Source organism: Trichoplusia ni, chromosome 12 (assembly GCF_003590095.1).
Source record: "Trichoplusia ni isolate ovarian cell line Hi5 chromosome 12, tn1, whole genome shotgun sequence".
Lineage (NCBI taxonomy): Eukaryota > Metazoa > Arthropoda > Insecta > Lepidoptera > Noctuidae > Trichoplusia > Trichoplusia ni.
In genome coordinates this window covers 3,216,824-3,505,181 of record NC_039489.1, presented here as the reverse complement: position 1 = coordinate 3,505,181, position 288,358 = coordinate 3,216,824, and the positions used below count along the sequence as shown (strand labels likewise).

At 35.7% G+C, this 288,358-nt stretch overlaps 23 protein-coding genes and 2 long non-coding RNA genes across 41 annotated transcripts; 13 read left to right on the top strand and 12 right to left on the bottom strand.

The window, feature by feature from the left end:
• Nucleotides 1-16,924: 16,924 nt before the first annotated feature.
• Nucleotides 16,925-22,449, bottom strand: LOC113499429. The gene is made up of 3 exons (XR_003401107.1): nt 22,058-22,449; nt 21,530-21,627; nt 16,925-17,224 (listed from the first exon to the last, which is right to left on the bottom strand). It is a non-coding gene; the product is annotated as an uncharacterized LOC113499429 (long non-coding RNA).
• Nucleotides 22,450-47,528: 25,079 nt separating this feature from the next.
• LOC113499521 lies at nt 47,529-48,938 on the bottom strand. Its single transcript, XM_026880033.1, has 2 exons — nt 48,104-48,938; nt 47,529-47,987 (listed from the first exon to the last, which is right to left on the bottom strand). Exons 1-2 carry the CDS (start codon nt 48,866-48,868, stop codon nt 47,553-47,555), a joined length of 1,200 nt encoding a protein of 399 aa, XP_026735834.1. The 5' UTR covers nt 48,869-48,938; the 3' UTR covers nt 47,529-47,552.
• Nucleotides 48,939-65,620: 16,682 nt separating this feature from the next.
• On the top strand, nt 65,621-68,304 carry LOC113499404 (gustatory and odorant receptor 24). Its single transcript, XM_026879881.1, has 5 exons — nt 65,621-66,738; nt 66,948-67,205; nt 67,411-67,689; nt 67,770-67,931; nt 68,078-68,304. The coding sequence occupies exons 1-5, from the start codon at nt 66,208-66,210 to the stop codon at nt 68,273-68,275; spliced, it is 1,428 nt and encodes a 475-aa protein (XP_026735682.1). The 5' UTR covers nt 65,621-66,207; the 3' UTR covers nt 68,276-68,304.
• Nucleotides 68,305-68,656: 352 nt separating this feature from the next.
• Nucleotides 68,657-70,802, top strand: LOC113499391 (hsp90 co-chaperone Cdc37). The gene is made up of 5 exons (XM_026879866.1): nt 68,657-68,824; nt 68,913-69,476; nt 69,613-69,728; nt 69,809-69,998; nt 70,242-70,802. Exons 1-5 carry the CDS (start codon nt 68,792-68,794, stop codon nt 70,470-70,472), a joined length of 1,134 nt encoding a protein of 377 aa, XP_026735667.1. The 5' UTR covers nt 68,657-68,791; the 3' UTR covers nt 70,473-70,802.
• Nucleotides 70,803-71,543: 741 nt separating this feature from the next.
• LOC113499390 (regulator of gene activity) lies at nt 71,544-76,561 on the bottom strand. Of its 4 annotated transcripts, XM_026879862.1 has the most exons (10): nt 76,250-76,561; nt 75,637-75,775; nt 74,859-75,131; nt 74,232-74,415; nt 73,749-73,943; nt 73,411-73,443; nt 73,063-73,267; nt 72,631-72,795; nt 72,151-72,286; nt 71,544-71,690 (listed from the first exon to the last, which is right to left on the bottom strand). In XM_026879862.1, the coding sequence occupies exons 3-10, from the start codon at nt 75,126-75,128 to the stop codon at nt 71,616-71,618; spliced, it is 1,263 nt and encodes a 420-aa protein (XP_026735663.1). In that variant the 5' UTR covers nt 75,129-75,131; nt 75,637-75,775; nt 76,250-76,561; the 3' UTR covers nt 71,544-71,615. The 4 variants fall into 4 exon arrangements, with proteins under 4 accessions (XP_026735663.1, XP_026735666.1, XP_026735664.1 ...); XM_026879865.1 differs by lacking the exon at nt 73,411-73,443 and having other exon boundaries at nt 76,250-76,560; XM_026879863.1 differs by lacking the exon at nt 75,637-75,775 and having other exon boundaries at nt 76,250-76,559.
• Nucleotides 76,562-77,686: 1,125 nt separating this feature from the next.
• Nucleotides 77,687-81,909, top strand: LOC113499397 (V-type proton ATPase subunit E). The gene is made up of 5 exons (XM_026879877.1): nt 77,687-77,845; nt 78,041-78,216; nt 79,826-79,994; nt 80,240-80,434; nt 80,869-81,909. The coding sequence occupies exons 1-5, from the start codon at nt 77,813-77,815 to the stop codon at nt 80,974-80,976; spliced, it is 681 nt and encodes a 226-aa protein (XP_026735678.1). The 5' UTR covers nt 77,687-77,812; the 3' UTR covers nt 80,977-81,909.
• LOC113499389 (glutamate [NMDA] receptor subunit 1) lies at nt 81,613-90,911 on the bottom strand. 2 transcript variants are annotated; one of them, XM_026879861.1, is made up of 18 exons: nt 90,628-90,911; nt 89,700-89,872; nt 88,684-88,806; nt 88,262-88,533; nt 87,952-88,104; nt 87,528-87,701; nt 87,095-87,356; nt 86,777-86,878; nt 86,364-86,475; nt 85,839-86,006; nt 85,596-85,720; nt 85,000-85,234; nt 84,734-84,882; nt 84,500-84,529; nt 84,254-84,411; nt 83,845-84,017; nt 83,508-83,761; nt 81,613-82,839 (listed from the first exon to the last, which is right to left on the bottom strand). In XM_026879861.1, the coding sequence occupies exons 2-18, from the start codon at nt 89,862-89,864 to the stop codon at nt 82,660-82,662; spliced, it is 2,835 nt and encodes a 944-aa protein (XP_026735662.1). In that variant the 5' UTR covers nt 89,865-89,872; nt 90,628-90,911; the 3' UTR covers nt 81,613-82,659. The 2 variants fall into 2 exon arrangements, with proteins under 2 accessions (XP_026735662.1, XP_026735660.1); XM_026879859.1 differs by lacking the exon at nt 90,628-90,911 and adding an exon at nt 90,427-90,487.
• A 69-nt stretch (nt 90,912-90,980) lies between these two features.
• LOC113499396 (tol-Pal system protein TolA-like) lies at nt 90,981-103,644 on the bottom strand. 3 transcript variants are annotated; one of them, XM_026879875.1, is made up of 5 exons: nt 103,591-103,644; nt 93,011-93,137; nt 91,990-92,167; nt 91,610-91,803; nt 90,981-91,351 (listed from the first exon to the last, which is right to left on the bottom strand). In XM_026879875.1, exons 2-5 carry the CDS (start codon nt 93,114-93,116, stop codon nt 91,173-91,175), a joined length of 657 nt encoding a protein of 218 aa, XP_026735676.1. In that variant the 5' UTR covers nt 93,117-93,137; nt 103,591-103,644; the 3' UTR covers nt 90,981-91,172. The 3 variants fall into 3 exon arrangements, with proteins under 3 accessions (XP_026735676.1, XP_026735675.1, XP_026735677.1); XM_026879874.1 differs by lacking the exon at nt 103,591-103,644 and adding an exon at nt 93,613-94,012; XM_026879876.1 differs by lacking the exons at nt 93,011-93,137; nt 103,591-103,644 and adding an exon at nt 92,525-92,989.
• On the top strand, nt 94,806-102,381 carry LOC113499395 (mitochondrial glutamate carrier 1-like). The gene is made up of 8 exons (XM_026879872.1): nt 94,806-95,056; nt 96,618-96,674; nt 97,537-97,671; nt 98,353-98,502; nt 99,060-99,193; nt 99,831-100,029; nt 100,305-100,445; nt 100,662-102,381. The coding sequence occupies exons 2-8, from the start codon at nt 96,634-96,636 to the stop codon at nt 100,813-100,815; spliced, it is 954 nt and encodes a 317-aa protein (XP_026735673.1). The 5' UTR covers nt 94,806-95,056; nt 96,618-96,633; the 3' UTR covers nt 100,816-102,381.
• LOC113499398 lies at nt 102,987-104,392 on the top strand. Its single transcript, XR_003401099.1, has 3 exons — nt 102,987-103,224; nt 103,581-103,812; nt 104,246-104,392. It is a non-coding gene; the product is annotated as an uncharacterized LOC113499398 (long non-coding RNA).
• Nucleotides 104,393-105,286: 894 nt separating this feature from the next.
• On the top strand, nt 105,287-114,366 carry LOC113499393 (mitochondrial glutamate carrier 1-like). Of its 4 annotated transcripts, none has more exons than XM_026879868.1 (8): nt 105,287-105,455; nt 107,794-107,853; nt 110,524-110,658; nt 111,665-111,814; nt 112,142-112,275; nt 112,668-112,866; nt 113,269-113,409; nt 113,738-114,366. In XM_026879868.1, exons 2-8 carry the CDS (start codon nt 107,810-107,812, stop codon nt 113,889-113,891), a joined length of 957 nt encoding a protein of 318 aa, XP_026735669.1. In that variant the 5' UTR covers nt 105,287-105,455; nt 107,794-107,809; the 3' UTR covers nt 113,892-114,366. The 4 variants fall into 4 exon arrangements, with proteins under 4 accessions (XP_026735669.1, XP_026735670.1, XP_026735671.1 ...); XM_026879869.1 differs by lacking the exon at nt 105,287-105,455 and adding an exon at nt 107,335-107,436; XM_026879870.1 differs by lacking the exon at nt 105,287-105,455 and adding an exon at nt 108,091-108,241.
• Nucleotides 114,367-114,576: 210 nt separating this feature from the next.
• Nucleotides 114,577-124,733, top strand: LOC113499392 (mitochondrial glutamate carrier 1-like). Its single transcript, XM_026879867.1, has 8 exons — nt 114,577-117,485; nt 118,648-118,725; nt 119,603-119,737; nt 119,965-120,114; nt 120,948-121,081; nt 121,608-121,806; nt 122,082-122,222; nt 122,679-124,733. Exons 2-8 carry the CDS (start codon nt 118,664-118,666, stop codon nt 122,830-122,832), a joined length of 975 nt encoding a protein of 324 aa, XP_026735668.1. The 5' UTR covers nt 114,577-117,485; nt 118,648-118,663; the 3' UTR covers nt 122,833-124,733.
• Nucleotides 124,734-126,962: 2,229 nt separating this feature from the next.
• LOC113499562 (SWI/SNF complex subunit SMARCC2) lies at nt 126,963-146,691 on the top strand. The gene is made up of 20 exons (XM_026880076.1): nt 126,963-127,256; nt 127,516-127,635; nt 135,111-135,224; nt 136,691-136,859; nt 137,264-137,418; nt 137,845-137,988; nt 139,956-140,083; nt 140,385-140,491; nt 140,892-141,025; nt 141,356-141,537; nt 141,894-142,035; nt 142,432-142,552; nt 142,762-142,898; nt 143,389-143,596; nt 143,934-144,088; nt 144,456-144,573; nt 144,910-145,059; nt 145,434-145,655; nt 146,052-146,154; nt 146,565-146,691. Exons 1-20 carry the CDS (start codon nt 127,140-127,142, stop codon nt 146,689-146,691), a joined length of 2,853 nt encoding a protein of 950 aa, XP_026735877.1. The 5' UTR covers nt 126,963-127,139.
• Nucleotides 127,819-131,398, bottom strand: LOC113499627 (regucalcin-like). Its single transcript, XM_026880160.1, has 6 exons — nt 130,925-131,398; nt 130,153-130,288; nt 129,305-129,508; nt 128,806-129,024; nt 128,547-128,659; nt 127,819-128,105 (listed from the first exon to the last, which is right to left on the bottom strand). Exons 1-6 carry the CDS (start codon nt 131,006-131,008, stop codon nt 127,857-127,859), a joined length of 1,005 nt encoding a protein of 334 aa, XP_026735961.1. The 5' UTR covers nt 131,009-131,398; the 3' UTR covers nt 127,819-127,856.
• LOC113499625 (regucalcin-like) lies at nt 146,647-150,797 on the top strand. Its single transcript, XM_026880158.1, has 6 exons — nt 146,647-147,482; nt 147,966-148,125; nt 148,789-148,986; nt 149,327-149,545; nt 150,104-150,219; nt 150,501-150,797. The coding sequence occupies exons 1-6, from the start codon at nt 147,381-147,383 to the stop codon at nt 150,738-150,740; spliced, it is 1,035 nt and encodes a 344-aa protein (XP_026735959.1). The 5' UTR covers nt 146,647-147,380; the 3' UTR covers nt 150,741-150,797.
• An 82-nt stretch (nt 150,798-150,879) lies between these two features.
• On the top strand, nt 150,880-153,776 carry LOC113499626 (regucalcin-like). Its single transcript, XM_026880159.1, has 4 exons — nt 150,880-152,197; nt 152,360-152,575; nt 152,801-152,916; nt 153,410-153,776. The coding sequence occupies exons 1-4, from the start codon at nt 152,080-152,082 to the stop codon at nt 153,656-153,658; spliced, it is 699 nt and encodes a 232-aa protein (XP_026735960.1). The 5' UTR covers nt 150,880-152,079; the 3' UTR covers nt 153,659-153,776.
• Nucleotides 153,777-153,854: 78 nt separating this feature from the next.
• On the bottom strand, nt 153,855-168,870 carry LOC113499624 (biotin--protein ligase). Its single transcript, XM_026880157.1, has 14 exons — nt 168,164-168,870; nt 167,667-167,923; nt 167,320-167,473; nt 166,516-167,245; nt 165,634-165,829; nt 165,209-165,333; nt 163,525-163,657; nt 163,103-163,279; nt 160,583-160,765; nt 159,988-160,173; nt 159,485-159,591; nt 159,175-159,275; nt 158,529-158,745; nt 153,855-158,161 (listed from the first exon to the last, which is right to left on the bottom strand). The coding sequence occupies exons 1-14, from the start codon at nt 168,297-168,299 to the stop codon at nt 157,987-157,989; spliced, it is 2,877 nt and encodes a 958-aa protein (XP_026735958.1). The 5' UTR covers nt 168,300-168,870; the 3' UTR covers nt 153,855-157,986.
• Nucleotides 168,871-171,113: 2,243 nt separating this feature from the next.
• On the top strand, nt 171,114-181,904 carry LOC113499685. Its single transcript, XM_026880235.1, has 8 exons — nt 171,114-171,411; nt 173,836-173,891; nt 174,161-174,295; nt 175,090-175,228; nt 175,976-176,043; nt 176,122-176,256; nt 176,607-176,743; nt 181,469-181,904. Exons 1-7 carry the CDS (start codon nt 171,327-171,329, stop codon nt 176,736-176,738), a joined length of 750 nt encoding a protein of 249 aa, XP_026736036.1. The 5' UTR covers nt 171,114-171,326; the 3' UTR covers nt 176,739-176,743; nt 181,469-181,904.
• Nucleotides 181,905-182,819: 915 nt separating this feature from the next.
• On the bottom strand, nt 182,820-186,332 carry LOC113499686 (mediator of RNA polymerase II transcription subunit 29). The gene is made up of 5 exons (XM_026880236.1): nt 186,001-186,332; nt 185,857-185,918; nt 184,676-184,760; nt 183,482-183,580; nt 182,820-183,015 (listed from the first exon to the last, which is right to left on the bottom strand). Exons 1-5 carry the CDS (start codon nt 186,211-186,213, stop codon nt 182,899-182,901), a joined length of 576 nt encoding a protein of 191 aa, XP_026736037.1. The 5' UTR covers nt 186,214-186,332; the 3' UTR covers nt 182,820-182,898.
• Nucleotides 186,333-186,557: 225 nt separating this feature from the next.
• On the top strand, nt 186,558-190,314 carry LOC113499684 (DNA repair protein RAD51 homolog 3). 2 transcript variants are annotated; one of them, XM_026880234.1, is made up of 7 exons: nt 186,561-186,766; nt 186,849-186,979; nt 187,065-187,171; nt 187,327-187,493; nt 187,827-187,955; nt 188,437-188,643; nt 190,186-190,314. In XM_026880234.1, exons 1-7 carry the CDS (start codon nt 186,725-186,727, stop codon nt 190,216-190,218), a joined length of 816 nt encoding a protein of 271 aa, XP_026736035.1. In that variant the 5' UTR covers nt 186,561-186,724; the 3' UTR covers nt 190,219-190,314. The 2 variants fall into 2 exon arrangements, with proteins under 2 accessions (XP_026736034.1, XP_026736035.1); XM_026880233.1 differs by lacking the exon at nt 190,186-190,314 and having other exon boundaries at nt 186,558-186,766; nt 188,437-189,329.
• On the bottom strand, nt 190,229-202,747 carry LOC113499683 (annexin B9). 4 transcript variants are annotated; one of them, XM_026880228.1, is made up of 8 exons: nt 202,638-202,746; nt 202,343-202,384; nt 201,063-201,239; nt 198,278-198,482; nt 194,080-194,309; nt 193,231-193,327; nt 192,331-192,512; nt 190,229-191,463 (listed from the first exon to the last, which is right to left on the bottom strand). In XM_026880228.1, the coding sequence occupies exons 2-8, from the start codon at nt 202,370-202,372 to the stop codon at nt 191,413-191,415; spliced, it is 972 nt and encodes a 323-aa protein (XP_026736029.1). In that variant the 5' UTR covers nt 202,373-202,384; nt 202,638-202,746; the 3' UTR covers nt 190,229-191,412. The 4 variants fall into 4 exon arrangements, with proteins under 4 accessions (XP_026736029.1, XP_026736031.1, XP_026736033.1 ...); XM_026880230.1 differs by having other exon boundaries at nt 190,231-191,018; nt 202,638-202,747; XM_026880232.1 differs by having other exon boundaries at nt 190,240-190,483.
• A 5,294-nt stretch (nt 202,748-208,041) lies between these two features.
• Nucleotides 208,042-213,876, bottom strand: LOC113499473 (ATP-binding cassette sub-family E member 1). Its single transcript, XM_026879975.1, has 12 exons — nt 213,784-213,876; nt 213,351-213,565; nt 212,902-213,117; nt 212,041-212,248; nt 211,662-211,848; nt 211,290-211,411; nt 211,105-211,205; nt 210,844-211,021; nt 209,620-209,741; nt 209,106-209,302; nt 208,612-208,846; nt 208,042-208,207 (listed from the first exon to the last, which is right to left on the bottom strand). Exons 2-12 carry the CDS (start codon nt 213,561-213,563, stop codon nt 208,160-208,162), a joined length of 1,827 nt encoding a protein of 608 aa, XP_026735776.1. The 5' UTR covers nt 213,564-213,565; nt 213,784-213,876; the 3' UTR covers nt 208,042-208,159.
• Nucleotides 213,877-213,930: 54 nt separating this feature from the next.
• LOC113499476 (copper homeostasis protein CutC) lies at nt 213,931-219,748 on the top strand. Of its 4 annotated transcripts, none has more exons than XM_026879981.1 (7): nt 213,931-214,053; nt 214,341-214,527; nt 214,596-214,773; nt 215,138-215,233; nt 215,922-216,071; nt 218,848-218,919; nt 219,002-219,748. In XM_026879981.1, the coding sequence occupies exons 2-7, from the start codon at nt 214,421-214,423 to the stop codon at nt 219,590-219,592; spliced, it is 1,194 nt and encodes a 397-aa protein (XP_026735782.1). In that variant the 5' UTR covers nt 213,931-214,053; nt 214,341-214,420; the 3' UTR covers nt 219,593-219,748. The 4 variants fall into 4 exon arrangements, with proteins under 4 accessions (XP_026735782.1, XP_026735779.1, XP_026735781.1 ...); XM_026879978.1 differs by having other exon boundaries at nt 214,167-214,527; XM_026879980.1 differs by having other exon boundaries at nt 213,931-214,101.
• A 1,750-nt stretch (nt 219,749-221,498) lies between these two features.
• Nucleotides 221,499-247,093, bottom strand: LOC113499475. The gene is made up of 7 exons (XM_026879976.1): nt 246,858-247,093; nt 243,187-243,401; nt 226,504-226,679; nt 225,962-226,068; nt 225,029-225,222; nt 223,714-223,826; nt 221,499-222,601 (listed from the first exon to the last, which is right to left on the bottom strand). The coding sequence occupies exons 1-7, from the start codon at nt 247,073-247,075 to the stop codon at nt 222,377-222,379; spliced, it is 1,248 nt and encodes a 415-aa protein (XP_026735777.1). The 5' UTR covers nt 247,076-247,093; the 3' UTR covers nt 221,499-222,376.
• Nucleotides 247,094-247,101: 8 nt separating this feature from the next.
• LOC113499561 (piggyBac transposable element-derived protein 3-like) lies at nt 247,102-252,796 on the bottom strand. The gene is made up of 3 exons (XM_026880075.1): nt 252,758-252,796; nt 250,708-252,314; nt 247,102-247,108 (listed from the first exon to the last, which is right to left on the bottom strand). Exons 1-3 carry the CDS (start codon nt 252,794-252,796, stop codon nt 247,102-247,104), a joined length of 1,653 nt encoding a protein of 550 aa, XP_026735876.1.
• Nucleotides 252,797-288,358: the final 35,562 nt, after the last annotated feature.

Below are 288,358 nucleotides of genomic sequence, written 5' to 3'. Positions count from 1 at the left end.
TCTCATGAATATATGTCTATATTTTTAAAAAGCTTCCAATTTTAGACGCTATAATAAAAAGAAATGCTATCAAGCTCACTGTCATAAATTTGATAGCTGACCACTTTTTTTCAACAGACTTCGTGTAGGACGTTCTTACCTCTTTTAATTTTCTCATGTCTATTTTTATGTTTGTAACCTCAAATGTTGATGTTATCTTACCTTACAAAAACGAACTTATTGTTTTCTTTTGTCGACGTACCGAACTCTCAGTACCGCAAGTCTAGCCGTAACAAGTTTTTTTTCATAAAATGGAAATTTTCTTAAAAACCGAGCCTTTCTACCAACAATTTAGAAAAACAGAAACATGTAATTTGGAGCTGCGGATGACAGTAATCAGCTGGGAAGTGTTGGAGAGGCGCCAATCAGACAGAACGATCATAGCATTGGCAACGTGCAGTCTGTTATGAGAGTGAGCGGGTAAGCCCGGTAATGGTATTGGACGAACAATATCGCGCAAATGAAATGAAGATACAGTTGTGGCTCGTAATAATGTGCTGTTACGATGTTGATCTTATTTAGAAATAGGTACGATCTTATGCATCGAATAAGAATAAATATCGGCGGTGTATATTGCATGTCTCTGTAGCCAAATGACATTTCTAGAATCGTTAACGTCATTATTTTGTTTCGATAAATCACGTGACTTTGACTGTTTGACTTTCGATCGTTTTCTATAGACGTAAATGGTTGTAGAAATTGCAATTTCCTTCCAGTGTTTGTCTTCAAGATTTGATCTATTATCAACGGCATGGGATGGCAAATTTTGAGATTTTAACCTAATATGAAATACAAAAGCAGTACTTCTTTCATCATCAATATCATAATCCACAACCTTTATCCTCCCACTGCTGGGCATAAGCCTGACTCGACCCAAGACCTTTACTATATCATCGACCCATCTTTCTCCCGGATGACCGATGCTTCTTTTGCCTTGCTTTTGGCCACCAGGGTACCTCCTTTATGAGATTCAATTTCTTTATACATTTTAATAATGTAAACAGTTTAAACTGTCACTAAAATCTTAGAGCATATCCAATCACTTCCTAAAACGAAATCACGACTAAATTCCGATACATCCCTCGTTTAATTAGCTATATTAGCCATTAATGTAGCGGGTAGGGAGTAATGAACGTGTTACACCACAATGCCGCCGCCACCGTAATATCATTACTCGTAGCCAATAAATCTTGAAACGCCGATGCAATTAGCCGCAATGCACTGATACACCCGATATACTCCATACCCTGGGGTCCTCGTTACTGGTTACATGAGCAAAGATACAAATTAACGAAATTTGAGGAATTATTTATTAAGTTCTTTTAACTTGTTTTATTTATTTATTGAACAGTTTAGCATCTACATAAAAAATCTATTGCATATCTATATTTTTATAAATTCCGACCTTTTACACGAAATAAATTCGATGAAAATCATTTGCGTAACAACAATTCAATATTCCGGACAGGTGCGAACAGTATTTGTAAATCGAATAAAATGGCACGCAGTCCAAACATTGAATGTGAATTGAATTAAAGACTGAACAAAGGGATATTTTAAGCATAAGTTTACAGACAAAATTATATGAAACTAGCAATTCAGTAAAAAAAAAAATACGGATATGACATTTAAGGGTCATTGCAACAATCATTTAATAATTTTACTTTGATTTGAATGTTTCAGTGAAATGCTGTGACTTATTTTAAGGTTTTCTAGGCATCATTCACTTGCTCCCCGGTCATATAAATCGCTGAGTAAAGTTATATAGCCTTAGTCGAGGATTCTATAGATCGTAGGCAAATGTTATATTGCCTCCAGCCTTACACGATATGAGGATATGGACTATCAAACGCATAACGTAGGTATATAGTCTATTTGTGCATGTATTTTGTATGTGATGACAAAAGTTTCGTAGTGCGGGAGAAGTTAAAAAAAAACAATTGACAACATAATTGTCTTCAACAGAATAACATGATATTGGCAAAAAATTACTTTCGATAAGCAAAAATAAGTTTATTTCTAATAAAGGGAAGCCTGTGCAATTTCGACAAAAGTGGCTCAAACAATGGAATGCAAAAAAAAACCATCTTTGGATTTTTTCTGCGGTTTTTAAATAGGGACTTCATATCCAAGCTGAACCCGGTATTTAAATTATGAGGCAACCGGCATTTCTGCTCCACGTTGTATAGAGAAAGCTGTTTCCTGGGCCGGTAGTGTACAGTGCAGAGCATTTTAATGGCCACCACAAATTGCCTTGAGTGCTCCACGGGCAATGGAATAACGAATATCTTTGTAAAGCCTATTCACAGGCTTCGGCGGGGATTTGTTAATAGACCAATTATATCGCAATGAAAAACCGTGGATTGCCTTTAAATTGTATACTTGAAAAGATTTTTATCTACAACTTATAATACTAAAGACTTTTTTATTTTTTTTTTGTTCATTTTGTAATATTTTCTTGGTTTCGTATTGTACCCTGGAAAAACCTGGTTTGTCACTAATATTACTAACAAACCTATCAGCAAAAAAGTGATACCAACATTTGAGCAATTATCTCTTATTACAATAAAAAAATATATGATCTCAATAATCTAATGCACGAAATTTCGAAATGCAGATTGCGATGCAATTGCAATATAATTGCACAATTTTTGCGGGCAATTTGCAACTGCTAAATACGTAATAACGCTGGCCAGGTCCGCAGCTCGATCATCGTTTCCACGCTCGACTGCGCTTCGTAAACCTTACGTCGTTCATCAAGGACGACCTTATTTATTTTCTCGGACACCGAATTTGCTGGTGTCAATTTATATTGGCTGTATACGTGTCATATTATTTCCATACATTGCGTATCTTAGAGTGAGTTTAAAAAATATTGGTTTAGTACTTAGTTCTGGATAATGATCGGTGGTATATAATAAAAACGTTAAATAATTTACATAGTATATGTATTTTCAGCATAATGGGATCCCTTGAGATTCTTTAATAAAAAAGAAAATTCACTACACATTAATTACTGATATTAACTTTACTTATCTATACTTCTATACTAATATATAAAGCTGAAGAGTTTGTTTGTTTGAACGCGCTAATCTCAGGAACTACTGGTCCAAATTGAAAAATCATTTTTGTGTTGAATAGACCATTCATCGAGGAAGGCTTTAGGCTATAAACCACGCTGCGACTGATAAAAGCGAAGATACAATGGAAAATGTGAAAAAATCAGGGCAGGCATAAATCATAACTTCTATCTTCTACCCACGGGGACGAAGTCGCGGGCAACAGCTAGTATTAAATAGGTTTCGAAAACATCAACAAATATTATAACAATTTAATCAAGATAAGAATTCCCAGCATCCATAAAATAAGTTTTATTAAAACCCAAACTTGTATCACTAAAGCGTCTTATCTCGTCGCTCTATTAGTTCAGGAGCGTTTATCCTAAAAATGGATATTCATAAAATCTCCTTTTGTGGACCGAGTAATCCTTTTTTGGTAGGAGGCGTCACTACCACGTCTTGTAGTAACATTATTGAATTTGCGTAAGCAGGACAGCACAATACATGGTATAGAGCGAGGTCTCTCTTCCACATTTGCAATCATATTACTATGATTGATGGTGGCCGACTCCGCTACACTCATCGCCAGCCAATAGCATTTTACTACATTATAGAATATCTATCCATTGCTCAGTTTCTTTACATGTTGATGGTTTTAACAAAAGCTTTCTGACCAGCTGTCTAACTCTTAAAAGTAATTGTGAAAAGATTTTTAATTGTGTTAAATAATCAACGCAATAGAAAAATGATTTTTTGACTTTTACAATGTTTTCGAATGACGTCTAGGTTACAGTCGAATTGAAGGTAATCCTAAATGGTGCTTAATTTCACTCATCACTAACACACGAGTTAACACAGCCAATGCAAGCGTACAAACGCGAAAATTAAATGTAAACACGAACACAGTTTGTTAATTAATTAGCACTTTTCCAACAATTATCATTAGGTGTATAAGCAGCTGTTTGATGCAGTGAAGTCAATTATAGAACTCAAACATTACACTCATTTGCATATCAGATAATTCGGATAAAACCTTCTTGGATTAACTAAGAGGAGAAAGTTATCGCGAAAATTTAAATTAGTGACGGAATGTCTTTAAATCGTTAAAACCCTGGTAAAGCCAGCAACAGAAGTCTTTAATACCATCCGATTTATTAAATGCCAGTATTTTTCAGTGATTTGCAGGATTTGGCGGAAAGTGTTTTTTTAAGTTTGCTAGGTGTATTTTTTTGCGACTTAAAAGGATCTTTTTGAATTAAATTATGTTTTGAAAATCTGTTTATATCAACCGATTTCTGTTGTTGGCTCTACCTGTCGACAAAAGCCGAAGTTACACGAAGATACTTCGGCAAGTCGATTAAAGAGTCGAAAAAATAAAACACTAAAGAATAAAGTTTGTTTGAGGACCGGGAAAAATACTTTTAAGTACTTTGTTTCACTGTGTTGGAGATAGAAGTATTTTCAATAATTTAATGACTGTTGAACTCATGAAGTTTTCTTGTTAAAAAATCAGATCGCTTCAGAAACAATATTATCATCAAGTCAACATTTAACGCTAAGACGTTCCGGACGCAAGGGTTTATTTTGGACTCTTTACTAATAGTTTTAAAGTTCGATTTCCAATGCATAAAACTCATCTCTGCTGTGTATCTCTAGGTCCACAATGAACCTCTGACCAAAACATGTAATGAAAATGGTTTGACAAACCAACATTTTCAAGAAAAAAATCAAATGTACCAAAGTTGACTCGGATTATTACTTCTGCATATAAGAGTTTTTTCAAAAATAAAAGATCAATTTGCAATAAAGCCCCTCATTATCCATCAATCGAACGTTACACTAATCCAAGTACCAAAACTTATCTAAAACAGACGCGAGCACGAAAATCTGTCGCATAATCTATTTCAAACAAGCTATTATGTCCCGTATTCTGTCTATTACAGAGTTTAATATAGCTTAAAGTTTAGTTTTAGGATGATCGAGCTGAAGACAGTCTCTCCCATCTTCGTCGCAGCTTCGAGCGTCTCGCACGTACGTCTGTTTGCTCTTAGTGCATAAATCCCCGGCTCAGCTGGGATCCAAACTGTACTTACAACTCTGCATAGTTGAAAATCAAGCGTGGGAAGTCCTCGAATCTTACGAACTAGAGAACCGCAGAGAATACATTATTCTGAACCTAATAAAACGTTATCTTATACAGTTTTGCAGTTTAAATGCCATTCTGCATGATAAGCTTTGTATGTGAGTTTTATCTATTTAATTGAGATCAGGTAGTAAGGTTTTTCTAATGAAGCTATTTTATGAAATAACTTTTTCTAACAATAGCAATGTCAAACTTTCTTGTTCAAACGTCCTTCATAATGAACCAGAAACAATAAGTTTTAAAGGAACTCAACTCTTATAAACATATTTATTTCGAGTTTTGATCTTGAATCTTTGAAAGTTAACAGTTAACTTGAACAAGCAATTAATATTTACAGGTATAAATAGCTTACAGACCACACAATACCATTTGCTAAAAATATTTACGTTTTACAAACCCTGTCAAATTTATCCTTTTCATATACATATATTTTCAACTATCTTCCATAGGTATGTACATATTTTTACATGAAATTTAATATTAAACTTTGTTTTTAATGAAAATGCCTTAGATAGGTAGTGCAGTGGGGTCATCGGGAACAATCGAACACGAAATCCCTTTCTCACAAAACGTGTCTTATTGGAGTCTTTATGACCTTTTATGAGAATTTATACGTGTTATCCCGTCAGTGTATAAATCTGAAGCTTCCTTACTTAGATTTTGACGAAAATGTGACGGAAAGGAACTAAATCTTGACTTACGTGTGTAGTTCAGTAACTAAATTTATTATTTTTAAATAAAATTGCTGTTAATTGTCACTCTAAGGAATTCAACCCTTATATGGCGGTTAGTTTCTCAAACATTCAAGGCATATGCACAAGACTCAGAACAAGCAATGGTGGTTCACACTAATTCCTTGTCCTATGCGAGGATCGAACCCGCGTCGCACCCTCAGTGGACGCGTTGTTTGGCTTGGTGACCAACACTACTTGGGTATCCGTGCTGCTTGCTTGTAGATTATTATTTTCAATTACCAAAAAATATTACGAAAGAATCCCAATAAACTTTTTAAACGTCTTTTTCTACCGTGTAAGCTTAAACTATATTGTTGTAACATTTTCCGAATCAGAATAAAAGATTAACTCTGAACACTCTAAAATAACTCATAGTATCTTAGTCGCACTAATCTGAGCGGTGAACATACTCATTAAACAATACGACGCAAACGTCTACGAATTTAAGACTTCTGAAATTCCACCTATTTTATTACCCATTGTACCTACCGCCAGTATTATTGCTCAAGTGAAGTAAGTAAACAAAATACAGTTAATACTAGACTTATTTCGTGTTTTATGCTGTTGTTGTAATTTGATGAACTCTTGATAGTGATATAATGATAGTACGTCGAGACTCTACTCAGGTAAATAACCCTGAAAGTGCAATTCCAACATCAATTCGCTTTGTCTACGAACAGAGGTTTATATTTTTTACCAACCTCGTTGGTACACCCACTTGTGTACTTAGAATTGTAAGTCTTGCATTGTAATGGAAATTATAGCTTACAACATTATTATAAGGTGCTGAAACTTTTACTGTTTCACGCACGCACACATATGTTGCAAATGTTTATTTTTATAAACACGCGATTATTATTAAGTCTTACAAACTTATTAATATAAAAATGTATGCCTAGACTTAGACCAAGCAAAATTATGGTCACCTTAGACCCGATTCAACTCAAAATAATAATAAATGTTTATTTTTCTCATCGTCACACAGTGTTACAATACTTATCATTTTTCGCACTAAGTTACGATTAACATGTGGCTGTAAACGACTATAAATAAAGGTGTTTTTTAAATGTCTCCGATGCGTAGTATTGACGGCTTATCCACTCCCTATCAATATTGTACGAAGCTTACTTCGTTACCGGACAGATTAATACCTCACAGTGGATAGCCCGACATTCACCCATAGACTCGGCTGTATACTCTGATATCTGAATCATATGATTACGTCACTAGTTTTCGAACACAGGCGTTCGTTTGTTTTTATTGCCTCAGTATTTTTTCCCCTTCTGATATTTTATTGTTCTTATTTTGAATTTATTTTATAGGCACGTTCATTATTGTTTGATTTTTCGTTTTTGCTCTCTCTTCATTTTTATTTATGAGTAAAAATAATCCAAATAAACCACTAATGTTATAGGTTGTAATATTATGAGCATGTACAATTACTGACAAGAAATAAACAACCGCCCTATTCCCCAGGCATCGACAAACTCAAATACACAGGAAATAATTATAATCATAATAACATGTCGCTATATCTTACACAAACAACCTTCGCCAAATAGTAAACAGAATCTCTTAAAACAAATATTGATTTTAAGTCACTTCGTTTAACCCGTTAGAGATTATGGCAAGTGTTTGTAGAGTTCACGTTTTATGTAATATAAGATCGACAAGTCATGTTACAGCCTTTGATCCTTAGGATAAGAAGGGGAGCAGTTGACCTCAGCGGGAGTTTGATCCTTCGATGCCGGGGTCCCGGGATCCTGAGCTATTAAAAGGCTTTGTTCGGTTATTAATAGTGTCAATGTAGAGTCAATGTTGCAGCCTTGGGATGGCGCCCGCCGTGTGCATCGTACGCTCTACGCCCCCCTGATAACGCCGTACTGTGTAATATCAATTAGTCACGGTCAATAACTTTAAGGTCTTGCTATTGATTTTATGTTTACATCATAATAATAATGAATAGGTGTTCAGAAAGGTGATGTGTCTTGAAGACAACACATCAGGTACAAACAAAATGTTTTACGTTTGATTCCCTAAATGCTGTTTTTGTGGTGAACAAGTAACATTCTAATTATTAACTAAAAACGAAACTGTCTTGTCGTGAGAACCCCTCTTTGTTCCCCTGGACGACAATAAAGTCGTCGGAAAAAAAAACAAAACAAAAACCACTCGCAAAGACATGGAGACAAAAATAAACTCCGGAATGTAAAAGTAAGTATACCTATATAGGCATACTCGTACATATAGACGTCATTTCCCAATCCTGAAACAACGTGACGGAAAATAAACAAACAGGCAATATGAGGCTCGTACTTTCGAAAGAATTCACAAAGTTCCTACACTTAGGAACAGTCTCTTGTTTTTTATTCGACCAAGCAAACATTGCGTTATATTTTTAGGGCCGTTCGCTGTTGATGCCATGTCTCCAGCAGTTAAATGGCCCTGAGTATTCCTATAATGGAATGGTACCGACATAAATATTGCCTAATCTGATTCGGGGATCGTTTCTCTTAGTAAACATAGTTGAGACTACTCCAGCCACTTATGTAATGTTGCGGAAAGTTTCGGATAAAGTCGGAGCTCGCGTTTGTTATGAAAATAATAGACGTGTTCAGGAGAGTTGTCATTGACTGTTCGACTTTGGTCCTTAGATTTTATATATATTTGAAGGCCATAGATATTATTACTTATTCATTAGAAAAACTCTCAACTTCAGTTTTATATGCGTATATTATTAAAAGCAATAGAACCTTCGCGTTTTTAATAATTGCTTACTAAATCTACGTCATATTAATTCACAATTTACTTTAAACCAATCAGATCGCGGTTACCGGGCTGTTATCAATGAACAACCCCGATAAAGACAATCCTTTTACTCGCTACAACAGACATCGATATAAAGATACAGAAGAGACTTAAGCTTCGTTTATACTGTGACGCTCAGACATCAGACAGAAGACCATTATTTCCGACGTCTGGGAAATTTAAACTGTTTTTAAATTAAATTATCGCTATAATTATTCAAGCAAAGATGTCTAATTTGAGTAGGTGAGATCTATTTTTTAAATCGATAAAGCTGCTAGGAGATAACCAGCAATTGTAAGCTTATTTTAGTAGGTGTTTATTAATTTGAGGTTATATTTTATGATGTCTTTAGTTAAACAACAATTATATATACTACTACCTACCTGTTGCCAGCGGCTCCTCCCGTTATGAAACGAAAACGGTCCCACGGGAACATACAATTTAGGAAAACTATCCAGTGTAAATCAAGGTTATAAACTATCTGACTAAACCGTCCTCTCCAGTGGTTCTTGTGAGAAAGCGTAAGAAATATCCATCCATCCAAATAAACTCTCACGTTCATAATAGACCTACTATTATTATCTTTCATTTGCCATTACATATTGCATAAATAGTTAAGTCGAAAATGAATGTCGCAGTGTAAACGTTTCTTTAGAATCATTGCATGCTCATCAGATAAATGGCAATGAACCGTACGAATAAATTGTTCCCGAAAATGAGATATATAATAAATGTAATAAAAGTATATATGTCACACTGGTATATAACCTACATACAGCTGACATACGGGAAAATGGCGCGAAGCGTATGTTAAATATTTTCGGACGAGTCGTCGGGAAAATACAACACTGAGTGTTATTTTAGTCACGGATTTAATATGCTTCTAGTGACGTATTTTACTTTGCTGATGAATAGTTTTATGTTTTACGAGATTGGATTGAATATTGGACAGTAATTGAGCTATGATACTATACGAGTCTTGTGGTAATTTAATTGTAATGCGCAGTTATTCTTTTTATCATAAAAATAAACTCATTGCAAGTATTCAGAACAAAAAAAAAGTCTTTAGAATCGCAATAAGTAAGTATTTGCCAAGCTTATTTTGAGCATCATATAAAATTCAAAACATCATAATATTGCATTGTTACGCAATTCCAGGGTTTTCAAATTTCAGCTCAATCGGAGATCGATGCGGGTTCAAATCTTTCAAGAGTTCATTACACAGGTACAGGAAAAACCATAAAGCTTAACTAAGTACAATAAAATTATAACAATTCAAATTTTATTCAATGTAGAATTGTCTACTCTTAATGGGCTGATGCCAATGCCATTATAAAGGTAATTGTACACATAATTCATTTTGAAACAGCACCCTCAAACTTTGCAGACAATTTCTTGTATTGTTCCTAGTAAACTTACAGCCGTATTACAATTGTTATTTGTGATAAACCAGGTATATTAACTAAAAGCTTGAAAAACTAGAAGCTTGATTGAGGGATGACGACAAATTTTTTTTGCAGTGTCCGTCTTGCAGTTTTTTGTATAATAATGGATACGTATTTTTTAATTTGTCCTGCAAACATAAATTGACCAAATTACAGTGAATGAAACATGCGCGTGACGTCACGATTGAGTATAAATTTTACCATATCGTTACATCACAAGCCCCCTCTTCTAAACTTTAAAGTTAATCTTTGTCAATTTTAGTTTTCTGAAAAAGGAAAACATACGTGTCTCATACTTTTCAATTATCTAACTGAGGGACTAATGAGATTTTTTCTTTTTATAACCAGTCATCATCCCTATTATATGCGAGTGTTCTTAGACGTCATGTTTGATAAAAATTAGTCGAACCATTTATAAGTTACGGGGTATAAACCATTATCGTCAGGGGGCTTCTTAAATGTTTAATTTTAGAAGGTTCCTTTATCTTGTTCTAAATCTGTTAGTTTATTACGACATTAGTCTTCCCTTTCAGATTACTGATCGGAATCTGGTGCCTCTCTAATTCTATTTGAAACAATAGACAGTGAAAAGGGCACAAAATACGATAACATTTTAAATACGTTTCGCTAATACCCTACATTCTTACACTTTAATCGAATTCTCGAAAGCGAATTGCAAACCTTCCTCTGTATACGGTTTATTACATTGCAGTGTCGGTACAACTTCTGATGTTTCATTAAATTTTCAATCTTCATTTGAATTATGTACGAAAAAATTACAAGAAACTTGTTGAATGCACTTTACTGGGTATTTAGTGTGTCTTCGTGTATTTTTAATTTTAGGCCTGATTATTCAAATTTATTCAATTTTTTAATAAGATATCTCTAATTCTGATGTAAGTATAAATACTGTAATCATTCATGAATGTTTTTAGACGACAGTTACTCGTGACCTCACAGTCAAACCATAGGATACAACAGTTTTGTACGCCTTAGTTAAGTTTACTTGCCAATATGTATTGGAATAAATAAATAAATAAAATTAAATTAACATGAATAACTGTTCGATTTAAAAATATAAGTATGTTCACCAGTTATCTGCCACTAAGAATACAAGCTTTACTTACTTTGTCACTAGATGGCGTTATTTGAAAGTTATAAAAAAGATACCAGTCACTATTGTATAGAATGAACTAGAAATGAATCAATGAACCAGTATCGGCAATGTCATTACCATGTGGAAGCGCCCCACTGTCGCCACTCCTCATTACCATGCAGCACACATCACGTGAACCCGTTTATTGAGCTCGAAGAAAATGCTGGACTTAAGTGAAATGTATCTAGATGAACATTAGACTGGAATGGACAGTCTATTTACAATCTGGTATAGAAAATTGTGTTATGTGGAAATGACGTGATGCACGCAGAAATCGAAGTGTCTAGGATATTTCAATTATTTTAGATCCGGTATCTAGATACTGTTCATACATATGTAAATTTCGAATAGAGTATTAATCTTTATGGATGTTTGAGCTGCAATAAAATTAACGAAGTACTAAGAAACTGGACGTCTGACTACTGGGTACGGATTATCTAGCCTCGTAGAGGCATCCTGTTTCATTAATGGAAGCTAGATAATGCAAGCGTAAAGAAACGTCCTTTTTACAAATAGACTAATTCTTGAGGATGATGTTCTAGGCACCCAGAGGTCGTGAGAGACTATCACATATGGTAAATAAGGCCATTTCGATTTTTAAGGTCCCGTACCCAAAAGGTCATACGGCACCCTATTGTTATCAGACTGTATTTAACTGTTACGGAACCCTTAGACTATTAATCCGACGAGAACTTGTTCGTTTTTCGTTACTTTCCCTCGACGAGATGAATTCGTCACAATAGTTTCCTTCCAGATTTAATTAAGTCACCATTGCGAATATTCTTCATCAGTTGATAGTCACAATTAGTCCTTCTTTCATCGCATCGATACAGTTAGTAGTTTAAGCATAGAGTAATAAAATAATTGGGCGTTGAGCAAAATCTTTGTGTTGCCTTGCATAAATTATGGTCATACTAATAGGTGGTTGACCTCAAATGTGTATCTTTCTAACCTCAACAGCATTTTTATAATTTACGTCCTCTCCGCATTATTTCACATTATTCACATAAAATATTTTCGTTTTAATCAAATTTCCAGGCGACCGCTTTGACAAAATATCCAGCGAGCCAGTTACTAACAAAATATTTTTAAGACTTTCTTAGATTAATTTAATCCTTCTAGACATAAATCCTGAGCTTAGGCGTTGCTTAAATATTATGTAAATGACAATCTCTTAGACTAGAGCGCTTGTTTTTTTAAACTTTTGGTTTACTCAAAACTCTCAACTTTTGAAGTATAGTCCGTAATAATTTATCTTACAAAATTTTCAAGAGGTTAATAAAATTCAGGGTGGGCTTTTCCGAAAATTGTATTTTTAGCTACAGCTGCCGTGCTGGCGGTATTTTTCCCATCTGACGTCATGAATAAGTTACTACATGGTAATAGAGCTCCCTTAAGGCGCAAAGGTGTTTTTAAACAAGGAATAAAACGCACCATTTGTTGGTAATGACACGTTTTAATCAGGTGGAAAATAAGGGACTATTTCATTATTATAGGGAAAATCGTTTATTTTTGTTGGTTTATACATGAAGTTCTTTTATCATAATGGATATATAGTTGTGTAGCAAAGAATATCAGGCAAAATTAGAAACACGAGTACCAAAATTAACTTTTTTATGAGAAAGAATAGTTCAGAATCACTCAAAGCAAACAAAATCAATACAATGTAGCAATAAGCGCTTCTTTGGCCGCAAAAAAATCTCAGATCAAAACATCGAATATTGTGTGTCAATAACATCAAAGTTACATAACATGTCTGGCGATCCTCGCATCAGCAGCTACAGTAAAGCCCTCATAAGTCAGGTTTAATCTAGTTTGCTTAGACCCTGAATTATTTGGCCGCCCGCCCAGGCCACTCGGTACTCAGCGCTACAAATTATTACCCATAATATATACGTTTTGTCTGATATTTATGCAGGAAACATCCAGTTTTCGGAATAAGTTTCATGAGGTTTCGTCGAGCTTCTGTTGTGAAGTTCTAAACATTGAAACTGGTCAAACTAATGCTATATATTTTGCGATTTTGACAATTGTGAGCGTACGCTAAATACTTTTTGGAGGTTTGTAAGGGTTCTATGTAAGGCTACTGGTATAATGAGTTTTCTAAGGATTCATATCAAATAAAATTTCGTGGGTGTCTAGACATAATGTAATTTAAAGTGGGTATAATATATAATGTATGTTTAGTAATTTCAGGAAACTGCCTTTGGCTAAATTTTCGTCATATTTCTGTTCGTTTCCCGAATAAAATAAAAATAAAATAAAATATGGGTTGCTTTTTGTGAAAATACGTAATGAAATAATCTTTTTTGTTCTTTCGATGAGGCCGTGTGTAGGGCAAACGTCACTTTTTCCCTAGGTAAGGTAGGACCCATGTTTGAAATATATAGCTTGATCTGCTCAATATAGCAGCTCAAATAAGCAAACACCATATTCAGCATCTCGACTTTTCGGGACTTGCAGAAGTCTCTTGCTTTACTGCCATAAAAAAACATGAACAGTTCAATATCTATTTCAAGGCACAATTATACATACCCACATTGTACTGTACTGTACTGCACTACTAAATGTTCTTGTCTTAATCCGCCAAATATATAGCTAAATCAATATAACGTTCTAAGTTATTAGGCAATATCTCAGGCAGATTATATATGAAGCAGGTACTAAACACGCATTTGCTTCAAAATAGGTTTAATACCGACGACGAAGATGAACCTTCATGAGGTAATATTTTAAATAGCTATCTACTATAACTATTGTTATTTAATTTTAATGTCAAATGTTTACGTTCTAAGAAATATTGGTTCATATAATGTATGGTAATTACTGTACTATGATATTAATATCCACTATTTTATGTTAGGTTTTAATAATATTAGGTTACATAGAGATATTATTAGGTAAATTCCACTGAAATCGGGCAACACATCATACATGAAATTTTCATATTGCGTATGTTAGCAACGAATTTACTTATTTTAAGAAGATAAATAAAGCTATTTAATAAATAAAAAATCTGATTTCATACAGGTATTCTAATTTAAAAATAACGTCCCCAAACAATTCCATGCACAAAGAGTTATAGCCTTATTAAAAAAAATGAATTGTAGACAACCTTAAGACGCTCAAAATGAATTAAAATAACCAATCATTTGTAAATTCCGAAATAAATACCCTATTTAATAAGATCGAGAGTACCTACGCAATCAAATTACGAATCATAATTCGGGACGGATTCGAAGCAGAAATCACATCTTTACGGTCATGTTTTATAGTTAGGATATCGCGGTCAAAATATTCAGATTGCTTTTCTCAACCTCTTTAGAGATTTTTAAAGTTGTGGAAGAGAGAAAGCAATCACTGTGTAGAGCGGCGTCTCGCCTTAACAATTGCAGCTGTATTAGAAGGTGTAGAAAAGTCTCAAATCTACATAGCCGCCAGTAGTTGAAATACACGAAATGTATAAAGTTTAGATTATAACGTAACATAACTTTAGTAGATTTTGATTCGACAATTAGACTTTTAATTAGGCTGATGTTCTCATGCTAATTAAAACTTTATTGGTTAATTTTATGTGTCATATGATGTAAATTTATTACGGACAAGCATAAGTGTCTCACTGATATATTTGTGTTTAAAATATATTGCCTAAGCTAAGATAAACGAAATCATAAAATATTAGCGTTCCTCTATCGAAAACTGTATGAAGGCTTTCCGAAAAGTGACGAAGGTATTTAGATATTCAAAAGATGTATAAAAAAAACAAGGTTTTATAATATCTCCCTTAATTGCACTGTATGAAATCTATAAATGACACACCTGACTTAAAGATACTAATTAAAGGTTAAAATAATAGACAATCTCACCTTGAAGACTAAGCGTTTAAGTTTAAGCGTTAAATCGCAACCGAAATTTCATTATAACACGCGGAGAAAAACGTATCGTTCCAAAAAAGAGGTCGATATATTCGACGCTAACGGCTTAGAACTTAAGTAGACGATCGTAAATCTTTTTAATCGATTTACAAAAAGAGTTAGAACTGAATCTTCATTGTTATATCGTCTTCAATTTTTTCATAGTGAAACATTAGATATATTTTTACTAAATCTTTCATGTCTATATTAAAAATAGCTCTGTGTTTCGTAGAATCTATCACTCTTCTAATCTGCACAAGAAGTCATATTTGTTAAAGGTCATGTACCTAATGATACAAGTAGGTACTACAAGGTTGAAAGTATAACAACAACATATAGCAAACTATTCCACTACTCAATCAGCGTAATACAGTTTCACAAATAATATATCTCAAGCTAAGAATACACCCACTTGAAAAGTGGAGTACATCATTTCTATCCCCCAATAACTTACTAGAAAAGTTCAAAGTTCACCTGAGATACAACAAGTCTTAAGGTAATATGATGCAGTTGTAGAAAAGAGATGCCACTCTACACAATGTAGTGTTCTGCCCCGCTTACGGACCTACAAAAATGTTTCTTTAAAAGACGTATTGGTATAAACAACATTTGCTTTCAAAAAAATAGTCGACCTCAATGATAGCTGATTTTTATTGCGACAAATAAATTACTGCCTTCGGAGATCGCAATCAAAATATCGTCTTTAAAGAATCTTAAGACGTAATACCGCGTATTATAGACTTTACACGTACTGTTTATTTATACACGTTAACATGAACTACAAGAATTAGAAAAACATACGTTGACCGTAGCCAGTCCAGCCACCACCACGATTCTATAAGTATTACACCTATTACAGTTCATAAGATACAAGAACTAAAACAGACGTCGGAGGTTAAATAGGTTAAACACAGATTAAATAAGGTTCCCGTAGGCACGTTCCAGAAATGGCACCAAAAAAAACGACCTACGCTCAAAGACATTGTCATGTCGAAAAAATCTAAACGTAATTTCTTGGAGCATTTACCGTTGTGTGATAACATCATCCTTCATAAATCCGATTTCCCCGAGATTAGGGGAGCAGACACTTACAGCGTACAAAATCTCTGAGCATTAAACTACTGAGATAAAACTCAGCTAACGTTGGTTGTGAAGGAGAATATGAATTGAAATGAATATTATTCGTAGGCCACAAGAACGTTTATACAAAAGGATTAAAATGTTTCTGATACTTGTCAATTATAGCCCCACGAAACTATTTCAAGTAATGTAATGAATTTTTTTTCTGGCCCTCTATGTCCCACTGCTGGGCAAAGGCCTCTCCCAATTCCTTTTACGATTCCCTATCCTGGGTCACATTGAACCAGCACACGCGCTAGGCCGACCACAGTGCCACCGTCCATCCGTTAGCTATCATTACGATGTGACTACAAAACAGTTTTACGCGTCATCATTGTAAATGGTCTTAAAAGTGCTTTTATCTCCATCGTTAATCTTCAATAACTAGTAATCACTTACCTCACCATCTGTTACAAAACTACATAAAATAATATTTTCTTTTTGATTTTCGTAACCGTTTTCGTTTTCGTAACTTCATCAAGCAGGGGGCTCTCAATTTGTCTGAGCTTCAGACTGGATGAACCGATTTTGATGGTACTTCTTTCAATGCAGCTATGTCAAACTCTAATTTGGTCCTATAAAAAAATAAATTTTGACTCCATAGTTTTTGTTTGAAGTTGAAAATATTATTTTATTTATTACAAACCATTTAATAGAATACCAAACGAAATACGGAACGCCATAACTCGTATACAATATTTACTTTTCCAGAAGAAATTTAGTAAACGGTCGAGTAGCGAACGATCACGAACATTTTTCTCGTTGACCGCTCAATCTTGAACTCAGACGGGAACAGATAGATGCATCCTGGAAACACAAAAACCAATGTGAGCGAGTTTTAAACTAACAGCAACATGAATGCAGGAAGTAAAAGTATAATTTAAGTAGTTTCTTTTAAGGTTTCGATTTCCGAAGCATTATTTGCACCTGTTTCTGTATTAGATTGTTTCTTTTATCGAGTTTTACTAAAATTCAAGTGACATGCCCAAAGACACAAGATTGCCTCGGAGATTCCCGCAAATTCTAGAAACATTTAACAATCAATCAATCAATCAATCATTAACTTTATTGCATTCAATAATGTGTACAAAGCTGGTGGGTAAAATTATGAGAAACAATTATGGACCCTGTCGGGCACAGCAAAATTAGTTTTTTTAGAGGAGAGGATGAAGAGCGCTTTTTAACATTTTAATATTAAAATCAAGGAAGAGAATCTTACTTTTACATATTTAAGTAGATTTATTTTATTTTAATTACTTTTTATTTATTACTTATTACTTTTTTACTATTATTATTTATTACATATTTATATATTATTAATTTATACTATATTCATTCTATATTACATAGAAATCTTTATTCATTGTTTTATATAATATATGATTTTTTTATTAACTAAATAGTAAGTATACAGGGTGTAAGGAACACCGTACCACCAAAGTCGCATAATGACTTTAAAATAACGTGTTAATTAATATTAAAGAAGTCGCTACCGTCGGAGATTAATATTTATAGATTTAGTCATTTTTGAGCACGCAATGAATTGGTTACCGCGCGATCCTTACGCTCAGCGTACGTACTTACACGAACTGTAATGTGGTAGGAGGGCGACACTCGGCGACACGATCGAAACATTCGAAACGCGCGCGCATTTTATAAAAATGTTGTGATGTAACGAAAAACAATCACAAAAAAAATACCAATCAATTTACACTATTCTGACTTCAATCTGTGTCTTGTGTATTATTAAATCAAACCTACTCTTACCTTAATCTCGCTCACTTCTAACCAGATAAGGTTCGAAATGTCCGCCATCTACGTGCACACAAATTTTGGCGCGGCGAAAAATCTGCTGCTGAACCCGGGGCAAAAAGTACCGCGTCCAGTAAATGTTCATCGCGAGACTTGCATTGCCACGTGCTTCGCCATAACACATTAGCATGTTGCCATTCTCCCGGGCGGTAAAATAACCTATCGAGCTACTAGGATCGTCATTTAAATAATACACACACAACACACGCACTTATATCACTTAACACAATAAAATTGTCTGCCTACACGATAATTAGTCCGCGAATTACCCGATTGCACATGCACATTCGATTAGCGTAAGGAACAAACTGAGTAAAAATAGGTACTATTTTGAAAAAAGCCGAACTTTCGGTTTTACCTTTGAGTAGTGTTGGACCTAGGTACCTATGATTCTTTATCGATAAATTACATGAGGTCGAAGTGAATATCGTAAAATTATTCTTGACAATAAAGTACTTAACTTAAACCTTTAAAATTGATTAATCACAAAATGTACTTTTGTGTAAGAACATAATTGTTTTATGTGACTGGAATAATTATTCAGCAGTTCGTAGGAAAAAAAATGATAAAAATTTTTAGGCAGGAATTTCATTAGTAGATGATGGATATTAGTAACAAAACAGAGTTTAATTTTAGAAAAAATAAATTATTGTTTATAACAACATGTTTTAGAACTACAGAATTCTAAACAATAACAAACTGTTAATAATAAAAGGTTTTAATAAATTTCGTAGTACGATAAGTTGATAAACGCTGAGAAAGTGATTTTTTATTTTATAACATGGAACCCGTGTAACAAAAATCGATGTACTATTTTATCCAGTGTCACAGGTACGTCACTCGCCGATACCGCTGTAGGTGTTTGTCGGCGCGCTGGCGGTGTCTACAAAGGCGGCTAGCGGTGCCTACAAAGCGCGCGGCTTTTTTTAAAGGAATAGTAGGCAGGATTACGAATAATGAGTGCGAGTGCGCGCGCAATAGTTGCGCTATCTCTTACGGTTGACGCTCATGTATTGGTTCGGTTTTGACGTCACTTTCGGTTAGATTTGCGAGAGAGCGATGACCGACGAGTACCTTTACGAATCAGCTGATCGGGAGCAGTTTTTAGTGTTTCATTTACATTGCCTTTTTTCGTGAAAACGGCTTAATAATTACTTTCGTTATGAAAATATTATTGAAATACGTAGGAAAAATGATTTTATGACACATAAAATTAAAAAAACGCGAAAAAAAACTGCAATTTTCATGAAAAGACCGATGAAAAATTCCAACGCAGTGGGGTCTGGAATCATGTCTAGAACTCAGGTACCACGGAAAAGTCACGGTGTTCCTTACACCCTGTATAATTATATAATTAAAGATATAGCACGGTAAGTAAGGTTAATATATTAATGTATTGAGTATTGCTTGTTTGTAGTTAGAATTTTATTTGAAGTATTCGTCGATTGTGTAGTAGCTTCTATCTAAGAGAATATCAAGGTCAGGACAAGCGTTCATGGATCACACAAACGCGAGGTCGCGAGGATTGAACCCACGAACTTCGCATCCAGTGGGTTTGGCGTGGTGAACCGGTGACCTGTATTGTCACAACTTAATGATTGTTAAACAAGTTTAATATACTTTTTTTCAACACACTTGTCTCTTACTCATGTACCTATGCCTACATAACATAGTGCAATTTAATAGGCAAAGTTAACAAGAACTTTTTCTACTTAATTGAAAAACACTTTCAGTATAAGAAGAACTATAATTAATCACACGTTTAATAGCACTAGAAAATACTTAGATGTGACTAATGGCTAACAAGCCAAATAAAACAAACTCTTTTTAAAATAAAAACACTTTGTAAATAGTTTAACATAACTAGCCAGTTGATTTATTACAAAGTTTGTAAAAGAAACAAAAACAACGGTTTTTTCTTGTTCAAAACATATTTATACTAAACCCACTCAAAACTGAAATAAAAACACGTTTCTGTATTAATAGCTTCTATCATTCAAATAATAATAATTTGATTGATCTATTTTTATCTTTATTTAATTCTATAAAGATTTTGGTAAATGTAGAAGTATTTACACATTATTTGTGATTAATTTCCTTTTATACCAAAAAATAATTAAAATATATGCTTACTTTTAAAAGACATAAATGTGAGATTTTAGATATCTTAGCTTAATGTAATTAGTGATGCGTAATTATTTGGTCCCAAAAATATATGAGTTTTCAAGATAGTAATCCCCTGGGCCTTCCATGTTAGGGTCTAGATTTTCAAGAATCATCCAGACATTTTTATGGTGCTTAATAACGATATTACCACATTTACATGCGACTGATATTTTTAATTCATAAGTATAAGTCATTTGTAGCCTGAAAGCCCGCTTAATTTATTGATCAAAAACAAAACGTTTCGTAACAACGTAGTCAGATAATTGAAATAAAATAGTTCCAATGACTTAAAAAATAATACAGTAATAAATATTAATTTGACAGAAGATATCTATCAACTGTTACTATAATATTCATATTTTCAATTGAAAACCGCTTGCAAATCGGTTTACCCGTTCAAGAGCTACTGTAGAATAGACGGATACACAAGCACATATAGCGATAAAACTTATAACACATTTTTAATCATGTCCAAACCCGACAAATACACTAAACAATTCCATTCGTGAACATAGACGTAAAGTACAATGAATGCAGTTGAAGCAATAAGATAATATTGACGGTAGAACATCAAGGAATGGTGCCGCCACCAATCTGTAACAGACACGTTACCGCAGGTGTAAGGTAACTCAATAGTTTTATCTCACGGCACACAACGAGTGCCTCACTGAGGCCAAGTTAAACGATAGAATAAAACTGAGATTAAACTAGTCGATTCTATCTTTATTATTCAATAAGTAGAAAGAACGACGACGTCGATAATCTTTGCAATTAGATACAAATGAGACGTGTCACAATATAATTTAAAAAATCTTGGTCGGTAGCCTGGTAGCCACCGCCGCCGCGCCGTATAGGCCTTGATAAGCCATCAGCACAAGTTCCAAAATCATAAAAGCTAACACGGCTGCTGTTGCAATCATCTGTCATAGATAAAGGCCACTGATGAGATAAATAACGTTGTAATTGACTGGTAGAGATAGATAAAAGTAAAATCGTAAAACAATGTGTAAGAAAATGGGTACACGCTTGTTGAAGTAGTTCTTACTTAAGTTTTTAAAGTTCCATGCTTCATTTCAATATCTAACTCCGATATTGTGAACTGAGTTCATAGGAACGCGTTTAAAGGTAACTTACGTAGTCTCCCGAAGCTTTATCACGTCAGGCTTCCCTCACTCTCACTCACTGGCGTGTTTGCTTCGCCGCCCCAGCCTTGTCTAATGAATCGCCGCTCTCTGTAAATAAGGCTTAAGTGAGTTATCTTGTTCGACCACATTTCGTTGGTTACTTTGTGAACATGTGTTCCGTTAGTGTTTTGTTAACATTATGCTACAGGTTTGGTTTATTGTTTTCGTATGAAACTATTTATATACATTCGTATGGAGAGCTAATTAAGTTGAATTAAAAAGCAACATGATTAAAGAAAAATAGTAAAATAAAATCACATGAAATAACGGAATTCTATTGCACGACAATATATAAATATAGAAACAACATAAGAAACAGCAATTTTTACCTCCAAACCTCTCTATTTTTTGCGATTTCTGGCCACGTGCGCTCCGCGTATTCGACTAAATCATCCCACCAACTTTTTATAAATTAATAATACCCGAATGCATCACTTCGAAAATATCACAGTCTACATTATGTTCAGAAGACATTTACCATTTAAATACACCAGGAAAGCAGAAGCGTAACAGTCACAGTAGCGAATGCAAACCGACCACAAACGAGATTAAATTGCGACTCGTCTTGGCGTTCTCTTAATGTTCCCTTTATGTAAGAAGCGTGTTGTCTTGAGACGTGTCTGAGGATACGTTACAAACAATCACTGGAATAACGTACGTTCTTATGTGCAGCCCCTCTAGCCAAGTTATATTGCTACAATCGTTAACGTCAACAAACAACGCTCAAATGTATGGAAATGACATTTCGGTGGGTCACGTGACTTCGACCTGTCATCTTCATACATTCGACCGCTAGTTATTGACGTTCACGATTTAAAAAATGTAATTTGACAAAAGAGGTGGTTTGTTAAAGTATAACGTAACTTTTGCTGGTATGCTTGGAAGGCAAAGGCAATAATTAAAAAAAAATATTCTTTTAGAAATAGTTACAGAGCTAGACTCATTAGGTCCGTGATTAATGTTTCTAAAGCACCTTTTTATACCTACTGAATATACAAAAACTGTTTGGATTCCAAGTAGTTTGTTTATGATACGAGTACTGTAATTACTTATACCTAACTACGACATAACACTTCAAGTCTACGCGTTGCTGCGTCTAAGAATATTATTTCACTCTAATATAATCTCTAACCATAACTCATAAGAATCTAAATATTAATCAGACCGAAAACAAAAAAGAAATTATCGTCTTTTAACAACTGTAATCGGTCGCAATCGAACTCTCAAAAAATTTAAAATGTTCATTGCTTCAAAAATTGTATTCCAATTTAAAACCAAACTAAAGCAAGGTGTTTTTAACTTGTTAGTTAACTATTAAGTACTTAGAAACACAGAAATAAGGACATCTAGGTGAAATTCAGGGTGCTGTCTACCTCAAGAGAACCGTCGTTAATTAACACAGGTGGGGAACCGGGATAACTCGACGGTTCAGAACCGAACTGGGGTTATTAATCATAGAGCAGACAGCGTCGCAACGAATGTCGTAACTTACTGGATATATGTTACCAATCTTGATATATTCCAGTTTAATTTAGTCGAGTTCCAATGTATTAACACGAGGGCGACAGAGGGATGGTTATGTTTTAGAATTGTGTTCATTTATTTATTAAAAACTATGCTCTTTATGCCGAGATAGTCTGAGAAAGCTAGGATCATATAATGAACGAAGCATGAAATTATTTTATAAGACGAATTAACAATATTTATCAAAAATAGAATCAAATAAAATATTATTTTTTTAAATCTTGTAGCTGGAGGATGAAACCCATTATAATGCCAAGCTTTTGTATATTCATTTCGACAAGAGAAAGCTATGTTACATATTTTTTATTGCTATTTTATCATGAATATTTTACTACTTTTACTATCTGTTTCCCATGACTATGTCTGCGAATTTAAGATAAAACTTTAGCATTTTTGAGCTGTAGCCGATATGGGTCATGTGACCAATTGCAACTGTGTCTGCCTCGAGTGACCAATTTGAAGCAAAATTCTTTAGCTCAAACAGACAGCATTTCTTTTCAAAACAAGAATACAATTTTTCAGAACAGAAATCAATTATTTTCAGTCAATAACAAATACAAGTATATCATCAATTGAAATGTGATCGTCAACGTTTGAAATATAAAACGTATTCGTGTAACAAACGAGATTTCCAAATTCACAGAATGCCACCTGTAATTCCGTTTGACGATGATATATGGATGTATGCGACCTGTTGAACAGATGGGTATTTTAAACGCTAGTCTCCATTATGAAGCGAAACATTGAGTTTTAAGTATTGAGATAATGTAAGAAGGTTTAGGTGTTGTATGTCAAGATGAAAAAGCTACTTAGCACTTGAATACTTTGAAAATATTGTAACCCAAAATCCAAAAATAAAATCATAATTTGTGTAAAAAAATGTCCCGTTTAACAATAGCGCTTATCAATTGCATTTGGTTGTAACCTACGTTTGTTGTGCGTCTCTAGTGCAACCTTAACGTTGAAGGGAACGCAACTAAGAACGCGTGTGAAGACGTAGCCAGTCTGGACCTATAGTCAAATTGCACAACACGGAGAGTCAATTGTCACCAACCACTCAAAAGGCTTGAACTAAATAATCAGTAACACCAATTGTCACAAACTTATGATATTACCATACATTTAAAGATATCTCATATCTATTAAATGCTGTAACGGTTTACTCACGCGTATTTATCGGGGTAGCCCGACTAGTTTCGGACTAGTTCCGGAGTCCTCAATCATGAGCAGACGCGGCGTAAACCGTTACATCATTTAATAACGAATCATTCTCACGATAGTTACTATCAACATGTATTTTCTCAGCTACTGTAAAATTGTCCAAACCTAAACTAAGGGTCTTCCCCTTAGCCTATAAATCTTTAATGCAAACTCATATACTTACTAAACCGTGATCTACAAACACGCAATTACTATGATAACTAATCCGAACCTAACTTCAATAATCTCGCTCCAAATTATATGAAATAAATTATGTAAACTAAATTAGCTTTGAAGATTAAAATAAGGGGACGTAACGTTATTTAGATACTAGGTGCTTAGGTTAATTAATTATTAAAAGATAAAACATTCCTTTCTTGTGTGCCTTTCAGTTGTTTTTTTTATTTTTTTAGACTCGCTAAATTGATAGCGAAACGACTTCCATAGTAAGGAATTCTGTTGATATAATATACATGTCAGCAAAACCAAAAACACATTTTAATGATAAATGTATAAAGTCGCGACAACAACATCAAAGGTTACTAAAAAAGAGAATAAACGTCTCCAACAAAAAGAAATACAAAATGTAAATAATTTATAGATAAAAATAAATCACAAGCCTTCCGTATGAGCGGATATACGGGTAATGAAAACCAGAAATCCTTTTATAAAATCAAACGGCAGAAGAAATATATACTAGGTATAATATAATGGGGTAAGGTTAGACAGACGAGACGGAGAGACAAGCAGTAGACGTAAACACATAATTCACATTATTTTGTCTTTATTCTCATACTTCGAGAACTGTTTCGTGTATCAATGAGCTGACATTTATCTATGCCCACGCTCTTCAACATTTCGAACGATGAATTATTTATTAGTTCTTTTATTTAGGTTTTTCTTCTTTAATATTTAATTACTGATGTGTGCGATTCGGGATTATTATGACGGATTATATTTTTTGAAACTTTATTGATTGCTTAGCGCCATACGAAGATAGGCAAACAATTAATCTGTTACGTCAAATAATCCACCTCTCCGCTTTCACCGCGCGTCCATCGTTTACTCATTACTATGGAAAGGAACTCCTACGGTGTTGGCACTATCACAAAACTCATATATTTTCAAAAAATAATTGAAGAACTTTTCGAATGTCTAAATACAATGGTCAGCGTCCATATTAGCCCACCCTTTACCGCTTCCTAAGATAATGCTTGCTAAAGAAAAACAAACAGACACTATCCTCAACAGCACACTGCTACGTTTATCATCTTGTCTGTTTTAAATTCTGTTAAAAGGTGAACACATTGTACATACATATATTGTAATGTGTCCGATATGTCTCCATACGATATCATAGCATACAATATTGTTTATTAGAATACACAGGGCATTGCCAGTTGCATTGTCGGTGTTTAAGCTCTACGTTACAAGCTCCAGTTATTGTTTGATTGATTGGGACATTGATTCAAACCGTATTACCCTTCTACAGCTCCTATACACAGCAGCTCCCTCTATACTATGTAACTTGCTTCTCCAAGAGGAAGGAAATTACCGGTAAGTGTCCATAACTTATAAACACTGTATTCTGCAATTTACTTACACTTTACGACTGCATTATAAGTTTAATACAACCTTCTTTACAGCTCTACAAGCTCGCAAGCATCGCTCTACTGTAACGCTATAAAAAATAATAATTAAAACGGTTTCGTTCCATTCTTAAATGAGTTTTAGAAACCGCTAGTTTTATTTCCAACCACAAACATTCTGACAATGAGTCGTTTCAATACCCAGTTGTGTACCTAATACAACCAAATGATCACATTATCTAACCGTATTGGAACGGCGTGCGGTATCGAATACCCCCGGGTTGGTACATTGGGATTGGCAAACTCGGGTTGGTACTCGCACAGTCGTCACGTCCCGCCGAACCTATAAACGTTTGTTGGAGCTGACCACCCCCTGCACCCCCCCCCCCTCCGAACCGATCGGGAACAAAACAACATGAATGCCCTCACCATTGATTGTATTTGTACCGTCGAGGAATTCCAATGTCCTTTTCAAAGAGTATTAAAAACTAGCACGAATGAATTTGAGTGAACCATAGTAGGAGAAAATATCCTGAGATCCTGCTCGTAAACTCACTATTTAAAAATATACAGAATCGATTTAAATATACTACGGAACAACTTACGCTGAAACTAATCTACTTTATATTAAACTGTCAAGAATTTTATTAAAGTGGAAAAATATTTTGAAGCACCATTACTTTCTTTAGAATTTTATGACTTCCTCTTGTAGACTTCATCAAGCAACCTATAACCACTTGTTAAAGTAATATTATTGCGGCTGTGCGAGCGTGACAGCGCTACATGGGATAGAGCGTCGTCTTTATTCCTCAACTACAAAAATCTTCCTTTAAGAGGTAGATAGTAGGATCTCAGAAAGTAAATGTCACATATTAGGTTCTAAACGTTTACAATTGGAGAGGGAAAATGAGCGGTCGCGAGGGAAACATGTTATTTGATCATAATAGGCCACACTTAATGGGACTCTTTGACCTTTCGCACTCAGACTTACGAAATCATGTATAGTTTAATTAAAGACATGATAATATCGGATGATCGATATATACGGATATTAACTATAGAAGTTTCATGAACGGGGCTGCATCATGTTTATTACGATTAAAGTTTTTATTAAGATTTAATAACTGATTCTCATGTTTGCCTCCGATATACATTACATTTACATTCAATCAGATCTGGCATTTAACATAAATACGTCAGAAAATAAATGAATGTGTATTATTTATTTTAAAACATTACACGAGTTAACTCAGTGACTCCAGTGGCGCTAGAACAATCCGAAATGTATAATTCAGTATCAACCACCCACACTAAATACAGAACGACATTTAAATAAATCACGCTCTTCTAAATTTGAACTTTAGTAATATTTCATTTGATTTCGCGACTAGTGATAAGGTATAAGTTTTAATAGGAATCTTATCTTGTTTCCTGCCACAAAGAAAGTGTCTAACTATAAACAATTTGGTCAAATAAAAGTTTGCGAAACAGCAGTAGATGGCGGTAGACGACGCCGTTTCTAACAATGGCCCAAAACAAAGTTGATATCTCGCGGGTTTCATTAAAATTGACAATGACGCTTTTAGCGTTGATTGTCTGTCACCCTTCGCCTTCCGAATATTCGCGAAAATCATTAAACGAAGACGACGTAACTTGTTTAGCGAGTTTAACTGCAATGAAAATAAAGAGTTTGTGTTTATTGCGAGGGGTAGATTAACTAGATTAATAATGTAATCAACGCGCAGAACATTGCTACTTCGTGATGTTTCATGGAAGAGTGTATTTTAATTCCATTTATATTATAATGAACCTGCAAGGCGTAGATACTGCTCGATTAAAAGCCCTGATTAGAAACATTGCTCATCCTATAAATAGACACTGAAATATCCAATATACTCGTACCTCTACCCACGCCTGTAATTTATGCAGGCTTGATGTTACACATTCATAATACAACATATTTACATAAACGTGAAATAAAATACCCTTAAAAGCTTCACCCTACCGCTTAAACGCATAAATGAAATTCAAATACCGTAAACCATTTGAAATCCGCAAATTTTTCGTGTTACGGAGTAATTTGTTCGCATTCAAAGCAACATCTGTACACGGCATTCATATCTTACTTCATGAAAAACTTGGGATAAATGGGATCATTTACACCCATATATCTCGAGCCCCATTGTGAATAGAGCTCGCGATGTTATTGGATGTAAAAAGCGATTTTGTGTGAAGCGTTAGGGTGGTGCTACAGTGGGACAGTCGTCACGTTAAAGTGTATGCTTTGTGCATTGAGACCGCAGCCGGGCGAGGCGTGGCTAGACAAAGCGTCTCGGTAACGATGCAGTCTGGCTAATGCCATGCAAACACCGGACTGTCCTCGCAGAAATCGGCAGGAAACACTTTTCTCACAGTTTACTAGAATAATTAATGAAACAAAAAAATATTTTAGTTGTATATATCAGGTGCTTTTCTATTCTGCAATTGGGGGGCGCTCATTTTATTTTGACAAATTCAATATCCACAATAACAATTTAAACAGGTAATTTTTATGCTTCTTTACTTCCGAGGCGGCAAATAATTTTACGAGTACGTTTTAAAAATGACAAATTAGTAAACACGTAGAGCTCTACATTATAAATACCGCTTCACCTCGCGTACATCGCAGCGCTCGAACAAAGTTTGATTTATGTGTTCACCCTCAGACGCGAACGCTAAATTAAAAACAACGTAATTTGTATTACATTCTTTCAGACACGTAATCCCACAATTTCATAATTGCTTTTGACTAACCAATTATGCTGATGCGATTTATGTTTATACATTTTGATTAAATTATAATTTCGGTTCCTTAATATTTAAAATACCTTTTGTTATTATTATTTTTCATCATATTTTTTTAACTGTGCACTACGGACAAGGAGAAAAGGGTGGTTTTTCTGTATAAAGTCCATCCAAAGGTTGTCTAGAAAAGATGTACTTTAGCGATAAGACCGCCCATTATGACACCTTGTAACAATTTTTCTTTGGCGAATCCTGTAATTATGTAGTGTCAATAAAGAGTATTCTATCTATCTCTCTATAAAACTATCAAGAAAAAAGATAAATTTGAATAGTCTAGAAGCAAACATTTACTTGACGAACTGTGCTCTCGTCTAATCGTAAAGTAAGAACAAGTCAAATGTCCTCAAAGGATTTAGATTGGTTCTCTCCACAGTGACTGACTGCAGAGATTTGCACTCCTTACGCTAAGTAGTTTTCTACCTGAAACGGAGCTCAAAGAGATGGCAGACACTCAATGCTTTATTTTCTCAATTAATGTTTGGCGCTACGAGCTACGGTGCTACGCCCCCGCTACGAGTACGTAGCTCGTAGCAAATGAATTGTACTTGGGGTGTTTTGTTCTTTCTTGTCGTTTCAAATTTAGTGTATGTACTTACAGTATTCATGTTATTTAATTCATTTGTTGAGTAATATCACAACACATTACTAATACTTTAATCATGTACAGAAACAAGCTTCATGCTCTATGCACAACAAAACACTATCCAATTTCACAAACAATTTGTCTCAAGTTATGACGTGTGAAAATCGTTCGCCAATAAAATTTACGATAAACAAATCAAGCTAGTTATTGAAAACGTTAAGGTAGGAAATGGAAAATCCGAGGCGAGCGGAAGGTGACGTCATCGGAGGGTAACTATATTGCGACCAGCCGAAATAACTTATAGCAGTAATAACGTTTATAGCGAGCACTTATACCTGACGGGAAAACTACGCTACTTAATGTTTATTCGGTTTTTATTAATAATATGTTTCTTAATAGTGTTACCATTACTTAGGATTAAAAAAAACTTAACAAAGATGAATAAATTCTGACTAAAACATAGAAACTAAATTAGCATACATTGTCAAAATTAAGTTAAATATTATTATACGAACTCGGAATTTTCCACGGTGCACATAATATATTATTTTAATTTCCAACAAACATAAATTTAGATTAAACAAAAAATAATCTATCTCTATTTCATTCTTTAATCTCTATTTATTTATCTTACTTAATTTACAAATCCAAAAAAAAACTATCTCATCACCATTCATAGGTTCAGTTAATTCAAATCCAACGTACACACTATCACAATTCCGTACGTAAGTCACGTTCCTCCAACGGTGGTATTACTCATTTTCTTCGGTCGCCATCTTGACACTTTAGTTAAGTTGTCTCCACTCTCATTATTGTTCATTCGTGTTTGTCAGATTAGGTGGCTACATTTAGCGTGGTGTGGGTATCAATGTTAACTAGATAAGTCAATGTTTTAGTAACGAATTTTATAACTAGTCGATACTGTTTTTGGTAACGTGGCATTGTTTCAAATTATATTAAAAAAATGAGCGTGTTGAAGCCACTTACATTACTTACGTACATATTGTTGGTATACATTCAAAATACATGTAGTTATACAAACCGGTCGAGCGCAAGTCGGACTCGACACACGAGGGTTTAAAAAACAAATGTTTAAAAACTAAGTCACCATCTAATTTTTGAATGTGATATGTTTGTCAATATTTGTTGTATAGATGAAACAAAAATTGATCATCAAATTCATCATCAATTGTCTAGCCAAAAAGTAAATTTCAAGTGATATAGCGTGGTGACAGACGGGCGGAGGTTCTGTTTTTACGTATTACGCCCTAGTTTTAAAAATTATCCAGGTAAATTCGAGCCAGGTAAAGTTGAATTAAAATTAGTAAAAATAGGTTGACAATGGCAATTTAAATTATGTAAGTTCAAAGATAATGCTAAGATAGCACTGGAAATGAGAAACAAATTTTAACCTATTACGGTCTGGAGGATATAATACTAATTGGATTGACCATTCAATCTACACTCACAACACAAATATTTATTGTAGATTTTTTATCTTTAAGGGCTGATTTTTCAATCGCCAGATAACTTTTATTTGACGAATAAGTTTGACGTTTTGACAGCTTATGTATAGAACATGTGTCAAACCGCCATATTTATTCCTCAGATAAAAGTTATATGACGATTGAAAAATCGGGCCTTAAAGGTGTAAATGTTATCTTCACAGTATGAAATGAATATATAACAGTCAGGCACATTATAAAATGTATTATACATTTACACGACAAAAAAAAACAGAGGCGTGTAAAGAGGTTTGTTATAAAATTTTAATAACACCAAGAAACCAATTTGTATGTTGATTTTATGAAACAAAGTGCCTTCGAGTTTCGAGTATCAGTAAGATTTATCTCTGGCGGGTACTTAAATAGGATTTAATACAAAAGGGGTAGTAACTGGTTTATAAATAAACCAGGAATAATAAAAACTTGATTATGGCCTATCAATCCGTTATGGGTTTGTTCTGGCGTTATTTTATTACGACGGTCAATATAATTATTGGGCTCTACTTTTTTGTATAGGAAGTTGATTCTTACAATTTAGAAATAACTTAGTTGTTTACTCTGTCCTTTAATTAAACATGAAAGACTGGCCCACAGTAAGGACGAAAAAAAGAATTTGCATTGAAAAATAAATCGTAATTATCTAAATAACAATCACTAACTCCGCCTCAAAAATAGAGTATAATGTTTATGAAAAACAGAGGTTCATTGGAAGGGCATGATGTATCTTATTTCCTTATCGGTAGGTAAAACCCTATTTTTTATATCAAAACAACGCTTCACGCTAATGCGCTTATATTACCTTGTTTCCAGAAAACATCCATTAAACCTCTAATACAAGACCATTTATTTTCATTACTAATGTTCCCGATATGAATAACTCTACTCTTAAATACTAAGCAGATTTGCCGTGACTTGCCGTGTTTCAACACCATTGAGAAAGTAAATGGAAACAGTTGACACTCAGAAAGGCCGATTTAAAATCCTCCGGCTGAATAAAATCTCCGCGGCTATTTCTATTCAGGGCCAATTAAAAAGTTAATGATCGAGACTAATTGCGATTCTAAATATAATTTGATTCAAAGTTTTCTTCTGCTTTTGTTTGTTCGAAATTACTTCTTTTTACTGTCGTGTGAAAACGACCCTCTTTACCCAGAAGCGGGCAAAGGGTGCAAAAACACCACAGTATTTCTCCCTTAAACGACGAGAAAGGAGATTCGTTTTTATCTACGGAAAAGGGTCATTATCTCTTGTATTTATAGTTAAATAGATGTGTTATCAATGAATAGTCTCTCAAATCATGCATGCAAGCTTTGTACGCATATGGAACATGGGCATTGGTTTACTTAACACATGTCAGGCTATGTTTATGTTATGTTACGAAACCAATTAATCGTTACTGAAGTGGTCGGGTAAACCTCAAATTAATTGCCAGTACTGCGGATACGAGGTATCGATTTAATGTTTCACACCATCCTATTTATCATGGTTTATTGGTTTGTTTTAATCATTCAAACTTTTTGGATCAATTTTAAAGTTTTCGGTTTCCATTGAAACTTCGTATTATATGCTAACTCCATCATATTTAACCAACAGATTACGTACTAAAATATCAGTAAAGGACCAGCCGCTTATACTGAGTCTTACAAGTGAAGAAACCGATGTAATTTAGAGATACCACGTAATTTTTAAAGAATATCTGACGAATAAGTTGGCATTAACAAAAGCCATTCAAAACTAGTTATATCGTTACTTAACATAATAACTTTCATAAGTACACGATTGTTTATTCTAAAGAAATGAAGGTCCCTAAAGTCATTTATCACGGCGTGCAGTATAGCTGACGTCACGGCTACGTCAGCCTCCCTGTTTAGCCAAGCGTCAGATATTTTAGGACGGTTCTCAATTATGGAACCTTTATAATTTCCGTCCGTTTTGGTAGAGATGCGCAAATTCGCCCCACATACGGTTGATAAAGGTAGCATAGTCATTTGTAGATCGCGTTTCTTAATTACCTTAAAGAGATTATACAAAACCGTAATTAGATTAAGTCATTCCTGTTATTATTCGCTTTTTGATGATGTGTTACTTTTAAAGTATTCTTAAAAATAAAATTAATTCACAGTTTTTGTTCCATCACGGAAACTACATAGTCAGTTATTCATGAACTTCCTACATATAAACGTTTTGCTCAAACCAAAGCGGTTAAACCGAAACACCCAATTCGAATTACGAATCCAAATTTATTCATAACACACAACTAGTACAAAGATCTCTCACAAATTAGTCTAAATCCAAAGGATCCGTTTCGATGTTTAGAATTAAACAGTTGAATAAACTAGCATTTTTGGGAATTACCCTGAAGCTTGGGTCGGCGTTAAATCAGAGCTTAACAGCTTAGTCCCAGGGGGTGCTCGTTAGACGTCAATTGGTTCTCTGTGGGCCAGCGGGATTTTTCGCCACGAAAATTGGTTACATGCGACCATTTCAACCACTAGGAAACTTGCAATGTTCGAAGAAAATGGAATATGGATTTTGGGGTCAGTCAAAATCGAGGCCGTCTTAAGATGGCTACCAAAAATAAAACTCTACATAAATATATATTTCTGGTAATGTGCTGGAAGAGCTAACTTCTTTTTTCTGGAGAGGGGCGCTGATAACCGCTACACAGTTTTATAGTACTGCTATTATCATCATTCCAAATTGATCTATTTGCTCCTTGCTCCCAATAAAGTCGACTTAGCCCGCAGTGAGCTAGCGTGGTGATCAATGTTCAATTTTACTTATATGGGAAGGTTTGAGCATTGATGCCCAGCACAGGAACGTATGTAGGCTAGTATTAGTACATATCTATTATACCTACATGTAGAAAAAATTATATACTTGAAAAGCAAGCATTTAGATCAGAAGGTCACGCCATAACAAATAAATTTATTTACAAAAGAAAACCTTAACACTTACATTAGATAAGTGGTAATGAAGCAAAATGAAAACGGAATATAAACGAAATCTAGACACAAAAGCGGGCCATTAAAGAGAGATTTACTGTTGATAGGAACTGACCTCTACTACGTTACGGAGCGAGAGCTGTAAGCGTTTAAGGCGCTCGGCTGAGCAAAACCTTCACCGGAGATACCTGCTCCTCTTTGCATTTAATATGAAGGTACAAATTGTTTTTATGTTCGGAAAATCTCAGATTATAAAGGAAACAGTTTAGATTTAAGTACGGTTCCTTTTGGGTTCATTAAAAATATTAAAATTTAAGTGCTTTTTATTTGAATGTCGAATGTTATTTTTTTTTGTTGTTTTAGCTTTGGATAGTCAGATAATATACACTTCAGAATAACAGCATGCTTTGACACAGTGCATATTATTAAGGTGTTTTTAATGGACGCAAAAACGTGTACGTCATGGTTTTTTTGTTTTGTTTATATTACGAAATAATATTTACGAAATATTATAATAGGCTAAAACATAATTTAGAAAGCTATAACTATAACATTTTTAATTTCTGAAAATATTATTAATTTCTGTACATCTCCTTTACTACATAAATATAGCGAATAAGATAAAATTACAAACAAAGAATTCCCAAAAACCGTGCATTAATACTTTTAACGGTATTTACCACAAGAATAAAATCCCTCACGTCGTCAAAAGTAAAAGTATGGACGTGAAAAGCATTCATTAAAGTGTGCATTCAATCACGGCTCATTTTAATTTATCCGTCCCAATTAATTTGAGCTCCTGAATCCGGTGGGATTGGACGACACACACCATACTGTTTACCCATTATTTACGATACCCAATCGAATGATTAAATTAAAACGAACCAATAGAAATCGCGGCTTTTTGTTTGTTACTAAATTATAATTTAATGTTTTTTGAAATCCTCAGTTCAAATCTAATCATATCGGTGACTACGATTTATTTGACTATGAATTTAAATGCTTGAATGAAACGATTTTCTACTTTAGAGCCACTTACAATACGATTAAACCGCAATACTTCAACTTATGAAAAATATTAAAATGCACACTAAAATTCTACTGTTATTATCCGCCATATTCTGTTTTATATTCTTAACATTATGCTGTAAACGAAGCCGAGTAGAACGTGCACAAAATGAGTTTAAAACTAACCAAGACCTAATAAACTGTTAGTAAAATTAGCCTCACAACAATTACAAACATATAACTTTTAATTATTAAATGATGCAACGATTTACTCAAGCGAATTCATCGGGATTGCCCGACTAGTTTTAGACCCGACTATAGGCTTTAATCATGAGCTGACGCGGCAGGGTCGATAACTATTTGTTTTGCCATTAAATTCATAGTTAATTCAATTCAATTTATTGTAATCTTTATGTGTATAATATGTAATTCGACACGGTGAAAATTGTTAACTAATGAAATGATGACGATGATGAATACGCGTGAGTAAACCGTTGCATCAATTAATAACGAATCATTCTCACTATAGTTACTATCAAAATTTATTACGTTTAACCTGAGAAATACAGGGCAATCGGGGTGGCAATAATATTAAAATCAAATAGGTAAGGCGAGCGCCGCGAATACGACGCTTGAGCGGACTTGAGCGGCTCAATTATCGAATCAAAACCATTAACCCGCATAGGCAGGGACCAAGACGTACCGCAGACGCTGACAGCGCCGATTACCGGTAAATCTTGGATTTCACTTATAGAGCTCAATATAGATCGCAGGCGAATACACATATAAATGGAATATTAAATGCTGTTAATTGAACTACAGAATAGCTTAGTCAATGCGATGTTACGCTTAACTTGCTCTGAATGAAACAGAGTAAGTGAATCATTAGTTGATGTATCGATCTCTGTGGTGATATTACCACTTGACTGTCAAAAGGACTGATCAATTTACTATTCTTTATCTTTTAGTAATTCACTTACGAAACAACTTTCCTTTTCTCAAGTAACGCAGCTGGTTTCACAAACCTTTAAGTCACTTACACAAAAACACAAGTACACAGGACTTGTGGATCACACAAACGATTATTCTACACGGGAATCGAACCAGCGCACATTAGATAATATGTTGTGTTGTCCTCAACCACTCGCTATCCGTGCAGTCCGATTTTAAATTATAATCGCTATTATTTTTTATTCCAACAGTACTTTGAAAATAGTAAACCTCTTTATTGAACTTAGTATCTACGTTTATAAACAACACAAAACCGTTCGTTCTAAACTCTGCGGGATTACAATGCAAAGTGCTCCCGTATAGAATCGATAGTCACCTTGACACTCGTTTTGAAACCATCTTTGAACTATCTGTGCGCTTCAGATAAGCTCCGGTATGACGGGCTGGCTCGATGGAGGTCCTGTCATACAATCAACCTCATTGTTGGAGAACAACAGTGACCCTCTGAATAGATACTTCAAAAAGATTCGATGTCACTCGAAAAGGGATCATGGGTGCAAAGTTATAGAACAGTTCCTGAAATATTTAACAATAAAATCAATAAACTTAGTGTAGTTTCTTGTATCAACAATTTTTGCATCACTTATTTTACACTTACGTTTTTATAAGTTTCATCATCCACGACAAATTTCTAACCCAACATATACCTCCTAAATTCCTGACGTTTTAGCCATAGGCAGCGTACAACATTAGGTCCCGGAGTGTTGATAGCCGGCTCAGTCAAGGACACGAAGCCACGCGTGAAATGGGAAGCTTACATGCAAGTTTCGCTCAGTCCAACATTATGTATCCGTGGAACGGTATTTCTCACAGTTATAACGAGGAATAGGAACTTCGGAGGACAGTTTTCTGAGAGTTTTTTGTAACAAATTTATAACAAACGATCAGTTTTGTTTAATTGTACAAAGAATTTAAATAACATTATTTACATTTTTTTTTGTTACAGGACAGTGTGTTAACATTGTTCTTTATTGTTACGTTCGTCATCGGTAGGTGCTATACAAATATAGGCAATCGCAAAGGTGACACCCGCATACAATGCTATATCACTTTTCCCGCTAAATGATTTAACAAAATGTACACGGTAAACTTTTGAAAGTAAGAGGTATTTACTTACTTTTTAAATATAATATCATATTAAAATCATTACGTCATATGCTTTCTTTCTAGTCCGCGTTACATAAATATAATAAGTAGGTTCATATTATTAAACGTTACGTCTTTAAAGGGGTGTAAAAATGCTTAGTCACCAAGAGATTTAACCTTCACCCAACTTTCGTTACAAAAATACCACACATATATCGTTCAAAATACTTTTTTCGGATCACGATTTACATGCAAACAATATAAAACTTTTACAGTCGAATCATGTGTAGTACACCGGACTACAGGTATCAATCGAATTCAGTAAATATTCTGGCGTATTTAAATGCCGAACACGTCTCGGCTTTTGGTCGAAGTGCGTGTCTCGTCCCCACAATCACACATGATAAAAAGTTCGGTCCCAGCGACAAATAGTAGACCCATAGATCTTTTATTGATTGTATAGTTATGGAGAAAAGTATTGCGTATAAAATATATAAAATATATTGTATATAAATTTCATGTTTAAATTAAAGACACCACACATCGTTTCTATCTATGTCTAGGCTATCTAACTGTCAAGACTACTACTTACTAGTTAAGTTAGTTCTAACCTTTAAATTAGATAGCAGTTAGTTAACTTTTTAACAAATATCTATCCTTTTCTCAACCTGTCAACCGTTCTTGTGATATTTCAAGGTTCGCCAGCGTTGATTTAAAACGAACTTATGGAGATGACAGTTCCTATCGCGACTTATTGAAGCGAAATGTAATACCCATACATTTGAGCGTTGTCGATTGTAAAAATGTCATTTGGCTGTTAAAATGTGACAGACCTGTTAAAATGTTTTTGTTTCGACTGTACTGAAACAGTCACAAGCGGGTGTTGAATAACAAAATCAACTTCGCTACAGGTACGCTGTTTTCTGCCTCACTGGATTGACTTTCGTTTCCACGAATGTCACGAGTGTAACGAATGTGAAACAATAGGACTATGGAATTAGAACCCATTGGAATTTGGACTCTGACGAGCTCTCATTTACCTTATAGCTAAGTAAAGTAAAAAATTATGAAAAAAGGTTTTTTTGGTTAAATATATTCTGCACGTAAATATTTTGTATTCTAGTAACGATAAAATAAACCACACAAGTAAGATTATATGTTGGCAATAAGTTAGATATATTTCTATCTATACCCAAAAAAATTTCTTCTAACGTAGCAGAATATCATATTCGTTATTTATCGCAAAGAAAACAAGCCAGATTTATATAACCAGATAAAATATCAATTGAATAATACGACACATTATCGAATAAGTACACATTTGCGTGAAGCAAGAGTCGTCGAGGGGTGTAAACAGGCTCGCTTAGCAACCATTTGATAGAAAACATCCCAATTCATCCTGATTCATCCCATCGAATTGAACCCATACTATCGCAGTTTCCTTTATCGTCAAACCCCAACAAATATCGTAAAGCACTCCTTTACATAACAAAGTGATGGTAGTATCAGAGGGATGTTGGTACATTATGTGAGGCGAAGGAAAGAGCGACAAACAAAGTAATATCGGAGACATTGACCTTGGCAGGCCTGGCCTTGTGCCAGCGCGGCGCGGGCACGAGGGAGCCCGGGATGCTTCACTGGACTTCTTTCTGTTTTAATTATTTTTGGTGTGCAAGTTGGATACATGGAGTATTAATAGATTAAATAAGATTACATGCTTAACATTTATGCATAAAAATACGAAAGTAATTAGAATCTAAGTACGCACACTTTCGAATAGTCCCAGATTACGTCCCTAGTTATTTATTTTTTTCATTTTTTAAATATGTTAAAAATTTATACTAACAATTTAAAGTTTTTGAAATGCCACCATTCCCAGATCAAGAGCAAAATCTAGTAATACCCAAACACAAATTTGAAAAAAGAACTATACTGAAACATGGGAGCTTTTACATCATACATATGTATTATTTGTGTCATATATTCTTTACGGTTACGTTCTAGTTATTTATAATGCTGTTGTTGAGTCACGATGACGTCACGACCAGTCATGATTGCCCAATATATTCCTTTACAGATCCTCCAAAGTATCGGACATTGGAATCTTGTGAATGTAGAGTACATGAATATGTTATTCTCGTGTATCCCATAGAAATATCTGCTTTTTATGATCTATCAAAATTTTAATATCTACAGAGGGGTAGTAGAGTACCTATATTTCCTTAAACATGGATTCAAATAGTGTTTAGGACGCATTTGTGTACTGGACAAGCAAAATTGATCCTTCTTTTGGACATCTACTGTCTTATGGTAGAATGAGTCCTCTTCTAAGACAAGACAGTACTCCAAAAAAGGCCTCAAGGATGTTAGCCAAGGGATTTGTCCAAACAAACCCCGAAGACCAAGGAACCCCAAACGCGTGGTCGGACACACAGTTGGCAAGTTTTTTATCTGTGTTTACAAACGGCCCTTTGTCAATATAAGAGAACCGCTCGTAAAAATCAATAGGCCATAGGAAAATAAAAAATACAGCTACTTTACATGAAAAACAAATGCCAAACAAGTACCTAAAGGAAGACAAAAGACGTCTATTCGCATCTATTTATTCTCGTCGCTATCTTTACTACCTGTGGTCGCAAAATATGCGGTAATTTAGATTAGATTTAGTATGTAGTCAAGTGCCCTAAAACAAAAGTGGCTCTTACCGTGAATCGATTACTTGATACCTATGTAAATAATTTGATTTCACGGATAGAGTTACTAATACTTGAAGAGGCAGTGCTAGAAAATATTAGAATGCCGATTGGACAAGTTCATGAGGAAATCGCCAGACTGCATGAGTACAAGGATTCGAAAGTCTACGAGAGAAACCTTTGCCCTGGAATGGAACAGCTTAAAAAAATATTGATCATTCTAGCTTTAAAACAAAAATACACAAATCCGAGTAATACAAAAACTATAACAAGATCGACAAGACAGAAACATTTCGAAACACAATACTTGCAAAAACTTTTTTCATGAGTACAAGATATGTTTAGGCAAGTCATGTGTTTCTGTTTACACACATATTTACACAAACTGCTAAACTTTCTCCACGTGAGATGTCAAGCCTAACATTGTATGCAGCACTCGACCTACTGTTATCACTCTTTTTATGGCTAAACTACAGAACATACTCGTATTTGCACACGTGATTTAGGCTTCTCACAAACTTCTAAATTTTTTTGGGACAGATTCTTCCTAGGCTATGAAAAATAAATCCTATTTACCCGGCGCCGAAAATATTGATCGCTTATTGTAAAAACTTAAAGACTCTACAAAAGGTTTTGAACACGATATATGTACAAGTGCTATAAAAAAAGTTAGGTTTAATCACAGATAAGTAATTCCATGCTAAATACATAGATGGAAAAGCGACATTAATTTAAAGTCGACCTCTTTTCCGGTCATATCAACAGTTTTTATAAGGTCTAACCAGTCCAAAAACCCGTCGCCACAACACAACAACTTTCCAATCAACACAGTAACCTAGCTGTAATTATATTCGTGTGCACCAAACCTAACGCCACATCGCCCTTGTAGCCACTGAATACGCAATCTCCTTATCTCGTAGTATTCACATATAGGTTGCAAACGGCGCTACTTTATAAGGGGGTCACATAAATATGCGTGGCGCGTCGCTCGCCTATAAACGTTGTGATATTACGTCCCCGTGAAGTGATATGGTGACAAGCGCTTGAATACTAAGTACAATGCTTCGCCCTGAGTGCTGTACAGGGTTACATGTGTAATATACGGCTAAGGAATTATACTCCATTCGTTTTGGTACTTACTTGAAAAGGTAAACAATATCGATATGTATTTTTTGTCATAAAACTCATTATAAAAATGAAACGGGACTGAAAAATAAGTAAAACAAAAAAACCATCACCAAATCAAAAATACGACTTCAAATCAGTCGCTTGTAATCAAAATTACATATTTACCTATAAAATTTCTGTTTGTATAAAAAACACACCAACATGATTTATCTTTTTAAGTATCTAAACAAATGGAGTAAGTAGTACCTGTCAATATTTATTTTCGAAGGGATTAAAGTTCTATATGCTATGACATTTTGATGTTAATGTTAGTAGGTCAATTATGAGATTGTTTTGTAATTTGAACAACTCTACTTTTAACGTAGATAGCTGAAGCTGAAGCCTAATCCATCAATGTATTTCGGACCATTGACAAAAAGAATGAATTAATAAGCATTAACTGTCGCTTTTATCCAGGATTGAACAAATAAACTATTCTAAAAATACACAATATGTGATATTTTACATTTGTACAAGACCGAGATCTCCGTCGGCATTTCATCTCCGCTCATCCGATGTGATTCGTACGTAAGCTGGATATTTTCAATCAGCTCAACAGTGCCGTGCGTGCTCCTCAAAGGGATCCACAGATTACCAGGGCTCAACAGTAAATCGGTTCACTAAGTCGCCCCGAATAAAGGTTTGGAAGCTAACAAAACGACTTACCTATACCGTTGAACTCTAATAAAACAGTCTTCTTAACTTACGTGTTCGCTACAGTATCGGGGAGTAGGTAATCGAGCATTGCTTTCCACTTGAATTTTTCTAAGGAGTTTGTGTACAGTGTGCGCCGGATTGGAGGGATGTGGATCGGAAATAAGATTCTGTTTGAATCCAGGTGTCGTGTGTTAAAGCCGTTTATGTTCCGGTGTAAGCAGAAATCATGATATCTAAGTATCTTCAAATTTCCATTTCACTCTCATGGTGCAAAATTACCTACAAATATTTTATTTTATGCCGTCAACAGGCTTCGAATGACAAAATACGGTAAGTTTTTAATTCTCCTACAAAAAGGTGATCAATGAATATATCTGTCTATCTATAACAATACCTTTAACCTCCATCATCTATACTAATATATAAAGCTGAAGAGTTTGTTTGAACGCGCTAATCTCAGGAACTGCTGGTCCAAATTGAAAAAATCTTTTTGTGTTGAATAGACCATTCATCGAGGAAGGCTTTAGGCTATAAACCATCACGCTGCGACTAATAGGAGCGAAGATACAATAATGGAAAATGTAAAAAAAACAGGGCAGGTATAAATCATAACTTATATCTTCTACCCACGGGGACGAAGTCGCGGGCAACAGCTAGTGTTAAAATATAAAAATTCTAAAGATAATCTTGGTTTTTAAACCTGGTACGTTAAGTCTCTAGAGTACTCAGTCCACGGCAGTGCGCACTGCATGATACGCGGTTGATTGATTTTCAATGAGGTAAGCTCCAGACTGCTTGAGATGCACACAACGCCGGGACGCAGAGCCAGGAGAGCTCTTTATCTGACACTGGAACTGAATATCATCTACATGTGGCTTCGTGGAAGATTAAAAAGATAGATATATCTATAATGAGTTCATAAGAAATGGCACTCGATTCAAAATGTTTATCCCTAGGTTTCGATGGGAGAAGGTGATGACACAACTTCGACACGACATTTTAGAACCGCGAAACGATTCGATTTTAACGTTTCAAAAGCACAAACAACCTTAAGTACTTGAAATGAAAACTTTTCAATTGTCTATATAAATGCAGAAACTAAAACTTTGATTTAAGATTGCACGATGATGTCTCTAGAGTAAACAACAAACTTAAATACCTATTAAGATTCCTTACAGTGCTTACGTACTTACTTTGAATCTAACCTGTGCGCTTTGAAACAAAGAAAACAGAACAGCATTCAACTACCTCAGTACCAACAAATACAAGCGAACGCTATTTCCTCTCAAAGTAACAAAACATTAATCTTACTACCACAAATGTCCCCTAAACGTGCACAAAGATCAACTGTCGTTTCATACGACGCACGTAAAATGTATGTGTAATATTTCCTCAAATTGAAATTCTTAGTATGACCGGTTGTGCAGCACAAAATATATTGCTGCATCCCGCACACGAGCGAGGTGAGGCGAGCTTAAAAGATTTTAGCAATAAGTATCACTCGCGACCCGGCGCCGCCCGCCACCGCCCGCGTTATCTCACACCGCAGCTTTGTTTCGTAATTTTCAAAAAGTGTTTTACTCTATCCTTTAATTACACTGCTCGTTTAATTTAGCTCTTTTTGTTTGGTTTTTAATTCTGTTTAAATATTTTAAGTTATAACAAAAAATTTGGCCATTATATAGGATTTGGCAAGTACTTCTTAAATTGTCGATTGATTATTGTACCAATCACGAATTACAGAAATATAACTACTGTGAATGTTACATATGATGAACTGGCATTCTTACAATAAACTCATAATAACACTTACAAAATTACATTAAAACATTCTCGTGAAAAACTACAAACGGAGCATATTTAAATAAAGAATTTCCATTGGAAACGTTAAAAGACGTGAATTAGCACTGCAGGCGTCGGAGTAACAATTAGAAAAATAATTAAAATAAAACAAACAGCAGAGTGCTAAGCTCTGCAGCAGCGCCTCGGGCACGACCAATCTAAAATGCAGATACAATCAGAACTCAATACCAGCCGCACACGACAGACGTAATTACCAAGATTCCAAAGCACCTATTATACCTAGTTCCACGTTCAGTGTTAAACGGTCAACCGAACTAATTTAAAGAAACTTTTTTAATCTTGATCTTTGTGTAGCGAATTAAAGTGTTTAGTTTGCGACCTCGGCGAAAACGATGGAACTGTATTTCCTAGTTATTGCACATAGAAAGAATGAAATTATTATTGCTTTGCTGTATTATGATTTTGCTGTTTGTATGTTACATTTTAAAATTAAATAATTGTCATGAAACGCAGTAATCTCACGTTAATTAGTTAGATCTGCTCATATAAGTCTAGATGATTTTTATTTTGCATTCTTAAAATAAAAGACAAATCTTATTTGCTACTGGAGTCTACTACTACCTACTAGGTTATAGTTTTAAAATTATACTGTTCCAAAATTCCATCCTGTGCGTAATATTGTGTTGAACTGTATATCCATCCATTACATTAGACGACTAGGTCTGGGATAGGATTTAGATTAAGCAAGTTTCAAATTAATAGCGATCAAAGCTAGCTTTGTTTGGTACCTGACCTGCGCGATTGGGGTCGTGTGTGCAGTCTTAACGCGCGGGTAAGTTCCCGCGCTGGAAACTTGCCAACACTCGCTTTGTTGTCATTTGTACGCAGATCCCACGACAATTTATGACACTACCAAGCTTAAGAACTATTTTAAAAATGTTCTCCTGCAGCTAAATTACTTTTTTATTGTTTTAACTTGATTTCAGGCTGCAAGTTTCCCGGTTGTTTTAACATTCTTATTGAAAAATATTTTTTGTTTATTTTAAAATCTTAAATAGTGAATTCACAAATGTGTGAATATTATGTGAATTTTAAACGAAGAGGACCTACTGGAATTAATTTTATTAGGTAAGTACGGTGAATTAGTAGAGTGCATCCCTATGTATACAGAACCTCTCGGTAATGAAGAGAAACGAATCAAGCGTATCATGATATTTTATTATTATTTGCCAAGTTTAAAATAACATTAACCCCGAAGCGGAAGGAAACTGTTACACTTTAGGTAGATGCTTTTATTATTTTAATGGGTTTAGTTACGCAGTTATAGAATAACAAAAGCGGGGTAACTTTACTTTGGTCGGTGGTCTTTACACAAAATTTATTATGGGAACATAACTTTTGACAGTAGCGCCAATAAACGGCCAACGCTGCAATAAGGAGATTATCGTGTAATGACAAAATTCATGGCTTTATTAAATTGAAGCTTATTAAATTACAAGGGTTTTAATAAGAGTTACGACCTCTTTAGGGGACACTAGTACGTACACGTCGGTAATATAAACAAAATATAGTATTGGCCCCGAAAGTGTAGGTATTTTTGAGTTCCTGATTAGAAGGAAAAAAAATGATGAGCAATTTTAACACAGATTCTAAATAAAGGCATCTTCTGATTTTACTTATAAAATTTGAGTAAGCAGTAGATAACTATAATAAATTGCCATTTACCCTAGTATAGAGTAGGTACTTAATTTTTCGAAAATAAGTAACTCTAGACTTTAAACTGAGTTAAAGTCAAAGTTTAATAAAATATTTTCGTTGAGGAAATTCAAGAAACTAATAACGTTTCTGCACCCATCTGTCGCGGCAAGGAGTTCTACTTAATAAAACTAAATAGTCTCTTCAGCGTCGGCAAACAGTAATACAGACCGGGCGAGTGAATTTATTTCAATCTTAAACGTCTTCGTCTAAATATGCACTGTCTAAGTCCGACACGCTGCACTTATCCCAAACAATTTAACTTGGAACGAGTTTCGTCTGAGTACCCAACGAGCGAAGGTTTAATGAAAATAAGAGCGGAACTAGTTTTAGTGTGGGTATTATTATATTAAGACACCATGTGTCGTCAAAACTTTCCGGGCAGTTGTGTTTTGGGACGAAATTCATCTACTTAAACGTTTTTTTTTAAGGAATGTCTAATCAGGAGACTGTTATGTGCTCTAAAAAAAGATGACAAGCGAAAAATATGTAGGTGAAGAGAGCAGGACAAGAGACCCCTTAATTAATCCTTGATATAAAATAAAAGATGGAAAGGAGGTCTTTGATGTGCAGTAACACAGTTTATGCCCCAAAATATTGTACTTTGAAAAGGAATGATATACTTTATCGTATAGATCGACAAAAATTGATAGATAAACGTAAGCAAATTTATTTCGTACCATTAATACCATTTATGGTTGAGTTTATTCAGGATCAACTGTAACCATTATTCCCCTAATTGAAGCCACAACGCACAAAGCATTCCTAAACGCAAATCGATTTGCACAACAGTTTAGTTTCGGAAATTCCGTCTGTTCTGTTTGTCTAGGTACCTTTTATAGAACAAACCCCTTCAATAGCTTGAGAGCCTTTGTCCGTACACTTTATAAAGGCGTCTTCATCTCGAGACACCATCCAACAATTAAAATAACTGATCAACAAAGTTTAGTCGCGGAATCCGAGGAGCGGCGCCATTGTAACTGTGTACAGCATCTGGGAGAACTTTTAACTAACTTAACACCGATAAACAAGCTTCGTAAGTAGCCTAGGCATTTTACGTTGTAGTAAAGAGACTTTATTTGGAATTTATTTATTTTTATTCCACTTTTGCAGTTGGTAGAGGGGAAGTCCATGCTTTTCAGTAAGTGATTCATAAACGTTCAGTACATAGGAGTAAAATTCTGAATTAAAACATGTAGGCAAAAGATTGTCCCAGGATAAGACACGCAAATAAAAACCAACCAGAATTTGGTTTGCACAATACAATGAACTGTCTAGTATTTTTCAAAGATATTTAGGAATGGATGCTAAGTATGTTTTAACTCTTTGTTACTGGTAAGATATGCGGCAAAAGACAACAGTGTTGAAGTTCCATTCGGTATCATTCCGAATCCTAAATCTTAGAATCTACAGAAGAAGGCTAAATAAACACTTATTAGGTAAATAAATAAAATACTGATTTATTTCTGTGATAAATTTGATTTAAGTCACGTTTTATTTTAAAACTGTATTATTTTTTAGAAAGACGCGCCAAGATTGTTCATCTCTTTCAGCACCTAAATGAATGGATTACAGGTGATAATCTGACACAGACACACTGAAAATGAATCAACCAACTATTGTAACGTAATTAAACGTGTTTATTAGCCACCGGAGCCAAACGGGAGTACGTCACGAAGTGTTTCGTCACTAATTGAAACTGATAACCCGGCACAGAGTAAATAAGATTGAGCGTGATTTCATGTTGACACGTAACTGTGTGATGTTTCTGCCCTACTAACTCACAATTTAATTAATCGTAATTAAATTTGTATGACCCAAAACAGTGTTTACTGAGCTGAGAAAGTAGCTTACCTGAGTACACTTACGTACGATATATTAATTTAACTATATAAAGGAAGGAAAGGGCACCCGGCTTCTTTATGCGAAACAAATAATTTCAATTTATTGTTCGAAAAACATAGCTCACACTTGTTTCTGAAACGGCACCGTCTTTAAAAAAATGAATACTTTGTGGTTATAATTATAATTATAGATAATTTGTCTTAAATAGTACATCTCGGCTGAATTGAGAACTACCGTCTTTTTGAAGTCGACTAAAGACCATACTTTTCGTAACTTCTTAAAACAACCATCGTGGCCTACTTCTTGGAAAAATCATAAAGTATATTTCATCACCCTTCATTAATTTATCTTATTTTTATTATCGTACAAATTTTGTTAAATTAATCAAAAAATTAGATCCCTACCTAAAATATTCCAAATAGGTAAGTAAATAACAACAAAGTTCAAAAGAAATATTGTTTTAATGTTGAATGCTGAACAACTTATTCTGAAAGTATAAAAATATATTAATTAATCTGTACATAACAATTTAACAGCTTATTTGAATTCATGTAACATTACAATATCCAACTTGTAAAATATAAATCTTAAAACTATGTTTTTCTTAGCTGATAAGGAACAATAAAATGGCACATCACATCATAGTTGTATCATTAACACAAGTCGTAAATATACTTATTAAAACTATTTTAACAACAACAATAAAAAAAAAAACAAATTTTGCATAACAAAATAACAACTTATATTAATGTCTAATATCACAAATCATTCAAGGTCAAATAACCCTGACCGGAGAGGTCATCTATGATCCCTTTAACAACGCCAACATACTTATTCGCAGCTCTTTGCCTTTCCTCTGGTGTATTCAAAACCTGCTTACTTCTCACATGGCCTTCTTCTTGCAACCCATTGTACAACCAAATAGCTGTATTTGCAGTTATTAAGCAAGCTAGCGAAACAGTCTTCAAATCTTTGTCAAACATTTGCCTTGTATACACTTCTTGAGATTCTAAACCACCCTCTACCAACATTTGATCAAATGATTGGTAATATGTGTCCAATAGTTGGTGCAAATGTTGTTGTCTCAATTCTGTACTAGTACTACTTATGATTAGGTACATTGCATCAAATGCTGGACTGCATATGCGGGTTGTTTGGTAGTCTATCATGCATGCGGAGACCGGCTTGTTGTTCTGAAAAGGTATTAAAGCTGGATTAATCTGGCAAACTTAGATAACTTAGGTCTTGAAGATTGGATCTTGAAGTGATTTGGTTAGGATTGGAATAATAACAAATAATAAAATGTTACCTCATACTTAAACATTATATTCTCTTTCCACATATCTCCATGACAGATACAAGTATTTTCTACAGAATCATTGGCTGCATCAAAATAGTCAGCACATTTCAGTCTCAACTTCTGTAACAGCGGTACGTACTCAGTATTCTGAAACTTAATTAACGCTTTGTCTAATCTATCTTTCATAATAGTCATGTACCTTGCATTCGATTTTTCTGTTAATGGTACACAAGCTTTAGATATTTCACTATATAATTCATTATCTTTATTCTTTAGAATAAATGACAATGCATGTAGCTTAGCGAGGAACTTCAAAGAAATTATAATATGTTCTAAGTCAAGGAATATTTCATGAGTGTAAGGCCGGTAGCCTTCTGCACACATGTCCTGCATAACTATGACCTCTTTGGTATACTCTGCCTGTATGTAATAACACTGCGGTATAATGTACTGCAAGTTTAGAGGAAAAAGTTTTTGAATTTCTGCATACTTTTTAAGAATCACAGAGTATACAAAAATTTCTCTCGCAAACATTACTGTTACTGCACCACTGACTCGGTACCTCTCGTCCGTCGGAGCTAATTTCAAAACTAGTTGAAATTTAACTTCGGCCCCTTCGTGTCTGCCCGACAAAACAATAGGCAATATGATCCCAAAGTAGTTCTGTGCAATACTTTCAAACTTTACTTGGTTATAAACCCAGTCTTGTAAGCCATAATTTGATGCAACTTTTTGTAGAATTTCACTCAAATATTGTTCAGATATAACCGACATTTTGGTTCACTGTTAAGCTGTATAATTTAATTTTATAAATGCTCACAAATGTTGCGCTTAATTAAACTAAAAATACAAAAATAAATGCAAATAAAACTTTTGAGCAGCCACCACAAAAGTAAACAAAAACTTGTCATAAGTAATGTCAATTATGTCAAAAGGTCACATCTGACAATTCTTTTCACAGAAAAACTAGATCAAATGGCATGCAGAGCGCAAAAAAAAACTATCCAGTAGGATCTCACAGGAGGTCATGAGTAGTTAATGTGGAAAAAGACAAATTGATAAAAATTATCGTAACACAACTTATGCTTACCTATCTGCCTAAAATAAGTGAACACTACTATTAACACTACTATTAACACTACTACACTAAATTCTGATTTTCCGTGTTATTACAACTGATTAAAAAGACAAAGCCGATAAAAAATATATAAAGCTTTAGATACCGCAGTAAGGCGAGTTACCCGCTAAAAGATTGTAAATGTATGCAAAGCAAAATGAATAGAAAAGCCTTCACTTTAGTGATTTCTCGCCTGCTTTCATCCCGTCACCGTTAAAGGGTTACATTAAAAATATAAAGAGAACCCGCTGAATATTAAAACGCTAAGTGGCCTGGCCGTCCTTGCCAAAAACTTCTGCAATTATCTACATAAACGTCTACTTTTGCTATGAATAGAATCTTAAGAATAAAAGATTTTTACCAAACTTTCAGGCTTTATCGTTTCGTACTTCCTTGACATCTACTGGTTAAAAAATAACAATTGTGTTTTAGGCCTCAGTTTAGGATTTTTTTTATTAAAAAAAGACTCGAGCCTTACGGATTCACAAAAACCCAAGTCACAAAGACTCTCGGAATTATATAGACTTTTACAGAATCATTTAGACTTTTAAAGTAAGTGCAACTATACGCATGAGAAAATAGAGCGAGTAATCTGGTCCCGACGCAATCTTACGCCTGGATAACCACGTTGATACCGCCGATGCAATCCTTAGTTCTTGTTTTTTTTAATACGTTGTAACACATTTTAAAGTCACTTTTTTACTTGGTTACCCATATTCTTCTCTGTGTTTTATTTTATGTATTAACTGTAAAGGGCTAAGTAGGTGTCCACGGATTTCCATCTTCTGCTAATTGCACTAGCAGAGGCAAGATGATAAAATTTAATTGAATAATAATTCTTGAAATTCCTGCTAAATTGCAAATTAAATTGGGTGCTATTAGGTATCCAGCGACTAAATCAAGCATTATGCTAATACCGTCACTAAGTCTTGTTGCCATTATGTTCGTGATTTATGATGAGAAACTAAATTATGTGACAATGGAACTGGCAATGCTATCAATATTATAACATTATAGTTTGATAGGTACATAATGTAACTAAGTTTAGGGATTAATAAATCAATGGATGTGTTATGTACACTTAAGTCATGACAAGTGGATTGCGGAAATGCGCTACATGTTTTTCATGATCTATGGCAACGTCTCGATAGCGCCAAATTAAAGTCTAAATTAAAGATCATTCGTGGTTCAGATTGAGCGACGAGAGTTTCCGAACAAAACAGGCTATGCTGTTTTCTGTCTAAAGTCATTTGTGACCCATGTTAATTTTAGTCGATTTAATGATTTATACGCCAGAAAAATGGACGTTGTAAGACGAATACATGTTGATTTTGAGTTTGTTTCGACATTTCTTCAGGGTAGTCCGATAGGAAATGTCGAATAAAAAATCCTATTTGCAGAATTAATGATTTCATTTCACTCCATTGATGATTGAACTTCTGTACTTCAATCACCCTATAAGTATAATCCTTCTGCAATGTGGGTCGGTATTCAGCATGTACTGAAAAATCGAAGTTCTGGTAGGACACCAAAATCTAATCACAACATCCGTTCCAATCGAATACAAAATAAGTTCTTCGGATTGGAAGACTTATAAAAGAATTGAGGTAATTCGTACAATCGGCACATTAGTCGGCAAACCTTTAGCTGTTCTTTATTGGGCACATTTGTATCTCGAGTTCAGGGTCTTCACCCAATGAGGCGTAGTGAAGTGTATTCGCTGGCTGCCTATTGTATCGATTTGAATAATCCCGAATTTAGAAGAGAAAAATCGATGTAATACTTTTCGGTTAAAGTGAATAAAACATTCAGCCCACATGTTTTTGAAATTGATATTGTTTGTTCTATACTTTTCATAAGTTTCATATTATTTAAATAATATAACTTAATGCTAAACATAAAGTACGATACAATAATATAAATAAATTTTAGGAAATGAAACAAGACTTCACACAAAATGTTAGTATTATATCAGCTATCTAGCCGTATAACGTTCTACAAATGATGCTTCTATCGAAGCCAAACATTTTCATTGATATTGCAAACCAAACAATCAAAGCGAAATGCTCGCAAATTAGGTAACTCATTAAACTTGCAAGTCGACGTTCCAATGAGTTGAAAGCTCTACTGTTAAAGCGAAAAATTTCAGATTTCCATAAAGTTTGTTTGCAAAAATTGCAATAAAATTGAACGGTTGCAATCAAAAAGTTTTGATGTGTTTCCTGTTTTAACTTTAATTTTCGAAATACTCAATTGCAATTATGTTACCGCTTTTTTGTCGTAACGTTATAACGTAGCTACTTACTTGCTTTAAACGGATTCAACTACGATTAGTCAAATCCATTTAAAGCTTCAATAAAATGACTATCAGTCAATAAACTGAAATAATTTAACGTACTCCCAAATAAATGTAATTGATTTTGGTGGGAATAGGTTTACAATGTGTCTCACCTTATATTTTTTACTGCGTGTATATATCTGTAAAGTTGTAAGTTTTAATAGAAAGTCTTTTAAATATCTCACTTAAATGTAAGAGATCATCAGTTAAATTATTTCAGTTTACGACTCCAACCAAAGCTCGCTTACATATGTAATAAACAAGTTTAATTAAACCAACTAGATAACAGTGAGTGGGACACGTTTACCGCGGGTTTAATTGGAACGAAACCAGAATGCAACTGCACTCCATGCAGTAAAATGCCTTCATTCAAAGCTCACGAGGATTCTCCACGCAATTAGGTCTACCGTTAACGTTGGAATGTAAAAAGTGACAACGACGGGTTTAAATACTACTTAACATTAAATACCTAGGGGCCTACAATCACTGCTCTAAAGAAAATTATAACGAGAGAAAAACACTCTAAGCTACGCTGTTTTACGCTACGCTTGTGTACGTTACGCCGGTCTACGCCATGTAGTTCCATTGTCACGCTACAACAATAACTATATTACTTGTACATGTAAAAAGAACACGACATTCAAGAGCATCACTTAATATGGCGTTGTAGAAACGATCGTAGTATTAGACTTCAAGTTCAAAAGTCTTTATTATTCTCTTATTACATAAAATCATCAAATTACATGCTCCACAAAACCGTTTATACGGTTAATCTGCGGGAACGAGTGACACATATTTTTTAAGTTTATAATCTATATCTATACTAATATATAAAGCTGAAGAGTTTGTTTGTTTGTTTGTTTGTTTGAACGCGCTAATCTCAGGAACTACTGGTTCAAATTGAAAATTCTTTTTGTATTGAATAGACCATTCATCGAGGAAGGCTTTAGGCTAACCATAAACCATTAACCATCATACTGCGACTAATAGCAGCGTAGATACAATGGAAAATGTGAAAAAAGCAGGGCAGGTATAAATCATAACTTATATCTTCTACCCACGGGGACGAAGTCGCGGGCAACAGCTAGTTATAAATACGGATAGTAGAATCTTTTTATACTTATCTTTTTTTAGTCCTACATAGGTACACAGATACGAACACGCACATACACTTCTTACCTTCTTACCTTCATGCATTCATATAATTATGTAGTTCCATTTTCATACATACACGAGCAATTCCGTTTATAAATAGGTAGAGTCCAGGTTTTGTTTCATGATAAAAGATTACCATCAAGAATATAAAACATTTTTTTAAGTTAAATCTTGGAAATATACCATTTGTTTTTTATTTAAGAAGCAAGTGTTTTTAAAACAGGGCTTACTGTTTGTGTTTTTTTAAGTTTTTAAGCAAATGGATAACAAATTATGGTAAGTATTTGCTTTATAATTATTTTATTGCAGCCTTAATTCAACACAAACCTAGATACAACCAATTATATTTCAATAACTCAGCGTGATCCAGACACGTTAGTCTATGAAAGCGAGCAGACAGTATGAAGTAACGATCGCATGTAATTTTACTGTAGCCATCTGCTGCACAGCACGTTAATGTAATTATATAACTGCATTATACAACCAACACGAGCCAAGAAAACAATATCTTTGAAGTCTAGGTACCTACTCGCTTGCTATATGCACAGGGATCCTGTTTTCTGCTTTAATTTTATTTAATAAAGTCCGATTAAAGAGCCACACGTTGCCTTGCATGAGTATCCGTTGAATTATTTGTGGATTAAGCTTTAAGAAGGAAAATTGTGTTTTCCTGAAAATTGTTTTAAATTCAAATTATTTATTTTTTAAAAATAGGTACAATGTAGATACAATAAAGGTACATTAATACCAGCACTATGTAGGCTCCAATCATCTCATTTTTTTGGTACGTAACAATGAAAATTCTAGATAAAATAATCCACGGAAACCCGAAATGTCAATAATGTGCAAAAAAACAGAAAATATCGGAAAAACTTCTTTAAGTTTCATTACGTATTATCTGGGTCATCGAATTACAGGGTTGTGAAACTTGACTCAAAGAAATAGAAAACAACAGCGGTGTAATTGAGGCATAGTATTAAAGAGGATAGAAAAGGATAAGCCGGACTGATGTGAAAAGAAACAAGAAAGTTTAGTGACAGTACCTGAAAATATACATTTATCGCAGCATATAGAACGACACAGGGTTAAAAATATTGGAGGCCTACCATGGCTACCACCAATAAAAGAAGTATCATTGCAGTTGTAAAAGAGAGACAACGCTCTACACTCAATGCTCTGTCACGCTTCCCCAGCAGCTTCATGCTAACTTTTAGAGTTGATAATAGCCCCCCTATTGACACAAGCACAATTGTTCACAATATCATCAAAGACATCCTCCTGAGTCGCGGGACAACTGAAGTACATTTGCCGGTGGTTTCTTATTCAGGTCACAACAAATAACGACGCAATGAAGACTCGTTAAGCAATCTTGTCAAAGAGCTATTAATAGCCACGCTGATGGGAGTACTTTGGAAATAGCCTGGATTTCATAATAATGATAAAACTAGACTGTGTACAAATCCCAATTCAGATACAAATATAATTTGTGAAGGGAATGATTGAATTGGATTTCAATTTTGCACAGAAATTTAACATTTAATACTATTTGCTATCAATAGTGATTCAAACTAGTTTCAGTAGCTAGTGTTTTCTATGCCAAAAGAGATTTAAACTAAAACAATACTCATACAAAAGTTTTCACTAGAACCGTCAGCTTAAATTCCGCCTTTGTTCTAAAAACAAAGATTATAAGTAGAAGCACCGCACTTAACGGAAACAAACATTGAGGATACAAATTTTCTTCACTAGGATTAAACCTGCTTTCAAACCCGCGATGCTCCGCGCAAAACACTAAGCTCTTAGCAACCGCGCCATAGCCGTTAACTCTTCTTAAAGTGCAGTAGGTAGATAAGTTGTTCAAGAACTTTGATGAGACTTATAAATAAGCTACAAAATATAAAAGGAAATCTTTTACCAATGAAACCAAATTTTAATCTAAAAATATTGAGTACTGAATTTTCAGGACGTCTCGACGACTTACATCTCGAGTCTTCCGACGTTTATTGCTCGACTTTCAACTGAAATTCTGTGTGAAATAGGTGTACTTATTTGCTAATTTCGTTCAGTGATAAACTTGTTTTCAAATAATAAAACTTTTCTTTCAAATTATAATTGACAATCGCATTTTCGACTTTATGTAAGAACTTCACCACTTTCAATAAAAATACACACACAAATACATTTTCTGAGTTTTTTATTGTAAATTGCATTGTCGTCGGGTTTGAAGCTACCTTGTCCGCTTATCGGGAAGTGCTTCAAAATTTGTGTTGCAAAAATCCAACCGGAACGACAAACAAACAAGAAAGTGAGTTTTTAAAACGTGGGAAAATAGATTCCTGTAAATAGTGGGATGGTTCACAATCTGTTTCGTTAACAGTTTTTTTTATGCAGAGAAACTATAGAGCGACGTATTTAAGCATGTACCCGTTAGATTGCAGGGATCAACAACATGACATAGGCAATGTCAATCAAAAAGAACGCCGCAATGCACTGACGCACGCCAAAAACCTGTCAGCGCAGTTACGATCCGTGAAGCAAACCTAAACACAAAATACAAAAAACCGTTCTTTAAATAAAGGTTGAATCTCAACCATTAAGCTTCCATTATGACAAAGTAAATATTTAAGAAATGTTAAACATCCCTCTTAAGAATTTCGCAAAGACGACTCAGAGAAGGATCATGGTTTCGTTACGAAAAGAGCCGGAATCAGAGATTTTTATGGTAAGTATATTTTTTATTAATTAAGTCGAAATGTTTGTTTTTGGGAAAGCAGACGATTTTCTGTGTTTTGTAAACTCAGAAAGACAAATAATATTTCTGTTCATACTGATGAAGTAGCACTTTTAGTATTGCGAAGACTTACAGTTTTACAAACTTACACTTATTTTTCACACAACATACTGAAAAATCATCTGAAAAACTAACTACCCATATTATATTTACATACTTCATTTATACTCCGTTGTTGTAACTGGCGTGGGCGTCCCGGTTCCATGCACGTCATGGGGCGGGCATGGTCCCGCCGGGTCGATGAAGGCTCTACAAGACCGCCGCCTGAATATTAAACAACTGCCGGCTGCGGGCACACACCGACACTTCCATGAACAATTCACATGTACGGAGATTAAAGGTCAACACGTGATGACGATCTGCTCCAACACCGCGATGAGATTAGGTAAGCATTTTATATTAATGTGTGTAATATGTGTTAAGTATTACTTTTTTGTTACTCTTTTGTTTGGGTAAATAAAAAATCTGATAAAAAATGTTGTAATGCATGTATAGTTTATTCAATTTTAAATTAACTACAATATTTTCTGCATCGCGTTTATCTAAAATGAAGTTTATCTACAGTTGAATCTACAGCAGAAATATTTAGTCTAGTCTACGTGAGTTTTTACGAAATAATGTAGAGCAGTGATGCTGTTGTGTTCTTAAGATTTGTTTGCAGTTTGTTAGTATAGATTTTCACAATAGCCTACATTCCGAACAATACGCTAGACCGAGGCAACGGAAATAAATGAAAAGCATCTTTTAATAAAATAGTACATGCAGAAAATATTACTCGAGAACAGCCATATTAAAGCTATAGAATTTCTCTACATTTTCAGCCATTATAATAAAAAGTAACCTAACATTCGCTAGCTCCCACTAATATTAAATGGCGACAACTTTCCACGGCCAATTACGGAGAAGAATTTATGGGGAAACTTTTATAATACATAAACTTTTTAACATTCATTTTTTCCCGGGATTAATGTCATTACGGAGAAAAGCGCCGCGGAGTGCAAACTATTTATTACCGTAACTCAACTACCTTATTAAAAGACCTTCAAGCTATCAAACTTCTTAGTGATTTAACTTAATAAATGTATAAATATTTTACCAAATTTTAAAGTGAAATATATAATACATCAGGTGCGGTGAATATTTGTGCACTATAAAGCAGTAAGTAGACTAATGCGGGTTGCATCAGAGACGAACAGTCGCGTTCCATCTCTTATGAATATTTATAAGCCCTCGACTCCACAAATGAAATTTTCTGAGTATTTTTCTCTAACAATGGAATATCTAGATCGTCGAGACACTTCTGCGGATGTGCCGTGACATTGAGGACGTATACACGCTTTGTCTTTGTGCTCTACACTGAAAATACCTTAATGTTGTCTCTTACAATATTTTTTTATTCAAAATAATGTTTTAATGATAAAATGTATAAAAGAAAAATTTTTGCTTATTATTTTTATAACATTTTTAACCCTCTATATTATTCCTCATATTTTTTTTCTGTATCTTAGCGTTAAATGAAGGCTAGTTTCAATTGTAATTTCGCTTAAATAATCTTCAGTCTACCATTATATCTTGACCCCAGAGTCTATTGCACGCGGTTATAAATACTTCCTAAACACCAACAATTCTGTTGATTTACGTTTCACACCTGTTTAATAACACTTGTTTGCGTATAACAATAGTAAGCCAGACTGTATTTCCACGCGTGTATATTGTTTCGGCGTCGCGACGGCTGGGCCCGGCCTCGGGCGCAGATTGAAAAGTAAAACAATTCGCCACACGTTTCGCCCGTTTATTTGCTCCTAAGTGGGCCACTATAGACTCGATCGCTATTTGTTTTTATTACAATACACCCGATCGCAAATCCCTCTATACGTTCTCGTTAAAGTTTTCACGGTAACAAAAACCTTCAGTGCATTAATCCAGTCGCTTGACGCTCACAAAATATACAATACGTTAGTCTTATTGAGCTTATACTTTATGATTTATGGACGACGGCCAATGTTGGTGCACAGCTTAGCAAAAACTTCTAACTTCTATATAAATACAAAGTTTTGAGCTATAAATCATTTTATCATTATTGTGCAGTTTGTTTTTTAAAGCTGTCAAAGAATATTTGTTTTATTTAATCTTTATACTTTAAATATTAAAAGTTTTCACATTAATTTATATACACAGATATGTGCTTAAAATAAATTACATTAGAATTAAGTTCTGCACAGTGGACTTCTTAGCAACTTCGTTTAACTAAAAAAATAGTACAAAGATTTTCCTGCCAGAAGTTCCTTTACCAAAAGGCTAAGTACGCAGGTGGGTAACCCAGAAAATTGGAATCGTAAAATATTTATTGTAACAGTAATACACAGCTGCAAACCTACTCGTAGTCGACCGCAAGCTCTACAAGGCTACGAGACTACGACAGTGCTACGACAACGCTACGACAAAACTACGACAATGCTACGACAATGCCAACGCTCGTATACGCTAGAGGCAGTACTTAGGTACTTTAGTACAAGTTCTATCTATATCTACTATCAGTATAAACCCATAACACTTGAATCGTTTAAAGACAAGTCTCGCCAATTAGACGTCCCAAACTTTACCTACTACAAAGTTCTTAATAGCTTCGTCTGCGCTTATACAAAATCAAATTGTATTAGTGCTCAAATTTACAGTCAAATTTTACTATGATAAATACTTGTATTCAAACAAATTATGCCTTCTAATTATATGCTCATTAAATTAACAACGTTAAAATGGCAATATATAAAGTGTTGAGTTTACTTTAGATATGATATTTAATTGACTACGAATTATTGGAAAATATAAACTTGTGTTTGTAAGCGTCGAATATATTATTGACACATTTTGAAGTCTTTTAACAGATGTTTCAAGCATTGTAAATGGGACTGAGGGACTATTTACAGAACTAAAACTGAGGAGGTCCATTTTGGTCGAAGCATTTTGAAAATAAAGCAAACTAGACTGTAAATGTCATTGATTGAATTTAACTTAATGTTTTTTATTTTTTTAACAAAGGCATACAACCAACTTCTTCGTCTTCGGCCGATGATGAATATAAATAACGTTAGTATCTCCAGAATAAAAGCGAGATGAAAGAAATTATAAAGTATCGGGTGACGTACCGTATGTGTTCACTGAGTCATATCACAAACCTTGATATTAACCTTCATGGTGTTTTAGACGGGGTCTAAGCACACGTTAACGACATAACGAGGTCTCGGCACAGTTGGTGGTCACGGCGGCCTTAACCATGGACACCCATGAAGTATTCATATCAAGTGTATTAGGTATTACTTGTAATCAATAGAAAGAAATGTTATACGAAACGAAATTTGCTCAAGCAAATTTAATAATAAGCTTAGCTTTTTTAATAATAAGCTTGAGATAAAGATTTGCCAAAGAAGCAGTCTTTGGACTATTTGGTATGACTTTTGAAGCCTCCAGCCAGAGCATAATTTGGAACCTTATTACTGTGGCATGGTTCTTACTGTCACATTTTTTTTGGGTGACAAGAATATTTCTGAGTGCACATTTTCAAATTCATTAAGGCTATTCTACGGAATTCAGTGTCATGCAAATCCTAAATATCATCGGGGATAGAATGACATGAAATGGGCATTTTCAATATACCCATGGCCGCAATTAAAATTATCTGAAGTATCAAATACTATTTCTGATTAATTTTGTTGCGAGTTCCAAAGCAGTTAATTGTTTTCCCCTGGGCCACACCAAACTTAAGTGTTTCGGTGGTTTTCGTTGGTTTCATTATAGATCCTGGCTTAAAGGAATTGCCACGACGGGCAAGTGTGCTAAGTCCCATTTGAAAAAAAAACATATCTCAATCTGATATTCCTAAACGACCCTGCCAGATTATACAAAATATCGATCAAAAACAACCCTTTCAATATAATAACAATATGCAAAAATCTATCAACATATTTTAAGAAGAATTTGTAACGAAATCCCCGTGTTTATTGACAGTGGACAGTAGAAAATTGTAAGCTGTGTTTCCATCTGAGTTGTGTATTGGATCGCGAGATACAAGTAGAAGCAGTCGAGACTACGGGACGGAAATTGTTAGTTCCGCATGTCTACTCGCCTTCTCTGAGTCTATCGAATGTATTACTAGAACTTGTAAGCTTTTTAATATGTACTTGAGTGTATTCAACTGTATATTACGTACTTTTGGGAGTCTGAGAGAATTTTCAATATTGATTACCGGTCTTGTTAAAATTCGTAGGTCGATTTGTTAGATTGGTATAATTTTGTTCAGAATTCAGATTTAAAATGGCACAAAGTTCAGAAATGAAATAAAATAATGTGCTGACGTAATAGATATATCAAATGTGCCCATAGTTTGAGGCGGAAAGAAAAGTTGTAAAGTTACTTAGAGTTCCTTACCCTGGGAAATAGGTTGTGAACTTGAGAAGGCCCGGTGGGCGGTCGCACCAAGTTACATATTTAATTCAGCGAAATCCCATGAGAGTAAGAATATACCCAAAGCATGTTTCAAAAAGAATAGGCAAAAGGAGGCGTACACGTCGAGAACACCCTAAGGCTATTAAGAGTATTTTTAATGTAGTATAATTGAACTGATTTCAAGGTATATGTTGATAAATACAGAAACTACAAAAATAGATTGCCTATATGATCACATAATTTACCTAATCCTGTTTCAGCAGGCTTCTACTAAATCGTGGCCTTGACATGATACATAATTCAATATTGACCTTGACACAGTCCAGAAAGTGTATCTCAAGGTCTATACTAATGTGTTTGCTAATGTGTGATGCCGTGATGCCGATAGACTACGTCGAAGAGCGTTCAGTGGAAACAGTCCCCGATTCCCTCGAACTGCGCTTTAACAAATATTTGCATGGCCGGCTGATATATCTTTAGAGTGCTCCGGCATTTAAAATGCAAATCTGAATATTTATCGCGCTTCAGAAAATAAAACAAGCTGGTATTTATGTGCTAAAGAAGTAGAACATCCATATTTTCATTTTAACATGCAGTTGATTAAATTCTTAGTTTTTGTTGTTATTTATGATTCAATCTGGTTACTACAGATTCTGCTTAATTACGAAGAAAAGTATGACTGAAAAACTTCGAGTTTAATTTTAAGTTGATTCTAATGAAGAATAGTTAAAATGGTTTGACAGATTGCCCGCAGCTTATCATAGCTGACAACATTACACGTGTGACTATAATTAAGGAAAAACAGATTTATAAACATTGAAGAAGATTGCTATTTCCAAGGTCTCATCAAAATATGTTCAGTACACGTGGAGAAGTTCTTTTAGCTTTAGATTTACAATCAAATCCCGAATTTCTGAACCATGCTACCAGTATTTATCTAGTTCCAACAACTGTACTCACATCTTGTCTACATAATACCATAATCTATCTATACGATGTCCATAAGTTAGTAATTCATGGCTTAGATGGCGCACTATCAGATAACCCCCCAAGGACCAGATAATACAAGCCGTCCCTCATTCTGTTTCACCGCCGAACAAAAACTCCGCGCACTCGCCCCTACAAATGGGAAATTTATCCCTTAGGACAGATGTGATAAATACGATTGTACCATTAACCTTCCGGATCAAGTATTATCGAGAACAGTTTGTCAGATAACAGGCTTGAGGAATTGAAATCACGTAGCGACAGTGTTGTGGTTACATTGCAGATGTGTATATCGTATGCGTTGTTTACTTAAGATGCAAAGTAAGTCTGTGTGTTTGTCGTTCCGGTTGGATTTTTGCAACTCAATTTTAAGGCGCCTCTCGATAAACGAGCAGGCGAAATTTTTAAGGTAGCTTCAAATCTGATGACAATGCAATTTACAACTATAAAAACGTCTGGACCTGTGTGACATTTTTAAGTCTATTCTTTCATAATTTGACTAATAAAATACAGCGATTTTTAAGCATACACCTCTCACTTTTAACGATTCCGTAGCCAAATTGTAAAAAACCGGATCAGATTCCTAAAGCTCAATTTGCCTGTCCGTCCGTTTGCCACGAGGCTGTATCTCAAGAACCTGAATACTGCACAATTTATTTATTTTATATATTTATACACAGTTTTTTTATTTATGTAGAGATTTTAACTGATTACTTATGTATGCAAAGCTACCGTCATCCATTTGACCGTTGACCAATTTTCTTCGCAAAATTTTCTTATTTGCTTCAGGCTCGCAAATCCTAATCACACTTCATCATTTTTATTCTTGACAACTTGAACCACCCAAACTTTCACAAAGACTCGTATTGGTTTATTGGAAACATGACACTTTACACAAGTTGAAGTCCTCCATCCGATGACATAAAAAGGTTACTTTGTGACTTAATGTACTGGGACTTGCTTTTAGCTAAGATTAACCTCTACGTAGTCAGTTATAGCGCTGTGTATTGTTCAATAGGTTTTCGTAAAGGTAAAAGACACAAGTTTGGTTCCTTTTGTGATCTTTGATGATATATTACCTTTTGTGATCGAGATCAAAGATTTATTTAAGTAATGCGTTACAATAACAGCTATTGAACAAAGGTCCAATATTTATACGGTCTCTTATGATAGTAGAAGAAAAAAGGAATTTAAAAACAAACTATTATAATCTACATTCAAACAGTTAGACTAAATAACGAAAATCTATAAACAATATTTTATAGTTATTTTCCTATTACTTATTTCAATTCACAAAAAGTCTTAGAACCGTCTCATGAACTACTTTTTTCGGTTGTACACGCTGTCTGACTTAAGGCTTGTATTCTCGCTAGTGACCTTGTGCATTTAGACGAGTGCGGGTTTGATATAGATGCAGTATTTATACGAAACGCATTTTTAAATAGTGATTATAGAAATCAGACATATTTTTATAAAGTAACCAAACCAAATCATTTTCCTATGTATTGCAAAGCAGTAGATTTTTTTCTAATGTTCTTTTATTAAAAACAAAGCAGTAAAATGGTTTTATCTCTACGAATTGGACGTGATTTGGGGATTTTTTTACTTGTTAATAACCTAAAAAAATAGAAAAATTATGGCTAAACCAAATTACGTATCATGTAATACATATCATGTAGATTACTAACAATTTTTTGCAGATATAAATTCTCTGTAAGTGCCGACGAAAAGCTGTTTCATCTGCACGCATTTTTCAAGCTTTTTACGAAAGAGCAGCCTTAACATAATTTGGAATGTTTTCGAATGAACACAGTTCTGACTGATTTTGAAAATCCAAATTTTCTGTTGACTGCACCTATAGATACCTAATTACTTATCTTTAACAAATGCAACATGAGTGAAGGCTTTAAGATCTTCGTCAGCACACAAGGATACAAATGTACTTGGTACGTATGTTAAGCACATAGATATCCCGTCCATTACTACAAATTCCGCCCGAGTTCTTACAACTAGCATTAGCCGCGCCTGACGGTGTTCAACCTAGTTCAGTATTACAGACTTACGTGAATACGAATCCTAATACAACCTAACTATACCTAGATACGTCGTAATCTTCTCTAATCCAGCTCTGAAGTAACGAAACTTATTCTTAGTCCTACAAGATTGAGGTTTTGTTGGAAACTAGATTCAGAAATGTAAGACACTTTTACAAGAAGTTTATAGATATTTTTCACGTTTTACTGGAGCTCCGTGAATTTTATTTTAAGCCTTAATATATTTTGAAATGCTGTAATGCTGACTAAGCTTACATTTTCTTTATAGTGCCTTAAAGTTTATATTCTTCTACTATGAAGGGTAATTTTAACAGCTGGCAATTTTTTTTTTTTTAGTTAGCCTAAATCAAAAACCTTTTTATTACTTGTGTGTGTTTTTTATACAAAACAAAATAATAGTACCACATGAGGTTTAGTCACGAACAAAATGTGCCCTTTTGGTTTTATGTAATGAAACAACATTTGATTTACGAGCACAAGCAAACAAATATAAAAACAACATGCACAATATATGCGTATGATAAAATAGTGGGAGAATAAAATATCCTTACTCATATCCCCCTATTTTAGTAGTCATCGCATCGTAGTAAGGTCACAGCTGTTAAAAATGGCGGAAAATCATAGACTTTCTGACGGCTTGCTGTTCCATTTTCTTTTTCATATTTATTTTTATACGTTTGACAGTCCTATAACATATTTTTTTATAAAAAAAAACAAATAACAGTAATTTTTGTCTATGTTTTCAATAGGATATTTATACAACTTTCTTTGGCGCTTCAATAGAGCTTACATACTACATACTAAGCAATAAGTACTTATATTTGAATTACGTACTTCTTTCAAACTTTCACATGGAAAACTTGTATAAGGTCGCATTTAATTGGCATTCCCTTTGGCCATTTTTATCGGTATGCCTCACGAGCAACGGAACAGCAAATGACAAAGTTGTATTATGGTCTCATCGTGTCCGTCGTTTGCTGTTGGTTGTTATAGATAAAGTTTGCGATACTACATAACTTTTGGGAAGACGTCGGTCGAGAGAAGCCTGACGCAGCGCTTACAAACTTTTAAATAACATAGTTAGGTAAATAACTTTGTTATTCATTAATTTGGGAGATGCGCGGGCGGATTAAACTTGCACAACTTGTAGTGCTTCTTTTTGGTTTCCAGTATTTGTCTTGTCTTGTCTTGTTCAGTAATATATGTCCCTACTTATGGAGCTACCTTTAACTACGAGATCACAAATTTGTTTCATCTGCAAAATATTTTTTAATGCCATGTTACCTAAAAATTTCGTTTTGTGACATGAAGTTAATAGCATTTTTAATCAGTTAATTACTTCCAACATGTTCAGGAACTGTATATTAAACATTCAGGTATTCTCAAAAACGAAACGTAAACCAACTGATAAAATTCTACAAAAGCGATTGACTACATAGAAAAACTTATGTCAAAATCCGAAACAAAACTCTCAACGTTCTCATACGGTGGATATAACAGAAAACCTCAGCAGATATAGATATAGGAAGCCAATATTATCAATGAACGTACGAGGATCAACCTGAGAGCGTGTGCGAGTGACAACCAGCACTCGAAGCCCTGCTCAAGAGTTGCTGAGATTTCAATATGCCAGCCTTCGTCGCATCTCACTTTATTACCGACGAAATTTACGGTACCTACCTTTCACCTACGCAATGCAAAATCTGGGACATACGTAAAAAACTCTCGTAACGTTACATAGGGGTATATTAAAGAACTTTTGAAAGTAAGAAAGGGACAAACCTCTGATGATATTAATTTAAAAAAGTTATTCCTTTTCGAAAACCTCCAAGATTTGTTTTATTTGACACTCAAGATACGAAACCTCTTGAATGTTTGCATCCAGTTTCCGTCACTGATAGAAGTAATTCCTCAGTTCGCGGCATTTTATGTAATCCGAGTTAAACCTACCCAATAAACGTAGAGGTCCGTTTGTGGAAGACATCCGCAAGATATAGGACTGGTCCTTAGGGAGCAATCATGAAGAAAGGTTGGCCGCAGGGGTTTCTTAAGCCGCTCACAATCAAATTTAGCTGCATCGCAGCCGGGTTAATCGAGGATTAGGTAAATTGGCCCGGATACACTGATGGGGAAATCTTCATCGTTTTCTAAGGTTAGATGATAAATTACCTACTTATATAGCATTCTAGACCAAACAACGTATTTTAACTTCATCATAATCTAACAGATTAAACAATTAACATATAATGTGTGTTATAAATTTAAGTATAATTAGACTGATCATCTCTTACTATAGGATACCGGGACAAGATACATTGAAAACCCCGGCTTTTAGATTTCAGAACATGAGACATGTCAACAGTTTTTTCGATTCTGGTTGTAAGCACGGTTTATTTTAAAACGACATCCGCACTAAGAAATTTAATCCTAAATGTGTCGCGGGTGGTTTCACAAACATACAATTCACATGCACAATGACACTTAGACTCAGAACAAGCTTTCGTGAATCCGGTGGAACATACAAATGCTTGTCCTACGCGGATATCGAATCCGTGACACCACTGTTGTTTTGACGTGGTAAGCCGAACCACTCTGCTCTTCGTGCAGTCTACAGTGTACAATCAGTGTGTGTTGCGGGTGGCCCAAAAATGTTAAATCCGGTCTACAAATGGAACATCCTCAGACGCTTCCCGGGTACTCTTAACTAAGACAAGTCGGGGAACCCGTTAGGATAGCAACCCTACTCATAAAAGTATAATGTTTATAAATAGACAAAAAAATAGTGTATAGATTATTTTTTCTGTTATATTCACTGACCTTTTACACACGTGTCCTCCTCTGAAGTCAATTTACAATGCGTCACGAAACCATGAAATTGAAATTCAATGTCAGCTAATATTTAATTCTGGCAAGGTCAAGGGCGGTACCAAACTACTAAATAACTATCGCCGCTGTTTGCCCATGCACCTTCATGCAGGTTACAGATGATGTGCTGTCAAAGTAGTTAAATGAAGGTCTCATTCAAGGTGACTCACGCAATAAAAGTTTAATTCAAGGACAACTTCATGCTTACGTAGGTACAATCAACTTGTCACCCTTTGAAATATGATGATGCGCCGCCTCCCCGACGTCGTTAAGCTTCCTCTTCAAGAAAAAACTTCATTCAGTCAGTGTTAAACATCAACTTTGTAAAGGCGGTCATAAACTGAAAAAAATAAGGCAGAGAAAATGTCTTTCTACACGAGCAACAGTTTATTTCCTACAACTGTTCCCATACCAAATGGGTTCCCTGTTCAGTTAAATGTGAAGCCTAAGAACAAAATTATTTTCTTGGATGTTACACCGGTGCGGACTCCCGTCAATCCCATTTCTCCGAATATCGTGGTTCCTATGAGGAACAAACTCGTGGAGCCACATATTTCGAATGATATAATTTACGAGAACATCAAGCCTGTATTCACGATACTGAGAATTATGGGAGTTCTTCCGATAACGCGACCAGCGCCTGGCGTCAGTCAGTTCAACATCGCATCTGCTTCAATGTTATACTCCATCCTCGTGTTCTGTAGCCTGGTCAGCTATATACTGTATCTTTCGCTTCATAAAGTGCAGATTCTACGCACTGCAGAGGGTAAATTTGAAGAAGCTGTTATTGAATATCTATTCACCGTTTATCTTTTCCCAATGATAGCAGTACCCATATTGTGGTACGAGACAAGAAAAATCGCTAATGTGCTTAACGGGTGGGCTGAGTTTGAGGTAAGTGAATTTAATCAAGAACCTTCATTATTACATGGTTGGTAATTTGTAATTTTGTTATAAGGATTTCAGTAAAATAATCAAGAATATAAAGCAGAATTATCACATACAATAGCTCAATATAATATTAAATCAAACAGTGTAAAATATAATTTAAGTAAGTAGTTCGGATCTTAAGAAACACTTTAGTAATTGTTCTACCATTGCAGGTGGTCTACAAACAATTATCAATTCGAACGCTACCGGTAAAGCTGTACAAGAAAGCATTGGCGATTGCTGTTATAATACCAATTCTATCTACCACCACCGTCATCGTTACCCACGTCACCATGGTGCACTTCAAGCCGATGCAACTCGTACCTTACGTTTTCTTAGAGATTCTCACGTACATGCTCGGCGGGTACTGGTATCTCCTATGTGAAACTCTGAGTATTTGCGCCAATATTTTGGCTGAAGATTTCCAAACGGTAAGATTATAAGTAAAACGGTAAGCTCCCTTGTATGTGTTTATTTTTTCTCGTTTTCTTATTACTGTTGTGTGCTCATAAACTATTATACGAGGTACTAGGTATCTACTGCTAAAGATTTCAAATGAGTAACTCGCACGCTTACCAACTTGTTAAGCGCTCGACAACGATTTATGTGTAAAGACATACTGTTCACTCTTTTCAGGCACTTCGACATATCGGGCCTGCGGGTAGAGTGGCCCAATATCGAGCTCTTTGGCTTCGGCTAAGCAAACTCTCTCGCGACACCGGCATCGCCAACTGCTACACATTCACGTTCGTTAACCTGTACCTCTTCCTCATCATCACTCTCTCAATCTATGGGTTGCTGAGTCAGATCTCCGAGGGTTTTGGTATCAAGGACATTGGTCTGGCATTGACGGCCTTATGCAGTATATTTCTTCTGTTCTTTATCTGCGATGAAGCTCACTATGCTTCTCATAATGTAAGTAAGATTCAATGTGGTTTTAAAAACGTCCAAAGATAGTAGACCTCTAACTAGAATCCTTTTGTTCTGTTCAAAAGGTACGAACTAACTTTCAAAAGAAGCTGCTAATGGTTGAACTGTCTTGGATGAACACTGACGCTCAAACTGAAGTGAACATGTTCCTGCGCGCAACAGAGATGAATCCTTCGCAAATTAGCTTGGGTGGATTCTTCAACGTAAACAGAACTCTGTTTAAATCTGTACGTATATAAAAACCTATTGATGACCCAAACATTACCTATGTCATTTGTACCTACAAATTGTGACTTTCTTCTAAGGTTTCATCAGAAACAGTCCTAACACTTAGATCTTATAATAGAATTGAATTGTTTTTCTCTAATGACAGTTGCTGGCCACCATGGTGACATATTTGGTAGTATTGCTGCAGTTCCAAATCAGCATACCTGATGATTCTCAAAATCAGGAAGTTGATGATCAACAGCCCTACAACATCACCAGTGGTACAACCGAAGCTATGACTACTACCACAACGGTTATGACAACTATTCTTACGACTCTGGCCAAGAAAAAGAAGAAACAGTAAACGTATTCAATAATGTCAAATTTTAACAAGCATGGTTGTAGAGGTATAGAGGTAAAAAATATCACCAGTACAAAATAAGTAATGCATTTAGTACCTAATACATTACATTTGTTTCTAAATTAGTTTTAAGAATTTGAGAATTTAAGGTTTGGAAAATTGAAAATGTCAAATATCATTTAATAATAAAACCAGAAAAAAAAATATTTCACTATGTTTCTAATTTATAAAATTGATCCCAATATCCTTATCCGCCAAAGACATGAAAACTTCTTTAATGCTAAAGAATTTTCAAGTCTTTGAACAACTATTTTGGATAATATCGATAATATTAAATTCTTTGTTGTCTATGTTATAAGACCATGCTACGTGACGTTTCTATTTATTATCTGTTTCGGGCGTTGAGTATTGCGAGAATTTTCCCGACAAACTGTTTCTCGAAATAAAGTGAATAATCGTTAACTTCGGAATATTGTATTCCAATCGTATTGAAAGTGAAATACATTATTATAAATAAAAATGGTTGACTACAGCAAATGGAAAGACATAGAAGTAAGTGCAAATGACAAACTATTGTAGTTTCACTGTTGTTTATACTCTTCCTTTACCCGAATCCGACTCTTACATTAATTCTTTTCAGATTTCTGATGATGAAGATGAGACCCATCCTAACATTGATACTCCTTCGCTGTTCCGTTGGCGGCATCAAGCCCGAATCGAGCGCATGGAAGAACGCCGCAAAGAAAGAGATGAGCACATGCAAAAGAAAACCGAGAACTTAAGACTGTTAAACGAAACGAGGAAAAAGATATCAGAAGCTGGTTCTAGTACGGATCTCAGCTCTCTTAGGAAGGCACTAGCAGATCTTGAAAGAGAAGAAAAACAACTGAAACAAAAAGAAGAGGAACTCATGAAAAAGGACCGGCAGACGCCGTGGAACGTGGATACGATCAGTGAGCCGGGCTTTACCAAAACCGTCATCAACACAAAGCCGGCGCGACCCAAAGATGAGAACCTTACTGAGGAGGAAAAGGAGGCTAAGATGAAGAAGTTTATCAAAGAGAATGAAAAACTATTGAAGCAGTTTGGAATGCTGCGTCGCTATGAGGACTCGAGGCAATTCCTGCAGGAAAACAGTCAGCTAGTATGCGAGGAAACTGCCAACTATCTTGTCATCTGGTGTATCAACCTTGAAATGGAAGAGGTATGTAGTAAATTGATGATGTTGACACAGTAATACACATGAAATTTATATGGTTTAGCATTTACGTAAGAATATACTTACTGTATTAAGAAATTTTGTTTTGTAGCATGTTTTTCATTTGTTGCCTTTTTTTCAGAAACATGATTTGATGGCCCATGTTGCTCATCAAACCATCTGCATGCAGTACATATTGGAGCTGTCTAAACAACTGGATGTGGATCCCAGAGCCTGCGTTGGCTCATTCTTTTCAAAGTACAACTATTACCAATGTTACTTACTACACATGTTACTAAACAATGGGCAGCATTTTAATCGCTTATTTGGTTTTGCAGGATTCAAATCGCAGAGAAGACTTACAAAGACTCATTTGATGATGAACTTGAGCAGTTCAAGGCTAGGATTAAGAAACGAGCAGCGGAGAAAATCAATGAGGCAATTAGGGAACAGGAGGAGGAGGAGAGGAAGGCCAGGCTTGGCCCCGGAGGCCTGGACCCTGTGGAGGTGTATGAGGAGTTACCTGATGTGAGTGTACAATAAGTTTTCTTTTGATCTGTATATTACAAGGAAATTAAGGTCAGTTACTCTATTCTTAACATTTGATGTGCTGATTTCCATTGCTGTAAGTCACCTAAGTTTTAAAAAGCAGAATAAATACCATAAATTTTGTTTTGTCTACCTACAACTTTATATTTCCTCGGGATTTAATTTTAATATGACCAGTAACCATGTATTATTTTGGTAATCTTAATATTTGTAAAATTACAGGAATTAAAGAAGTGTTTTGATGCACAAGATGTCCCATTACTTCAAGCCACTATAGCTAAGATGCCAGAGCAAGAAGCTATATACTACATGAAGAGGTGCGTGGATGCCGGTCTCTGGGTCCCTGGTAAAAACAGTGATGATGAACCAACCATGAAAGACAATGCCGGGGGAGCTGCCCAAGCTGGTGACAATGCCGCAACACCTCCCATCAACACAGATGATCTTGACTGATTACTCAAGTCACACTATGCTAGCATTTAGGCATAAACCTACTGAAGATCATAAGATTACTAACACCTCAATTTCAGTAATTTATTATGCCCTGGACATAAGTTAGACTAAGTTTATGTTAGTATTAATTTTGTATTTCAAATTAAAAGTGATCTTATGGAGGGGAATAGATTGTATTACAGGAAAGAGAAAATATCTTATCAGGTCAGGAACTTGAAACTTGCTTATTGATTACTTGAGTGCTGTTAGAATGATAGTTTGTCTTTCTATGTACAATATTTTCGGGAAGTTTACCCCATGAGATTTTACATTATATGTTATATATCGCTATAATTTGTTTTATTACGCACATTTACCCAATTAAACTTAGCAACCCGTGACCATGACCTTATCATTGTTGCTAAATCAACGAAATCCAATAATGTTACGCCATTATTATAGCCGAGTATAACGGAGGGCAAGTGTTAGAACGGCGTTGTTTGTACACCCATTTGAATTTAAGGTTAGGTACTGAACCAATACTAATAGGACTTATTTTCACGTTGATCTTTACAGCTAGATAAAGATCTGTTGGGAGTTTTACTTTATCGACACTACTTAGTTGGTTTTAAAATTGTTGTCTATCGTATTCGTGACAAAACCCACTATCGAAAGATAATTTAAATTATGATAAAGTGAATCTTAGTAGAAAGCCGATGTTTTAACCGATACTAAGGGGTTAATCGGCGGTCACCGAGGCTGGTCCGCGGATGTGGTAGATTAGAAAAAAATGCAAATGATTGCACGTTCAAATTCGAATACTGACTACAGACATACTTATTTTTCTGTTAGTTCATATCAAGTTTGATTATGTAGTTTTGATAATCAGACAGAAACCCAACCCCAACGCAACTTGGGAGGATAATAAGTTAGGTTACAAGAAAATGAAGGTTAGTCCCATAAAGTTAGTATTTGAAAAGAAAAAGGAAGGCATGTTCTTTTGGCATTGGTTTTAGTTTTGATTAAATGAGACAAAATTAGCAGTATGGTTGTGTAAGATGTCTTCAAATAGTCTACAAATAAAAGAGAGTATCTTTTTTTAAACTTGTACTTTTTATATAACAAAACTACAATAGGTGTATGAGAGAGGACGCGGCAGGGACGCTACGTGAGAACATGCGGTGGCAGTTGAGGTCGCCCCTCCAGCTTGCTGTAGTCCAAGTGGAATTCCTTCGCCACCTGGCAAACACATCACAAATGAATTAAATACAAATAGAACATGAGATCTGTTTCTGTGTAAGTAGATTCCTTTCAATCTTTCATCAAAAAGAAAGTATTACAAGAATTTATGTACGCAAGCAGATCAGCTGATGTTGAGCACAACATACGTCTATTCGCGGGCGAAAAGTTCAAAGTTTTATTATCTTCTTATAACTCATTAATATTAATATTGAAATAGACAAATATTATTGTTGCCTAGTGGTTCTTTGTATGGCTTTGTAATTTTGTATAAAAGGTGCAGGTTCGATCCCAACGCTTGCAAGTAGCAGGATGACTTTTTGTAATATATTATGTTCTTTTTTGATTATTTTAAGACACCACTGACAAAGACAGAAAAAACCGTGTGTAAACTTTCCAGTTCAACTGTTATATTCTATGGTGATATATGTATGTGATAATATAAATTCTTGTCCAGTACCTTACGCCAGTTGTGCGCATCAAAGAAGTAGTAGGTGCCGCGCTCGTATGTTGCCGTTTTCTCCACCATAGGCATGCCGGGCGCTTGAGAGATCCACACCTTTTCCTCCATGTGATACCGCCATTCGCGATTATAACTGTAGCGATAAACATCTCTATGATAAACTGTTACAGACAAGCTAATGTTGTGTAAAGACAGTATTGTGTATATCCTTATCTAGATCATTACTAATAGCAGCAGTGTATTTGAAGAAAAGTCACGTCTGATTACAAATATGGTGATTATTACGAATATTACTACTGTACTATATATAGGAAGAACTTTGCACTCAACAGTACTACAATGACAAACAATGTTGCTCTTGTACAATAATTATCAAGATTACATGTGGCAATGCTTCATAAAAGATCTTAGCTGCAAGTATCTGACCAAAATGCTTATATCCTTTGAAATCAAGTTAATTATGAACTTTAAACTCACAGTTCGGCTGCAGCTGCGATTTGCAGCACGTCACCCACGAAACAGTAGAACAAATAAAACAAAAGGTCTTCTTTATATCGACTCAGTCGTAGAGGTGCCAGCTTTTCTCTAATTGAGCCATTGATTAGATATTCAGGAGGCACGTGGTAGTCCATATCCTGTGGTCTGAAAAACAAGTTAGTTTCCAATTAGAATCGTAATGTCGATATTACCATATGGAATCAAGATGACGATGGAATGGGGCTTTTGATACAATCTTTCTATTAAATACAATATACTTGAACAGAAGATATTCAAGAATATTGTATTTCAAGAGCAACATGGAAATAAAATTATCCTGTTAGATTTTTATTGGAATACGTAATCGAATTGCCTTAAACATTCGGTATTTGTCTACATCGCATTTGAGTTAATAATGAAGACGTATCTAACCTGCACGGCGTATCCGCCCAAGGTCCAGCAAAAGTTAGATAAAGATTGTCCGGTGAATTTAGATTAAGACCGAGCGCAGTGAGATCCTGCCCTAACGCCAGCGACACTAAACTAGGATCCGACTCTGCCGCGCGGATAAACGTCAACAGTCCCACAATACCGAACTGGTTCGGTATCATCGTCTCTGGTATATTCGTTACTTTACCTAAAACATAACACAACATTAATCCCGACCTGATTTGGGTGCAAAATACAATTGTCAATAGAATATTAACTGGACCACATATTAACACTGTCTTAATCTTAATATCCAGCTTAATATACTTCCAAAATATTCATTATACACACCAAAGAATTCCGTATGTGCTCCTTGATTGATAACTTTAGGGACAGAAAAAATTACATGTGAGGTGCAATTCATTTTATTTAACTATCTAATTTATTATGCCTGTCACTTCTAGAGTAAGACATTGCATGCATTAAATAATAAACAAAAACAGTTTAGTTTATGTTATAGAAAAAAATGCTGCAACATTCACTAGAATGACATAGCACAAAATAAAAAATCAATAACGTTTTAGTACTAAAACTGAGAAATTAGAATAATTAAGATAAAATCCGATAGTTATTAAAATGTTTTAATATGACAGGGGTTATTGGAGAGGTGTTAGCATGTAGATATTTACCGTCGGGTGAGGTCTGTATGCCTTTGCGGGGCTTGTCGTTGGTGTGGTTGCTGAAGTCGGGCGGCGGCGGCAGCGGGCCGGCCGGCGCCAGCGGCACGGCGCCGCCCGCGCTCGACGTGCCCGGCAGCGCCGGGAAGTCCTCCGACGACATCGTGAACTCTGACTGCTCCGAGGTAGGCTGCTTCACCATACCCACTGCTCACAAACAACGCATTTCACTCATACTAATCCCATCTGCAAATCTCAAGGCATAGCACCCCCAGCCACTGATCATTATGCTCATTTCATTTCAGATATTTCAATTTAGCTGTTCAAAACCATTGTAACCATGCCACAGAAATACAAAATTTTAATATTTGTTTCAACACCCTTGACCACCAATGCTGTATCATAATACTATACCTGTCCCCATAGTTTCAATGTCAGAAATGAGCATATTGATGTCGTGGTTGTCGCTTGGTGTGGAAGAAGTAGGTATCGAACCGTAAGGTTTAGAGCCGGGCGGCGGCGGCGCAGCGGCGGGCGCCTGGTCGCCGGCCCCCCGCGCCGTCAGTGACGGGAACTCGTTGAGATCCAGCAGCGGGGGCGTCGACGTGTCTCCGCCCTCGCCAAATACCGAGTGGTAGTTACTGCTCGAGTTGAACCGAGACAGGTTGCCCATACTCGACTACAGAAAAACAAATTACAAAATCATGAAATTGACAGTTATAAATAGTTAAAAGAACAATTAGAATTTGAAAAAACCCCAATTAGAAACTTAGTTGAAAATTTGGTTGAATACAAATATTGATACTAATCTTTCTAGTTTTATTTCAAAACCAAACTAGGCAATTCATTGATGTTTAAATAACATTTCTCAAGTTGTTTAGACCAGGTTTCTTGCCACACCACTTAGAATTTTATTACATCGTGTTTTGGATAAGGACTTCTAACCACAGAGGTAAAATTATTTTGTAACTAGCCAGCGACAACTTCAAAGGACAGAAGAACATTTATAAGATAACACAATGTCAATAGAAATCTAAATACATCAAATTGAATTTCTATTTTCATTTTTGTAGTTATGGTCATCTAATAAAATGTTATTATGAAGATTATAGATTTTCTTACCATGGAATTTGAGTTAGGCTGCGATAACGCGTTTGGTATAGGTACCCTACGGTCTGCAAACGCCCGCTGGCCGAATAGTGTAGAACGCGATGCCATAGAGGGCGGGGCGCCCCCAGGCATTGCGGTGGAGTTCCGGCCGGGCGACAAGGCGCCTCCAAACGTGGGCGTCACATGGCCCGACACACCACCCACCAGCCCCGAGCTCACGCGTCCGCCCACACCGCCACTCGCTAGGCTTCTAGGTGCTTGTTGAAAATTCAAGTTTGCCATAACCTGAAAGATTGCAAATGATTTATTTACTTCAAATGATTAGAAATATCAGTGAAATAGTTTGCAACAATAACAAGTATATTATAATGCATTGGGATTGATGATGGTCCTATTGATTACAATCTACCCTCAGTTATAATTCCAACATGACAAGGTGTATTTGTTAAGTTACTACTACATAGTTAGGACATTCTATACAAATAAATTTCTGATTCTGATTGCAAGTGCAATTTTTCAATGCAGATACCAATTTATCTTAAAAGAGGAACTAATGATTGTTTAGCAATTTCTAGTTAATCCGATTAAAAATAACAATATCTGTTGTTACCAAAGGATAAATAATGCTGAGTAAATATGAATAAAGAACATTGATAAGCTATATTGTTTTGTAAAATTCAATCTACAATTAAATAATTTAGCCCCATTTGGAATGTTTATGAATATTATCAACCTTTTAAGTAAAAAAGACAAAGTTGCATGTAATAAAACAGTTAAATGAAATACTAACATTTCATACAGAGAGCTAGAGAGATTCTTTTGCAAAAGTCTTCCAACTTGATATTTCAGTACCAACTTTCCAATTTCTTGGCTGGACATGAGTGTATTGCATTCGGCTATGTTAGGCATTTACTTGGACTAAGTAAACCCTAAATAGGAAATAGGCAAACGTTATAGACAAAACATCGTTACATATATAAGAATCTTAAAGTAAAATATGGTAGGTAAGTCAACAAAAACATAAAACTACAGACACATTGAAATTGTTAAAAAAAAAAAACATTTTTTTTGTAAAAACTAGTCGTGAAGTACATTTTTGAGAAGGAATAGGAAGTTTTATGTAAAATATACGATACCTTACGGTAAATTTGTAGAGTTGTTGACTAGAACAGCTCACAATTCGAAGTTTATCAGGTATTTATGAAACGAGAGCAACGAATTTCATACATACGTATTGAGGTATTCAATGCAAAGATAGAAATACGAGATAACATTGGCTAATAACAACAAATGAAGTAGGTATCATACATATCAGTATTTTACTATGGTTATTCGTCCCCTGTCAAACAATGGCGACCCCTGTTTTTGGTATACCCGATTCTTAAAAATTACAAAATATTTACCTAATGTGTCGACGTCAGTCCTTGTTCCACTATTTCAGTACCAGTATAGATGGTTCATAATCGAGTATTATCTGCAGGAACAAATAAATCCACTCCAATGAAATAAACAAAAGTTTGTTGACTGTCCAATTTAGACGACGATTTATATGCATTCAAAAATTTTAAGACGAACTAAAAAGATGCTCAAGACCGTCTTTGCATGAAACACTGCTATAAAACGCTGAAAACTTTATACATCTTTACGTCACTAATAAATATTTTAACAATTTCACTCAGTTTTGTCGAACGCCACATTACCCTAAACAACTGGCGGCCATATTGTTGAAAGCGGACGGAAAACTGTAACAATTTTCGCTCTAGTAACTTATTAATTAACTGAATAAGACATGAGATCATAAAAAACGCAATAAGGTAACAATTTCAATTTTTAATTTATATGTTATTTACAAGAGTTAAAATCACAGTAATTTTAAAAAGCTAACTTTAATTGAATTTAATAGTTTTTAGTTTGACTCTTGCAGCCAACACTTAGTTATATTACCAAGCGAAAAAAATACACGGAAATCGAGGAGAATTCGCTGGTTAATGCGAGCAAATAATAAGTAACTGGCAATCGTTGCAAATTTATTTTTCTTTTTAGGGTTCCGTACCTAAAGGTTAGAAACGAATTCCTTGTCTGCATACCTCATAAATTGTGATACTAATACATTTTTTTACAGATGGTGTATTTCTAATGCTGCTACAACAGCGACGATTCGGCGACGACGATCGAGAAAAGGGACATGTTAATTTGAGGGCTGTTTTACCCTACTTATTTTTACCTTTAGTGTCGCGAGTCCGACTCGCACATCAGTTTTTATTTATTTAGGCTCAATATGTCACTGAAGTTTAAAAACCAAATGTAAATCTATTTTTGGTGATACATAATTTTTCATGAGAAAAACTTTACTGTTAGATTTAAAAAATCGAAAACATAGAATGTAGTATAGTCGTTGGCCCCCTATGCAACTTTACGTGTTTAGACTGAGTTCAGTAAATTAATCATTTGAGATAAATCTATTGCACATCCGTAACGGATACCTATAAGTTTTAAATTTTGGATTGTTGGTTTCTTTGAAGATAAATATTTATTGCCTATTACAAAAGTGTGAAAACTACATATTACAACAGAATTATATAATTATTGTGTATAAATGTACATCTACAGGTTCCATCCTAGACTTAGATTTTCTCGTGTTCACGTGATTGACTGCTTTTAGGAGACCGTGCGCGTTTTGTACATTTTAGCCCCCACCAAAAGTAACACTCGATGAAGTTTGATTTTTAAAATATTTATTGTGTAAAATACTAGTGGAATCAAATAAGAAAGTCACTGACGGGCTGAATTGTCTATGCTTTTTAAGCGAAAAATTTCCATTACTTGGCAACACCGGGATCATATGATTGTTCAATGAAGAAGCACGTCTGATAGGCGTCGACTTACTTCTTCGAGCCAGTTTTTAGGTTTCTGGCTCTTTATCGGTTGTTTTTCGTGTTAGTGGTGCTTAATATTAACCAACAGCCATGGCGCTCAGCGATGCAGATGTTCAAAAACAGGTATGCAAACGAATGTAACAATACTGCATAAAGCAGCGTAGATCTGTCGACATGGATTTGTCAGAATAATTGATCGAAAATGAGGCACTTGCCGATTATGTTTCAGACTATGATTGAAGTAAAAATGGATGAATAATCGATTTTAATTGTTAATAATGGGTTTTCTATTCAAATATTCATGTAATTTTTCATTAGATCAAGCATATGATGGCCTTCATCGAACAAGAGGCCAATGAAAAGGCGGAGGAAATCGATGCTAAGGCCGAGGAGGAGTTCAACATCGAAAAGGGTCGTCTGGTGCAGCAGCAGCGACTCAAGATCATGGAATACTACGAGAAGAAAGAGAAACAAGTTGAACTCCAGAAAAAGATGTAGGTCCCACTTATAATACTATTGAACTTATATCACTAGTTTCTCTGTCTCTTATTGCAAATGATCAGTTATCTATAGGAATAATAGTATCTCAGTATAGATGTTATCACAATGCTGATCACCTGCTGTGGAGTCATCTTCTGCAATTGGTTTTAGCATTTCTTTCTGCTCCTTTGGTTCTTCTAAATGTAATAAGGGATTCTTATCATCCACTTTCCTATTGACAAGTAGTAACTACCATTAAACCTACTAGTGTTAAAATATTGTCTTGATTCACAGATCATTGGTTGAGTAGGTAGATGTTCAATAGACTTCATAAAAAATTAGAATGTGCTAAGTGTCTTCAAAAAACAATACAGCAGTCACTAATAATCTCTAAGATAGTATACTCATTTAACTGCACATATTTCTCTTATTGGTTTCATTTTCATAGATTTTCATTATGTATGACACTGTCATGTGACCCAAAAAAAAACATTTTATGAATAAAATCTTAACTACCCAAAAGTAGAAACAGAATAAGTCAGTTGAAATGCATCTTGCAATATAATAATCCTACTTTACAGTATAGTTTTTAAAGATTTCAAGCTCAGTAAACTTTGTCACATGACAGAACCATAAACAATATTCATATGGTTAAGTTTAGAGATGTACTTTTTTAATCTTTATGCTTCTTTTCCAGCATAAACCTATGAGGAGATATAATCATTTGATATTGAACTTTTATCTAACAATATATTTCTTTTACTATTATTTGACATGTAGTGGAATAAAGAATGAAGTGATAATAATGGTTACATAGAACTTATCTTTGTTGATAAGACTTAAAATCAGAGTTGTATCTTATACATAGAGTACCTTGGGAATTGGTACAAAAAAATGATTAATACAGGCTAGGTATTTGGAGTTAAAGAATACTGGAAGTTAGGAACAAGTTGTTACGGATTGTACTATTATAAAAAAAGAAAATGTATATGTATATAGGCAGTGATATAATCAGTTTCCCTTAAAATAGGTTGCTATAGAAAAATCTATAACTTACTCAATTATTCAGAAGTCTGGCATTCGGTTTGCTGTGAATGTAAATTCAGTTAGTCGTATACTTGCTAAATCAAAATATAATTTTAGCAACTTTTTTTTTTCTGTTGGTATTGAAAAAAAAAATGCTCTTGGCGCAACAAAATATGTTGCAGAGCACAACAAAATGCTACAGAATATAAAACAGATCTTGTAAGATTATTTTTAGGTAACAATAAGGTCTATAGAAAAGCTAATCAAGGTCATATATGAAGTGTTTATTTTCTTATAGTTAATGATTTATATCAAAACAATGAACATCTTAACCTACTGTTTATTTATACTAAGCATTCTGTTACTACATATAGTGGGAAGTTTATGAGCAGAAGAGCTGCTACCATTTCTTAGCAAAATTCCTGTCTCAGATCAAATTACCCGAATTTAGAAGAATTCCGAAAAAAGCTAGAACGCTGACAGTATGTTAAATATAGATAGGCAGAGAATAAGATTTGTACCTACACTGTGTTTTGTCTAAATCTTACTAACCTATACTTTTCTTTAAGACATATCTGAATTTTCCTTCCTCTATAGCAACTCATCGAACATGCTGAACCAGGCCCGTCTAAAGGTGCTGAAAGTGCGTGAAGACCACGTACGCAACCTTCTTGACGAGGCCCGCAAGCGCCTGGCTGAGGTCCCCAAAGATCAGAAGATGTATGGAGATCTGCTCGTCACACTTATTGTGCAAGCACTCTTCCAGGTCAGTTCATGAAAGAGTATAGGTTGTATATTCGAAACTTAAATAATTATTTCAATCTTAAAAAAAGATCCAGTCTTTGTTTTCGTATAATCTGCATTTGTTTAACATTAAAGTTAACGTTCATATATTAGTGTACATCTACTAAATTTTGTTTAATTACACTATTGCTTACACTATAGTTATATTGCATACAGTAAATACAGTTGTTAGAGTCCTATTACGATACTCAAATGAATGCTTCACAGCTGATGGAGCCAGCCGTGACTCTCCGCGTGCGACAGGCAGACAAGAGCCTTGTGGAGTCCATCCTCGGTAAAGCCCAGGCGGACTACAAGGAGAAGATTAAGAAGGACACCCTTCTGAAGGTTGACACCGAGACCTTCCTGTCCCCTGACACGTGCGGCGGGATCGAGCTCGTTGCTGCCAAGGGACGCATCAAGGTATGACACTTTTTTTAAAATATTACAAACAAACAATGTCAATAATGAAATGGAGTCTTAGATCTGCATTTTCTGCACTTCCGCGTGTAATTATGGCATAATAATTTCGTGTAAATTTTTGACCATCTCCTTAAAAGATTTTTAGATTAAGTTATCTCACTCGTGTCAATTATGGTGATAAAGTTATTTGACATTATAAATTTTATTTATGTTTTGCCCATACCGAAACAATATTTAAATATTTGTCATTCAAGGCAAGTTACATGTTAAATCACATTATTTGTATCAAGTACAAGTTGCAATATCTTCACATGTGTATTGTGTTACAACAGTCATGCATGGTAAGCTATATTGTTTAGTGTCATATGAACATAATTCTAGCTTGCCATTACTTCAAGCATCAGCTGTAGTTAACGGTATGTCGTTTCCTCCAGATCTGCAACACCCTGGAGTCTCGCCTGGAGTTAATAGCCCAGCAGCTGCTCCCGGAGATCCGTACCGCGCTCTTCGGCCGCAACCCTAACCGTAAATTCACCGACTAAGCTCTTAGCGGTGACCTATATTCACACTTGTTACAACTAACAATTTATTTAAAAAGTTCATAATTTGTAGAACTATAATAATATTATAATAAGTGTTTTCCTTTGCCTAATTAATTATATCGTAATAATGCGTACAATTTTATCGCTGTTTAGAATGTAATCTGATGAATGGTCCCGTTAAGTCGCCAGAAAATGTACAACTAACAATGTGTGATCATGTGAGTTTCTGATTTCTGGATTTATAGAGGATAGTTTTTATTATAACTGTACGTTAGTTTCGCCAGCTAACTTAATGACAACACCTATATACTGAGCATAGAATATTTTATTATAACAATTCATTCATATAGCATGATGTTATATGTATTTTAGAGGACGTAGTTTATAGGATTTGGAGACGGTTTAATTAAGATGTTACCATTTACTAGGTCATGCAAATAGCCATAGCTAATGTCGATACAGATCAAATAACGGACTTCACACCTTTGTCCTTTGCAGTATTAATAGAGCACAATATTACTCCGCAATGGTAGATCGACGTTATTTCTATATGAAATATATAAATGTATTTTAATAATCTTCCTTCTATGTATTATGGACGTTGTTATTGAATGTTTTGGATAGATATTTATTTTGGCCATTCATGTTATCTTATGGAATAATTGTAGGCTGTAAGGTTGTCGCGTGACGGCAGCATCCCATGCTATGTTCACCTAAATCGAGGCAAAGATTTGGCTGCGCGCAGTGTGGTGTCGCGCGGGAACCTTGCAGCTGCCCAAGACATTCCTACTATGTTTATCCTGGCAATGTAACATTTTGGCTTGCTTTTGACAGTGGCTAAAAGAGCACCATAGCTCTTGTTACGTAGGTACTATATATAATTCCCATATAGCACTGTTAAAATCCTTATGTAAATATATAGATGTGTTGAAATGATGTTTTATTTAGCTAACCTTTACTTCCCTCTGTGAATAAAACTCAAGTAAACCACCGAAAATAATACTTATTTATTTTGACACAATTTAATACTGAATCGGTAATATCAAAACGTAAGTATACATAATTAACATTAATCACGTCTGTTAATACTGAAACCACATAAGACACTATAAATATGAAATTCTTGTATAAATTATTATTGATCACAACAGTTGATCTAATGGCAGACTAACACTTATAATTAATGGGTATTTTTGTAGACATTCATTAGTACCATTTGAATAGGGCTATACATACATAACTTCAATACACATTAGTAAAACCTTACAACTAGTCACAGCTATTTGGAGTTTAAAGTTGTCACAGATTCGTAAACAAATGGAGTGTTCATGTGTTCCAACTAATCTCGACTATTGCAAGTCTTGAACACTCTTTGACTTCACGAAACGTGAAATTAATCCTACACCAGGCCTGTAATTGTCGCACATAAAACAATGTGCTTCTATAAAATTTCAAACGAAATTCTATCTAACTTGAGCCTTGTAAATTCTATTTATAGTAGTAATTTGGCTAAGTTCACAGCAACGATTTAATTCTATCATAAGGACGCACAACATCAACTTAGTATCTATTTCCGCAGTAGGTAGATTTTCTTAGGAACTGCTGGTCTTTGAGTAAACAGCCGAACAATCGGCTTGACGAGTTAAATAACACTTGCTACATACTATGTATCTAGTTTTCGCTTCACACCACGAGATGTGAGACATCAGGTGTATAGGCTGGCAGGTAGCGCGGGACCCGTGGCTCGTCCCGTCGACGTGCTCCTCTCTCCACAGCCAGGCTGATACTGCCCGCTTCCTTCACGCCATTGGACTTAGCACGACGCTGCGATGGCAGGATCGCTGCTCGAAGTGACTTCCGTTTCTGAAACACATCATCGTTAATCAACGTCCGTCAAGCACGACTCAGAATAATAAACAAATGGATATATGTAAGTAGAACTACAAAATAATAACGGCAGTTGGTTGCCTTTGTATAAGCTCTCTCTTAAGAGTACCAGTAGTTAATACTTCCATTTGTTTACTAATCCGTGTCGTGCGTCAAAAAAGAAACATAGAACACCAATATCTACTTACAACAGCAATTTTACGTTACCGTATCCAGCGAGTTGTTGTACAAGCTCCACAAAGCAGCGGGGACTTCAGTGATCAAAATTAAGAATGAACATGAACGTGAAACGTGTTTATTTGTTATAATTTAAATATTGGTCGTTAACAATATTTTCTCTACGTCGGGGATGGCGAACATAATTGGATTAATATACCTCTATGAATAAATACTTGGGTATATTAAGGTCCTACTGAGTTTAAGTGTTTAAAAGGTTCTTTGATATACTTCAACGTGTAAAAATTGGAATAGGTATCTAAAAATATTGAAATAGGTAGGTAGTTGCAACGGTCCGCAATCCCTGAGCTACATTTAGTGCGTATCAGTCGTCAGTGGGGAGGCACACTCTATATTTTACTCTCTAGCTGGTGTTTGACGTGATCGTAGGTGTCGACGCCCGCGGCTTCCGCCTTGGCCCTGTTTACCTCGACAGCGCCGCGCCACCTGTCGGCCGCGTGGCGCGCGATCTCCATCCTCTTCTGTTTCCTGATCTGGTGTCGTTTGTACACCACCTCGATCACTATAAGCACTATGCCGCCTATGATTCCCGCCAGCACGAGGATGAACACTCCGGCCATGTTCTTCAAGCCCAAAGTATTCGGTGTTTTCTCGTTTTCCTCACAATTCAACATGTTGTTTCTAAGGATCCATAGATTGTCCAGAGATTCCATTATACCACCTGAAATATCAAAAAGTAATCAATGATGCCAAGAACAGATCAGTATGCTTGAGTTGGTACAAGTTGTATTTGATGTTACTCACTTTCGTGAAAGTCCAATATCGCTAGTGTGACAAGATCCGCCCAAGGAGAACCTTTTTGTAAGCCAACGCCATATCCTGAACGACCAAACAGTTCCCCGGCGGTAACCAGTTCACAATCTTGGGCTGCTTCAAATTCCAACCGTGACGAGTCCCAAATGAATGCCATTAGTTTACTGCAATCATGTGAAAAATTGAAATAAAGAACGTGTATAAAATAAAAAAAAGTTAAGTCTTGTATGTAAACTAGGAAGATAAAATAGAGTTTTTTACTGTAGGTAAAACAAAAACTATTAAACAGTGATGCTATATTAGAAGCTACAAAGGATGAAAGTGTTTGCTAAGAAATCAATAAAAAAGTGGTAACCAGCAACAGACTACAGTTTCCTAACTACGGTATTGTTCTACCTACCCATTCTTAACGTCTTCAATAGCCTGCTCAGCGTTATCGTAATTATTTGCTTCCATCGTTCGGTACATATTCGACAATTCAACTTGTCGTCTAAAATACATATCAACGGCCGACCCCTTTACCGTTGCGCACGTCAGATTTTCCATTGTATTACGGAGCTAAGGATAAAAATAAAGCATTAGCTACTGTCTAAACTAGTCTATTCAGCTACGTTAGCCCGAAAATTATAAATCAGTGAAGATGTACCTCCCCCTCATACGGCACCATCGAGCAGTCCTACGGAAATATTGCCAGCATGAATTAATCTTGATACATGGTCTGATCAATGGATACTTGGAATGAGGTTTTATAATTCCCAAGCAGACGCTTGCCCCCCCAGCATTTTATGCATCAGTCGCCTTTGACGACCTCCAATAATATTAAACCAGACTGCATCAAAACTAATCATTGATGTGTGATGAAGTCTACATTGGTCCTTACCCTAGCGTCGTTGATTCCAGTGAGCTTGGTCTTAGGTCGCTCAAGCACGAGGAAGGCAGCCAAGTTCGCAGTGTACGAGGCTACAATGATCATGGCGAACCCAGCCCACACCATGCCAAGCACACGTGCTGAAAAGCTGCGAGGAGTGCCTGAAATGTCAGTTAGTAAACATTAATGTCAGTTAGTAAACATTTCATGTGCCACTTAAGTTTACTCAATTGATTTAAAACTCAGTAAGAATCCCGTGGTTTTTGCAGTGAACTGACCTTCACCAATACCGCTGTTTAACAGCACTCCCCAAGCAAACCAAATCGCACTGGATAAATTCAAAGCATCTTCTTCTGTGCCATCAATATTAGCTAATTTAAATCTTCCAAACGGTGAAAATCTGTCCAAAAGGTACAGTACCAGTGCAACCACGTGGACTGATACCATCACCAGAATCCATAGAGTGTTAGAAAATGGTTGCAAGAAAGACACCAAGGTCGATGACCGTGATGGCTGAAAATTAATGGATTAAGTAGGTCACGCAACATCATCTGATAACCCATTAGTTCCTGCCTGGCAGTCTTTGACATACAAATTCAAGGAAAAATATATTGAATAACCTTTTTGATAGTCTCATAAATATCGAAGGGTAAGTACTGGCATCAATTTAAAAAACATCTGTTCGACTCTATACGAATAAAATTTTTTTTTTTTCAAAAGCGTACGACATTGACTTCTTATTTTTCGACTTTTTTCGAGTAATGCGTCTGTATGTGACGCTTTATTTTTTAAATTATTCGATATAAGAAAGACCTCATTATATCCAATGTCTTCGCGACTTAATTATTTGGCGATGCAAACTTTTTACACAAACCTTTTTCTCCAGGATCGTTATTCCTTGATATTTAAATGGCTTACTGAACTCAATGAACTCTGCGCGTTCAGGGTTAATTGTAAGAGGTGCCACAATCATATCTGCACGTTCATATACTAATTCTCCTGGAAATATAAAAAAACGTATGAGAGAAAATATTTCGAAGCTGTTCAGTCTAATCTGTTTTCTCTCTTTTTGTTCCTTCATTGCTGCAGTACAAAGTATAATAACGAAAGTAGGTACCTATAAGTCCCGTCCATTCCTTCTTAGCTCCCGGTTGTGTAAGATTGCGTATAATATAATTTCCAAATTGTCCATCAGGTGACAGAGCTAAAGAATACGTAAAGTTGATCGCTTTTGATAGGTGCTTCAAGAGATCCATGCAAAAACCTTTACAGCAATAGAGTTGATCTGAAAATGCAACATTTCATTTAGATTCCAGTTACACAATAAACATAATTAATTAACAAGATCCAAAAGCTTCTTTTATTCGCGATATGAACATGGGTTGGATAGATAATGTAGGTGCAGCTTTGCTAGGAATTTACTTTCTAATGTTAAATTTTATTTTTCGAATCTAGATCAAATGTCGCCCATGTGTTTATTAAATAATGATACGCTTACTACTTAACTTGAAACAAGATTAACTAGCTAGGCATGACCTAAACTATGGTTAAAAAAAAGTTATTAGGTATGTTAGCTGCCCGCTTGGTTTTTGAAGGGGGCGGGGGAGAAGAAAATGATGGAAGTAGCAGCTTATTTCTTTACCTGTGTCCTCACTGGCATTGTAATGGGGACAAGGAATCTCGTCCGGAGTACAGTCGCCGCCATCTTCAACTCGTCGCGTGTACACAAAAGGCTTTTCTTCTATCGTTAACACCTGGAAAATATACATTCGATATTCAGCTTTTATTAGGTAGTTATTGAAGTTAGTATAGTTTAACCACAGTTAAAAAAAATACACGTCGCTGACATCAATCACATTCTACAAAATGTCTATTAATAAATGAGTTGTCGGTAAAAATAATCATAAATAATTTTCTAACAGCATCTTGGAGGAAACGACTTGTGCCCATTACGCAGTTGAAACTTGATACTTATATTTTTATGCCTGCTCGTTATGCATGTTGTTACACAACAATTAAGACTCCGCTTGGGTATGAACGAATAATGATTCTGACCTTCAGATGCGTCGGTATCATAAACCCTTCTGGTTTTGATGTGCTACGTCCCATCCATATAATTTCTTGCTCCTTTAACTCTAGCCGCATTTTTTGAGTTTCCTAAAAAAGATAAAACGTTTAAGTAGACTTCATTGCATGCACTGTGCTTATTTCAGCTAGATATGTAACACCGAACAATCGAGATGAAATCCTAAGACCTATCTCACCTATCTATTGTTGTATAGGAAACCTTTCTAAATTGAAGCAATAGTATCATTAAAAACGGGATTGCTTCAATCAAGTCTACCTTCCTAGCTGTAATTGGCGAGCACTTACTTTAGAGTAAAAGTACTTTCCAACAGCGACGTGTTCCCCTTGGGCCCTCACATTGACCATATCGTACTCCGCATGTACTCTATCCCCGTGGTCGTCAAAGGCAACATGGCCGGTCGCCCCGCTCTCCAGACGCTGCTTTCTGACGTAATCAAACAAAAGTCGACCTGTCGTCCAGATGGACCCCGAGTTGTCGCAGTCTGATGGTGGTGCGTGGATCTCTTCAGATGTATTCATGTCGCGGATTGCTGATGCAAGGACGTAACTGAAATATTCATAGGAGATTTTTTTCAATCAATTATACCGTGGCATACTCTTTTACCCTTTAAAATAGGTGGTTGAAGGTCAGAAGAAAATACGGTATTAAGCTAAATCGAGTTAGACGAAAAGCCGATTGTAACATATCTTGGGAAGGCAAAGTGACTGATGCACTTACATGGAGTCCTGTATGTGTGCATGTTCATTGGTCGCGTTCACCAGCCTCAGTCCTAGCAGACCTTCGGGCGCGTTAGCGGCGTCCAGCGCTTGCTCTGTCACCATCCATACATATCCCACAGTTGTCATGTTTAGGAAAGTGGCGTCGCGGAAAATTATCTCCGCATCTGTTTTGCTGGAAACAAATCGATAATGTTAGTATTGTGGGGAATTTAAAACAAATGTTCTGATTATCTTTTGTAGAAAGAAAACAAAAAAGAACAAAAAAAGCAAAACTAGAAACTGTTCTACAAATGAGAGCGATTGTGAGAGACAATGTAGGATACATTGTCTCTCACAATCGCTCTCTCGCTCTTTTAATAACTCAGGAATAATTAATGGCTACCTTCGCAAGATAGGTATCCTATGTTCAGAAGACAGCATACCTAGCATACATAAGGAACACCCTGGCTTGGGCCCCCTTCACGTCGAGAAGTCGATCGCTGAAGGAGTCCAGCCCCGGCTCGAACTCGATCACCTGCTCCACAACCACTTTCCGGTCTACATCCTCATCCACACTCTGGGAAGTTGTCTGGAAGCTACGGACGTAAAAAACATTAATCTTTTATCATACTAAAGTAGTTATCAAATAGTTTTATCGAACAAAAATCTGTTTATTAGTTAATCTCGTGACTAACCCACACAATAGTAGATATCACCATTCAAATTGCATCTACAACAATGCGCTTCACTTACCGGCCCAATATAGCCCTTCCGTCCGTATCAGAACTATGAATGAATATGACCTTCATGTAATTGAAATGTTTTAACACGTCCACCCATACGTCAGCTTGGTGCGAGTACGGCGGGACGGTGCGAAGGAATGACACGTGTATGTTCTTGTCGGAGAAGGCCGAGTCTCTGGACGATATGCCTATGACCGGGATGTGGTAGAACCCGCTGGTGTACGACACAGCTGCCGGCGAGAGGTCACCAGTCAAAGGATGTGATACTACGACTGCATACACCTAGAACAAACGTTAAAGATTTTTGTTGGTTCGGTCTACAGACTTCTAAAATGAACTGGGCTCTCTTTTAACTTCATTAAAAATTTGATAATTGTCGCTTAGAGTTTTATCGATAGTTTTTTGTTCTTATCAAAATGGGTAGATACTTACGCGGTGTGCAATGAGGTCCTTGCAGACCATCAGTGCTGTTTTAATAGGATTCGGGTCCATAAGCATTGAGTAATCATGGTAGGTCACTCCTCGAGGTACATATTGGTCTTTGAAATTCAAATTCTGAAACATATTTGGTCATTATAATATCATTGTATAAAGTAATTCGTTAGATAAAGTTATAGCCGGGTAAGCAATTAAATTGATTGTTATAGGAAATACAAATTAGGGATGGTAGTTGCGAGCAATTGAGAACGTTTAGAACGCGTGTCAAATTATATGTATTAAGTTGATTATGTATGCATGTGGCCCAGGATTGAGAATCGTGGAAGGACTTGGGGGACGCTTTTGCTCGGCATATGGGCGAGATAAAAATTATATGCATTTGCTTCTGTTGTCCAACTAAAATGGTGGATCATTTTTTTTTGTTTTAATATAAAATATTTATTTTTGGAATTGGGTGATTAGGTACCAGGCTCATAAGATAAACTGTAAATATTAGTCTTTGTCTCAAGTATGTTACGAAATACCTTTAGTTTTTGCTTTGACCACAGGTCAAGTCGTAATCGCTCAAATGTATCAATAAATAGTGCCAGATAAAACTCTTATCATTAATGATAATTATTTTTCTTGAAATTTATTCGGGAATTGAGTCATAACTATTCGGTGGTCTGGATCAGAATTGATTAGCATACTAGTAACTAAACGAGTTCAACTACCTTTTTAAAGGGGCATGGTTTGCTTATAATAGTAGTATTTCGTAGAGGGTCTACCCGGATAGAGATATTGAGGCGATGTCAATATTCAAGGTTTTAAACCGACTTCAGGAAGGAAGAGGAGTCAGAACTTCGGACTGGTTGAAAGAATTTTGGTGATTCTTTTTATGAAACTGGTGTCATTTGATCCCATGAAAATTTAATCAATTTTGGCTAAGTATTTTTTTATTTGAAATATGTTGCAAGTTTTTGTTGTCACCATTGTATAAGCTACAGTAACGATCAAACTTCTTCACTTACTGAAATAGTATCCTTGAAGAAAGCGATAGATTCGTTGCTCGAGAGCACTCCTCCTACATTGTAATACGTAGGGTTTGAAAACCTTCGTCTGTCTATGTCAGCTGAGGCGAACTGTACGCCGGAGTACAGTAGCAAGAGAAGTATGTAGTAATGTCGACGTGACATCTTGGAATCTGAAAAAAAAAAATCACTAAAAATCATATTTTGCATTTATGTCTTACACTTAGTCCGTGCATCAGGAGCTTTTGAAATCCTCATAATTTAACGTGAGGATTCCTATAAAGTAGTAGGGGCTAGCCCCAGTGGTGAGCCTTATATAATAGTGACTTGGCCCAAGGATGTGCGCTATCATTCTACTACAACTGATATAATGCATATTACTTTGGGACTTGGTAGTAGACTCGCAAAAAAAAACCGACTCCCGCTTATACCTACAAGTATTGGGAAAACTTTTAGGTTTTGTCTTCCAGGTTTGTATTCCAGACAAAGATAAAAGTTTAAAGATTTAAGTCTCTCCGCTAGCTAGCTTAACAGCGCTCTAAGCCAAGTTATGCGCAAATCTTTGAGATGATGGTAGCAGGCTTAATTGTAAGAACTTATAAAGTTAAATTAGTTTCAATAAATAACATATCTACTAGGTAATGCACCTTGTTATGAGAAAATTGATTAATTGTTGCCAAAAACTGAAACAATTACAAGAACTGTAACACATCTCCGTATCATATACCTACATAAATAGCACTCCTGAGACCTAAAACGGTAACACTCATTTATCCATCACGTAACGATCTAAGTTTCCCACCTATGTGTAAATAAACGACGTCAGCGATTACGTAAAGGGTCAACTTTAGATTGCACATTAATAATTAAGTCACACCCTATTCACTATACTTAAAGAAACAGACACAGTTCACGTTGTATCGCTTACCTTATTGTATTTCAATGTAACAATGATTTAACAAATTCATTTTTAACTCATGATTTTATCACAAATTCCGTATTTTTGTTTTAGAGGCACAGATGGAGGATGCTGCGAAGGACGATAGATGGAGCTTCATCTTCCGTTTCCATGGCAACCGCGCAAGCGTAGTTTGCGATTCAATAGGTGAATGAGCTCTGCTGGCTCTGTTTGTCAGTTTTATTGATGAATTCACATCGAATTCCAGACTGCCTATAAAGTAGGTCAGACTGTTATTTTAACACATTAAAGACCAAACCATATACCTGCATACTTTATCTCCATGGTAAACTAGTTAGGGAAAAATAAAGTAACGAAATCTTTAAAATCAAAAACATTTATTAGAAATTAAACAACTAAATTCAAAAGCAACATTTTATGCAATGCAAACCAGACAAACATAAATCAAAATAAACAATAAAAAATCTTCACAACTTTAAAGGCTGGTGTAGGTGGCTTAGTATCATTTAATTAGGACGACATCGAAGTATTAGAAATCGTCAATGATTAGGAAGTTAAGACCAGCCCCATGTGGCCGCAGGGATCCAGGCGGAGGATGCCCACGGTTTGGCTGGCCACTCAGGGGTTTGGGGTCGAAGGGCGGCCGCGGCGGCTGTGGCGGCGTGCTGGGCGGCGCCGGCCGCTCCCGCCGCCCCGGAGCTCTGGATCACAGACAGCTTCAACGCTTCCAAGTCTGGAAGACCAATACTTTATTTGCGAGGAAAACTACAGTGAATACGATAGACATGGATGTGGTCAAAACCACTGAGACAATTTATTGCAAAGTAAATAGTTTGACAACTAAGTAAGGCTCAATTATCAGGCACCACGGATATAATATATGTAACAATATGTAAATAAGATAAACAAATGTAAATAATAGCTGGTCCAGGTCGCATATTATCATTTTGTAGAGTTGTGTGAGATTTTCGCCCGAAACATAATACTTTACCAGCGTTTTGCAGTCTAGCGGCCTGGTTGTGCGCTGCACGTTGTATGGCCTTAGCAGCTGCCGCTTCTCTAGCTGCAGCTATCTTCTGGGCAGCCGCGGCACGAGCCTTAGCTCCAGCCAGTTGTGCCTGCGCCTGTACTGCTGCCTGGGCCGCCTCTAAAGCATGAGCGCGAGCGTTCCGTGCTGCCTCCTCGCTAAAATATTGATAAGACGAAATATTTTTAGAGTAAAAAAATGATAGATTAAAGCAAATTTGGTTTTCACCTACGGCAACCTTGAAAAACACTTTTTTTAAGCGTTCGTAATTTTGACGATAACAAACATTATTACTGAACAAAATCTTGTTCAGTTGAAATACAGTAAAGAGTTTGAAAAGGGACCTTTTATGCGCGGCCCGAGCAGCCGCAGCTTCCTTTGCGCTGGCCATACTCTGCTGTTCGAGGGCGGCGTGCTTCGCAGCGGCGACCTCGTGCTGGGCCGCCATCACTGCCGCTGCGGCTGCCTTGGCCGCTGCTACCGCGCCCGCTACGTCCGAGCTGGTGTCGGATGACCAAGTGCCTGGGAAGTATATAAACCTTAAGGAAATTTTATATAAGACGCCAATAAATCATATATCAGAAATGGTTTATTATGATAACATATAACGGTGTTTCGAGGCCTTCACTCCTCTAGAAGTTGATCATCATGGACCGAGGCTAACATGTGCTAGTAAGCCCTAAGTTCGGGAGAGGCGTCGTCGGCTGGTTTGAAATCTTTTTTCATAATCATTTTAATATTGCTAGGGTCCATAGTTCCTTGAACATCCCACAAATTAGATTGAATTGCATATGACGTCTTACCCCTAAACAATATCTAATAGAATTGAGTTAAACTCTTACTTCTATCATTCTTTTTTTTTTGGTAATATTTATTTACCACTCATCGATGTAATTTCATCACTTCTTTGATGTAATGTATGGTATCTACAACTTCTTATCACTATATTTTTTTTCTTAATCTTCAGTAGATTCTGTGTGAACTGTCAGTCACAAGATATAAATGATTTATCTTAGTAGGAGATAAGATGATTAGATATTTATCTTACAGTAGGTGTGTCTCACTTCTGATAGCAACAAGATGAGTTACAATTCAATTTTGTATTTCTTGGTTCATTATTTTAAATGCTTGAACGAAGTTCATAGCAATATTAAAGATACAATCTATTTAGGTGCGAATATATAAAATAGTAATTTTATCCCAAGTGAAATAGGAAATATTTATTAAACGAATAAATCGTTTTATCCTCCCACAAACCTAAAACACATGATTACTTACAGATCACGAAATCAGATAATTAAAGACAATATAAACTGTAACAATTCCACTGCTTTTTCTCCGAAACCTTTATGTATGACAGCTCACCATGGCTCTGCGCTCCCTGCACCCAGGCAGATACACTGGGCCACGATACTGGCTCAATGCTGATCACACTTCTCTTGTCAGGTGCGCTGGACGTAGCAACAGTCATGACCAGGCAAGTCGAAAGCACCTGTGGGTTATAAATATAAAATCGTTATTTTTTAGTTAAACATATAAGGTTTGTTTTCCAGAAAGGAATAGCTTGTGAACCATACTGATTAATGCAGTAGATTTTACTTGACAAAATAATTAAAAAAATAAAGGTCACTACGCCAAAACTACTACACGCCACAATGTGCGACGTGCTAAGTCAAAGGTTCGAATCCCGACACGCACTAATATTTTTTTCGAATGTATGTGCATATTAGAAAGACTCTCAAAAAACTGTGAATTAAACAGTTATTTTTTTACAAATAATGTCCTCTATAACAACAAATACCAAAAAGAGAAATATGTATTCAGGCAAAGGATCGTAGTTTGGTACGTTCATAAATTTGATGGGTGACTAAAATTTATTTGCTTGTTTTTTATTAGCCGTTCGTAAAAATTCCACAGTATCCCCAGTTCGACTCGAACTTGACCAGTTTAAAAAAGTTATGACTTACCAAAGTAATAAGACTCATCTTATTTGCTGTGTGTCCCACGTCTTCACAAGGTACAGTGATACGTAATTTGTGGGCATGGATCGTTTTATATTGTTGAATCAGGAAAAGTTTGTATAGAGAGGGTATAATAGGCGATAGGGAACTATAATAAGTACTTACTCTCAAACCAAGTAGTCCCTATCACTTAATCGATATTCTTTCACTTTCATCAGTCGCTCGTAATTTGATGTATCGTGTCGGTCCCTTGGGCTGGTCTATTATTTTATTAATAGGGATAATGACAATATATTTTGCAGAGTCCGTCTTTTTCTCTTGAACCCGCAAACATTGATCAAATTACATTGAATGGAACTTATGCGTGACGTCATGATTGTGTTTTTAATTTACTAAATCGTTACGTCACAAGCCGTCACAACGTTACCTCTCCTAAACTTTAAAGAAGTTTTGTAAAAGTTTTGCTTTTCAGAAAAAATCAAATGTGTGTTTAAATTTTTTTAATTACTTTCGACTTTTACTCTGGTGTGCCCACTCGTCATCCCTATCATTGGCCCAAAAAATAAGGTTGTTCTTACTTTTTTGTTCGCCTAGTCTGCCGATTGACGTGGAAGCTGCTGAAATGACTAAACAGGTTCAGGTTTTCTAAATGACGATTTTGATGGACTTTTATAAAAACAACACAGTTCATATGTTCTCCTAACGTCGTTTTCCTTGACTGAGTTAGACAATTAATTTTAATTGTTTGGGGATCTGCACGAATGCACCCAAAGGGTGACACAGGGCGTTAAATTTTATTCTTTTAAGTTTCTATGTAGGTAATATAGAATTCTGATTTATTCTTAATTTTACTTTTAATTGATGACAGAAGTTAAAGTTGCCAGCTATGACACAGTTCCCGCATTGTAGGGTGCCGTTAGGTTTTCCATTTAATTTTTCTATTCAGGTTTCATAATCGTACCTAGAAATACTAACTGCAAATACAATTCTAGACCGCAGTTTTGTCCCATATTTATCTTTTGTCAGAAACGAGGATTATGTACAATAATCAAGTCTTTGTCTTATGGCTTCAATTCAGATACATTATCCAAAATATTTATCATTCCATATTTATTGGATATCTGTTTTACTGAAAAATGCTTTACTTGTATTTTTTTAACACAGAGTATTTCAGAAATAAAACTTTTATCAATTTGGTGGTCATTTTTTTCATAGCCCCTGGTAACACTTACACTACAAACTTCAATCAATACACTTCTCCTCAAGCCATCCAAACAGTCAAAACCCGTGCCATGTGATTTCAAAATTTTCATCATTTCCAAATTTTTAGTGCAATATTTCAATATGGTTCTGTAATCGTATCTTCTAAAATCATCACCAAACCAATCATCAATCAAAACAATATTTTTCAAAATTCTAGTATTTTGGAGTCAAACAAAAATAAACTAAGGTAAGTAAGCTTAAACTACGTAAAACGCAGCTAAAGGGTACACATAAAATAACAATGCTATGTAGAATACTATGCAAAGGTCGCAAAAAAACTCTTCCGAAGATAGAGCCTATTTTGGATCCTGTAGGCCTTGAATAGGCAGCCTTGGCTTGACAACATTGATTTATTACCAAACAAAACATTACTAATCAATGGTTTGATTAACAATGTTTTGATTTAAAGTTAAAGTATTGTCTGTCACCATCATGTGTGAATAGACCTACATAGGGTCAATAACTTCCAATCCAAAGACGAACGATTAATGAACGATGGACAGATGGTCCACCACAATTAGTTCAAATTTAATCTTAATCTTTAACTTAGACTTAAAGTAAACATGATACTTATACATATACTTAACGTAAGCAAAAGCATTGACTGTAAGTCAGTCTTTTAACAAATGAGTCTCCATGAACAGACCTCTAATTATTTTTAGTAAACCCCATATAGATACACCATCATACCTCAAAAATATAGGAGAAACAGGCATCGGTTCTAGCTTTCCATCTAAACTGTGACTAAAATTATCGCTTGGCACTTGGTATGATACACGGTCAAACCGTATCTCTCAGACTGCTACTCACGCGACTAAGATCCTCGTTGAAAAGTCTATGGTCAAAGGTATGTCTACTACACTGGCCTGAGACTAAAGCTGCAGGTCGTCAGCATACTAAATACAGAAGACTACCAGTTAGAAAGCAAAGGAGAAATAATGCCGCCTTGGGGTACACCGGAATTTAGATTAGTAAATTTTGATGAGGATTCGCAATGCAGACCATTTGTTGACGCCCACAAAGATACGAATAAAAATTAATGCAGACCTTGGGATGATATCATAAGGGGATCAAGGATAGAGAGGCGAATATCATGACTCACGGTATTGAAGGCGTTTGTAAAATCAACCAAAGCGACAACAGTAGCATTGGCTTTCTCAATGCTCGCCGCGTATCATACTGTGGGCAGACTACAGACGGTCAATCATATTGTGGAGTCAAGCTTACAGCTCGTTGGATACGAAGTGGGGAATGATAATTTTTCGCCTGCACATTACAATAAGTGTGCTTTTATGGTTTATTCAAATAAATAAGAGGATAGTTTCTTTATTACCTTCTGGGCACTCCTGGTATCCTTTGAAGCTAGATATATGACCATATATAAATCTAATAAATCTTCCAAAATTTATAAAAAAATATATCAAACTGTAAAATTTTCGTCTCTTACCATTCTTTTACGCACCTATAAACGACTTAATCGCTACAAAGCGCTAGTAGTGTTTTTTTATTCTCAAAAAGCTACTTCATTACAGTTATGTAAGATAGAAAATATGCCGTCTCGCAATATGCAATATACTTATAATTTTAATTATAAAGTAATTATACACTTTGAGACATGGCAGTAGGCGAACACCAGGCGAATAGTATCTGACGAGAACAGAGAAGCAAAAGATAGTCATCGTGCCGTTTTTGCGACCTGCCGTTACACTAACTATAAGGCTTTTTTAACGAAGTAATTTTTTTTTCAGTTAATATTTATCAAAAATGGCTGCGCCGCCTAAACCTCCTGCAGTAAGCTCATTCAAGTAAGGAATGTTTACATCTTTGTAAATGATTACTATAACCTTTTTGTTTCAGAAGTAGCAACTTATGTTGAATAGATAGGATTTTTGTCTGCTACCGTCATATCCCCTTCCCCATTAGCATATTGTTTAAGTCACAAAAGCAAGGTCACATACCCAATTCATTGTACCCCTAACCCCTGGAAGTTCAGGAAGAATATGATTAGTCGTTTTCATTAGCGACCTCTAACAACAAAACATAGATACCTTGTATGTCTATTCCATTAAGTATACATGTATGGTATAAATTATAAAGGCTTTGTAAAGTTTATTATAACGATTAAAAAAAAACAAAATACAAAATCACATCGGCTAAAAACAGCGCAGAAAATAACTGACCGTATTATAATATTATTCTATTCGTCTGCTGTACAAGGAAATTGTTCTGTTTAGTATGTACATATATTCCGAATATTCCGATATAGTTATCTTCCCGTGGGATGAAGGAAGTCAGTCAATTTATCTGGTAGGATAGGGTACTGTACATAAAATTTTACTTTCACGTATGTTTTTGCCGACAAGCCGATTGCAAGGTTTTGCTGACAGTCTCAGCGGTTTCTATATATTTGCCATGATCTCGAAAATAGCGGCCAACAAGTTTTTTCAATTGTTAGTTTTGTTTAATTGTACATTATCTGTAGAGTACCTATAGATTTGTAGTATACTAGACGCTATACTAACATACATTGTTCATGACTGGCCGAATACTTTCGGACTTCATGAGAGTACATGCATTCTTTATATCAACATTTTCTACTGATGAAGCGAACCAAGGCTTTTCTTCAAAGGTATCAAGGTTTTTCCGACTAGCCTAATTTAATTGCAGCCTCATACCGAAGATCGTCAACGGCGGTATCGCTGGTATTGTGGGCGTTTCCGTCGTATTCCCTCTGGATTTAGTAAAGACACGATTGCAGAACCAAACTATCGGTCCAAATGGCGAGAAACAGTACAAAAATATGTAAGTTGTATTTATATGTTATGAAAATTGAGCTGGTGGATAAACCATTTTATGTATTGAATGACTGAGTGAGTTCTTATTACAGAGGCTTATTTGACCACGCCTATATGCCTTACATCAAAATCGTATCCACAACTTAATTTCGACACTAGGTTTAGAATGTTTAATATCTTTCAATAAGCTATTTTCATTAATACGATAATCATTTTCAACTGGGCATATAACTAGAGTTTGGCGCACAATTTCTAATCATGTTTAAGAACACTCTAGGCGAAATCTAACTAACTTTAACTAGGCAAATCACTCTAATTTCTGACTAGATATTCAGTTATCTGAGAGTTATGTCATTCAGTTTATTTTTCACTTTTAAGTGCTAGTTCTGTTTTAGCTTCTAAATGTTGAGAAGTCCACTAGAAGCGCATCTATGTATGCTTTAGACAATATCTACAATCGGATCTTGAACTGGCTACCAATGGGACCAACTGGTAAAGAGTATACTCTATATTAAGTATACCGAATAAAAATGAACCATCCAAATTTCATGAGGTGCAACCTGGTCGTAGACGTACTACGGCGGAGTCTCGGTACTAAGGCCCTACCTACTAAACTTCTTTTACCTTTTTGGGTACGAAAATCTAAAAATCGTATAGTCCAAATTACATTTTAAATTCTTTCTTTAAGGTTCGATTGCTTCAAACAAACCTACCGCGCCGAAGGATATTTTGGCATGTACAGAGGATCAGCTGTTAACATCTTACTCATCACTCCGGAGAAAGCTATCAAATTGGCTGCTAACGATATGTTCCGGTACTACCTTTCCCTAGCAGATGGGTACGTACCTACAGATTTTTTTTATTACCTCATATGTATTCCGTATCACGAAACTAGGGTCGAGGTATTAGTGTAAGTCATCTTGCCATTTCATCCTGGTCTGGCTTGAGTCTGGAAGATGCGCGCGGGAGATAAGGATATGGGGAGTATTTTGCGCCATCAGAGGCTAGGAAAAGAACGCCGTTTTACTTTAAACTAGGAGCTCGTAGCGTAGCTTAGCCACAACTGCAAAAATCACAGGTTAGTCTACGGTCCACGGTGGGTCGTAGATGGATGACCATCAATTTTTAAAGGCACGTTAAAAGCTAGAAAATCTGGCAATCGTGTTGCCCGGGAAACAGGGATCAGGAAGTCAGATAGACAGTCGCTCCTCGTAAAACACTGGTACATGTCTGGATCCGGTTAGATGAGAATCTGACCCCAATATAGTTGGGGAAAATCTAGGATAATGAATATGATGATGACAAATTCGTTTAAACTTTGAGATTTGCATTTCATATAAACTGCATTTTTTCGATTCTAACTACTTCGATTAAAACTTTTCATTTTACTTTTAGATCTCTACCCATGCATCGTCAAATGATGGCTGGTGGGTCGGCTGGAGCTTGTCAGATTATTATTACGACGCCTATGGAGCTGCTAAAGATTCAGATGCAGGACGCTGGCAGAGTTGCGGCGCAGGCTAAAACCGGTGAGGACAATAACAAACATTTTAAACGTCATGTCATATATACTTTCATTTTTTTAATAGGTACAGGTAGGTAAGTTCAAGTAGAATGTGTGTTTAATTGTGTACACGTAAGAAATGAAACTTCTGTTTGACTCTATTTTACGAAAAAAAATGTGCAACTAATATGCCACTCTATAGAAATTTGTTAAATACCTAAAGCTATATTAGATAAAGTTTAACAAAAGGCTTTTACTATCATATACATGAATATAAAATAATACAAATAATTTTATTTCTTTTTATCTTATTACTACTGAGATTGAATTAGTGGTTGATTTTGAATATTTTAGAAAAATAAATACCACAATCACAACGAAGTATGAGAAAAAATAAAAACCATAATTACTACCAATTGTTAGTGTATTTGTAAAATACCTAAAATCATAAACTGAGGCTGACTTTAAAGTTTAAATAACTTGAAAAATAAATTCCACAATCACACCAGAGTATTAGAAAAAGAGATATAATTACTTACTACTCGCTTTAAAAAAAGGAACTTCGTAAAAAAACTTATCGATACGTTCCAGAATGTAAAATAACTTAGTCTTATCAAAGCTATGTAATTATGAGTTCTTGCTTATATTTTTTTTTATAACAGAGGGTAGAATAATACCGCGCATTACGGCAATGCAAATCACCAAGAAACTCCTCGCCGAAAGAGGTATCACCGGGCTGTACAAGGGCATCACGGCGACTGCGGCCCGGGACGTCTCCTTTAGTATCGTCTACTTCCCACTGTTCGCGACGCTCAATAAACTGGGAATTCGAAACGAGAAAGACATCAACCCGCCCTTCTGGTAATTTTTGTTACTTAACATTGATTGGTCATTGAAGCTGCGTTTCCACCAGAGATTTGCAATGGAAATGTGTCGTGCGAGGAGGACCGCTGGGCCGTTTCCACCAGAGCTGTCCTGGTGTGGTAAATTGGTTCATTACAAACACATCCCTCGCTACGCATCCTCGCACATCTTTGATGGGAACACTGCCTTAAGGATGGCACAGTGCAGCGAGCAGCGCACGTAGTAACCAATTGTTGACAAAAGTTTCGTTGATCACCGCTGTATGTGAGCAGGTGGTCGTTCATCTCGGGCTGCTCCGCCGGCTCATTTGGCGCGCTTTGTGTCACCCCCTTGGACGTCATCAAGACGCGCATGCAGACGCTCACCAAAGGCAAGGGCGAGAGGCAATACTCCTCCGCGTATGATTGCGCCAGGTAAATACTAAGTATTCTTATTCTTGATTTCAGATTTGTTTTTGCTTTATTAACATCTGGTTGCATTGAATTTTGTTCAGTTCTTAGAACTTTTAGTCCGTAAACATTACATTTACAATCAACAGTTAGGATACGGCATCTCAAGCTTGAACCATAAAAAAGTTAATAGTAATTTTTTGGCTGTCTATAATATTTCCGGAACTTCGCGAACGACAGGTCGACTCTGATTCACGAAGGTCCGACGGCGTTCTTCAAGGGCGGCTTTTGCCGGATGATCGTGATCGCTCCACTGTTCGGCGTCGCGCAGGCTGTGTACTACCTCGGTATTGCTGAGCGCCTGCTGGGCTACCCACTCGTCAGATCGGTTTGAACGATGTCTGTTTAGGTACCTTTTATTTTATAAGCATATTAATTTGACGTTAGGCAGTTCAAGAATACTTTATATTGTTATAGGAACTTTTTAGGTATTTATTTATAGGTAGAGACAATCGCAATGAACTTATTTATTATACGAATACGACCCATATCAATGTTTTGTGCAGAAAATATGCAACTAAAAACAACTATATGTAAAGCATTAGAAAAAATTGAATAATTTATGCAAAAACACGTCACAAAGTAAAGAATGTACTCACTAAAAAACTGTCGGTTTTGAGTGAGTCTCTTTAGTATAACTCCACCAAAAATGTCTCACTCTTTAAAAAAAATATACTATACCTAGTTACGTTGGACTTTTACTTCCAGCATACATTTTCACTATTTATTTTGTGCCGTGTTTCATTAAGATGGCAGCGCTTTTTTGACATACCCGTAGAAAGATAGAGTTAGAAAGCTGAACATATTAAATTAAGTATTATCCATAATAATATCTAGATTTTATTAAACTGGACAAAATTGATCGTCGCTGTACCTAAAAGTATTCAATGCAATCCCGTAATCACTTAAAATTTTACTTTTTTTATAAAAAGCTAATTATTCTATCTATCTATATTTATTTTTTACAAGCTATTACTTATTTTCGAAACCTTTACTGTAACTTTAATTGTTAAGCTTGGAAACGTTTTGCATTATTTCAAATTAAAGAAGAATTGTCTTTTCATTGTTTTGTCAAGTAGGTAATACTCTTTCATATACTGTACTGTTTCTTGCCGCTGTTACGTTTCTCTATTCCATAGACCTCCGCAAGTTCTTCTGCATCTTTTCCAAGAACTAATAATTAAATTCTGTATCGAATATTTCTTTTATACTTATCACTTATTTGATCAACAGAATGACTACATGCAAATGATGTAACAGCTAATCCAACTTAAATATGAATAATGTAAACAGTGCTAATGAATCTGAAAGAAATTTACGATCATGTTACCCACTAACAATTACGAAGATCTATACCTTATTAGTTATTGTCAATTATCGATGACGTAATGAACTGTTCCTTGTTAATATTTTTGTGGATTAGGCCGTTTGGAGAAATAATGTTTGTAGATATGTACCGGCTTTTAGAAAGTTGTGAAAAGACACTTTCCGACATCTAGTAAGGTTACCATCAAATATCTATTTTGAGGAAAAGCCAAGATATTTTCATTTTACAATTTCTTTGTAATGCCAATACTATTAAAAGTGTTTTTATACCTAGAATGACCCTCGGTCAGTGTTTAAGACAATAAGTGTGTAGTATCAAGTTTTATAAAACATTTTTGATGTATTGTCAATTAAATAATATAATTTTTATAGTAAGAGTATTTGCAAACGTTTTATATTAATTTATTGATTTTATTGATTAACAAAGTTTGTCGAAAACTTGTTATCACATGGCACTTCAGAAATATGAAACATGCTTTCGATCAAACTAGCAAGTCATTATATATTAAATTTTATAAAATAATTGGAAACATCGTAAAAGTTGCACTGTAAAATTAAAAAAAGTTTACTTTTATTGATTGTTTATTTCCTTCTTTCCTAGATTAATATTATTTTAAATTTGGGTGAAGCTTTAGTGGGGTTTTTCTAAAGCTTAAACAGCTTTATAACTTCTTTATTATCATTATATAATAAATGCACACACCGTGCACAAGTTGAACATAAATGGAAATGATTTTTTTTCGACAAGTTTCTTCAACACGCTCCATTTGTCAAAGTTGCTAGATAAGAACCTACAAGTAATCACCGATTTTGCTATTTTAAAATGGCCGGTGGAATGAATGGCATTGAAATTATTCCTATTCTCTTAAGCATTTTGCGAATACAATAATTGAAAGCTAGTTGTATTGACCTCGAGTATACCGTCCCGTACTGAATTTACAATTATTGTGTAGAAAAGTTCTTAAGAGAATACGAAAATTGCTATTTTAAGCCAAATTTCATTCAGTCATCGGCCATTGTAAATAGCAGAATTGGGGCCCAGGTCTAATAACTGGAGCAAAGCTGGGCTATTTACCACGTTCAGGGTTAAAATTATCATTCTTGTGATATTTTGACCTGAATATCTCTTTTGCCATCTCCTCCTCGTATTCTCACATCGCATCCTTAGTCCTGAGGTAGATAAGTAGTCATGAAAGATGAAATGAAGCTGCGTTCCACTACTGGAATAGTCGAGGGTCGCAAGTGAAAATGGGAGTAGGCAGGCTGTGTGTGATGTGTTTAAGGTCCAGAATCGTCACCAGAAGATAAAACACCAAGGTGCTTGAAGGAAGAGGTACGATGTCGGCCTAAGATATGCTAACGCGACGATCTGGACAGGTTCTTTGAAAATGATCTGATGGACAGTGCATAGAAAAAGGTAAGTCTAGATATATCTCAATGATTAGTGCTACGTGAAAGGGAAAATTGAATTTAAACTTCTTGGTAACAGTTATGTCATTATTTACATAGAGTAAAGTATGTTCTGTGGTTATGTGACATTTTAATCAATCAAATTCTTCTATCAAATAAAAACTACACCAATGTCAGCATTTTTTCCATATATTTTAGCTAAGTTTTATAAGATGCAAGCTGGGCAAGGTACTTTTTGCATTCATATTAATGATTATTATAAAAAACACGCGACTCTTAGAAAACAGCTTATATACATATCTAATTCGATCACTTCGGCTACCGTATCTAAAAATGTGTTTAATTTGCTATGACGTTTTACAGGTTTACTCACGCTATTTTGGGTTCGCCCGAAAAGACTTCCTTTCACATTTTCTGACAGAGCGGTATGAAGTACGACACGGACAACATGGCTTTCATTGACTTCACAACAGCTACGGGAATACAAACTTCAAAATATTATCAGCAACACTCCGGCGTCCGTGGCAGCGCTGTGTTGTGCAGCACGGTCAGAGACCTGGATCAGAAATCAATGCCATGAAGACAAAAAACTTCGGTAACAGAAAAAGAAAGACCTGTAACATGTCCTAAATCTGTCCTTCACATAGATATTCTAACATTAGCCTCACCTCAGAAGGGATTCCATGTCATAGGTCTACAGTGTCTGATCTCCATTTATCTTCAAAACGGTTTGTCTGATTTTAATTAGGTTTGAGAAAAAAAATACAAACTCGATCTTGAGAGAGTCTTGGTTGGTGGATCCTTTGGTGGTGTTCTGGTTGATGAAATTGATTACAACAAGAAAACTCTTTCCGAGCCTGTATTTTAAGGGTCCATCAAGTGATCGCGTCGTCATCTTCTAATAGGCCAATTGTGAGCACCCATTTTTAAAACCTATTACAATGTTTAGTAACTGCTATTAAATGCATGCATTAAGGATAATACCACTTGAAAGTACTTACTTATTTTCTAACTCTATATTTTTTCAGATATGCCTGTTTCTCAATGGCGATGTATGGTATGGTAGATGTATGAGTGATGTGGTCTGCATCTGCGTATTTTAATTGGACTCAGGGAAGATACGGCTACAGAACCAAATAATTATGGGTCCAAACGGGAAGAAACATTGCGCAAAAATACGTAAGTAGGTACCTACCAGTATAAGTCGTAAATTACATCTCTTTGTAGTTATAAATTCGGCATCCTACGGCTTATTAGCTCGGATATAAGATGATGGCCGTATTCTGCTTGGCCACCGAATTCGTTGATTGTTTCGTTATTTTGTAATTCCCGACAATCTTTTTTTTTCCATCTATTTCAATTTAGTAGGTTGTGACAGTTTCACCTTATTTTCAAAGTTTGCGCTCCCAAAACCTGTCTGTCCTGTACCCGCCTGTTTATCCGTCGGTTACTAGGCTGTAATCTCATGACCTGAGATGGCTAGGGTTTATACTTTCAGTTAGTAACAAAGTAACAAATACTAATTGTGCTACGGAACCCTTCATGTGCGAGGCCGATTCGCATTTGACCAGTTTGTCTGTGTAAGATATTTTGTTAGGGAATCTGTATCGTTAAACACTTCCGCTCCCCGTATCTAGATACGCGATTTCATTAGTCTAATAGATTTTGTTATACTGTTAGACGGGAGATTAGAATTTACACAAAATTTTGATAGTTCATTTGTAAATAATGTGGAATTTTGTATGGATCTTCGCATTTATGTGTTTTGAAATTTGTTTCTTACTAATCGATGACAGTAGTAAATGTTGCCAGCAATTAAACAGTTCCCGCATTTAAGGTGGCCTTTATTTTTACTTCTGTCAGATATATTATGAGGAATAATCCAGTTTCGTCTCTTGACCTAAATTACACATTCTGTTAATCAATATTCTTAGCGATGGGTGTGTCTATTAAAAAAAAATATTCTTTAACACACAAAAAATAGACAAATCAACTTGCACGTCGAAGTTTTTTATATCTTCTGGTAACACTTAGGCCACAAACTTCAATCAATACTTGTCTCAGTCGTCTCCTCACTCATATCAAACAGTCAAAACCCGTGCCCTGTGATTCCAAAATTTTTCATCATTTCTAAATTTATTGTGTAAAACTTCAACATGGTTCCGTGATCGTATCTTCTAAATCAATACAATATCGATCAAAATTCTAGTTTTTTCAGACTAACAAAAATAAACTAAGGTAAGTTAGCTTCGATTACGTAAAAAGCCGGCTAAGAGATCAAATTAAATTAATATTATATGCAAATTACACTGTAAATGTTGCAGAAAATGCAATACACGTATGCAACATTATTTGTATACTGTCGGGCTTAAACAGGCATTTGACAGTATTGATTTGTTATCAATCAAAACATTACTAATCATTGATTTGATTAAAATTCAAAGTCTTTCCATTGTATGCATATACTACACATGGCCACTTAACTATGATGGACATATGGTCTACCAGGATTAGTCACAGAATTGATATATGAAATTATTTTTGTAAAAAAAAACATTCTAGCAATGCGTTGAATAAATGTATGCATATGTGAATATAGATGTTGCGCCGACCCCAAATAAAATAATTGGGATAAGGGCAGGGGAATGATGATATGTGAATATAGAATGCAACTAAAGTTTAGCTACATAATTAATTTTCACTATAGAAATATTCTAACATGCTTAATTATTTTATTTCGGATTTCAGTTACTTCAACTAGTTTTCCCTTTAAAATCAGATGTATATTTAAGATTTGTTTAAAATTTTCCACAATAATAATTATAATATGTAAAATAATGTCTCTATATATTCAAATATGCTGCCTAGGCAAAACTAGTTTGATAGTCCCCTGACCTACAGCGTTCATTATGTTAATATTGTTATTCAGTATTAATCTACTACTTGCACATGATTATACACTGTGTCATAAAAAATAAAGTGTTTTACGTTAGTATAGTCAATTCTAAATATGTCACATACACTCAGATGGTTAATACTTTCATGTTCAGAATGTGGTATATCGGGATGCGTTGAACTGACTTCAAAAAAGGCTTTATTAACTGTCTACCAATACACCATTCATTTGTTTTGTTTATATCTAAATTATCTCGATGAAATAATCATTGTACAATTTGTTTTTGATTATCTGGTTCCTGTATTCTTAAATACTTTAATTTAGGGAATGATTAGTGATGAAAATGGTGTAAATTCTCTTTGAAAGTCAAATAAAATTTGTTCTATTAATCAGAAATAACTTTTTCTTAATTCTTAGTTGGTAGGTAATACATAGTAAGTGAGCAATATTTTAGTTTATTTATCTTGTAATAGAATTTTTGTTCATTAACTTCTATTGACTTTTAAATCTTATAAATCCATTTATTACAATCAGTATTAAGGAAACCAATGGCTTGAAGCTAAATACAAAATTGTTAAAAATAAGCAATCAAATTGTCCCAAAATGTTCACAAACTGAAAAAATATGGTAAAAGTGAAAAAAAGGTCTGATCTAAATCTTTCAAGATACCTATGTAACATGCATTACGTAACCTAACTAGAAACGCCCCTTCCGCCCTTAATCGTCAGTACTGATTTTCGACCCTAATACCACCCTTTAAAGTAATAAAAATGTAATTGTGTGACAGAGACGCCGCTTTACGTCGGGTAATAAGCCCTCTCGCTTCCACAAATGCAATAGTGTTACTTTTTGGGGGGTTTCGGTAACCGCCCTGTGTGGATCGATAGCGCGATAATTGGGTCGTGGGTGATCGCTCTCTACGTTCAATAGCTCACGAAAGCCTACAATTCCGGTCTCATTGAAAATCCTAGACTTTCCTTGCTACGACACAAAGTCGACAAAGAGATATGCATGAACATAATAATTGATGGCTCTTTTTTGTTTCGATATTCCCATATATCACAGGAAATTCCTTTGAGATATTAATGTCATAACACACCAACATCCTAAAAAAGTTATTTGAAAAAGAATAAGACATGCATTATTTAGCGTTCTTACTTCGGATTCTCGATTTGATCTGTGTGGTCATGATTATATCTTGATAGTTTTTCGTTTATCGTACGTTGTCATCAGTACACTGTTACAACGAATATCTTATCCGACGATTGACAGTTTTGCTGAAGATGTTCTAGTCAAATAGCTATGAAATTGACTTTAAAATAGGTGAGCTATAAATGAGTCTTACCTTCTTCGGGGCCTATCTCAACCTCTTAAAGTAACGTTATTACAGTTTTGGAGATAGACGCCGCTATATACCGTATATTGTACTCTTTAAGACATGACCTCTCAGCCTCTTCTCGTTCCCCGCTCTTAGCCCCAATATACGTGATATGTCAAATATACGTGATTGGAAGGGAGAAACTCCTCAGGATTTCTTTAACGTAGAGATAGCCAAAGTACACATTAAAATAGTCCTTCGACTGATAGCTTCACCGCAAACCATGTAGTTTGTTCCCAATTCTACGACATGTCGTTGCTGTACGTGTAAAGCTTTATTAACGAAATTTTTTTATTTTTCAGCTAAAAATCATCAAAAATGTCTCAGCCTGCACAGCCTAAATCTCTTGCAGCTAATTTCAAGTAAGTAGTGTAGTTTTGGTCGTATCTTTGTAAACAATAGCTGACATTCAGTACTTTTAAAATTATAAATTTGTAGGAGAAAAACTTGTTCGACTATCTCTATAAAATCCCAATACCCTCTAGTATCAATGTACAAATTTACCGTCAAGTGGGGGCTAACATGACTTAAAAAATGTTACGTAATAACGATGATAGAAATCGCTCCTTCTGAAGATGATGTTTCCTTTCGATTAGCAGCGATGTAAACACAGTCTGTCAAGGAACTAATGGAAATGAAAGGAGTCCCCTGGAGTATGCCTTGACAGATAGGAAAGTTTCGCCATCACCAGCACCTTCTGCCTATCGTTGGACCGATGGCCATTACCAAAAAGCGTCGACAACCAGTCAGGTATATTACACATCAATAAATTCCATGTATCGTAATAAAGTCTTCAGTGCCCTTTATAATCGTTTCCATCACTTTCTTGACAGATTAAACGTGTTTTTCTTACTAATCACAATGCTTTGATTAGACAATGTATTACCGGTACGCTGATCTCGCCTTAGATCCGCGCCAGTGGAACCGTAATTTACATTAGACTTGTCATGCCCATACATTTGAGCGATACTCTCGGCGCGACGCAGCGTTATCGCTTGTAGAAATGTCACTTGTCCAAGGGGACGCGCAGGAAGAATACGATTGTGTTCATTTGCGACCACCAACACAGGCAGAGACCTACCCATACCGGATACCCACTCTATGAAGTATACATATTGTTTACAAATAGTATAGGCTATCTACAATTTATTATTGCAAATTACCAATCTGCCTACATACACATTTACTGCACATTCTCCAGTTACATAGCGAGTTCCTATGTCACGACAGTGGCCTTCAATATAACGATGTATTATTGCTCTGTTTTGGCCTCATAGTCGGCAAATTATGATTGACACGTTGAATGGTTTATTTTTACATATTCAGTCCTAGCATGAGTTTCCATAATGAGATGCAAATAACCAATTGTGTATGGACACAACTTTGTAGGACATTAGTTAAATTCTTTAACAACATTGTGATTTTAAGTGTAACTATGAAATTGAGAACAAAATGTTTCTTTTTGTACAAATAAAGCACGGTAGTCGTGATTACGTAAATTTTGTTTGAAGTGTACTTAGATAACATATCTATCTTCTTCGGTCTGTGTATTTACTATTTATTTTTATCACTGCTAATAAGATAGTTATATTTGTCTATTTACTTAATCTCTAACCAGTTTAACTCGTTCATATAAGTAAGTATCGTAAATCCACATAGCATATAGACCAAATATTCACTGGCACTCGCCCAATCTTGCCTTTCAAGTGCCTTTCGCAAAGGCTGCATTTGGGGCGTATACCGACCGAGGGATGAGAAAAGGGGTAACGCAAGCAAGGTTTTTGAACTTCACCTCGTTGTTTTACATAACACCTAGGTATATACAATACACGTAAAACAGAGTAAAACTTTAATTGGGTGATGATAATTCCTCTGTAATAGTATCACCTACCTAATGCCAAGGTGAAGCAATTACACCTATTGGAATCCACCAACGCTTACCGATACAAATGGCTGATCTTAAGTGAGATTACTTTCAGTCAGTCAGTGGATTTTTGTGTTACGAGGGTTTTAGGCTTATAATCCAAAGAAACGTCATTGAAAAACAGCGTTTCTGTTAGAAACACTACGTTGCACAGCTGTGTGGATCCTCACACTACCCTCGAGAACTGAAAACGGCGAATCATAAATATTATTAACAAATTCGTAAGTTTTGCAAGGAAATTGTGCTACTATTTTTACTGTGCTATTAAAATCGGACTCAAAAGGTCGACAAAAATGTTCCCGTGGGGGTAAAGCAAGGAATTCAGTACGATTTGATAAATCGATTATACTCTTATTCCAGGAATAAGTGTTATCATTAACTTTATTGCGAGTATTTTGTACTACACACAAAATTCAGAATGTATATACTATTGTCACTGAAATATAATTAAACCAAGTTCGCATTTGAACAGATATGAAACTGATGTTAAGATAGTGGACGAGGATTATGTGGCGTACTGCCAAATACCTATTAAAAACACTCTTACATCTTATTTAACGATTTCAGATACTGTCTTGAATCTATCTGTGTGTTGGTACGTTGATAAATAAAATGCCTTGTTACGTAATACTTTAGGAGATGTTACTTTCACAATCTTACAGTTCTTATCTGATTGCAAGGACTTGTTGATAATGTCAGCGGTTTCTATTTATATGCTATGATCTTGAAAGTAGAGGGCAACAAGTGTTCTATACCTATGTTATTTGTTACTGAGGCCATATACACATATTTTTATTTAGAATGCCCGCCTGCCTTTGGACTTCTAAATTGCTGTAACCTTACACCTGTATAACACATAAATGTAATCATAATATTTGAATTTGAATATGATTATGTAATTGAAGAGCCTGAGTCTTTATTCATGACCTGACACAGTGGCCGTACAGAATACTCTTCACAATAATTCGCCTTAATTCAGTCAAAAACTAACCACTTTTTCTCATTTTTGAGTTTGAAAATACTTCTGAAACTAAAAATAAAACAAATATCTGAAACTTTCGATTCCCTTTTTCTGCAATGTTTTTTTTAATTACAATTTTTATTGCAGCCTCATACCGAAGATCGTCAACGGCGGTATCGCTGGTATTGTGGGCGTATCCGTCGTATTCCCTCTGGATTTAGTAAAGACACGATTGCAGAACCAAACTATTGGTCCAAATGGCGAGAAACAGTACAAAAATATGTAAGTTATATCCGAATACCGGAATTTTCTTTCTACTGATTGATTAGATATAAAAGAGTGAATAAATTAACAGCTGGTATCGCAGACATGGTTGTTTACATTCTGTAAAGTGTAAATTGTCCGTATGTATGCAAAATGGAAGCTCACGAAGTCATGACAAATCTGTGAATGTTTTTTCTTTAAGCATTAAGTCGTGGTAAGCTCTTATGCACCAGGTTCCGATTTGGACCCAACGCAAGCAAGGCCCGATGTTACCAGGCAGCCAACACAACTGACAAACGACGACGAATCCTGAATTCCAAAAATTGGAATCTGAAAACGCCAACCCGCAGTGAACTAGCGTGTTAAATATTAATCTTGAACAAAAATAAGTAGAAAGTTTCTAACTAATACAGTTATCCTTAAGCATCCTTGGAAATCACTATTGTTAACATTAAATGTGTAGTTTACTGCCCTTGCTTTGCGACGGTTATTATTTTAAGTAGAATCTACTTGGATCAGAAAACTGGTACATTACACAGTGGTAAACTGAATACAATTATATATTTTTATCTGGTTGATCAACCATTGTTGCGTATGGAGTGACTTCGTATTACAGAGGCTTATCTAGCCATGTGCATGATATTAAAATCTTAGCCATACATTGTTCTCGACACTAGATCTTAAAGGTTAAAACCTTCCATCAACAAGATAAATATAAAGTACTAACGTAAACCAGTTACACATACAAGATACGTATTTCTATCTTAGTTAAAAAAAGAGGATTTTGTCAAAAGTAAGAAGACACTTACCTTGTATCTGAAAAAGTTGATTTAAAAGAGGGACAAAATATTTTACAAAATGCAAGATCATTTTGTATTAAGAAGTGTATCCCTCGAAGAAAAGGACGAAATTTACATGTTCCGATTTACATATAAGACGAATTATTTTAATTATTATTGAGTACTCAGTGCTGCGAGATATTTGCAATTAAAGCAAATAACTCAAGCTAAAATTCATCTTTCAGGCTGGATTGCTTCAAACAAACCTACCGCGCCGAAGGATATTTTGGCATGTACAGAGGATCAGCTGTTAATATTTTACTCATCACCCCGGAGAAAGCCATCAAATTGGCTGCTAACGATATGTTCCGGTACTCCCTTTCGCTAGCAGATGGGTACGTAAAAATAATGTTATGCTTCAACCTCAAATACGTTCTAAACAGTATCTTTGAAAAAAAACCTGTCCAATCCTTGTAAAATATAATATACTTTCCCAAAAATATTGAAAACAAATTGCTTCTTCAGATGACATCAAAATATATTTTTATTACACAGAAATTTGGAAAACTTCCCTAGACGAACTAAAATCAATTTTAGTTAGTTTACGCTTTATCTATACTCTCCCTAAAACTGGATCAGTCTTTTCGGCATGAAAACGCTATCGGCGTATAATCGCGAGAGACGTACTTCTAACAATTACAACTGAGTTATTTTACTTTTAGATCTCTACCAGTGTACCGTCAAATGATAGCTGGTGGTGCGGCCGGAGCATGTCAGATCATTATCACGACGCCCATGGAGCTGCTAAAGATTCAGATGCAGGACGCTGGCAGAGTTGCGGCGCAGGCTAAAGCTGGTGAGAAAACAACAACAAAGACATTCGATTTCACTGATTTTGTCGTGTTTTTATAATGTAGTCTAAGTTTTATTTAAATTTAATTATATTTTAAATTTAATTATAAAGAATGTAAGTTCCTTCATAAGACGTCAAAAATATGCAACCAATTTAAAGGTGAAGGATTCTATGGTATGTTTTAAAACGTTTTTTTCTCATGCGAATACTTTCAAAGCAAGCAATATGTTATCTTTTCGTCTGTTAATTTGCTTTTTATACACATAAATTCAAAAATACATAGATGTGTGCCGGGATTTGAACCTAAAAACGTTGAGTTAGCAGTCCAATAGCCATACACTAGGCTATATCACAACGTTAATTCCAGTATACATGTTTGTTTGTTTGTATTACAGAGGGTAAAACAATGCCGCGCATTACGGCAATGCAAATTACCAGGAAGCTCCTCGCAGAGAGAGGTGTCATCGGGCTGTACAAGGGCATCACGGCGACTGCAGCCCGGGACATTTCCTTCAGTGTTGTCTACTTCCCATTGTTCGCCACGCTCAGTAAACTGGGAATTAGAAACGAGAAGGACATCACGCCGCCCTTCTGGTAATTGAAATAATTCACATTTTGGCTGAGCTGTTGGTATATTGGCTAGACGTCTTTACTATTATAATGTGTTATGAACATGTTTATTTGTTCGGTGCGTGTGTGCAATTTATTTAAAAAAGTATGTGCTAACTCATTAACTATGCTTAGTTTGAGACTAGATGGCGCTGCGAAAAAGTTGAGGATTAAAATAAATTTAGCTCAAAGTTAAATATTACAGCGAGTACAAGAAAATTGTGTAATCAATCTTTTTATAATTCAATCAAAGGTATTTTCTAAATACACTGAAATACACTTTTGTCTCTGACCATATGTATATCTCGTGCACCAACTAAATTTATTTAGGATATGAACTTAATCGATGGTTGACCACGAATAGCTAACCGGTCGCTGTGTATACAGGTGGTCGTTCCTGTCGGGATGTGCGGCCGGTTCCACCGCCGCGCTAGTCGTCAACCCTATGGACGTCATCAAGACGCGCATGCAGACGCTTACCAAAGGCAAGGGCGAGAGGCAGTACTCCTCCGTTTTTGATTGCGCCAAGTAAGTATACTGTTGTATTATTTAATTTTATTCAGTCGAATATGAATAATAACAAACGGTAAAGGAAAACATCGTGAAGAAACTTGGATTCCAAATATTAGAATCTGAACTCGCCAACCCATAGTAAGCTCGCATGGTGATCAATGCTCAACCTTTCCCTATACAGCAGACCCAGCAGTGGGACGTATACAGGCTGGTAATAATATCAATATCTGTCCTGATGTCTTCACTAAATTGTGTATATTTCGACCACATAAATATTAAATTTGTCTAATAAACTTGAATTTTGTTCAATGATATTGTCATGTACGGTATTTGTAAACGCCAGGACGACGTTGATGCACGAGGGCCCGACGGCGTTCTTCAAGGGAGGCATGTGCCGGATGATCGTGATCGCTCCACTGTTCGGCATCGCTCAGACTGTCTACTACCTCGGGATCGCCGAGCGCCTGCTGGGCTACCCACTCGTCAGGGCGGTTTGAACCAACACACACATACTTCACCCTCATACTTAGCTTTCTGTTTACTCTTTATTTTATAAGCATACTTATTTGACGTTAGGCAGTCCGTTTTAAGAATACTTATAGGTTCTTTTTAAGCCTTTATTTATAGATAGAGACAATCGAAATGAAATGATTTATTATATAAATAGGATCAATAATATTATTTTTTAGGAGTCACTTGTTTGAGCTCGATGCTGTTGATATTACTAACTTACCTGGAAAGTAATGTCGAAACAAACTCAGTGGTCTCATTGAAGGTCCAGAAAATGAAGTTTCTTTACCAACTCCTGGACTGGTCTTTTAAGAGAGACTAAGGCTAACCAGCATCGACAAGCCTTTGATACTCAATAATTTTTGGGAATGCCTCACAACCCGCTATATAACCACTATAATAAGGACAGTAGCACAATAAAAATATCTCAGAACTCACTCACACTACCGTCCTAAAAATAAACTAAAATAATGCTCATAGAAATATAATATACAAAAATAGGTTTTTGTGCAAAAAATAATACCAATTGGTGATGCATTTAAAAAAAGAAACTTAAAACAGCTTAGGCAAAAGCATTAAAACACTTCACAAAGAATAACATATTCTCCTCCATCAGTTATATACCAACCTATAGTAAAACCTAATAACCCTAAAGGTTTTGAGTGAGTCGAATCATTTTATTTTACCTCTCCAATTGGCTCGACCTATCAATTTTTCTCACAATAATGTTGATATTATATTTTTTAATAATTTACTACGCGTCTGGTTTTTGTACTGCCAGCAAATTAATGAATTATTTATTTTGTGCTGTGTTTCATTAAGATAATAATTAGGGTAGTATATTAAAAACGCTTCTATATACAAGTCTCATGACATATAAAAATAAATATTTGAGTGATATCCATGTCAATAAAGTTTATTAAAATGGACAAAATTAATCATGGCTATATATTAAAATGTTAAATGCAATCTTGAATATATTATTTGTTTTTAGGCATTTTTTAATATCTTTAAGCTCAATAAATCTCTTTAGACTTCTTTAAACTTTTTCTTTATATTATTTTTACAATCAATTATTTTATTTTCTTAACTTTTTGTTTATTTAATTCTTAAGCTTGAAAACGTTTCGCACTATTTCACATAATGTTTTTTTTTCACATTTGACACATTATCTCTTTGCTATATATTGTACTGTTTCTTGCTGCTGTTATCTCTTCCTATTCTATACTTTTCTTCGCCACAGTATCATCTGTATCTTTTATAACTGTTTTAAAATCAATACTTACAATCTAAATTATATTTTTTCTGTATCAAATCAACTTTTTTATGCTTATTATGTATTTTTTTTTAATATTATGACTACTTGTTAATAGCTAATCCATCCTAAATATGTGTATTTTAACCAGTGCTAAAGGGATTTGAATGAAATGTACGATCATGTTAGCTACTAAAAGCTTATGAAGGTTATCTTATTAGTTATTGTCAATTATCGATGACATAATGCAACTGTTTCTTGTAAATATTTTTCTGGATTAGGCCGTTTCGAAAAATTATGTTTGTAGATGACCGGCTTTTAGGAAGTTGTGAAAAGACACTTCTCGACAGCTAGTTACCTGTTTTATGGGAAAGACATTAACTTGTATTGAATTTCAGTGTATAAGAAATATTCTCTATGCACGGAATCTCTGTCACTGAACTCGTAATCGTGTATCTTCCGTTAGTTAATCATGATAATGCATAGTTCGTTAAAGTCGTCAATTTCAATGTAATGCCAATACTATTAAAAGTGTTTTTATCTTGAGAATGACCCTCGGTCAGTGTTTACGACAATAATAAGTGTGTAGTATGAAGTTTATGAAACATTTTTGATGTATTGTCAATTAAATAATATTGTTTTTAATATTAAGAATGTTTAATGGCTGTTCCATAGTAATTTATTCATTGTTACGGTGTGACGAAAAATTGTTATCACAGGGCACTTCTGAAAAGTAAAAACAAGCTTTCGATCAAACTAGAAAGTCATTATTATAATAATCTATAGAAATAAAATTGTAAACATCGTAAAGGTTGCACTGTAAAATTAAAAAAAAATGTTTAATTTATTTTGTTTTTATTTTATACCCCCAGAATCAGTCCACGAAAGTAGAAAAGCAACAACACAAAGAAGCTCACAATAGGTTAAATGATCAATTGCGAGATAGACACCGTCTGCTGCCACAAAAATACAACTGAAAATTTCAACTGTCAAGCTGTAAAAGTTGATGAGATAGATCCTGTCGGCAGATGAATAGACAGTGAGGCCTAAGTATTAGGCTCAGTGCAGACAGAACGGAGCGCAGCGGAGAAGATTTTGATAACGCACTTGAAAATAAACTTTTAAATTATTACAATAAAGTGCATAAACGTTTGAATCTGATAAAGAATGCTCTAAGATACGTAAGAATCCCAGCGCGGCAGCGAGTCGGCGCTCGCGTCGTACGCGTATGACGTAGTAGTTATACAATTGTGGAAGTAAAAGGTTACGGTTACGAAATATTTTCTCTTAATAACGGACCCATTACAATGAAATGTAGAATCACATTTGGCTGTTACAGAACATACAATTGGCCGGTTCCTAGGTCACGTTTGGATCGCATCCACACGATAACACAAAAAACACGATACACACCGTCGTAGGTATGACTGCGTATCGTTTTTTTAGATAATAATATGATTAATTTTATTATTTCGCCGGGCCTGGCCGTTTCATCATCTCCAACATACGCTATTCGATCACATGAAATTCCGACATAATAATTTATTAGATAGTAAGAAATAACCATTTTTTGGTCAAAAGACAATGTTCAGAAATAGTCAATACCTACTCTATATAGGTATTTTAGTTTTAGATGATAGCGGCATTAAATGTAGCCGGTAGCCGGTTATGCGCTATTTGCCCCATTAAGGGTTATATTGATTACTCTTGTGAAATCTAACGTATTTCTTTCAATTTACTTCCACGCAAGGGCAATTTGAATTGTAAACTCGTCCATAAGTTGTGTATTTCTATCCTAACCTACAGTGCCCAAACTGTCGAAAGTGGGCTGACCATAATATGTGTCCAAATAAGAGGGAGAGATGTGCCGAAATCGTTGCAAATCGTAAGAAAAAGGTCGTCGTCGAAAACGTAGTCTAATGAGAGTGTTAAGGGAGACAATACACAGAGAAAGGCCAAAAGAATGTCCGAGCAAGACCTTTGCCCAGCTGTGGGACAGTAGAGGTAAAGAAAAAAACAAATTTAGCTGAATGTTAAAGTGCAAATATTATTTCAACCTCTTGGTAACATTTTAGCGGCAGATTTATTTATTTAATTATCACACTAATCACAATACAGGTTACTTAACCTAATGCGGTAGCTAGGACTAAACAAAGGTCTAAGTATTTATGTGAATCTATTGAACTATCAAACTCTGTGCTATCAAACAGAAATTGTGCCCCTGTCAACATCTTTGTCATATTTTTTTTTGGCGAAGCGGGATTTTTTAAACGATTTAATTTGTATACTTTTTATCCAGGATTTTATTGAACGTAAGCTGAATAAGGTAATTATTGTGTTTAAAATATATAAGACTCTTAAAAAAACAGATAGGTACTTTACATTTTTATCTAGCATAGTAGTGGAGCGCCTGGGGTTTTGACCTCGGAAAATTGCTACAGTGAATGAATATTTTTGGACGAGGTGGCATTTTCTTTCTTATACTATATCTTGCAAAGTTTACCAAAAATTTTCTTGTGATTTCAATTTTTTCGAGATAAAAAATTAATATTCCAGCATACAAGGGTTCCAGTAAATAGCACGACATACTGCAGGGGATGATAGCTGGGGTCACTGTATCAATACAACACAATATATGTTCAGCGAAATCTTACGGATTTACAGTTTTACATAATTTTCCGAAATATCGAAAAATCTCTACTTACTTTGAAACAGATTTTTAAGCATCTCGCAATGAAAAAATCATTTCCTACTACTTTTTTTACATCAAATTACTCGTGAATAGTTACTTTACTCATTAATAAGTCTTTTTTCTATCAAAGACAAGAATGTTTTCAAGAAATACTATTGTTTGGTTAAATTTGCACATTATTATTTTCTTAGCACTTAAGTTTCACCTACAGTGGTGAAAAAAAATGTATGTGGCAGTTTTGTACAACGAACTGCAATTGTGAAACGAATGCAAACCAAAATGCAAAATACAAATACAAGTGGTCTAACTAACGCATAAGCTTCACTTCATCTCATGCAATGGTACCTACAGCGCGTATTTCTACCCTGCACCCTCCAGGGAGCTTTCAAATAATGTACTGTAATGACGTAATGCAGTCACGAAACTCATTGAAGAAGCTTGTCAATTGATTGATGCAAAGGCTTATAAAATAATCTCTGAAATGGCAACTTATTTACTAAATTTAGTAAACGAATTGTTTTTTTAAATGCGGTTTTTAGGAAAAGTTGTTGTTTATGTGAATAAAGTAAGGAAAACACCGGTCAAATGCGAGACGAACTCGCGACGCTGGGGGCACTAAACTATCAGAAAACATATAACCCATCAAACTCCTGACCTACGGGCTGTATATAAACTCCGACACGGAAAAGAAAAGAAGAACAAGACCATTAGTCATGCTTGCCTTTTTTGGTAACGTATTTAGTAGTTTTTAGCAGTCCTTACGAATAAATACAAGCTTTATGAACGTTTCTTACAGTTCTTAACCATCCAGAATGCCAAATACCGTCCCCCACGACGCCACACATCCAGACATCCATCGTCCAACCCGGTTTGAGTAAGTATTACTAGTAAATGATAACTGTAGCGTATGTGGATGAAGATGATGATCACATCTTATAGGATATCGTCCACTGCGACGGCTTTACGCCTCACGATAGCGACGTATAAGTACCTATATAACATTCTACTTTTAGTTCGAAGTAAATCTACTTTTAATTCGATAAGTAGCTAAGCATGTAAAATGGGAGTTGAAGTTAAGTTAGCCGCGCCCTAGTTGCAGTGGCAAAGAAAATATATAAATGCACATATTCGTCAATCACAGGTTAAGCTACGCTTGATACGGTTGGTCCGTGGATGGGTCACCATACCGAATTCGTTCGTATTTTGGAAGGCACGTTCTATTATTGGTCTCAGCTGTGTGTGATATCTTTGGCAGTTGCGGCGGTTAGATACGTAGTTGCCCCTTGTAAATCTTTATTAGGTCTTTAATCTTTTCTTAGCTACATCTGGTTTAGAAACCGACCCCAACAATCAACAAAGTTGGAAAAATACTAGGGTGGTGATGATTATTTATATCCCGTTTAATTCATCTATCAAATTACAAAACTTAATTTTAAAATACTTGTTTTTATTCGACTATTATTTCTTTAGATATGTCTATTTCTAAATCCCTACTAATATTATAAATGTGAAAGTAAACTCTGTCTGTCTGTCTGTCTGTCTGTCTGTCTGTTACGCGTTCACGTTTAAACCACTAAACTGATTTTAATGAAATTTGGTACAGACAAAGTTGACCTTGAGAAAGAACATAGGATAGTTTTTATCCCGGACTTTTGAAGAGTTCTCTTGGAAACGCGATATAACCGACATCGACGCGGGCAAAGCCGCGGGCGAAAAGCTAGTGTCCTATAAAACCACATTTATTATTTCAGTCTTGTACCGAAGATCGTCAATGGCGGTATTGCAGGTGTAGTGGGCTGCATCTGCATATTCCCAATTGACTTAGTGAAGACACGACTGCAGAACCAAACTGTGGGTCCAAATGGGGAGAAACAGTACAAAAATATGTAAGTCGTATAATTATTCTTACTTAGGATTTATTTATTTTTCCTTGAAATGAGAATTAGTCGTTGTTACCTACGGTAATGGATGAAATTAAGTCCACCACAAAAAAGCGATTACATATTTTACTCCCAAATATGGAGAAAAATGATTATTATTACCTATAATAATCATGTCACGTCAGTGTCAGTTTCAACGTTCCAATATATATTTTAAACGGTTTTTCTTTCAGGATAGACTGCTTTAGACAAACTATACGTCGAGAAGGATATTTTGGCATGTACAGAGGGGTGGCGGTTAGCGTCTTGCTCGTTTCACCAGAGAAAGCTTTTAAATTGGCCGCTAACGATGTTTGCAGGTGGCTTCTCCTTAAACCCGACGGGTACGTAATGTTTTCTTTTTACCATCCCTTCATTTGTCGTCTTCATCTTCAGACATTATACAAGACTTGAATTTTATTCGTTGCCTACAAAAGAGCTTTGGTTTTTTATTTATAACAAATTATTGTTGTCTATAACTGTGTTATGGCAAGTATTTTACTGTATTTGACTTGTTGCTCTTGCCTGTACGCGGTGCTGGGGTTCAGGTAATAAGATTGCTTTTTTCGTAACCAAACTTTTACTTATGAATTAGTTTATGTAGACAAACAATCATTATAATCAAATCATAAGGAAATTGGTGTCTTCAGTAAAGTTCAGTTCTGTTGCCCGCGACTTCGTCCACGTGGGGTTCAGCTTGCAGCACGCGGTAGTTCATGTTGCCGTGGGAATGCCAGGATAAATGGGTGACCCCCATTACCAGGAGGTAGCTTAGAACCAGGAAACCAAGAAATAGCTCTATGCTGCATATATAATGATAGAAGAAAATAACTATAGATATAGAAAAATCCCAAACAGCTAAAACTATAGTCAATTAGATTGGATACTGACGTGACCGTCGGTAAAACAGTACAACGGTATTACAGTTCTCTAGGGACTGGAACTGTTTCATTACTGAATCGCTAGATAGCGTTGAAACAATTTTTCAAAAAACATTTTTTTCTTAATATAAAGTATGCTAAGTTACTTCTAATACCTCGCAAGAAGATGTGTGCAAAGTTTCAAGGTGACCGGTTGAGTAGCTTTCGCGTGAAAGCGTAATAAACAAACTTACTTTTACATTAATATATTAGTAAGAATGTTGTAACTTATTTATAGCTTATACTCTTTTCTTTAGGAGTCTTCCGTTATACCGTCAAGCCATATCTGGTGGGGTGGCAGGATTTTTCCAGATGCTAGTCTCGACCCCTATGGAACTGTTGAAGATCCAATTGCAGGATGCTGGTAGAGTTGCGGCGCAGGCTAAAGCGGGTGAGAACTATGATGTATTTTTCATTCCTTTTTCTTACTTACTGTTAGAGTGAATTTCCAAGCATAAAATAAATATTTTGAAATTATTTGACATTGAATTAAATTGATCAAGTTTCTAATGTAACGGATTATTGGACGTACCTGGACTCCAATTCTGCTATTAACAATGGCCGATGAATCATTATGAATGAAATTTGGCTTAAAATTACAATTTTCTTATTCTCCTAAGAATTTTTCTACACAATAATTGGAAATTCAGTAGGGGACGATACACTCAATGTCAATATAATCAACTTCCAATTATTGTATTGGCAAAATGTTAAGCATTTATATAATGCCAATACAATAATTGGAAGTTAGAGAATAGGAAATATTTTCAAATTTTATTCAATTGCTATTCATTCATCCTCCGACCAATGCCTATATTTTGATGTAGCTGCTCAGGCATCGGTTCATTAATATAGCATACGCATCCTTGAGCTTAATATCTATGTACTTTTAAGTTAAACCTGTTTTTTTTTCACAGAGGGTAAAATAATGCCTCGCCTTACGGCCAAGCAAGTGACTATGAGGCTCATTTCCGAAAGAGGTGTATTCGGATTGTACAGAGGGATGTCGGCTACTGCGGCACGAGATATCGGTTTCGCTGCCCTGTACTTTCCGCTCTATGCCGAACTCAGGGATATGTACTCTCTGGCCGATAAAGACCATGTGCCGCCTTTTTGGTAAGCCATTATTGCTCGTCATTTTTGTACGAAATTCTTATTTGTCATCTACATTGTGGTTAGTTTCTTCGTGGAAAAAAATTAGAGGAATTTAATTTTTACGATTGCTTTCCTCGAAAAGGTTCTTTTAGTGAACAACGGATATAATGCAATTTTAAATAGACAAGAATCATATTGAGTTCACTTTGGCAAAATATTGAGCAGAGTGTACACACATGCTACTTCAAACTAAAGAAATTGTTTACCAACATATCGTTGATCATCTATCTGTGCAGGTGGTCGTTCTTCTCGGGCTGTGTCTCCGGCTGCGTGTCCGGGCTCGCCGCCACACCCTTAGACGTCATCAAGACACGCATGCAGACGATCAAAAAGGGCAAGCACGAGAGGCACTGCTACAGTATTATGGGTTGCGCCAGGTTAGTATTTATTTGCCCCGGTGTTTTGTGCATAAACCTCTCACCAATCCCCAGGGCAAAGAAAGTACATGAGTATTTGGAGTATTTGCCCAGGTTAAAAAAAGCTTTTAGGCAGGGTTTTATTACCTGCGATGCTTAGCGAAAGCTTTCCCTGATCAACCCTGGTAACAGGGTAAAATATATATTTTGCCTGGGATGTAAAATTTCTGACAAAAAATGATCAAACATAATGACAGCAAAAGGTATAACAAGGGTTTCTTCTCTTCGGTGGATGTATTATTATTATTATTATGAACGGTTTACTCACGCGTATTAATCGGGATTGCCCAACTAGTTTGTGACTCAACCGGGCTCCTTAATCTAGAGCTGACGCAATGGCACAATCCCAATAAATGCGCGTAGTCCAACCATAAATTAATAATTTCTTATTGTACTTACGGAAGTTTAATTTAACAGACAAATCATGAAGTACGAGGGCCCCTTGGCGTTCTTCAAAGGTGGTCTGTGCCGAATCTCTGTGTTCACACCGCTGTACGGCATACTGCAAGGTGTCTACTACCTCTGCATCGCCGAACGCCTGCTCGGCTATCCGCTCCTTAGGGCGATTTGATTACACGAAGCAATCCAAACATGCTTCACAATCAAACCTAGATTGTATTGTATATTTTATATGTATTCTAACTTGACATAAGTGTCAATTGGATAGCAGAGAGGTATAGGTTACCATGCCTATACCACTGTGCGCGAAGTGACACGCGTTTGATGGGACCCCACAGGGACAAATATTAGTGTGATTCGTAAATATTTGCTCTGAGTCTGAGTACTGAGTCACTATGTATGTGAATTTGTATGTTTGTGAACCTTACACGATATACCCGCATATGATTCTTATCACTAAGTAATGTCTTTTTAAATAATTTTTAAATAATCTTTTCTCGATGCGTAATCTTGTACCCTTAAACTACTGCTAACTTGCTACTTAACGAATATAAGGCTCTCTCACCTCAAGTAACTCGGATGAGTTAATTAAGGTGAGAGAGCTCAATCAGCTCAATCATTTATGGAAGTTTTGTTAAGCTCGGGTTTGATGAATGTTTCTTCGATCAAAGGTATCGTGTTCTTCACCCCGGGTATTTGTGAAATTGAGCTCTTAACTTTGGGCTTGACGAATATTCGGCTCTCTGACCTATCACATCCATCACCAGGAGTATTTGTAAAACTTTGCCCTTGATTTTGGGCTAGACCAATATTCGGGTCGCTCACCTTAAGCGTCATAATATATCCTCTACCTCGGGTATTTTTGAAATAAGCTCTTGACTTTGGGCTTGACGAATATCCGGCTCTCTGACCTTAGGACCATAACCAACACCTCGGATATTTGTAAAATAAGCCCTTGACCTCTGGGCTGGACAAATACTCCGCTCTCTGAAATTAAGTGTCACATCCATGATATCTATCACTTCGGGTATTTGTGAAACTTAGTCCGACCTCGGGCTCGATGAATATCCGGCTCTCCGACTCTAGGATACAAACTTTCACTTCGGATATTTTTGAAATAAAGCCCTTGACTTTTCACTTTGGGCTTGACGAATATCCGGCTCTCTGACCTTAGGATCATAACCTCCACCTCGGATGTTTGTGAAATTAGCCTTCGAAGTTTTGGGCTTGACGAATATCCGGCTCTCTGACCTTAGGATCATAACCTCCACCTCGGATATTTGTGAAATAAGCCTTCGAAGTTTTGGGCTTGACGAATATTCCTGAACTTAAATGTTACAGCCATGACATCTCTAGGTAGGTATTTGTGAAACTTAGCCTCTGAACTCGGGCTTGACGAAAACCAGGCTCCCTCACCTTAAAGTCATTAAATTAAGGTGAAATTAAGGTCTTGACTTTGAGCTTAATGAATATCCAGTCTCCGATCTTAGGAACATATCCTCCACTTCGAATGTTCACGAAAATTAGTCGGACCCCGGTTAGCCGACCTTAGTTATTATAACCTCTACTTCGGGTATTGAAGTTTTGTCCTTTATCGTTGGGCGTGACGAATATCCGCCTCCTGACCTGGAATCCTTTTAAATTAACACATTGAACCCGAGCTGCATCGAATTGTAAATAGTTATTAAAAATACGTAGTCTTGATTCACGTTCTTTGGCTTTTTTTAACAGATCACACACCCGTTATCCTCAAAAGCAGGGTTTAAAGCAGTAAGAAGTTACAAACATGCAAACATACGTAGAAATCTAATCACAAGTTACGCTTTGACAATTTGAAAGTAATAAAGTTTTTCCCAGGTTTTCTGGGACCGGGACACGAAAATTGTGTTTACAACTTTCAGTTCGCCACGTGTTCTCGAGTTCGACAAGTTTGCGTATTTGCTTGTTGTAGATTCACTACATTATGTCGTATCCCCGCCCGATGAGCTATAACCCGAAACACGATGATCATGATTTACCCCAAGGGGTTGTCCTTTTTATATCCTGGAGAACCAAAGATAATTTTGATAGATTAGATTTAATTTTTAGATTATTTTATTATTGATTTATATATGTACTTCTATTTTACTATTGTTATAAAAAAAGTTCAATATATTCATAAAAAAGGTTGCTTTCGTTGCTTTTTATAATGAACAAAATGTCATTAATTTAATTTTGGAAAGCAATGTTGAAGCTAGCCTCCGAGAGTTGAAGCTTTAGAAAAATGTACAATAATGTTACTATAAGAACATTATTGTAAATTTTAGATTATAGATTTCTCCAGTAGGTTAGGTAGGTAGGTACCTATAGATTAGTAATGCATTTATAGGACCTTACACCACTTCAGTATGTTAATGAAGCATGACTGCACACTACACAGTGCAGAGCGGCTTCGCTCTCTTAAACAAGTAGGTACAATAACAATACAAAATATTACAGAATTGGTGGTAGGTCTGATGAGCCTTGACACCATCTTGATACGATTGCTGCATGCTTAGGTTTGTCTAGACTATAACTCATTTGGGATAACCTTTACAACCTGCATGCACAAGTGTATGAATTTAAAGACAATTGAAAAATGTACCTTTATTTTTTTTTTGTTTAATTACATACTTTTGTTTTTAACCGATAATAAATGAACATGAACATGATTTTGGATTTTATTTTACCTTTCATCTTCTTATTTATTTCATCTATTACTTTTGTTACATTTATAAACCTTTAAAGCTCAAAATGTTGAGCTTTGTCGCTGGAAAAAAAAGATCATAGGTAATTAATACACTATAGAATAGAGAAAAGAAAAGAAAAAATAAGCGGTCGAGACAAGTCGATGTAAATTATATAAAAGTAATGCTGCAAACGGTATCTAAATTAATTCCCGTAAATAATGGAATCGGACAAGGCAAATACTTTAAATATTTCATAAATATTCGTAAAGTATGGACACAATGTACATTTAAACCATAATTTTGTTTCCTCATTGTACAGTTTTATCGAGCTTAAAATGTACCTATGTAACTTTTAATCACACTTGTTTCTACATAATAGCCAGTTCACAATTAGATTATAGATATTAATGTTTCGTTTTACGGGAAATTTAAAATAGGGTCGCTCGACCAGATTGTCGTTGCAAACGAGCGACGACCGACTCCATGAAGCAGCGAATTTCGAGTGGCGGGAAATTTAAAAATGGGGTCACGTGATCATATTTGTTGCTGGAAAGGAGCGACCAGCGACTCCATGAGGCCGCGCCAGGTATCGAGCGACAAGCGACCGTATGAAGCAGCGACTTTTCGAGTCGCGGGAAATTTAAAAATGGGGTCACGTGATCGGATTTGTCGCTGTAAACAAGCGACGAGCGATTGCGTGCGGCTACGCCTTTAGGGCTTTGTGTTAAAACGTCACCCTATATCCAACATCAACCAACAGAATGAAAATGTTTCTCTATTAAAGGATCTGAAAACGAATAGTACGAGTAGTATATGAGAATAGTAGAAGCGTGTATATTATAAAATCCTGGTGATACTTGCAGTCTCGATAGGAGATTACAGAATGCCATTTGATACGTACCTAGTCTTTATGAAGTCGGATTTAAACGCTACCAACAGAAATATTTTTTTTTATCCAACTATATTCATGTGTATTAAAATAATAAATATTTTTTACACAAGGACAAAAGGACATAACAGCGTTGCCAGAATGTTACTTTTGTAACATTTTACGTTACTTTTGGCCCTCCAATGTTACTTCCATGTTACACCACACTCAATGTTACTTTTATGTTACTTTTGAGAATTTCGAACAAAATACAGACGTTCATAGAAGCCTCATTCCCATTTAAAGTCTGACCACCGATGGCGCTTCCGTAGAGTCCGACCGGTCGATAAGCTCGAATTTAGTACGTAGTCCGACTAAGGGATGGCGCTGGCGTGTAGTCCGAGCGGTAGATTCAAAAAAAGATTATGAAAATCAATTTGACAAATTGACAAACAATTACTGTTACCTTTTTTCTTTTCAGCGTCAACAGTCGATTATGCGATCAACAACACAATTATTACAAATTTTTACTTTTTAAGTAATTTTTACGCGATAATTCTCTCAGTGTACGTATTTTGCCAGTTTCCACAAAAAAAAAAGACAATGTTACTTTTTCTGACAAAATGTTACTTTTTGATCTGTCTCGTGTAACTTTTGACTATCGGCCACTGGCAACACTGGGACATAACAAGACGGGATGTGTTATTAGAAACATGTTTCCTTTTTTTCACTGCTGACAACACTTACGAGAAATGTCTAACCAAGCAACGACGCCGTCAGTCAACAACGCCGTGTAGCTTGTTTTTACTTTTTACAAATTTAGGCGTTGCATAGGAATTTCGATAATAAATAGTATTGGAATCTTTGTATTTGAGTGACCAGTGTTATATTTAGTGAGCCATAATGGCAACTATAGGTCCGAAGAAGGATGGAGGACCAAATGTTGAGTTTTTTCAGTCACCAGAATCACTAGGCCAATTTGATCAAATTCGAGTTTGGCTCCAAAAGAATTGTAAAAAGGTAAGCTTAAATACAATACAACAGTAATTACAGTCAGTAACATAGTTATTTCTACGTAAATAGTGCAGTATTTTGCATGCTTACAACCTAAACATTTTGGTGCCTATTGTTTCCGATAAACTTGTATCTCATGTACCATAATTAATACTAAAAACAGTATGATTTTACACTGTTATGATTATAAACTGCCAGAATAATAATTAAATAAACCTTTGTTTTGGAGAATCTTGACCAGTATTTAACAATTATGATATTGCAGCATGTTCAAACGGACCCTCCAACTAAAGAAGGCTTGGCTCAACTAGTAGTGCAGCTGATTCAATACCAGGAGAACAAACTGGGGAAAAATGCTTCAGATCCACCATTCTTGAGGCTTCCGGTAAGTCTCTTTACTTGTAACTATAATATTTTATCAAGTGTGTAATGAAAGAGAAACTAAGTGTCTATGACTAGTTTGTGGATATATGTTTCCTGTTAAAACATGTCAATCTTAGCTTCGTGATTTAATCAGCGAAATAATGCATTATAAAAGTTTATAGGTATTTCAAATAAAAAGGCATCATATAAACATAAGTTTACTTTGCACTGTTCATTATAAAGTTAATATTTTCCAGCATCATTAAAAATAAATTGGTTTTCGGGCAGTCCTTTTGAGCCTGTTCCTTCTATAGCAAATAATGATCCAGCTTCTGGCTGTTGGTTGAGTTCTGCTGGAGTTAAACCAACTCGGCTTGTTGTTACGAACAATGTGGACAAATCATGGCCACCCCACATAACTGATGTGACTTTGGCAGCTGGTAGCTTATGTTGCTCTAAGAGCTTTCCGGCTCTTGAGTCTATTTTGATTACCTAGAAATACCAACACACATGTTTAAGCATGAAAAAGTGTATTTAAAATTGTAAGATGGTTAGTCACATAGATAACATTCTGCAAAAAAAGTACTTGTTTGTGATGAATATATTTAAAGAAAAGTTACTATTTTATCATTATAATTTCGTATTCCCACAGCTTAGGCAATGATATTCTTAACTTTAAGACTTCAGAGCAGTTGTGTTAAACATTCTGAACAAAATATTACTGCCCTCAACCTAAAATATCATTCTTATATTAACAATTTATAACATAATCCATGTATGCATGCATGCATTTATGGACCTGTTTTTTTTATTCTGATTGGAAATTATACCAATTTGTTTAAAAATTATTAAATTATAAATAATTCTGAAGAAGTAATTCATGTTATCAGTTGTAGTTATAAATGTATATTTTATTTGAATGCATGATCTTACCTTCCAACCATTAAAGCAAGCCACCCATAGATTGCCATCACTGTCTATGGTCATACCGTCAGGCAACCCTGTCACATTATTTGCTTGGAAACTGAAGAGCGTTCTTCTGTTCCCTGTAATTTGAAAAACATTAACCCTACTAATTAAAATGCTAAAGTAAACATAAAAAGAATGTTCATCCTAGTGTAAATGTCTTCTGCTCCTTGACCTACAAGATGCTAATCATAAAATAGCATTTTTTTTCGTGCTGCTAACTTACGTATAAATCCATTGTCGAGGTCAAAATCAAATACGTCTATATTTCTCGTTGGGGTATCGATGTAGAACATGAACTTCTTGTCAGATGTCCAAGCAATACCGTTGGAAATGCTCACTGGCCGGACCTTGTCTACTGGGTTCAGATAGTTGTACTGATCCAACATGTACAAAGTGGCCTGATCTTTGTCCACTACGTCTTTAACTTCTTTACCCATTGTACCTGTAATAATAATATTTATAATTATGTAGTTACGATAGAGTATAGGAAAGTTCTCAAAAATTCGTGAAATAATTCGATGTATAAATCAATTTATTAATGAAAATTACCATTCATTTTGATTTTTTATCAAAATAAAACTGCTATTTAAATTCATAAATCATTGAACACTCAACAGAATAGACAGCAATAACGCATTCTTATGATGATGGCTGACTTAGCTTATTCAATTAATTTTAGTGTTGTATGTGTACCCAAAACAAAATAATTATCGAAGTCATACCAAACCATAGTCTTCCTTTCGCGTCGACCTTGCCATCGTTACACCTATTGTCTGGTAAACCCAAATCGACAACGCTTAGCAGTCTGAGCGAGCTGTCGCCTTCCGGTGCGTCCCAGGGTAGGAAGTACAGTTCGGATCTCGCTGATATTAAAACAAGCTTAGGATTGTCTTTTACTGATACCACAAGTGATACTGGACCGTAACCTGCAAGGTAAAAAGAAAATACATCGTCCATTATTTCATAGTATTTGTAATATAACTGCCTGGGTAGCCGTGTAGTTGAGGTGAAACCCACTGAACGCGACGTGTCGCGGGTTCAATCCCCGTTTGTGTGGTCCACGAATGCTTGTCCTACGTTTTCTGGGTGTCTTTGTTCATGTGACTTGAATGTTTGTGAAGACCAGCGACACATGGATTCAATTCCTTAATGCGGGAGCCGTTTTTTAAAGGAGAAATCAAAATTTTGCGTAACTATTTTTTTTCAACAAAAACCCCTTTTACCAAAAATTAGAAAGACTAGCTATATTTGCTACTGGCAGTATTGATATGTTATTGATTAAAGATTATATCGCTTTTCTTACAAGTGGATGATAAAATATCAACAGATTATGTATGAGTTTATCTCTTATTTCTGATGTTTTCACCGTTTTTGTATATGTGTAAAATCTAGTTATACAGATCATCCAAATAAAAAATTCCGGAATCGAAGATATGTATAATAAATGAATACTGTGTCCGGTTAAAGTAAAGCCTTTTGACGGGTCGTTAAATTGCCCAAACCCAAAAAAATAATATTTTAGGTAAAGCATCTATTTAATTTTGCTATATTATGATAGGGTATGCGTTACCTATGTCTCTGCTAGTGATGTTGTTCGTTTCAGCGTCTAGCCTGTACACCTTTTGTTCGTGAATGTCAACCCAGTATAATGCATTTTCCGCAGTTGACCAATGTGGACCCTCAAAGTGTGTGCCCCCATGTTGCACCTGTTTCAATAACATTAATTATTTGCACGTCAGAAGTTTTTAGAGAGGCACAAAAATAATTTTATTTACGTCAATAAGTCGTTACATAATGTTGTTCTCAAATAGTAGGTACTTAATTATAATTAATTAAAATTTCCATTTACTTACTTAATTTGAGAAGTAGGTATTTACTTTCTTTGTAAGATTTTAGGGATCATGTACTTAGTAAATAAGCTACCACCGAATTTATCTACCATCGGAAAACAACATTGTGTAACGTAAATATCTATTGAACATTAGAAGGATTAAGTACAGGTGTATTTTGGTAATATACATTCTGGAACTTCGCTAAACAAAAAACTGAGTTACGTAGCATTACATCAAGTCAATTGACTTGACAATTTTATCACTGAATTATTTTTTCCCACGCTTTAACGAAACGTAAAAGACCACATCACTGTACCTTAATAACATATGCCTAGTATTTTAACTATTTGGGTGAATAATTTAAGAGCTTAAATAGACTGAATATTAATTTAAAGTTGCTTTTCCAAAAAACAGTTCTCTTTCAAATGATTTTGATGACAAGCATCTATTTCTAACTTATACTGAGAATAATAGCACACGAAAAAAAAGTAAAAACAACACTATACTTACAACTTTTATAATTGGTGTAACAGCCCTAAATGCACAGCTATACACAACAACAAGTGCTAAAATAACTCCTCTTATAAACACCATTGCGAATTCGTACGTTCGGCGCTGTCAGTGTCTCGCGCGTGAATCGACGACTGCGGCCTAAGTAACCGGTCACTGATGGTCATGGGCGAGTGAATGTGTTGTAGTCCGGGAGGTAGCATTTTAGATTGTGTGTTTACGACGTTCGATTCATCTTATTTAGATACCCAGAGAGTAGTTCCGGAACTCGCATTACTGGTTTACGATGGGCATATTTGGTATCAAAGTGCTATTTATACACTTTATTTGTAACGAAACAATGACTTCGTTAAATTTCATCCACTACATAATAACTTAAGCTGGAGTTTTAGATATAAGTTGTAACTTTTTAAATATGAAGGCAATATGTTTAATCCGCGGCGTGCAACTATGTTTTCTTTTACCATTTCCGAAACCGGCCACACTCTCCCGCTGGTATGAGATCATCGGGTTCTAACATCGACGATATTATCAACTGGCTTACTATGTAGTATGCTTATTTTTCAGTTCCAACGCCGCCTCCCGGACTATTACGACAATGTATCTACTTATATTACTGATATTATATCTGCAGTCTACACCATACAACATCGCTCATGTCAAAATACGTTGGAGATAATTTAAAGTAATGCAGCATCAAATTTCAACAAAATAGATATTGCATTTCGAAATAATGTAATTGTTTGATTATTCGATTAAGGCCCGATTTTTCCACCGTCAGATAACTTTTATCTGAGGAATAAATATGGCCGTTTGATATATTTTCTATACAAAAGCTGTCAAAACGTGAAACATATTCGTGGAATAAAAGTTATCTGGCAATTGAAAATGCAGTTTTAAATATATTAAAATCAGTAGAGAAACTAATTCTACTGCATTAGTAATTATTAATACTACAAAAGAATATGAGGTATGCCAAGTGATAGGCATACTTTTTCAAACCTTGAGATATAAATAAAAACCTATCTGAAGGTCTATGCAGGAGCATTTGTCCGTAGGGCAGCTTGTGGCGAGATCTTGCATTAACTGGCTGGCTAAAGAGGGGTCGCTAGATCTATTTGCTCGGGATTGAAAATTTCTAATGGCGTAATAACGACGAAACGCTTGGGTCTGAAACCCGCGATGATGAAATCGCACCTCTCAACACCCTCAGCCTTTCAAACTTGTGTCGGCTCATATGTTTTGCCTATCGTGGCGGTATAATCGGGAAATGATGATGTTTTTGATAAATGGCTAAATCGAATATTTAAATAATTCTCACAAATTTTGTTTCAATAATAATTTACATTACACCAAACCGTGAAATGTAACACTTTTCTCGCATGGCAGCCGTGTAATTTGAGCATGTTAACTTTGTTTTAGCATATTTGTTACCACGAAAGAAAATATTCTTGTGCGTATGAAAGAAAAACAAAAATATTGATACGTTCAAATATAGTGTGACGATTCCTAAATCACTAAAATAAGTAATGAATAACAAAGTAATGTTGGAATATGGTTTTATGATTAATGTTAAACCTATTTTATTTTAGTAGGTAGGTACTTTAAATAATCTGTGTATCAGTTATAGTTCAGCTTAACGGATATACATAATTATAGACAAACAAACAAGAAGTCTGTAAAAAAATGTTTCACATTATATTCTCTTTGAAAAACAATTCAAAAATGGTTTATAAAAAACAGTTTTTTTTTTGTATAGATATATCTATAGATAATACCAACCTATAAAAGATTTACTGTTAGGTATAATACAAAGGGATTTTTCCCGCGGGGATGGTTCAAGCACTGATAATTGTGCTTCTTCTCTCATTGTCTTTCAACACAAATTACATAGGTACCTACTTTATTTCCATACAATACACGAACTCGTTGTCCACGAATCCCTTTTACATAGTACAATCTCAAACAGTTGCAAATTCGCATCGTTTCTAATTATTTAAGAAGGCCGCGCACTCGAATGTTTTGTCACGGCTCAAGCGACACGATTCCGCGGAAGTGTGACCTCTGACGAGGTCTGAATCATTATGTTACATCTTAGGAAATTTCTTTACTCTGTTTTTCTTCATTTCCATATTGTTCGAGTCTTTTCCTATTCTGAAGAATGTAGAAGAACTTCACAGGATGCTTACAGATTTACAGAAAACAAAAAGAAATACGGTTGCGCGTTATCATGTGCTTTGTGTACTTATTAATGACCATACAAGTATAATTTTCGTGTTTGATTTGCTAAACTAATCAACGCAAAGGCCTTGTTTGATTAAGTCAGATACATCTTAATGACTATGTCGGACTAAATCGATTTGTTATTAAGTCTGACCTTATTTACCTCTATGTAAAGTATAAATAACATTCAAATCAGCTAATCTCGATCTCTTGATAACCACGCGTGCTAACTGCGGGTTAAGGTGTAGATTTCAATTTTCGAATCCCAATTTCCTCCCCATATTTTATATACCGGTTTGTAAGTGTCACAAAAAAGTTGTAACTTTTTAAAAGTCACATTGGTACTTAGCCTGCTTTGGGATTGCAGATAACCTGCACCCTGTACATACCAATCTATGCAAAAATTCATAAGGCTATTACAACAAGAATAGCTCTGCTACCTCGCTATTACTATCACCAGGCTAACGTTTCCATGCAATTACTTCAGGGATAAGATTGGCATGTTGCAGTTTATTTGCATACATAGATAGTTCCTGTAGCCTTACCATGACCGAGAATTAATATCTTGTATGACATGCCGTGTGATACTTAACATCCTGTCTTGTTAAGTGAACACATCTTATCACAATCACTTCCTTCGAACTAGTTTCTGCACTTAATATTTATAGTTTCCAGTTAACTTTAACCATTATAAATATAGCGTTAGTTTATCTTGTCAGCTGTATATGCAGGTATAAAAAGTACAATATAATAACTTATTATAAATATAGTATTAACTACCACTAAACTAAATATTCCCTAGATTTTTAAAATCTTATTGAAATATTGTTTCGTACTGTCCCGACTGTTCCTTAAACTAGTTCAAAGAGAACCTAGGGGAAATATATTTATGTGTATGTATTAATACATATTTGGTTTTTTGTTTAAGAATTGATAAAAGCTAATGTATTGATTTAAAGTGATAACTGTTTTCATAATCCTTGCCAGTGTATAAGGTAACCTCCGTATCTTTAAACTAAGATATTTATTGTATCTGGTATTTTTATTTATATCTGTTTACGACGTTAAATTTCCACTTTCCAATGTTGCGACATTTTACCATAGGCTGTAATAGCGCCGCTTCTAAAAGTAGATCAATAGCTATTGCAAATACTTGACCATAACATGAGATAAGGCCATTTAGCTGGTTTTATGCAAAATACATTGTTACGCAATTGTACTTTCTGATTTTTATTTATTACTTGCTTATTATCATGTCATAACATGTTAAAACTATTCAATTTTTGATAAACGAACTACTCATTAGTTTTTGCAATAATATTATTTGTTATTCAACGGAAGTGCATAAACCATTAAATAAATGATTTATTGATACATAAGCTTCTATATATAACGATAGTCTCATTTTGCAAAGCCAAACGGCCCATTGCCGAACAATTGGCACTTGCATCCAAATATGGTCCACAATAACTTCACGTGTCTATGCCAATAAACTTGACAAGTTAAGAGCACCCAATTATTGTTTACTATGTCTAAAAATAAACGTATATGCGTAGATTTGTACTTGGTGGGGTATGGTCATGTAACATTTTATCAACAAATGGTTTTCTCCAAAAAACATTGACTTAAATCTGTCAGTGTTAACTGCCCGCTTTATAATGTCTGTTCTACCTTTGATATCTCAGAACTAATAGAATTAAAACATGTACCATATGTTTTAATTAGTTCATAAAAAGAGAGAAAAGTATAGCTTGTTAAAAAAATATTAGCAAAAATGCGTTAAAAGAAGCAAAAGTAAAAAGTGATTTAAAAAACAGTGGATCATTCGACCATTGCCATATTTAATATTATTAGTAACTCTTGCTTATTATATCCTAGACTCCGAAAACGTTTTTTAAGAAAATTGAATGTTAACATATTAGCATCATGAGGCAACATATAAACAGTTGTATAAAATTTCCAGATGAAAGTGTTCATGGATATGAAGCCGGGCGGGTCCCTGTGCACGGTGCTCGCCACCATGTTCCGCTTCAAGTCGGAGCAGCGGTGGCGCAAGTTCGACTTCCAGGTCGGTAAGGTATGCACTGCCCCGCACGCTGCCTCGCTCACCGCCCCGCCAGCGCCCCGCCGCCCTCGCCGCCCCCGCCAGACTTGCCCCGCACCACGCGGCTCTATAACAATGCATCACTTGTACTGTTAACACATGCGTCTGATACAAACAGTGGCCTTAGAATCACAAGATTCTTTTAAACCGGAGTAATGAAGTTTTGTTCAGACTTCATTTCCAGCACATTTTTTTAGGCACAGCAGAACTAGAATGATTTTAGAAATTTATAATGATGCCAATTTTTTTGTTGTAGACATATGTAGTAGTAATATGGTAATAACTACAATAATAATGAAGAGATACTTAAAGATTAATTGACGGCCTTATTTTTGTTAGATGAATTCCTAGATTTTATCATCTTGACCCTAGTTTGGTACTCAAATTATGTACCTCTAAACACCCAAATTTAACTGAACACAATTCATAATAAAGCCAAATTTCTTTTTATAATTTTATTTTAAGAATTAATTTTATAGTCAACCAAAAATAATAGCCTATAATGTTTGCTAAATATCAGACATATGTGATAACTAGTCCAAATGCACGAATTGAAATAAGGGTATTTATATTAACAAAAGGAAACATTTCGAATTTGAACAAATCAAAATTTTACAAGTAAACTTAGAAATTATGCCTGTATTGAGATTTAGTTCCCGACATGAAGTAATGGAATGCGTAATAAGTAGGAGCAACAATTATACTCTATACACACAATTGATGCACAGTTTATGATATTTAGTGATGTATTGTGTTGTTATTAATCACATTCTCCTAGCTCACACACACGGGATGTAAGTGTCACTTGACGGATTGACACATTACTTGGGTCTTCTCTTGCTTGAAGGTAGCAGTTCCCGAATCCTCATTACTCTCTACCATTTCATGCAAGGGTCCATACAAAAACTTGGGATATTTTCAAATATTGGTTACATTGTTCTGTGTGTAAATAATATGATCATTTTTCTATAACCTTGTGTGTGTTTGTGTGATAAATAACTGTTACTGTTTTGTCACTAATATAATGTGGGTTTTTAATCACTTTTACTATCTGTACTGCATGTGTTAATATTTCATACAAGAATTCTAAAATATCTTTTTTTCAATATTAATTTTCTAGTATGCAAAAACATTAGTATTTATAACAATGTGTTATACTGTCTGTTGTATCTGCACATTTAATTGTAACAAGTAACAAATATTTTTTTGATGCTACAAACAAATTATAACTTTGGTTTCAAAATGGCTTAGGAAACTATCATCAAGCCATTCCTTACCATAAATATCAAGTCAGATAACTTAATGAATATAAATCAGCTATTACGACAGACATAAATTTGCAATTTGAAAAAATTATATATATAAATAGGCAATGTTTTAAGACGTCCATCTAACACTGTCCATGTTTCTGGTCCCCTCCCCCACTCCCACCTTTGCAGAACCCCTCTCGCAAGGACTTGAACGTGCAGATGATGATGGAGATAGAATCCTCGTTGCTCGGAGCCGAGGTTATCCGCTCGCCCTGCGTGTTCATACGACCTGATGTCGACAAGGCCACCGCTAACAAAGTCAAAGACATCGTGGTTAACCATCAAGGAGAGATTTGCGGTAAATATTCTAACAAAATCTTTATATTTCTTGATTTAATATTTGTAGGTTAGTCATGTGGAAATCTCATTTGTTAGGCAATCCTCCATATTGAAATGCTTTTTTTAGTCTTTAGATTACATTGACCATGTTCTTGTGTTATAGAATTTGTTTTTTTTTTATATAAAAAACGACTCCCATTTTAAGGTATTGAATATGTACCAAGACAGTCCAGACTCAGGATAAGCATTAGTGGATAACACAAATGCTTGTCCTACGAGGAGATCGAACTCGCGACGCGTCGCTCAGTGGGTTTGGCGTGCTGACTAACCACCGTACAGTTATAAATACACCGTTAACATTTTTCTCTCCCTTTTGTTATGAGAGTATTTCGACTCTAACGTAGTGTTACGTTTTGTCATCAGAGGACGAAGAGGAGGCGACGCACATAATCTACCCGACCGTAGACCCGCTGGAGGAGGAGTACGCGCGGCCGGTGTTCCGGCGCAGCAACCACGTGCTGGTGCACTGGTACTACCTGCCCGACAGTCACGACACATGGGCGCAGGCTGACCTGCCGGTACGTATTACCTGATTCTGTAGATTGGACGCTTCTTTCTTTGAGCGCACGAATCGCTGTTATGTTTTGTTCTAGGAAAACAAAGTCACTGTCCTATAGGAGAATTGTTCCCATATATGTATAGTTTTCCAAGTGAAGTGACTTCGAATTATCGGTTCTATACATTTCAGTAATTCGAAAGCGGTAAAATAATAATATATTATGACTTTTCTGCCGGCCCAGGTTTATTTTTTTTTGGTAAAGACCTGATTAGATTTTCCTAGCATCACGAAGTGTTATCTGGTTATTTTTCTGCAACACGCTAATGGCGTGTCTTAAAAAGACAGCCATGAGACTTTTAAAGATTTTTTACAGGGTAAAAAATCTCTACAACCGGACGTTATTAAAACATGTTGATTATAATTATAATAACCATGATATACACAGGTGGAGGTCCCAGAGACTGTGAGCTGGGACTGTAACCGCTCCGAGCCGTGGCGCGTGTCCGCGTCGTGGGCGCTCGACCTGCCGCAGTACAACGAGTGGATGAACGAGGAGGACTACGAGGTGGACTCTAACGGCAAGAAGAAGGTAAACACTTCAATCCATCCACTACGATTTTCTCAGATGCCGCCTACATTTTACGTTGGACTCGCTAGGCGAGTTGCTTTGTGTTAATTAAACCTATATAACGAGGTTTGTGGTCACTGCTGGACAGAAGAACTCGCCCTTTATCGACGATAATTCGAATTAATAGCGCGTTAATGTTAGAATTATTGTCTATTTTTGTGAAATATCAATAAATGTTTGTAATGTTCAGTTTGCAAAGTAGATAGACTTGATAACTACGATAGATTGAGTAAGTACGCGATGAAGTTTCATACAGTTACTTTTATTCACCTTCCTTATTTTAACACCAATTTAACCAACAATATATAAAAATAAAAAAATCTTCGAACAGAGCTAAAGAAGCTATGTAATTTGCCTATCGTGCAAGTATTTTAGGTAACTGAGTTGAGGATGTCAGATTATGCAGTCACTCCTTGTCAGTGGCGTGCACAGAGATTTTAGTCAGGGTAGGCAAAAAGAAACGACCAAGTGCGATTCTGATTCGCGACTCTCACTGTTGGTACAAAATGTAAAAAAGGTTACCCATCAAATTCACGACAGTAACAAATGATGCTTAACCTCGATTTCTCGGTGATCTATGAAACTGTTTACTCTCTAAATAACTATCAACGTTCATGCCTACAGCCGAAAGACAGACGGACAGAAGGCCAGCCGGATTTAAAATGTTGTGCGGTAAACTTTGTAGTTACCTACCTAGTGTACCTAGCCAACGTATTTGAATATTAAACTTTTACGGCTATCTTTTCGTCAGATCATTTATCATTGAATCGCAGGTAGTCAATAACGTAAACATTTCTTTAAACGTTTTTCTATTGACATCATACCTATCGTAATATTGTAACCACGTACGTAAACACGAAAATAACCTTTTCGTTGAAGTTGGTACCAAGCGGGAATCTTACCAATAAATCGTGTCAAAGGTACTAAATATATATTTTTCTGTAAATAAGTTTAGATAAGTGAAGTAAATCTAAGTATAGTTTAAAATAAATGGATAGGGAAACAGAACAAGCGATTTCTCTGTATCTACGAGCAACTCGTTAGACTTAAATCATTATGTTTTCTACGTATTGTTTTGAACGATTGACTCACCTTTCTTAATTTATTAGATGTCTTGCGTAGTTTTATCTATTTCAAACACTTGTTTTTATCACAAAAATAGTTTTAAAATCGCACTTTTTGTGTTATGAGCACACGCCGTTTGAAAGTTCACAATTATTAATCAATTTTTCACTCTTTTATCGACTAATATCAAATAACTTAAAAACCAACGACCCAGAAAACGAATTATGACAAATGAAAACAAAAATGCATCGAAAAATATTGCGGCTCACTTTACGATAATCACTGTCAAAACATAACCACAGATAACCGCTCATGTCATCCGCTGTCTTTGTCGTGCAAAGACAGTGTCTCTTTTATCACACACACTAACAAAACGCAGACTATTTTGACATTGTGTGACAAATATGTATAGGAAAACAGACATAGTCACATTGTCATGACTACGAGTCTGTCACACGCACACATGCTTAGAGTACCTACGTCACTGAGACATCGAGTTGAAGTGTCTTTCCAACGGGAAAACGGTGCCAGCGGCGGCGCACTTCGGCAAAAAAGTGTACTAATTTTGAAATATTGATAATCCTCCCTTGATAGATTATGTTACAACGTGTAATAGATAGATGGCGCTGATACGTGTTTTACGAATATTGTTTATTTTATGGATAGTAATTATGTACCTATAATATCTGAATTTCTCAGGGTAGGCAGTGTCTTTTTGTCTCTATGGACTGCACGCCACTGCTCCTTGTAAAACACTTAATTAGCTGCATCTAGTCAAACTGGAAGCTGACCAAAACTAGTTGTAAAGGTTATGTAGATGAGTATGATAGCATGCATTCAATATTCGTGTTATTTCTATTCAGATTCACAAGCTGCGTCTATCCGTGGATGACCTAATCCCTGGCGCGGAACCATCAAGTAAGTCGAAGAAAGGCAGCAAGAGGAAGCGATCGCCTTCGCCGCCGCCGCAGAAACACGGAAAGAGGAAGAGGTATATTCATTCACTTACAGTAAACGTACTAAGTAATCTCTATTGGAATAAAGAACAAAAATCTAAACTGTACAGATATAATTTGATAATGTAATTGTAAAACAATTAGAAATGAATAAGGGTAGTCAATACGCTCTTAATGTACGCTGCTACGCATGAACGTCCCCCACTCAAAAACTATAAAAATAAATAATTTAATTAGAAAGAAATTATTTGTTTAAACTAAATACACTTTAAAAGCAGACTTCAACACAACTTCTTCAGTTTCCTGGCATAATGACATGTGTTATTGATTCTACAGTCGTATTACAAAGCGTCGTGAGAATGACGTCGACGAGGAGGAAGACAACGCGTCCCGCGACAACACAGACGCCGCGCCCACGCCAGAGAACGAACGATCTGCTGACAGTAAGTACTACTATAACCATTAATACAGTGTCACTGGTCTGTCGTCGTCAGATATTGAGATTAAATGAAATTAATTTTAAGGGTAATGCATGGCTAAAAGTCAACCGTTCTTGAGATATTTACAATTTTTTCCACAAGTTGCTACTGTTGTTAGTTGTCTGTGTTAATCGACGAGACAAATTATAGTGCTGGACTTACTCGGTACAGTCAACAATTAGAATAAAGTGTTCCCATTTGGCTCCCGTCACTAGATAACGGAAAACTATTTCGGTGGTGTTAGCCGGTGAGAGCCGGGACATCTGTTCTATTTTGCCAAGTCGAAATAAGTCCTCAAAGATTTCTAATGTGTCACAAAATAAACGATTTTGCATACGTCTTTAACTAATCTGAATGCTCACAGCAGCGTCGGGTCCGTCGGCAAGCGTGACAGCAGCGGGAGCGGGCGACGCCAGCGCGGACGCGCCGCCCACGCCCGCGCCGCCGCTCGACGCGCACGACGACTCGCAGGGCAAGCACAGCGACTCCAACACGCAGGTACTAGCATTTGGACATATTATACAAAGCTAACACACGGCCTCACTTTACTATAATAATATTACCAACTTATCAAGTTCCCACGACTAGGCACAAGTCACTTCCTAGGCAGAGATGGATATTAACCTAAATAATACTTTAAAAATAAATTAAAAATATAATCTTATAGCATTTCACCAAAATTCAGTGTAAGGTCAAACAAGTCCGATTTCACATGCTCGACGCTGGTTTAAATCAATAAAATATAGGCACATATATGCCTTATAAAGTATTTGTTAACTATCTAATACGTTCACAATGTAAATATCATCTTAATTTCAAATCCAACAGGAGATGCTAACTAAAGAAGAGTTAGAAGACAACGTGACGGATCAGACGCATCACATCGTGGTGCCGTCGTACTCGGCCTGGTTCGACTACAACTCCATACACACCATAGAGAAGCGAGCCCTGCCAGAGTTCTTCAATGGAAAAAACAAGTCCAAAACGCCTGAGATTTATTTGGCTTATAGGTATGTATCGCTACATTCTTTAATGATTATGTTAGTATCACTTCAATTGAAAGTGAAGGAATTACTCTGTCTACTCAGCGACCCAAAATGGGTCTTGGCCTCTGATACGTAAGAGCGCCACTTTACCCGATCTTTGGCCAGTTATCGCATGAAGCGCCCAAAAGTACACCTCGACTGTATCACACCTGCTAATCTATGCTGCATAAGCTTAGCTTATTTTTTTTTTTAGTAAAGTATAGTTAGGACAGTACAGTGTTTGGATGCTATCAGACAATATATATGCCTAACACACCAATATTTGAATTTCCTATTCTTATTAGAACAAAACGAGTTTGGTAAAATAAATGTTTGTACAGGAACTTCATGATCGACACGTACCGCCTGAACCCGACGGAGTACCTGACGAGCACGGCCTGCCGCCGCAACCTGGCGGGCGACGTCTGCGCCATCATGCGAGTGCACGGCTTCCTGGAGCAGTGGGGGCTCATCAACTACCAGGTACTATATATTAGCTTTTTATACAGGTTGAATAGAGAACAACTTCCTTGAACAATGCGCTTGAAGATGTCGTACTCCCGCCTACTAAAAATACCGCGGTTTCGACTGCTTTTGCCGATCGCTTGCGGATGTCACCCCGTACTCGCACTGTCTAAAGAAGGATGGAGGATGAGGAATCTTGATTCCTTGTGAGCACTATGAGGAGTTAGTTAATCTTCCCTTCGTTACAACTTTTCTTCATCAGACTCATGATGATGATGATGATGAGACTCATTAAAATTATGAATCGCTTCATAGTTCAATAGTGCCGGTATGTAGCAAAACCTTTAAAAAAAATGCCATCGTCCCTCATATTTTTATTTTGTGAATGGAGAATAATTTTCCAAATTGTCCCAGCTGGAAACCGAGTCCCGTCCCACGGCGATGGGTCCACCACCGACGTCTCACTTCCACGTGCTCTCCGACACGCCGTCAGGCCTGCAGCCGCTCGTCACCAGACCCACACAGCCCAGACCTGGTATGTCTCACAACAATAATAGTATAAGTGATGTAAATAAAATAATACACTATACAATAATCATGTTATACTTTTAATGAAACAGATTATTATAAAGCACTAACTACAACATTTTTTAGAAATTACATTAATAATTCCAAACCAAATGTAGCTTTAAATTCGTATTGCTTAAAATGAATTAATTAATTGTAAAAATATTTATTTTGTAGCGGAAAATGTACCGAAAGTGGAGCCAGGTCTACCAAACGGCGCGGAGGCCGGCGCGGGCGCGGCGCCGCCCGCTGTGCCCATCAAGCCAGAGCCTGCGCTCGACATCATCGCCTCGCCCGGCATCAAGCTTGACCAGGTAATCCTGCCATACTGCTGCTATCACTTATTAACACTGTGTTTAGACATTAGACAGTTTAAAATATATTTTAACTCGATATTGTAATGAATGTTAAATAATAATGTGCATGAAGAAGTAAATTTGAATACTCTTGTGTGTGATTTGTAAATAAGTGTGATAACCGTTAATGTGAAAGTAATAATTAGTCAGCCATAACATGTAAGCATGTAATTACGGAAATCGTCAAGGTTGTGTTTTGATGTAATTTTTACTCAAAATTTACAAGTATTTGTTATTTATCAAATATCAGTCAGTCCACTTTTCGCGCGTCTACTATCTAATGGTGTTGCAACTGGAAGCCTCGCTTTTGATATAACTGACTGCGATACTTGAGAACCACTACAGTCGATGCGCTGTATGATGATATGCGTGACAGTTCTAATATCCTTATTATATGAATTCGTTTCGTATATTAGTTCCTAGAATTACAAATGAGAGTTGTCCTCAGTACCGCATGGGCGCGGGGGGCGGGGGGGGCGCGCGCGGGCGCGAGTGGACGGAGCAGGAGACGCTGCTGCTGCTGGAGGCGCTGGAGCTGCACCGCGACGACTGGAACCGCGTGGCGGCGCACGTGGGCACGCGCACGCAGGACGAGTGCATCCTGCACTTCCTGCGCCTGCCCATCGAGGAGCCCTATCTGCACGACCCGCACGCCGGTACCTACACCTACTAAACAACTTACATACGGAACAAGATACTTGAAAATAGTTGTTCCCTTCAGCTGCATTTCCATCAGAGAGGTGCGAGGATGCATAGCGAGGGATGTGTTTGAAAAGAACCAATAGAATCGCTTCATTTACCTCGCCTCGGTCAGCACAGCTCTGGTGAAAACGCAGCCTTAAAATTTGCCTTCCTATCGTGCCAACGTATTGTTCGCAGAAGGTGTCCTCAAAATAATCTGTGACTCTTCAAAAATCTCCTCTACCAATACTATTTGAATATCAACTACTATAAAAAAGTTTACTATATTACTCATTAATAATCTTTTTGTAGGTGGTGTACTAGGTCCCCTGGCATACCAACCTATTCCATTCAGCAAGACTGGCAACCCTGTCATGAGCACAGTGGCCTTCCTCGCTTCGGTGGTAGATCCGCGCATCGCGTCCAAAGCCACCAGGGCAGCCATGGAAGAGTTTGCAGCGATAAAGGTAAATTATATAATTGTTGCCAAAAAATTCCGTTTAATATTAACTGAATATATACGTACTTAGGTTTGATAAATTGATTGAATTTGATCGAATAGGTATATTAAAAGAAAAGGGAGATTATGGCAACTCAGCTTATATTTGGGTTTTCCAAATCATGTTCGTCATATCACATCACGCCGTACTATCGGTCAAAGACAAAGTCAGTATCGTTCTATTTAAATAATTGCCGTACAAAGAAAGTATCTAAAGTCTTAATATCCATTATACAATGTTGGTAGCATCGCACTTCCTCAAATTTCATTCCTACGCATTATGTCGTATTGTATGTATCTCGGGTGAATATTTTCATATCGTTATGTCCCCCCAGGACGAGGTCCCCGCGGCCATGATGGAGGCCCACGTGAAGGCGGCGGGCGCGCACGGGCCCGGCGCCGCGCTGGCCGCCACCGGCATCGCCGGGACCGCGCCCGACCTGCCGCCCGCTGGTAGGACACTGCTATTACATACTAGACTACTATTATATAAACAGGCTGCGCTACTCACTGGGCGCTATGAGATCGTGCTATTGACAGCTATTGTTTATTATTTCGTTACTTGCTGCTAGTGCTCTTGACATACAGCCCACGAAATGGAGAAAAAAAAAACTCGATAACCCTTCCCCTTATTTTTATCTGTACACTACCAATTTTTTTTATACCATACTATTCCTTTCAACCTTTATTGAATTATGTATTTGCAAGCAATGTTCACATTAATAACTTTGGAATTTATCCCACATACCTCTCATAAAGGCAGTTGAAATAACATTTTGTGTATTTTAGGCGAAGGAAAGAAGGAAGGTTCATCAGAAATCAAGGCTGAGCCTATGGAGGTAGAAGAGGGCGAGGCCAAGGTCAAGGACGAACCAGCAGAGACTCCTGCACCCGCTGAGCCCGAGAAGGAACCTAAAGAGGAACCCTCCCCACAACCAGGTAACACATTGCATTCTTCAAATGATCATTTCAGCCTACCTAGGTCCACTGCTGGAAATATAACCCCCCCCCCTCCCCAGTTTTGCAACAACACCTGGTCCTCCGCCTTCCGCAATAATGAAATGATAATTTGGTCAACGACAAGATAAAGTTTCAAAAGAAACCCTACAGTAAACACTCACCCCCCGCAACTTTATTTTTGTTCAACCTATTTTTCCCGAACAATACATGTCTAAGAACACCTATTCACCACGCAGTTGTTTTAATGTAACAACACAAACCAACCTAAATCGAAATCGTTTAATCCGTTCGGGAGGATTGAAAATGTCTCTCTAGACGAAATGAAATAATTAATCGTATTCGTGTTGTCATAGCAGAGAAAACAGAAGCCCCTACAACAGTAGACGCGAAGCTGCAGTCGGCTGCAGCGGCGGCGCTGGCGGCGGCCGCAGTCAAGGCCAAGCATCTCGCCGGCGTCGAGGAACGCAAGATCAAGTCACTCGTGGCTCTGCTCGTGGAGACACAGATGAAGAAGTTGGAGATCAAGCTGCGGCACTTCGAGGAACTTGAAGCTACTATGGAGAGGGAGCGAGAAGGTAAGACACTTGAATATTGCTAGGTCATTACCGTGGACTCATCGTCGTTCTTTTCTTTTGTACATGTAGTCAAGTTAAATTGTGGGTCCTGGCTGTTATTTATACATCTTTGACAGTCGATACAGGTAGTCATAAGCTTGAAAGTCTTACAACCAGTCTAACCAAGGGGTATCGTGTTGCCCAGGCAACTGGGTTGACGAGGTCAGATAGGCAGTCGCTTCTTGTAAAACAGTGGAAGTTGAATCCGGTTAGACTGCAAGCCAACTCCAACATAGTTGGGAAAAGGCTAGGCCTCCTCCTCAATTTCTATTTTTTTGTTCAAGGCAAGTGTACTTTAGATCAAAAGGTTATTTGGAAAATTGAGAACTTGATTTAAAAGAAAACCTTTGTGTTTAGGTTTGGAGTACCAACGGCAGCAGTTGATCCAGGAACGGCAACAGTTCCACCTAGAGCAGTTGAAGGCGGCCGAGTTCCGCGCCAGGCATCAGGCGCACCAGAGGTACCATATTTATATATTTAGTCCGAGTAAAGGCTTTGATCGATCTCACTTTATCGGATTATTGCTGAGGTGGTATGCCTTGCACAATACAATAACTGCGAAGTTTGTAAACAAACTAGCATAGTATTTTAAACGACTACTCTAAAAAGGTTTTTATTTTTACAAAAGCGATTGTTTGAACAATGGCTTTATCGGTTGAAGCGTAGTATAACAACGGGGTTCCTTCTTTTTTTTTTTAGTTAAATAAAGCCGCTTATTAATACAAAATCTTATGTAGTTAATTGATGCTAGCTCAAGAAAATACACATTTTGACTCAAATTTGAAACCGCATTTATTTGTAGGCGAAGTAGGTATAATTAAGCAAAACGTTTTTGTTCCGTGCTTTACTGATTGTCATGTGTCCGTGCAGGTTACAAGCGGAGAGCGGCGGCGCGCCCCCGGCGGCGGCGGGCGCGGCCCCGGGCGGCGCGCCCCCGCCCGCGCTGGGCGCCGCGCCCCCCGACCCCGCGCCCGACGCGGCCTCCGCGCACGCCTAGCCCGGCCCCAAGCTCACTCCTGCACTGTAACTTAGATGTAACTCTCAGCATAGTTAGTATTGGCATTGTATTCAAAATCGGTTCTAAGGAATCCTAGGTATACTATGTATGATGAATATTCGTAATTATTAGTATGTAAGTAAGTTTAAATGGCTGTGTGGTTCTCACTTAACGATAAGCCACTCAAATGATGTAGACTAACGCCCGAAATTAATAATCTATCCAGATTGATCGATTATTGATTTCAGCCGTAGATATATGATGTATGTAGCGACAACTCTGTAACGACCTACTTTAAGTGTCAATGCATTTCCAAGTATATTTATTAGGGCAACATTATCCAGCCCGTTAGTAGCGGTCTAGTAGCCGCCCATGTCTCCATGCCGAAACCATTGTATTCGCGAACACCGACAGCGCATAACGCGAACTTATCACTTCAATAACTCGACGCGAATGGTATTGTTTCACTCTCAGCTGTCATTTTGTCCCGCGTTATCGACAATTTAGCCGTTTACGTTCACTTTTATTTTGACTGCAAAAAAAAACCTTTATCGTGTCATTTTATTGCTTTCAAATGTTTTGGAAACATTTGATTCACAGTTGTACAGAAAACAATCTTAGGTGCAGTACTGTACCACAGTACCGCAATAAAAAATATTATAATTACGATTTTAAGATTTAAATAAACAATGGTTTTAATTATTTGTTTTGTGTCTTTAATTTATTACTCGTTTGCTGCGGAAACCCAAGAAACCCAGGAAACAGGACAACAATATTACAGAATTTCTATGGTAAGTAACGATTTGGTAATTTATAGCCGTAAATAGTGAGTATTTTATTCACAATGGATTTTATTGAGGTAGTAAAATCTCAATGTTTTGCGAGATGTAATATCCTACTTCAAAATCTCATGCTGAAGTGTTTTAATATGAAATCGGTGGGTATTGTTATTTTGGTTCAACAGAATATAATTTAATCCTTTTTCGCCTAGAATTTTCAATAAGCTATAACCTGCCTTGGATTGCCTATAAATGCCGAAATGTTTGGATTTGCTATTGGTAACAATTCCTATATCAATTACCAAATGTGGTACCATTTACGCTTTGAGGAAAGTTGATATAAGAAAACGAATAGGCAGAATTAGTCGTAAAAACTTGAACTTCTAAATGAGGAAGCATCCTATGCCCGCAATTAATCAATTCTTGTTCTTGAGGACGTTATTCTAAAAGTATCGTAACTTCTTGAAACGGCAATCAATCAGTTTCTTTTATTAGGTATCATCGCATGAGAATCCAGGTAGCCCAGCGTTGTTTGTCCACGGTGAGAGCCCAGTGTGGGACGCCGAAATGCAGAGCCTATACTTTGTGGATGTTCGTGAGAATAAAGTGCATCGCCTCGACTACGTGTCCGGCAAGATTTATACGAAACACATCAGTAAGTTGAGAAATAATGATATATACTAGCTAAACGAGCGAACTTCTTTCTGCCTGGCTGATTTTTTAATCTAAACCATCGAGAAAGCTACCCAAAAGCATATAGAAATCATTTAAATCGATCAAGTTGTTTAGGAGTTCAGTAAGATTCAAACGAAAACTAGCTCTAAAAAGGTTCTTGAAGTGGTTTTTAATGAATAGATTTAAAAAATCCAAATACACACGTTTTTAAATGTCACTCCATTAAAATGTTATCAATATCGGTCTATCTGTTTTTATAGTTCTAAATTGCATTGTCATCGGGTTTGAAGCTACCCTGAGAATTATCGGGCTAATTAGCTTATCAAGAAGTGCCTCAAAATTGAGTTACAAATTCAAACCGGAACGACAAACAAAAAGACAAAGCTTTTTCACGCCTATTCAGTTTTTATCATTGTGGACTTCAAATAAAAACTATAGAAAAATCAGAGCAACAGACGCATTGAGAACCTCGTTTTTTCACCTACATTCATAGAATTGAAAAATTAGTCATTTATAGAATTGTACATCTCAAGAATTGGTCAATTATAGGCCATGTAGTCATTTCGCGAATCAGGCATTCCTAGACTAAAACTAAATATATATGGAGGAAGTCTTTAACAAATTGTTGTTCCATTACCTGTAGACTACGGTGAAGTGACAGTAGTGTCCTTGGTAACGGGATCCCACCGGCTGCTGGTCGCCGTGCGGTCCAGCCTGTATCTGTTGGATTGGGCCATCGCCGGCGACGCGGCACTGCGCCTGCTCACCACAGTAGACCAGGGACAACCGGATAACGTCATCAATGAGGGGAAACCTGATGCGGAAGGACGGTTTTGGGCAGGTATGTTTTTTTAAGTAGTCATTCCTTCTCGGTGCCATACTTTGCCTACACTCAATTAGACCATGGAGGATACTTTAAATATTTTATTTTTACTTTATTTTATGTTTAACTCTTTGCCAACTTGAGGTGACGTTATCACGCCGAACCCAATGAGCGCGACGTGTCGCGGGTTCGATTCCCGCGTACGACAAATATTAGTGCGTTATGCCCAAATGTTTGTCCTGAATCTGGGTATCTTTGTGTATATGTCCGTTCGGCTTCTATCAGCTTCAAATCTGGCTTTACTAACCAAACATATCGTAGCCTACCATAATTGACTTATTTTTAACTCTTTCTTCAGGAACAAAAGGTCCTCAGACCGGCGACGACGTGTTACCAGACAAGGCGACCCTTTACAGCATCGAACAGGAGAGCTTCACGAAGCCTCGCATCCTAGTGCGGCCGGTGTCTGTCTCGAACGGCATCACGTGGTCGCTCAACAACACCGTCATGTACTACATAGACTCGCCGACACAGAAAATTGAAGCTTTCGACTTTGACTTGCAAAGAGGAGACCTGAGTATGTATGTTTTGATATTTTGAGACCATCTCCTCGCTCAGACATCGAAAAAAGATAAAAAATTTAAATTTTAAATCCTCCAAAGTAAATAAGTTGACACTTCATTGCCCACAGCTTTTAAATAACCGTTTTTATAAAACGATTTTTGTCTAAGAAAACAAACTAAATTAAAATCGCTCAATCTGTTCGAGAGCTATGATGCCACAGGCAGAAAAACAGACAGAAACCTAAAACTTATAACACTCCTGATTTTGCGTCGTTCGATCGCTGGCACATCGTTATCATAAAGGTTGTTTTGTGTGTTGTTCACTCAGAAACAGATGAAACAAATTATCAGATATCCTCAATTACCACATATTTTCTATCCACGAGTAAAAGAGCGGGCGCTGAAAATCTAACATTATATGCACATAGTGGTTTCTTAGGTTTACGCGAATGTTAGACATTGAAATGAAACTACTGCGAACTAAAATCTAAAATTAAACCGCGATAAAATCCGTAAAAGTAGTTTCATTTCAATTATATGCACAGTAATTAATTTACATTTCTTATCGGTAGCTGGTCGACGAACAATATTAGACATCACTGGTTATGGATACGACGACGCCGTACCTGATGGCATGACCATCGACAGTCAAGGGAATCTTTGGGTCGCGCTCATGTTTGGAGGAACTGTAAGTTTATCTTTCATTTTTATCTTCTGAATTTTGAAATAGTATATTTGCCTTAGTTTTTTCCGGTTTTTATTTGATTTGTTTTATTATTTGAGTCATGTTAAGCTTAACTTAAGATTCAGCCTTCAAAGTAGATACAAAGCGAGCATTTAATAAGAAAGAGGGTACGGATAAATTACCGAATTCAAACTCTTTTGAACGCTTCAATTTGTAACATGCTATACTACTACACCCCATAACACCACCTATATTCAATGAACACAAATACATTATTTATCCAGGTACTACACGTAGATCCCGACACTAGATCAATAGTGTTCGGGTACAAACTGCCCGTGTCGCGCGTGACGTCAGTCTGCTGGGGCGGGCCAAGTCTCGACGAGTTGTTCGTGACTACTGCGCGGGACAACTTAGACGCCACGCTTGAACCGCTCGGCGGCGCCATCTTTACTATACGCGGCACAGGCAGTAGAGGCGTTCAGCCGCACATGTTCCGATTCGATAACGCCGACTTTTATTGATCAAATTTTTGTATATGTATAATAATTGATTAGATTAAATAGTCTTTTTTTATTTGATGTTGTGGTTTTTTTATCAGGATTTTAAGTTAGCATAAGTTTGTGTTTCAGCGCCATTTTTGGATATAGATTTCCAAAAACAAAATGTGTTTATTTTCGTAACTCGTTTGATCTTCGAGAGTACATCTAGATATAGTAAAAAGTAGAGTATTGCGTTTTAATTCTATGTCGGTTTATGTAACCGACATAGAATTAAAACGCAATACTCTAATATACTCGTAATAATACACATAAGTGTCAGGAAAATTTATGTTAATTTAAACATTTAGCCTCGTGCCCTAATTAACTAATAAACTTTTTTCACGCCTTAACACATTATTACTAGCTAATTTTTAAAATCGAATCATTTATGAACCGTTACGAGAACATTTCATAAATTCTAAGCGAAGAGTGCACACAAATATGTTACTTTTAATTTTGTACACATTTTTAATATTTAATTTATCTTATTTTACGCTTGCCTTATCTGACGTAAGTGATTCACTCATCTTTACTTTCTCCAATTTCCAACCGAGTAATTAATATCGCACTGCGAGTAGCATTGGCTTATAATTATTTTCCAAAGCTTTAAAAAATATTTTCAAACCTTCGCCGTCGTTTTGTTTTCTCACACTATCTGTGTTTCCGGTGGCCGGGAGTCAAGTAGTACCTTACCTAATATTACAGGTGCATTATCTCAAGTCAAACGACTATAATGTATTTGAGTACACGAATCTGACATTCACACACGCGGAGAGCCCGGCGTGGGACCCCGCCAGCGACACACTGTACTGGGTCGACGTGCTCAACCAGGACGTGCACTCCTTGCACTACTACACTAAGAAGCATAAAGTTAAACATATTAGTAAGTATTATAATTACTTTCAAGAGATTCATGATTTTTTAACTATTTACTAACGCACCTCGTGTCCACCGCGACTGATTAAGGACTCCGATTGGGGCTGAAATTAGTCAGGCGATCCCGATAAATGCGCGTGAGTAATTGTATTAGTAAGTGATGATACGACGGGAAACTGCGCAATATACTGCGCATAGCCCCTAGCTCTAATTGATCGGCTCGATTACAGCTGATATTCGTAGAATCTAGCCAGTCGATTGTATCAATATCACATCACTTTTACATTAAAAATCACGTGTTTTTTACTCCCACTGGGCATATGCGTTCTCCATTTAATATTATTGCGAAAGGGCCATCTTTTCAGGTTATGGTGAAGTAAACATAGTCCAGCCAGTAAGGAACAGCAGCCGACTGCTGGTGGGCGTCAGGAACGAACTGTTTCTAATGGATTGGAACAAGACAGGAGACTCGGCTCTGAAGTTCGTCGCTACCTTCGATCAAGGATTACCTGAAAACATACTGAACGAAGGGCACATAGACGCACTCGGGAGATTTTGGGGAGGTATTTCAAATGCAATCAATTAAGCTTATTTTTGTTTACGACAGTTTTCGAAGAAATAATTACGACTTCAGTTATAATCTACGAACATGCTTTGTCTACTGCCTACAAGCTGATTAATCAACCAAAAAATGAAAAAGGTGACTTTTCCATTTCTATGTTCAGGCACAAAAGGCCGCCAGTTGGGCGACCGCGTAGCAGCTGATGAAGGCGCCCTATACAGCCTGGAAGCTCCTCACTTCATACCACGAATCCAACTCAAACCAGTGTCCATCTCCAACGGACTCGTCTGGTCTCTCAACAACTCCGTCCTTTTCTACATAGACTCACTTACGAGGACGATTGATGCCTTCAATTTTAACTTAAAGAAAGGGCAAATAAGTAAGATTTCCTTTGATTACTTACGGAAAACGGTGGGGACGCGAGTTAGTTAAATAAAGGAAGATTCCGTTGTTGTTGTCTGGGATCGATCATAATACGGTGCTTCTCGGTTAACTTGCTTCATTACAAGTTCAAGCCGTGGGTTGATATAATTCCTACTTGACTTTTTTTACAATAATAACTATTAACGAATTTAGAACTATCGTCGCCTTTATTCAATTTTAGGTCATCGACGTCCAATACTCGAAATAGGGGATTACTGGGAGGAGAAAGTGATTGCGGATGGAATGACAATAGACAAAGATGGCTTCTTGTGGATAGCGATGATGTTTCATGGATGTGTAAGTAATAGTTACCATACACTGTAGTAAATCAATTAATAAGTTACACCGAATTACTTACCAATATATGTGTGAGAGTTCCAGGTCATACAATTGTCACAGGCCTCAGGTGACACTATCCATACAAGAGTTTTCTTATCTATGTATTATAGCTTCATTTCTTTGCCGGACTGACATTTACTCAAAACCACACACCATAAACGCGTGCACATAGCGCGATGGCCGTCAAACAAATGACTACTTTTTTTAACAATAAGTAATATGGTATTACCAAACACCCCATATTGGTTACTAACTACCCGCTCTTTCTTAAGGAATATATTGATCCCATTTTCTAAATTCTTTGACCAATAGAAAGAGGCGTAGTTGTGAGAACCGTCCAGCGAAGTAAGCACGGGTCCCCTCGGGCAGCAGATCCTACATACTTCTATCGACACAAGTTGAAGGTCATCCATCTATAATTTCAAGTTTCTTCAGCCTGTTTGTGTTACAGATAGTTCGTATAGACCCCGACCGTCGTGAGATTGTGGAGAGGTACAAGCTACCAGTCACCCTGGTAACCTCCATGACCTGGGCAGGCAGACACCTGGACGACCTCATAGTGACGACGTCGCGACGCAACATGGACCCAGAGCAACTCGCTAAGGAACCACTCGCTGGATCTATTTTCGTTCTACATAAAATGGGCACAGCTGGTGCTCAGTCACATAAATTTAATTTTCCTGACGCTGATGATTATTAGATTAAAATATTGTTAAATAGATGATTTAGGAATAGAACTGATTTGTACCACCTGTCCCCATTCTCATGTAGCTCGAATCAAATACGGTTTCAAAACAGAACCATTTACATTGTATTTTGCACGTCTTCTCCAAAAAAAACACCTCTTTAATAAATTTTGTTAAATAATTATAGGGTAAACAAAGTAAACGAATAAATACTTATCAATGAAATAATTTATTAGAGCACATGAATACAACCAGAGTAATGTAACAAGAGACTGTAACACTTTAGACTCTATCAATAAATAACATCTAAACAACAGAAGGTCACGTGACAACAGCGAGGAGTGACTAGATCAGTGACCACGTGGCAACAACATCACTTCAACTATCTATAAAGGCCGGCCTACATTATCTTAGTGTTAGGGAGTGTTTCAGAAAATCTACTCGCTTTAAAACTTGCTCTTTAAGTATTATCAGAATAAGATCGGTTTTATGGCTCAACTGTTTATGCTGGTGGCAAAATGACACAACTGGAAGAAATATAAACATGCACTGGCAAGTATACTAGGGTATGCACTCTGCTAAACTCTACGATAATGTCAACCGGCCGTAACGACCGATATGAATACCCTATCCTCGCATTTTTAACCGTAAAATCGTTTTTTTACGGGTCTTTCTTTTCGAGTGCTCTCTATGGCAATGTAACGATGAAACTGGTTTCGGATAGGATATGAATACTGGTCGTAAGACCAAGATACATAACTGTTGAACAAACATCATGCTTTAAGATTTTCTCTGAACTTTAATTTTTAAACTATAGTATAGTTAACTTTTGCGTCTTTAATAATTAATTGCAACCACTATGTCACCCTTCTTGAACACAGATATATGACAGAATACTATTCCACAATTATGTATCTCAGCCAAAACTTCAATTCCAAAATATTCGTTCTATTAAACTTCGTAAATTTAGCGAAATATTTGTTAATTTAATTCGATATTTATTATACATAGTAAAACTTTATTAAATCATCGAAAAATGTAGAAAGACCCACCAATTATGTAAAGATGCGATATTTATACAATGCTACTTAATATCTAAGAAATTTGATTGCATGTGATACAATAACATTGCTTAGGCACATTTTTCTCATAAAATACAAAGAATACTGTAATTAATGTTAAAAAGCTTTACATAACTGACTTAATTAATTAACCCATACTTATGCATGCTCAAGCATTTTTCAATTCCAATACATTCAAAATTTATTTAAAGTAATATATGTATTCGAGACAAATTTAGATTCGAACAGAATATAATACATAGTTACAGTTATAAATTTATTATTCCAGGTATCACATGGCGTAAACAAATGACCTACTAAATATTGATGTATGACATTTATTCCGAATATTGAAACGCAACTTTGCTTTGAGATGTACTTAATATGCGTATCAGCGAACAATATAGAAAGGAAAATAATTTAATAGGCATTAAAATTATCAAAAATCGAGTAAGTTTTAGTATTCGGCCATTTGTTAAATAAATATATCATTTTTAAGTATTTTTTCTAAGCAATTTAACCTGTATATACTGCGGTATAATGTATAGGATTATTGTAAGTAAAATAACGCATATACCTCTTACAAAGACTCAACGTCGGACACAACTTCGCACGCCTTCACCAATGTTTTCCATTCACCGGTTCACATGCATAAAGTAATTGACATAACCAATCACCCGACTATTTCGCAACTAGAATATATAGAAACAACTCTATGCCCATTGAAATAAGAACTACTTTATCGGATTCTATCGCGACAGACAACTTGTGCTTGTGACTTTGTTCATACTCGCCGTTTGTCATTTTTTGGACTTACAAAATTCGCATATCAGTGTCCGAAGATACGCGCGATAAAATCCGTCAATATAGTTACCTCAACGAGTTCTTCGTATAAACTTTATTAACATTCTATACTATGAACGGATATTTTACAGCACATTCATACACAACGAGGGTAAGTAGAAACTATACTATTCGATATAAGAGCACTGGCAGTGGCGTTGTTACCCAAACTACGTGCTACAGTCATACAACTCTTATAACCTGTCAATACGAAGGAGATTGCCTTGCACCGGCCGGCCTGAACTTTTAATTATTATTTTGAACTCAAATTGTCATTCACTTTCTCTTAATCCAGGTTACAGATATAAAAATAATTAATGGACATAAAATTCACAACATTTCAGAGATATTAAACTAAATAGTTCAAGCACATACATTTTGCACATGGGCCTAAATTTCCATAGTTGTAGAATCGGCAATCTCCTTCCAACATCTCCATTCTCCTTCTACCACGTACATACAGAGTATCTACCTAATCTATGAGATAAGTATAAGTCATGGATTTTTTTATCAATAGTTGCGTGAATATGATATTTAAATTAAATACATTTGAGATGAAGTTTTCCTTTTGAACAAAACTTTTCCTATCGCCACAGAATGTAAAGGCAGTATATCATCCCAAAGAGAAATAGTTATTTGATTACATTGCAATGCTCACCAAAATACATTTTAGGTATGTCCTGAAAGTCCCGAGAAAGACAAGGACAAAATCAAAGTATTTTAGAGTCCAGCATGCCGTTGTATACTTTTGGCCTCGGTTGACGCCAGGCATACAAAACAAGGCTGCATGTATTTTTTTGACTAACTTATACAAAAGTATTGAATACTTAGGTGAGCACATACAATGAAACCATATAATATTCAGCAATCTAGTGAACTCGCTGAGTCATTCATTATAAGTTACCGACTTCCCTTATATCCTTCAGATTTGTACCCCACTCCTCTACGCACACTAAGTTTAAGATACACCGGTACCTCGGTAATAATTATATTTGGCTATCTACATTAAACAATTTACAACCACTTTCTGAAACGATGATCAAGACAAAAATCTCATGATAAGAGCTGTGATTCGTTGTTAGTCATGCGTCAAACAAAAATGACTTAATGTGATTGGTTGACTGCAAAACTAACGACCTATCACAGTTGTCCATTTTTGGTTTAGGCATGAAATTAAATTGATCAGCCTTTCAGAAATAAGGTATAGTATCGTACTTAATCTAATATTGATAATATTCCATCGCGTAAATTCCTTCATTATTAAGTAGTTAGAATTTCAAATTGATTAATTAATAGAAAATTAAAATTTGTATATATTGTAAATGTGAACATTAGGAGATCCTTACTCCTAAAACTTAACAAAATGTTATACTTTATAGTATTAAACAATAACATGGCGTAACTATTTATTATTTTAAATCACTCGACTTAGGTTCTTTGTACCTGTGGCGACGCAAGCTGCCGATACCAATTTACGGTCACATAGACAGCGGAGCCCAACCACTTATTCAGCGTTTAATTTTGTAGATGTATGGGTAGTCTCCAGAACATACTTGTGTACGAATCGACTAAGTTTGATTGGCAATCAAGGGTAACAAGACGGATGTGGGAGACTTACGTTCCAACAGGTACGAACACCATAATTATTATGATTAGCCTCACGTTATTTTAAACTTAACGCATATTAAAATAATAATTAACATTATAAACAACACTTTTATTTTAATATGCATACAGTTCTTAATTTCCCATTTTCCGCGCGAAAATATACCGTAAAAATATAGATAAATAAACAACAATAGTTTTTGAGAAAATATCACAAATGTCTACACTAACGAAACTATTCCCAATGATGTCCCACAGAGACTTGTAACATAATATTATATATCACTAATTATATTATCACCATAGACAGCAATTTTATAGAAACTAGCGTTATACAAAGTCTGTGCGTATATTAACTTTTTTAATTCTCTTTACATTTTTCACAAACAAGAGTATCTAGAGAATCCTATTTACGATAAATATAAGCGATTTTTTACTTCGGTATGAGACGGTCGATGTTACTGTTTTTACGAGATATAAATATGACGGACGACCTACAAAATATTCTCGAGTGACATTTAGTCTTATCCTCTATAAAGTTTAGTAACTATAGCGCCATATCTCAATATGACACGATACTCAAGTTTTTAGGATCAACCCCGACTGAAAGCAGCGGCCCGCAGCGGCCGACTTAGGCACATCGAGCCTCGCGGCGAATCGCTGCCTTAGCCTTTAAATGACTGTAAACTCTTAACTCAGGTAGATAAGATTTAAAATTGCAATAAAAACGCTACCGGCCGCTGCTCTCAGTTTAAATTGACCTTCAATTGTCTGCCCAACACCACACAGTGTATATCGCTAGTTTCCAGTCACCTCTACTCGGGGTGTCCCGGCTATAGCTTGGGCGCGACAAGCCCGCTCATCATGTCGAAGGTGTTTCCGTCGGGCGCGACCCTCACGTCGCCGTTGGCGGTGCTCACCACGAGCCAGCCCGCCTCGTCCAGACCCTTAATGGTACCGTCCACGGGGGAAGCGTCAGCCTCGCTCTTTACGCGTATTGCCTCACCCCTGCGAAATAGAAATGAATATATTGTAGAAGCGCGTCCATCGATTAATGCTGGATGAATGCAGATCAAAACTTAATTTCTCGCGCTAAAGCAGTTTAAGTCTCTCAACGGTATTGAAGGTAACGGTGTCTATTTATTCTAATGCAGTTTAACATTGCATAAATTAACCGCTTGTGAGTAAGAGTGCACTATCTAGCTTCCAGATACAGTAAACAGTTGTTAATTTATTTTACCGTCATCGTTTAAGAAATGTAAAAATATCTTCTTTGAAATTTGAGCCACAAAAATGAACTGTTTAGACGACAACACATTCCCGATACGGCGTTCAAAATCATACATTGCCATCATCAAACAATTATCCAACTCACGTATGCAACCAGTACTGGTAATACTGTTCTAGGAAGGCGTCGATCCCGCCGTCGGTGGCCATGTACTCGAGTATCCTCTCTAGCTGCGAGCAGTAGCGCGCGAGGAACTTCTCGATGGACATCGGCGCGAGGCTGGCGCCGTGCTGGCGGTTGTGGTCGGTTATGATGTCGTTCACGCAGGTCGTCGGGACGCTGTTCGATATGTTTACACCGGTACCTGGGAAATTTTAGATAGGGTTTTATGTTTGTGTATTGTTTAATGATATAAAATGATTAAGTATTAGCTATAGTGAACTTGAATGACTTTAGTGTACTTCTTAAATGGCATTCCCTTGAAGATGAATCACCATATTAGATGAATCTGGGGTTCTACCAAAGCAATATTATTAATTTTTCCTCCGATTAGGTCCGAAACTAGTCGGGATATACCGATTATTACGCGTGAGTAAATTGTTGTTAAACAATCATTTTATATGCTCTACGTTGTTTTTAGTTTGATCTCAATTGCAGAAGGGAAATTCTGCTGTACGCTGTACAGACATGTACGTAAATCTTAGGTAAGAAAGCTAAAGCTGTCAGAAACTGACACTGAAAATATCAATTAAAAACCACACAACCGTCAAGGTAACTAATCAGTAGATATTACCTATATTGACGTATACATCTTCTCCGATACAGTTCGCCGTGGTGATGGTGCCGCCTATTTTAACCTCTCGTCCGAAGTAAATGTCGTTGGGCCACTTTATTCTGTCAAGCAAACATAAGTGATTTTTAAAACAAGTTCATTTATTATTGGAAGTAATTAGAACTTCAAAAAAAACCTTCAAACATTATTTCATATTTAAATATTCCGGGGTATAGTTGAGGACAGCTAAAAGGAAGAAATTGAATTTTGACAAAAAAACTACTATTTCTGTTTAAAATTTGATTTGTAATAGGTCTGGCCGCGTATGTACCTGATGTCCAAGTGTTCATACGTCGGTTGGGAGCGTATCGCTCGCACGGCAGCAAGCGCCGCCGCGTGCTGCACTAGTGGCAAGCATGGCGATATTGTTAGCCACACCTGAGAAAGTAAATAACAATATTGCAGTTACTTATATGTTTAGGAAAGAAACAGAAAATAATGATGGTATAGATAATATAAGGTATATATGTATATAGCCCTGCCGAATAAGTGTTTTTGCGTCGGGTTAGATTTAAAACGAGATAATATTATGGTGTTCCATGAGGCCCTGAACAGAGAATTGTGGTAGGATTTGGAGGAGGCTTTTGCCCAGATGGGGGTTACTACAACAGCAATACTATTACTTTTATACCACCACTGTGGTAGAATAGTCTTTCAATTTTCAATGAATCTTTTACTTCAATTTTTTCCTCTCATTTTTTTACCTTTGCAGGTAGCATTGTTATCCATTTTTATGTAAATTCCCCTAAACATGATGTAGTTGCCGTTACTGACCTGCAGCGACATAGCAGCCTGGCCGGGCGGCGCTATCCACATGTTCCCCGCGCGGCCGCGGCCGGCGGCCTGGCGCCGCGCCACTGCCCCCACGCCGTGCGCCAGCAGCGCGCTCGTCACGTGCATGGTGGTCGACATCACGTCCGCGTACACTACCAGCCGACCCAGGCTTGTCGTCGTCAGATTCTGCAGAAAACCAAAAAAAAAATGCATTCTAAATGAGGATTGTCTACCGCCTTCAAAAGTTAGGAGAAAGTTTTGAAAGTTTAATATAATCCAGGCTGAGCAGAGAATCTCTTCCCATATGTCAAAGACCGTGAAACTCAGGACACTTTTTTCAACTTCCGATTTTATATTTGTCTGAAAAATACCTAAGGCATAAGACAGGCGGGCGTCTAGAGCCCTAAGTGTTTTTTTATTATATGCAACGGACATGCAAAATTGATTCTTAGTTTCAGGGTACGAGAACTCAATGCCTTTATTCAAGTATCAACAATTTTACTTTTATCTCACAAACTTAGAGCCCCCTCTACGCAATCGCTCCTTCTTCTTTTCTTCCCATTCACCAACCTGTAATATCCCACATTATACTCACATCAAAGTACTCGACGGTGGAGAAGTGCTCGGGGCACTCGTACACATGCACGGGCAGGAAGGTGGCGGAGGGCGGCTGCTGCGGCTCCTCCCCGCGCAGACACCACTGCACCGTGAGCTCGCCCAGCTGCTGCAGGCGCGCGCCCGCGGAGACCGGGCAAGTCTCCACCAGGCGCAACTTGTGCTGTTGGACGCAACATTATATATAACTACACATTTTGGTATTAAGGGATAGGGAATTTTCTGTCGTTAAATAATTCCAATTTAGGAAAAATAATGTTTTTGAAATGTATTTTTTATTTTTAGACCACTTTAAAAGTAAAATTGGTACTTGTTTAATTGCTTATCTTTCACTTCACTTTTTGTTTGTTTAACTTAGGTTTATTTAGAATGCAGAATTTGCCTATGGCTTAATATGAGGGTGTTTTTTCACCAGTTTAATACCTACATTTGGTTTAATGATATTATACCTCCCAATTATAAAAGTCCAGTTTTTTTAACTTGATAAAAAAGAGGTATAGTCGTCGAAGTGGTCCAAAACTACCAAATTTTACATTTAATTCTTCTTAACGACAGAAAATTCTATGTAACACGACATGCAACACATAGACAAAATAAGAGATCGAATTTACAGGAAATGACGCGAATAGCTTGTTTCCATTGTGTTTGACTTATTTACAAAGCACGGTTTTAGATGTTTTAGTTTATTTCGGTGACCTAAGCAATGATTAAAATTTAAAAGACAAATTTCCATGGTTTGATAAAATATATGTATAGCTTAGAAAATATTTCTTTTTTTTGTAGCAAAAATAGTTGAATAATAAAAATAAGAAAGCTTTTGCGTGCAAAATATAAAAGTGAGTTACCTACGTGACAGTTCACAATAAAAGCATGATTTTATTTTTACAATAATGTTTCAAGAGTGAGAGAATATTTTAGATCGGCTTCCTCATGACTTATGTCATATTTACTTACATAAAAATATAGTATTTCTAGGGCTTGGTATCAAGCAGTTTTTAACAAAAAAAAAACGAATACAGTATATACTGTATTCGTATTACATTTAACAATACTTGATTCCAAACATTTGTTGAGTCCTAAGAACCTACGTAACATCTAAATCAGTACCACTTGACGAAATTCCGTCCTGATTACCTAATTCTCACGACCTCTCTATTACATTTACAGCCACATACAAGAACGACACTTAGTCAAGTGCTGTTCTAAAACGCATCCTTGTCTCTTTGCCCAATCGGTAATGAAAAAGGCAGGTTTTTCGCTAAGAGCGATTTTTTGCTAAGCGCCTGCTATGCGTCGTTCTTGCATAAGGCTGGTATAGTAACACATTTAGTGTAAAAACGGAATCTCACTCTTGAAACGTTTAGCGTCGATCTACATTTACGTATCGAGTGCTTGTGAAGCGGTACTGGCGTCTCACCGGGCATCACACGGTCACGTGGCCGGGGCCCGCCGCGCGCTTCGGCCACGCCGCCTAGCGGACAACACCACGTCACTATCGTTACACTGTGATCGATGGACGATGGACGATAGACGATTGACACGGTAGCATTGTGTATTCTATGACAACAGGAATTGAGTGAAACTAAGTTGAAGACTAGTGGGTTTTGGTGTATTAAGTCAGTCTTAGGCTCAAAAAACACCGAAATTGCAGCAGATTTGAGCCTTAATTCTATAATATGAACAGACGTGCCTGGTGCCTAGTATACCCAAAGTTTTTTTGCTTAGATGAAGACGAATAATCACAATCTTTTCATCGTCTTTTGCATATTTCTTTTTCAAAGTGATTTTTAATTAAATAGGGCGATATGAAAGACGTTTAACAGGACAGCTATTTGTGAATTTAATTTACCAACAAATTTCGGAAGTAGGTACCTAAGAACAGAATTAATTCGATGAAAAAAAAACCATTGCAAATTGAGTCTTATGTCATTGTCGCTAGAATACACAATGTGATGATAATATGATCTACCAAACTCGTATTAAACCAAATGACGGTGTCTCTACAAGCCGGACGACACGTGTGTTACTGTTTGTCAATACCTATTTAAATACATTACAGCTAATTATGCAAATATGCACATCACAATATATTCATCTACATTTGCTTCCTAATACAATCAAAAAGGTTGCTTATAACGACATTTATATTTTGATAAGGAGTCGCTATAGAGAAGAGGTAAGTATAAATATTTGTGGGTTTGTAAGTCTGGGGATATAAAACCATCTCTTCAAACACGACTGTTGAAGTTGTTAAAAGGTGACACCACTCTCCAATGTAAAGCGCTGTCCCACTTTCACAACAGCAAGTCTTACTTTAAAAAGAGGTGCTAATCCCCTGATTGTACATAAAATAAATGAACGAGGACAATTTATCATGTTTTCTTGTGTTCCTAATTATGTTTGTAATATCAAAATATAAACATCAAGTCAGCTATTGCTACATTAATGGTGATGCGAAATAAACATACAAGTGATATGTTTGTGTGTTTGTGTTTCGTACCACGTGGTTTCCTAGGAAGAATCCTCTGGTGTAGTCGATCTGGTTTAGTTCCTGTGGCTCCTTGACGTGCAGGCCAAGGATGTCTCCAAGTATTTTGTGGATGATGCCGAGTCGAGCCTCGTTGCTTTTTATGCCTTCCTCGCCTAAGTAGTCGCTGGGATCCGCTTCTAAATGTATCTAGAATATGCATGGTAGTGTTAGAAGATGAGCAATTACAACTTTTCAGAGATTGAGATGGGAAGTAGTGGAATAGTTTTGTGTGAAATTGTGTTGTCCCTTTTGATGACGCTTTTCTCATTTTTAATGTGTGGAGACCTGTTGTCGTTTTTGAAGAAGCCGTTAGTCTGAGCCGGTAAACTAAAACCTTACATTTCATGGAGTGCAGATGGAGTGTCCCCGGATATTATTTAACACTGTCATACCTGTGAGAAGATAGCAATGCCGCTGTTAGTGAGATCTGTGGCCTGCAGTAGGGAGGGTGTTCGCCATGTCTCCTCTGAAGCCAACACTTGGATGTCCAGCTCATGCCCGGGATGCCCCGTGTATTTTGATGGCCTACACACAATATCTAATTAATTGTTTCATAAAAAATGTACAAATATATGGTTTTTATTTGTTTATTTGACATTGGCTAATTGTATTTTTTCAGGTCTTAAAAACTTGTGAATAACTTCGGTGCTTAAGTATTTCTGTTATGTTTTTTTCGAAATATGTTGACATTAATTCGTTATACAATATTCCTCTGTGGTTATCCAGCCACAAATGTGGTATATTGTGTAAATATGTGTTTGAATAATAATCTGTTCAATCTGTTTAAAAAGCATTTGCTAATGATTTTCGTTTCCTTCAGACTCAATTAATCACTGGAATTGAATAAATTAAGGTGTCAAAGCTATTGGCTTTCAGCCTTATCTGTCTTTAATTGATTAATTCCTCTAAGTATAGTGCGTCTGTTGCGATTTGATACAGTGAAAAAACGCTACGAAAAACATTCCATTAAACTATGCCTATTTATAAACTACTTTGCTACAATAAAATAATTATATAGCCGTAAGTTTTCAGCCACTCTATTTTGAAAATCATGTGTTTCGTAATGTGTCATAATTTGACTAAAATCGACTTAGATCCTCAGGTAGTTTTCCAAAAATATTCGATATGTATTTTAAAAACAAGGATTAAAATAACATCAATGATCGTGAAAAGTTTCCAAGGGGGGTTTACGTTAAACGAGATCTCTGTACCATTTATAACTTTGATTTTTTTGTTTACGTGATAAATGAGAAAATACGTATCCTATATTTTTAGGAAAAATATCTGACGGATGTTTTAGTAAAGTACCCAGTTGTACAAAAGTAAAGAAATGTACCAATGTTCTGTCTTGCCTTAAAGATAGATAAGATGTTACGCATACACATGCATATTTTCTAAATACAAATTGTATTATATAGAACTTTTGGTAATAAACATTATTAACTAGAGATGGGCCATATTTCAGATTTGAAGGTTGCTACTATTTTTTTTTTTTAAATACAATTATTTTTGTATTTAACATAACATTCTTTACGCCAATCTGTGAAATTACTTATAGAATATCAAAATCTTTTATCATTTGCTTGTTAAATTCTCCCAATAGAAAGTAAAGATACGGAGCGAGTGAATCCACGAAGCAACGGCTAAATTTACTGCCCGGCATTGTATGCCAAGCCCATTTCCAACCATTTTATAAACAAAATCTATGACTATAAAAAACTAACTATCATTGCATGTAAATGAAAAACTAGCAGTTTGTAAATAAAATACAAAGCATAATGTATCATTACATGGAGATCTCTAATTCAATATTATGTTTTGCGTACCGATACATATTATTTTCCTGACTTGCTCTGCAAATTGAGGAAAATTTTATTATGTAAGCAAATTGTTGAAAACATGGAGTATTAAAAAATGGAGTGTTCATAAATTGAATTGCCTAATATCTATTGAGTGTTCAGAGTGCAGGATCAATCAGAATTTTGCATTTGAAACCTCCATTTGCTCATTACTCTGTGTTTTAACTGACATTAATCACACACACATAACACACATTTAAATAGAAGCAAAACTTACTGTCGGTCGCTTTCGGTTGAGAACTGTTTCTTGGCGGGCGACGCTTGGTAGCAGAAAATGTGATGTTTCATCTTCACTGAATTCCATTTGTCGTAATTGAATTGTACTATTTCATTTTCACGAACCTGGAGAAAAAAATAAACTTTAATATTTCAAATGAAGTCGAAAATGTTGTCTACTTTGCAAAGATGAATAGAATATAGATGATTGCAAATAACGTGTACTAAATACTCGTGAGTAAACCGTTGCATCATTTAATAGCATTTACATATAATTAAGCTTTGCCCTTGTATTTACTTACTTCAAGGTTTAAAATCCTTACCGTGTCGACCCGGTCTGTGTAGACCCTTATTTGTCATCATCTATATTCTATTCATGTAAAAACAAGAAGGTTGGAAAAGCAGACAAAGTTGCAAGTTAACCACCTCGGCAGTCTTATAGTAGGGCAGCACGGAGTGCAGCAGGTCAGAGCAGAGCGCGAGCAGACGGCCGCCGGCCAGCAGGTGCGCCAGCAGCAGCGGCGCGGCGCGGCCCACGCAGCCCGCCACCGCCACGAGCGCCGCGCGCCCGCGCCACGCGCCCGCCTCCAGCGCGCTGCGCGACACCACGTACAGCGTGTACCTGCGCCGCGCATCATACACATGCACCTCTAAGCTAATCTGTTCATAGTGTGCTCACGAACGCATTTCACCTCCGTTGTAAGCGATGAGAAGGGGGAAGCAACAATAACGCACACGACGTAATGCTGCCGCTCATGGATCTCGGGAGGTGCATGCACAATATACTACACTTTTATACATTTAAAACAACCTTCTAAATAATTAGGTTGAAGATTAAGGCTTAAGGCCCTCGCAGACGGAATGAAATGGCTACAGTTTATTTTCTTTGAGCGTTAACAGACACCTTGGTGGCTTTTACATCATCCAATCATTTCAGTTATGGTCAAATTCAAATTTGTAACTGACCAAGTGACATGCTTTGAAACAGCCCAGTAGAATGTAGATACCGATAGAAATTCTACAAACGTCCTCTTGCACATTGTCCTTATTCAAAACGACCGTTGGTATGCATGAAGAAGTTGATTTAGAAATATTTCACTTCTCATTTACATAAAGCTCATAAGTGTTTAGATTTGCATAACCATGTTTGCCGAGTAGGAATCTAGTTGGAATTTATGATTAAGATACGAAGAATAGAATAGAATATTGCTATAGAGTAATAAATACGTCACGAAAACTGAGAAAGTTTAATGTATTATTAGAAAGCTTTGCTTATTACAATAACAGCACACTGACACTCACACTCACCTATCGCAATCCAACACTTTTCTGAGGGATGCTTCCAAATTATCTCTAGCTACTAAACTATCAGAATATATCAACACATTTGGTGACTTTGTATTTACTAATGGACGGGAACTCTTCACAGATTTTGGCGTGCTCTGCTGAGACGTCGAGCCCCGGGCCGTCTCTTCCCTCACAGGGTAACAGTCTATCTGAGACTGCGGTCTCTTCGGCCCGGTCGTACTAACTATCCTCTTATGAGTGGTTACAGATTTAATTTGACTAGATATGTTTAATAAAGAAGTGGACAATTGACTTGTGCCTTTTTTCAAGTCGAGTTTCAAACTGGACTTCTTTGGTGTTATATTATGTTGTATTTCTACGGTAACATTTTCAACTACTACTTCTTTGTCTTCAAGAGCATCGGCGGGTTCTGTTGGCTTTGCTTCCTCAGGCTTTTCTATGTCCTCCCCTGATAATGATTTACCAGTGTTTACACTGACGTCAGCTAAAGTAACAGTTCTTTTCACAGGTGGTGCTTCAAGCACCAGGTCTCCACTGCTACCATTCATTTGTATAGTATTCTTTGTGTCAGATTTGATGTCTACAACCTTAGAGAGCTTTCTAAGCAATGCTGCATGGACTGGCCACTGGAACTGTCCCACTGGTTGTTTTAAACTGTACTGAATGTCACTACGGAGACTCCTCATAGAGGGGTCTGAAGCCTTATTTGGTTCTCCTGATAGCTGAACAGCTACAGAAAAGATTAGTGTATTAGTATTTTAAAAAAGCAAATTCACACAATAGTAATTAATGAAAGCTGCTTACTTTGTATCCTCACTACAGGGAGACAGTGGTCTATAACAAATTCTCCACCGATGAAGTTGAAACCAATTACACTGAGATGCTCTATGTTAGTCTTGAGTACTATTGCTAAGTGAGAGCCGGCCTTCCACGCTACTGGCTGCCCCATAGACTCCAACTGAAATGTAAAATATATATTTTTCATTGAGTTTTCTTTATAAACCTGTGTTGGAAATAAATCCAGGAACTGTTGAACTACAATGTTATATCACATATTACACTACCATTTCAACACAAGATTTTCATTGGAATGATTTAGGATGCTCCAGCTTCAAAGTATTTCAATATAAAAACTTAATTTAAAATCTCACCATTATGATATCTTGTCCTGTGTTTTCATGGGGATCCATCTCACATTCAAACAGTACATCAACATTCAAGTCTGTGATGGGAGACTGTTCACTGGAGCCGAGAGGCAGTCCACCAGCACATGACACCCAGTCACTGATCTCAATACACTGGGTAGGCTTCATACTGCAGATCCTTGTAGCATTTGTGTAGTCCAACAAATCACATAGATATGCATTCTTTGGATTTGTGCACAATTTTGAACTTAAAGTGGGAGTTTCTGTAATTAAAATTGTATTATTTGAATACTTTGCTGATATAATACATTTCCACTAAACTGTTATGTTGTATATAAATAGTAAGTAAAATAAATCCAATAAATAAAATTATAAGTTCATGGTAAACTCAGAATTTTAATTTATTTAAAATTTGTACAAATTAACCAACAAATTAAGTTGTATTTTTTTTCTAATGCCTAAAGTATGACCTAACTTCGGTAGTATTATAACGTAAGGCTTACCTGCAGCATTTTCCGGAACTTTGCAGAATGCGACACTCGTGTTACCATTTAAAAACTCCAAAAGTCGCGCTCTGAACGAGCGAATCCGCCAGGTCTTTATAAAGGTCATTGCGATATATATCGGTGTAAAAAGCATGGTTACCACTAGCACAACACCGCCACACAACCCTAACACAGCAGCATTTTATTGCAACGCACGAACAGACAATATACTTATTCAAAACTTAAAATAAATTGGGTTATCGATTCTAAAGTCCATCGATAAAGCAAAAAATGTTAGTAAATAAAACTGTATAAAATACACAGTAAATGAATTATATCTACAGAATTTAGTGTTTTTGCACCTACACAATACACTTACGGCTATTCTTTTCTATATTCCTAATATAATAATTCAGAAATTCGATAATTCATTTTCAGTCGCTAGGAACCAATTGCGTTCCTTTACTCTTTCCATACGAAGTTGAATCTATAGAAGACTCGAGGAAAAATATACATAACAAACTAAACAACGCTTTTAAAATAATTATAATACAATTTAATTGCGCAATGATGAGAACTTTTCTCAAGTTTTTGCTCTAATAACAACCTGTCAATCCCCTTTGTTTAAAATCAAATTCTGAATTTCTGAAACAAAAATAGTTTTTTGACGGCTTACATTTAGAAATGATTTATAGAAATATAAGTTGCTAAACGAGGAGAAAACTTTTTTTAATATTTTTTATCTGACTTGTTGACCACTGCTTTTAAATATTTTTTCATTTTCAAATGGTTTCAAAAAAGGACATTATGTCGCATTTTTGCTATTCGTAGGCTTCTACGTACAGAGAAGTATTTGCGTAGAACGGAGTAGCAGCATTTTCTGTCAAAATAAATGCGTTCAGAAACGTAGCATGAGGATAGTTTAGAAACATTTACGTAGAAAAATAATTTATCCAGATAAAACAATAAAGTTATTTGATGGAGAGCTAAAATCAGTGTACTTAACGTTTCTATACACACATATCCTTTGAGCCTCAAACTTGCTTGAGTCATTTCAGATTACATGAACGAATGTCCCAAAGTAGGTATAATTATATCATTTATCACATGTCAGTGTAAATACTAAGTAATAATACTAAAAAAACTAATTAAGTGGAAACTAAACATAGCTTAACGTCATTACACAACAAAGTAAGCGCCACGCAGTAGTCACGCTTGATCGTGATTCGCCTACAGCATAATTATCCAATACAAAGATATACCAAGACCAAGGGCATCTACCTATAGCGATGTCAAACCAATCAGTTGATATCGATAATGATTCTACCTGGTAAAGAAAGATCATGCTTCAGTTGTAGCAAATACCTAAAGTAATTAGTTCAAGATACTCATTATCTCGGGTGGCAGATAATTAGACACCCCTCATTTACGGCCTTATCGCATTATCGTCATTCATCGTCACTGTTGCTGGATCTCGTAAACATCAAAACATTCCTTTATTTATACTTAGTGGGACTGCACAACATCTTTTTAGATAAAGTATGTACTTACTGAAAAAGCTTACTCAAGTATATTGGTTGTTCAGGACTTGGTAGACGGTACTTACATACTAGTATTGAGTACCTAGAAAGTTAAGGTTGTTATTTTGCTGACTAATGGTGTTTAGGTACAGATTAGCCATTATGGTGCATACGCCTCTTGTTTACTTTTAAAGAGAGTTATTTTTACAATCATATTGGCGCCCATCGTGGGACATTTGCCAGAAAAATGTGGAAAGTGAAAAGTAAAAGTTATTATTGTATTATTGTGGATGATGACAAAGTTGTTCGCAAGTACCTGTTCGTTTTGAAAACATTTACAGCGGGTAGAGAGAACTAGGAGAAATACATTTCGTTAAACTATGCTATTGCATACGGACATCGAACCCAGAATGTAGAACTTTAAATTTAAAATTACTTAACCGCAACTCAAAGTTAGAAGTAGTTCGTATTAATGTTTACAGTAGATACCAAATCTCTGATACCCTAGTACAGTCAGCAACAGCAGTCTGATAACACAATATGATAACATAGTTCCTTTTTAAGTGGCATAAAGGAAATGTTATTTAATATGTCACTACCAATTCTAGAGAGTCAATCTCATTTTATTGCAACAAAAAATATTTAATTTGATTGTAATTATACAGTTGTGTTAAATTTTTTATTGTGTTAACCGAATTCTGTTGGCGACGGTACCTAGGACTTAGTACCTATTTACCTAATTAGCAGGATGTATTCAATTACGACATTAGGGCATAATATATGGCTGTCAAATTAGTGAGTATCACGTGCCCAACAGTTAATAATTATGTATGACGGAACACGTGTCTAACTGTGATAATAATTAATTACTGCTAGAAATTATCTGTGCCGCCATCGCGCCATCTTAATTGATTAACCGGATAAAATCAGTTTATCTAGCGCATATGACACGCACGCGACTTCTGCCCTGTGCTGAATTTCAGCGGGTATCTTATGAAGTAGATTTCTTGGACAAAAATGAAAATAAAATAGTAATAATACTAATAATATACGTACCGACTGAACAGAAGAATACAGAAGTATACTTAAACCTGATTTCTATTTAAAAGAGTAGAAAGATAAAGGTCAACTGGCACCTTAGATATTACTAGAAAACTAAGGTAAAGGGAGGTATTTTTATCATCTAGAGGACTATCAAACTGATTTCATTATAATCGAAATTAAATTGAATTTGACATTAAATTTGATACAATAACACACAGTATTTACCTAAAAGGACGCACCTCCCAAAAATATTTTATCGTAACCGTGTAGATCATATTATCGGTAATCAAATTCAACAAGCTTAAAAAATAAGTTTGTTATTAATAAACAATTAGGTAACTAATTAACTAAAGTCGGGTAGATATCATTAGAAATAACAGTCTACAAGTAGGTACCTACGTGACTGACAGTCAGTAGGTACCTAATCAATATCAAAGTGAAATGCAGCTCTGAATAATAGAAATTAAAAGGGGACTGATTATCGTGTTGTTTACCAGCGGGCTCCATGCTCAATGATAAAAGTAGCGTTTGTATTTACATTTGCGTAGTCGCGATACACACGGCGCGCGGAGTGCACGGACGTAAGCGAGACCCACAGTGCGACCGGTAGCTTCAAAATGGAGTTGAACTTTATAACAACACTTATTAAACACGATGTGAACCATAATGTGAAACAGTGCTTCAAATCTAAAAAGCCTTTCAGTGAGTACTCCTATCCTTACTTATTTAGATAACTTAGCTTAATATTTTACCTTTTTTTGTACGTAACATACTTAATCCAAACAAAAAATACTGTAAAGTTATTTAGCTTAGTTATATACAAAATGGTGAATATAATATATCATTTGTTCCGGTTGTCTTGTCATATCAGGGATGCGAACACATAATTTTCAATGACTTCGTATCACAGGAAGCAAACAATTGCAATCAGAAGTTGATGTGGAGTCAATAGACTTCTGTTTGCCAGCGCCCATAAGATATACTCGGACACTATGTATATAGGTAGCCTGAGTAACAAAAGTGATTAGACTAGATTAGACTTTAATTCCATAGTGATTTAGTTTTGTTTTGATTAGTGCAAAACACAATACTCCATGTAGGTTTTATTACCACACTACTCAGGCATTTTAGAAAGACCATTGACTGACAATTGTGTAGTCTTTGAACAAACTAATCAGCATATCAGTATCCACTTACTGCCTTTTGTTCGAAACGATATTATCGTAGGAAAGTTTTGAGTCGTTATTAATAATATAGACCTTTATAAAGACACTTATTAGTACAATTACATAGTTGTTATAAGAGGTTAAAATACTCGAATGCGCGGCGAGTTAAAGGAGTTAATTTTCCACACTTAATTAGGTCTTGAGACAGTATAAATCTTAATGCTGAGTCTTATGGCTTCTCACATTATTGGAATATTGAAATCAATAAACCAAATATACGTAATTCCTTGAAAGTATATTGTATAATACCTACTTACTTACTTTGCCGTCAACATCCATAGGTCCAGTCTATTCTTCCACCTCTTTTGACAAAAACTGCTGAGGAAATCTAGTCCACTAAACAAAAAATAGTGGCACTAAGGACTAGAGCGCTATACTTACCTTTACGGACAGTTTTCATAACTTCTTCTTTATTTTCAGTCGAGTGTAGATCAGTCAGAACATCTTCGATCACAAATTTAATGCCATTTCCAAACTAAAACTCATTAAAGATTATATTATTAGTATTTAATAGATAAATATTTTATAAACTAAATGTTTAGTCGGCTAGTGGTATTTAACTATGTTCCGGATATCCTATATCAGCCTATTTGTCGTACAAATACCTGTTAGTAACTCGTTTCTGCATCCTTCTTTGAGATTAAAAGCTGCCTGTTAATTATACGAAGTCATTAGACATACTTACCTTGCCAATAGACTCGAAGCATAGGCGAAGTTCAATGAACTGCTAGATTTTGTGTTTCTCGGTATCAATATTTGTTCTGTTATCAGTTCGTTAAAATTGCGTTACTAAACCAATCTAATTGGGTAATGACGAATACGCGACTACTGTCGTAGGTATAACTGCATGCGTAAAACGTCCATGAGTCCATGACATTATTAGAAACACTTTGTTTATGTTTAAATAACATAATGATGCATGTAATATATCTTCACTGTAAGAGATACGAGATAGGTTTGGGCGATATGAATTGTTGTATGGACGGTGAGTGCGATTGAGACAACGATATCTTGTTGCTCTTTTCAGATGCACTAAGTTTCAATACTCACTCAAGATACTGATACAAACCTTTGCATTAACTTTAAAACCCCAAGGTATAAAGAACTGGCTTTGTAATTCATTCACTTTCATAGAGAAAATATTATGTGAGGGCCAAGTCAGTACAGAAGAATAAGCGGCCGTTGACCTGCGTCCTTACTACATTACCATTTTGCTAACTGACCAATCTCTATAATATATACAGTGGCATGAGCCCCATATCTGTTCCTATCTACTAATTATAAACGCGTTAATTATTTTCAACCAATAACACGCTCCTACAAGAGTTTAAACACTTATCTATGTTTGAATAAGTATTTGTGTTCATTCAAGTGCTCCCTAGATCTTATTGTTTACGTTTTTAGGAACAAGTTAATTAACAACATACTTACGCTTCGTAAACATTGTTTACCTTATAGATAAGTTTAAATAGCTAATAACCTCTTTTGTTTCTCTGAAAATTAATTCTAGATTCAATTACTTAATGGCCAGACTTGTCAATCGAATACTACGAGGCGTTGATATAGGTACAAGAATAATATGGAAATGTTTTACACAAGTACTTACGAGTTAACAATCGTTTATTTGTGAAGCCATGTTGACTTAGGACGATTGTCAAATAAAACACATTATTGTAGGTAGTTTTGTTACATTCGACCGACAAGTGCGCAGGCGCAGTAACCAAGCATAATATTTTTGTTTACCCACAATTTCTTATTGGTACCTAAAGTTTAATACAAGTCAGTGTAAGGTAGACATCCTTAGTGATAGCCGAGTGCAAAGAACTTGAACCGTGACCGTGATTTAAATAAGTACCTTCTTACGAATGTGAAATAATGTTGCTTTTCTTTTACTTTGCAGTTAGCAGAAAAGAAGAAGTCATGGCAATCAAAAGCAAATTTCCCACCAAAATACCCGTAAGTATTTACCGAATTCGAATATTTTTGAGGATCAATATTTAAAAAAATTGAGGCGCATATTATAAAAATTGAGTCCCTTGTTGGATAAATAATGAATATCAGTGGTAAATAGAAAAGGAAGGCATTTTCATATCATTCCTCTGGGACTGCGCAAAAAATTCCTTGCTGCTTTAGTACTTGTACCTACCTACATTTAAAAACTTCAACAGCCTTTGCAAAAAGCTTTCAACGTTCGGTGTTTATTTACATATTACGTTTTATTGCAGCTAATAGTCGAAAGGTACCACAAAGAAAGGAACCTGCCAACATTGGATAAATCGAAGTTTTTAGTTCCTGAAGATATCACAATGTCGCAGTTCTTAGTCATCATACGGAATAGGATAAGAATCAAACCAAACCAAGTGAGTTCTTTTTTTAAGCTTACCTTTAAGTGGGAATAAAAACTCTTCTAATTTTGGACTGTTGCAGTTGTGGAAGCGAGAGATATAGAACACTATCTCTCTTCCACAATTGCCGTGGGACTTCCATTAAAGTTTTGCGAATTAGATTTTCAGTCAATACGCATAGTTCGATAGACTGTTTCGGGTCCACTTTTTCTAATTTGTGCATTTATAATACATGGACTAATGTACAAAGGACAAATCGGACCAATATGAAAGTCTTGCCATTGGAAAACGCATTTGCTTATCAACAGGGTAGAATTACAAAACCTCAACATTTGGATGTTTATTTCCCGATAGTCAACTATTTAGTCTATCTACCATCTGGTTTATTCTGGTTGGATCTGTCTACTATCGGGGTAAAAGTACGTGATGGTTAACTCGTAATCAATCAATTAACGCTGGAGATAATTGAATTACATTGTAGCATTAGTTGCTATCTTCCATTTGCTTGGTTAGCGAAACAAGCGATATCTGTTCTTAAGGTGACTTCGGACAAATCATATCCGAAAATCGTGTAGGAACATACTTTATGACGGTCTTTTGGCCCTTGCTCACGGATAAATTAATGTACGTCTTTCCGTAACCTAAAATATATTAGCTAAAAATTGTATACCCCAATATTTATATTCCCATCTTATCGGGCATAACATTATATTTGCTGAAATCTATCTTGCGTTACGCCTTCACCAAATGATGTATCGCAACCACGTCTAGCTGGCAATATAATCTAACATAATGTTTCTTGTCCACAGGCCCTGTACTTGATCATCAACAACAAATCCATGTTAAGCATGAGCCTTACAATGGCGCAGGCGTACGAAAACTATGGAGATGAAGACGGCTTCCTATACATCACATATGCCTCACAAGAAGTATTTGGTTATAAAGATGGTAAGTTACCTATTACATACAGCAGATATATGTAGGTACAGCAACTCATAATGGGCAAATACTGAATGCAAGACAAAACAGGTCGTGTCTGAAAGTGGGTTGGGACAGACATGTCACTTCATCACTCGGTCTTCGTAGCAGAAATATAGAAACGTAGGATTTCCGCATGGGATAATACATTTTTGGAATCCTACGTTTTTTACCCTTTATCAATCTTGTTAATTAAAGAGTTGCTCAGGTATAACTAATGACCTAGTACGGTATTAATGACACCTACATTATCGTTATTACAGTTGTCTACGGTAATCGTACAAAATGAGTCATTAGATAAGCTATTTTTTACATGATAACAAGAGATAAAAGAACAATAAAATTAACACATTTCGTAGAAGATATAGGATACAGTTCTTATGAAATAATTCCTTGGTAAATAAACACTTCTTCGTTCTCATCATAAACTTGTTATCTTCGCTTAATTATCTAATTACGAAATTAAACTCATTTTGAAGTTAAATAAAAACGAGGTAAGACGTGTTGTTGTTTCGCGCGATTCAAACTTGTTATTGTGTCATAAGACTATTCAGTGAGAGAGATTTGGCCTAGTGAAAGAGTGAAATGAAAGTGAATTATACTAACCGATAGCGTCGTCTCTTTTTCGCAACGTAAAAACAGCGTGCATGCTCCCGTTATCATTCCTAAGTGTTCAGAGTGAAATAAAAATTTACCAAATTAATGGTTTTGTTACAGATATGAATATAAAACAAACAAATCAAGAAGTTCAAGCTATCAGACATAGGTTTCCAAACAAAGTACCGGTAAGCAGAACCTCTATATTCACTTTTAAACTTATCTACCTTCTATATTAACTGTATTAATGAATGATGTACTTCTAGTTGTACGTAGAGCGGTACTCGAGAGAGCGCGAAGTACCGGCGCTGGGCAGAAACAAGTTTCTCGTGCCACAAGAACTCACCATGTCCCAATTCCTCTATATCATACGGACGAAAATGAAATTAAGAGATTCACAGGTAATTAGAACAGGCTTCATACCGTTATTATAATTTGTCAAACAAAATAGCTTTGCCATTGCAAAATACTATTACACTAAAAAAAAACTAACCAATATTAAGACTCTGAAAACTTGTGGGCCAGACGCTATCTCTTAGTGTTAATATTGCAATTGTGTGAGATCACACTATATACGCTCCTGCATTTGTAATAACATTAGTTTATAATTTTGGTGGAAAGGCTCCTGAACTTGAAAGTCCACACTAAATAGTCAATTGATTTGATTTTACAGGCTCAAAATACCAACATTCAGTGGTACTGTAACCCAAGTCAATTTGGACCGTTTTAACTATAACCTCTTTTGTACTAGGCGCTGTACTTGCTGGTGAACGACAAGGTGTTGGCGAGTCACAGTATGACGATGGCACAAGCGTACGAGCAGTTCCGATCGCACGACGGCTACCTACACATCACTTATGCCGCGCAGCAGGTCTTTGGATGAACGACGTAAGTTTTATTAGTTTTCACTAGCTAACATACGTCCAAAATTGTACTAAAAGCGCTGGAACAGGCTTACACAGAACGGACTCTGGTTTTTGGGGGTGAGAAGAATCAATCCACGTCGTGTGCTTAACCGTGACCAGAATGGACTTTGTCAGGCCAGGACAAGGACGTTCAGGCATTCAGGACAAGAAAGGCATCGAGGTTATTTTAGTCAGTACAAATACTATTGTATCCCTAAGTCCTGAGTTGAAACGTTTGGCGTGTGTTGAATTCTTTTTTTAGTATGTACCCTGAATATTGAAGTTGACATCTCTTTTGGCTGCACTCATTGAGCTAGAACAATGAATTAACATTATTTCAGACTCTTGTTTACTCAAATTTCAATTAGTTACTCGTTGCGGATAACCTTAAGTATATGTTTTAATTATCTACCCGGTGAATGTTCCGACATCACTTACAAATCAATCAACAGTTCCAACCTTCGTCCTGTTATCAGGCTACTTTTAATTTTTGCACGTCCAGTCACTATTGAACTCAATACACAACATCGATCACAGCCTTATAAAAACAATATAATAACAAATTATATCGTATTGTTTAACCCTGTCCGAATGAGAACAATCGCTGTTGAGTTCAACGTTTAACGAAAGAGTAAAGTTAAACGTTCGCAGTCAAGGGTACAAGATAATATGGTCAAGACATGTTTCGTTCATGAAAACTGTTTGTAGTCGAAGTTATAAATAACATAATAGCGATATTAGCAAGGATTTTATTGATAACTTGTGGGCGTAGATCGCGACCCCGATCGTTCCTTGTTTTTATTATGAACGCGTTTCGAGAATACTCAAGAGCTACAGATATAGGTGGCGTTAGTGGTCTTATCTGTTCATGATTAAAAAATAGTAAATACGTTGACCTAAAAATAATTATAGTAGGTATTATAAGTTGTAGGTGTAATATATTTTTTCGATCATACTAATATTATAAACGTGGAAGTTTCTATGTATAGTTTTAACCTGGCTTTATGTTCCCCTGGGATCATTACTTATTTGTAGCAGGCGGGCCCGCGTGAAACAGAGCATATTGTTATTTATAGAAACAGTCTGCGTAAACTGCATTCAAACCTGGGCAAATAGATAAAATTCACATGTAGCCTAAAATAGGTGGTTAGGTTAGTATCTTTCCACAGCCTGTCTGTCTAGGACACCAACTATTAAACTGTAATAGAACCAAACAGATAAGGAATCGTAATTATTGTTCCATATAAATGAATGTTCACTCAACTTTGATTTACTAAGATATAACAGCAACAAAGTAGGTACTTGGACTCAAGAAAAACAAGTCCTGATTTATTAGACGTTGTCATAAAATGAATTACATATCGATAAAAACTTCAACGTTTTATGCTGTGCTAATAAATGTTACAATTTATATAACAATCGTATTTATATCACGTCAATAAACTTATTATGAGTTGTTGATAAATCAGAACACTTCACACACGAGAAAAATCATAAAAATAGTCCAACACTTCTTTGCGCATGGCGCTATGTGCGTTGTTTTTTCAGATACGGTGTCACTGTATTAAATTAAAGTTTAATTCAGAGACACCGTATCAAGGGACCTTAGAACCCGTGAGCAAAGATAATTTAAATTTATTATACTACAGTTCATTTTGCTTAGCGACAGGGCCGTATTTAGAATTTCTTATCATAGAGGAACTACTTTTAATCGTGTCGAAAAGCATTATGGAATAATATGTCGATAAAGAGCACGCAAATGACCTAAAATAAACCAAGAAAGTTGTTAGAAGGCTGATAAGACGGCGTTTATAATTCTTGATTGTCCTCGTTCTAAATTCGCGAAAACTGCAAAAAATTGCTGGATAAGGCCTGTGCTTGTCGTTGAATTCGCTGCTACTTGCCACTTTTAATGGACTGCTTAAACTGGTACACGTTAAGAAAAGTTGTCTAAAAAAGCCTAGAATTTTATTGAGCAAAAAGGCAGGTTAGCAAGTTACATACATAATGAAGATTTCGTTGTTTATTTTTCAATTTTATAAATATGTATACTAAATTTGACCTAGCAACGATGTGTTATTCGCAAGCAGACAAAATGCTATCAACGTATCTTATAGTTTCCTGCCTAGTATTCTTATGACGTCACAGCGTGCGTTTAGCGCTTCCTAGTTTACTCATGCTAAGCATCTTTTGAGTACTGATAGTATAGGTATCTATTTGTTTACCATTCATCATGAGATGCATTACGTATAAACAAGATAGTGATATCATAAACAACCCTGTTTTTCTCAATATTGATTTCAAAGATTTGTTACTGTAAACTTAAAACCTTTATCATTTTATAACGAGAGTGCAGTTCAACGCATATTAATGATCATAATTTAAAATTGTCTCAAATCAAGCAAAGCTTTTAATATGAGCACCAGACAATTAATAAATATACCTTGCTATATAACGACAGAATGCAGAATGATCTTCCTGATCAAAAAAATACTTGTCCTGAGTGGGAATCAAACGCACCGAATCGAATAGTATCTATGTTTCAAAGAATGACCAGCAATAAAAAGTGGGCCTAGGTTAGTCAGAAAATACATGTCGACTCCAGCAAACTCAAAAACACATGTTAAAGCGAAAGACTAAATAATATCCTGCTTGCAGTGCAAAATATAATTAATTAGGCCTCCAATTCCAAAAATACCTCGCATGATTCATTAGTTTTTTTCAAACAATAAATAATTAATCATTTTTAATTAGGTCTGTAGTACAAAAATACATTTCTTTCCGTCTGGACATTTATCAGTATCAGTGTGGCCAGACAGGCCATGGATACAATGGCAATGAAAAAACAACACATACGGGGGCCTCGCGATAGTATTATCAGTGCAAAAAATATCTATATCGAATTACTTTTTATGTTATAGAACTTATGTAACTATGTCTGTCATGGGTGAATGTTCTCTTATCATCAAACTGTTGCTAAGTGCGCGCCGATAACTTATCTAAACTATTAGTAAAATATCTATTAATTGTTTTATAATTTTGCATATGACAGAAATAATATAATTCATCTGTTCTAATGGTCTATGATAGCAGAGATGAAAACAATAAGCTTCATAAGTCGTGTAGGTGTTATGTAATCGTGAAATGTTCTAGGTTGTCTAAAATTAAATCTTAATCTGGAAACATCTGACTACGCACGAATTCATCGCGGTCGTTTGAACATTTGAACTTCGCTAATTAACCTTAGAAAATAGTTTGACCTGTAACAATAATAGAAATCTAATTGGATATTAGTGATGATAGATGACTAACATTAATTCTGGATGTTACTTGAAAACACATTTTGATTTATTTAAAAGTGATATTTATTTAAAAAATTGCTGCATAGTTATTTAGAACATTTTTTCTAAAATGGGATGTTCCTATCAGGCCTTGTCTTCTACTCAAAATTAGCCTAGCATTCTTATCTTCTCCTGTGGCATTAAGTGCTAGGTTAATCGTTACAAAATTATTCAAAGCAAAATAAAGCAAAGTGTAAAAAAAATCAACAACTACTATTTAACCTACTATTCTTATGCAGCTATGCTGTTTGAGCCACTGCGGAACATGCAGGGCACTTGAGGATACCTTCTAGAACATTCCTATAACTTCTATTGAGGTTTTACCCCATTGTACTCTGCCTATCTCTATCCATTCAAAATGTAATCCCTTCCTATCAAAAACACCTTTAAAACGCGACAAACCTATTTGATTATTATTAATTATTATTACATTATAAAGTGCCAAAGTGTCAGCAGGAGAACAAAACGAACCTGTATTATTCCATGAGAGAGACACAACATTATTTATGTCATCATAATAAGTTTATCTAGGGTCACGCTGCACAAACACACAGTGGAAGAACTGAGGGCTATTTCTCTTTATTGTTGATAAGGATCGATTTATGTGTCCTTTCGACAATTTGTAGCGTTTGTAGCCCCCCAGGGCTTGTTGTCAGGGGAATGTACTGGCGGCTTCTAGATAGCGAGAACGATGTTACTTATTGATGCAATTTTATATATAATGTATTGTTCTATTTTAGACATGTGTTTGTAATTAGTTTGAATAACATACGGTTAACTTACTTGCATAGTTGAATGATATTTGAGTAAAATGTTTCAAGTTTAATTTAACTAAGCTTTTTACAACATTCACAACTTTTTACAACATTCAGTGTCATGAAGCAGTGGCGCCATCTGTCTTATAAAGATGCACTTACTTAAAAATTATAAAACTATTTAATTAATTACTCATGGATGACTGAACCTATGTCACCTATGTATTACTTATATCATAACTATTATTACAATTATTTACGGTGCACAAGATGATCGATCACAGATTTAGCTACGCTTTTTACGGTCGATTAATTGATGGGTTGCCATTAGAACGAGTTAATCCGTGTTTCGAAAGATACGTTAACTTCTTGGTTAGAAAGTCTGACAACTAGTCCAACTACTAAGGGGTCTCTCAGGTAACTAGGTTTAGGAGTTCCGATAGCCGGTCGCTCCTTGTAAAACACTGATAAGTAATTACCTGCATCCGGTTTGACTGGAAGCCGACCTCAAAATAGTTAAAAAGACTTGGCTGATAATGACTACTATTATTTAGTAATTATTTCATAAGGTGTCGTAAAATACACATACTTATATCATTTTTCTTTTTCCAGGTAAACACAAACTATTGGAGTAAACAAATGTTCCTGCTGTCTTCTAAACAAAAGACTGATAGTATTCTATTCTCTTCCTATTGTGATAGTTCTAGTTAAAGTTTATTCTAAGTCACAAATTATACGTCGGATGGCTGGCCTGCTGCGAGTGCATAAATTAATAATTAATACTAATTAACAATTTCAAACGAACCCCAGAAAGCCGTACCATTGAAAAAAGTAGTGCAATAAGTGCGAACTATATCTTATGATCTCGAAGAATATATATAATCGTGTAAATTATTTAATAATGTTAAGCTATGTATTGTGTCTGTGTATTGTTAAGACACGCATCATGTTGGTAATGTAACTGAAGATCTGAGTAAAACTATGTTATTATGTTCCCTGTTGATGTACCCATTATATTACAGTCAAATAAAGTATATTTTATTAATAATGTGTTGGTTTTTATTTTTATTTAATGATATTGAATAGCAATTTGTTTATGATAATTGTATAAATACACAACAGACTATGTAAAGTGATGTTATCTGCGAAATATTCCTCTTTGCTTTGTCATGAAAATAATGACACAACAAAACCATCATAAGCAAATATATCATATTTGCTGATGATGGTCCAAGAACGAATGCAAAAAAATGGTAAAATGGATCAAGTTTTCCATAAATATGTCCTGGCCGAGGTTATGAAGACACCAACAAACCAACTATTTTAAAACGCACACAACATAAGGTCAGTGGGTGTCTGGCGATTAAACCCACTTGGCAGAGCTACATACATACATTTTATATTTATAACACTTCGGAAAAGAAAAAAAGTTTCTGAAGATGCAGCTACCTCAATAATACCATTACTTAGGTATTGATACATTGTAAATAATTATTATATCTCATTTCACCTTTGAATAACTATAAACTAATCTAAATATCCATTAGAGATTGGATGGTAAACAACATTCCTACATGATATCATAAAATAATTAACCTAATACCCTGAAATGTCTGGGAAAATATGATGGCATCTCAAAATATAAACTTAATGTCAGTAGGATAAGAAAATCTTACGTTTAGCACTTGCACTCATACCCAATCCTTTGGCTGTAGTTTGGATGCTAATTAACTTTAATCATAAGTATTTTAAGCAAGAATTGCAATTACACAACTTCAAAAAGCAAACTAATAAACAACTTGCCGTCTAACTTTTACTTTCAACCTTCAAGTTTTCATTTCCACTACCTGATATTATTACACCTTATATGGTCTGATATCTGTTTCGTAAAATATGATGCTCAACAAAATTATTATCTAATCCAATGAGAAAAAAATTGTTATGAGAAAATCACATACTCAAATTTAAGAAAAAACTCAATTTATTGATCTATAATTACTTAAAAAATAATAAAATACCTTACGTGCTATTACAGTGTCTATTTATTCAGTCGGTGAGATGTTCTGCGCAGCCGCAACCAATGTATCGTGTATGTCCTTAGCGTAAGTGATCTGTAGGCGGACGGTGTTCAAATACTGCGGGTAGCTCAGACTTGAATCCTGAAATTATTAAAAAATAGGAATTAATTACACCTTCTGTTAAATACTTTCTTTAAATATTGAAGTAGGATGCCCAGTTTCTCTAATGCAACAAACTCGCCTTACTTTCAATCAAACTTATTCGCAAATTGCAAGAATCCGGAGGGAGTCTTTACATTCGGTACTCTCGCGTTTTTTGTTTAATTTACTACAAAATTAATCATATTTCTGTACGAAAATAGTTTTTATCTGATAAAAAAACTTCAATATATAATAGTAATAATAGTCTTGTCGTTGGCTTTGAAGGCCAACCACCCCCTCTTATTTCAGTTATGGAATAGTCCATAACTGGCCACTCCAAGGTGTATATTACGCTGTCCCGTTTCCACAAACTTCTTATCATAGCCATAGCTCTATAGAGCTTATGTAACTGATAATGTACTTGAAAGAACTCTACTATTAAAAATATGCTGTCATGACGTATTACCGTTGTGGTAGGTCCCGTGTCCAGTCTCGAAGGCATCACTGATAGCGGCAGATAGTGAGCGGCGGATTGTGACTGCTGGATGCAAGTTATTGCGGTACGCTGTGTGCAAGAAAAATGGATAATGTTACTTAGGAAGACTGTTAATAAAATTGTTTTGAGTAGTTAGGTAATGTGCTTTTATGAATGGCTGAGTACGAGTAATTCGAAAAAATCAAGCAAAACCTTGGCAGCTTACAATGTAACATATCTAGCTAGATCTAGTCAGTTTTTCCTTTATGTAGTCTTGCCAATAAGTTATTACTTTCATGTTTTATTACTGGTAGGTGTTTTAGGTAAAGTCATTTTGATAAAAATCAATTTATACTTCGTTTTGATATCAACGGATATAATGATCGTTAGAATGTATTGTATGTATATTAACAAAATTTATAAGCTAAATGATTGAAAAAGAAAAATTGTCCCTTAGCTATTGTATGGCAGATTTTTTTATATAATCTGCATTCCCCCGGATCGACAAGTCCCTAGAGACCAGATACAGCATGATAACTATAATGTGGCTGTTTACATTTACATAATCGTATGATCATCACATTGAAATCCAAAGGATGTCTAATAATACAATATGGTGATCAACACGCTGATACGGAGTCACGTAAAGCCATCGCTGATAACAAATAAATAATAATAATAGTGATTACGAGTGGTTGCCGGGTCAATATGTTAAGTGTTGGACATAGATACTTGATGTTTGCTTTAAGTCACAAACAAACAACATTGTAAGCAAGCTCCAAGTTAATTTGTTCCTATTTGCCGAGATAATTTCTAGATCTTGAACCAGACACATTAATTTAATCTCTAATACTGAGATTATAAGGTCGTGTATTATTAAATAACAAATATCTACAGTAGGTATTGTGGTACATAAGCACTATATCAAGTTGGATAAAAACAGCTCACAGATATAAGAATCTCAATTCTGCATGTGGAACTTTCTTATTGGTCACTTATAAAGTCATAAGTTTAACAAGTCAAAATTAAAATTAATGATTTAAGTTGTAATTAACATTGATATAACTTGCTGGGAAGTATTATGGTATGAAGTGAAGTAAAGTATAAAGTGTTAGTAATCAAATTTCAATGCAACACACACCCTACATATTATACTTAACAAATTTAAAATAACAAAATTCTTACCAGATGCAATTCCATTTGATCACATATTGAGAAAAATTCTTCTAGATTTTTATCAAACCTTGGTACTGGATTGTCAATGCCTTTTCTATAACAGAATAAAAAAGAATCTTCAAAATCGGTTCATAAACAACGTTGTTAGGTGCAAACATAATATAGTATAATTGACCGACTCATTTTTAGAAGTTTTTTTTTAACAAAAAAAAATGTGCAATTGGTGTTATGGCGCAACTTGGGGGAGGCTTATGTCCAGCATTGGACCTCAACAGGCTGAATTGATTATGCAATGTGGAATTTTTAAGTAAGTAGATATACAATATAATTTTTATAAAATTATAAAAAATTCTAACTCAGTGAAACCAAGATGATAAACTCATTTCAGTAAATTGAATTATCAAGAGCTATTAATTTTTTAATTGGTTTATAAGTTAAGATTCTGAAATCTAAAGTCTGTTAGACTTTATACTTCACATTCATTAAGAATTTTGATATTATCTTAGTAATTAAGATTATTAATTGTATTCCATTTCATTTTTGAGATAACTTCATGGGAATCCTACTGGACCTTTTTTAACAGAATACATGGGAACACAACACTGGTCCAACATGCACAAACCTTGAGAACATGTAATGGGTCATTTAACAAGGGACTCCTGCTCTATAGACAAAATGAACAGGCCAAGGTATAAGACTATGGTTGATAGGTAATTCGGGATATTGGTATAATTAGATTAAATTGGAGCATATCTTTCACAAGCTATGGCATCTGCTTTTCAAGACATGCAGAGAGAGGAAATCAAATTGGCAGGTCATAATAATATTATTCAGAATGTGAGTAGTCCCAATAGAACCCAACAGCTTGTTTTACTACAACATAGTCTGGGTCAGGTAGTCTGTTCAACAAAGCTTTTAGCCAGGTCGGATCATATTAAATATTGTTTCAGCTGATACAAATTAACTCGCCTCAACTGACAACTCTCAATAAAAAAACTCAACTTAAATTATACTTACCATGCCTAATAATCAACATTTACATGGTAGATCAATAGCATGCTTCCAATACAGGCAATTGCTTACTCAAACTTAATAACAAATGTGAAAATTAAGTTTCCTTATGAGTAATTTTTGTAGTATTATAATTTCTCTAACAAAGGTAATCTTATGCGGATAAACTATTTACTTACTGTGAATTTGAGTCTATATTGTGATTCCGATGCAAAATTTGTGCAGCAGATTTGAGTGTCATCTGAAAAATATGATGAGTGGTTAATGTTTTAGGTAAAAATACTCTACTGGAAATTCATGGTCAAAAAAGATTAAATACTTACGGGTATTGATTCTCGCAGGGACCCCATGAGGGTTTTAACTCTAGATATATTATCCATTTTGTCCTGTTGGGGTTGTTGTGGCATAGCAGGCTGCATTTGTTGTGGAGATTGCTGTTGCATTATAGGACCAGGTACTGGCATTTGCATACCTACGTTAGGCGTCGCGCCTACAGTATTCATGGGTACATGCATGTTCATTTGATTGTGATTCATCTTTATTGCGTATAAGATTTCAGTTTCAAGTAGTTTATTTACTTATTCTCAAACAAAACAATTCCCCAAAATACGGTATTTGGGTTGGAATAATTTGACGTTGACGTTTTTTTTGGTCTTGTATTACCATGGTGCAAAAATATTTTAGTTAGCAATTTTGCAACATTATAATTAATTGTTAAGTTCTTTAAAAATCAAAAAAACGATCTGAATGTCAACCATATGCTTTTAATAATAATTCATTAAAATCAGTTTAGAGCAGTTGACCTTGATAAAAGGATTTAAAATGTATAGAGGAAAATCTTCAAAGCTCAATGTTTTATTTACGTTTGGCAACTTAATTTTGATCAACTGTCAAATATGATTATTTATCTGTCACTCACACTTTTTGTTTTGGGAGGGAAAGTTTTAAAATAAAACTGAGTGTTTCATTCGTCTTTGTTTTTAATGTGTACTAATCAATTAATTATAAGGCAATGTAATCAGCATATTTGCTCTTTTAGATTCAAACATGAATTCGTTTAAAATATGCAATGCTACTGAGCTATGGCAGGTACAGTACCGAAAAATATGGCAGCTAAAATATTATTTGTCCAAAACTTTTTTTTCTATTTAAAACTTTATTTGTGTTATAGAGAGAGACTAACCTGCCGTCTGTAGCAACCTTCAGCCAAAATTTAGATAATATGTTAGGTACAGCTGGAGTGCAATTAGGAAGCATTACTGAACTACTAGGATTGCCTGGTTCTGGTAAAACTCAATTATGGTATGTCAAGTATTTAAACTAAATCCTATATAGAGTGTATAAAAAGCGCTTTTTCATTGCATAATTTTACGGTTTTATTTTGCAGTTTACAACTATGTGCGTCAGTCCAAATACCAAAAGAACTAGGTGGACTTGATGCAGAGGCATTATACATAGATACTAATACTCACTTTACAATATCAAGATTTCGAGGTAAGGCAATCGAACAGAATCAATGCTAATTTTATGCACATTTAATTCAACTTATACAGAGTAGCTACCATAGAAGGCCTAGACAAGAAAGTCCAGAAGGCCAACTCTGAGCGTCTACAAGCGCTGTCTACAAATGTTTTCATTATTACTTTCAGAAATCCTAAGTGCAAGTCTACTCCGATGCCAAAATATACTGGAAGAACCACTACAGGTCACAGAAGATGAAGCTCTGGACAAACTACATTATGTGAATGCTTTCGGTCTTGAGAAGTTCTGCGCTTTTATGTATATGCTGCCTAAATTTATTGCAGAACATCCAAATGTAAGATTGTCATTAACTATTATGAATACTCATGTATTGTAGTATTTGCTGTTCCTTGTGCAGCAAGAACACTTGCTGTGAAGGATAGGCCGATCTGGGGGCCACACATTGCATTTTGCCCCATAAATATGGCTGCTTAGTAGTCTAATTTAAAGAAATGATTTTTTAATTATTTATCTCTGAAGAGCTAATTAAAACAGTTTTTTTCACCAGATTCCAAATTCTGATCACAAGATAACAGTCCTTTCACTTTGCTTTGCTAAAAATATTATGGATCAACTCTAATGCATCTGCTGCATGCTCATACTTAGTTCTTATCTTATCATTTTGTAGGTGAGACTAATAGCTGTAGACTCAATTTCATATCCTTTCAAAGAGGGTATATCTACAAAGCAGAGAACTGGACTACTGTTCAGATTGATGGCAGATCTGCAGAGGCTAGCTGTGGAAAATCAAATAGCTGTAAGTATATTTATGTAATCTAATAAGAATCTTGTACGACGTGAATTTGTTGTTAAGTCCTAAAGGCACTACCTATATTTGGTTCCTTCAATAATAGTTTAACATCCTCCTTATGTACCTAATTTAACATTATTTTAGACCTTTAGGGTATCTACTTAACTTTTTCTTTTTACACTTCTTGTGATAGTGTACCCTAACATTGTATGTATTAAGAATCATTGCTGTAATTCCATGGTGTACAATAATGAATATTCTAATCTAATCTAATCTAATCTAGTGCGTCGTTATTAGAGAGTTATTCAATATAATTTGTAGTTTCTCAGATAATTTCTCACCTCGCACAATACACATCCACAGTCCAATTCAGGCTTTTTTCAGTTATCTTTAGGCTTGCAATAGTTTCCTCCCAATTTTAGTATCATCATAGTACCTACCTATAATCATCAAAAAATACATAATTCCCCTTTATACCATTTCGTAGGTAGTATTAACAAACGAGATGAGTACTCGCGTGGGATTATCGACTGGCGCCGTTGTAGGCTCGCTGGGCGATGCGTGGGCGCACCGCTGCAACACCCGCGTCTTGCTCTCCACACCGCACTTACATACTGATGTCAGTGATGGTACTCACAGGCTCGCCTTGTTGCTCAAGAGTAATGTTGCTGCAAGTTCTGTCGCTCCGTTTCAGGTAATGTATGAATTCAATGTCGTAGGTACCGATAATGATTTTAAGAGTATGTTGGGTTATGCGATGGGAGTTGGGAGTAATGGGTCAATGACCGGTTGCAAGTTTGCTTTCTAAAGGTTGTTCCTATGATATAGTTACGAATTATCGTCGTTCACGTTTCACTACTCTCTCTCACTCTGTTTTTCAATGCCTAGTTCTCAAAACGTGCGCCCTAGGTACCTACTCTATATCAATTTAACTCTTCTGACATATTTAACTACTAAGGGAACTATAGGCATATGGATAGGGTCAGGTAACATTCTTTCGTATTTGTTTATTTTTCTCAAACCTTGATCTCGTAATGTTCGTTACGTTCTCAATTTTAACTACACCTACTACATGTTATTTATACCTTTACCTGAATTGGGTATTGGGAACATTGAACAGATTTATAACTTTGACTTTATGGCTTAATTAACCGTCTTGATAAAGATTTATGATCTGATGCAAATATTTAAGAGAATTGCCGATAACGTTGGCCGTTTTCCCGTTTGCGATCTTTGCCTAATTTTGTTAAAATAAGAAGGAAATGTAAACTTAAAATCTTAAATGTTTAAAAGGAAAACATTATCCACTGCCACGATTTTGTGTACCGTAAAACGGGGTGAATAGAGGGTTTTTTGGGGTGGATAGAAACAGAGTTTTTATTAAAATTTGGACGTTTAACTAGAAAAAACATAAAGATTATACGCAAACTCACAAGTATTTCATAAAGTAACTGTGTCTAAGCATTTTAATGTAAGAAAATATTCATGTAACCCCCTAAAAAACACTATTCTCTATTCACCCCTTGAAACTCTATTCACCCCGTTTTACCGTTACTAGATACCTAGTGGTACTCTTTACTATAACATAGTTCTATGAACCGGATTTTCAAATGCAAAATTTCAAATACAAAAATGAGGTACCTAATTGCCTATTAAATCAATGTCCACCATGTAACAACACTTGAAGACTTCAAGCAGTTTTGTTAGTTTATCATCATCATTTAAAAATAATTCCGTAGGCCCCATGATTATGTATCTTGAGTCACAAACCCTCCGCCTTAGCTTATGGTTAAGGACTTCGGTTGGGTCCGAAAACGTGGGTGTGAACCCGATAAATAAGCGTGAGTAAACCATTCTTATATTATTAAGATTAAGTTGATCGGCGTTCCAGAAACCGGTATATACCTTCCAAGTTTAAATAGAATGTAATAGTTCGCCAAATAGTATACGGTGAATTCTCTACACAGCTATGAAAGCTCAATCAATATTGATGTGTTAGTGATGAGCAGTTTGGAGGTTTGCCAGCGTATACAGGGCTTTCCTAGTAATGCCAGAGTGGAAACATGGAACATTGCCAAATATGAATCGTAAGCGTTTTCACTATTTTTGTATTTCTATCAATGACAATATTATAGTATATTTACTCACCTATGACACATAAATTCCAGGGGTTCACAACATGGTTAGCATTATTTTTGTTTTTGAATTAACAATCTTTTAATTTGATAATTTCCAGATCACTGCTGAGGGTATAAGGGATGTCGAATAAAAACAAATTCAACATACATAATAGTTTAATAATAATTAATGTAAATATGTGTATATTGTAAACAAAACTACAGCACCAATAAATATCTCATTTTTTCACAAAAATATTCAAGCTTTAATTTCTACAACATCTCAACAGTTATACAATGTAAAGTACAAGTAGTTTTGTTTGGAACTGTATCCAGTAGGACTGTCATGCAGTATTATGCGATCACTTACGATACTACTGTGAGTAACACGCGTTTGTAGTCGCCTTTCGTATCGTCCTGCAAACCATTACATTGTACTTCGTAACGTAGCTTAGTTCTATAGCATGCCAAGCTAAACACAGTTACTTGTATAAAAATAATTACTTTTAATAAAATAAAAAAATATAATTCATTCTGCTGGATTAAGCACAAAGTGTGACTAGCACATTTCCGAAGTCACCGGTTAGATCGTCCTGGAAAGAACACCGGAATAAATCTACCGCTTGCACAGTCTACCTAGTTAGAGAAACTGGCCCATCACTTATGATTGTGTTCACACAATGTGTATTAGAAATGTATCACAAACTTATGAGAATATCTTAAAATTATAATAGTTAAATGTCTTTAAAATGCAACATTGATGTGATTGTACTCGGTCGATTATATGCTGACACGCGTATAAATATGTGATTAGAATATAACTTCACACTGCAGCATTGTATTGTCACACATTATATGGCGCTCGTAATACTGAGTGTTATGGATAAGCATTGTAGTGTCTTTAGTAACACATTGTAGAGAGGAGATCTCCGATCGGACCTGCTATTTCCTCCTGAAAACAATTGGAACAACTACTTGTAAAACTAAGTCAACAGGGCCAAATACGGACGGACCGCTACCCTCATGCACGCACACGACACAAAGCGTTAGCTACAGTGCAAAAGTTACATGATCATGAGTATGGCTAATAGAAAGCAAAATATACAGATCTTTTTAAATAAAATTTACACCCGGCACGAGTAACCTAAAGATAATTAAGGCACGCTGAGGGCAAAGTTGTTTGGATTTCAGTTCCGCAGTTCTGGAGCAATTTGAGCTTCGGATAGTCCTCAGCGTACCTACAAACCTAACAGATCTCTTAGTAACCTAACAAATTGACAAGACGAAACTTAAATTTACGAGCTAGGTGGAAATCGCAATCGTTGTCTGCTTCGTGAGCCCACAATCTACTCAACAAGGGTCAACAGAGCCTTCTTGTAATCTCCGGAAGTGTCATCCTGTAATCAAAATGGGCCACTATTCTAAACGCCTGTCGTTAATCGTATTTTTATCTCATCATCTTTAGAACACATAGTTAGCAAAAACATGTAAACACAAAAACTCACAAACTTAAAATAATGTGACGATAATATTTCCCATTTGATATAAATAGTATAAATAGATCTGTATAATCTTGTTAAGTGTGATAATTTGTTGATAATTTTTTTGTTAATGATGTTCTATAGTATATTCTGCGTTGTGATTTCAAGTGGTATCCGTAACTATTGGACAATGCAACCACCATGCGTATTCAGAAGATATTATTCAAGCGGAGACGCTTCTAATTTTCTTTCACAAGTCATAAGATATGGGTCAGTTTCTAGAAATATAAGTACAACAAACTTTCATGCTGTTAGTTCAAAGATAAATATATTGTGTATACTATGGAAAATGGGTACGTGAGTGAAGGTTAAACTTATTTGCAATAGGATGGTGCGTTTGTTCAATGATTGCAGATAATAATATGAATTGTTAATAAACTATATGACTTGTATCAGTATACTCAAACATTTGTTAGCACATTTAATACCAATGCGGGGACAACAATAAACTAATATGTATTGAAAATGTAACCAAAAAATCTCAGAAATCACCACCAACTTCAATTAACATTCGCAGTAGTTATACCTTTGAAAGCTAATAGAGGTTTACATGCCATAAAAATGTGCCTCTAACAATTCGGTCAATTGAAGCTGATGGATTAAATTGATCTAAAAATGGTTCCCAAAAAATGGAAGTAATCATGTAACACCCAAGTGGTATAAGGATATCAAAAACTTTCCAAAGAGGGATAAATTGAACAAAATAAAGGAAAGAAGACTTACAGCGATCCAGCTCTCCAAGGGCTTGCCGTATTTGTCAAGGAAGGCTTGTTTGATGTCTCCGAGGTCGATCTCAGAGCGGCTGACGACGATTCTGATGAGGGTCTTGTCGTTGGTACCGAGTCCCTTCATTGAGTAGTATAGGCGCTCGGCGAAGAAACCCACTTTGCTCTTTACGCATTTAACTAGAAATTATTACATAAAGTCGGTTTTAAACTTGCTTTACGGAAACCTGTTGGGATGCTAAAGAAACTGACAATATCTATAGAAAGAGATACTAAAGAGTTTCGTCGCTATCACAGTAGTGTCCAATTCTTGCTTAAAGGTTCCTTAAATGGTAAACTATTCGTTCCCAATTTTATAGACGCGTTCTGTGACAAACTCCTAATAAGTGATATAACAATATCAGGTCACAAATTGGCAATTTGATTACATTGTTCCCTCCGGGTAAAACCGTGTTTGTACAAAAAGTTGAATGACTAGACAAGGCCATATTACAAACTTCCTACCGCATGACCTTGTTAACTGTTTAGAGGGGAAAAATTATGTAGAGTTTAGACACTAACACAATTTGAACTATTCTGTGGATTCTGTTACTAGCGCACTATTGAAATACTAACTATTCAAATGAATGAACTCTCCTCTTAAATTGCAATTTACATGATATTTCGAAATAGTTTTATTGCTTGTTTAACGATAATTTAGGTCAGTGTATCATCAGTTGTCTGCTTTACCTAATTACGCTTATATAAAGGTACTCCTTACAGTACAAATAATAAAAAGTTTCAAAAATATGAGTGTCCTACACGACAGTTCGCACAACAAACTTCGCAAAACTACTTTCAAATGGTGTCCTTACAAGGTAGTTCATGAAACTCTTTATTAATTACTGGAGGAACTTACCGATAGCAAGCATGCCCTTCTCGATGCTTCCAGAGAATTCTTTCTTGATCGTCTCTTCGATGTCCTTGCCGGTCATCGCCTCGTATTCGGCGAAGATCTGGAGTAAATCAGACAATTAGATGCGTCACAAACCTGAATAATTGATGAGAAACGTCTGGCTCAATTTTATGGTTGTTCTAGAGTTCATGAGTCATGAATATACATGATATACATCGTATGTATTAGGTAATAATACGGTTATGACTTCTTGCTTATGGTTGTTTGATTTGCAGCTATTAAATGTGTTATACGATCAAATAATACTACTGCTACGATCAAGAAAATACTAAACCAAGTGTTGTGCTACTGTTTTTACAAATTGAAAGTAGATTAGATTCTTAACACGTATAAGAATTTAATTTTCTAATTAAATTCTTATACGTGTTAAGAAATTGCAAGCCTCATTACCTACAGCATAAATTTTAATAGTTGAAGTCGCACCGCTATTATTATTGACAAAATATGCAAATAAATTCCAAATACATTATCACTATTATTTACAATTCTACGTTCGTTTCTGAGAATATGAAGAGTCATTTTAAAATGGTAGCAGGAAAAAATACTGCATGCTCAACACATTATTGTAATTCCTGTTATTTCTGCAAGCTATGATCTACCTACATATCAAAATATGTACGTTAAACTGTTATGGCCATTGGACGCCTACATATTTGATTCGGTACTTTTCTTATCTAGGATAAGAAAAATCGTATCGTAGCCCATAAGTTCTGTCATGGTTTAGCGGAAGACTATCAAAAGTAGGTAGATATCCCTCAAGAAATGAGAAGTAGAAAAAGAATTGAAAGTTACCTGTCTGAGTTGTTGGTAAGACCTAGTGATCAGGATGGAGTTGAACACAGACTCGTCAGTGCCCCACTGTCCCTCTCCAGCAGAGGCGAGTGCCTCAGCATCAGCCTTGGCCGCTCCCTCGTCAACACCCTGGTTCTCATCGCGGTTAGCCATGCAGAGAGACACGCACAGCCTCTTGAAGTGGCCAGATGTGTCGCCCTTCAGGTCAGACTCCAAGCTCTTGTTGTATACTGTAAGAAAAGAATCACTATATTAACTTGTTTTTATAGAATAGAGCTTATCGTACCGTATATAAGTGTTCAGTCTAGTCCAGATTATGGTTGACTCATATTTGAAAGGAGTATTCTCAAACTAGAAAGTTGAGTATTTAATGTAGTTACAAAAAATATATATTCCTGTAATCTAAAAACTGATTCCTAATGATTTCCTGTTGCTGTTTTTTAATTAAATGGCTTTAAATTTTGATTTATGTAAATGAACAACTTTTATCGATAAGACTATAAAATAATAGTCATTAATTTAAACGGTTCTATTAACAAAAGTGTGCCAGTGTATCGATATTCGATAATACATTGTTGGCACTCTAGTATCACATTGTCACGTACAATGACGTAAACAAATATCCTTTGAGCCTATCGCACCACGGTCGAGTCCATATGAAACAATTGAAATGCAAATGTGGCACACTGTGATTGCTTTTGATTTATTGACATTACCACCTGCAGTCAATGAAGGTCGAAAAGGAATACAAAGAAATATTAACCTAATTATAAAGTACTCAATTTTGTATATATTTTGATGGAAGTTATGAAGAAATTACCTAATCAGTTTAGTGAACATGCAATATGTTGACAGGGAAGGGCCTAATAGAGATATTCATTCAACTTACATTGTAATGAACTAAAATTACCTATATAAACGTGCCTTTACAGCTTTTACGTTATAAATAACCTTGCCAGAGTAACAATGACAGTTATTACTCAAATCTATACATATAATAAAATTGTAGAAAAGTGAAAACTGTACATTGAATATTTTTAAAAAAGAATAATTGGAGGGTGGTCTACGAACGATTCCGATGCCGAAAATATGATTTTTAGAATTTTTGTCTGTTTGTCTGTTTGTCTGTTTGTCTGTATGTATGTCCGGAAAGATCTCGGAAAGTACTGGATAGATTTGATTCATATTTTCAGAGAATATCAACAAGAGGTCCGGTCAACATACTTTTTACTTATTATCTCGCTTTTCGTTACAGGGGGTGAGCAGGAGCCTTTTATATCTATACACAAATATCAAATTATCTCATAAACTACTGAATATATTTCGTTCAAATTTTGCATGAACCTTATCGTACACATGATACAACAAATATTCAAAAACCATAACGCTACTGTGCAGGGGGCATGAGCAGTAAAGTTTTAAATTTTTGGAGTCACCCGTAACATCGTGTAATACAACTATGAGGTGTATTTTCACCCCATTGAGTAGTAAGCAGCACGGTGATCAATTTACACAAAAAAACATCACGGTATTTATCTTAAGACTTTTGGCAGAGCAATAATAGGATTTTTCGAAAATAAATCATTTTCACAAAATTAGTCATTTTATTCTCTTTCAAGTCTGATATAGGCCTACCACGACTATCTCACAAGTAAAATAAAAGAAACATAAACTAATACGTTTTTTTTATGCAATTGTTACCGTAATCGGTACATTCTTGAAAGAAAGGAACTTAAATTATTTTTATTTTTACTCAAGTTCAAATGTGGAATGTGAAATAATATGATTTTGTGTTTATTTACGATAGGTGTATATACCTTTGTTTTTAGCTCGGTAATGTTGGCGATGCTACTTCAAGATAAAAGAATTCGTAGTGACACTCAACCCAAAGTTGCATGTAGTTCACATTGATCTCATCTATAATTATGCATAGCAATAAATTACTGAACGACACAGTTAATTATATTACCTTGGTTCATCTGTAACAACTAGCAACAAAAATATAAACTTTTAAACAAAAAAAAGCCTTTCAAACAATGAAATAATGTTTTCTTAAAATTGCGTTTTACATAGCATAGGCCAAAAGTATTTCGGATAGAAAAGCCCAGAAAACTTGCATAAAAACTTCATAATAGGTATGCAATGTGACAGATCTATAAGACCAAAGCTATCAATGAATAGACATTATGTATCTATTGATAGAATAATGTCTACTGATACCTGGGATTTTTCAATATTTTAACGATTTGATCGGTCTACATCCGCCATTACAGAGAACGCACACGTGGCCTTTCCAAAGATTCCTTTAACAAATTATTGTAATCTCTACTTATTTAAAATTTTCTTCTTTCGTAGCCTGGTAAAAACAGGGGAAGGAACGAGACTGAATGAGTTTCTGAGATCCCAAAGCTAAGCCGACGAGGATTAGAAACATATTTTTGGAAATTTCTCCAATAAGGCTGATAATAGCGTGTAGCTATCAGCACTTACATCCGTCATACAATGTCTGGAAGATTCATTTTGGCTGTAGGTATCGACAGCGTAACCTCATAACCAACCTCATGTAGTCTTTATTTAATTTCCATTTATGCAGTAGGGATAACGGGATTTTACTTCAATGATCGTCAGGTAGTTTAACGAATAAAATAGGTATTTTTTCTTTTTAAATTGGTACAGTAAATAGAACTCATGCGCATGAAGTCACTTTTATGTTCATATTTTGCTTTGTCGTAACATCACAAATTAGACATATCCTATACTTTAGATTTTTGTCATAGTCAATTTAAAAAAAGGGGTGTCTGATATTTTTTTTTCACGCTATTTATTTATAAGCAATTTAAAGGCAAATCATGATCAAAACACCAGGGGGCTAAGATAACACGTTTACCAACTTTTTTATTTTGGAAATATTCCAAATGTTTGTGAGGAAGATCAGTTTTAATATTAAGAGGACAATCAAACATAACGTGTTTCAGGAAACTGTTTATCTGGGCGCAATTTTGCAAAATCTTATATCTTATGACACTATGTAACATCCACAGTTACCGAGCCCGACTCTCACTTCACCAGCTCCGTCCACAAAAATAATTTGACATCTTATTTATATCGTCAGAAAACATCGTGTGTGAAAATAACAACTGTCTGGCTATCACTGTTCCTGAGAAACAGCCAGGTGACAGAGACGAACGGACACCGGGGCCAAAGTAATATGGTTCTGGTTTACCTCTTTGGTTACAGTACAATAATAATTTTATGATACCTCATAATCCGTCGAACAATTTCAGGTGTAGGCCGGCCAAAGAACAGACGTGCTCGAAAATCATAACCTACCTAATTAGAAAATGGAAACCCTCGAAAGTAAAACATTTTTAGCAGAAGTGCTAAGACTGAGTTATACCTTCTGTTATTTTTTCATACTTGCACCCCCCCCCCCATTTTTAAACGGCTCGATTTGTCAAACATGTCTTAACGAACACTCGCACATAATTCACGTTTAAAAATTAAATTGTACAATTCGTTCGGAAGCTATGATGTCACAGACAGACGGGCAGGCAGGCAGATATATCAAAGTTATAAGCCCCTCTTTTTGGGATTAAATAAGAAAAAGTCATTAAAACAGCTGTGAAATATTTGACACCAGGATAGTATCGTAAACGATGAAATGTGTTTGATTCAAACATTTGATAGTCTTTGGGCCGCTCAAGATTCATTATAATTTAGAAAAAAAAAGCAAGCTTAAAATGTAAAAAAAGTGTTTCATTTTCAATTTTGCATTACATTTTTGCGATGATCGTTAATCGTTATTATTAAACTTCATAGTTTTTCACATCTTGAAAATCACGCAGACGAAGTCGCGGGCAACAGCTAGTTGCGAATATAATACTCCGATGCACTGTTTTAGCTGTGTATTAACTCAGATGACATTTATTTTTTATTTACCTGATTAGTTGCTATTATATACGTGATATGTTACGTATGTCTTGATTAGGTTCTTCCAAAACCTGGGTCCTGGTGGTACCTTAATTAGCACACTACAGATGATATCAAGTCACATCCTTTTTTGTCAACTATCTCCAGAAACGTTACCATACCATTTTCTTCATATGTTTTCTAATATTAACCCTTTGGCAGTTTACTAGACGCTTAAACCCCAACTTGAATGACACATGTAATCAATATTCATTGATTAAGTACTTACGTTGTTCGTAGAAAGCGGAGATAGTACGGATTCCGTAGTTGGAAAGCGTGCAGAGGATCTCAATGATAGCCTCCTCGTCAGTGCCGAGCCCCGCGACGGCGTCGTGCAGCTCCTTGGCGTAGAAGTGGGGGAGGGGCGTCATCAGAGCCACGATCACGTTCTCCAGGTTACCGCCCAGCTCACTCTTCAGCTCACTGATCAGGTCCTAGCAGGGAAAAATAAAGTCATAAGTACCCAAGTGTCTAACACGTGTGTCATGAAATTGACAGGAATTGACGCCGTCGAGTATGCCTAAGTTGGCTTTTAATTGGACACTATCTAGGTCTCACTTTGTGAAGTTATAGGTGCATAGGTAATACCTCTCAAAAAAAAGGAACAACCTATGTCAATTCAGGATTGGCCAATGGCAAAGATTAAAACTTTTTTTTCGACATACTATATTGCATTTTCACCGAAAAAAATATTGAGAACTGTTCAATTAGGTAATACACACGCTATGTTCCATGTGCAGTTCCACACGAGCATTTAATCATAACAGCATTTCGTAATTCACAAAGTGCTACCGTTATTTTGACATACAAATTCAGCCGGCAATCATTCAATCTAGCAAGAATCATTCAATTCACCTGCGAACTTAACATTCTCGGTCACATGCGTCACTCGTGAATAGGCACATGATTTCTCACCGTTTTACATACTATGTCGAAGCGTTGACGAATCCATTGGAATCGTTAAACAACGTTGCATGTTATCGAGGATTGGCTGAGGACATCAGTGGAACACGACAGTTTCCCGCCAAGACGAGGAAAAATTGAATATTTTAGCAATGAGTAATTTCCATTGTTTTAGTGTGGAATTTAAGTGCCTAGTTATGTGGCAATAAACCATAGTTTAGTACGTTAGGCCTTCGGAAATGTTCAGATACGTAATGAATGATTCAGTCTATACCATAGCCATGAATAATTATCGTAAGTCTATAAATAGATGACTAAAGCGTTACAATGTCGTAATTTGTTGCGGATAACTTTAGCCTACAATTATGAGCAAACATAGTCTTTCAAGTTTTGCACGCAGGTTGTTTTTTTTTCTTTACTATCTTTATCTGCAGCTACAGTGCAAAAGATTATTCCCAAAATGTATGTGAACCGCAAGCGATATGAAGTGTGTTCGACTGATATGTAGATAATGAACATACATTCTTGTAAACGTTTACAACATGTTAAACATCAATCTTGTGATTATACTCTATTTATTTACCTGATAAGTCAGGTAAATACAGAGAGATAATAATTTAATATCGAGGACACGTTTTTTGATCACTTTGATATCTTTTTACTCAAAAAAGGGAACAAAGTCAACAGTGTTTTTATACCTACAATAAATTTGTTAATTGACAAGTGTCAGAGTATTAGCTACTTCTTCAGCAAATTATGAAGTGACCTGCGGGCTCTACCTACTCTATTTATCAGCTATTCTATATACGTCTGAATAATACCTATATTCGTGTTGTTTTTCTGCATCGCAACAAGATTCCCCTGTTTATCTCATACAAGCACAATGTTGTTTGTTTGCATGATCTTACGTGTCATTTCTAATTATTAGATGACTAAGAAAGTCCGTAACATCGTTATAATTAGCAATTATAATCATGAAACGAACCAACTAGACTGTATAATTAAATAGGAAAATAATATAGTAATTATAACAAGAATACTCGCTAATGACCGTTAATGTTAACACTATTGTACCTATCAGTGTTAAATGATTCACGATATCCGGAAAGGAAAAAAAAGGTTGAATGTCAATGCAGCAGGCTTCGAGATCATGAATCAACTACGGAAGGCTCATTGGCCAAGGTCGTGGTAACTTGAACCATTTACCAGACAATACAAGGTTTTTGGGCATGAGGCCTAACTTGAGAACAAATGATTAAGAGTAATGAGCGGTGATGTCACGCCTCGTGATATAATGTTTCTTGCTCATCTGGTTTTTAATAACACTGTATGATAATATGAGCCAGACGCTTTGTAGTGTCGGATTTTTTTATATTTTTGACTGAACTATGATTTCCTCCTCACGTGTTTAGAGAAACGATTTTAAAAGTCTTAGTGAACACACGTAAATCCCGAAAAATATCAGTAGTAGGTAACTGGTAAGTATGGTAAGTTCCTAGCATAAATCGACATGGTTCTCGCAGTACTGACTAACTGTCAATAATATTAAACTTTTTGAGAGTGGTTGTTGCTGTTATCAAGACATTTACATCTTTATATATTAAACTTAATAACTTTACTGTTTTTTTCTTCTGTGTCTACACACAACCCATTTTTGTTCATACCTAATTGAATTTAGTTCTAATATGGCCATTTATCAAGGCTATAAAGGTATAAATCTCTGTAGGCAATGCATGTTGTTCCAGTTAGTAATAAATGTTTTATAGCTTTGAGGAAACACGATTTACCTAAGTTAACGTGCATTCCAGATTTGATTCGAAATTTTAACAACCAAACATGGCACTTAAATTGAGAAAAACATGTAATTCGCAGATTTACATTAATCTCTACTAAAAACCTGGGATAGCCAGAACTAAAATGGTAGATGCTAAGTAGTCTTCAATATTTCCTCTTCCTTTCTGGTCAAAATTCTTCGAGTACAGCTACTACGTAAGCTACTTTAATTACCTAATGTGATAGGCTGACAAATTTTTGACAACCACTATCAATGATTCCCGATACAACTTTTTGCCTAATCCAAAATAGATCCTTATATGAGAATTTCTTCTTACCTTGCCATAATTGGTTTTGAAGGTCTCGGCGATTTCAAGACGCTGGACGATACCGCGTCTGCAGAGGACATCGATGATGGCTTTCTCATCGGTTCCCAACCCTTTCATCGCCTTGCGGAGGGTCTCGGCATCCGCAGCGGGGTCGAAAGGCTCCGCTGGGTACACGGTGGGGGTGCACTGTGAGGAAAAAGGGAATGATGATTTCTTTGAAAGTTGTAGGTTTACGGAGCATTTTTTTGTTCGCAGTTCTATTTTGTTCGATGTTCATGAGGCGATGATCGATATTTAAAGTATCTTAAGCTAATGGGCATAGCTATTAAGTTCGATTATTGGTCCTTTTATTGCGTTAGAAACGGATAGTGATTAGATAGCTAATGACGCCCCAAAGAGGTTCACTGGGATGCCGAAATCAAGAGAGGAAGGTATACCTGAATTGAGGTTAAAGCAGTTTGTTTGAAGGTCTTGTTGCCATTCATCTAATTACCCTTAAAATAGATGCACTTTTTCTATGTTCTAATTGATGTTTAGAATAACAGGTTGTACTGTTTGTAAATGTTGTTACGATAGAGATTATTGTTTGAAAACATCGTAACGTTGTTACAACAACGTATTTCGATGGCAGGTTGACGTAAAGCTATTCCCAGTTGAGTACTAGAATTGTTTGGCTCGACATTCAATTCGTAGTAAGTCGTTCATTGATGACTAATAAGTTAACAAGAAACCAGGTTCGTTATAAGGATGACGATATTGGCGCGCAATGTCAAGTGTTTTGTTTGTTTTTTGGATACTATAATGCCATAAATACTCTTATAACCAACCATGGATTATCAAAATGCGCTTAATAAATCTTCTTACATTTACCCGCCAAACGAGACTAGAAATACGTCAGTCATCTATAGTGTTTATGGCGATTTCCTCCCTTCGACATGGTCAGTTATCTCGGCCTTGGCATGGTTCAGATTAGCTATGGCGTACAAAGGGCGGTGTACGTCCCTAATGGACGAAATACCATCACGAGTATGAAACCCACCCTTAACAACGGCATTTAATATTAAGGACATTGAGACAAGAAGTTATAAGTACTTTTCAAGCTAAAACCCATTAACGCTGTAGCATTCTACTTCAGCAAAATATATCGTACCTAATTACTAAAAAAATATTTGTTAAATACCTAGCGCGCTAAACTAATATTCGAGGTTACTGAAAGATGACATCATTCCGTGAGAAATCTATAGAATAATATAGCTATGTAGGTAGTTGAGTAATGTAGGTGGACTTACCTTGTAGGGGTAGTACTGTTGTCCGCTCATGTTGATTGATTCCTAAAGACAGAAAATATTATTACAAACTATTTCACGAATGCGCTAAAAATAAAACTAAAACTGAATTGCTATCGCAGACCGGCTTTTAGCGAGTAACAAACATCGGCACGCCAGCGCGTCGCCTGCCGGCAAATATAACACTACACTTGAAATACTGAAACTAATACATATTTATGCACTAAACTGTATATACGAAGCTATTTATTATGTTTCATAGCATAATAACAAGTAAATACATCAAATTAGTACGTACTTTAGTCAGCGACACACCCAAATCACTACAAACAGACCGAATTCCGAAATACTCTCGACTCGAATGAAACTCGGTGAGGTGGGTCGAAGCCGTTTTTGTTCGCCCTCTCGCCTCTCGCTCCGTCCAGAGGTTTGCAACCTTCGGTTAGCTTGCGCAATGCAGATTTTATATCTGCGTGCATTTATTTTTAAGTGCCAGAATTTACTGCGGAAAAAATAATGGGTATTTGGGTGAGGTTTTACTATTTTTTTTAAGTAAGAGATTGTTATCTAAAACGGAGATTTATTTTTTAAATTCATGAAAAAAATTTACCAACTTTAGATTTCATTACCTATTTGATAGCCGAGTTTGGAGTTTGATTTCTGAATCTCGTTTGTTTTTATGACTGTGTATTGCATTGGGTTTTACGTACTTGCAAACAGTATCTGAGGTAATATTAAGCTATTTCGATGTCGTTTGGGCTATAGAAATAGCTTTAAAACAAACTTAAAATATTCAATTAGCAGGCAAGACATCTTGGTTTTTAATCTTTGAAATGAATAAGTATCCCTAAATTATTTCGATTTGTAAGTGTTTACACCACTGACATAAAACTTAAGGAAACCATGTTCTACCTTCATTCAAACATCTAAAAAAAATTACATGCTACATGTGTGTTGGCGACCCCTGTGCCACGTAGGTTATTCGCCCGCGATGACATCACCGCACGGCGGCAAGGCGGCGACGCCCGCCGCGCGCCCGCCACCGCGGCTGCTCGTTCGCCCGCCGGCCGCCGCCGCTAACCCGCAGAGCCTTTAGCGCAACCACGCAATGTGACGGTGCCGTGACGAAGTATTGCCGCAACCTCATCCTTAATACAAAACGCTACGTCAATTCACAGCATTGAACTAAAAACCGCTGTTATAACGCTGAACATACACCCTATTTAAAAAACACTATAAAAACAGCCCTACCGCTAGAAACAAGCCTTTTCCTTGAGGAAGGTTTAAGCATTGATCAATGGTCACGCTTGTTCTTAATATTTGGAACGCATAATTTCGGCGCGACGCTGCGCATTCTAAAGCCACGTTCTACGAAAGGCTCTGCGGGTGCAAGCTAGACATTGCACATTTCGGTCTGACTTCAGAATACAATGTAACATAATCTAAAAAATTATCTTCAATCGAATGCTTTCATTTTCTATTTGGTACACAAAACTTTAGCTCTCCTTGGTTCATTAGCATTCATATTCAAGTCATTTTAAGTTATTATTTTTGCTAGCTTAAGACAACCCGGCTCATTAATTCTATAGTGCTGTAAAGAAAGTAGTCGTAAATTCTTTAGCAAAACGTGTAAGTAAATTTCTACCCGTACAAGCGAGCACTCAGAAAACATTAAGATTTCCGGTTAGGAAACAGCATTTAATTTAAAACAGTGAGGTGCGGGGATACCCACATTCCTATGTTTATTTATATTTTTATGTGCCCGATGCACATTTCTACGAAACTGTCGACATCAAAAGACTTTCAGTTACGAACCATTTATATACTTAATGAAAAACTAATGGCACAGGTTCTACAGGCTTTAGGAGTATAAGTAACATATATAATATGTTCGGTTCGGGTTCAAAATAAAACATTTCAGAAATTTGCGTACGTAAAACCGCAATCTCGCTAAATGTGGTCTAACAACACACGCCCATAATAATACAAGTTAATCAAATTACGCTCACTCATAGCGTTAGTTAATTAAAAACAGGATAATGAAACAATAGAAACAATATCTGTACTTATGCCTTATCATTTTAAAATAGTAACTTATTACATTTTGCATCGTCTGATGTTAACAAGCAATCGAGTTTATAAATTTTCCGATTTTGTGTTATCTTCAAGTACCATCAGGTCAAGTCTTAAAATATTGACTCAATTTGTAATTCCCAACGAAACGTCATTTTATTAAGGATTCTGCGTAGTGCGTGTCGTCATAGATGTTATTCATGATTAGATCATTACGAGAGGAACTGAGGAACTCTCTGAATCATAATCTCGTTCATTATTCATATGTTAACTTCCTGACACTATATTTATTTATACGTGCAGTGTAACGTGTTACTTAAATAGCCTTGCTATCGTCATTTTGTTTGTAAATACTTAAGACATAAAAGGGACCGATGTTCATATTCACAAAACGGATTATTTCAATAAAAGAAGTGAGATTTCCTTGTAATAGGGATCGGTTTTTCCGATTATGAGGAGTTCGTAGAGTACCTTATATATACGTGGTTAATAACAAAAGAAGTAATTCCAAGTTTTCTCAGGGTAAAGTAGTTTAATTTAAATAATAAATTACTTAAGCCATTAAGTAGGGTATCTCTTGCATTAGACTAATGTCTAACAGCCTAGGTTATTAATGAACTTACATCGTTGATACACTTCAATTCTTTTCTCGTCACAAATTGCTTAAAGACTTACTAGTTTCCTTAACATCTATGATGAGCGTCATCCTAGCCTTTTCACAAACGTTCGGGTGAGCTTCCACTCTAAACGGATGCAGCTAAGTAGGTAAATACTATTTTTTTACAAGGCGCGACTGCCTATCTGAGCTCTTCAACCCAGTTACCTGGGCAACACGATACCTGGGTAACGACTTTCAAATATGTGTAAATAATAGCCGGAACCCACAATTAAACATGCCTTCCGAAACACCACGCAAAGCCGCTGAACGCAACGAGTTGCAGGTTTGATCCTTGCGTAGGACAAACTACTGTGTGATTGACGAATGCTTGTCCTGAGTCGGGGTTTCTTTGTGCATGTGACTTGAATGTTTGTTAAACTCCCTGCGACACAAGGATTACATCTATTAAGGCAGGAGTCATTTAAAAAAAATGATATGAAATAGTTTCGTAAATAAATAAATATTTTTTGTCTTCTTTCAATCTTGCTAAAATTGCATTTATCTGAATAAATAATCTTGACAGTCTCGGGGACATATTTGTCTAGAAAGTTAAGCACGTAATATTCGCATATTTAGAAAGTTGCAATGTCAGTGTTCTTGAAATTTTCAGTCAGCATTAGCATAATGTTCAATTACTGTCACATAAACAAACGTTTGTTTGATAGTGTTTACACAGTTCATAAAACCGCAAAGTATGAGTGGAACTCGCGACACTGAGGATTCTGTCTACAAATACGTAAAGAAAAATATTTAATGTCTGTCAAAATTATGACCATTCGAGTCGTTTCATCATTTCAATTTTTTTTTTGTTATAATATATTGGTAGCTCAAATACATTATTTACCAGCTAGCACGGTTCATAGGATACGGTCTTGTCACAGACGGTTAGAACGAACAGCAGTCCTAGTAATAGGGTTCCATTTTTACCCTTCGGGTGCGGAACTCTAAAACATCAAACCCCATGTCCTCCATTCTGATAAATTTCCTATACCCGGTACCTACCTTCTGCATTTAGCCTATTTGTTGAAATTACAGTAAACAATACAGAATATTGTTTCCTGGAAAACTTTACGTGTTTGGCTTGAAATTGGAGCAAACAGGACTCATTAAATTTAATGGTAACATCGCGTGTACTGCGAATTTTCTACGTGCATTTTGTAGGTGTAATGTGGAAGTATTTATTGGAATATGACTTACCTTAATTACCTATTACTCGTATGACCGGTGGTAATACTAAAGCAATTCGTGGATAGGTTTGACTAAGAAGTTATTGTTTCAACGTACATTAATTTTAATTAGATATTTACTACCGGAGTATTCTTAATAGCGCTCTCGGTAAACCACTCATTTTCTCTCAAGTACCTATAGTTTTTATCTAGGTACTCTACAAAGTCGAGCTCCTTGTACTGGTGTTTTTCCGTCTTATTCCTAAGGGGTGATAGCAACAACTTTGTCAGGAGTTTTCAGCTGGTGTGTTGGGAAGTCATGGCTCTCAGATGTCCAAAGATATAGCGGTAAAATAAGCCTTCTTCTCGGAATTGGAGGAAGGTGCTCAATCGCCTCATAAACCTTTTTAAGGAAGATCGGCCACTATAGAGGCCCACAATAACACAAAGGCAGCAGAATAAACTCAAGTTGAGATGTCAGAGCTCAATAGGAAGCGAAATAAAGTCAAGGCCCTAGCTTTTTCATTAAAGCGCGGGAATTCTGTTGGACACCCTCCTCGGTAGCGCCAGACTCTGACTGACTAAACCAAACCGACATGCAGGGTCTGCCCCGTTTGATCAATGCGGGAACCCGTGACAGCCTCTTGAGCCTCCTTTTGCGTTTTGGATGCTGACGAGTAAAGTGCGTCTGAAGTCTTCCTCCTCGCTTTGTACTGGGACCACTACAAGGAATGTAGGCCCACGGGGTCCTATGGTTCATGAGAATTTGCACCTTCGCTCAAAGCTTTTTATTCTAAGGTAAGAAATCCTAAAAAAAAACTTGTCTCGGATGGTGACCATGTGAATTGATTGTGATTCTACCCATTAAAATTGCAGTTCTACCTTTGCAATTGAAACCAAAGGCTATCCCTCACTATCCTGGGTCACTGGAGTGCCAACTAAAAAGGCAAAGAATTAATAATTTTATCCTTTGCGTGTATTTGTTGCTTCATACGGTTATTAACAATTATTCAGTGTAAATTGTTAATTTGATTTAATCATTAATGTGTATTTCCTTTAAAACAACGTTTTATTACGTTGGCAAAGGTATATCAGACATAAGTACCTATAAGCATGGACAGGAAAATAAACATTAATTATTTTGTTCACTTTATAATAAACTTTGAGTATGGTCAATTATTTATAACTGTATTACCAGTCATTTTGCGAAGAATTATATAATACTTTTCCCATTAGCAAAAGGAATTTGCCGAAGTGCTTGGTAGTTTATTATAGCTTAGCTGTCCCATGCCCACTTCAGTAGGTGATATCAACTATCTGACCGGGCAAACATTCTCCTGTCCTAATCTCTATCCCTACTAATATTATAAATGCGAAAGTAACTCTGTCTGTCTGTTACGCTTTCACGTCTAAACTACTGAACTGATTTTAATGAAATTTGGTACAAATATAAAGTTGACCTTGAGAATGAACATAGAACAGTTATTTTCCCGGACTTTGAAGAGTTCTCTTGGACCTCGACGCGGGCGAAAAGCTAGTAAAATTATATACGTAACATTTCAAAAAGTTTTTTTTTTTTGCGGGCTTTCGGAAGCCGGAAGGAGTTAGTAATAAAGACAGTAATACTTACAGTACAGACAGTAATATTAGTAGTAAAGACAGATAAGTCTGTAATACTACACCCATAACAGGCTAAAATATCTATACTATTAGAACGACAGAATTATTAGACAACAGAGTTAACTTTAAGTATTGTCAGTCAATCATCATCAAGTTAATTAAACGATAAATAAGTTGATGGAGTGTGTGGTTGTATAAAACATGATTTATTACAGTAATACATTTAATTGGAAATACACGGGTGGCAGGCCATCACCATTGTGACAGATACAATATATATAAATACAGTTGTCGCTCTCTGCTCTAGTCTTCGAGGAAGAAGTATTGGCCTGCGCGTTTCTGTTCAATGTCCTGTAACAAAGATAAAATAAAAGTTTTAAATCGGTTTTATAAATAAATATTTTTAACCATTACCCTGTTCCATGAGTAATATACGAACATTAGTCTTTGTGTCAAACAGTTCATTGTTGGACTCTTTATCACATCTTCTTTCTGCCAAAGCTTATCAAATAGAATCTTTATAGGTAAGAAATATTCAAATATTTGTTACTTTAATACAGGTATTTTTCGCAGACTTATTCTCTCTCTATTTCGAGACAGTAGTGGCATGAGAACATTTAGTTATGATTATCTTCTTTGGATGAGAAATTATCCTCAATCATCAATCAGAGGTAATCCTTTCGGACAATAGCCCAGCAGACTATTGAGGTAGGTTAAGAGGACATAATAATGACTTAATAAAATCGCCATGTTACCTTAACAGAGGAGTGTTTGTTTATCCTGGGCCGGAAGTTGTTAGGGTCCCTTCTGAAGGTGATGCCCAGCAGTTCGAGGAAGCGGTTCATGCCGTTGAGCAGCGACTGCGGCGCGTGCGCGGTCGCGTGCGAGGACGGAGTGCCCTCGAACACGATGACGCGGTCCGCCAGGTACGTCGCCATTATAAAGTCGTGCTCGACCACGAAGCCCGTGCGTTTTGCGTGAAGAATGAATCTGGAAATAAAATTAAATTTGTGTAAATAAAATCACGCTTTGTTTTTTTTTTTCATTGTTAGTAACAGTGTGTTCTAGATAAGAACACTGACAGTAAACTAAGTGACTGTACCAAAACATGGAATACCATTCTGGCTTACATAAATTTAATTTAGTTATGCATAAGTGAATTATTAGAGGAAGTTTTAAAAATTTAAGTGTTCAATGTGCTATTAGATCATATTAAAGACACTAAAGCTAATCACAATCATATTCCTACCGTTTTATAACTTTAGCGGCAACCAAACGCTGTTCGGAGTCTAGATAGGCAGAGGGCTCGTCAATCAGGTAGACATCAGCTGGTTTCCCGAGACACAGCACAAGCGCAACTCTCTGCAACTCACCACCAGAGAGGTTCTGAACCTCCTGGTCCATGATCTCTTCAATCTTCATTGGCTTCATCACATCTGTGATAAACTGGAATATAAAAGTACAGGGAACTCATAATATGTACATTTTTATGTTTCCCAAGAAGGTTTTATATTTTTTTTAAGAGTATTTTTCTATTGCCTCATTATACTAGTAAATAGCTTGAATCTTTTGCTGAAAAACTACTTATTTGTTGTTTTAGGCCAACAGGAGAAACTAAACTGTAAATTTATCAATTATTCTTTGGAACTTAAAAACATTTGATACATTTTAACTTTTATCTCCACACCTAATGCGAAAATGGTCTCTTTAGATACAATTTTTTTTTCTATATTTAGCACAATAACATAGAACTTTAAAATTACCTGTGGATGTATGTAAGCATCTCTAATCTTATCGTGCAACAAGCTGCGCACCAGTCCTTGGGACTTGGGAGATATCTTCTGTGGCTTATAACTAATGTGCAGCTGGGGAAGCTGGCCTGAACCTGCAAAATTATCATTTCTTGTAATATTTGTACTTTACAAAGTAACTACATCCATGGGAGAAATGTTTAGTAGTAAACATGTATTTAGACTTAATGGAAGAAGAGCATTAGAAAAAACAAGTCAAGAGGTTTTCAACTTGCAGCTGGTTGGATAAATACTATTGTAGCACAACACAAACTTTGTGCCTGAATGTCTTGCTTTGTGTAATACTGTCTATAGTACAGTTAGTATCATGTTTAGTATCATGTTTGCAAGTACTACTTAAAGATTACTATTTGTTATGAGCATAATATGTATAATATGACTGCAAAAATTATTTTAATTCATATTAAAATAATTAGAATAGCATTAATTAATTAATCTTTAGTCTTATGGGTAAGAACAAAATGTTTCTTTAGATGATAAAGTTCACTTATAATAGTTGAACTTTGGAGATATTTGTCACATTGAAATTGACCTACACAATAGTGTAGGTAATCTAATTACGTATTCGTTGGTCATATTTAAACTAAAAAAGTTCCGAATAAGGTACGACAATAAGCGATAAGTTAAATAGTAACGTCGACAAAGGAGACGTACAAATATTGACTTTAATGTCAGACATTCTTTGCATAATCATACCTTCGTTTGTTGCACAGGATTCCGCATGTTTTAAACATTTTTGAAACACAGGATGAAAAAACAAATCGAATAACTCAGTTCTAGCCATTTCGAAGACTTAAATATGTTTAAATTCATTAAAATACACTTATTGCAATACACCTATAACCTCATTTTTGTAACGATGTCTACATTGTTATATAACGCAAATTTATTGGAGATTCTAAATAAAGGATTCTTTTCGGTTAAATATCACAGTCACTACTAGGATTAAACACAAATATGATAAAATAAGAATTTTTTGCAACAAAACCGAAGCCTTCTGACAATTTGACAACTTTCACAAATTTGACAGTTCATGTGTAGTGTTGCCATTACACAGTATATTTTTCAGTTCGGATACACACAGTAAATAAAATTTAACCAATTTTTCGACTAAACAACTAGAGATTAGAAAATAATAATAAAGCGTCTTAAATAATATGCTTAAAAATTAATTACCTTCATCGGGTTCCAAGTTGCCGGCTAACATTCTGATAAACGTAGTTTTACCAGTTCCGTTCTCTCCGAGTAACACTAAAATCTCGGAATCTGAGAATTCACCAGGATGTACCTTCAAGCTGAAGTCACCCATGAATTTGGACATTTCAGGATATTCATAGTGGTTCATTCTTTTTATCTGTTAAGGATAATTTTAAATAAAATTTAAGTTTTCTTCCAGACCATAGCATAAATTTGATTTAGGAATAAAACTAGACATACCTCCTCCTCAGTGGCAGACTCGGCGACTTTAAAAACTAACGACTCAGTCCTGAACCTCATGTTTTCAGTGGGCACGAACCCATCGAGGAAAATATTTATGCCTAAAATTACGAAGATAATTTAGTAAGTTTATAAGAGAACAATTTAGATCCAAAACTGAGATGATGGATTATGTAGAAACTTACCTTCCCTGACAGAGAAAGGCATAGTCACAACTCCGTAAGCACCAGGAACACCATATAGACAGCAAATGAAGTCAGACAAGTAGTCCAGCACTGACAAGTCGTGCTCCACAACTATGATGAACCTAGATGCAAATAGTGAACATTTCATCATCATAATTTTACATATGCAAGTGTTAAGGCATGCACAAACATGCTTATAAATGCTTTCTTCACGACGTCTTTTGACCAAAGCACATGGCGTATATTACATGTGCAACGATAGGCGATATAATGCGCCAAAAAAAAAGTCAAAAAAAGGGGGGTCAACACACAAAAAGATATACGTCATGTGTTTTAGCAAAGGAACATCACACAATACCATATAACACTCACTTGTCAGGATGGATGAGGGATCTAATTGTGCGCGCGGCGTTAAGACGCTGCTTGACATCCAAGTACGAGGAAGGTTCATCAAACATGAAGATATCCCCATTCTGGATGCATACCATGGCAATAGCGAAACGCTGCAGTTCTCCACCAGAGAGCGCTGCGATCTCACGGTCGCGAATGTGCGACAAATCTGAGTAAAATTACACAGTTAGAATTCAATTTGCCTCATATTATGTCACATTAGAAGACGTAATGAAAGAAAAATTTACTGAAGCTTTGGTTCTTTGAAAGAAAAATCTCTTTGGATTAACACACAAAAATAGATCTTGGATGGTTTTTCTTTATGGCTTCATTTTCTGATACTACAGACTATTTAACTTACCAAGCATTCTACAAATTTCTGGCTGGTTCTTTCTTTCATCTTTCTTATCAAGAAGCTGGCCCACAGTGCCCTTGACAGCCTTAGGGATTTGATCCACATATTGAGGCTTGATCAAGGCTTTCAGGTCATCTTCTAGGATCTTGGTGAAGTAGTTCTGCAACTCTGACCCACGGAAGTGGGACAGGATCTCTTGCCAGTCTGGAGGGTCCTGAGAACAAATGGGAATATTGATAAGAGCTTCAAACATGATTTATTACTATATAAGAATTCCATTTGGTTCTGGCTCATTTTATCTATTCTTCAAACTAAGGAAGTCTAAAGCATTATCACCTTTAAGTTTATTAAAAAAGATAAAATCTTTCAACTATCAGTTGATCTGAACTCACTATGCTATCAAGACTTCTGGCTTAGATGACACAGTGAATAAAAATTGTGAATTGCATTCAAACAATAATTTAAATGCAGACCACTTCCTAATACAGTTTAAATAAGGTCACTCTGTTAAATGCTCTGTTGAATGCTAATAAAACAGCTGGTGACTGGGCATAAGAGAGTGAATAATAAAACCTACCTATAATAGTCGAAAGACTAAAGATAATGTATGAAATAAGCATAACTCTTGCAATTATATGATTTGTAATGGTCAATAAAGATAAACCATAACTTACCAGTTCAAAACAAGATTGTGTGATAATGATTTGTGTAATTTAATAATAATAATCATTAATATATATTTTAATAGAAGAATAGCAAACCTAATTCATTGAACAGTATTGCTTAGACTTATTTTTAAAAGTGCTAAAGTTAAAAAGCACTCAAAACATGCACATTTAAATAGAATTAGAAAAGTCAAAACCTTACAGCAAAGCGTCCCAAATTGGGTTTCTGTTTTCCAGCAAGGATCTTCAGTGCAGTTGACTTGCCAATACCGTTCTGCCCAACCAGTCCCAGCACTTCACCAGGCCTTGGGATCGGCAGCCGATGGAGCTTGAAAGAGTTCTTGGAGTAACGGTGAGTAGTATGCTTCTCCAAATTCGATGGAATATTGATGATGGTAATTGCGTCAAATGGACATTTCTAAAAAATAATCAAGATTTTTTATTAACATATGGTGGAATTACATAAGAAACATAAAGTTAGATTGCCTGTGATCTTGTTTATTACTTTAGAATTTAAATCAATAATAATTTAAGACTTATGGAATTTTCCACTGATATGTATGTTATGACAGTTTATAATAAAACACGATGACTGGTCTGTTTGCATCAATCCGCAAAATAATTACATTCTAATTAGGATAAAAGTTTTACCTTGACACAAATACCGCATCCAATACAGAGCTCCTCAGAGATGGTGGCGATCTTGTCGTTGGGAGTCACCTCGATGCAGAGCTTGCCCATGCGCACCACAGGGCAGCTCTTTTTGCACTCCTGCCTACATCTCTTTGGCTTGCAACGATCCGCATTCACGATAGCGATACGCGTAAGTTTGTCCGTCTCTTCATGGTGTCTATTTCGAGACATAACTGTTTACCAAAAAATTGCACTTTACCACCCAAAAAACTTGACAACTAATTTAAAATACACTAAAACTTTCGTCCGATATGTGGCACAGGCTTCGATATAACCTCAATCACTAATACATGACACAATTATTTATTATGAAATGAGTATAATGTAGTAAACTTCAGTATATAATAAGACTTTTCATAGGTTGATAAACTATAAGAAAAATTCTAATTACCTGATAAAAGAAAGCGAACGTTGGCGATACTTTGCCTACGTTCGCGTGTCCTTTTACATCGAACTCGAAATGTCAAAAGGAACAAACCATCGTGAATATAGCACCATTTGGCCAAGTGGCAACACGTTCGAAAATGTCGATGGCGAGACCATTTTATATTTTAACAGAGCGATAAATGGAAAGGATAATGCCGTATAATCATTAACAAAAACAAGCAAATATTATTTCGCGTATAAAAACTTCTAGTGCGTCGTAAACATTAGTGTCGCTGTGTGTTTTTTTATATTATGTATTTTTATTACGACAATTTTGAACAAGGTGTTCTAATAAGAAATTCTTATAATCAACTTTAGCACCAAGTAACATTCTTTCTGAAATTTCAGAATCAACTTATAATCTATTTCATGTCTGACTTAACTTTATGGGAAACAATACACCACAATTTTAATGTCAAAATCAGACTTTGTGGTGATTTGTTTACATACAAGATATGAGAAAATAAATTTTCTTTAAATCATGTACTACCTGTAATTTATAATTTACATTACAAACTTTAGTTAAGTTACATGTAGTCAGGACTTCGTGACGCAAAGAAAATCGTTTATGTTTGGGATTATGTTTATTTATTGTTTTACCAATGCCGAAGATTAATCGGAAGTGCGTCTTGTGCAAAGCTACCTGCGATGAGAGTAAAGGCATCACCTTGCATCGATTTCCAAAATCTTCTATCGCGCATAACATTCGGTATGGGCTTGTTCAATGTAGTTCGAATTGCAATAGCAACAATGATTTTATCGGCATTCTTATTTCAGAGCTGAGACATGGGCAAAATTCTGTTTCCCAGACAAGGATTGGTCATCACCAGAATTCCAGGATCAAATGAATGCTCAACATATAATGTTGTGCAGCAAACATTTTAAAAGTACATGCTTCGTAGAAAATAAACTGTCTCGGAATGCAGTACCAACGGAAGAGGTTGGAAGGCATGAGGTCAGTGAAATAAAGTCCTTCCTGAAGTTATAGTTATTGATGCCTGATAACAATTTTTTTTATTATTATTCTAAAAATATAATAGTTCCACCAACTTTATTGGCAATACACTACAAAAAGAAAAATATGGGAGCAAAATTAAAAGATGTTTGAGACAGAGATGGCTATGTTTTGCAGCTCTTTTCGAGTAAGCAGAATTATATGCATCAGACTCTATTTTAACCTAATGTACACTCTTAAGACATTGATTTTGGTTCCTATTCAGGTAGAATCTTTAATAGCAAAATTACTTTAAACCCTTAAGCATAGTAGCAATATTATATATGTGCCTACCAATTTAATTAACATTCTGCTATCTTTCTAGCAAGAGAATGTTGAAAAGTTGGTTGATGAGAAACACCTTGAAGCACAGACATCAAAACTATTTCAGGAAGACAAAAATAATACAGATGGACCACAGGTAAATTTATAAACATACATATTTTTGTAAAGTAATTGTTACTGGCATGGCTCTCAGATTAGATAGAATCAATACCATGCACTTATTTAATTTAGAAACTTATACCGACTTCCTGGGCTTGAAGTTGATGCTAAACATTAAAATAAAAATAATAATTGCATGAATATAAATTTAATTGGGTCTAAAAAATCTGTCTATCAATGTATGGTGTCATGAGGTGCAGGTTTGATTGGAGTATTTGATGTTGCTTCTTAAAACGCCATCTACCGAAAAATTTATGATATAAATTTAAATAGGATCAGTGCAATGTTGTGTGACCACTGACCAGCTTAATATGTGCCTTCAAATAGGCCTCATGACATTTTAGTTACCTCATTTGAATAATTTTACTTTTGTGGTCCAATTCCGTGTGAAAGTTAGATTATACTTTCTATTCAGGCTGATGGTAATTTTCAAATAGCGTCCAATGGAATCAGACACGGTACAACCGACTTTTTTGTTATATAAAAATTATTCTAAGTAGCGTAATTGCCATATAATTATGTGCTTTTAAAGAATGTTCCCATTTTCGTATAGTCAACTTACACAGTTCACACAGAAAGTGACAGTATCAAGGTGAAACAAAAATTGTCTCCTGATTTAAGCAGGTAAACAAATGTGCAATAAAAACATCTTTTATTATTCTTAGGCACCAACAAGGTTAGAAATATGTATAGACAGTTTGGAGTCAGCGATTAACGCGATCCATGGTGGTGCTGATGAGCTGGAGGTGTGCAGTTCTCTGTCCGAAGGCGGGCTTACTCCAACTGTGGGTCTTGTCAAACAAATTAAGGAAATGGTAAGCCTGAACATTTTCTATCGAGACCCTTGTTTTTTTTATTTCATAGGGAAATAAGTGATTGATTAAAAAGTGTTTCGCAGAGCCGGTTGTGTCTGTCACTTATATGAGCAAAAGACTAAAGCCCTATCCAAATCTCGCAAGTAAAATTTTTTTACACGTAAAAGCAACATGTAACTTCAATTAGGTAGTGGGCGAAGGCAAAAGGGTTTTTAATAACAAAATGTTAATGTATAGATTTCTATTTAATGATAGAGCGAAGCAAGACTGATTTTTATTTCTATTATAAGATACATGAAGCCTTATCTACTATACAATAAACAAAGGGTTATTGATACTCTTAATCATAATGGCTGCGTGTGTCAAGTACCAGGAAGTCATGTGTAAAGTAATCTTATTACCTAATTATTATAAGTAACAAAGGTGGTCTTTGTGTAGTGACCTTGTTACGAGGAGATAACCCCTGCCCCCATAAGATGGAAGCGTAATGACGGCTGCGACCGAAGCTGGAACTTTTCAGGTTCAGGGTAGTGTTGAGTATTGTGTCTTCTTCAGGATTCTCAGGAATAGTGATTTCTCCTGAATGTTTTATAGCATTCATTAAATTGTCTAGTTTTAATTCAATCGGTACTACATAATGGTGTTTGGTATGCGCGAGGTAATGGTACAGTCTCTCTAAGGTCGATGTGTATCTGTGTTGATAAGATTATATCTTAAATTTGGATTTTGCAGCCACTGTCTGTTGCTAGGCAAACACCTTTTTTTGCGTTGGCATTAACCATCCTTGTTGTAGATTGTTTTTATAACTTCTTCTAGCTTCATTATTACTATCCAGGTGTTATCTTTGATATGTTGAATGATGAAGTTTTCATATCTTGCTGTAGCGTAAGCGCAGTTAAGCGGTTCTTGATGCCTGATGCTATTAGTTGAGCTATGTATTCATAGGAGTTTAGTAAGCTTTGCCACTCAAGGTGCTTGCAGATTACTTCGGCTTATGTTATTCTGTTACAAGGTTCGTGGGGATACGCAGACTCGTTACTTCCCAAGATAAGGTAGGGATTTTTGTGTATGACGATAGTGTTGTTGTCGTTGGGGATTGAGTATGGGTGTAGGAAGTTGTATGGCAACGATATGTATGTCTAGTATGAAATTCAGTGTTTCATTAGTGCTGTTAGCTTTTACTTTGATGGCCTTTTGCCACAAATGAATACTGTTAATATTTGGGGCGGATACTTTACCGCTAATATCGTTTTGTTTTTCGAAATTAGAAATGTTGATATTTTTAGCGGTAGCGTGCATTTTTTCTAAGTGTGAGAATGTTATTGCATTTGCTAGCGTTCCTAGTCTATCGTAAAGTTGCTTAAAAGCGCTTTCAATTTGATTGAATATATTATAGTTACTGTAAAGAAATTGGTTTCGAATTAGACGTTTTTGTTTTATTTTTATGTAGGTTATCTTTATCTTTTCAATAAAAGTACTCGGTTTTTTATTGAATTGGGATTTGTTTTACTAAGTTGAATTCGTCTAGCTCTGAGGTCTACTTCCTCCTGTTTGGCTAGTATAACGGCTTGATCTAGGTTCTCCACATGCTTCATTTTTATTGATAGTGACGTTATAGGATTTAAGCTTCTAAAGAACGTCTCTAGTGCGATTTGCTCGTAATGTATTTGCTTATCCGGTTCGGCTGTGATTAGTGCGGTCATTAGTTCCCTGATTCGGTCACTAAAGGCATCTAATGAGCTGTTGTCTCTTGTGACATGCGTTAAAGCGTACACAAGTTCACCTGTCGTCCTGAGTTCACCAAATTTCTTTAACAGTACCTGTTTTATCTCTATCCAGGATCTTGCACTTGGGTTCTCTGAAAGTGCATCAGCAGCTTTACCTTTTAATTTGTTCTTAATAAGGCAAGTCATGTTAAAATCCTCGGTGTCATGTATTAATTCTAGTGCGTTTTCCACATTCTCTATGTAGAACGCTAATGTTCTCCTATTCCCATCGTAAGTGGGCAGGACTTTTGCGAAGGCAGAGTACTTGGTCTCTTTTTTCTTTTCTTTGAATATTAAAGATTTGTCATCGACGATAATCTTTCCTTGAGCCATTGTAATGTCGTAATTAGAAATATTATGTAGCAATAAACTGTGCGTTACTTATAAAAATAACACTAGACACACTAAGATTCTTTGAATGTGATAGGGAAGTGGTAGAAGGATCTCGGGAATAAACAGAGTGGATGCTTACCCCACGAACATTGCCAATTTTGAAGCTTGAGTCTGCCCCAAACTGCTGGTGCCGCTACTTGTGCTGGTGGTGGTGCTGCTGCTTTTGTCACTTTGTTCACCCACTGTAGGTTCTTTCGCGTATCGCGGATACTTGCTTGAATGAAAATGCTTTAAAGCTCTCAACCGTTTAGGTCACGACGTACCGACTACGCTAGATGGTAGCGGGCGCAGGAAAAAGGGTTTTTAAAAACAAATGTGTTCCGCTGGAAGAGCCAAGCAAGACTGATCTTTATTTCTATTAAAAGCTACATGAATACTTATCAACTATACTTGTATAAACAAAGGGTTATAGTTATAGTCATAATGGCTTCCTGTGTCAAGTACCGGGAAGTCATGTGTAAAGTAATCTTATTACCTAATTATTTTAAGTAACAAACGTGGTCCTTGTGTGACCTTGATATGAAGTCATGACCCATGTATCTTTTTGTTTTGTTTTTTTTGGAGACAGTTTCAATTCTGTTGAATATCACCAGGTACATTATTATATTATGTTCCAGGTCAGTAATATAGAAGCCGGAAAACAGATCCGTAAATCATGTCGCGCATGCGGTTGCGATAAATTAACGAAGGTAGGTTTAGTTGATAAATGGAGTGTGTTAATACCAGTACTTACTTATTTATTCCTTGCTAAACCTTGTTTGCTCTGTTCAGGCACCAAAAGTGAACGTAATGATCAGATGCCGGACCGGCTCCGACTTTCATTATTCGGAGGAGGAAATGGACACGATGTTATCAGATGTAGACGTGTTCAAAGACATCGGTGTTGACAGATTTGTTTTTGGCGCCCTCACGGATACTCAACAGATCGATAAAAATAGTTGTCTGGAGTTTATGCAGGCGGCTTGTCCCGTACCCTTAACATTTCACAGAGCCTTCGATGTATGCACTGATTCTACGGCTGCTGTTGAAAAATTAATCGAACTTGGTTTTAGTAGACTTATGACAAGCGGACAAAGAGCCAGCGCAAATGAAGATGAAGCTATCAATTTGATACAGTTGCTGATGAAACAGTTTGGTAGCAATATTGAGATAATGCCCGGAGCGGGAATAAATCTCCACAATGCGAAGACTTGGGTTGATATGGGATGTACAATTGTCCACAGTTCTTGTAAGCGTATACAATTTTTACCGAAAGTTAAAAATAGCTTGAGTATGGGCACAAGTGATAGTGAACATATTTATGTCTGTGATGAGAATACTGTACATAGAATGAAGCTATTACTGAATCACCGATATAAATAATGCGGTGACGAAGAAAAGACTGGCTATCAGCGTAAATAATAAAAAAAAACAAAGTTTTATAAATATTCCATGTTTTATACGTATCTTTTAAGTAAAGTTTTGTATCGCGTTTATTATCATCAAATGTTTTAATATAAATATAAATTCAATCGTTGATGTTTTTGTTATTATTTGTCACACACTTCCGCCCTACTTGAGAACCCTCTAGAAAAGGATCGGGCACTTTGCAAGGCTTACTGTTGATACGGGTCTCATGGGAGATATGTAATACAATTATTGTTGTTACTCCTCGTCCCAAAAGGTTATCTGCAAATTTGTTTTTTGTCCCTACTTATGGAAGGTCTTCTAACAATCAATCAAAAATATAGCTTTTGTTTTTCTGGTATATTTTGAAGTAAATTTATGCTAATTTACTGCATATGTTAGTTGCGTGAACTATACATCTAAAACTTAAAGCAAAATAAAATCTATCTTTCTTAAAAATCAACAACAATAAAAAAAAATGATATTACAATCGTTCTAAATTCGTCATCGCCTTTTAGTCCTGCAAGTCGGTATAAACTTTACTAAGGAATCAATAAAAGATTTAAGAAAAGTAATAAATCCGTAAGTCACAGCATAGGCATTCGCTCCAGCTGCCGTTGCCTGAAAACCTGCAGTGGTTGTTACCAACATAACATCGATAAATATTGCGCGCCATTTATCATGGCGGTATATTGCTCGGGAAAAATGTTGGCCCGCTCGCGTTTAATGATGCTATTACGGAGTTGCGAAAACAATATCAGGCTAGCTGGCGATCCTATAATAATTGCGATGACTCACTTAAAAAAGCAACTTTTTAACAGTATGCTAATGACCCGTGAAAGCCGTTCGTGTTTTTAAACTCCCGAAATTAATAATCTAGTTTTTCTTTTCTCCTATCAGAAGACGGACTTTGACAATGTTCTTGGGCCTTAATATTTTTCTTTTATAATGCGTTGCAAAACGTACCTAGTGCGGGAGCCGTTTGTTGATTATTAAGAAAAAAAAGTTATTAGCTTTTATAAGTTACAAACTTTTTTGAACCTGAATAATATGCGCTCTATTTTAGCCTTTCCTAAATAACAGACCGTTCTCTATTCAGACCTTGTTGAAAAGGGTTTTCAAACTCGATGCATGCATGTTTTTAGTCAAGTTTAAAGTGCTTACCTTATGTTGCCAACGCTTTACATGCATTAAATTTAATCTAGGTATATACGTAGTTAAGTACCATGTTGTTTATTCTGTCTGCCATTCATGGAATACACCTTTTTTAGTCAATTCATCCAATTGTAGGAACCGGTCGACGTTCAATGTTTGCCTGAAAAATTAATTCAACGCAGAGGAAACATTTACTTCGTTTAATTTTGTAAACTATTTTGGGTCGAATTCTAGGAATTGTGTCCCAAATTAGAGCGGTTCTGTTTGTCGGACCATTACGAATAGATAGTTCATTTCCCTACTGAAGGACATCCTTTCAAAGGCTAGTAGAAATAAAATAACTAAAAAATACAACGTACTTATTTGTCAGAGCTTCGGATGATTAATGATGATTTGTGAAAATGTCCAAAATGGTGAACCGGGATGTAGAAGCCAGGAATCTTTTCAACCCGCCATCAATCATGTGAAGCTTTTAAAAGTCCTTCTGTTCCTGAGGCCGACCAAATGTATCATGTTTTACTAGCGAACCGCGTAGTGATAGCTTCACATATATTTCGAGATGTTGCCAGTTTATTACCAACACTACAAGTCGCAAAACTGAACTGAATTAAGTCTGTATAGCTTTCGGAATACATGTACGCAGATCGTAGGAATATCAAGCTCAACTGACCAAAGCTTATTCTTAGGGTGATGGTATTTTAAACAGGTAAAAAATGATAAAACCAAGTAACAAACGAAAGGGTTTATTTCAGTGAATCAAAGTGTAGATAACTAATATACTTAAAAGTAACCTATAATATCTATATTACATCTAGGGTATAAAATAAGGCTATGTCGTGAAATGTGAATATGCTAACTTTAAGGCAGTTTTTGCATACCGTGCATAATTACAACTACTATTTACATCGACTTATCTAGATTGTATAAAGACAAGAATTGGTCAAATTGCACGTTTTATAGGTAAGTTAGGTAAAGCGTTACTTTCACGTTCAAGCAAAACTAGAATAGGTTTAAAATCATATTTTAGAATTAAGGCGGTTATAGAAATGCTTAGGTAAGGTATTGGTTTACATTAATATTTGTAGACAGGGTATTAACTGATTATGAGACATTTCTCTTTTAGAAAGTCATTCAGGATTCACATTAAGTCATATTATTATGTCTACATTGTCTTCATAAGATTTACCGATACCACACGTAGGTATAGGTTGTATAATATATAAACTAATTGCGCGTTCCGTCCATTCTCATTAGGCAGGCGAGCATTATGTAACTGTTCACAGTTGTTATTGAACGTTCATCAATTATAATAGAAACCTATATTCTAACACTATAAATACAAAGTTTCATTCGTCACAATACAGCGTTGAGATTTCTCATTATTCTACGTCAAGAGTCCTCGTGATATAGCTCAGTGCATCAATTCCTAAGTTTTTCACAAAAAATAAATTCACGAATACGGTTTTCGAACATTCGTTAGTCCGGGCGTCGAGTATTGGGCTTTTAAGTCATTATGCGTTGGGTTCATAACATATTTACGTAACACGTGCCAAAAAACAGGACGCTTTTAAGAATTGACTTTTTAGGGATAGTAGGAAAGTATTTTTATACTATGACCGAATGTCTGTTTGTTTTCTTGTCTGGTGCGTAGGGTTCTAGTTTAGCTGGTTCCGTGTTTAGTGCGCTGTAGTCGACGGGGAAGGGCGGCTGGGGCAGGGCCACTTTAGGTGGAACTAGGACCCACTGGCCTGGACCATTGGGGTTCTTGCCCATCAGCCAGTTAGTGAAGCAGTGCACGTATGTCCCGTAGTCCAGTATTAAGTATCCGTTCTGTGGAGAAAAAGATTAAATTCAGTCTTTACTACCATTTATCTTTCGTTCATGAGACATCTAAAGTGCTTGTGGCGGGTTCGTTTAAGTTTCAGATATATGTATTTTCCGAATGCTCATTTGTCATAAGTTTTATATCCATAAAAATAAGGAATCCCCTAAAAAGATATTCCAAACTATTTAAATGTCTACTTAGTTGCTTTAAAATAAATGACCTTTTCTAATAAGTACGTTTCTAAATAATAAATATAAAAGCTTTTATGAAGATGATAAGGTCCGAAAGTTTGTGTAATGCCGTGCCAATATCGATATAGCTTTTCATTTATTAAACGCCTTTCAGTACTATGGCAGGGTTTTCGCTCTTTGGTCGTTATGACATAATTGAAGGTTTCGTAATGATAAAGTGCTTTGAGATTTATCATAGCATATTACATAATATCAGTTTATTAAAGAACTCATCAATAATAATATCATCATTACCTACGCTTGATAGTCTGCACCTGTAGAAAGGTTTACTTACTAAATCCTAACTGGTCTTAAAGTGATCATCTATTTTTATTAAATGCACCTAATGTGAGTCGGTAGCTAATGAAATTTTCCTCCAAGACAGATTTACAAATATACAAATCATACGACATCTTGTGAGATGACGGCCGATAGGAAGGTGTGGAAGAAGATGACATGTTGCGCCGACCCCAAATAAAATAATTGGGATAAGGGCAGGGGAGTGATGATGTCATATATCTAACAAACATCGCGTTACTAGGTGTTGTATTATGTGGCCACCACTACTTGAAGTTGCAGTCGTCGAAGAGGGTTAGTGGCTTCTTTCTTACACAATTCTTCTGCTACAATACTTACTGCTTTGAAGGCAGAAGTAAGCCAGTTTAGGCTATCAAACATGTTGAATATCTCAATAGACTGACTTGAATTGAATTAGACACTAAACTGGGCCCCAATTCTGCTACTTACAATGGCCTAATTTTCATTCATTCATCGGCCATTGTAAATAGCAGAATTGGGTCCCTGTTATATATAAAGCGAGAGGCTAAACGAAGCAGCCAACCTTTGGTTTAACTGTAAATAAAATAGAGCACAGAGAAGTAACTTACGCTTGTCATGCGATCGTAAGCTGTGTCTATGATTTCTTCGACTCGCGTTGCTTTCAGCCCTATAACGGACCGGTAGAATTCTGCTAAAGCTGGCTTCGTAATAGCACCGGAACCTAAAACAAAAAGGGTTTATTTCATTTGCTGGAGTAAATTATTCTTCTAATTAGATTGAAATTTTAGTAAACTACAATAGCTAATATTCGAGTAAACATTGACCTACTTCTGAAGTTAGATAGAGATTAAAAATTCAAGTAAAATTATAATTATTCTCTGCGTTAAAAAAATATTGCAAAGAAAACTTAGTTAAAGAACGGCTTCATTCACAGTTTTTAATAACGGCAAGCACTATTTAGGTCACGTAACATAAAATATTGACAGAGAATTACCCCGATAACTCTTCCGCCTTACCGAGAATATTGCTTGTACTCGTTTTAGATTAAAAAGTTAAAATAAAGGCAGAATAAGAAAATATGTGCGGCACAGGAAAAGCCATGCTGCCTCGCCTCACTGACACCCGCTGCGATTTTGGCTACAAATGTTGAGAAAGGTGCCAAATTTTTAAACCTTTGGAGAACAACCAAACGTTGTCATTTCGTTTAGTTTTTGTTTTGGTCTACTTATGATGCCATAAATTTATACGTTAGAACATATTTCTTCAGTTGAAAATGTGTTAACTGTACTATAAACAGCTCAACCAACTCTAACGCTGCTAATGTTTCAGTTTAAAATACAATTACGTTTTGCGCATTAAATTATTTGGGGAAAATAATTTCGGCGGCAGTGCACCAAGCATAGCGTCATTAACAAAATTCTGTTCTAAATTACGACGATAATTAACTTTAAAATCGCAATAAATTGAGTTGGTCCTTGGTGCTGAGTAAAACAATTCATGTTGAACAATTAACGTGATTCAGGAGGCTAGAGGGCGAGAAATGTCGCTGCCGGCAGCTCACCCGCGTCAAATTAATCCCATCTATCAACCCATTCAGGGAATCGACACACGTCACTTGTATATCCACTCCATTAACGTAAACAAGAGGAAGTTTACCTTGAGTCGTGCGGAAAATTAGTCTGGGGCCGTTGTAAATAACGACAAAGTTGTCTTTGTTTTGGCACCGACTAACACTGTCCTAAAAGTTTAGAGCGTTGTGTATGAATAAATAAGCTTCTAAAACTTTTTGTCTGTTGGCTTTTAAAGTCGTGTGACTGCATCCTTTGTGGTTAGATTGGTTTTCAAATCAGCTTAGAGAGAGAAGAACCAGTTTAATTGTAAAGTACTTTGAAGAATTACGTGTTTTATTTGAATTTAGCTTACCTGTTCTGTCGACTACATGAAATAGGATCTTGCAGAGGTACTGGAGGTATAAAGGCAGATCTGTGAACCGTTTCATCGTGCTGAGATGCAGCGCCCAGCGCGCGAGCCAGCCCTCGAGTGTTGTCCTGCCGGGGATGTTGATACCGCTCGCTTCTGGACCGCAAACTCTTCTGTAGTAAGGAAGCTCGGCATATCTAGACAAAGAGGCATTCATTACCAGTCGCGCTATAAATAGAAGATCAAAAAGCCTCCATTCAAAGAAACTTCGATTTTGTCTGGGTCCAAAGAGGTTTCGAAATTTTTCGAAAGAATTGTTTATGTGTCACACAAAGTTTGGTCCAATATAAAAAATAACGTCAACAATTGGCGAGATAACCTCTGTCTTCCGAATAACATATTGTCCGAATACTCCGAATTTACACAGCAGTGTTGAGTTTCAGTCCCGAGTCATGATTATCTTTAAACAAACTGCAGTTCTAGTTTTACCTTTGTAACTTTAGACTTCCTCTCATTACCTCTCAACACTAAAACTTCTCGCACAGTTATTTCGTTGATCTCGTATCACTAAAGAAGTTGTGATAAAGAACGAAGAACTTTTCATGAAAATGTCAGTCGTGAGAATATATAGCCTACAGAATTGCATATTACGTTACAAAGTGCTCATATTTTTGGACTACTTTCATGAAATGTCGGCAGCTGGTTGACATTTATTTTTATGGTTTATCATAATACGTAACGGGTTTAACAGTCCTTATTTTAGCTTACGTTTATAACACAAACGATCTAAAACATGGCTGACTTTTGATCATATTTACAAAAACATTGAATCTTTATAAAATTGAAATGATTTTTTTCGAAGGCATCTGATGTGTAATGATGCATAACATTGATATTTGGCTCTATCTTCGTTATAAGGTAAACGGGTCAACTTACTTGGTCGGCAGCGGGTTGATAAAGTGTTCTATAAACTCCTGTTTCACCTCAAGCAGAATGTGGAACTCCGACGAGTTCGGCGACCAGTCCGCGAAATGCGCCAACCTCTGTGAATTACGACGTGAAACGAATTTAATTATTCCTTTTTATTATTCTACTGTTAGTTATGTGAGGTCGAAATGACTTAATGCTGAGTTTAGAAGCTTAATTAGTTATATTTGCGTTTAGCTGCCGCCATGTTTCCGAGGTTAAGGTTCCCAGTTTGTTTTTCTCGCGCTTAAGTTGTGCTTCGTTCAGCGTTCGAGTTCAGGCATAACTTTCTTATTGATTTTGTTAAACTTTTAATTTACTATTTGAGTTGTTGTGAGCTAATGATGTTTAAAGTGCACCTTACTAATTTGATAGTAGGTAGGTACTATGTCAGATGGGTGTTAATAAAATTGTTGAAACCTATTTGTTGGTTCTCGCTGTAACACAGCGAATGTTAAAATGTTAAAAAAAAACATCTCGAGTTAGTTCACACAAATTTGATACCTTCCTACCTCGAAGAATTGATCGAAGTCAGTATCACAGATGACGTCATCGCGGTCGTGGTCCAGTAACTCAGTGAAGAATAAGGTCATTTTGTCTGTCTGCATCGAGCTGAGCTGAGCCAGCGGCTGCTCGTCCTCGAGGTCTAGACATTCTAGATCCTCGCTGCACCGGTTCACCCATGTTGCTGTGAAAACAAAACATTTTAGCAAAACATTTTCATAAACAAAAGAAGTTCCGACCTACTGTATATTTCTGCAAGCCCCGTGAGGATTGTAGGGTTGGTGTTATGCATATATGAATACATAAATAGATAGCACGATTGTCGTCCTCCCGTGAGGTCGACTCTCACTACCCCTAACTTCGGCCGAGCTAAATTTAGTCTGCGGTGTGAAATAGTCGGGCCATATTATTCAAAGGCACATACTGCATACGACGTGTGGGAAACATGCCTTCGTTGATAACGAATTTCTGATACCTCTAGGTATACTCAACGAGCCCAACCCTCATCCCGATAATTGAAGACTCTTCGGAGCTTGTTCAATTATCGGAATGTTTATATTATAAAGTAGAGAACTAAAGTAAATTGGAATAGTGATTAATTTTGCCGGAGGAAAAGATAAGATAAAATCTGGTAAAATAATATTGGCTGGCAAAAATTACTGTAGGAATTCCAAAGAGTAATTTATTAACACAAACACTTTCTGATTATGAATAACTTGGATATCAGGCCCGCAAATATACATACGTAAGTTATAGATAGGTATCTTACAAACTCGAAAAGTCTAAAGGAACATTTAAGTAGATAATATAGCAATGTTAGGCTTTACGATTCCATCGGGAGCTAGCTAGCTACGCCTGAATAACTGAACATCGTCCCTTATGACCCTCGACTTGTTCCAGAATATGAAAACGGAATATAATTACGTTCCTTTGGCGTTGGACAGAGAATAGTTAAAATCTGGGTAAAAATGTTTGAAAGAAAACGAGGCCGTGCTTTTAGTTCGTACGATGTAATTCCGTCGATTTTTCCGGCAACCCGTTCGATGTTTCGATTCATTGAAAAATGTTTCCGCGAACTATTTCATCTGTTTTGTAATATTCAGTTCTGCCGACAAGTAGACATGTGCCGAGTATGGATGTAGTTCATGTTACATAGCTTGTTCCCGATATTTTCTGAGTAGTTTTCTGCTACAATGTACGATAGCAATCTATATCACTTACGATTAGGTGTTCATGTGAAGTTGTATTATCCATTTTGGAGTTAAGTTTTGGTATCATTTTCTTTACTTTGTGCTGTCATTTTTAGCGTTATAAATGATTTTTTTGCTAGAACTTTTATATTTTTGTACCATTGACTCCCTTATGAAGGAATGCAATCCTTGTGACGCGGCGGTTTTCACAAACATTTAAGTCACTTGCACAAAGATACTTAGACTTAGGATAAGCATTCGTGGATCACACAAAAGCCTGACCTATGCGGGGATCGAACCCAAGACACGTCGCGCTCAGTGGGTTTGGCTTGGTGACCTCAACCACAACCAAAAAAGATTGAGATTTTCTCTAACGTTAACTAATGTTATATGGTGCATGGCATATTGATTGCGTTTTATCTTACTTGAAGAAAATAGAACTATAATAATTTTTACAATCACAGCTTTGCGTGCGACATGTAACACAACAGAACATTCCATAACAAGTCATATCAGAATAAAGTCTAAGTATGGAAAAAACTATTAACGAGCAAAAAGTCTGTCCTGAAATAGCACCCGATATAATCAACGTTGCATTTTCCACTCATGTATGTGGACTGATAATACATACATAGTTTCAACCGCTAGCTCTCCAATCAACACGAAATCCGGTTAAACCAATAGGGGTGGACTTTTTACTCGGATATAGTCCGACAATGCATGAAAGGTATTGGTAAAAAAACGAGAATTTGCAACGACGACATACGAGGACTGCGAACGCGATCTATTCACTAGAATATTGTGAACTAACGTTGACAGGAAATTTATATTGGTTACCTAGTTACCTGCATCAGATAAAAATAGAATCCATACATGTAGATAGCATTGGAGTGTCTGTTTGTGAAATTGAAAAACCCGATTTTACTACATGCATATCAATAGGTATATGTATACGGTATGTAGACACACACCAAAATAACATATTTTACTATTTTTGTTCGGCTGTCTGTTTGTTAACGCTAATCTTTAAAATGGCTGGGCTGATTTTGGTGAGAATTTATTTGCAGAAAGGTAATAAGGAGTAATTCAGGGCTACTTTTAATTATAGAAAAACAAAGTAATGTTGCAAAAATCGAAGAAAAATCTTAACTTTCTTGTCAGTGCGGTAAAATTAATACTTGTTTTTTTGTTATGTAAAACTACTTTTGTTAGATTCCACGCGGACGAAGTCACGGGTACAGCTAGTAAATAAATAAAATTAACTATTGTACTACGAGATCTGGGAATTAGTGTGAAAGCGAGATGTAGCTAGGTGTAGTAAAGCGTGATGTTTTGCTTCTACATTAAAAACAGTTCTGTATAAAGGCCTCGTATTGAGTAAGTACGCTGTAACAAAACAATTTTTCTAAATGAATTTAAATTAAGTCAAAAGATTGTAGGTCTGTCTGTATTTTACTTATCAGCGGCCAGTTCTCATACGCTCCATTTATTTTGAATTAATGTATTTGATTACACCATTGGCAATGAAATCGTGTATAAATTAAGCTACTGGTTAATTACATTTTGATATCAGTCATTTAACCAAATATTTTAATGACAAGGTTTGTACTAAACCAAACAAAGGCCATGTCTATAATGTTTTAATAAATTATGTCTTATTAATTAATTGTTGGATACTTGGATGTAACGAAAGTTTGCATCAAATATCGAGCAATTAAAATACTATAAGTGGTTTAAATGAATTAATATACATATACTAAGAATTATTTCCCTTTACTTTGTGAATTAGTCGGCCTGTATTTTATTAGTATACCACAAAATAATTGAGTAATCAAACTATATGACGCTTGAACAATAAAAATACGCGACTGAATCAGTAGCATCGGGAGTTAGGGCCTCAGACAATAAATTACAACGCGGTCATAAAAGCTTAGGACTCTTCACATCCGAGGAGTTGCGACGAAATTCAGGTGTAATTTAAATTCAGGGTTTGCTTCCACATCACGATAAATTACGAGGAAGATGTTCGCAGGGACCTGCAGATTACTTATTAAACGAGCGCTAAGAATCCGCTTGTTTTAAGGGTGGCCGAATTATTGCGCCGCACTGCGGTACTCATTGTGTTTTGACAAAATCTCAAATTGGAGAGAGCGTAACGTAACCCCACTTCTCTGGACAATGCACAACTTCTGTTTATGTTTTTGATTTCATTTTATAAAGTTGTATTTATGTATGCGTTGTTTTAATGTTAACTTTTAAAGTTGGACCGACACGTCCGCTTGTTCTCCGTTTAATTAAGCTTGTACCTACGGAATTTATTTAAATGCTATTATTTAATTTAAAGTTAGAAACACGTACGAAATAAACCTTTTATTCAGAGTTTGTTATCTTTACCGACAAGCTGGGTTAGATTAACTGAAATGCTAACATTATTCTCATTCTCGCGTTAAAACAAGAAAATCTATATTTGTCTTAAGTCTGTTGGGAACGAATAACTGTGAAGTTCCGCACGCTTTGTAAGTTTTCCTTTGATCGAAGCTTGAGTAAGTTAGTAACTCATCCGAACACTATGTTGTAAACATAAGCACACAAGCTAACTCACCCAGAACGCGGCCGTTGGGAATCTTTTCGAACATTTTCAGCGAAGGCTCACTGACTATTGTGCAATACCGAGGCGCGACAATATTTATAAGCGCTGGTTCGCCGACGTATTCACATCTAATATGAAGTGACAACACGACGCGAGATAATGAACTATTTACAATACGGCGCAGTCTTCGTAATGTTTATCTTGAAGATCTGACATTCACGTATTGTAAATATTATATACTGGGGGCACGGCTGTTTGTTTGTTTATGTCTTTAGCTGTCGCTAAGAAAAAGGTGATTGTGTTAACCAGAATAGGTCATACTTTCATCTATTTAATTGGTTAACAATAGACGCGCTATTATACATGTGATCTCAGCAATTTCTTTATAAAGACTATTTATTTATTATGATAACAATCCCCAGTTTTGAAAGAGCAGTTTATTTCGAGCGCATACAAGTTCTTCATAAAATGACGGGTAGTTCAGGCAGCCTATTATTTGAAGTCGTAAACAGTGCTTGTATCCTCGTATTTTTCCCATTCAGACGGAGGTTTTCAATAAAGTTCGCCGGGTCGTATTCGACATGCTTTATGTGTCCCCGCTCCGAAGTTCCGCGAAAAGAATGAAAGAGCTCGCGGATAAAATGACTACCTGGAAGGTATTAAAACTTTAGCATAAAAACTACTTATAGAATAGAGGCTAGCGTTCTGCATACAATATCATTAACAAATGGTTCCGAATTTACATAGACTCCCGTTTGTAAGCGGTAACTCGGTGCTCGAATTAATGTTTCATGGATGAAGCACAAACGAATCAAATGTTAGTTCGATTCCGATATTCCTTTATTCACTTCGGATAAAGAGCAAAAAGAATAAAACATGGCCGCCATTCGCTCGAGGCTCCGCTGTTGTCGGATTGTGTAATATTTTAACCAAAGCGGCTTAAAATCTCTATTTTACAAATTTTATTTTTAGGTTCCCAGAATCGTATTTTTAAATAATTGTTTTTTACGCCGAAATCCGTATTGTGTAAAACATCATCTCATAAAAAGCAAGCATTTATTCAAATACTGTAACATAGTTATAAATTTACAAACGTATCTTTATAAGATTCACTGAAAGGGATCTCAGAAGAACCATTGTGGAGACTGGAAACCCTTAACTTGATAGATGGAGATTACTTTTGGGACTTTACTTTACTTTTTTTCACACGTTTTTTGGCTCGTTTCGTCACCTTCCGCGGGACCGGCTCCGCTTGTGACTTAACATTACGGATCATCATATTCTTGAATTTGTAGAATCCTTCCTCCTTGATATTACTAATCCTCGTTCGTTTGTTGTATTCACCCGAGCCTGACGTGGCGTCCTTCTTCACCTTGCTATCATTCTGTTTGTTTCGTTTTTTCCCTTTGTCTTTCGCTTTTATTTCCTTAGTCATTATTCAGCACGTTATGCGGTGGCTTTGCGATGCATAAAAATCATCATTAAGCCTACGGGATTTAAGCAATTCGTTTGTCACTGTCAAACGCTTGACGTATTTACGAAGTACAAATATTTTTTAATCTAGTTGACTGCGATTATGTGAAAAGTTCCGAACGAGTACTTATAACTTTTGGGGACCTTTTGGTGAAGAATCATTAAGCTATCGAGGGTATGTATGAGTCAATTTTGAAACTCGATAGGCGTGGAATTGGCTTTCCAAGTGTGTTAATAATCTTTGTTCAGGCTATTTTAAAACATTGTAATTTATAGTTACATGACCTTTCCGTAAATTGTTCGATGCATTGTCATATTTTACAGTATTCCGCTTTTCACGTTGAATACACAACGCATAAAACACCTTTTATCTACGATCCCATTCGGAGAATATCAGTAAAGAGGTAATGCTCGATTATTTGCAACCTGATCCGAAAATTTGGACTTTGTGACCTCTTAATTTACAGTGAAAGAGCTGCAATATGTTCAAGAATGTGTTGTTTTCGTAAGCGTCGCCGCGAATACTTAACATTCACGTGACGTTCGGGTAGTAAAAAGCTGTTTTTGAGGTATTTCTTTTAGAATTCAATACACGTTGGGGTTGGAACGTCTCAGGCACAAGTGTAGCAGTCAACGAAGAAAATAATCGATATAAGAATACGGTTGTTATGCGTGCTAGCCGGCCATAGACGTGCTTAACCACAAATCATGAGTATATAGTCTTTGTATATTCTTATTTTTTGTTATGACGCCTGTAAATGTTTTCTTATTATAAAAATACAAAAAGGGGCAACACGGTCGTGCAATTTAATTATTCAATTATAAAAACAGGAATGAAACCTTTTTTAAACGGATTTTTACAAAAAGAGGCTTAGTAGGACGCCGTAGTGAGCCTTTTCCTTGAGCAATTATTTTGATTGAATCAATATTCTTTTAATAAAATGGAAATGTTCTTGTTCGTTTTCTTACAATTTTATTCCGTGCTGCAGACTTCTAATTCTTTTTTTTTATTACTAGTACCTAATAATTATACAGCTGCTAGCTACGTAACTTAATTTCTTTCTAAGCATTCAATCAATTTGCATTTAATCAAGTTTTAAAATTAAATTCCATGTAGGTACTACTAATGAACAGAAATTATAATTAGGTAGCTAAATATAATACAAGTGTATGTTCAATACTAGCCCTGCCCAACGGTCTCATCCAAATTCTTTGCATCGGCGTAAAAACTACCTATAATGTTTTATGTATCGCGGGTTTTTTCACAATTATTCAAGTCATATGCACAAAGAAACGCAGACCCAGGACAAGCATTCGTGGATCACACTAACGCCTGCCCTACCTGATCGAAACCAGGACACGTTGCGCATAGTAGGACTGAAGGGGTTAACTCAACCACTCGTCTATCCATATGCAGTCTTGGTGTGATGTCGATAAGATCCCATTCAGACACAAGATATCGAACGAAGTATCAAGCAACGCTTGGTAAGGTCAGTAAGATCAGACCATTTTCTTAATTTTATTTTCCTTTCACTATTTGTATCGCTCAGTTACTTGACTAGATTTTGTCTTACAAAGCCGAATTGGACAAATTACTTTTTCCAATCTTATTACGTAGTAAATACATTCAATATATACATTATACAATTTATCTGTATTCCATTTAGTTTTCCGAATAGAGTATTTATGGTAAAGGACCTATTTACCGGTCTATTTGTTTCTAAGATTCCACGCTTGGCCACCAACTTTGTACCCGATGGTTTATTCAAGCGTTCAAACTTTTTCTTAATTGTGTTGTGAATCTTTTATACTCGATAAACTTATGAAGATCGGCTTGTTAAAGCAGATTGTCTCTTTTTTGACTATTCATCGAATACAATATACGATTTAGGAATTATCCTCGTAAAAGGGACCATAAAACGATAACTAATCCATTATTGACTGACCAGCATCACGTTGGGAAACATAGTTGTCCAACAGTGGGATATTAATTGGCTAGTTTTTAGGGTTCCATTATGAAGCTTCTCTATTCGTACGGGACTCTCAGTGTCGGGTGTTTGATTCGCACTTAACTGGTTTTAATAATTGCCTGACTTATTAAGTAACAAATAAGTTAAATAATACCATACAGACAAATTGATAATTTTCTTCAGAAGTTTTGAAAAGATTTATGACGTGTAAATATTTTACGTATATATAAAATAGCCTATCATCGTGCTCTGATAGTGTCAAACCAGATATATAAAATCGAACCATTGTCAAAACAAATCACAAGTATTTATTCTTCTAAACGTATGATAAGTTATCTGACACTGATGTTTTTAATTTAATAATGTTGTAATTTCTAAGGAAATATACATCACGGGTTTAAAACTTTCCTCTGTTCAATTTTCAATTATTTTTCAGATGACTTTGCTCTTCTTTGAAGCTTTGCTACGATGTTTGCAGGTGAGAGATACTGGTAGGTGCCTGACGGACGGACATTCGTGCATCTGTCCATAACAGCTTGGCAGTCGAAATTTACATAGTGTGTATTTCTGAAGTTGCGATTGTTAAAATCGAGGTTAAGTTACGATTACGGTCATGAATGAATTTGATGGGCAACTCTTTTGTTTTTTTTCTGGTGACTCGTGACTCGTAATACCTGTACCTATATAGTCTGTATATCCTTGATTACGTTATTATTAATTTACCTAACCTTAGGAATATGCTTTACATGTTCATAATACTGATACGTACACGTAGGTTTATCTTAACATGCTCTTGCTAACGATAATTAACTGAAATATGAAACACAGGATTATAAACATCATACTGAACATTTAAACAGGGTTCAAATCTTTGAACTAAAAAGCCAAGATACGCTCAAAAGCTGTGAAATCACCGAGATATATGTTACGACGTTAGCAAGTTACTGAAAATAAACGGGGTTTCAGGATATCTATAGTAGCTGTAAAATTTACTCTCTGGTTTCCAGGAAATAATCTCTAACGGTCGAACCGCGGAGAGTTTTACAAACAATCCAGTCATATAAAGTTAAGTTACTCGACGGATAGTCAAGTGCTTGAGGTCACCACGCCAAACTCACTATGCGCGATGTGTTTTGATTCGATCCCCGCGTACGGCACATTTTTATGTTAACCATAATGGTTGTCTCGAGTCTTGGTGTCTTTGTACATGTGACTAAATGTTTGTCCCAAAAAACCCCCACAACACAGGGCCAAATTTCTTTGGTGCGTGTGTCGAATGAAAAAAATCTACATATAGAACAAATATTGTAGATGGAAACTGTATTCTTCTTCCATACAAAATCCCATACTGCTGCATAATGCACATGCATATTATATATAAAGTACACAGTGATACCGAGTCTAATATGAGCGTAGTGCAGTGTGGACTTTGATCAATTTACATATATCAATAAAAAGATTCATCAAGTCATTGTCAATACAAGATATGACTATTTATTACTATTTCAATCTATATTGCATTCATCCTCACACCCAGGTAGGTTTTTAAATCAAATACGCTGCGCTTGAGACGCGGTACATAGAGTTGTTACAGGGCAGGCACAGAGGCATGGTTTATGAAGGATTGCAACGCATTGCCATACACCGACACAAAGACGCGGATGACGTAGCACGGCGGTTCAGGTGCAGTCAGTAAGAGCCTGATACTACCCATATCCTTCAACGAGGGAGTGGGTGTCCAAGAGGATTCCCCCGCATTAACAAAAAAAAAGGCATAGAGGCATGCCGAATAAAATGTATAATTTGGTGAGCATCATTCAAATGGGTTCGTACTACTTTCGAGTACTTCTTCTTTTTAATTAAAAGGTATAAGCGTTAGCTGTCCCTCAGATTCCTAAGAAAAATCTTTGATGATAGCCGATATCTTAGTAATTTAATTCAGTTTCATTAGCATGGACATCGTTTTAAGGTAAATATGACAGTCTGGTATCTCTATGTAATTCTTTCGTCATATCTACGTAGTTGTTAAGTTAAACATTTTAAGGAAATTCCAAACAACATTTTCGTCTCGAGCATGTTTTATCTCATTATGACGGTATTGAATCATTGCTTTAAGTTAAATATTTATGTTTCTAATCAAGGTTTGTATAGAGTGCAGCTAAGTTGTATAATACTTTAAAGATCTTGTTTCTAAATAAAAGTTTATGTTTGCGTTCTTAAACATTCCGTAATATGTACGTGCAATTAGAGTCAGTAATGTAACGTTTTAAAAGTGCCTGAGAAACGGCCTATTTGAAATAAAAACTTTTTGATTTGATTTGAAATATTCCGCGGTGAGCCACGCCATTTTCAGAGTGCAATTTTGGGCCAAGTATCAAACAATAATATTAGTATTTTTGGGAACTGTTCTGAGTACTTCTGAGTATCCACTAAGTACCTAAGTACCAAAGCGTGTACAAACACCTTGACAACACGAATATAAAAAGTAAGTACTACATGTAATTGAGGCGTCTTACGTAACTGGAAAAAACTTATAAAAGTTTTTTTCCAGTTACTCGATTTTTCTACAAACCAGTAAATTTAACTAAGTTTCTCTGAATTAAGCCTTAAATCAGAAATGCAACTGATTCGGAGTATCGTAACTTAATTCAGAAAGTTTTAGTTTAATCTAGAGAGACTTAAGTCACACGAACTGGGATTAATTTGAAGCTTGATGCCCGCTATTCCCAAAACTGCAAACCAGGGATAAAACTAAGAAATACTTTTGAAACTGCTACTAGTAACTACAGTACAGTAAGCAATAAAAATCAGGTAATGTAATCACATTGACTGGCCTGTTGGTCTAGTGGATAGTGGCCCTGAGTTTGTGGGTTCGATTCGTACCCAGGACAAATCTTTGTGTGATGAGCACGATCATTTGCCGGGGTTTAAGTTATATGTAATATGTATGTATTTAGAAATATGCAAGTATTTTTATAATAACTATCGTGAGACTGATTCATTATTAAGTGATAAAGGTAGCCCGACTAGTTACGGACCCAACCGGAGTCCTTAATTAAGGACTCCGGTTGGGTACGAAACTATACTAATACGCGTGAGTAAACCGTTAAATCATTTAATAATATGCAAGTATGTTTTTCTGTTGTCTAGTTCATTAGTTGTGGACGACACACAAAATACCAATTCCGAAAAAAATACTGAATCTTTATTAATCGGTATTCCAACTTCTGATGCTGACTATACCATACCAGTAATGACAATACTTTAGCATCAAAACCACCTTATACCAACGCAATAAGGTTCACATTAGATATTCATTTGATACCTCGCAATTGACTATACAAATAGGAGGCTCGGCCGCCATTAGCATGCGACAAAAATAAGTGACAATCGATCAGTCCTGACTTGTAACGTGACTTAGCTAGGTATGTCGGGTATATCAAATTATAGTCAGAAAGTTACATTTATTAGAGTGGTTATTTTTATATTGACGTGATAATGTGGAAGTAAAGTATAGGTATTACGTTGTGCATTGGTTCTTCAGTAAATTTAAAACTATATGATTGGTGGTGGTTAGTGTGAGTGGTTACTATTATTGTTCCAAAGACAATAAAGTTATCAGAAAGTCACTTGCTCATCTGAGAATTTTCTTTAGTCGTCTTTAAAGTCACGACAGATTCCTACGGTAGATTCAAACCCTAAAACCAGTTCCTCAATTCTGTATTGCGTTACAAATAGTACATCAACCATTGGATACGATAAGAAGAAAAATCAGACAATAAAATATTTAAATCTGTGATGTGAATATCATAATCACATTAGTTAATATACTTAATATGTATTATTAAATTATCCTCACTTTCTCTCAAAATAATTAGTGAATAGTGTTTTGTATTTCACTTGATTATTCCGTTATAATTTATTCAATGATATCGGTGACATCGCTCCGGCAGCCATTTTAATGGGATCAGCGGATTTAATTCGACAGTGGAAATTAATCTCTGAGCTTGCGGATAAAATACCAAATGTATCTACAACCTACGGGTGTATTTTCATCTGTAATCTATAAATAAATAATCACTTTTCGAGATTCAGACTCTTAGTTAATGCTTTGAGGTTGTAAGGCAAAAATACTTTAGTAGGTAATTTTTATTCAACCTTCTTGCTTCGTAGATTTTGATAAATGATTTGTTTAAAGTAAAAAGCTTTTTCTTACAATGTTATTACACATCGCTTTTTGGAACGATCTTTGACTGAAGGAAGCCTGGATCATAATGGTATTTTGAACTTGTGTTTTTTTAGCGTAACTTAATATCAACGACCTAGGGTCAGGCCTAAAATTGTGAGTATCGGTGAGGTTTGAGATTTTACAAGTCAGAGAACTACATAGGAGCTGAAGGTGTCCTGCTAGACTCGCGCAGAGCATGCGTGAGTGATCCCCAGAAACCCAGAACGGGCTCGAGGTGTTTTAGTCGGTGGAACTCCGACGCCACCCGTGCCCTCGACTTGGGTCGAAGTAATTAGCGTTTTACCCAGAAAAACAAGAAAAAGGATTAGATTTTGTCCAAAAGTAATAGGAAACTATATACATCTAAATATTTATGAATAACATTTCCTCCAATCACTCACACGTCGATGTAAATCAGAATAACGGCATACCGAAGCCCGTGTGTTCATAAAATATGTATTAGATTAAGAGTTCCCATTACAACTTGCAAAGTATAACGGATTAGGTTAGGTACATGGGGGAATAAGATTTATTTACCATCTTTCTTTGGAAGCTACAAATTAGTCTACAGGAAAATGAGTATATCTAAATATTCCTGCATGAATTTTATTCCATTATTGGATTTGCAGATTTTAGAGACTTTAATTACTTTGTGCCATCATTCGTAATTACATTCGTTCGTTCAGAAACTCTTTACGTTAGTCTCTTGTTTAAAAATAACATTAGGTAAGTAAACAGTTTCTATTTCGTTAACAAATCCTTTTTTTGGTGCGGCTTTTCGTTGATTATATTTCTACGGAAAATAATGTGATTAAAACATTTGTCCTTTTCTAAATCCTCGTCTCATTTTCTGTTTGCCAATTTTCATTAAGAACTCTGGGTTCAACTGTAGAAATACATATTCAAAAAATTACGTTAAGGTCGAGAGAGGTACTTTGAAAGAATATATGCTAAAATAAGGCAAGACTAGATAAAGGTGGCAAAGCGAGCTAGACAAATCTAGAATTCTGGACAATTATACCTGAAGGGCTAGGTGTGTGTGGAAGAGAGATGCCGCTATATGCTGCGCGCCGTATTGCTTCCACAGCAATGCTTTTGGAAATGATTAAGAAAAAAAGAAGATGTTTATCAATTCAAAAGTTTGGACAAATCAAAGAGAGGTTCTCAATTCGTCATTATTTCCTTTTTTTTTGTTCAAACCTTACCTTAAAACCTCGGAATGCATAAACTCGGATTGCTGGTTGTTTTTTCAAAAGTGAAAATGCTGTTAATTTGGCTTTAGAAAATTTCATTATTTTTGAATCAGTAATTTTTATCTGAGATCGGTTGTATATTATTGTTAAAAAAAAGTATTATCACAAAACATTCACCTTGTATGTAAGTATTAAAAATCACTGCTCCAATTCCATGGTGTACAATAAAGAATATTCTAATTGAATCTAATCTAAATTTCAGTGCATTTTGTTGACGTAGAAATATAACCTTGCTAGAGGGAATGCTAACACTACAACTGGTAACACTATATAATTATAATGACAGTTAACTAAACGTCAGCACAATACGCATCATTATACCTGTTTACAACAAATAAAACGTTATTCAGTGTTTACATCGTTGAAAACTCCATTTCGTTGCGGTTAAAGCTATTAACGTTATCGGAGTTATGTGAGAACGTTACCGGTATATGAAAGAGGTTTTATTACCTGCTTACAGAAAGGTTAGCGAATGAAACTTAACGTGTGTTGGTTGTCTGTTGTAGCTTTTGATGTCGCCGCTCGGTTATTGCGTTTTGTTGCTGTGTTAGAATTAAAGAGAAGTTTTGGTTTAATGGTAAATGTGGTTGCTGAGTATTTTTTTTATTTGACTTCTTTATTGGTGTGGATATTGTTGGTGGTTGATATAAGAAATCTTAATTTTATATAATTTATAGGTAAGTACATACTAACAAGTCAAATATAGTCAAAAAATTTTTGGCTTAATTTCATGATGAAAAAGGTTTTGAACTCAGTGATTAAAATGCGCTTTAAAATATTTAGAAAGGCTATTTAGAAAGGCAAGTTTTTCAAGCATTTGTCTTATGGATCCTCCTACTCACATGGATCAGAAATAATCAGAATCGACAATAATAATCTTTGTTAGATGCTGTTCCCTCTGCTCCTCTAGACAAAAGACACTTCTACAATCGTTAACGTCTATAGAAAACGCTTGAATGTTTGAAAATGACAGGTCAGTCACGTGACTTATCGAAACGTCATTTCCATAAATTTGAAAAAATATTGACGTTTGCAATAAAAAAAATACTTTTCTTCGAAGGCTGATTGCCTAACACAATCTACTATTTTATTTATTTTATTGTAAAAAATAACAGCTGTATAGAGTCAAAACATTCGTTATAATATTAATATAGTTTTCCGTTTCGTTTGTGACGAGTGTCAAGTCTGATAGACGTGCAATTTGGTTGTGTATTCATATTTACAATACCGTCAACAATACTCAATATTCGTAGGTGTTCATATACGACTTGTTTAATTTGGTAATGCATACATTGGCGTACTATTGATTAATTAATATCTTTGTGCCTTTAGTTGTTGATGTTTCATTATTAATAACTACCTTTTCATGGGTAAATAAGCGTGAAAACTGTGTAATGCAAAATAATTCATTTGTATCTGCATTTCGTTGAGCGCTATTTTTGAACTGTAATGTAGGCTATGGCACTCCAAAATAACGTGCGCTCTCACGTGCTTACACTTAATATTAGTAAAATAATTTTCAAAGTCGGTGCAGCAGATCCAGAGATGGCCTATGGCCTATAATATCATAAACTCACAAAATATTTATCTAAAAACCTTGCTAAAGTTAAAGCTATGCTTGTAGTATTTACCTAGAAGTAAGCTGACAACAGAAAAAATGCGTGTTGTCGTCATGCGGGGCAAACGGATAAAATGGGGAAAGCTATGATTTTTTTACTGGCAATTTCAACGCTGATAGCAAAACACTAAAATTATTATCTTAACATTTATATACCGCTTCCACTTACAGCTTCAGAAATTTTGAACACAAGAAAAACAAAGTTTCTGAATATTTACAAAAGTTTTTCCGTGGTAGCAAATATAAAAGAAGTAATGTTCAAAATTACAATTTCAATTAAGATCATGACAGGTAATTCAACCTGGATTGTCTTTTGAGGTGAGGGTTTTGACGCCTTTGCCTCTTTACCTTTGATCAGCTGATAGTCAGTACGTTATAACTACTATTACTTACTACACCGAAGCAATTCAAGGAATGCTCGAAGTACCTCGAATCTTTCAAAGTCCGTTGACGCAAATGTGAGTTCATACATACGCTTAAGTCATTAAGTCGTGTTATGATTTTAGCCGTTGAACAGATTTAATACAGCGTGTTGTTGAAATATGATAATCAGTGTTATATATGCTAATGAATTCTGAATACAATGTCGGGTTTCATGTGATTTCGTTTATGTTACGTAGGTGCTGCATATGTTGTTAAATGACGTGTAATGTTTGTTGTTACCACAATAGCTTTGGTAGGTGTGGGAGATTAGTTAAGACGCATAAATTTATTAAGATCCTGACAGCTAAAAATAGGCTCCGTTTAGTTACCGTGTGTTTTTTTTAGTTTTCAATCTAACTACACTAGATGACGGTGTATTTTGAGACCTAAATTCTACATCGTTTAATTTTTTTACAGTTTTGTCGAAATGACGTGTTGTTTGTAGACTTCTTGAAATACTTGCTCGTAATTGTAATACGTAGAAAATCAACAACATTTATTTATTGATTTTATTAAACTTTTATGCCTGAAAAGTTAGACGAACCTGGAATAAACCTCACCGGATTATCTCACTAACTGTCAAAACGTTTTATCAATTTTCGAGTGAACACGAACAACAAGTAAAATATTGAGAGCTCAGTTTGTTTGTCCATTTTTACAGTACGTAGTACTATATTTAATATTTACAAGAATTCCTAGTTTTTAATAATAAAATAGATCACACTTACCTGTTAAATTAATCTTAAAGAAGCTACTAGAATTATTGTCTTCAAAATTTGTTCACGCTCAAAGTAGGATTACATTGCAGTATAAAAATTTGAAGGCCGAGTTTTAATTACGTAATTAAGGGTTCATAAAGGCGAAGAGGTTAGAAATATAATCCATCAAAAAGTTAGAAGGCTTTACAAGAAAAAAATATTTTCATACGAAAACTGGTAAAGATCTCAAATTGGTTATTTCGTCTGCATGCAAAATTCTAAGAGGTCCACGTTGAATAATATTAAAGTAGGACATAGCCAGCTGTCCATACACCAAACGTAGGTTAGATTAAAGCTATATATAGTAGTCTTGCATCGTTACATTCCTCAATATCCGGCAACAAGACTTAATTGCGCTACAAAACAATTTATGCATGTATATGTTGCTCAGAATGGATGTAGCCCCAAGCCACGTCATACGGTTCACTATCAATACGTATTCTGAGGACTGATCCGGGATTCAACCACTAAATGAATTTCGATGCAAGCTCTGTCTCACACCGCCATCTTGCCACATCACACCAGCATATGTGCTTATTCCGTAACTAAAACACTATTAACGTTTGTAACTCCATTTTCGTTTAAAACTAACTTCCTATTAAGTTGTACTTTATTCTGGACGGTACTCGGCGTCCGAGGTCGCGTTTTGTCCTCCTCTCCAGGAATTAGTAACGTAATTAAGGGAAATATTTCAGAAATTTTCGTACGTTAACTTCGTTCGGGGTTTTGTTGAGGTAAATTATCTTCATATTTTGCGAAACTAAGGCGGTATGTGTGCGGAGGACATCGACAGTTATGAGGGCATTTGGGTTGGGTGTGATGTAGTTATTTTTTTTTCGTAAATACGTATAAATGACGCACAACTTATAATAAACATTATGTGCTTTATTAACCCATACTAGTAAGCATAGATTTATAGGAAGGATATTTATTTCTCTTTTCCCTGAGGTCCAACTTTGATGACTTTTTAACTTTGCAGAGGATGTCTTTGATGTAAAATTCCCATACTAAAATTAGTGAAATTTGGACACTTCGCCTAAGTGTACAAGCGCTATTGAAATGCGAGTGATGTCAGAGCGAACTGAACGCCGCAGTTTTAGTCTGCAGAGTGTAAAGGGAATCCTATGCCGGCCGTAGCATGCACTGGTAGAAAATAAGTAAGATAAGTATGAGGCAAGAGACACTTACTCCAGACATGCACACTCCACCCTCGATTCTCTCCCTCCTCGCTGTGCCCTGACTCCTGCATGGGTGACTCCGCGCCTTCAGACTCCGGCAAGGTCCTCCACCGCTTCAGCAGCTCCTTGGTCTTATCTTTGGTCTTGTCGCATGCTTGGCGCCAGTTGGTGAAGTATTTTCGGGATACTTTTGGACTTGATAGCGACGGTGTTTTCGAGTCTTGCCTGTGAATAAAAAATAGGCTGTAATAAGCTGTATCTCACGAGCCGTGATAGCTAAAAAGTTGGAATTTTCACGGTTCATAATGTATTTCTGTTGCCGCTATTATAACAATTTATTAAAACAAAAATAATCTGCAACTCATATCGGGAATAGGGAGAGAAAATAGAGAGGATATCGGAAATGTGTCACCTTTCGATTCGCAAGGTGACACACCCTACGAGAAACTTCTAAGATGTTGAACAAAGCTCGAGATTATCAAGACAATGATTGCCGAGCCCACCTCCCATGTTCCCTTGTTGACAAAGCCATGGCTAAATCTTATCTATACTAATATATAAAGCTGAAGAGTTTGTTTGTTTGTTTGTTTGTTTGTTTGAACGCGCTAATCTCGGGAACCACTGGTCCGATTTGAAAAATTCTTTTTGTGTTGAATAGACCATTTATCGAGGAAGGCTATAGGCTATATAACATCACGCTGCGACTAATAGGAGCGAAGATACAATGGAAAATGGGGAAAATTCTAACCTCGTGGACGAAGTCGCGGGCAACAGCTAGTCTAGAGATAAAATTGTTTTTCTTTTCCGGCCTTCAATAGGTTCTCGTCATGGGGGCTAGTGATATCAACAATCACTGCCCGACGCTCTCATCGATCTTTTACAGGCTTATTGGTAACAATAGTACTATCAGTGATGATAGATCGATCCCAGTACATTGTGAGATGTAGATGCTATTATTTTGGGTGTGTCTACATTTTTAGCTCCACTATTGGTTCTGATCTGGTTATTGAAATATGTAGAATAAAGCTAGGATGCATACTGTACCAACACTCAGTAGAATTTTATTCGGACGTGGCACAAACTAATACTCATAGAACGGTATCTACATTTTGAAGCAAAACATTAACGTCCGACATTATTTGACATTCGTGTATCTTTCGATTATAAATAAAATTACGTCAAATTGACTTAAATAAATTGACGCTATCTGGAAATACCGGTGATAAAATGCATTTTAACATCTCAACGTCAGTTGATAAAAGATAAAAGCACATTCTTCAAAGATAAACGGAGATAAAAATGTAAATAAGAAACATTCTAGATATTAGGGTATGGTAAGACGTGTGACGTTGAATATTTCACCAACTTTATTTTGGGCGTACGACGTACCATCGTGTATTGTATTGATTATTCTTTCGAATACATAAACAGCTAGTGACAATGAATAACGTTCAGTTGGCAGTGTTTCCACATACAAGTACTGACAAATCGGCGAACGATCGGTTTCAGCCGACAACAGAACTTTGTACAGTTTTTTTGCTGCAATTTACGACTCAACGGGTTCAGTAACAACGATATTGTATGACCACGAATGTTTATGAGCGTTTCCTAGAACAAGGAAAGTAAAGAGGTAATTTAACCGTTTACTGCAGGGCCAAAGTCATAACTTCGTGAAACTGAGAAATAAAATTCCCTCATTACTTTAGTTTCTTCATGGAGGACCAGGTCGGGTGCCACAAAATCACAGAATAAAACTAGACGACGACATACCATTTGGAAGATGGGACCGCATTAAATTATGTATTGTTATTTCAGTGAACGCATTGTTGTAAACTCAGTAGGAATCTGGGCCAATAAATCAAGAAGTTTAACGAGCGAAGTGGCCAACTATGTTATCAAGATGAAACTAAACGTTCTTGATTACGTAAGGCTGTCACAGAATATTTCTAGCCCGAAATATGCTGAGTTATTACCGCCTGCCAGCTAAATATGCTATCTCATCGATCATCTAACCGATTTGATTGATTACGCCATACTTCTTAATTACAGCTTTCTGACCACTTCATAATATTTCCGAAGCCACTTAGGTACTTTAATACGAAGCCATTTTCCGAGTGTTCTTTGGTAAGTAAATATACAAACTTTTTCTAGATCCTTTTTAGAACTTCTTTTAGAATTTTAATAATAAATCGGCATTTTAAAACTCCTTTCAAGAAGAACTCTTTATTAAATAGCACTTTTACATTTTCGCAAGTAGAGACACTCAAAAGTTTCTGGCAATAACAGTAAATACAAGGAATCCCAAGAACGCTTCGAAACTAAGTTTTCATAACTGTTACAATATGATATGGTCTGTTTAAGTGGGCTGGTTTATTCTACACTTGTTTGTGTTAGTGCATTTTAAATATCTAGGTAACAGGAATATTCGTCTCGTTTAAGTAGTGCTCCAAGAAGCATTGATGCATATTTCAAAAGTTACTCCGACCGTTCCCTTCGTATTCGCGCCAATAGTGCCTATCAAGCTTAACAACTTGCTTTTGTTTATGAGCGCCTGGTACCTATAAATGTTAAAATAGATTGTAGTCATATTCTAAATATTGTTCTTCATGTAAAACATGAAAACGTTTTGCTTTAAGAAACCCGCCTTACTTCCAAAAATAAATAGTTTTTTTCCTATCAAAGGCGTCCACCAAATCTCTCCATATTTTATTATCTTGCACCACCTTTTTCCAGCCTTCGTGGTATCTTTTCAATTTATCCCACCATCGTTACCTGGGCCTATTTGAGTGGCAAAAAATGTGACCATTCTGACCCATTAGTGGATCAAAACTTTCATGTTTCTTCCTGATCATACTTTTGTCCTCTTTCTCAGTTGTTTATTTCAGGCACACATTCATAATACTGTCGTGTTTCGCCAACACATGTTGTATTGAAAGTGGCATTTTGTATCCAAGTAAGCATGAACGCAACGTGTGTATATTTGATTTGGAATGGGAAACAATCATAAAACACGGCTAAGTCGAGATCACGTCGCCTGCTCGTCTGACATATTTACTAGGCGACTTATTCAGCTGTAGCTTCAGCTTTGTGTCAAAAGGTATTTTGTCTACGTCATTTGTTTTGTTTATTCTTTTCAAGCTTTACCTGTTAAATAAACATTACTTTTTTGGAGGATATTTCGAGACGTCTTGTTCGTTCTGTTTTAAATTCTAGTGTTGAAAGATAAACTTTTTTTTTTTAATTTTTAGATGTTTTGTTTTTTGTCACACTGTTTTTTTTTCACAGAAATTAAATGCAATAAAATCCTCAATGAAAGTAGTCAGAGATCGCCCCGACATTTCGACCACCGCGGAAGAATTTTTATTAGGTAGACAAAACAATGGCCTAATGTTTTTGCTATGATGTATAAAGTACATATTGACAAGTGTTCATTCAAAGCGACTTGCGAGCGCGCTCACGAAATAACAAACATACTCTGTTATATCAAAGTGTTCTCGCGCTTTTCTACTTGAACAAGCACCGAAACTTGGAATAGAGATGGTTTTCGTTCAAAAAGTCTATCATCAACGACTACAGTAGTACTATCGCAGTTCTTCGTTTAAGTATTATTTATCAAAAAAAGTCGTGTATTGTGTATGAGTTAAGGTGATGATGGTATGCTTCAAAGCCAAATTAACATACCTGTCAAGATTTTCTCTTGAATTCTCGCTAGCTCGAGACAGCCTTCGCTCCCTTCTCAGCGCGGCATCTTCGCTGGGAGACTTCTCTGGTGGTAGCCTGAGTTCCTTCTCGCCCTTGCTGCTAGAGCGCGGGGTCTTGGCCTCGTCTCCGCTGTCTCGCTTCAAGGCTTGCTTCACTGGCGACAGGCTGCCGGCTTTCTCGTGCTTCTTCACCTCCATACTGACGGGTGGACAGTCATCGTCGCCTACTTCCTGGGGAAGAGAATATAAGGTATTCAGCAAGCTGTTATGATTATTATTGCTTTTTTATAGTTAGATGGCTTCTTTGGGTTCTCCAATAATTTTAAAATCTTTATGTAATTCTTGTTGGTTATTTACATGTTGCTTATAGCGATCTTAGTATAAGTTCAGTTCTTTTTTATATCTTTGTTTTTTTTTTGACGCAGTAAATTTATAGCAAATTCATTTTTTAGAAAGGTAACTTGGGAATCAACAATTCTTCATGATGTAGTCGTAACTAAAAAAACCTTGCAAAGTTAATCCTCTTAGGCGTAATAAATTTTACAGCTGAGCTGAAGCGAGTGGAGATAAATAATACACGGAATCTAAATGTTTCACTTTGTTTTTTATGCAACATATTTATCTAGTAGCTTATTACAGATACTACTGAGCATTGTTTGTACCTATCTGAAATCTGTGTAAACAAAATTGAGTTTCACTAGTTAGTACCTATTACAGTCTATTTTTAAATAAAGGTCTCAGTTGACATCGTAAATAAGTAGAGTATAGATTCTAAGAAATGTGGATGTAGGAGTTTATAGCCAAGTTCAATATCCATCGACGCTTACTCAGCACTGTTACACTGGACGGTTCAAACCCGAACCATTTCGAAATGTGTAGGCGGATGTTCACAACTCTGGTACATGGTAGAGGCGGGTCTACGGCCTATGGATATTGATATTGGTCCCACAATATATCACAGAGGTCTGTATTTATTTTTTCAAATTAATAGGTATTGATATTGGAGCAGTCACCACAGAGACGCGAGACGGTTTAGTTACATACAATTTTTATTATTTTTGTCTTTTATTAGAGGAATTTTCAATTTATTTCCACTGATTTGAAAATATAATATGATGTATTAATCTGGTGTGAGACTGCTATCTCCTTATTTAAAACTTATCACCGTTATACACGTCATAGAGCAGTGCCTCTCTTCGCCAATTATAATAATTTCACCTTAAGCAGCGTTGGTAGGCTGAGGTAAATTTTAACAAACTTTTTACAATTATCCAGTCTATGTGAGCGCTCGTAGCTAGGGGGCCTACCGCTACGTCTTAAAGTAACTTTATTGCGGTTCTACAACTTCTACAACTCTACAACTCTGGTGGAAGATCCCCAGTACTACTGCCAGTATCTAGTAAATAGTACAGAGATAGTATTCAAAACCTTTTACAACGATATTATGATTTATTCAAACATCGTTATATCCTGTGACTCTATTCGAAAGGGTGTGAGGTTTCAGAGTCTCTTGGCTCTGCTACCGAGTTCTTTTGAATGCATTCGACCGAGTATTTATGAGAAAATCGAGCTCGCGTAGCGATGCTTCCGTTGTGAATAGAGTTTTATGTATTGGGAAATTGAATAGGTAATCTAATGGTACGGGGAAAATAGTTTGCATGTATATTTTGAATAAAATCTGATACTCTGGTGCTATCGTGTTGATTATACTATTGCAGTGTTTTTATGAGGTTTTGTAGGTGTGCAATTTTCTACTGATGAAGTGTGTTTTGGCCATTTTTCTAGTGTTTATGTTGACACTAGAAAAAAGGCCAAAACACACTAAATTAGTAGCACCAGCTATGACATTTAGAATATACAGGATATCACCAGCATGTTTGCAAACACAGCTCTCTGGGAGGGAGGGCAATTCCGAAACAAGAAAGCTATGGAATTTATTTCCTAAAATCTTAATTAGGTTCGAACTTAAGACATTTAACTTGGCATTCCGGTATTACCACTAGGTTAACACAGCCGTGTACTGAAACAGCCAATACAGAATTACAGAGCACTGTTTTCCCGTCTGTCGTGAGAGTAAACAAAAGAGAGATGGATTATGGTTATCAAGTGAAAATGTTTGCTATCCACTTACCTATGTAAATGTGAAATACCGTACTTTATTAAAAAAATAGAAAAGTCAACGTGTCGCCATTGTAATCCTGGTTAAAACCGTGATACGAAAGATGTCTGATCGCCAGCAAGATTGTTGTATAATTTTATGTCTAAAGGCCTCTTTGGTAAGGATACTGGGAAACCTCATGGACACCCGCTCCCTCGAGGAAGCAAGTGAATATTATCAGAGTTTTACTGACTAGACCTAAACTCCGTGCTCCGCATTCTAATGTATCTTTATCTAATGTCATCTAATGTGCATGGCAATTTCTTCATCAATATGTCTGAACGCCTTAACAGATTTTGTTGTAGGTATCGCTAGAAGGCTGAAATCACTGAAGATAAAACTAGCTAGTAGTTGTGGCGACGTTTTTCAAGTTTGACGAGAAAATATTTTTTTTTATATCTCCTCATTGAATATAACTTTTAAATACTACAACATACACTGCAGAGTGGTTTACGAATAGATATACATTGAACTAAGCCGTATGAATAATTGTTCAGTGATGTAAACACGCATCGCTCGAAACATAATTGTTACCGTAAAAGGAAATTGCTATTCCTAATCTTAAGGCACATCACATCGTGGATAGGTATAATTATCAAAAGTTTCTATCTCTATACGATCTGCTATCTGTGGGTTGATCTTTGTTGGCAATACATCATCGTTTATGAAAACATGTTTGGAACTTATTCTAGGTCTACAACACGTAGTAGTTGTAGAAAGGAGACAGCGGACTACATGGCGTAGAGCGGCGTGTCCCTTCCACAGAATAATATTACAAATAGTTCAATTCATTCTCGAGCACGCGGCAATGTGTGGGTAACCCTTGTTGAGATACAGTGACGTCGTGTTATGAGGAAAATTAAAATAAAAAATCTCAGAATTTCAGTTTTCAGGATATATTATGTGTCTTGCAGTGCACACTGCCAAGTTCACAAGAAAAAAAGGAAAAAGAAAAATGTGTCTTTACATGCACACTGCCATGTAGTCACTAAACTAAAAAAGTAACAAAAACATAAAAATAACATAAATCTTAAAAATTATCAACAAGCTTTGAGATCTGTTAGGAACTAGGTCAATAAGTATGGCATGTAACGATGTTATTACATATATAATTTAACAAAAAATTTTAAACAAAGTTAAACTTTCTATAATTATTTATCACAATATTCAGTAATAATGGTACTGAGATCAAAGTTTACTTACGTTTCTATCTACTATATAACAATATGAAAAACTTAAATACTAATTTGTATGAAAATCTGTAAAACAATTTCGCCCTTCAACTATACATAGCCGTGCGTTACACTTTGGACAAAAAAATTTGGTTTGATGTTTGGTACATAGCCTACATCTGCCTTTTGTCGTAAAAGCAGGAAGATGTCCCATCAGGTCGTAACGAGTAGCATCATCAGGCCTCTCCGCAACAGGTTTTTTTATTTTTTTCACTGATTTGGAAAGAGTATCAGGTTGTAGATTAGAACTCCTCTCAAAAAAACGCAGTTGCCTAAATAAAGCGACTCGAAACTTTTTGAGTGGCAAAAGTTTTGGTTTACTACTATTCTCGTGACGATACAGCAACCAGGCATTATTGACGCAGATGTCCAGAATCTGTGAAAACAATACTAAATACCAACGATGGCCTTTCAAATCAGTACGATATAAAGCAACTAACATGTCGGCTAGATCAACTCCACCCATATTTCCGTTGTAGTGCTTTATTAAATTTGGGCACGTGACCAGACCTTTCTTCTTTTCTTCTTTCTTGTACCGCATTATATTCTGTACAGGGTGAGCGTCGACATAAGTGCTTGCAGCCACAACAAACTTGTTGTCGAACCACTTCACAACTGCGATATTGTGTTCGTTAGACACGACTTGTGCAAAAGCTCCCCTGCCCTTTTTCTTCAACTCCTTATCAGTTGGTAATTTTTTTTCTGCCCCACGAAGTCGATTTGTCCTGACTGTACCTAAGGAGAATATACCATACTCATTCCTTAGGTGATGCATCAATTCAATTGACGTAAAAAAGTTGTCGAAGTAAAGTACGGAGCATGGTTTTTGCTTGATAGATTTGGCCAAAGCTGTTACAACTTTGGCTCCAAGACCCATTCCTTTTTCTTTTTCAGAAAAAGTATGGTGTCTAAAAGTATCTTCTCCTCCATAAATAATAAAATCATGTACGAGGCCAGATGGAGAAGCACGGACAAAAAACTTAAAGCCCCATTTTTTGGGTTTATTGCGTACATATTGTTTTCGGCTCCCAGCTCTAGTACCCTTATAAGGCACCATCATCTCGTCGATGCTGAATCGTTTTCCTTCAGGAATATTAGACGCATAGTTACGACGAACTTTTTCTACAAGCGGTCTTATTTTATAGTACCTGTCACCGTCATCTTTAAGGTTATCATTGAAGTGAATGTATCGTCGAATTAATTGAAATTTCTTCAATGTCATGACGTCGGAAATTCTTTGGTACTTAAAGTCATTGGACCAGTAATCAGTATATGCCGGTATATGCCAGTATATGTCTACAACACCCATTAAAATATTTATAGCTATGAAATCTTTTATATCGTCTTTGGTTATATTAATTGAAGTGCCCTTCTTTTGTACCGAATATAAATTAGAATGGTATACAATAAGTTCTAGTATATCGTCAGTAAAAAATAGGTTAAAGTAATCAAGCGGCGATTTTTCAATATCAGTAGAATTGAAAAACATATTATCTTCTATATCTGCCGATCCTTGAAATTTCGTTCTGGTCCATTTAGGAGACATTTTGATAGGTTTCAATATGGTTTTCTTTACGATAACCGGAGTTTTTTTATAACGCCGAAGACGCACAGTAGCTGCGGTGGCAGGTGCTGAAGGTGCAGCAGGTGCTGAAGATGCGGCAGGTGCTGAAGATGCGGGACTGCAGATTGAGTCTATAGATGGTGACGGTGGAATATAAACTGATGGTGAAGGCGGTATAATGTCAGGATCATGTTGAAGAATAGAAGGTGAGTATGGAATAGAGTCAGTAGTGTTGTGTCCGAATCTCGGCTCTTCATGGACAGAAGCAACGGCGTATATTTCTCGATACTCACAGTCATCACTATCAGAGATATTTACATTTTCGACAGATGACGCTATTGATCGGACAGGAGAACTGTCTTCGGAGACATCTTGATGAGGCCTACACATCTGGAATTCATCTTCCGAAGATTCGCTAGATTCTACATCAGACTTAGCTCCGCATTTAGGCACCAAAGCTAGAATTTTTCGACTTCTAGTCATCTGAAATAAAATTATTGCATGCTAAGGAATAGGAATTTGGTGGAAAGAGTAATACGAATAGCTATCAAACATTATCAAAAAAACTGTCTGAACAAATGATCGATTATGTAGTAGCACAGTAGGCAATGTGCATTTATAGACAAATAATAATAGTCTGTGACGTTGGCAGTGTGTATTTATATGTACACGACAAATAGGATGTTATTCACAGCAAAGCAGGCAGTGTGCATTTAAATATACACAACAAATATTGAGTCATTCACCCTGCACCAGGCAGTGCGTATTTTAATGCACACCAAACAAAAATAGTGAATTACTGTATATTCAAAAGATTTATTACAAAAATAATATTGCCAGACAATTGCGTGAAGCTTGCAGAAAGTAAAATTATAACAATTTCATACTGATAACTTAATTTAATTGAGATAAAATACGATACTTACAGAGCGTTGCGCAGGCGCTGACCGACGACGGCTCGCCATTTTGTTCACCACTGACAATGTGTGAGCGAGACAAATATAGATTTCTTTTTCTTACGTAAAGAGACGTTTACGAAGTCACTTAGAGTTATTCTTAAAAAGATTCGATGTTAGATTTTGTTAAAAAAAAAAACTGAATACGATGTGCATGTAAGTGCACAATGTCAAGTATAGGGTTAAAGCGATGGACGTAGACCTTAGACTCAAAGTATTTTCCATAGACTTGAACTTTCCCTAAGAAACATTAAAGGATATATACTTCTATATATCTTCCAACTCTTAGAAAAAAAGCCCTGGTGAAGTTAATTAAAGAAAATAGAACCTATACGAACAAAAATAACAAACCACGTGTCTCTTTTATTACAGGCTGTTTTATTAAAATAATATTCGTGGGAGCAAGATTGAGTCCTGAATTATTGATGGCTGACGCCGTGTCAGTGGCTGGCTCAGGTGGGATTAAGGGACTGGTACCTTTATAGGTCTGCAGAGGGTCAGATTTATACACGCCGTATAAAAATACTGCGACAGTGACCCACTTTGTAAGTGTTGCATTTGTTCCCAAACTGAGATTGTAATTGGATAAGTTTTGGGACCGGTCGGACTTGAAAATCAGCGTGGATGCGTTTAATTATTTATTGAGATTTGACACACATTTCTAAGATTTTCTTCGTGTAGAATGTTTTAGGTGAACGGTATTTTTAAATGGATTCTCATACGTGAACTGTGCTTATAAGCTTTTTACTTAATTACGTAATTTACTAGGAAGATGATGAACTCAAAAGGTAAATAACCTTTTGAGTTCAAAAGATATGAAAACGAAAAGTACTAGTTAGGGTTCTGTACTGAAGGGGAACAGTCGAAACCCCCATCATTGAGGCACAGCTGTCTGCATGTCTGTCCATCTCTCCAGGCTTTATCTCATGAACCGTATTAACAGATAACATTTTCACAGATGCTGTATTTCTGTTGCTCTTACAACAAAAAAAAACTTAAAACGAAGACCGAGGTTAAGCAACAGTTGTAACGGATAAACATTTGTTGGATGACGAATAAATTTATAGGCCCTTAAATTTCTTTATCACCAACTGATTCGTTTTTAACTTATTGGTACGGGACCCTCAATGTCACGAGTCAGACTTACGCTTGACCACTTTTAATCAAACCAATGTATTGTATGCTTATGCCATTTTTTTACACTCAGTTACGTCTTTGATATCTTAGTTCAACACATTAGGATTTCAAACGGACCTAGTAAGTAGCAGTTATCATCTCATGAATAGCAAATATGTAAACGGTATGCTGGGATATCTCGAATTAACTATTCACTGAAATATTTACATGCTTAAGTACCTACTATTCTGTTCTGTGTTTAAAGTAAAGTGGAAGATTTGAATCTCATGCGTTACAAGGTTTCTTTTAGTAGTGTTAAGATAAAGCTAAACGGAGAGAAGAAGAACAGTCCTGCAATTCAAGCATATAGAATGGCCGCGGTGCTGAGCTACTCAGCTCATTTGAAACAAAAACGGTGCACTTTAAATAAATGAATCTTCAAATCCGAAGCCTTTGATTATAGAAATGAAACTCAATGGTACAGCGCTTAGCAGATGACACACAATTAATCAGCTCGACTGAACAATCCGCTGAGTGTTGGAAACCCCGAGAGCCATCAGTTGTAGAAAGAGATGCAACGCTACGTCATGTAATGCGCTGTCTCGCTCACATAACAGTCTTGTACAATAATATATTCTTTTAAGGATAGTTCTGATGGCGTTCACCGAGACTGCAAAGCTCCAGTCATTGTCGCACGCCACTCAATGAGCTTACCAATATAGAAACGATATTTAAATCTATCCGTCGCGACTTAACACCTAGATATAATACCGATAGCAATACGTCGTGCGTCAATACTGATTGAAGTTCCGCTTTCCTAACTTTGTAGGTCGCTGAAAATGGAATAAGGCAGAATTAGGATCATAGCCACTTTAAATACTCAGTATGAAGACAGCATTTTCGAATAGATAATGTCACAATTTCCGAAATGTTTTTAATTGACGACCTCCGTGGTCGAGTGGCGCCGGTTTCAAGGTGTCGCTAGCTCTGAGGTCCCGGGTTCGATCCCCGTTGGGTTCAATGTAAAAAATCACAATTCTACAGTGTCTCGGGTCTGGGTGTTTGTGGTACCTACGTTGTATCTGAATTCCATAACACAAGTGCTTAAGCAACTTCCTTTGGGTTCAGAACAATGTATATGATGTTGTCCGCATTCGTTTAATTTCGCCGAAGGTGCTATGTATAAAACCTGAGAGAATCGGTGGACCTAAAATGTTTTCGACACGAAAAAAAGTATTTTTCTCCAAGGGTTTCTTCGGGGGAGAAAGTTTAGACAGTGCGCGGCAATGCATAGCAATTAATCATGCACTATGGAATGAGTATCATAATATAACGAAAGATACATAAATTACTATGTACGTTCATTGTTGCACATGTTTTAACTTTGACCTTGAGAAGCTTAATCACCCATTTTAATTGAATGTCCGCCCATTAACGTTTGCTAGGAACAACATTTTACAGCCAAATTTTATGTTGCTGTGTCTGCGGAATGTTGAATTTTCAAACCATTTAAATGCAGTTTTATTATATTAATTAGTACTCATGTATTGGCCCTTTTTTGTTATTCTTGAAATGAAATTGAAATGAAATTATTTTATTCTGCAAATAGGATATTTTATCACTTTTACATGTCTTTTTTGAGAACGATGGAGCCGACATTTCCTAGCTGACTACCCTAAGAAGAAATGTCGAAACAAACTCAGGGGTCGCAGTCTCTTTTAAAGTCCAGACAATTTTCAAATTCGAGTGTATAAACTACTTACTTTTGCCATTTGCCACTAGTCAATATGGCAGCTAAATTTTACATTACTAATGTTAAATTTAGCTGATTAAGCCCTTTGAATAAATAATAGTCATTATTAATTAAATAGTCATACCAGTCCCTTATTTGACGAGCGGTAAAAAACTTTTACTTGGCTAAATTCGATTATTAACTATTTTCAAAGAAAATTTAATGTAAAAAGTTCGTTAAAATACACTTCACAGCTGTGATAACGTTCGCTATTTTGATTACACTGCATGCCGAGGAAATTGGACCGCAGGAACACGATATGTATCTTTAATTTCCTTGTTTCAAGTAAATAACCGATTGGAGGACTGAATTAAAAAAGACTGTTTGTTGTTCTAAATAAAGAAGAGTTTGTTTTGCAAAAGTTGCAGTTCATGCAATGGAAAGAGAGAGAGGCATTTGAAATGGACTGGATAGAAAAGGCTACAAAAAACTGCAATAAGTAGGCAATTGTGAAGCGATCAACGCTCGTCGCTTGTTTGTTTCGGAAGATATTTTTCGTGATATACACTACTACATTATGCGTTTTAGTGAGCGTAGCAGTAGCTTAAAATTAAAGATTTATCATCATCGGCCTAGTCTTTACCCAACTATGTTGGGGTTGGCTTCCAGTCCAACCGGATTCAGCTAAGTAGGTACCAGTGTTTTACAAGGAGAGACTGCCTATCTGACCTCCTCAACCCAGTTACCTGGGCGACACGATACCCCTTAGTTAGACTGGTTGTTAGATTATATTTTTTACTTAATACTATTAGATATATAGTAGATAAAGAAGAAAGATAAAAGACAAAAGATATACGTAAAAAACACAAATGGAATTACAGTGAAAGTTACAACATCGTAACAGATCCTAAAGCTACATGTCTAAAATAATAAGCTAGGCTAGACAGAAACTAGAAATTTTTTGCTACTTTGCGTCACTCACACAATAGCAAAAATTACTTAATGATTCCGGTGATCAGGTGTCAGACGTTCTATAATATTCGCCTCTAGTCTGAAAGCCTTCACTTAGTCCATGGGATAACACTGATGATCCAAGCATTTTTAAACACTCCACACTTAAAATATCATAAGTAACAGACTCTGTATCAGACAAAAAAACGAAAAATGGACTTTGCTGCCTTTTTTTAAGGTTCAAATAGGAATGCGTAGTGATAATAATATCGACCGATCAGCATTCAGTATTTAGGCTGATTGTTTCCCTGGGGCAACTTAAACTGACTTTGTCAAAGTTCGTTACTTACTGGGGCCGGCCCTCACTTAGATTATTGATACTAAAAGAATAAGGTGCTTGTTTAGAGAGTTCTTTAGGGTGAGTGTAAACTGGACTTAGGTTGTTTTTGAAACGTGTTTTACTTGCAATGAATTGAGAACTTAATTGAAAAGTTGGATAATGAAAAACTGTGCCTTAGTTTCCCATGAGAACGCTGGATCTACAATGGCACTAAAACTCAGTAGGTCGTAAGGAAATTATTGCCTGTCTATTAACCCGCAGCCACATTAATCACAAATAGTGTTTTGCCATTACCAGCCTAGCCTTTAATCAACTACGTTGGGGTCGGCTTCTAGTCTAAATGGATGCAGCAGACCAGCAGTATAAGTGTTTTACAAGGACCGATTGTCTGTCTAACCTCCTCGAGCCGATTACCTAGCCAACCACTTGCTAAGATTGGTTATGATAACTGGAACAACAGTTTTGTTCAGTTAACACGGAGTGAGCGTATCAAGAATAGATAATTGATCAACTTGTGCATTTGTAGTTTAGCCAATATAACTTATGTCTGATTAGTTATAATGTCTCAAAAAGAAAAAAAAATGTCTAAAACATCCTTACAAATGCGCCAACAGGAGTGTATCTACAAACAAATTAGCAAAAAACTTTACAGCTTGATTTTACTTCGCTTCCTTTCCATTTAAATTTAAATTGCATTGTTTGTAATGCAGTTTAAAAATAAAATAAGTTTTCCAGCACGGCCACGATTCCTGCTCACCGAATATTTAAAAACTTGTGTAAGACTAATAAATTCTTTTCATGCTAGTTTTTAAAGTCTAGTGCTTTTTCTATTTTTATCTCGGAGACTTGGAGTTGTATGGAATTTGTTTGGAGCAGCTGGTAATATTTTTACAATGTTATAAAAAACAGAGTTCGTATTACAGAAACCGAGAGAGGTCTACATTATAAAGACATTTTTTTTTTAATAATTACTATTTTGTTGAAATACAAAAACCGATTAAGTGTTAGTCTGGCTCGCGTCGGAAGGATCGGTCGTACAAACAGGCTGAATAAAATTGACAAAAAGGACATTTACGTTCAAATTGAGTAGCCCCCTTTTTTAGAAGTCGGTTAAAAATGGATAAGAATTAATGGCCGTGCTAACGGTTACAAGTATGAGTATAGAAATACTACATCTGTGAAAATTTCAACTGTCTAGCTAACACAGTTCATGAGATAAAGTTTGGTGATAGACAGATGAACAGACAGACATTACATTTAATAATACGGTTCCATTTTTACCCTTTAGATTTTGAGAGAAAGAAGTCTTGTCAGATAAAAATACACAGGTCCCCATTGTTAAACTAACTACTTCCATTCAAGAAAGTTATCCAGCTGTTTCGTGGTAGCATATTCCTCTGTTTGACTTATCTTTGTACTACTGGTGCTGGAGACCTAAATAGCTAGTATCGCACAAGTTTGCCTAAACATTGAGCTAACTGAACATCTGAACTAAATCTAAGGCTGTTTGTTGTATAGCTATAGTAATTTAAGTGGCGACAAACGTTTAGTTGAAAAGTAGAGTCATTGTTTAAACTTGAGTGGTGACTAATTTAAGACGAAAATTTTTATTAATTTAAAAGATAACACATTAGAAAAAATAACTGCGTGAATAATGGTCATTGCCTTTTCTGAAATCACGCTAAACAGAGGCACTACAGAGCTACTGTGGTTTCGGGTAAGTCCAGAAAAAAAAACTGTCAATGCTGTATTAAAGTACCTAAAAGTAAGTAAAGAAAGCATAAGACGTTGGTTTACTTGAAATTAGAAACATATCAAAGCGAGCACATATCAAACTTTATTCGAAGTACGTTCAAAATGTATCATACAGCTAAACGCAAATTAACTGGAGATGTGTCAATAAAAACATCCGTATGTGAGTGCCTATAAGGTTGGGTTTCGTAAATTCTTGATACCATTCTCATGTGGTCGACTGTTCAAGCAGGCTGGTATAATTTTCAGAGAAATACTAAGATGTTAGATAAAAACTTTGGGCGTTCTATAAACTTTGTATCTCATTGTTCAAATAAGATAGATATGCGTTAAACTCAATGCTTTTTGCTTCATTCCTTGTGTCTGGAATTATATCTATGCCTCTACTACATTTCTTTAGAGTCCTGAGAAGTATTTGAAATGAAATAAAAATAATTCACTATATTTTTTTAAGCCTTAAAAAAGGGCTCGAACCTGCGACTTCTGGCTAAATGCACCAGTTTTTTTTATCAAAGTGTCTGACCAAGAGTGTTTTCTTCCACAATATTAAGTTTTGATATTGAATTTTTTTTTTTTTTTTATATCCTGGGACAACTCACACACGGTTATCTGATCCCAAGCTAAGCAGAGCTTGTGTTATGGTAACCAGACAACTGATAAACTTACTTAAATATTTCTAAATACATACATATTATAGATAAATTACACCCAGACACCAGAACAAATGATCATGCTCATCACACAACATTTGTCCTGGGCGGGAATCGAACCCACGACCTCCGGTATAGCAGTCATTGTCACTAACCACTAGACCAACAGGCCCGTCAAAATTGCAAATCAAATACAAAAAAAAAATATTTATTCCTCTAAAATTATGTACCCTTTTCTTTTCTTTCTTAGCATAAAATACTTTTACAACATAACTGACAAAGTATATAAAACGCCAGAACATCTAATTTGAAGATCTTGTTACAAAGATAAATTAATTGTCTTCTTAAATCTTAATATATCAAGCGTCTAATTTTGTATAATTCTGCAAAGACAGATTGAACGACTTAATCAACTGGGTTTATTTTATTTTTATTTTAAATATTACAGAATGGATGCAAAGAATATTAAAGAAGCCGGTATAAAGTGTAATTTATTAAATGAATATTGAATATTTTGTTCTCGAAACCTAATACCAGGAGGCACCTGGTAGTAACTTCAGAGGATAATATTGAAACATTAAATTATGGAGTTGATAAAGCGTGTGATTATGTTAAACTGGCTAATTTTGACAAAATGATACTTGAGGGATGTGATATAAAAATTAGAGCAGATTTTTAAGGCAACTTATGTAACAGAGAATGAAGATTATGGAACTATATTTGAGATATATTTCTAGGTTTATAATCCAAATGCAAATCCAATCTATCTATGCTAGCGTCTTCGTTCGACATTATACTTTTAATAGTATTTTATGTCAACGAAAACCGCAATCGAATCGGATAAGATTTCACTTACCTATGCATGTATAGATCTTCCATGTTACATGCACGGTTTATTATTCTGTAAGTAGACATCAAAGTAAACAAACTTCCATTAACTTGCACTGCCAGAAGCATTGAGCATCGAATTTCCAATTAACGGTGGGATTCAGCGTACAACTAATAGAGAAGACGAAAAGCATCTCCCTTTGCTAGTTATACCTCATTTTAAATTAGGATAGGATTTTTTAAATGTGCTTAACAAAAATGAAAGTTTCAAGACTCTGATGTCCATTACAGTCTTAATAATCATAAGATGCTAACAGAATTTTTAAACATGCTGAATCCATATGTTGTAATATTTTTTTTATGATCATGATATTTTTGTCGGTGTTATCCATAATATCATGTATCTAAAAATATATAATTATGCTTGTCAGTCATCTAGTTCTCAAAATAAAAACTGAACTTAATTTGACACTAGATGGCGTTGTATGAAATTTTGTGGAACAGCGACTATTTTCGCCAGTTTCGTTCAAATCATATATAGATGGCAAAATATATGTTACCCTCGTTCGGCGGAATTTGCTTTCACTCCTAATTGTATCACATTAACACCAATCTATAAACAGCAGAGCTTTATAATTCAGTCATTAGATGAAGCTAAGTCGAGGTGACAGGAGAAAGCTAGTGAAATAATGATATGCTTTACAAGTAGGTCAGGCGGTGACCTGCCTCATCCAACATTAATGCTTATTGTCCCACTGTTCCGACTGGTGACTGGTCACAGGCTGGAGACAAAACAACTGCATTAGTTAGGGAGAAAGAAAAAGAGGCTTAGGAAAAGGTAGGGCATGGAGAGGTAAGAAGTACTAAGGAGGTTTTAGCTCTTGAAGTATCTAATTAAAGTAAAAAATATATTTGATAAAACGGTACCTAAGTAAATATAGATAGACATAGAATAGAAGTAAACATAAATACCTTCTTTTAAGTAAGTAATTAGGTACATGTGCCAGGAGGTTTAGTCTTCATAGTGACATAAAAATTGTGTGACAAAATTGCAAAGTAGAATAAAAAAATAAAAATTATGCGTAAGTTAAAGAATAACAACTGTTATAAGAAAAGTCTTGGAAATCAAGAACTTTTATGTTAAAAGAAGCATTCTATTTTTTATAAATCTGCATAAAATATGAGTGGGTGGAAGTCAGCAACTATAAATTTAACCTGCAACCCGTTTTGATATAATAAAAATCTGCATCGGTCGGTCCACTCTGTGACAAAATTGTATAAAAATAGTGTTTTTGCTAGTGTTATAATTACGTAAACCTATTTAAATAGGGGAGGAAACTTTACATAATTTTAGGGTACGCGCTGAGACAGCTCGGATAACTACATTGAAATCTAAATGATTCTTAGCAAAAAATATCACACATATTCACTATTCTCACGATTTGTTTTCCCCTAAATCCGCTTAATTGTTTAGGAAAAACAAACATTTATACTGTAAAACATTACGAGTATCCGTCATTCATTGTGGAGTAACATTTTGACCCGAATGCGATTTAAATATTCACGTAATACTGTCTCGACAGCCTTAAAATAAACAGACCCCCGTTTTTCTTTTGTTTCTAAGAATTTACTGCTGACTGAGATATCGAGGAAATCCAGTTAAGAGTAAAATAGAGGAGCGTATAACTAATTGTTTACGTCTTAACAAGATATTCGTTTTCACTGTGAAAGGATTGAGAAATATATAAATGGATTTAATTTCTTATCTTATATAATGAAGTTAAAGGTTGCTGTTTAACAATAGGCAAAAATATTGGGAAATTTAAATATTAATTGACCAGCTTTTATCCTTCGCATTACTTATCCGCACGAATATCAATTATAGCTGCAAAAACACCACATCTAATGCTTTCGGTAAAAAAATAATCGAAAAAAATAGGATAATTTTTATTTTTTCAGCCAAACATTCTCAAAATCTTCACCGTTCAGAATGTTAGCTGGTTACAAAAAGCCGTTGAGAAATATATTAGAAGTTTTACAAGTTAATTGAATAAATTTGATTAATTTATCTAATTTATTTAAGATGTGCAGGCTACAAGTGAGTATGGGGTAAACATATTTTATTTGTAAGTTACGTGCTAGGTAACTGCTTTGATAGTGAGTGCTTTAATAATTAATTAGGTTACACTAGACTCTTCGTCTAGTCCAATTAATCATTATTCGTTTACCATAACCATTACGATAATACTTAATCCCTAACCTAATATTGGGTTATCAATTAGCGTGTCTACAATGGATGGTTAATTACATCAACCACTCCCTTTGTATTTCATTGAAACATACATATATGCCTATTACTTCATAGACTTAAAGACCTTTAGAATGTACGGATAAGTTGGTCACCACGCCAAACCCACTATGCGCGAAGTGTCGCGTTTTCGATCCTCGCGTAACACAAGCATTTGTATGATCCACGAATGATTGTTCTGAGTCTGGGTGTCTTGGTGCACGCGATACAAGGAATAAATTCCTTACTGCGTTATACTTTTTTTTTATATTGTCCATTCCTTCAGACCCTTTCCTTGAAATCCGTGTATAACCGACAGCACAAGTAGCGAGACAAACTTTGACATCAAAAGTGACGTTAATACATAGCAGTAAGGTAGATTTTATACAGTCAATTATACCTGTGACTGTGAGGTATACTGTACAAGTCAGCAATAGTTTAATTAAGTTGGCAACGCCGGGCTCATGTCAGATCATAATTAGTGAGCACTGGGTGGCTCTCTCGTACCAAACATTCAACTTTTACACAATGTACTAAGTGCTTGTTATAAATTAGCAAGTTTGAGACATTTTGTTAACAAGTGTAAGTACGTTTTGGGACCAATTGTTTAAGTTGGAGCTAAATTTTTTTGTTTAATTTTCGTCTTTGTTTTTTTTTTGTATTACCATCATTGGGCCAGAATCACCAGCTGTATAGAATACCTTTATTTTGACCATTTACGACTACCATCAAAAGTTTTATTAGGTTTTAGAATGTTATCTACATAGATAGCTACATATATTGAACAAGACATCCTAACTATAAGGGGCCCTTGAGAGATCCCCCCCCCCCCACTCACGACTTTTAGAAGGCTCGACCGATTTTCATCAGACATATTTCAGAACACTCGCTCATAATTCGCCTTTAAAACAAACTAAATTGAAATCACTCAATCGTCAGGAGGATGATACCACAGACTGAGAGATGGACACGTCAAACTAATATCACTTCTCTTTCTGCGTCGAGGCTTAAAAAATCGAAACAAAAATACATCATTGCAACTCCGTGGACAGTAGGTGAAACATCAGCAAACGAATAAATGTACATATCTACTACGGTCTATATACATACATATATTGTGAGCGATATACATTTAAAAAGGTTTGCTTGTTATCATCACAATCAAAATAGGTCAATGTTGCTAACCTGAGTGCTTTGTCAGTTCCTGAGTCGCGACACAAAGAGATTAGATTTTTGTATATGATGCCCGCAGTGTCGTTATTGTGTTTTGAAATTATTATTTTTGGTCGCTGTTCATGAAACTTTTTTGCACGTTTTACAGATTACAACACGAGATCTGATGTTGTTAGTATTGAAATTAATTTGTTTATCAATCGTTAGTAATAAGCTGTTATTTGACCCTACAAAAAAACTCTACAGTTTTTATTTGAAGTCTGTTGTTCGTTTTGTTCTTAAAAAATATTATTCTAGTAAATATATTTTAATTTAGAACACTGCATATTGGTAACGATACTTTACGTTACATCTCAGTATCCTGAGAAATCCTTTTACAACTAAATATCAGATTTATTTTCATTTCGTGAGTGATATGTAAGGAAATAGTATACTGAAAGAAACATCATTCCTTTTGAATAAACCGTTAACAAATTCAGCCCAAAAATGACAAGCAAAACTTCCTTAGTAAAAATTTTCGTAACCTTGCACTGGTGAACTCGTAATCCGATACACATCCATTCGTGTATTCAGATATGTGAAGCAGTGTCAGAGTTAGAGCGGCTTTGTCGCTACCTGCCTAGATACCGGCTTCGAGCAAGACAAACATGATGCGGAACTGAGGCAGACGTGACACGGCGATAGCGTGAACATAAATACTAGGATTATACTGCCTCTGAAATAGGCACCGTTGTGTCTCGTGCTTTTATAGAAGCAAAGCTTACTTTTGCCAATTTCTTCTGCTAAACCATTTTGTAATGTATGTTTGAGTGATTTCTGGACGTACCATTTTTTTCGATATCCTCTCTATTTTTTTTCCTTGTGTCGCAGGAGACTTCATAAAACCTCAAGTAACAGAGGCATCCAAGTTGTCCAACTAGGACAAGCGTCTGAGAAGATGCGATCAAATACGTCGCGCACAGTGGTAAGCTACGTTTGATACTGTTTGTCCGTGGATGAGCTCTGGCTGGCGAAAGGCTACTAGTTCCTCCGTGTTTCTGAAAATAACTACGTTTAATTGTGGGTCCCGGCTGTTCTTTACATATCTTTGATCGCTTAGTCAGCTGCATTTAGCATTGAGACTGGAAGCCAACCTCAAAAAAGTTGGTAAAGGCAAGAACGATAATGATGACGTACCATTTTCACCAGGATACGATGAAGCAGAAACATCTTTCTGCTATCTCAAAAAACCCGTACTTCAATTTCGAAATTATCATTCGGTAAATGGTCTAAATTATGTAAAATACTTTTGCAATTTGCACCTGGGGCTCGTTCGTGATACGTTTTCCTTATGAATCAGAGTTACGAATAAAGTATAGGACTCCCTGGGAAAATGGTATGGTTTTCTATCGGAGGCAATCAGGTGTGTATTCAATTATGCATGCTGGTGTGTTTGCATTTGAACCTTCGGCTATTTCACATCGTTTTAGATTAAGCAATCCACCAAAATGATCTATTATTCGTATTCATCAAATAAGCCATGTTTTTTCATTTTGATTTTCGGGCTTTTGAGACAAAAGTGGAACAAAGAACTTTTGTGACAAATGCTTGCGGTTAATGTTACTTTATCACTTAAAAATAGTGTTATTATATGTTTCTCAAAAACGTGATTTAAATAAAATTGTCTAAAGAGACTCTTAAAAGAACAAGATCGAATTATCCGGTTCCATTTATTTTTGTTAAAATGTATCTTCATTATGCCATACCCGTATACGTCGGGTACTAAGTTATTACGTACAATATTATACAGTGATCCACTATATTCAGCTACCACTGTTCATCTTTCATGTTCTATAAATTTAGATACCTCAACCTAGAATATATTTTAAGACAAGGTGATACTTCGAGACAAGCTTGACCCATATAACCGTTGTTAGAGCCACGTTGTCAGGGGAGTGGAACCGCGTTGCTTTGCCGTCCCATCGGCAATTCTCCTAACTTATTGCATAGGTACACTGATATTAATTACTACTAGTAACTTAAGTAAATTTTGTTTATACATGGTACGAACCGTACGAAACTTGTCTTGACAGGTAAGTCATGACAGATCAGAATTAATAGGTGTGTCATTTTAACTGTGAACGAACCATTTGAATGGCTCTTATATTCAACATTAAAAATAATAATGAAAAAAGTAAATTCAGGTTTTATATGTAACACAGTAAGTATAAAAATTGAATTTGTACTTTTTCGTTCCGTAAAATTCCCAATGGCAAAATAAACTGCGGCACTGGCCTGAATCTTAAGATTTTCTACTGCCTCCGAGTCTAGAATAAATCGGATTATTCGACTAATTGATGCGATTCAGGATTTATAGATAGAAATCGAGAGGTCCCGAGAGGCTAAGAAACTAGTGGTAGACAAATGGTCCCAGAGCCGTTAGCCAGTCACGCTTAATGGTATGGCGATAGAATCATAAATGAGAGGAGCTACAGCGCATTAGGAAACAGATCGAACAGTAAACTTCAAATGCACGCCATAATATTTTTTTCAATCTAATTTCGGTTAAAATTTGTTATCCTTGTATCGCGGGGACTTTCACAAACATTCAAGTCACATGCACAAATACAACCGGACTCAGAACAAGCATTCGTAGATTAAAAAGTTGCTTGTCCTTCGCGAGGAGTGAACCCGCGACAGGCTCTCAGTGGAATCGCCGAGTGATTAAGGACACCATCCTTAATCACTCGGCTATCAATGCAGTCATATTATTTTTTGACAAGTGCCGTAGCATTGACTTGCAAGTTCAACACACTTGAGCGGTTGGCTTACAGACCAAGATTCATAAATGTTTAAGTTAATGGTTAGGAATTAGGTACTTAGTTGTGTGTGACCTAAATATGGAATTTTAATACATTTTGTAAGCACTTACTATGCTTGTTTGAAATAATTAATTAAGTTTGCCCATTTCATTAGCATAATGCCAAATTATTATTTTGTGTTTACTGTAGGTGTATTTGTATGTTAATAAGAGGCGATAATTCGTTTTTTATGTAAGGGATTTTTGGGGAATATTAAAGAATGGTAAATACCAACATTTAATACATAAAACTATACTGTTAGTCGCTAATCTAAGAAAATTGGATGATCCACCCTCGAAATATTCTCTGTTGTTTCCTCAATATAATTAAGAAAGTACATTTATAACTTTGAAAAAGAAGTTGCTATGCCTGAGTTGTAATCGAACCTGCACCTCGTGCATAGGTACAACTCCATCCGACCACCACCACAACAGCATTTGCCCATAATGATGACTAAACTTTGTATTTTTTGAGATATAATATTTCAGTTTCTGAGCCAAAAATTGGATGTCATATTTGTAAGTGCATGAATAGCGCAGTGGAACGTAACATATCCAGTAAAGTTAGGTAAACACGTTTTGACTGCGGGCGACATTTTGAGTGCTGCTAAATGGATTAATCCATCGCCGCGCATCCTTTATGAATGCTTTGAACCTCCACAAAAGTTCTAAAGGAATGCGTCATGTATTTCGTTTTATGGTGAAATTTCGAATAACAGAATTTATGAAATGTTTTACGAGGGCCCATGGACCGACATATGTTGTATTGGAGAAAGGCAGGGGTCGTGCACATTTGGTAGTAAAGCGTTTTTTATTGATTTTATTTTGTCATTCTTTTTTTATTTTCTGGAAGTGTGCCGACAGCTGTTTCTTGACATAAATGAAGATTAAGCATTTCGTAGTTGCCTTGTCATCAAAATTCAATTTTCGTTTGATAAGAATTATTAAAGATGAAATGGAAAACTGGAATTTTCGTCGCGTCTGATCGTAGTGTACAGGCAAATGATGACTGTTAAGGAAAGGTCTACAGTCTACACTTAATGTATTTTCTTAATTCAGTGCTCAAGTTAGTGCGGACACTTTATGCTTGTTTTATTCCGGTGTTAAACTAGAAAGGAGTAGAGTGGATTGCTTGAGTCACTCAATGTTTAATATAGATTTGTTGAGGATTTAAACGTTTATTCCCGAACTGAAACTCTAACTAAATAAATTAAATAGGATTTGATTAAATATTATTCATTATAATGGGAAGCTAATAACAGTTGAATATCTGAAGGATACTTTGATACCCAATTAGCAAAAAGTAAAAAAAATACACTTATTTAAAATTATATTTTGTTATGCAAAGATTCACTCATTAAAATCGTTGAAGTAGTATTTACTCAACTGATGATAAATTCTCTATTTAAATATAAAAATTGCTTGAAGTGTAAAAAAATATCAATTCTAAATACCACAGAAAATTCACGCTTCGGTTAGAGCATGATATAGAAGGAGCATTGTTAATATTTTCTGAAGAAGATTGCAATCCTCGTTATTTCCAAAACAATTTGTTTGATATTTTCGACTTCAAAGAGGAGAGTGCTCTACAGTTGACTGAATTTCTTTGTTCCGTATTGTTGTCGATCTTTATCTTTTTGTTATTTTTATTGATTTACAGTTTAATACAAAGCTGCAAGACCTCCTCAATAACCTCCTTCTCCTCCCTCCTTTTTCAGGTCTAATACGTAAAAAATGGCGGAGATATTAAAAAAAATATGTTTATAGTATTATAGTAATAGAGTTTATTTTCCTTTTTTCTATTTATAACTAGCTTAATTCAATACTCAATACTCAATACTCAATACATTTATTGCATTCCACAATGTGAACTTAGGTGGTAGGTACACAAGATACATTAGTTTTATATAGTAAAAGAATACCGTTCAATGTCCCTATAATAGACGCGTATGCATGCAGCGACCGATAGAATCTTATTAACTCTAAAAATCTGTAAGTTATATGACCGTTATTTTCTGTGCACAAACTATTTAAGATATTATGTTGCATTATGTGTATTTATATAAAAAACATAATTATAAAGTGTAAGCAAACCTTAAATAAAAGGAGCTGACGATACCAACCTACAAATCCTAAATCTATTTAACATTGTTTTACAGCGGTTAAGGGGAGGCTTTTCAAAACACAATGTATTGTCCAACCGATCTTATATTCGCACATTATTCAACTTGATAACTTGCCCCAATAACTCTCAATCCACAATTGATTAAACTGTCGGTAAGCTGAGCCAATCTCTGGTTTGTTGGCCATCTGTAAGGCAGACTTGGTTCTTAACACCAATATCCGGCTTCCGAGCAAACTTGGGACTTTCAAACTGTAGCTGTTATCGTGGAGTGTGGATCTATATCAAATACACGATATATTAAATTGTCAATTAATTTTCTTTATTTTTCTTATGACCTGGTAAAACAGATACTTACACAGTTAAATGGTATTTACATGATATAGAGACTGGTGCATCAGGACAACCCTATGATATACAAGTATTCATTACTTAACGAATACACTTAAAAATGAATTACAACTTACAAGACTGGCTCGCCACAGCAGTAAGTCTCGTCAGATTGAATTGACTGAATAAATATATAATTAACTAGCTGTTGCCCGCGTTTTGTCCCCGTGGGTAGAAGATATAATTTATGATTTAGGTATACCTGCCCGGTTTTTTTCACATTTTCCATTGTATCTTAGCTTCTATTAGTAGCTGCATGATGGTTTATAGCCTAAAGCCTTCCTCGATGAATGGTCTATTCAACCCAAAAAAAATTTTAAATTTGGACCAGTAGTTCCTGAGATTAGCGCGTTCAAACAAACAAACTCTTCAGCTTTATATATTAGTATAAAGTATAAAGTATAGACAGGTATTTTGAGGAATACAGTGCTATTGTTAAAATAACGTAAAAAACTGTAATAACCGAAAATTATCATTCAGTTTTACAGAATATGAACTTAGCTTATGTATACGAGTCGTAGAACTATTCGACATTGTCTACTCCCTTTGTAGACTCTTTCTAGTGTAGTACCTAAGCTTAGGTAGATATGCTAATCATGCCGTTGGCAGCAAGACGCAGTTGGCAAAAATGAGAACATTACCTGCCTTAAGGAGCCATCTTATAGCCATAGGTTGAATACATTTTGCAAACGATGTCTCTTCAGTCCAAACTCGTCGAGCGGTGTAAAACTTCAAACTGTATATTTAAAGTTAATTATTCGCATATTAACGAGAAATTGATTTGGAACGATTGAAGTAATTATTTAGATGCTTAACGGATCGGAAATTAATGTATTTTTTTTTTACTTTTTCCTAACCCGATCACTTATACCCTACGTAAATACTCTATAATATAAAAAGTTAATAATTTATGTTTATGCCAACACATATTAGTAAAAAAACTACTGTTTTATTTTATTAGCCTATTTCATTTGGTCATCGTTATTGTTGTGCTACATTTGTTTTTGTCACGTTTTATTTTGAAACCAAGTTTTTAGACACAAAGATACACCTAGATTGTTTCCCTTTTTGTACCTTAACCCATGGAGCATAGCTAGAAGTTCTAATATGAAACTCTAACAACTTTTTGTTGATATTTGCTGAACGAAATTAATGTAACTTCCAGAACTTAAACAATTCGCAAACATTCGTGTTATTTTCGCTACAATTCAAGAATGCCGCCCAATAATTTATTCATCATAAAACAATGGCAGGGAAACTTGTGTAACATAATTAAGTTTATTTGCTCAATAAAACTTTTGACTTGGAATGAGAATGTCCTTTGTAGGTTGTTATGAATAAAATCAAAAGGGATTTATCTCTACCTACGTACCTAAAACAGGGATGGTTACTGAATAAAATATGTATTTATTTGCTAGTGTAATAAAAAATTGCAACATATTTTTGCCTTTATCAAACCAGAAAATTGGATAGAGATGAAGCGCTTTAAAGTTTAGTATACGCGCTGGCAATGCTTTTGAAGTGACGTCACGCGTACGTATTTAAAGTTTACCTGTATCCTAGGTTAGACCCTCAAACTTTTTGAGGGTCAAAAGAAAAAATACAATTTTAATATTATTTACTCAGCTAACTGAAAAATAATGTCATTATCCCTATTTCACGTCCAAATAAGTATTTAATCATTACAATTTCAAACTAGTATCTGTATTACAGCCCTATCATAAATCATGAGATTTCCTGTGATTTATTACGTTTTAAAATTTAAATTTTGGATGACGTTTTTGGGCTATAATGCCGGATTAGGTTTCGAATTTTGGTCAGTTTCAGATCTGGCGCAGTGTGATATGAAAATTAGAATTGGTAATTTTCATTTCATGCACAGATACCTCCTGAAATTACATGAAACTTGATTTTAGTTTTGGGTGTTTTCAAGTTCCACAGCGAAAGGGTAAAGTCACCGTATAACAAAGGCTCGAGCGTTTGTCCCCTTGTCTATCACCAAGTTAAACCTTATCAACCGTGATAGCTGGACAGTTGGAATTTTCGCGTCATTTGATGTTTGGTTCTGCCAGAACTCAGAATCATAAGGCTGAGTCGTTATGGACCCGTATTTATTCTAATAGAAATGACTAAGAATTCCTCAGTTTTGAATGCCAAATTCCCAAGGTATTTGTTTTCTTAGTTTCCTACTGATTGGAACCGAACTTTTAGTGTAGGTACTACCAACTTCCTCTTTCTCTTAGTAATTTGCTTTTGCAATTCGGTGTTAAGTACCTTTCAAAATGCACGTGTTATGGACCGTCCTTTTCTACCTCCAGTTACACGTTAAATATTGAAGGAATCGCGGTCACAACCTATGTCGTTAAGATTATTACACTGGGAATCCAAATGGATCGACCCCTAATTTGATTTCGGAGCCGGTTTTGGCCCAACCTTGTATGAGGAGATTCAATTTCAGACAGGTAAGAGTTTTTCTCTTTAACCGACATAAAGAAAGGAGGCTATTTCTCAATTCTATAGTACAACTTCATTTAGAGCTTACTTTTGCCTACAACACAGTTAAATAAACAAATCAAGTGCGAATTTCGTACTGATAGGTAAAGTAAAACAAAATTGTTCAAAGGCATCGTCATCTTCCATCAAATTTACAACGTTTTACCCGACTAAGAAAAACCCAAAAGGAGGGTTATGATTTTTTTCCTTTCGGGTTAAGAACTCTAATACACCGTGATTAAATTACAGATTGAATGAATGAGTTTCGACCGATATCCATTCCGAACCTTTTCCCATATTAAAAAGTCCCTCAACGAAGTTATTATCTGTCCCCAAAGAATATGATGGATAAACCGTATTTATATCTGCCCTTAATTCTTATACGTTCGAATTTATATTCAGATATTATTAATTTAAGTATCCACTCCATTCGTCGGTGCGAGCGCCCGTGTATTCACAAACTGAATATTTTACCTTTTTTTAATTGGACGGGTAAATACGGCCGAAAGTATCGTGTCTCCCGGCGTATGCTGTAATTTATTTTCAGTTTTTCAGTTGAATAACTAAACGTAACACATTAAAACGTCGAATGATTACACAGTTCGAAAAAAAAAAAATAGAACAAAACTTCGATAAACCAAAAATTACAAAAGGTAGATATTTTGTAAGCGCCACTAATTCCATTTATTACCTACATCACGGGCTAATCTATGACATAATACTGTAAGTAGGTGATATGTTTAACTTTAATCACCCCGTTATAGTATTCACCTTGGGTCATGATAGTGTGTTTAGAGCCAAACGATATAATTAGCCACTGCTTGACCTCAATAACGAAGCAGCAGTTACCACAACCCTGATCACAATTAGCCACGTACTTATGTACTTACAGACAATATCTAAATAAATTCTATTTAATTAGCTCATAAATAACGTGTAATATAAGAAAAAGGTTTGGTTAGACCGACCCTCATGGTAATAGGACGCGTGGGAATCTGCCGCGCTCCCCACGTGCCCTTGAGTAATGGGGGGCAATAATAATAAATGGAAAGGAAACTTAGAAACCTTTGGGGGCTGTTTATAGATCATCGACGTAACGCTCCTTTATTGATACCCCTGTGTACGCAAAATAAATGTAATTCTTTTAAGGAATACTGATGAGGATGCAAGTTTGCGAGTTTTGCTTTTGTTTCCCAAATAAGAGCTTTTTCGGATGTTGTAGGCAAAGCCGAGATAACGTCGGTTTGGGGGACTTTATGACTTCATTTTCAAGGGGATATTTTTGCATGTGATCATTACGCGCCATTGTTCAGTGCAGAAGACAGACAGATAGGCACGTTGATGTTATTCTAAGCGACCGACTAAAATTTGATATTATCAAAATTTTAGGTTTATTGGTTTATATTTTGGTTTATATTTTATTTGTATGTATAAAAGTCGTACAATTTCAATACCAGAATTGGATCATACACGTATAGATACGTATTGTCTATCAAATCCCAAAGGTTTCCCCGAAGAACAATGGCAATCCCTAGCGAATGCTGCAGGGAAATACAATAGAATCCTCACTATAATACGTGTAGGTTAAACCAATTCAATCTAAATTTGTAACATAAGCGGCAGGTCTCGTATGGTTTATTCATGGATTGTGTTTGCGTCCATTACCTTGAGTCAAGTCGTACCATCGTCTACACTTCGGTATAATTACAACTAAACTACCTTATAACGGGCCCTTTAACCCTCTCAAGCACGCGTGATACCGGGTTTTATCAAAACGGTATCTCATTGAGACAGGTCGTTTGGGCCTGCGTCGGAAATTACGTCGCGACCCAGCTGGTCTGAGATCGTGGAATTGTGGCCTTCCGTGGGTACGAAAAATGTGCACTCGCATTTCAGGGTTAAGTTGTATCTAGTAGTAAAACCTCTTTAGGTTCGTTTCTCTATTATGTATTACGTATTCTCTACAATGAATATATAACCTTATTTCACTTCCACGAAGGAGATTTACGCAACATAAAGATTTCTTGATAAAGCTTTGTTTATTCATGGCTTGGAGCTATACGTTAATTATAAATAAGTTGGGCGTCTTAATAAAATAGTATTCGGTGTTAGATTGTAACATGAAGCTTTAACGAACTTAAAGATTATACCAAACTTCGAAGAAACAAAGGCTGAGGTTTAAGATTGTAATCTCGATTAAAGGAAAAACTTTTCTATTGTTCTAGCTGGTAACAATTGGATCAGAACCGCCACCTTCTAATAAACGTTCCCGCCCAGTGAGTTTAAGACAATCGTGGTTTTGGCTAACATGGTATTGTTACGATGCTCTTAGCTACACTCAAATGGATTCAGGCCGTCTAGATTAGGCCTGGGAATAAAATTAGCATTGCTTGAAAATGTGGTTTCAAACCATAGACGTTTTGAAGATTATCTATGTTATCTACTTTACACTAAAGGGTTGTGTTTCATCATTTGTGTAGCTATGATTATTCGTGTGACCCAAAAATATTTTGTTTGGGAGGTCAAAATGTGTGAATGGCTGTTGGACTAGACTAGGAAGTTGCCGATGATTGTGGTCAATTGTTATTATTGTTGTCTCCATATTGATAGTGTCGGGATGTGAAATACGAAGGAATACGCTAAGTTTAGTTTGCCTCGCCACACTGATGGCTTTATACAAATAAGACAAAAAAGAACTACAATAAAAATTGGTCACCCACTACATTTATGACCGTGCCAAACGTCGCTTAACCTTTATCTCTATTTTCATTAATGTACTGTATACATACATATGCATATACAACTCTCAGGATGACAGCGGACGGACAGACGGTATAAGTTTTTAGGAGCGCGTTTTTGCCCTTTAGTTACGTAGCCTTAGAAAGTAGACTTAGTCAATTTACAACAAAGTACATACCTACTTGTTAAAAAATATTGAAACCTGATCAATACTAAGACCTAAGAAGTGGAAACTAATACTAAAGACTTGAAGTTGAATAACTCTTTGGAACAGTTCTCCAAAACTTATAATTAAACACCTTGTGATGTAACTTTTACCGCAGTTTTCACCTCAAACACCACTACTTGTGATTATAATGATTGAGTTGAGTGAAAATTCATTAATTAATTACAATAATTTGGGAGCTTGTATCAGTCAACGATTGTTTTTGGTTCCATCATCAAATCAACATAGTATCATCATCTCCTTTCTTTTTACGTCTTTTTACTTGGGTGCAACTGTAATTGGATCGTTTAAGTGATATATACAATCAAAACTCTTTCTACAACCTACAGAACGTTGTTTTGATAGAAGCGTAGAACAAGCGTTTGTGTGATCTACGAATGATTGTTCTAAGTCTGGGTGTTTTTGTGCATGTGACTTGAATGTTTGTGGAACTTACAGTGGCAGAACGATTAAAACCTTAGTGTTTGAGTGGATTTTATAGGAAATTAAATATAAAATAGAATATTAAAATAATTCACTTCGTTTGTACAAAGAAATGTCTGCACAAATTGCTACTTAGAAGCTACTACTATTAGATAGAACTATTTCAATTATAATATAGAGATGACACATTTTAAAACATAGCGGCGTCTCCCACTACATCAGTGCAGCTTCAAGCGCGCTAGTCATCAACATAAAACTCAGTTAATAAGAATCAACCGCATTCAAGCCACAATAATTGAATATTGGTTTGTTAACGACATTTTCATTTATCAGTGCAATTCAGGCATTCGCTGTTTGCTCGTTATATTGAATTTGTTTTGCTCTCGTATTTGTATACAATTTAATATTATAACGTGACGTTGCGATTCTATTATACGTGGAAGAAAGCCTTTGATTACCTTGCTTCTGAATGTAAGGTTGGGGATAACACGATGATTTCTTTTCTTAGGTGTCATTGTTGATTTGCGGCCTTCAAATAGGAAGAGGTTTTTAAATCGTCTTTTATTTATTTTTTTGCCTCAGAAGTCTTGACTGGCTGAACCGATTCTGTTGATTCATTTAACGTGAAATAGTTGTAATTGGGTCTCATCAATTTCATCAAGTTTTTTTTTACTCTGTCTCCAGGTTGTCCTATATCGACCATACGAAAAGAAAAGGAAGTTAGATATTGTTGACAAATTACAAGTAAACTATCAAATGATTAAAGACTTCTTTTTTGTTGTTATTGGTAATGATAAATGTTACCATTGTTACTAAATACATCGAATACATAAAACACGCTAAAAATTGAACATCATTCTTTTTTAAGTACTAACCAATTATTTTTCAAACGCATTCAACCAGATTTCCTATACGAATGGTTAATTAAAATTTTCAAATGCTTCTATTGAATTTCGCAATAGGGTTGAAAATACGGCCATTCTGGTACAAGTCCAATGTGGTGGAATGTGCCGCACCATTGCATGCGTCACTCGTTGCGGATCGTTAATCCTCTTGATTTAGTGGCAATTAAAAAAATTAATCCCCTCACGAGATTTTATAATAGTCCGACTATTTTTGCGAGCGAAAATGTGTGAAAGGTGCTGTCAGAAATGTAATTTCGTTTTTAGGATTTAAATTGGTTGAGTTGTAATGGTAAGTTTAGTTTTGAAGAAAAATATAAAATCAGTGACTTGTTCTTGTTTTTTGTTAACTTAAAATAAATTTTTAAAAGAAAATACACGATTATGGAATAAAATTTGTATCAGAAAACCGAGTATCCCTTTTTAAATGTTACCTTAAGCAATTTTGCAGGTAAATGTCCCAATTGACTTTAATTACGAGTAAAATGTATCGATAGTTACCAATCGTAATTACTATCATTGAGTGTAGAGTCCCATACCTATTGGGGCCAGCAGTAATAGGGGTCGAACCTCCACAATTTGTCTGTCGTGATAAACACCAGATAAATATCGGCTCTTTTAGTTCAGATCTAAATCGGACAAATAGCTATTGTGTGCTTTCATTAATTAAGTGATTGTTTGGTTTGGGGAATACCGAGATTGTTTTGTGGGAAAAGAAAGGGAACTGTGTTTGCGTTTGGGTACACGACTCTACTTGAGAGTAGATGTTTATTTTTTTGACGAGGCATAACGTTCAAGACATACTTGGATACGTCTGTTACAAAGCAACAGTATATTAATCATCATCATCATCATCATCATCTCAGCCTATAGCAGTATATTAATCATTGCTAATATTTAATTTCAGACACAGGTTCGTCGTATACTCCCAAAATTTATTCAGTATATTTTTAAGGATACCCTCTATTTATGTTCGACTCTTTTCAGCCAAATCTTTAGAGTAAATTTTGGTACACAAGGTTAAAGTTCCCAAGACTACTAGGCTTGTGTTGTGGTCCAACATGGGCCGAGGGCCAAGGCCTCTGTCATCGCTGTGTCCCCGAGTTCCATTGTAGTGGTTAGCGCGTCAAAGTGGGACAGGTTCGTCCCGCTGCGAGGTACGTTAATACCGGCCGGCCGCAGACCGCGGCTTTGCGCGCCGTGTGTCAATCTGGATAATTGTGCTGTTGATCCTGCTCATTATAATATCTGTTTGTTTGTAGTTTTAGGGATAAAGTTTGTTCCTGCTTATTATGTAGCTCTACATTTTTTTCTTACTACCCATCAAAGGTTTTTGGGAAGATATAGAATTAGTACAGAGATGTTTTAATTTCCCTGCTGTAATTTAAATGAAAAAGTCATCAAATTATATTTTAATGATTATAGTTATAGGTTTATTGGCCAACACAGGCCAATACACAGAAAATATTACCTTGATTTTAAACTCTGTATTCGTAGGGACTTTTCCCATTTTGCAACGAAATTTTCAGATAAATTGCTGTTCCTTTGAGTCATATGTAAAGCAGCGTGACAGTTGCGACCACGAGACGAGCTCGTAGTTCAAAAATACCTTTTTCTCCCAAAAAAGTTTGTTATTTGGAAAGGTCTCTGGTTTTCCCAGTCAATTCGAATGTCGGCCAAAAGAGGAAATGTTATTTATAGTGCAGTAGCGTCCTCTGAGCGTAGACAGCCAAAAAGGAACAATTTCAGGCATGAATGCTTGTAATGATACTGGTTGAGTGTGTGCAGGGGGTCTACTACCAGCTCTTAAAGTAATATTATCGTGGTTGTGGGAACGTGATAGCGCGCTACACATTGTAGAGCTGTGTCTCTCTTCCACAAGTGAAATAACACTAGTTAAGAGGGTAGTAGGTCTCCAGGTCGAAATATTGATGTCACGTTGTCTCAATCGGCCTAGTCGAAGTATGAAATGGACTCGTCAGCTAATTCAAATGACGTCATAACAAGTGCTTCATATTTATAGGTACACTTGAGTATTGCGTGATTGAAGTTCAAGAGTCGTGATTGGTTAGTAAAGATGGAATTAAATCTGACATTGATTAAGTGTTCCTTAGTGTATAGGTCTTATGTAAAAGAACTTTCGTAATGTGTTGCTTAAAGTATAAATAGTTATGGCTCAATAATAAGTGAGAAAGCCAAATGTATTTTAAATATACGATTTCGACAGATCTCAGCATGATTTTTGTAGGAAATAATGCAGTTAAATCTACACGGGGTTCATTTCTGTCAAATCAAAAAAAAAGTCTTTATCTGAATGATTATTCAAAATTATTCCTATGTTCACATTTCTAAACGAATGAGTAGATAAGTGAATATTTATTTATTTATTTATTTATTGATAAGGCAAACCAACGACATATTTACAATTACGATTTGTAACATTATTTCCATAATTTATGTTCAATGTAAATTACGTCACTTACAGGTATGCACACCATTTACAGTATACTACTTACAAACATGCTACAAGTGACAAAATTAAGCTAGCTTCATACAGTTACATAGAAATAATATACGGCTATGAGTTATCAAATGTCTGGAGAACCTTCAAGTTTGGAGATAGCCCGATGTTATCGTGAACGGTAAAACAAATGAACGAAGTTTCCCTTTTAATAATAATGTAGATTACAGTTTTGAACAAGCATTCGAAACTTTTTAGAATTCTATTATTTTTTTATTAAGAACAACAATGTCTTTTAAGAGCTTTTTGCATATTTTCTGTATTTGGAATTGGTACCATATTTCATTTGGCGTTTTCAGGCATATTTTTTAGAAGTTTAGTGTCATTTCGTGTTTATATACAACGTTAAAATGTATTTTTGTGTACTTTCGAGGTAAACAAACAATATTAATTAATGGTATTTTTAATCAAGTATTAGCATTTGACTGACACTTTATAACTCTATAGCGTCTCTTTCATCCTTATCCGAAGTCATAGGCTACTCAACACGACGCAATTTACGATATGCACTCTTAGTTACACTATGACATAGTACCGGTAAAACTTTATTGAACAACAATATCAAAGCCATAATTTTTACAAAATTTTCAGAAAATATCATGCTCATATTCTATAACACGATTCTGTTACAAGGCGAAAAGAATTAGTGGATTATGTATCATCCGAGTCAAGATGTCAGCGCGGGAAAATGGATTGTTGCCAGTCACCCACTCAGCCGGGAATCTGTCGTGTAATAGCTAGATCACGATTTTTAAGTCGATGAAAATTAGGTTTAGTGATAGCTATTTTTGGAGATAATTATTATACCCAACAGTCGTTCTATTACATTAATCGTAGTTGTGTATTTTATGTATCTTGCAGTTGTTTATATCATATTTGAGTACTTTATTTCCCAATTTTACCTCTTTGTTTAGCTTTTCTTTTATTTATTTTATGAATACAATGCGAAATCTTAACAATATAAATATGAAAAGTTTGTTAACACATCCCATTCTTAATTTTTGTAACCAAAATCTGATGATCCATTGCCAAAATCGAGTTCCATTTTCAAAATCACATTATTATTTAGGCGCCGAGAAGTAATCATTATAATGCCGGCCGGAGCTCGTTCAGGCAAACGTATTCGTAGATACAGCCATAAAGTTTGGACGGACATGTTCAGATTAGTTAGTGTGTGGTTCCATCGCTAATTTTGTTCGGCCGTTGTTCCAAGTGGATCGTGTTGGGATATTGGCGTTAACTTCATTCCGCCTGCTAATATTTCATATTAATGCTGTTCGAGTATTGCCCAAACAATCCCACATAAATTTTTACGAAGTCGTTTGTTTGTGGCAGAATAACTATTGAATTAGTTTTGTTAGTTTTGGTTTGTTGTTAGTTTCGTAGAAGTATTTTATATAGATTCCCGATTATTTTGCTAATAAGTATCTTGTTATTTATTTATCGTTTAGTGACATAGACGTTGTAGACTGTAACGTAAAGCATACGTTATAATGTGACCTCCTAATACATTAATTAGATTTAAAAAGGTCGAGTGACGAGATTTTGGGTTTAGTTTAAAATTTGTCGAGAAGTGCTTTTCGCTTAGAAAATATACACGAGCTAGATCTATACAATGTAGAAAAGTCCTTTCTCATATTATTATATCATATCTCTTTATAGTCACGGGATCACTTCATGTGAAGAGACCCGGTCCCGTTTAAAGGCTTGCACGGGGACACAGGTCCCCGTGCCCGTTTATTATATCATATTATTATTTTGTTTGCAATTCTTTTTAAATTTTATTTAGTTTCGCATTTGGCGCAAATGTTTTAATTTAGTGTGGAAACTGTTCTGGATTGAGTAATGTTTATTTTGTATGTATTTTATTAACTATATTATATCTGTTTGTTTCACAAATAAAATAAAATAAATATCCTACTGTAAACAAACTTGACATACAACTCCATTCAATTGAATTACCTACATTCAATTAGCCTTCGCAACAGATCGCTATCATAAAGCATAGCGCAGGTATGTAGGTCAGCAGATAGGAAACCTATTAACGTAAGAGCTTTTTAAATTCATACGCTGACATATTATATTGACATCCGATCGAGAGTTCTGGATTATTCCACGGCAGAGGTTTTATGTTCGCGCTCAATAACCGTGTCATGTTTGATGCTGGCTGGTTGGATGTACGAGTCGAGAAAAAAAATTCCTGTTGTTTTTAAATATAGGTATATTTTTTTCTATTCATAGTTTATATTGTAAATATTGGCTATGTTATTTTGTTTTTATAATTATTTAATGTAATTGAATTAATTTCAGTTATTTAGTAAAGTTCAATTGTGATGTTTGGGCAAGTCATGTTAATGATTAGTGTTTATTACGTTTAAAATGACAATCATGTTGAATTTCAGAAAAATAATTTACTATCGGACATCCATTTTTAATGAAAATTATCAAGTTCCTACAACGTTGAAGCTTTTTAACTTCATAGCGTATTGTGAGTCTCTGCCATTTAAGTACCACTAAGTTTTGTTTCTTCGCTTAACAATAGCATCAAACACAGGTACACTTAAAACCTCCGTGCTATCGAAGCGTTTAGATGTAAGTGCGGTAGGTTGGCACTTACTCCAGTGGGTAGTGTTGGCCACACTGGATTGCACTTGGCAGCTCTCGTAGAGTCTCACGTTCACTCAGTACATCCAATTTGCTGTAACGTGCCTGTTCTGCACTATTTGTGTTGTTGAAGAGCGAGCCAACACACGTCATATTCCGAAATCAAAATTTAAATGATGCTCTTCTTTTGATTTTTTTAATATTTAAATTCATAACAAACTTTTTACTGATTGTAAACAGCCATATTGTTTTTTTTAGTTTGTTTGTTGGGAACCGAGTGGAAGAATGGACGTAAGCTCTTGCAGTGAAACATCAACAAAAAAGGTTTTCTAAAAGTTTAAAAAGGTATACATGATGTCGGCCTGGAGTTGTTCAATTGCAAGGCAAAGGCCTTGACTTGTATGCCAAGAGAAGACTGAAGTTATTCGCTAAGGCTTCTCAGTGAATCAATAATTTTTAATTGTTATTTTTTCACTAAAACAATAACAATTAAAATGAAAGATTATTAAAAATGCCAAAGTCTCTAAACAGAGATCAAAGACAGTTTTGTTCGAAACTTTAAATTTTTAATTAATATAGATTTAATATAAGCAAAAGAACGTCTCTGGAAGAGTTCATTTCACTGTACATACATTTACTATTTTTTTTTGTGTTATACTACACAGGATATGCCGTCTATTATTTATTACTAGTTACTGTTTGATACTAATAGCCACCTTAAACGAAAGAGTTAAGGTTTATATCTGTGATTTGCGATTGCTGTACTGTGTAAGTTTTTGGCTTCGTTGTAAAATGTACCAATAACATGGTTTGATGGTTTACTTGGCTCAGGGCCCAAAGGAACAACTGTCCAAATTTTTGCCATTTTATGAGATTTCAAATATGTATTTGTTTGTATCTGATTTAATGCATTCTTTTGGAGATATTCTATAAAGATATCTTACAAAGTTTGTTAATATCAATTTTTTATCTAGGTCATATACAAGGTGTTATTATTTATCGCTGTCATTTTAATTTAATATCTGTTGAAAACAAGCTTGGCCATTTTGTCTTCAACCACTAGGGACTAAAAGAAGAAACAAACATCAGAAAGTAGAACATCATAATGTTTAATTACTTTATTCCCTTCAGAGGTTTCGTGATATTTTTCTTTGACTCTAAAGTTAGAAAAATGTGAAGAAATCGCCAAGGTACAAAGTTCACGGTAAAATATTTGCTCTTATCGGAAATCTCTCTTAAGTAATGACAAGACTTAGGAATGGTTTCCGAATACTAATCTTTTATTCATTCAACCATTCATAGTAAGATAAATTATTTTATTTCTGAATACCGAATTAATGTGCGAACTTTTCTATAAAAGATAGAAAAGGAAGAAAACTTAGGCAGGCGCGAAAAAACAAAATGACTTTCAAAAGAGTTAAAGAAATAAAAACGTCTTCCGTAACTGTCAAACTGTCTGAACAGTGAACGAAATTAGAAAAAGAAAATTGAGTTAGAGACAAAAAGTGAAAGCATTTCTTTATTATTAAATTAATTCTGTTTTCAAGCTTAGTGTCATTTAAATTGGCAGTGGGCTATTTTTGGCACCTAAGCAGAGCTTGTATTGTGCGTCAAAGACAACTGATAATCATACTCATATATTTCTAATTACATCCATAATATAGATAAATTACACCGAGAGACAGAACAAATGATCGTGATTGTCACAAAACAAGGCCTGGGCGGGAATCGAAACCACAACCTCCGTATGGCAATCGTGGCCACTAACCACCAAACCAACAGGCAAGTCCATATTTCACACTGTTCTGTGGTCAAGCCTCATCGGGAAATCTCTTTGAGTGACGTCTAGTTGTCGGCCATCTATTCTAGACACAAGTTAATTTCATAAGGCCATACCTCTGAAGCGGTATCTAACTTTATTTCAATTCCTGAAACCAGGTCACCTTCTAATTTGAGTGGCCTACTCTCACTTTGGCAGTCTGATACTGGTTTGTTTTTGTGGATATATTGCATTAGTAAATGGATTAAAACGAAATGCTTGTTCTGTATAAACATCACAGAATATCAAAGAATTAAAATTCTGACATTTTGGGATTTATATGGAGAAGTTTCTGGATTTTTTATTCTATATACTTTTAGTAACAAGTGAGTGAAAAAAATCCGACTAACATAAGTCCTGTTATTTGGAGTCACCAGTTGTTTAAATCCAGGTTAAATCCATCTAATAAAAAAAAGACTCGAAAAGATAGATTTTCTTTAAGTCAAATTATCGAAACGTCTACGTGACGAGAAACATAGATACTAGCTACAGAATAGCTAGAAACCTTGTACTACGAGCTCTTAAAACGAGATTATCGCCATTGTACAAGCGAGATGCCGCTCTACATTGTGTATTGATGTCTCGTTTCCGCAACAGCAACAATCCTGCTTTATGAGCTCGCTCATAGTAGATATGCAGGATGGTTACCTTGCTTTATAATGCGAGCTCAAACATTGATTCTATATTATACCTATTCCGAGGACTGGAGGTTTAAGGCTCTTTACATACGCAAACAATGGTAATCTAAGCTTCGTGTTTGGTCAGCCAATGTGTTCAAGAGTATAGATGAATAAATCCCGTACAGACTAACTCAAACCTGGTCTTCAACAATGCTATTTGAATGCGTTTAAACTGTCGTAAGGGGGTGGATGTGCTTTTGGTTCTGTAGGTGTGTAGATAAATAAAAAAATACTTCGTATTGATCATTATAGAATTGGAAAGAATCTTTATACGATATAAAAGAGTGCAAACAACCGTCAATGCGAGTAAAAAGTCGTAAAAATATGACCAGTAAAATCTAGTAACGTGCCTTGAATTGAATATCTTTGACATCTCAAACCAGTTTCGAGAAAATGTTCTAACAGCATCTTCTAGCTCCCGAGTTTGAGATATCTTCACGAATGATCCAACCCCTTAGTCAAGAGTTTCTCAACATATATCCACCAGTTAGTTCTAGATATCTTACAAATGCTCCAGCTCCTAAGTCAGGAGACGTCGTTTCCGCGTGAGTGAGGATCGCAGTGGCATCCATGACGTGGCGACTGCACGTTGCTCGTTATTTACGAGCGACCATCCGCACATCGGTCGGTGCCTGTGCACTTCATCGCTTTCGTATCTGGATTACTTTGTTACTGAGATAACTGGGTATTTATAAATGAATTTTCTTCAGACTTTAAGCAATGCGGAATGATTTACCATGTGTTTATTGAAAATGGGAGGAACTACTGCCATTTTGTTTAACAGTTTGGGACAAAATCGATCACTGATCTACTGGCCTATTTGCTGAAATAGACAAAAAATCGAGTCACATGCACAACCGGCTCATCATGTCAACTGCTTATCCTGATTAGGGATCGAGCCCGCAATAAGTTGGTATAGGTACCACTGGTCTATCCGTGCCGTCAGTGCCTTTGAAGCTAACCTGTTACAGTTGTCAAGCAAGTTGACGATAAGTGCAGCGACTTGTACCTTATCATTTCTTCAGTGCCAACATTAGAACAAAAGTACTCCAAAAGCTTGGAATCACAAGAAAAGCTCACATAGCTTTGGAGCGTATGACGTGGGTACCTTTAAAATCACATTTCGCTAGAAGCTTCTCAACTGACAATTCAATTATGTAGGCGTCCTTAATACCAACCGGAAAATTAAAAATTATCTACGTTTCGTGAGAACCAAAATATTCAGTATGTGCATAATATGATAAGCATTTTTAAGGTTTTGCTTGTGAATGAGGAAACAGAATTTACCATATTTTTTTGGATAGTTTTTATATTGACTTAACATTGTCTTACCTAATACTTTTAAACGATGTATTAAAAGTAGTCTCCCGTTTATTTTACTATGAAATCGATCGTTTTCCATTTTCTTTTATACCACACCTCCGAAATATGAAATATTCCTTCATATCTGATACCCTAATTAATTTTAATATAACCAGGCAATTTTATATTGAAAGCACCCTCAAAAGCTTCTTTATATGAGCTTGCACGCAGTGTTTACGAAGTTTGATGGGCCTTTAGAAGTAGTTCGCATCAAAATGTCATTACCCTAATTAATTTAAAGGTCTCTGAACTGGTTTACCGCAGGTACGTATATAACTAGATACTATAAGTGTTAATGCTTCATTGCGACATTGATGTGTTTAATTTATGACGACAGTGTTAAGTAGACGAAAATTTAATAAAGTCCACTTTACTATTATCAATGACTAAACTAGATATTAGCTCAATGTCTTGGTAACACCCGCGTTAGATCAAACAACTGCTCTATATAACTTTATTTTTTTTTCACATGTCTGATTATTCGGTTTCCTACTGAGATGAAATTTTGTAAGTATTTTGTACCAATACGGTGATATTATATTCCGTGACAATGCTATACAGGGTGTCAGGAACACCGTGACTTTTCCGTGGGACCTGAGTTCTAGACATGATTCCAGACCCCACTGCGTCGGAATTTTTCATCGGTCTTTTCATGAAAATTGCAGTTTTTTTCGCGTTTTTTTAATTTTATGTGTCATAAAATCATTTTTCCTACGTATTTCAATAATATTTTCATAAACAAAATCATTATTAAGCCGTTTTCACAAAAAAAGGCAATGTAAATGAAACACTAAAAACTGCTCCCGATCAGCTGATTCGTAAAGGTACTCGTCGGTCATCGCTCTCTTGCAAATCTAACCGAAAGTGACGTCAAAACCGAACCAATACTCATGAGCGACAAGCGTAAGAGATAGCGCAACTATTGCGCGCGCACTCGCACGCATTATTCGTAATCCTGCCTACTATTCCTTTAAAAAAAGCCGCGCGCTTTGTAGGCACCACTAGCCGCCTTTGTCGACACCGCCAGCGCGTCGCCGAAACCTACAGCGGTATCGGCGAGTGACGTACCTGTGACACTGGATAAAATAGTACATCGATTTTTGTTACACGGGTTCCATGTTATAAAATAGAAAATCACCTTCTTAGCGTTTATCAACTTATCGTACTACGAAATTTATTAAAACCTTTTATTATTAACAGTTTGTTATTGTTTAGAATTCTGTAGTTCTAAAACATGTTGTTATAAACAATAATTTATTTTTTCTAAAATTAAACTCTGTTTTGTTACTAATATCCATCATCTACAAATGAAATTCCTGCCTAAAAATTTTTATCATTTTTTTTCCTACGAACTGCTGAATAATTATTCCAGTCACATAAAACAATTATGCTCTTACACAAAAGTACATTTTGTGATTAATCAATTTTAAAGGTTTAAGTTAAGTACTTTATTGTCAAGAATAATTTTACGATATTCACTTCGACCTCATGTAATTTATCGATAAAGAATCATAGGTACCTAGGTCCAACACTACTCAAAGGTAAAACCGAAAGTTCGGCTTTTTTCAAAATAGTACCTATTTTTACTCAGTTTGTTCCTTACGCTAATCGAATGTGCATGTGCAATCGGGTAATTCGCGGACTAATTATCGTGTAGGCAGACAATTTTATTGTGTTAAGTGATATAAGTGCGTGTGTTGTGTGTGTATTATTTAAATTACGATCCTAGTAGCTCGATAGGTTATTTTACCGCCCGGGAGAATGGCAACATGCTAATGTGTTATGGCGAAGCACGTGGCAATGCAAGTCTCGCGATGAACATTTACTGGACGCGGTACTTTTTGCCCCGGGTTCAGCAGCAGATTTTTCGCCGCGCCAAAATTTGTGTGCACGTAGATGGCGGACATTTCGAAATTTTCGAACCTTATCTGGTTAGAAGTGAGCGAGATTAAGGTAAGAGTAGGTTTGATTTAATAATACACAAGACACAGATTGAAGTCAGAATAGTGTAAATTGATTGGTATTTTTTTGTGATTGTTTTTCGTTACATCACAACATTTTTATAAAATGCGCGCGCGTTTCGAATGTTTCGATCGTGTCGCCGAGTGTCGCCCTCCTACCACATTACAGTTCGTGTAAGTACGTACGCTGAGCGTAAGGATCGCGCGGTAACCAATTCATTGCGTGCTCAAAAATGACTAAATCTATAAATATTAATCTCCGACGGTAGCGACTTCTTTATTATTAATTAACACGTTATTTTAAAGTCATTATGCGACTTTGGTGGTACGGTGTTCCTTACACCCTGTATAATGACAGGACTGACCTGTTCTGAAGCTGCAGCTTTAAGAAACCATCGAGTTAAGATTCGTTTAAATTGTCTTTTCGACTATTTTGATTCCAAAGCAAAAATAAATTTAAAATGTTAAGATTTTTAATTACTATTTACTGTATTGATTTATCTGTTCTTTACGGTATTGTATCGGTCTGTCTCGCTTTTGCAGTCAACAGTTCTGCATCGAGAGACAAGTTTCAGAACTAGTTAGTCCACTATATTAAATAATGTTTATTTTGTTTTTTTTTTTATATCTTGCAAGTCCTAAGATAAAGGAAGACATAACTTCAATAGATACGGTATCGGGAAATCGTTCCAGTTTATTTTTACGTCACGATCGGTCGCGAGACCCCCCATAAAGATAACTTGACACGCCATTAAGGCTTGATGGTGAATTTATGTGCGTATCATCATATTTAAGGGATTTCAGATTACAAGTAGGTCGTTAAACCTTGCAACTATGTTTTAATAGGTTTTTAGTAGGTTTAAAAAGCGTAGGGGTCCTAATCCCACCTGTTAAACTGCTATTATTGGGGTCGTGGAAAAGAGATGTCGCTACAAAATGTAGACGTACATGTATGTTGTCCCGCTTTCACAGTTTCAATATCTATTTTTCAAATGTGTTGTGCCGAAGTATCATTGTTATACTTAACGAATATGCGCGAAAGTCCTTGAATCGAAACAACGAAGTATAAAAAATTTGGAAAATCACAATCTATAATAGAATATATTTAAAATAGTAAAAAGGCAAAACTATTTCTCCGAATATTCGAAGCTATTTTATGTTCATAATGTTCAACACATTGATTCAATTTTAAAGGACTTGATTGTATTTTAATAACGTTCCCCTTAATGTTTGCTTTCATTAAAGGTACATAAGTGTGAATATATTTAATTATCTGCCTTTTCACCCTTAGATATTAGATTTATTTAGGGCACGTCTGCTTTTCATGAAAATTTTAAATATCTGTTTCACTTTTGAAGTTCAACGGTTACTGAGGCACCCTCGTCTTTCTGTCCGTCTGTCGCCAGGCTCTATCAGGCAAGACGACATTTGTACTTATACGTATACTTAACATACTAAATTGTTGAGTGACTTACTGACTCACAATAATTTTAGCTACTTACCTTACCTTCGAAATAACTTTTTATCCAAACGATTTGTATTTATTTAGGCTATTAGTCCCGAAGACTTCGTGTCGCGAGTAATAATGCAATACCAAATAAAACCTTACAAATGAGTCCAGAAATATGACGATTATCACTTGTTTATTACGGCTTGTTTCG

Coding starts and splice junctions, on each gene's coding strand:
- LOC113499684 (XM_026880233.1), top strand. CDS start 186,725: ATGAATTCGTTTAAAATATGCAATGCTACTGAGCTATGGCAG. Junction 186,767..186,848: donor ATGCTACTGAGCTATGGCAG/GTACAGTACCGA, acceptor TTTGTGTTATAG/AGAGAGACTAACCTGCCGTC. Junction 186,980..187,064: donor TCTGGTAAAACTCAATTATG/GTATGTCAAGTA, acceptor TTTATTTTGCAG/TTTACAACTATGTGCGTCAG.
- LOC113499393 (XM_026879868.1), top strand. CDS start 107,810: ATGTCTCAGCCTGCACAGCCTAAATCTCTTGCAGCTAATTTCAA. Junction 110,659..111,664: donor GAGAAACAGTACAAAAATAT/GTAAGTTATATC, acceptor TTCATCTTTCAG/GCTGGATTGCTTCAAACAAA. Junction 113,410..113,737: donor TCCGTTTTTGATTGCGCCAA/GTAAGTATACTG, acceptor TGTAAACGCCAG/GACGACGTTGATGCACGAGG.
- LOC113499404 (XM_026879881.1), top strand. CDS start 66,208: ATGTCTTTCTACACGAGCAACAGTTTATTTCCTACAACTGTTCCCATA. Junction 66,739..66,947: donor ACGGGTGGGCTGAGTTTGAG/GTAAGTGAATTT, acceptor CTACCATTGCAG/GTGGTCTACAAACAATTATC. Junction 67,932..68,077: donor ACAGAACTCTGTTTAAATCT/GTACGTATATAA, acceptor CTCTAATGACAG/TTGCTGGCCACCATGGTGAC.
- LOC113499625 (XM_026880158.1), top strand. CDS start 147,381: ATGGTTTTAATTATTTGTTTTGTGTCTTTAATTTATTACTCGTTTGCT. Junction 148,126..148,788: donor GATTTATACGAAACACATCA/GTAAGTTGAGAA, acceptor CATTACCTGTAG/ACTACGGTGAAGTGACAGTA. Junction 150,220..150,500: donor CGCTCATGTTTGGAGGAACT/GTAAGTTTATCT, acceptor TTATTTATCCAG/GTACTACACGTAGATCCCGA.
- LOC113499521 (XM_026880033.1), bottom strand. CDS start 48,868: ATGTCGGTTATATCTGAACAATATTTGAGTGAAATTCTACAAAAAGTT. Junction 47,988..48,103: donor ATATAATGTTTAAGTATGAG/GTAACATTTTAT, acceptor ATACCTTTTCAG/AACAACAAGCCGGTCTCCGC.
- LOC113499391 (XM_026879866.1), top strand. CDS start 68,792: ATGGTTGACTACAGCAAATGGAAAGACATAGAA. Junction 68,825..68,912: donor GCAAATGGAAAGACATAGAA/GTAAGTGCAAAT, acceptor AATTCTTTTCAG/ATTTCTGATGATGAAGATGA. Junction 69,729..69,808: donor GTTGGCTCATTCTTTTCAAA/GTACAACTATTA, acceptor TTGGTTTTGCAG/GATTCAAATCGCAGAGAAGA.
- LOC113499686 (XM_026880236.1), bottom strand. CDS start 186,213: ATGAATCACAATCAAATGAACATGCATGTACCCATGAATACTGTAGGC. Junction 184,761..185,856: donor AATATAGACTCAAATTCACA/GTAAGTAAATAG, acceptor ATTCTGTTATAG/AAAAGGCATTGACAATCCAG. Junction 183,016..183,481: donor ACACGGGACCTACCACAACG/GTAATACGTCAT, acceptor TAATAATTTCAG/GATTCAAGTCTGAGCTACCC.
- LOC113499389 (XM_026879859.1), bottom strand. CDS start 90,469: ATGAGTGTTACCGTTTTAGGTCTCAGGAGTGCTATTTATGTAG. Junction 89,873..90,426: donor CAGGAGTGCTATTTATGTAG/GTATATGATACG, acceptor TTTTTTTTTCAG/ATTCCAAGATGTCACGTCGA. Junction 82,840..83,507: donor GGTGGCGCGGCGCTGTCGAG/GTAAACAGGGCC, acceptor GATGTGTTTCAG/AAACGGAAGTCACTTCGAGC.
- LOC113499396 (XM_026879874.1), bottom strand. Junction 92,168..93,010: donor GCAGGGAGCGCAGAGCCATG/GTGAGCTGTCAT, acceptor TATACTTCCCAG/GCACTTGGTCATCCGACACC. Junction 91,352..91,609: donor CGCTAGACTGCAAAACGCTG/GTAAAGTATTAT, acceptor TTGGTCTTCCAG/ACTTGGAAGCGTTGAAGCTG.
- LOC113499561 (XM_026880075.1), bottom strand. CDS start 252,796: ATGGCGAGCCGTCGTCGGTCAGCGCCTGCGCAACGCTCT. Junction 252,315..252,757: donor CAGCGCCTGCGCAACGCTCT/GTAAGTATCGTA, acceptor ATTTTATTTCAG/ATGACTAGAAGTCGAAAAAT.
- LOC113499473 (XM_026879975.1), bottom strand. CDS start 213,563: ATGTCTCGAAATAGACACCATGAAGAGACGGACAAACTTACGCGTATC. Junction 211,412..211,661: donor TCCCTCATCCATCCTGACAA/GTGAGTGTTATA, acceptor ATTTGCATCTAG/GTTCATCATAGTTGTGGAGC. Junction 208,847..209,105: donor GCCGCTAAAGTTATAAAACG/GTAGGAATATGA, acceptor TTTTATTTCCAG/ATTCATTCTTCACGCAAAAC.
- LOC113499475 (XM_026879976.1), bottom strand. CDS start 247,075: ATGGAGGTGAAGAAGCACGAGAAAGCCGGCAGCCTGTCGCCAGTGAAG. Junction 226,680..243,186: donor GTGGAGTGTGCATGTCTGGA/GTAAGTGTCTCT, acceptor TTGTTTTCACAG/CAACATGGGTGAACCGGTGC. Junction 225,223..225,961: donor ATCAACCCGCTGCCGACCAA/GTAAGTTGACCC, acceptor CTCTTTGTCTAG/ATATGCCGAGCTTCCTTACT.
- LOC113499476 (XM_026879981.1), top strand. CDS start 214,421: ATGCCGAAGATTAATCGGAAGTGCGTCTTGTGCAAAGCTACCTGCGAT. Junction 214,774..215,137: donor AAGAGGTTGGAAGGCATGAG/GTCAGTGAAATA, acceptor CTATCTTTCTAG/CAAGAGAATGTTGAAAAGTT. Junction 218,920..219,001: donor GTTGCGATAAATTAACGAAG/GTAGGTTTAGTT, acceptor TGCTCTGTTCAG/GCACCAAAAGTGAACGTAAT.
- LOC113499397 (XM_026879877.1), top strand. CDS start 77,813: ATGGCGCTCAGCGATGCAGATGTTCAAAAACAG. Junction 79,995..80,239: donor TTGTGCAAGCACTCTTCCAG/GTCAGTTCATGA, acceptor AATGCTTCACAG/CTGATGGAGCCAGCCGTGAC. Junction 80,435..80,868: donor CTGCCAAGGGACGCATCAAG/GTATGACACTTT, acceptor CGTTTCCTCCAG/ATCTGCAACACCCTGGAGTC.
- LOC113499683 (XM_026880230.1), bottom strand. CDS start 202,372: ATGAGCGGACAACAGTACTACCCCTACAAG. Junction 198,483..201,062: donor TCAAAACCAATTATGGCAAG/GTAAGAAGAAAT, acceptor TTTCCCTGCTAG/GACCTGATCAGTGAGCTGAA. Junction 194,310..198,277: donor CTCCGCTTTCTACGAACAAC/GTAAGTACTTAA, acceptor CTTTTCTTACAG/TATACAACAAGAGCTTGGAG.
- LOC113499627 (XM_026880160.1), bottom strand. CDS start 131,008: ATGGTGTTTATAAGAGGAGTTATTTTAGCACTTGTTGTTGTGTATAGC. Junction 129,509..130,152: donor CATCACTAGCAGAGACATAG/GTAACGCATACC, acceptor TTTACCTTGCAG/GTTACGGTCCAGTATCACTT. Junction 128,106..128,546: donor CTTGCTTTAATGGTTGGAAG/GTAAGATCATGC, acceptor TGGTATTTCTAG/GTAATCAAAATAGACTCAAG.
- LOC113499685 (XM_026880235.1), top strand. CDS start 171,327: ATGGAGTTGAACTTTATAACAACACTTATTAAACACGATGTGAACCAT. Junction 176,044..176,121: donor GGTTTCCAAACAAAGTACCG/GTAAGCAGAACC, acceptor ATGTACTTCTAG/TTGTACGTAGAGCGGTACTC. Junction 176,257..176,606: donor TGAAATTAAGAGATTCACAG/GTAATTAGAACA, acceptor CTTTTGTACTAG/GCGCTGTACTTGCTGGTGAA.
- LOC113499626 (XM_026880159.1), top strand. CDS start 152,080: ATGGATTGGAACAAGACAGGAGACTCGGCTCTGAAGTTCGTCGCTACC. Junction 152,576..152,800: donor CTTAAAGAAAGGGCAAATAA/GTAAGATTTCCT, acceptor ATTCAATTTTAG/GTCATCGACGTCCAATACTC. Junction 152,917..153,409: donor CGATGATGTTTCATGGATGT/GTAAGTAATAGT, acceptor TTTGTGTTACAG/ATAGTTCGTATAGACCCCGA.
- LOC113499390 (XM_026879862.1), bottom strand. CDS start 75,128: ATGGCAAACTTGAATTTTCAACAAGCACCTAGAAGCCTAGCGAGTGGC. Junction 73,444..73,748: donor CATACAGACCTCACCCGACG/GTAAATATCTAC, acceptor CTGTCCCTAAAG/TTATCAATCAAGGAGCACAT. Junction 72,287..72,630: donor ATCGCAGCTGCAGCCGAACT/GTGAGTTTAAAG, acceptor TTATCGCTACAG/TTATAATCGCGAATGGCGGT.
- LOC113499395 (XM_026879872.1), top strand. CDS start 96,634: ATGGCTGCGCCGCCTAAACCTCCTGCAGTAAGCTCATTCAA. Junction 97,672..98,352: donor GAGAAACAGTACAAAAATAT/GTAAGTTGTATT, acceptor TCTTTCTTTAAG/GTTCGATTGCTTCAAACAAA. Junction 100,030..100,304: donor GACATCAACCCGCCCTTCTG/GTAATTTTTGTT, acceptor GTATGTGAGCAG/GTGGTCGTTCATCTCGGGCT.
- LOC113499562 (XM_026880076.1), top strand. CDS start 127,140: ATGGCAACTATAGGTCCGAAGAAGGATGGAGGACCAAATGTTGAGTTT. Junction 137,419..137,844: donor GGGCGCAGGCTGACCTGCCG/GTACGTATTACC, acceptor TGATATACACAG/GTGGAGGTCCCAGAGACTGT. Junction 141,026..141,355: donor ACAGCGACTCCAACACGCAG/GTACTAGCATTT, acceptor CAAATCCAACAG/GAGATGCTAACTAAAGAAGA.
- LOC113499392 (XM_026879867.1), top strand. CDS start 118,664: ATGCCAAATACCGTCCCCCACGACGCCACACATCCAGACATCCATCGT. Junction 121,807..122,081: donor GACCATGTGCCGCCTTTTTG/GTAAGCCATTAT, acceptor CTATCTGTGCAG/GTGGTCGTTCTTCTCGGGCT. Junction 122,223..122,678: donor AGTATTATGGGTTGCGCCAG/GTTAGTATTTAT, acceptor TTAATTTAACAG/ACAAATCATGAAGTACGAGG.
- LOC113499624 (XM_026880157.1), bottom strand. CDS start 168,299: ATGCTTTTTACACCGATATATATCGCAATGACCTTTATAAAGACCTGG. Junction 165,334..165,633: donor CCTACTATAAGACTGCCGAG/GTGGTTAACTTG, acceptor TTTTTTCTCCAG/GTTCGTGAAAATGAAATAGT. Junction 163,280..163,524: donor GCATTGCTATCTTCTCACAG/GTATGACAGTGT, acceptor TGCATATTCTAG/ATACATTTAGAAGCGGATCC.